General features: G+C 43.2%; 1 protein-coding gene across 1 annotated transcript; it reads right to left on the bottom strand.

Annotated features, from left to right (window-relative positions):
• Positions 1-123,703: 123,703 nt before the first annotated feature.
• LOC144827680 (protocadherin-20-like) lies at positions 123,704-237,910 on the bottom strand. The gene is made up of 3 exons (XM_078685911.1): positions 237,635-237,910; positions 236,530-236,616; positions 123,704-126,933 (listed from the first exon to the last, which is right to left on the bottom strand). The coding sequence occupies exons 2-3, from the start codon at positions 236,596-236,598 to the stop codon at positions 124,348-124,350; spliced, it is 2,655 nt and encodes an 884-aa protein (XP_078542037.1). The 5' UTR covers positions 236,599-236,616; positions 237,635-237,910; the 3' UTR covers positions 123,704-124,347.
• Positions 237,911-288,358: the final 50,448 nt, after the last annotated feature.

Genomic DNA, 288,358 nt, shown 5'->3' with positions numbered 1-288,358 from the left:
GAAAGAAGCAGGAGATGTGCACACAGAACCAACAGAGGAGCAGAAAGAGGCCTTGTAGCAAAGACATACTGTGCCCCCAAATTTTTGCTAACGGGTACTGGTGGTAACTGACTCTGACTAACCAGGCCCGGAGCCAGTGCTATGCTGAAATACACTTAGAATACAGTGAAAACACCTACAAACCCTCGGGTAAACTATGGTTTGGGGTGCCCCTGTGATTGGCATGACCTGTTCTTTAGGGCCCTAGTACATAATAGGGCAGGGGGGTTAAAACTGCCTCAAAGAGGTACAGAAAGAGGCAAGTGAGGTAGAGAAAGAAGCAAGAGCAGTGCAGAAGAACCAACAGAGGTGTAAAAAGAGGCAAAAGGGGTGCAGAAAGGGGTAGGAGTGAAGGACTGGACTTTTAACAGTACCAGCGGTGCCAGGGAACAACACCTATAACCTTCATGGGATACCTGTTTCGGCGCACAAACTACAGAGACACGGGACACTTCCTTCGGCGTCAAAGATCAGCTTTTATTACTGCAGGGAAACAGGAGTCATAAGAAGTACATGAACATGTAGGTTCTGCGAGTCTGCTTCAAATTGTATTGTAGGTCGCTCTCTTTTATACAGAATGTTGCCATTGCATAACATGTGGACAAAAGATTACAATTCAGTTCCCACAGTAGACTTCAAAAGGGTCGCTTTCATGTGTTCAGAATCCCGGAACATAATTACAATAGCCATGCCGGTTCCCAACTGTAAAAGTACATCTTCCCACCATTAGGCACACCCATTAGAGTTTGTGAATGACAAAGAAGAAGAGACAAGAGCAGCTGCAAGGAAGTCAGACACGTGTAGAGAAAAGAGTGTGGGGGTAATATAGGAAGCATGATCGTAGGATCAAAGAGTTGGATCCCATCGCCTGCACGGCTGTCACAATAGGCCGGCACGGCCAGATTACCCTCAAGCTGAGCCATCTGCCTTTGCTGTGTCATTCCTCCGGCCATAAAGACGCATGAAAGGAATATGCGTCTTCCGCAAGGCTTGGGAACTAGAGGGTCAAGGGGCGAACAGTTACCTGCTCGCTGACTACGTGAGGGCAAGAAACAAAATGGATGCCGTATCTAAAATGGAACCCGAGGGTTCAGATGAAGAACACGTAATATTAGGCGAACCCTGGCAGGTAGTGTAGCGAAAATTCGCACACTTGCCGAACTCATCATTTGCGGTTCGTGGATACCAAACTTATCCATATTCGGCAATGCCCAGAACATCATAATAATTTTTTACGGAACCTCAGACGGTCCTTTTGCCCTCATGTAGGCAAGCACTAGTCGGAATCATAATCGATTTCGATACTCATCAGATCACTCAGATGTTGTTGATACATTATTCGATCCTTCAATGCCTCTTTGGTGACAATGGGCTGTCTTATACACGTCGTAGCACAAAGGCCACATAAGGCAGGACCACATTGCACACAAAGACAACATGAGAACAGAAATGTCACAACAATTCCTATGATCATCAGAATCTTCCAACCCCAAGTCGATATCAGACCCCAAAACCATCCCAGAAGCGTCCAATTTCCTTCGTCCACGTGTATGGACTCCGAAATTTTATGCAACTTAGAGATGGCTTGATAAACCGTTGGAGCGTTATCAGGTATGAATATGCAGCAGCTCGAATGGATGACTTTACAAACCCCACCTCTATCTGCTAGAACGATATCTAGAACCATACGGTTCTGCAACGTCATCAGTCTATCCGCTTGGAGCTCGGCTGTCAAATTACCAAGGGCATTTGCAGTTATGTTGGCAGTTGATTCTACTACACGAGTTAACTGCCTCAGGTTCCTGCTATTGACCATCGGTCCCCAGAACGGTAGGAAACCCTTAAAGAAGTCTCCAGCTTCTTGTCCGGAAGTATCTTCTTTGCTAATCACACCTCTTACAATTCTATTCCTGTGATAATCAGAGGCCACAGTGAAAGTGGGAGGCAAAAGATTCGCAATATAGCAAGTACCCGAGAAGTCATGAGGTAACCACGTATAGGCTCGATCATAACATACAAAGTAAGTACCCTTGGCAGGCAGGAAAACAGGGGAGGAGAGTGTCGGTAAGACATATGTCTCAGTACAAGCACTCTCCCCAAACTGAGCTCTCGGATTTCGACCAAGACCTTTCAAGCAGAAATTACCAAGGTGAGGTACAATCCATATCGGTGGCGAGCTTTTAAGCTGCCTCTCACCCACTGATAAGCTGTACTCAGCCTCACTTAGTTCCTTATATGCTCGCACCTCTTCCTCTGGGATGAGCGATGCGTCAAAAATATCTCTATCTAAGTCTGCAATAGCTCTCGCCAGAGTCTTGTGGTACGGGCCAGGACCAGAGTTTGCTGAGCGTGGTTCTCGATGGGGGTAGGAATCTAGTGCGCTACGGAACATAGTTTGTAATGCTCGAGCTGACCCTTGTGCACTATAAGGCAGAACTAGGTACGGAATACCTTTATCCATAGTATGTGGCATTAACCCACACACCCAACAGTTGGTAGTGTTTACCACTAACTGATGCTGATGCAGGAGTTGTATAAAAGAGTTGTTTCTGAATTCCGCACGTCTGATTTGTTCGTGTTGAGGCAGAGGATAAAAGGAATGTGGAGAAACAGTAGAAACGAAATATTGATCATGAGATGGAAGAGTAGGTGTAGCAGAAGACAATAAGAACTGAGACCCATAATATATTCCTCCTACCAATAGCATAGATATGGTGAGAAACAGTATGATTACTTGTGAGAAAAACCATTTTGTATGACATTTTTTCTGCAATGTAGATCTTTGCGCCAACATTTCTTCTCTTTCCGACAGCTTAGACAATGATGATTCCATCCCCTAACGACCGTCCGCGACGTTCTTGACGCACTTCGTTCTGAGTAGCGGTTATCAATTTCCAGGAGTTCCCAGAAATCGATAATAGAAACCAACCTTGTGTCGATAGCTGCTAAACAGAAGGAAGTACCCGCACGGCCTTACGGTCAACCTGGATGGTAGGTTCTAGCTAAATAATGTTCTTGGCTGTACGAAAAAGAAAAAGATACACAATATATAATGTCCACTGTTTTCAGAGCAATGTAGAACCTAGAAACAAAAAATCTTTTTATTTATGGCTTGTTCGTGGACGAAGAAAATATCGGCTACTTCCAGGGCGAGTCTGATCTTCAAACAATGGATTGGACGGCAAAGGAATGTTCAATTGTTCAGGCAATTGTTCAACAGTCAAATTTTCCAAGGTTGATGTGGAGGAAATTGTTTGAGAGGAATCAGCAACGGTGTCAGATACAAGCCGTGCTTCGCTGAATGGAACGAAATGTGGTGGAGTGTCTGTCTCAGATGAAGAAAGACCTCTTCTCATCCAGGTGTCCGACGGCAGAGGAAGCGGGACTCTTTTCGTGTGGGTAGCATGTACCCAGTTCCGGCGTCCGTGTAATCGAACCGCCGTCCTCGTGGCCAGCTGTACTTGAAACGGACCCACAAATCTTGGTTCTAGGTTTCGTTTTCGTCCGTAGTTTTTAACAAGGACCCAGTCCCCTGGTTGAAGTTGATGACCAGGACCCTCTGTTTGTGACGGCAGAGACTCAAAGACCTGTTGATGAATCAAACTCAATTTAGCAGTCAGATCATAGAGATAATCAATCAACATAGGGTATTCAATTCTGTCAAATTCCTTTGGTCTTGGGACTCCCCATACATTAGCAGGACGACCGAAGACAATCTCATATGGGCTGAGCCCTACTCGAGAGTGTACAGTTGCCCTGGTCGACAGGAGAGCCAGAGGCAAAGCGTCGGGCCATGATAAACCAGTTGTTGCCTGAATTTTAGCCAATTTCAGTTTTAAAGTGCCATTATATCCTTCCACCAATCCTGCTGATTGTGGATGATTTGCACTATGAAATTTTTGTACAATCCCTAAACCGCGACACACACTCTTCATCACACTCCCAACAAACTCACTTCCGTTGTCCGACCATACGACCCGAGGCATTCCGTAGCGGGGAAAATATTCTTTGAGCAAAATTTTTGCCGTGGATAAAGCCGTATTATCCTTAAGGGGGTAGGCCTCAATCCACCTAGAGAATGCACACACCACAACCAACACATACTTCAAGTTGTTACATCGGTCCATGTGGATAAAGTCCAACTGGATAACTTCGAAGGGGTACGTAGGAGGGGCAAAATGGCCAGGTGGAGTGGGGGTGCCCTTACCAGGATTGTGCATCAAACACACCATACAATTCTTAACCACTCTCTCGGCGCACTTGGTAATCCCATCATTCTTCCATACATGAGACAACAACTTGCATATGCCTTTAGTGTTGATGTGTGCCATACCATGAGCCATTGTAACAACAGCGAGCACATACGCATCCGGTAACATCCATCTCTGCTTCTCTGATAAATCAACCCAACAACCATTCTCATCCAATCTTCCCGTGCTCTCTCTCCATTTAGTTCTTTCCGTCTCAGTGGCTTTATTCTGTATTCCTTTCACACTTTCAAATGTGTCTTCACACATACCAGTCTCTGTTGGCCATCTCACTGAGCTCGTAACATACATTCTGTTCGTTAAATCTCTAGCCGTTTCTTTAGCCGTTTCATCTGCAAACGCATTTCCACGACCCACATCATCTGTTACTTTCTGATGTGCGCTACATTTGACTATGGCCACTTGTTTAGGCAATGTGAGTGCATCTAAAAGATCATTTACAAGCTGACCATGTTGAATCTTCGTGCCATGCGACGTAAGGAATCCTCTCTCTCTCCACAATCGTCCAAAACTATGCGCCACACCAAACGCGTACTGGCTATCTGTAAACACATTCACCCGCTTATCTTTAGACAATACACACGCTCTCGTCAAAGCGATTAACTCGGCAGCCTGAGCCGAATTCTGACTTCGTCTTTCGCTTTCCACAATCGTTCTCAATGTAACTACAGCATACGCAGTCGTCACATCACCGTTCGGCAACTTGAAACAAGAACCATCCACATACAAAGTACCATCGGGATCTGTCAATGGAGTATCTTTTAGGTCAATACGACCCTTAGTTTCCTCTTCAGTTCTGAGATAGCAGTCATGTACTGCTTCACCACTTGATTCTGTGTCGATCGGCAGCAATGTTGCTGGATTCAACACATTACATCGTTTTATCCGTATGTGACTGGCCAGCAACGTCAACTCATATCCAGACAATCTTGCGCTCGTCAGATGTTGAGTTTTCGTTCGATTCAATAGAGTGTCAACTGCATGCGGAACCATTACCGTGAGCATATTATTCATGACTAAACCTGCGGACTGTCGAATGGACGCCGCAGCTGCCGCTGTTGCCCTTAAACAACTTGGCAAGGCTCTTGCTACTGGGTCTAAAGTCGAAGAAAGATAGGCACATGGGCGTTGCTTACCACCAAAAGGTTGTGTCAGAACACTCAACGCGCAACCGTCCCTCTCGTGAACGTATAGTGTAAACGGCTTACTGTAGTCAGGAGTGCCCAACACAGGAGCCGAACACAACGCATCACGTAATTCAGAAAAACTTTTCTGACACTCTTCAGTCCAAGGCAATGGGGATGAAACATCCTTGCACGTAAGGGCTATCAATGGTTTCGCCAACAATGAAAAATTTGGAATCCATTGTCTACAATAGGACGTAATACCTAAAAAGGCACGAACATCTCTCTGGGTTTTTGGCACAGTCATCCGGGAAATCGCTGCAATTCTCTCTGGGGTCAACCTTCTCCCTTCTCTTGACAATAAGTGACCTAGATAGGTAACTTCTTGACAACAATACTGTAGCTTTGAAGGCGATACCCTGTGGTGTAAGTTATGTAAATAGTGTAACAATGATACTGTAGCCGTTTTGCAAATAGCCTCTGTATCAGCTGCCACTAAAAGATCATCAACGTATTGAATCAAAGCTGCACCTTTAGGTAATACAAAGGCATCAAGTTGACCTTTAAGTGCTTGGCTGTAGATTGACGGACTCTCACAGTAGCCCTGTGGAGCGCGTTTTAGCCTAAAACTGCGACCACCTAATGAGAATCCGAATAGGTCTCTGCTTTCCTCGGCAATCGGGATGCTAAAGAAAGCATTCTTTAGATCGATCACTGTGAACCAGGAGGCAGATGCCGGAATCATTGTTAGTAAGGCCGTAATGTCGGGCACTACAGGAAATTGTGGAACCACTATTTTGTTTACTTCTCTTAAGTCTATTACGAAACGATACACAGGAGCTTTAGTTGGGTCAGTTCGTTTTAGAATTGGTAATACAGGGCTATTACACACATTTCCACGAGTTTCTTCAACAACACCCTTTCCAATGAGATCATGAACGATTGCTAACAGCGCTCGTTCGCCCTCAAGAGAGATACGATATTGAGGTAAACGCGGTAATCGCGCATTTGGTTTCAATTGAATCACATAGGGTGGAATGTCTAACAAGCCTACATCATTAGGACCTGTGGCCCATAAGGACGCAGGGAGGGAACTCAATTCCGGTGGGAATTTGTCGACTGATAAATACATTGGAGAGATCACTCTCTGTCCCAATGTAAGCTCCACTCCTTCGGGGGAACAATACAATGTTGCATATAATCGTTTCAACAAATCCAGGCCCAAAAGATTTTCACCACAACCTGTAGATAGAATCAGTGGAGCCGTTAGCTCACGAGGACCAATCATAAGAGGCAAAGGACTAGAGACTGGGTTGCTAACAGGAGCGCCAGAGAATCCAACGGAAGCGTTCGTTAAGCCAGACAAAGGTGCGCCAGGGAGTTTCGAATGCATGATGGAACTTTTTGTCGCACCAGTGTCTAACAGAAAAGGCTCAACTACACCCGATGTAGCCACTGCAACGTAAGGCCCACTCTGATCGACCGGAACTGACACTACTCCCTCTCTTTGTCGTTGGCTGTCCTAGTAGTGGTCATTTACAACAGTCTCATGCTCTACGTAATAATCGTCCACATTATACTGTGCGGATCGGACTGATCCTGCATTTCGCTGGTCAAAACAATTATTTGCATCTGATTGATTTTGATAACCATCACTCTGATTGTGGGATGAACCACGATCTCTACCTCGTGATGCCTGTTGGGGACCACTACCACGATTTCCTCGTGTTGACACACCATTTAGGCGGTCCCGTAAGGCAAGACAATCATATTTTAGGTGTCCCTCTTTCTTACAATATGCGCACTGATTATACCCAAGGGAAAATCTATAATCAAAATTGTCAGAATGCGGCTGTGTCCTATTGGGCTGTGCTCGTGATCGATACTGCTGTTGTGAATCAGTTTGGTTTGATCGTGGAGGGTATGCTTGCTGTAACAAAACCTTCGTCTTGAGCTCCTTCGTTTTCTTCTCTACACGATCACTTTCTTCCTTTTCCCTATTCTCATAATATTGGGCTGTTGCTAGTATTTGCGCAGGGGTTGAAACTGCCCACGCACTCTCTGAATTCTTTAATTTGTTGCATAGCTCAGGCAGCAAATTCGATACGAACTTGTCAACGAATAACCGCTGTCCTCCCTCAGCGCCCATGTCCTGGCCGCTGTGATCGACAAACGCTTCCTCAAACCTTGTAAAGAAATCCGAGACACTCTCGTCTTTCTTTTGCTTACAAGCTGATAACTTATCCCAGTTCACCTTCATCGCTGGCATGATAGTTTTCATGAGCGTAATGATTTTCTGCGGCAAGTCTAAAATTAGCTGGTCGGGCTTAGCCCCACCAACTTGTAATGCATCAGCCGCTAGCAGTGCAGCCCAATCACCGCCTAATTCAACTGCGTGATTGGCTTGACGAATTTTAGCCCAAACTGGTTGCGGTACAACATTGCCAAACAACATGTCGATATCGGCAAGGTTCATAATAGAAGCTTCCACCAGTTGTGATAACTCCTTATAATAACCAGCCGGGTTTTTACGCGGATCAGGTAAGGATTGCTTCACTTGCAAAACTTCCGATCGTTTCCATGGAAGATGTATCCATACCCTTCGAAAATGCGGTAGAACCACAGGGTTTGCATTAGGATCACCAGGCACCCACAGTGGCGGAACCTCTCTCATGGGATATTGACCAGGAACCGTTTTCCAATTCTTGGTGGTATCATCTACTGATACCCGAGAATGTGCTGTGGATCTAAACGCTAATAAGCGTTCCACGGCACGTCGTACATCGTCTCCTATAATCATACCATTCGAAAAGTGACTCTGAAGTTCAATTATGTCGGACGGTACATTATCTACATCATCATTATACCATTCTTCCCTCAAAAAGTTACACATCTCCTCAAACACGAATCTCTGCGTAGGCTCATTAAACTGAGAAAATGTATCAAAGACTACACGTGGAGTGTAATTAGCAGGATGTTTCATCCACCTATGTGCCATGGTTATTAACGTCTCTTTCTCCCTACCACTAGGGATCTGACTCCGTCTCTGAGGAGTTTCAGATGAATCAGACGAAAATAATGGACCAGAAAGAGGTGAATAAAGGGTAGCAACAGAGTTAGGAACACGCTTACGAACAGAAGGGGAAAGAAAAACAGGGGCAACAACACTGGAGGTGAAAGAAGGCATAGTAGGAACTGACAAGATAGTTGGAGTAGCAGAAACAACAGTCTGTGAAGGTACAGGTACAGGAGCAGTAGGAACAAGGACAGGTGGTGGAACAAACGTAGGGTTAACAGCGGGCTGACCCGCAGCCGCTGGAGCAACAAGGGGAACAACAGGAGGTACTACAGGAGGAGCTACAGGAGCAGTAGCACCCTGTACATAAGGAGGTGATGATTTCATTAAATACGATAACAAGGAATCCTCCTTCAAATCTTCTTCTTTCTTTTCTAGATTATTCGGTAAAGCTGGGTAACATTTATCTATTTTCATATGATGCAATCTAGTAGAGATTTCCATTTCCTTTTCTTCTTTTTCCTGTTTACATTCTCGTATAGTTTGCATTATCGGAACCAACCCTTGCTTTTGATCCTTTTTAAGTTGTTTGATTTCTTCTGTTTGGCCTCTTTACGCCATATCCGAAAGGAATCAAACATAGCTGGCCTAGCTTTCTTTAAAAATAATTTTGCCTCAAGATTATCTAAAATCGAAAGTTCAAAAGTTCCATGTGGTGGCCATCTAAGGTCACCGTCTTTCTTTGTATAACGGACCCAGTAATCATTATAGATTATAGGACCTACACCATGTCGACTATAAAGATCATGTATCGGAGTTCCAACTGGAGGTATCGGACACGAGTCCTCCAACCGGGAATCCATTGCGCAACATTTGAAAATACGAAACAAACCACTATGGCTAGGCATCGTGCACACTAACCTAGTATCAAACTTCAAGGATTACCGAAGCAATTAAACCTCGTGTAAGTCAAAACCCTCGGTTTTTGGCAATTGCAACTGTCAAATAATACTAAGGACCAATACTAAGAACCACAAATGCAATGGAACCATGCAATACAACAAAGCCTTAAGGCTATCACAAAGCTCGGAGAGCTAACCACAAAGCCTGAGGAGGCTATTACAAAGCTCGGTGAGCTATTACAACAAAGCCTTAAAGGCTAACAACAAAGCTTTCAAGAAGCTAGAACAACCACTAAGGACTGGGAGCGACCCACAAAATACTTAACTCAGAACTTCAATGGCGTCACCAGGAAGGCCCGTCTATCGTCTCGCTTGTACATAAGGTCTGCGCCGGGCGTCGAAGACAGGTCGACAGTCAGGTCATCGGTCCGTCGCAGCCGTCAGGAGGCGGGAATCTTCGCAGGGAAAAACTTCGGGCCACTTATTTCGACAACAGGATCGATGAAGCGGGGTGCACCTTCCCTCGGAGATTTCACACGAAGTTCCTCACGATCATCAGGCTTTGGACCGGTACCGCTGAAGTCGCCCCACGTTGGGCGCCAACTGAAGGACTGGACTTTTAACAGTACCAGCGGTGCCAGGGAACAACACCTATAACCTTCATGGGATACCTGTTTCGGCGCACAAACTACAGAGACACGGGACACTTCCTTCGGCGTCAAAGATCAGCTTTTATTACTGCAGGGAAACAGGAGTCATAAGAAGTACATGAACATGTAGGTTCTGCGAGTCTGCTTCAAATTGTATTGTAGGTCGCTCTCTTTTATACAGAATGTTGCCATTGCATAACATGTGGACAAAAGATTACAATTCAGTTCCCACAGTAGACTTCAAAAGGGTCGCTTTCATGTGTTCAGAATCCCGGAACATAATTACAATAGCCATGCCGGTTCCCAACTGTAAAAGTACATCTTCCCACCATTAGGCACACCCATTAGAGTTTGTGAATGACAAAGAAGAAGAGACAAGAGCAGCTGCAAGGAAGTCAGACACGTGTAGAGAAAAGAGTGTGGGGGTAATATAGGAAGCATGATCGTAGGATCAAAGAGTTGGATCCCATCGCCTGCACGGCTGTCACAATAGGCCGGCACGGCCAGATTACCCTCAAGCTGAGCCATCTGCCTTTGCTGTGTCATTCCTCCGGCCATAAAGACGCATGAAAGGAATATGCGTCTTCCGCAAGGCTTGGGAACTAGAGGGTCAAGGGGCGAACAGTTACCTGCTCGCTGACTACGTGAGGGCAAGAAACAAAATGGATGCCGTATCTAAAATGGAACCCGAGGGTTCAGATGAAGAACACGTAATATTAGGCGAACCCTGGCAGGTAGTGTAGCGAAAATTCGCACACTTGCCGAACTCATCATTTGCGGTTCGTGGATACCAAACTTATCCATATTCGGCAATGCCCAGAACATCATAATAATTTTTTACGGAACCTCAGGAGCGGTGCACAAAGAGGCAAGAGAGATACAGAAAGTGGCAGGTGGGTTGCAATAAGAAGGAAGAGAAGTGCAGAAAGAGGCAAGAGAATTGCTGAAAGAAGCAACAGAGGTGTGGAAAGAAGCAATAGAAGTGCAGAAAGAGGCAATTAAGGTGCAGATAGAAGCAAGAGCAGTGCAGAAAGAACCAACAGAGGTGCAGAGAGAGGGGAGGGGGGTGGAGAGAGTGGCAAGAAGGTTGCAGAAAAAGGTACGAGGGGTGCAGAAAGAAGGAAGAGAAGTGCATAAAGAAGTAATAGAGGTGCTGAAAGAGGTGCAAAGGGTGCAGAAAGCGCAGGAGAAGTACGGAAAGAGGCAACAGAGGTACACAAAGAGGCAAGAGAGGTACAGAAACAGGCAGGCAAGGTGCAGAAAGAGGGAACATTGGTGCAGATAGAGGCAAGAAAGGTGCAGAAAGAGAAAAGAGGGGTGGAAAAAGAGGCAGGAGTTCTGAAGAAAACAGCAACAGAGGTGCTGAAACAGGCAAGCGAGGTGCAGAAAGGGGCAAGAGATCTGCAACAGACGTGCTGAAAGAGGCAATTGAGGTGCAGAATGAAGCAGGAGAAGTGCAGAAAGAGGCAATGGAAATGCAGAAAGAAAGCAGCAGAGGAACAGAAAGAGACAAAAGGGGTGCAGAAAGAGGAAAGAAAAGTGCAAAAAGAGGCAACAGAGGTACAGAAAGAGGCAGGAGAGATGCATAAACAGGCATGAAATGTGCAGAAATAGGGAAGAGGGTGCAGAAAGAAGCAAGAGAGGTGTAGAAAGAGAAACAAGGGGTACAGAAAGAGCCAAGAGATCTGCAGAAAAAAACAACAGAGGGGCTGAAAGAGGCAAGTGAGTTGCAGAAAGAGGCAAAAGATCTGTAGAAAAAAGCAACAGAAGTGCTGAAAGAGGCAAGTGAGGAGCAGAAAGCAGAAAGAGAGGCAGAAAGAAGGAAGACAAGTGCAGTAAGAAGTAACAGAAGTGCTGAAAACAAGAGAGGTGCAGAACAAAGCAAAAGAGGTGCTGAAAGAGGAAAGTCAGCTGCAGAAAGTAGCAAGAGAAGTGCAGAAAGAGGCAATGTAAGTGCAGAATGAAGCAAAAGGGGTGCTGAAAGAGGCAAGAGGGATGCATAAAGAGCCAAGAACAGTGCAGAAAGAACTAAGAGATGTGCAGAAAGAAGCAACGGAGGTGCAAAAGGAGGCACGAGGAGTGCAGAAAGAAGGAAGAGAAGTGCAGAAAGAAGCAACAGAGGTGCTGAAAGAGGCACAAGGGGTACAGAAAGAGTCAAGAGAAGTGCAGAAAGAAGCAACAGAGGTACAAAAAAGGCAAGAGTGGTACAGAAAGAAGGAAGAAATGTATAGAAAGAGGCTAGAGAGTTGCAAAAAGAGGGACAACAGGTGCAGAAACAAGGAACAGAGGTGTAGAAAGGATCCAGAAAAGTGCAGAATGAAGCAAGTGACATGCAGAAACAGGCAAAAAAGGTACGGAAAGAGGGAAGACAAGTGCAGAAAGAGACAACAGGATTGCAGAAATAAGCAAGACAGATGCAGAAAGAAGCATACAATGTGAAGAATGAAGCACCAGGGGTGCAGAAAGAGGCCAGTGAAGTGCAGAAAGAAGCAACATAGGTGCAGAAAGAGGCAAGAGAACTGTAGTAAGGCAAGAAAAGTGCATAAAGCGGCAAAAGAGGTACATAAAGAGACAACAGGGGTGCAGACAGAAGCAAGACAGGTGCAGAAAGGAGCAAGTGAGGTGCAGAAAGAGCCAACAGAGGTGCACTGGCAAGAGAAGTGCAAAAAGAGGCAATAGGAATACTGAAAGAAGCAACAGAGGTGTAGAAAGAAGCAAGAAAAGTGCAGAAAGAGGCAATTGAGATGCAAAAACAGGCAGGAAAGGAACAGAAAGAGGGAATATGAGTGCAAAAAGAGACAGACAACAGGAGTGTAGAAAGAAGTAAATGAGGCGCAGAAACAGGCATTAGACGTGCAGAAAGAGGGAAGAGAACTGCAGAAAAAGGAAAGAAAAGTGCAGAAAGAGGCAAAAGAAGTACAAAAAGAGACAACAGGGGTGCAAAAAGAGAAGTGTAGAAAGGAGCAAGTGAGGTGCAAAAACAGCCAACAGAGGTGCAAAATAAGGCAAGAGAGGTGCAGAAACAGGCAAGAGAAGTGTACAAAGAGGCAAGAGAATTGCTGAAAGAAGTAAATGAAGTGTACAAAAAAGCATGACAAGTGCAGAAAGAGGCAAGTGAGATGCAAAAACACTGAGGAAAGGTACAGAAAGAGGGAATACGAGTATAGATAGAGGCAACAGGGGTGCAGAAAGTAGCAAATGAGGTGCAGAAAGAGGCAACAGACATGCAGAAAGAGGGGAGAGAGGTGCAGAAATTACAAGAGATTTGCAGAATGAGGTCAAGAGAAGTGCAGAAAAAGAAAGAAACGTGCAGAAAGAAGCAACACAAATGCAGAAAGAGGCAATAGAGGCACAAAGGGAAGCAAGAGTGGCTTGCACTCTATTAGTACCAATTTAACACCCACATTTAGCAATAAGTAACAGGTGACCATTCTAGGTTTGCAAAGGGCCTTTCACCACGTTGTAACACTTTTCGCTGCATTTTTGATAATGTTTGACCCGTTTCAGCTAGAAACAAGGCTTTTTTTGTTCAAATCTGCAGACTAGGGTGCAGATGATGAATTATGTGGCTAATGCAGAAAATGTATAGTTGGTGCAGCCATACAGTCACATAATTCCAGTGGCTCTGCTCATACCTCTGACTAGGTGCACAAGTGCTGTTCAGTGATTCCATCTGTTTTTGCCTCACTGAGTTCATAGTTTAGCTTCTATGGAAACGAGGAAAACTAAACCTGAGGTTACAACTCCACAACACAGACTACCAAACCACATAATTACTCTCCATAACACATAATCCCACTCTACATGATTCCTATACACTAAATACCACATACTTTCTATCCACATAATTTCACTGCACAACATACCACATAATTCCACTACACTCAACGTACATCCCCTCCACTCCAAAAATCATTATTAAAAAACTTTTGCACTTACAACGCCAATAGCTCTAATTCTCGCAAATGCAAAACCAATTACATTGTAAACACTTCTTTAACTAGTAGTCGCGTTTGCGTGGTGGTGGAGAAAGGGTGCTGGGCCTCCGACCAGCGCTCAGGAATACCGGTGCATAGGGCTTACAGGAGGTACCTGTAGGGCTTCTTGGCCCCCAAAATCCCTTAGGATTAAATTAGACTTCATCCCCCATCCTGTAGTCTGCCAGGAGGTGCGTTTGAAGAATGATGGAGAAAGGGGGGCATGGCCTCCGAACATGTCTTAGCAACCCCACTGTGCAGAACTTGCTGGAGGTAACAAGAGGAATAGTTGGCCCCCAAGGACTTCCTTGGGGGGCAACTACCCCTCCTATTACCTCCAGTAACTCCCAAACAGCAGCATTGCTAAGTTCGAAGAGTAGCCCACGCCCCCTTTGCCCACCACTCTACAAACGCGCTCCCTGGGGATTGAAGTCCCCTTCACTGCTGGGGGTCCTTTAGGGGCCAACTAGCCTACCTCTTACCTCCAGTAAGCCCCAGGCAGTGTGATTGCTGAGAGGTGGACAAAGGCCATGCCCCCTTTCTCAACCACTCTGCAAACACACCCCCTGGTGTGTTCTAAGGTGGGGAATTAAGTCCCCTTGAATTCTCAGGGTCCCTGAGGGCAAACTAGCCCACCAGGTACCTCCAGTAAGTGCCACACAGCTGAATAGCAGAGATGTCGTCCGAGGCCACGTTCCCTTTTTACACCACTCTGCAAACACGCCTATTGGAGCACTACTGCTCGGGGGATGAAGTCCACTATTGTCCTGAGGTCCTCTGGATACAAGAGGACCTCATCGCCCCACCACCAGTGCAAAAGGAGGCATGTTTGCAGAGTGGTGTAAAAAGGAGCATGGCTTTGGACCACCTCTATGCAACACAGCTCTGTGCATTGCGCGTTGTAACTTGGGGGATTAAGTCCCCTTAAATCCTGAGGGTCCCTGGGGGCCAATTAGCCCACTGGGTACCTCCAGTAAGCGCCACAGAGCTGCGTTGCAGAGAAATGGTCCAACGCCACGCCCCATTTTACACCACTCTGCAAACATGGCTTCTGGCGCACTGCTGCTCGGAGAATGAAGTCCACTTCTGTCCTGAGGTCCTCAAGGCAGCACATTCTTTGTAATTTGGCACACTCTTTAAAGGCGTGCTGTGGCACAAACATGAACATTGAGTCTGATTTATAATATGGGCCTGGATGGGCAACTTTTGCACAATTTTGCACTTGCACAAGTGGTAGTCTGGTTTTGAAAAGGAATCCCACCTTGCTGTATGTTAATTCTTTAATGCCTTTTGGGAATGTTTCTGCACCATCGTTCCTACTGTAACGGTTATATTTTTAGTCTATCATTTACATCCGAAAATCCCCATCTATGCTCACACATGGTTCAGCCTTTACACATTCGATCTATAAGTACCTGGTGAAAAGTTTTCTTTACCACTCGAAAAATACCAGTGTACAATGATACACTGCACACCCACATTGGGAGAGTTACACAGTGTTCTGATTTGCTTATGGTTTTGCAAAACGAGGACATAGCTCTGAAATATTGAAGCATTAAGAGTCTGTAACACAATGAGGCTCCACAAAAAAGATATATATGCAAATAGGGTTTATAATCTCGCAAAAATTTAACAAGCTATACATGTATACTTTCTAAACAGATTTACATCTAATTTAGAAAGCGTGGAAGAGAGAGAGTTATCACAAACGATTTCGCACGTTCTCTAGCACACAGAGACTGATTAGCAGGTTGCAATCAACAATCCATTCTGCAAGAGTACGAAATGTCAAAGATTATGCCCACAACTGTGCCCTGTGCCCTATGATAAATTAGCCCCATTGTTTTCTTGAATAATGTCGTGTACTTTCTCCAGCACAGATATAAATAAACTACGGATTTCAAAAGGATACACTTTTTTTTTAGAAATGTTCCCAACCCTTGACTATTTGAAACAGCAATTAGGAAAGAAAAGGCAAGGAACATTTGCATTTTCTATACAGCAAAATACCTCCTTCCGATGAGTCACGCTGGGTAGCCACAGCAGGACTGTAGACAACTTGATAGCATCCTTTAAACAGTGATCCTTCAAACAACCTCACAGCAATTTTGCGCTGGTTTCTTTTTGCACAAAGCAGTCAGAGGCTCACAGCAGGACAAAAGAGCGTATCAAACACCGTAAATGACCACAGAGAATCATGAAATTAAAAACTAGTTTACAGATTATGAAGCACGTGATTGCGCTTCAAAATTAATGGTATTTCACCCGTTCATTAAATCATACCAACGCTCAGCCTTTTAGAATCTACACCGAACAAACGAAAATCTATTATATGTGGAACAATATACTATAGTACAGTGAGCTTACATTTAAGCTGCACAGAAAATCTCAGATGCTTGTAGGTTAGGTGATGGCTTTAGTCAGTAGACAGGCACCTGTGCAAGCATGTTTAGCAGACCCCATCAAGGGCCGAGGTTTCCTGTAGCTCAACTCACATTTGACTAACAGGTCAGTCAACAAGGAAGCCAATTACATATAACATTCAATGATGTTATTGCAGAGAAGAAAGGAAAGCTACTATGTGTACTCCTTTTAATGTTGAAAAAAAACAACCAGATAGGCATGGAGCGATTTCATAGTATTAGACCCGATTTTAAATCATTATAGCATATACATAGTACCTATGTCATTTCTCCCATTTTCTAAAATTCTTGAGGCCAGATATACATAGCACTAGCCGTAAAATACAGATACCTAGGGGCAGATTTATGATGACTGGCGCATCCCCAGGGATGCGTCAGTCATCCTGCGCCGCTGCTCCGCCACCCATGGTGCGCCGCATTTACAATGCGGCGCACCATGGGGCAAAAACGGCACAGATGCGTGACGCATCTGTGCCGTAAAGGTGGCGCAGCTCTGGCAAGGCTCGGGGGTGCCCCATCTCCACAATGCTGCGTCAAGACCTACGCCTGCTTCAAGCAGGCGCAGGGTTTTGACGCAGCATTGACCCAAGAGTGACTGAGTGAAATCTCATAGATTTCACTCAGCCACTTTTAGGAGGCGTTCCTGCGCAGGAACGCCCCCCCCTGCGCAGGAACGCCTCCTTATGGCGCAGGGCTTTACAACGTGACGCATCTCCTAGATGCGTCACGTTGTAAATAGGGCGCATTGTTTGTGCCGCTGTTGCGTCAAATAAAGTGATGCAATAGCGGCGCAAGGCCTTCATAAATCTGCCCCTCAGTCGGTAAAGTATCAATGTTTTGGACTCTCAATTCGTATTTTGTCGTAAATCCAAAATGTGATTAGGTAACGTTGCAGAATTACAATTTGGATTTAATGCATAATAAAAAGCCTTTTTGCTGTTGCAAACGGAATTGCGAATGCAAAAGGGCTTCAGGCATCTGGGGCCATATGGATCAAGCCAAATTGAATTCGCAAACACCGAAATTCGCAGAATTTGCAATTTGCTAATCGCAATTAAGGAATTTTAAGAAATCGCTAAAAAGAAGCTGATTTCTACATACATACCATTTGCGATTTCTAAATAGCGATTCCTTAAAAATCGCTATTTAGGAATCGCAAAACGGAATGTTAATACATATGGCCCGTGGCCTCTAGTGGGTAAATACAATCAGCTCTGCACAGCAATCGCAATTATATGGTATTTTAGGTTATGATATGTTAAAATATGTTATATTAAATGAACTTGTTGAGCACACGAATACCTGTGGCTGTCTTACCGCTGGCTACTGTGAACTTTAATGAGACTTTTCATAGATTGAGTAACAAATCAAGGTTAAATAACCATGTTTTCATAGCCTTTCTGAAAGATAGAAGATTCATGGATGTGTTAATGTGTAGGGGGAGCTTATTCCGATTTTGTGGAAGAGGATCTCAAAGACCTGGTGGGGCTATACCACTGCAGGCTATTCCTCAGACAAACAGGACCTTAATTATGTAGGGCTTTGTAGGTAATGCAAAGCACCTTGAAGATAATTCTAAACCTAATCCACTTCCAAAGAAGTTTCCTCAATTGCATTGAGACCGACTGGTGTTTAGGAATGTTAGGAAGAAGTTGGGTTTCAGTGTTCTGTAACATTTCTAGCTTATTGATCACATAATGATGGGGGTTAAGATACAACGCATTGCAATAGTCCAGCCCGGAAATTGCTAAAGCGGTTACTAATGATTTTTGAAAGTGTGGTGGAATAAAAGGTAGGAGCTTTTTTATCATTTCAGAGTATAGCACACTGTGTAAGAGACAGTGTTAGCTTGATCTATGAGGGAAAGTTTATAGTTTATCATGACACCCGAATTGCGGCTGAATTGACTGGCTTTGGTAGAGGACCAAGCTCTTTGAGCCAGCATCCCTTAGTCCAGAATGTGGAGTTCAAACCAAAGAGCAGGACTTCTGTCTTCCTTGAATTCAACTAAGACAGTTGCCAGCCATCCAGGTACTAACAGCCTTCATACATCCAGTGAGCAGGCACCTTTCTTGAGCCCTATCTTACTAAGAGAGAGGACAATGTGTGTGTCATCTGCATAGGAGGTAATGTCTAAGCTATGGGATTTAAATAATCAGCCAAAGGGGTCACATAAATGTTAACCCACGTTAGGCTGAGTGCTGAGCCCTACTAGACCACACATGGAAAGGAGAACGATGGACAAAAATAACTGTCCAGTAGGACTAATTGTTCTTGTGATGATAAGAATTATCTGAGAAAGTTCCACTCAGCACCAGTTATACTGATGTCCTTTAAACGAGACAGCAATTTTTTATGATCTAATAAAATCAGTCCTGCGTTGTCTATGGCATCTAAAGTCATTCTGATGTCCTCTGTGGCTTTGATTAGTGCAGATTCTGTGCTATTATATGAGCGGAATCCAAATTGGGATTTGTCTAATAAGTGTGTAGTTTGAATAAAATCCATAAGTTGGCCGTTCAATAATCTTGGTCGGCAAAGGAATACAAGATATTGGACGTTAATTGTTTGGATTAGCTGGGTTAATGGAAGATTCTTTTAGAAGTGGACAAAATGAGGCCTTCTTTCAACCTGTTGGAATAGAGCCAGATTCAAATATGAGCTGCAAGATGTTTGTTAGAACTGGAGCAATGGTATCTGCCACAAGGACAGTGATACTTGGTGGACAGGAGTCATCACGGGATCTGGATCTTGCAGCTTCCGTTAATCAGCCTTTGCAAATGTGTCTATAGATGGAGAAGTGAAGGCTGGTAAGCTGGAGGCAGGTATTGTCAGATCAGGAGGAATCTGGTCCCTTACGGCTGTGGCTGACGAATAGCAAATGTGTTGAAAATGTTGTCAACTTTGTCATAAGGAAATATGGCAACTGCCTTACAAAAGGACTGACTGGAATTGGTGAGTTTGGTGTCTGGTTTGGTTATAAGTTTAGCAATTGCTAAAAATAATTCTTTAAATAAATTCTTTGCTGATTCAATTTTCTGAGTAAAGTAAGAAGTCTTTGCTGCAAAGATTTTGGTTTTATAAATGGCCAGGTAGGACTTGTAAATTGATCTTTGTGACTTCGTTTTATGTTTTGGCACCATTTTTTTTCCTGCACTGCAGCTCTGCTTAGCGGATCTCAGATCCACTTTGAGCGAGGGGCCGACTCCCTGTACCTATTAGTTTCAATATCACTTGCTATTTGATTTTTTAAATAATCATGCATAAATGTGCTTTTTATTTATAATGTGTGCCGATTTAACTTTTTGTTGTAACTAACAAAAAACAGGGCGCAATCGGTGAAACAAGTAATGTTATCACTGGGGATAAACTTCTCCTGCTCCGTTACATTGAGGAACATTCACATTGTTTACATGATATGAAGAAGTACCAAGTGGAATAGTCTAAAAAATGCACTGTATTACATATGGAGGCAGTGGGGGACAACCAAGCACAATGCACCTAACCAGTACTCTTCTGTATTAGAGAAACAACCAAATTCTGTAATATAGAATATAATATAGTCATTAAAATGCGGGTGCATTGGTGATAGATCAGTTCTACTGGTAAATTAGGGGTGCCAGCAACAGCTAATGCTTTTCCTTTTTCAGAACATGTATGGAGGTCGGTGCTTCTCACACTGGGAAAAAACTTCTAGACCACAGTATAGAAGTGTATACAGCCTGTTGTGGTCTAGAGATATTATTCCAGTTCTGGTTGTTCAACACTAAGCCAGTAAAGTCTCATTGATGTGAGCTCCTACTCATAGGAAGTAATCTTAGGAAACTAATCAGTCAGGAAAATTATCCTTTCATCCGACAGACATGCTTGGATGATTCATCATTGACTGAGTATTAGTCAGTTGCTCCAAAAACATATTCACTATACCAACAGTCATTGACTAAGTAATCATAGTGTGATGAACCCCAATGTACCCCAATATAGGCCTAGGTAGTTGCACAACATTTTATCTACATTTGTCCTACCTTGCTCTACATAACGGTTCTGAGGCTGACCTTTAACCTAGTTGGGTGCTGCTTAAATGTCGAGTGGTTTTCTCCGAAAACTTGCCTCATTTGTTATTCATGAGGATTCTCAGCATCACAGCAAGATTACCATCTTCTGCATAATAACTCTGTGTAAGGGTCACCACTATCGTCATCGTTGGCTGACATGCCCACAGTACCATAACACATCTAGGCAGAACCCCTGAGGGTACCTTTCGGGTATATAAGCACCACATCTCCGCTGAGCAGCCAGAAGAGAAAGACTTCCATTCTGACACGCAGACACGAGACGCTGAGCTCCCTGCACGCAGATACTCCAGCATGCAGTGGTCCAGCATCTCTCGCGGGGTGTCCAACTGAAGACCAAGATGGGGTCCTTTGCTCTCTCACATCAGGTAGGGGTCTGGCTCTTTCCTAGGGAGATTCTTGGCTATACACCTACATACATCTAGTTAGGGTCTCCATAGTAGGAGTACATATTATTACTGTCATGTATCTATACATATTCACTGTTTTAGCACTATGGTATAATTCTACCTTCTATTTTTCTCTATTGGTGCTTATAACCATATACATCTGTTTCTGTCTAATGGTTGTTGCAGCACACAAATTTTCTACTAGAATGATGCTGGTTCAATAAATGCTTATTGAAAATATCTCCACCATTTATTCTGTGAATCTCTCTGAGACATAGTAGGCATGAGTGACTGAGCAAAAAGTACTGTACTGTTTCCATGATCCCTGAGGGTCAGGGTTGTCATGTTCGATAGTTGCCAGAAACTATTCACTCCTTGGTAAGACAGGATCATAGGAGCACTTTGAGGTAGCTAGTTTATTGACTTACACAGAGCTTCCCAAACTGTGTGTCCCGACACAGTACTGTGTCACCTGCAAATGGTGTGTGTGTCACAGGATTTTAAGGGCACTTAGCACATAATTACTGCTAATTAAGAGGCATTCCTTTGAAAGAGTGTCTCGGAGTCTGCCACAGCAGCGCGGACTCACAGACACTCTGGTCTATGGGGGCCGGGCGATTCACAACAAACCCCCATTAACAAGTAAATGGTCTTTTAAAGACCTGTGAAGTACAGGGGTGGGGCTGTGTGTGTGCCCATGGAAGCTGGGGTGAGGTGACAGAGGGTGGCAGGCAGAGGGTGACAGGCAGAGGGTGACGGGCAGAGGGTGACAGGCAGAGGGAAATAGAGGGAGGAAGACAGAGAAAGCAGAAGACAGATAGAGAGGGAGACAGAGTGAGGGAGACAGAGAGAGGGAGACAGAGGGACGGATACAGAGGGACGGAAACAGAGAGGGAGACAGAGGGAGACAGACAGAGGGAAAGAGGAAGACAGATAGAGAGAGACAGATAGAGGGAGACAGAGGGAGGGAGACAGAGGGTGACAAACAGAGGGAGGGATAGGGATAGAGAGAGGGAGGGAGACAGCGAGAGAGGGAGGGAGACAGAGAGAGGGAGGGAGACAGACAGAGATAGAGACAGAGACCGACAGAGACAAATATATGCAGAGACAGGGATAATGGCAGACAGGCAGAGACAGACAGAGATGGAGAGGGAGACAGAGGGAGGGAGACAGGGACAGACAGGGACAGACAGACAGATAGAGGCAGAGACAAGGACAGACAGAGGCAGGGACTGAGAGAGGCAGAGAGGGAGATGGAGTGGGAGACAGAGGGAGACAGAGGGAGACAGAGGGAGACAGAGGGAGAGAGAGAGAGGGAGGGAGACAGAGAGAGGGAGACAGAGAGAGACAGAGAGAGAGGGAGACAGAGGGAGGGAGGCAGATGGAGACAGAGGGAGACAGAGAGAGACAGAGAGAGAGGGAGACAGAGGGAGGGAGACAGAGGGTGGGAGACAGAGGGAGACAGAGGGAGAGAGAGGGATGGGGAGGGAGGGAGACAGAGAGAGAGGTAGACAGAGGGAGACAGAGAGAGAATGAAACAGAGGAGGGAGGCAGAGGGAGACAAAGGGAAGGAGACAGAGGGAGGGAGACAGACAGAGGGAGGGAGACAAAGGGAGCGAGACAGACAGAGAGAGACAGAGGATGGTAGACAGACCAAGGGAGACAGACCGAGACAGAAAGAGGGAGACAGAGGGAGAGAGAGGGAGGGAGACAGAGGGAGAGAGAGGGAGGAAGACAGAGAGAGGGAGACAGAGAGAAAGAGAGGGAGGGAGAAAGTGAGTGAGAACCCCCCGAATCCCTCTTAGGTGGTCGCTCGCTACACTGCCTTACTGTGTCCCAAAATGATACATCTCCAAAAAGTGTGTCCCCACATTGAAAAGTTTGGAAAGCTGTGGACTAACATGTCCTATGGGGGTGTCTGGAATCAGTCTGGACACCAATCTCTTAGTTTATGTTATCTAAACACACAGATCATATAAAGATTTATAGGTACTGCACAACATTGGCGGCCAACTATGGTTTAGTTCATATTTAACTGTCAAATCTGAGTAGTTCAGTCGTATTTTTCTCAGAGAACCCCTACTCACATTTACCCAGGGATATCTGGAATAGGAAGGAAAAACCCTGCCACAGCTGAGTAGGCATACCCTATGCATTGTCAGGAGATATATTCAAGCATGAAGGATTATATTTCCCAACATTGTGCAAAAGGTTTTTCTCTCTTTTCCATAATGAAAACATCCTTGAACAATGTCTGTCCAAGATGAGGCTGCACCTGCATTAAGTGGGAATGCAGGGAAAGCTGAACAGGAAGATACAAGAAACATTTAACAAAATGTCAGAAATGTACTTACTTTAAAACTAGCAGATTTTGGAGTCCCAACATTAGGTGGGACTGTTGCCTTCATGATTGAGGCACAAAAGGCATACAGGACAGAGGCATTCTATTCATGGGGTAAATACCCACCTGCAGATGCATGTACACATACATTTAATTCTTATATAGCGGATGAAATACCGTGAGAATGCAATCCATACGAGGACGTAGAAGTCTCTTTAACGTACCAGGAACATATAAACTGGTTTACAGGTGCCCTCCCACATACCACAGAAAAAGACTCGGTCCGCTCTGCAGAGATGGAGCAACTTGGCCAGTCTTAGCTGCCTACACACCACATCCAGAAATTATCACATTGTCAATAGCAGACGTATGACCAGTATACAAAGAAATAATAAAACTTTACAGAAATCTGACACAGTTCGTTGTGAGAACACTCACACTTCAACCTAAAAGGGTTACTCCAGCAGGTGATTTACAAGGGACCGCAACTGAAATCTTCTCACAAACACTGAACGCAATTATGGTAAGAATGGCATCTAAACGTGAGCAAATGCCATTGTGGATAGCACAGAAAATAGCACAGCTGGAGGCTGTGTCTCCACACATAGGCCAACAAGAAAAACACAGAATATTACCAATCTGTTTGCCAATTGGAATAGCTCCCCTGATAGAGGACTGTACCACTTGGGGCATAGGTTTCACTGCCATCTGTGCCAGGACCCATGGCTCCCCTTCAATAGCAGTGATACTAGAGGTATTAAGGCAAATACAGAATGAGTATGGGTCAGAACCTGCTCTGAACTTAGGGATGAAATTAATAGGCAATTTATGTTAGCAACCATAAAAAGGGAGGCAGCAACGGTGGCTATACGCCAACACCTGAGGGAATGCACTCCTGAAAAACAGGAGCGAGAATTACCAAAAATTATCGAAGAAACATATGCTTCATTGGGTAGCGATGATATGGGAACTAGACCTGCGAAGCCACAAGTAATGGCTAGTCCTGAAAAGGATAACTCCAAGCAAGCACCTGACTCTTCTCAAAAGAAATGGGATAATAAACAACAACAAAATCGGGAGAATAGATCACAATCATGGGGGAGGTCTCCGCAACAAGAACCCTCTGACTGGAGGTATAACCTTAGTAATTGTGACAATATTCAAAATCCTGACAGGTATCAGGATACTGATACACATTCCTCTAGTTCCTTTCAGGTTTCATCCAAAAACTCCAAGAGGGAAGTACAGTGAGAACACAGATCAGAAGTGCGAGCTACGTCAAGAGATACACATCACACTTCAGACTATAATATCAAAAAAGATGATAATCCAAAATCCAGACCTCTCATTAAAAAGAAAAAAGTAGCTGGCCTTAAAATAAGAAATGCTCAGGCTACTGAGGAATCAATTTCTGAAATGGGAATGGGCTCTGACGATGCTAGACAGCACATCAGAAGTAAGATTAGCTTGCCAGAACCTGATGGAATTTCTGGTGGCAGCAGCGTTGAATGAGAATATCATGGTGGAAACATCTGATACTAGGGTAAGTGTCCCACACCAGTTATATGAAATTACACTCCATATGAAGGGGGACATACCCAGGAAAGTGAAAAGTCCCCTTTGGGCAAACCTGACATATGGATATGACATCCTTTTGGCTAAAAAACATTGGCCACCTGAGTTTATTGAGGACTGCCTAAATAGAGAAACAGTCATTTTACCAGCCTTCTCTGACAGTGTTCCAGAATCCTTGAAACATTGATATGCGTAGGAGTCTGAGGTAGCACTAGCTCCTGCATTATAGCGCAATCATGTACGGTGGGATGCTGTCACCATGCAATCCCAGTAAAAACCACTCCAACTCCACAGAGACAGTTCCCAATAAACATGATGAGAAAAAGCAAGTCAGGGAGATCTTAGATCAACTTGGATACCAAAGTGTAATAGAGAATTTCACCTCTTCCATGAACAATACTTTCTTTCCCATAAATAAACCAGACAATTCATATAGTCTAGTTTTGGACCACAGGCATTTGAACACCTGCACAAAAACATTTGCAGATCAAAGTTTACACAATGCCGCATTAATGAAAAACATTTAGGGGAAAACATTAAAAACAACATTGTATATCTCAAATGACATTTTCTGCCAAGATATAGCACTTGAAAGCAGATAGTTTAAAGTATTTTTGTCCCTAGGCTCTCAGGGTCAATTCTGTGGACCGCCTCAAGGCTATAAAAAGCTTGGGGTTCTTTTAAGCAAGAATATCAGAGTTACTTCAACATTTTCATGAGGAAACTTTGTCCTATGTAGACGATATTTATCTGATGGATGATGAACTCTTGGATCATTTGACCAAGGTGAACAACATCATTGTGGGGTTCGCCTCAGAGGGCTTTAAATGTAACTTTAAAAAATCTAAAATTGCCTACCTCAATGTCCTATGCATAGGGTATGAGCTACAAAGTGAAGGGAAAAGCCTAGCAGCTATTTATTTTAAGTGCGTGCTGCTTCAACATCCAAAAACTCTTAAAAACTTACAATCCATTTTAGGATTCCAAATTTTGGCAGAACATAAAATTTTAGATTACGCAGAAACAGTAAAATCTTTCTCGGACTTACTAACACCTGATTTTTCAGCTCGACATTGGACACAGGAACATACAGAAATTCTCTGTTCCCTACTAGCTGACATGATAGCTTCCAAAAACGTATACACATGCGTAAACACCACAAAATTGGTGCTTTTGTGTAATTGCAGGTCAATCCGGGTACACTTAACTAACCTTCAATCAGGATACACTTAACTAACCTTCAACACATCCTCTGGGGGTGTCTGGAATCAGTCTGGACAACAATCCCTTAGTTTATGTCGTCTAAATGTTCAGATGCTATACAGATTTATAGGAACTACTCAACAATAGTTGGGCTCTGATCAAGCAAGCTAAATATTTTCATCATTGTTCTTTAGCTCACTTCACCACCCCACTTTAGACTAAGCCATGTGCAAGTCAGTCTTGAGCCTGTTCCTTGGAAATGCCAAGCCTGATTTGCATATGGCATTTCAACCCAGATCAGTGAGTGGGGGTTAGTGTGTGAAAAGTTTCAGCGCTATATCCATCATCTTCTTGTATTTGCTGAGTTCGGCCTAAGTTGGCAGGGTATGCCCCGACGTGTTAATCTTACTCACTTTTCCACTGGATTCAAGTGAGCCTGACTGATGAGGGGTGTTACCCCGAAACAGGTCCCAGGATGCTTGTTTCCAGTCCAGGGAAGACCTGGCTTGGCAGTTCGGGATGGACTGTTCCCATGAGGAACATGGTCAAGGATGATTTGCATATGGCTGAGTCTGAACAGGGGTGGCAAAGTGAGCTATAGAACGACAATGGATTCAACCTAGATCCGTGACTGGGAGTGAGTGTCTGAAAAGTTTCAGCACTCCATCCATCATCTCATTGTTTTTGCATTGGTAAAACTTTCACAAAGTTTTAAAACTGGATTGCTTGCTGTGTTTCAGGTCATAATTGGGATACAAGGCCAGAGCTTTTTCTGAGTATTAGAGGAGGTAAAGCAGGTTATGATATAGGACAGGACTGAGTTGAATTGATTAATCTGTGGGTGCGTCTACATGCAGGATTATCAAGCTCATCATGGTGAACTAAAGGACAGGATTGTAGTGCATTTTCAGAGCTTTATGTAAGTCTCAATGCAGAAATAGTAGGAAGTGCTCCAAGATGGGACTGAGATCTCCAATAAAGATGTGAGTCTCACTACAAGAATAGCAGGGAGTTCTACAGAGAAACATTGAGATGTACCGTTGACAGTGGGTGTTGGGGTGCAGGCAAAGGACGGGCTCATTAGGTCAGAATAGGGATGCAATAAGATCCTTTTCTTACCTCACTGCCAAAACCTAGAACACCCTGAATCTCCACCTCAAGCTATCCCCATCGCTGAGTCAATTCAGGAAGGATCTTAAGACCTGACTCTTTGACTGAACCTCTGTGCCCAGCAGGACCTGCAGTCCCCTCTTCATCAGGTCCTTGAAACCCTCACAGGCCAGTAGTCGCGCGTAATAAACATTGATTGATTGATTGAGTGACTGATTGATTAATTGATTGATGTGCATAGTGAGGCATTGGCCTGAGCAGGAAATTGAGACAACTATTTTAAGGAGAAATCTTTCAGATATGTGGTACATGTTTTTTTAGTCATACAAGCAAAAACAAGCAACCCGAGACAAAAAGAAACTTCTGCACTTTAATTTATTCAACAATTTTCACCGCATGACACTGAAGGAGCAGCGGTTCGCTCAAAGAAACCTGTTTGAATTAACACCCCCATAAGTACTACCAGTAAGTAGTAATAGAAAACTAACTTGCACCTTACACAAACATGAGGGAAATAGCTTTGCACATGTATGCACTAATGTGAAATAATATATGAAAGAACTAAAACAAATTTGCAGTATGCTTTGAAGGAAAAGAAAAATAATGCATTACTAGGCCGCATGTACATTTTGTAGTTTTCATGTTGCATTTTGCTTTGGAATAATAAATAATGCCTCTTTTGCTTAAAGGTTATGCTAGGTAATTCTAATGAGGAATAAAGCAAGGTGGATGGTAAACAGTGAATAGTGCACTATCATATAATTAATGAATGTTCATATTCTATTTGCCATCTTCTTTATATTAGCCGAAGAGGGAGGGGTGAATAAAGGAGTGAATCTGATCTGTCAGAGGCAAGACAGATGCACTGAGCACAGCAGAAGAGAACCACAGTTGAAGGCCAATGTGATGATTGTCTGCCAAGTGATGTGACCAACTGTGGGACCAGAGACTTCTTCCGCGGACGATGCTAATATTTATGAATCCAAATTGTTTATATGTATCTTGTGTAGAGGTCGTGAGAACGAGTGTATAGGTAAGAATGTAGAACAAAAAAATGACTAAATTATAGGTGAAGTCACAGTGGTGTGACAACACCACCTCCCAAATCCACCAATCCCCTGTTGAGTTTCATAAAATGTTTCAAATAATGTGGTATGGCCATGTAGATTTTAGGATATAACTGGGGTGCCTTTAGGGGTGTGGTTTAAACTTGCAGGGAGGAAGAAAGGATGGATGGATGGATGTGTCACTGATCGTCAGTTTGCGGAGAGGCCTAGGCCAAGGGGGTGGTTTTCCCACACCGTTAGGTTTGTATCATTCTGACTCATTCTTTCAAATGATTTGTGAATGTATTTTGTCTCCCAAACGTTTGTCTCTTCACCTATTTACTCCGTCATAGGTACATTGCCACGTATTATTTTAGATTTGATTTTGCTAAAACTTTTGTCTCTTCATCTATCCAATCTTTCATGCATAATGTCATAGCTTGTATAATGACTTTGTATTAATTCGAAGTTGCCGATGTTTCTCTCCCTTTGTGAATTACATTATTTGCATTTTGTGGCTCTAATCATTGAGCATTTGCAATAAATTTGAGAAAAAGCTGTATTAACTTTACTGGGACTCTGTGGTTATTTAGCTGACTGAATAGTATGTTAGAGAAGTATTATCATTACCATCAACTATTCAAATAATTGGTTCATCACCAATTAGAAGGAAAGTTGATTTATAAGTTAGACAAGTGTTTTACAACGTCACACATGGATTCTAGAAGAATAAGAATTGAACGTATATAAATTGTACCCTGCTCATCAGGGATTTGGATGAATGTGTATGGGCCATTGTTCTGTGATATTATTGAGTATTGATCCTTGATCAGGTATTAGCCACATGATGGATCAATTTCTTGGTATTGATTAGTTTGGTAATGATTATTGATTATGTTTCTAACACGAAAAGTTAGTGTCATGTTCCATGGTGTCTAGAAGTACAGGTACAGAGATCCCTGAGGAAACCCGGTAATGGAATTTAGTCTGAAGTAGGCAGAAGAAGAGTGTGATAAAGAAATCACCCTGCAGAAGTACTTTGTCTGTTGTAATAATACCGGAGCTACGGAGGGCTGTAGGTGTTATATTAGGGATATTTAGTATACAAGTAGAGTGTCTGAAATAGCTAAGGGTCCACTTCCGAAACTCTAGCCTTATCCCCAGGGAGTAACAAGACCTCTTTTCACGCCAAAAAGTCCTCTTGTGAAACTTTGGCCTTATACCTAGAGGAGTACAGGTCCTCCCGGAGCTTGTTAGAGAAGTGAGATAACGCTGGTTGTTATTATTGCTTGCAGAGTAAGAAAAATCTCAATGAAAAGTGAAATCTATCTCTTTATTTAGTGAAGCAGACAAGGTAGCCTTGTTTTGTGTTGTTACTAACCAACCTTTTGATTAAGAAAACTCAGAAAAATATTACCGTTATATTTTGTGAAGGGAGGGTCAGTAGAAGGAGTAATACTGACGTCAGAAAATGGCTTCGCTGGCAATAATCAGGCAGCGGGCGTGTACTGAACTCTGCTTGGTTGCTTGGGGTGGGTTGCGCTAGCATTTGTTGAGATAGTAAATACGTAGAGAGCCGTGATTGGATGGTTGGTGTGAGTCGCACTGGTATAGGACGAGAATTGACCAATAGAACAAGAAGAATTACCAAAAGGTTGTTTTGTTGAAATACATTAGTGTAAGAAGTCAGAAAGATGAAGTTGCAAAGAAGTTCAGTTCCACCACCAGAAATGCCTACTTCTTACATGATGTTTGAGCAAGGATATCATATGTGTATGTGGTTAGAGAATTGGATGGAGTATACAAAGTATGATGGTGTTAAAGCTTTTCCACAGGATGGTACATTTAATGTAAGAATATTGCAGAATTTGAGAAATCAAATGAATTTGTTAGAACAGAATCCTAGATTGATGCAGTAGGAAGCATTGGAAGAATGGGAAAGTGAGGCATTTGAGAGAGAGAGAGTGTTGGACTTGGCCTTTTTTGCAGGGTCATCCCTAAACTTTTTGCCTTCCTCCTAGCCTTTTTCCTGACATGGTGCTGGTGGTTTTAGGACTCTGGGCACTTTAGCACTGTTTAGCAGTGCAGAGTGCGTGTGCTCTCTGCCCTCCATAGGCTAACATTGGGACCCCCACCTCATGGAATAACTCAGAAATGGAGCAAAATATGTATGTCATGTTTGGTATGTATGGAATAGAAAAAATGAAAGCTGCACAATGGTGTGAACAGATTTATTTTCACTATTTTTGGAATGCCAATTTTAGAAGTTGGCATTTTTGTGTGCTATGTGTCTGCCTGCCTGATGTGTATTGCATGTCTGGTTCTAGTAGTGACTGGGGCTGGTGAGGTGTGGGGGACTCCAGGGAGGGCAGGGTGAGTCAGCAGTAGTCTGAATAGAAGATCTGCATTTGGAATTGATGTAGTGGGAGGAGAAGTCCCCTGCCCCTGAATAGATCGGTGCCTGCCCTGTACAATGCTGGCTCTGCCCCTCTGTGGTGTGTCTGATGACCAAGCCCCAGTTCACAAAAGAGGAGGGAAGCATTATAAACAAAGTCATTGACACTCCTCCCAGGGCCAGTTGAGACTGGAACTTCCAAGACCCTTCGAGAGGCTTCTAGAAGGGGGCAGACAAAGAAGAGAAGTATATTAGGCCTGGGCGGTAAATTCCATTGCGCTCGCGGAATTTGCGGAATTTGGGTAATTTTGTGTTTCGCGGAGAATGCGATATTGCCCAGAATTCTGCGTTCTGCGGCTTCATGAAATGTTTTGCTTCTTCGCGTTCTCAAATGCGTGTTCGCAAGATATTTCTCCCCGAGCCCGCAAATGGCAATTGCGAACAGTAAAAAAGCATCGCGAACAAGCAATTCCGCACGTTCACGAAATTTCTGCGTGTTCGCGGAGATTTTTTACCATTTTGCGGAGTTTTGCGTTGCGCGATTACACAAATTCTGCCCACTCCTAATGTATATATAAATAGGGGGGCTGTGACCCCATGAGTGTGTTGTGCTTGTGCTTACTTGGAGGGGACACTCTGCCAGGAGGAACCACCGTGGGACCTGACTGCTGGCTCCTGGGGGTCCCTGCATGAGATGATCATTTGAGATGTCATCAGTGATGTCATCAGTGATGTCACTGACCATGTCATGAATGATGTAATATGTGACATCATCAGCAGTGGATTGCGGGTGCGCGATATATAGTTAGTGCAACTAACTATATATGGAATTTCAATGGTTTTGTGTGAGTAAAATAAGGTTTTCTAAATGCTAATTCCTAACTATATATGGTCTATAACCTATGGTTTTTTCAGTGAATTTTCAAGGTTTTGTAAATGCTAATTCCTAACTATATATGGTCTATAACCTATGGTTTTTTCAGTGAGTTTTCAAGTACGTGGTAAGTAAAAACATTTTCGTGTTTATGCACACTGATCTGCTTTGATTGCTGCCCCCCACCCCTCATTTCTATTAGGAGTACTCTCTCTTTGCAGATAGTGAAGGGTAGTTAACGCAGCCCTTTGCCCCCTTTGTAATCCGTCGTGCCTGCTTCTCTCTCCATTTGATTGATTGTTCTCTTTGGTTCATTCTCTATTTACAAACAAGCACAGAGTCGCAATACTCTGTTTAGTCTTTGCAGATAGCGAAAAATCGTGTAAAAAAACAAAAGGAATCGAGCAAAATCAGTAGGCCACTAGTGGGATCTCTTTTGACCTCGCTAAAATAGAAACATTAGGAACAACCTGTTGAAAATAGCAATGCGTATGTATATAAGCGGCGTTCATTTGTGTTCACAGTACCCCTTGTTGATTGTTTCAATCGAGCATTGAATTGTTCGAAGTTAATTCTCTTAAGGATCTTCTCTACCTGCAAACGAGGAAGAATAGGAATATTCTATCTCCCTTTGCAGATAGTGAAGGGTAGGTAACGCAAGCCTTTAACACGTCGTACCTATTTCATTCCTCATTGATTGATTGATTGTCCGAACATTGACTGTTTGGGAATTAGTTCTTTTTGGAGGTATTCCCTGTTTGCAAATAAACGTAGGAAAATCTTTGCAAGTAGTGAAAGGGTACGTAATGCGGACCGTTCTCCCCCGTTGTAATCTGTCATGCCTATCTACTCCCCACTGATTGATGCACCTTTTTCACCCGGACCATTTACTAGAGATACGTCATCTGGCCCGACCAGAGAGCACCCCTAGTGAAAAGGACATATGCAATAATAACGAAGTGATCACTGTATCCTGTTAACAGAAACTTTACCATGAAACAACCTGGAAAGAAAAAAATAGGAAAACGAAAATCAGTAGGCCACTGATGAACATGAACTTTTATTAAACAACGAACAAAGAAACGATAACATAATGTAATGATAAAACCTATTAATGTCCTAGAAACAAGAAAACGTTAAAATATGCCAGTGGTGAGAGACCAGAAAAACAGTAAGAGAAACCAAATCACCCCTCGCTGTCCCACCGCCTGCCACGCCAAAAAAATCGATAGACTAGGGAAAATGCAAGTCAGTAGAACATCCACCCCCACTCTGGAAACTTCCAAGGTGGGGCAGGGTTCCGGCTACGCCCAGCCGGGAGCAGCCCATATAAGGCAGGTCCTGCTGCCACGCCTCGGCCAGGAGATCCTAACGTAGGGTGTAGCCGAAGGAGAGGCCGAGGCCAGCGGGACCCGGCCAGGGGATTGCCTTTACAACGCTGAACAGTTGCAGGGGGGGGGAATGTCTCCTCGACCCTCCCCTCTCTCTCCCAGTCCGGCCGCGGTGGCCCTTGAGAGTTGCAGGTAGTCCCGCCACATGCTCTTCCGGTCCGACCACCAACGGTCGGGGGGCCGAGGCCGACGGGATCCGGCTGCAGCCGATAAACCAAGAAACCCGTTCATGGGGCCAGAGCCAGGGGCGTCCGGCCGACATCCACCGGAAGCCCGGCCCGAAGACGGACGGGACACTTCTTTCTTTTATAATGGCTGCGACAACACTGGGGGGGGATGTCTTGCACATGCCTCCGACCCCCCCCTCGTCCTCATCGCCTGGTCCGGCCATAACAAATCTCAAGCGAGACGCCGTGGGGTGCACTGGGAGGGAGAGACGGTGCGAACAGGCCTCTCCCGCCTCCCCAGGTGGAGACTTCCCAGCTGCACCCTCAGCGCTCCAGGCGCCCGGAAAACGGTTCTTCCACTGTGGCCATGCTGCAACGTCTCGCCCGGCAGGGTGGAGCCCGTCCGCTCATGTGACCCCGCGATCGCCGGTAGCTGCCGAACTCTCAAAATGGCGGTCGACCTGGCAAGAGCGGGCCCAGCATAAAGAAATGGCCCGGTCACTGGTTGACTCCACCACCGTAGTCCTCCACGACCTTGAAGATTCTAGAGGAGCCGCGGGAGTCTCCGACCCCCGATGGGGAATGACTGCCATGATCGCCCGTGGAGTGACGAAACTGTATCCGCGGGACGTCGGCGCTCCCATGCTGGCGCCAGCCTCACTTTGAATTACTAGCATCCTGCAGACCTCACTTCCGGTGAAAGCACAGTGTGACCCGGTAGGAAAAATTATTGCACCCCCTCCCCTTTTTGACTGATAGTTCAAACCACCGATCCTTTCCTTTGCCCTTTTAACGGAACTTTGGACTGCCTCCCCCTCTTTTACATTTTCTAGAGAAAACAAAACATTAACCACTACATTAGCATAGCAGTTGACACCAGAACTGTTTTCAAATTGAAAACCAACAACATCTTCAACAGAATCCTTTTTGTTTCTGCTGTGACCCTGCTACAGCACAGGCATTGTCCCCAGCAGTAATTCTGCAATGCCGGTAAGAATAGCTGTGGTGCCTACTGGACTCACTCACCCCCGCGGCGCCCCACGCCGTTTTTTGCTGGGCGGCAACTTACTAGACATCACTTTCGTGCCATCTAGATTTCAGCGCGTTCTGCTGCCTTGGAACTATTCGCACAACAGACCGCTACTGACAAGAATATTTCATTATTGGTGCTGTCAATTTCAATAAATCTATTGGATAATTAAAAAGAAATTGCCACGGTCTCTTCGTTGTTTAAATGTTTTTACTGTTTTTGTTTTGTTGTATATATTTATATGTTATTAAAGTTTTATATTCCTACTACTTTGTTGGAGTGCTATATATTTTTAATGTGACACATAATTGTAAAAACTTTGATGTACAAAGAGTCATTCCTGGAATCTTCCGCTTCAGGCTCGGTCCCCTCCCCAATCACAATACAGGATGGTTTTCAGATAGTAGGAACACGTGTGGTGTGACGGATCTCATCGGGTGTGGGCCTTGATCTACTATAACTCCTTTGAAGAGGGGTGATTCTTTACAGCTGGGGCCATAAACTACATCTGCAGGGCTAGCTGATAGCCTGGACAATCGGACACAGAGAAAGAGGAGTGTCAGAGGGTGCGGTAGTGAATAGGGCGAAAGGGAGGTGTCGGGCGGGCACAGAGTGTGATTCTCAGGGAAGAGCAGCGCAGATGGGGGGAGGTTTATTGCCCATGCATAAGACAGAGAGCGGTGGTGACCAGTGCCTAGGGAAGATGCTTGCGTGGGTGAGGAGCCATGCTACGAATCGACAGCGTGCAGAGAGTGGGTCTGGTCAAGACATCTAAAATGGCTGCCGTGCACGACAAAAGTGTGGCATTTCAAAAAAGGCAAGATGGCGCAGACAATGTTTTTCAACACTTCCTCATTTCCTTCGAATCGAACGTTAACAGACGTTGGGGCATATTACCAAAGTTAAGCGATATTTATCGCTAACGATGCTTACCAACCAATTTTTTACCACTAAGCATCGTCAGAAATTATCGAAGATAAACCTTACTATTATCAAGGTTTATCGCAAATGCGATAATAAACGGCCGCAATGCATGAATATCGCTAAAAACTCAGCGATATTCATGCATTACCGAGCTAATGCTCTTAGCCATGTTATCCACCTCCCATTGGATAACATGGCTAAGAACTGCTCAGGGCAGGTGTTACTTTTTGGAGATATTCGCGCTTAGCGCGAATATCTCCAAAAGTTGGTAATAGGAGATAGATATCTTGCATGTTGTAATGCAAGTTATTGTGGTATATGGAACTCATACCATAATCTCTCAGGAAAGCAGAAACTGATCCTTTTGGGACCGCCTAAAAAGGCCTAGGGGGTGAGGAGTACTCTACTTTGCCCCCTTTTCACGTTCCGAACTATTTTATTTTACTCTCTTCTGTAATTACACAAAATAGCAGCGATAAGATGCATCGGAGACACACAGTGAGAGAAAGGAGGCCGGAGATGAAGAAGACATGTCAAATACACATTGGAGATAATATAGTGGCAGAAGGGAAGTAAATATGAGTAAACTTACCATGTAACATAAAAATGTTGCACTCTATACTATAAGTCTCATTTTATACTACAATCACTTCGCTACAACCTCATAAGTTAAAAATAAAAATGAATAATGTCTCAAACAATTTTTGAATTCTAAATATAAATGTATTCTTCAGAATTTTCTAAATTTGAAAGAACTAGTAACATGTCCTCATCAGCAATGTCCTCATTAAAAGTCTCCAATGATGATTCTTGTAACTCTATGGTCTCCAAACACTCGATAAATTCGCCATCAAGAGATTGATCAAAAAAATCATTCAAGTCATCTCCTCCTTGTGACAATATTTCATTATTGGTGCTGTCAATTTCAATCAATGTAGTGGAATCATTCAAGTCATCTCCTCGTGACAATATTTCATTATTGGTGCTCTCAATTTCAATCAATGTAGTGGAATCATTCAAGTTATCTCCTCCTTGTGACAATATTTCATTATTGGTGCTGTCCATTTCAATCAATCTAATGGAATCATACAAGCCATCTCCTCCTTGTGACAATATTTCATTATTGGTGCTCTCAATTTCAATCAATGTAGTGGAATCATTCAAGTCATCTCCTTGTGACAATATTTCATTCTTGGTGCTGTCCATTTCAATCAATCTAATGGAATCATACAAGTCATGTCCTCCTTGTGACAATATTTCATTATTGGTGCTCTCAATTTCAATCAATGTGTTGGACAATTCAAAAGAAATTGCCACGGTCTCTTCATTGTGAGCCATTTTATTTTGAAATTGCTTGCTGTAAATTGCAGAAAAAAATAATCACTTTCATTTATCGTTTTTAGTAATACATAATATAAAACTAACTTTATCAAGTATTTAGTATAACAGAAGGACTGCAAATAAATAACAGAAAACATTTTTCAAATTATCTTCAAGTGTACAACATAGTTCCCCTTACAAATTAACAACTCACCTTTTTAAAAGTAGCAGAAGTGTTAGTACTGTGTAAATCAAACACCAGAAATTCACCACCAAAAATTCCTCACAAATGTACCTCAGACAGTAGTATCACAAAATGGCTGTGGTTTCCTCTCATTTGACATATATACATAACCAATTAACTTTCATCACACACAAATACAAAACCAAAGTAACATTTTAATTGGTTCTAAATTTCAACACTTTCAAATGTGTTTTCCCCATGCAATTTTCCATAGGACATTTACATACGTCTACAGCCTGAATGGCTGAACGGAATTACACCAAACTTGGCAAAATGGTACATCAAACCTAAGAGGTCAGGAAGGATCTACTATGCCCCCTTATGGTCATTTCCCCCTTTGCTTTGGCCTCCTCTTGTCTCTCAATCCTACCGAGGGACAAGATGGCGGCCGCTACGGACTGTTTGGAATGTTGACAGACGCCGGAGAACCAATCAGCTTCGCAAAGCTCCGTAACGCGAAAAGTACGCGAAGCGGAGCGCTGTTACAGATATATATCTTTTTTTGAACGTTAATTTCTCAAAATCCACTGGAGCACATATATTGAGACCTAGCAAAGGCACATCGGGCTACCAGTCCCTAATATTTTGCCAAGTTTCGTGCAAATCCATTCAGCCGTTCGATTATTATTATTTTGTTTTTTTTTTGCCCCGCGGGGCCCTTTTAAAACCTCCACATCAAACCTAGGGGGTCAGCGAGGATCTACTATGCCCCCTTATAGTTATTTCCCCCTTTGTTTTGACCTCCTCTTGTCTCTCGATCCTACCGAGAGACAAGATGGCGGCCGCTACGGACTGTTTGGAATGTTGACAGACGCCGGAGAACCAATCAGCTTCGCTTCACAAAGCTCCGTTGCGCGAAAAGTCCGCGAACCAGAGCGCTGCCCGGTCCGCTGTTACAGATATATATCTTTTTTTAAACGTTAATTTCTCAAAATCCACTGGAGCACATATATTGAGACCTACAAAAGGCACATCGGGCTACCAGTCCCTACAATTTTGCCAAGTTTCGTGCAAATCCATTCAGCCGTTCGGGCTAAAAGTGAGGCCAACCGCCCTATGGAAAACTCAATGTTAAAAACACGTTTTGGGACCCCCCTTTTTTCTCGGCCCCCCCTTGACGAACCCCCCCCCAATTTTCAAGGGCTGCTCAGAAACAAAATGTGCCATTTTCCTGAAAATGTCAGCCAATTCCGTCCACAAACGCCAAAGTTATTAGACATAGAATTTTCAAAAAACCCATAGAGAAAAAATCCTAACTATATATACCTACTGGCGACCGCCAGTAGGTAATGTATATATATATATATATATATATATATATATATATATGTATATATATATATATTACCTACTGGCGGTCGCCAGTAGGTATATATAGTTAGGATTTTTTCCCTATGGGATTTTTGAAAATTCTATGTCTAATAACTTTGGCGTTTGTGGACGGAATTGGCTGAAGTTTTCTGGAAAATGGAACATTTTGGTTCTGAGCAGCCCCTGGAAATTTGGGGGGGGTTCGTCAAGGGGGGGCCGAGAAAAAAGGGGGGTCCCAAAACGTGTTTTTAACATTGAGTTTTCCATAGGGCGGTTGGCCTCACTTTTAGCCCGAACGGCTGAATGGATTTCCACGAAACTTGGCAAAATTGTAGGGACTGGTAGCCCGATGTGCCTTTGCTAGGTCTCAATATATGTGCTTCAGTGGATTTTGAGAAATTAATGTTCAAAAAATATATATATCTGTAACAGCGGACCGGGCAGCGCTCCGGTTCGCGGACTTTACGCGTACCGGAACTTCGCGTAGCGAAGCTGATTGGCTCTCCGGTGTCTGTCAACATTCTAAACAGTCCGGAGCGGCCGCCATCTTGTCTCTCGGTAGGATTGAGAGACAAGAGGAGGCCAAAACAAAGGGGGAAATGACCATAAGGGGGCATAGTATATCCTCCCTGACCCCCTAGGTTTAATGTGGAGGCTTTAAAAGGGCCCCGCGGGGCAAAAAAAAAAAAATTTTTTTTTTTGTTTTTTTGCGTGGGTAGCGCCCGGTTCGCGAACCGGGAAGCGTTCTGGGGAGCGTACTATAATGAAAAATGAATGATAGACTTTTCAAATACTGTATGTTAATTGATTGTTGGTTTTGTTGATTATTTTTTACTTTTTTTATTTTTTAAGCAATTATTTATTATTGTGATTGTGTTTCAAAATTTAATAACATTTCTAACATTTAACTAGTTTATGAATTACATATAAAAATGATTAAAGACTCAAACAATTTTTTCATTTTACATACAAATTTATTTTTCAGATTGTTTTTCAAAATTTAATAGAACGTCTAGCATTTGACTGTCCGATATGTCCTCTTGTTGAGTGAACATAAGTTCCCACATTTGACCGTCATCATAATGGAGTAAATGATCGACAGATTCTACACATTGAAGTAATTCATAGTCCCGTGACTCATCCATGAATTCTAAGTCATCAATGGGTTCCATAACTTGTTCATTGTTGCTGTCCAGAACAATTTCGAAGGAAACATTCTGCTCACCTTCCATTTTATTGCTGTAATTTGCATAAAAAATAAATATATCAGTAGTGATAGGACACTGTTGGGTTTAAGTTCAGACAGGTACTTGTGAGTTTATAACAGAGAAGTAATCTATGGGCACTGTATGGTTTCAGGCGTGAAGTAGTACTATTAAAAAGTGCCTGTGAAGAAGCCTAAGTAAATTCATAATTATACCACAGAAACCTAAATCAATCCATAATTATAATAAAGAAGCCTTTCTCAATGTCTAACTCTTACAGAGGGATAGTATATAACTATCTGAAAATGTTTTCAAATTTATAAAATAATATCTCACCTTCTAAAAACAAGTTTAAGTTGTGAGTGAAAATGATCTTGCAATGTAATTCAGGAAGTAGTAGTCAAAATGGCTGTGTTTCTCTCTCTTTCTTTATATATATTCAGGTACATAACCAATCAAATGTCAGGTAAAAAAAGTAGAAAATGAAAGTAACATTTTAATTGGTTGTCAATTCCAACACTTCAGATGTGTTTTGTGAAGTAATTTACCTCAGGGTATTTAGAGAGGTCTACAGGCTAAATGGCTAAATGGAATTTCAATCAAATTTGTGAAAATGGTAGGGATTGGTATGTAGTATGAGCTAATCTATATTTGGTGAGAGTGTCTCCAGTCGTTTTTCTGTAAACTACTTTCCCACCTTTTTTGATGGTGCGCTTCCCAGGGAGCGACCCGGTACGCGAACTGGTGAGCGCCCCGGTTCGCGAACCTTATAGCGTTACGGGAGTCCACCATTTTGTGTTTCGGTCGAATTAAGATACAAGATGGAGGGCAAATAATGTTCAGAATGGGTAGAAGGGGGCACGGTAGACTTATCTTGACCCCCTAGGTTTTCTGAGGGTGGCTGAGGAGGCCCATATGTGCGGGAAAAAAACAATTTTTTTTTAAATTTAGCGAGGTTAGCTCCCGGTTCGCGTACCGGGAAGCGCCCCAGGGAGCGTACTTTGTTGAAAATTAGTGAAAAATGTTAGAGTAAAATAATAATTGTGAGTGATCAGATGTAGGGTAGCTCTGAGAAGAGCTTTTGGGTTTATGGTACATTTAGGTACTTATAAGTAGGTACCAATGCACAGTCTTAAATTCAGAATGAAAATTCTGTTGCCCTCATCTGAGAAGTGAACTCCATCTCCTCTGTAGATATCTTGCATGTAGTAACGCAAGTTATTGTTGTACAGGGAGCCCATTCCATGGTCTCTCATGTAAGCTGAAACAGATTTGTTTACATGCTTCCTCGACTTCTCAATTTGTGGACAAAATTGGTTTGACCACCTCCATTTCTGTCTTTGGCATATATTTGAATATACCAAGGCAGTTTGAGGAAAAAGTGCCATCAATTGCTCAAAGGTGTCCTTTAAAAGCATTTCCAGACCTACCCCAGTCAAAGTGCCCAAATCATTACCTCCACAGTGCACAATTAACAGGTCAGGTTTTGGCAAATGCATAAAGGTTTTCACCAATGGTATCAATTGGTGAAATTTTAATCCTCTGTGGCCAAACCACTTAATTTCCACATCTTGTAAATTGAGGTTAGGTAAATTTCTGTTCTTAGCATACCTGTGAGCCCAGTGGATATAACTATGTCCAACAATCCAGACAGAAAACATGGTGAGAGAAGGTTCTGCTGCAGTCAGATGAAGTGTGGCAATGAAATGGCAGTTGAAAAAATGAGAGTTTAAAATGAAAAAAACTGTGGAGTTTCTGTGTTAATGAAGCAGTAACAGTGATTGGTGGATTTTGATTGCTGAAAACAGAAAGTTAGGGTGCATGGATGAGTTCTTTGAAAGATGTATTTTGAATGGTCAATAAAAAATCATTAAATGAAAGATTGCAGTGGATACGCAGATGCACTGAGAGTTCAGAGTTCAATTGCAACATTGTTGTGTGAACTTGCAAACACCAGAGGTCTTCCAAGAGGTGGTTGCCATGCAGAAAAGGCATGAAATGGCAGAGGGGGGAAGGGTTTTCATTTGAAAAAAAGTGAGGGAAGAGTTTTGATTGGGTGACATGAGAGATATGTGTGAAGAATTACAGCATTTCTGTGCTTTTGATAGCTGCAGACTCTGGAGTGCATACCTTTTGCTCTGCTGAAGACAAATTGGTGTGTTTCTGAGACTGTTTTCAAACTCAAAGTATTTGCTAAGGTGAGAAAATATTTCTTTAATTTAGATAGAGAATAGTGTGCTTTAAGGAGAAAATTATGAAGAAAGTTGTGTTTTTCAAATGTTGCTTTGTCTCAAGTGTTTTACAAATAGATTTTGTTTCTTTGAGAAAATGTAATTGGAGAAAATGTGAAGTATTAGTACTGACAGGGTGTTTTTCTGCATAGGAGCTGTGGAGTCTTTTCAAATTATGACTAGAAAATCGTTTTTGAGGAAAATTAATGGTTATAATATTTCTGACAAGGACATAATGGTGTATGCTTCTTTATAATGCAATTGACTGTCTCTGATGTTATTTTTCCCATTTTAATGTAAGACCTTTCTCTGTGGCGCAAATTGCTTGTAAATATGCTCCCACCTGTGCATGGCAAATTTAGATTTTGAATGTTTGTGTTACATATCCATGTTAAAAGTGATACAAACATGCTGCAAAGGCAATCAAAAAACGCTTTTATGTGTCTTAAGGACATTTTAAGTAATTTTGCCATGTGCAGTGTTTTGAAATTATGATTTGAAAATCGTTTTTGGGGAAAAGGAATTGTTTTTAAATTTATGACAAGGACATAATGGTGTATGCTTCTTTATAAGGCAATTGACTGTCTCTGATGTTATTTTTCCCATTTCAATGTAAGACCTTTCTCTGTGGCGCAAATTGCTTGTAAATATGCTCCCACCTGTGCATGGCAAATTTAGATTTTGAATGTTTATGTTACATAGCCATGTTAAAAGTGATACAAACATGCTGCAAAGGCAATCAAAAAACGCTTTTATGTGTCTTAAGGACATTTGATGTCATTTTTCCCATATTACATTAAAAGACCTTTCTCCGTGGGGCACATTCCTTGTAAATATGGTTACACTTGTGCATGGTAAATTTAGATTTTGACTGTTTGAGTTACATAACCATGTTAAAAGTGACCCAAAAAAATTGCAAAGGCTTTCAAAAAACACTTTCATGTGTCTTAAGGACATTTTAAGTCATTTCCCTGTGGGCAGTGTTTTCAAATTATGATTTGAAAATCGTTTTTGAGGTAAAGGAATGTTGTTAATTTTTATGTGCGCCATATGCCCCCAAATTTCTTTTTCAGGGGTGCAGCAGGGTGTTCTTGAGACACCCCTGCACCTTTGGAAAAATTCCTAATTTGCGATGAGCTAATTGCTAATCGCAAATTGCACCTTCATTCCTATGGGCATCCTGGCCCATGGAAATGAATGGGTAATTTGCAATTAGCAATTTGCTCATCGCAAATTAGGAATGGTAAAGAATCGCTATTTATTCTTTAAAATTCGCTATTTTGGAAATGCAAAATAGTTTGATGATACATATGGCGGTTGATCTCTAACAAGATAAGAAGCTTAGGGATACATTTATGATGACTGGTGCAATGAAGTGGACATCACTTACTTCATTGGTAGAGCTTTACATGTATTATCTCCTCTGTATTCTTCATCAAGCGTAACTTTAATCTGCAATCCTGAGTAGGCCTCACCTTAAACAAACCTCTGGATAGGCCACACCTTATCGTCATCATGAATTAATCATTTAAAATGCTAGGGACAGATTTATGATAGGTGTATGCCTCTTTTGCGCCACTTACAAAACACTGCCCATGGGGAAATGACTTAAAATGTCCTTAAGACACATGAAAGTGTTTTTTTAAAGCCTTTGCAATTTTTTGGGGTCACTTTTAACATGGCTATGTGACTCAAACAGTCAAAATCTAAATTCACCATGCACAGGTGGGAGCATATTTACAAGGAATGTGCTCCATGAGGAAAGGTCTTATAATGTAATATGGGAAAAATGACATCAGAGACAGTGAAATGCCTTATAAAGAAGCATACACCATTATGTCCTTGTCATAAATTTACAAACCATTCCTTTTCCCTAAAAACGATTTTCAAATCAAAATTTGAAAACACTGCACATGTGGAAATGACTTAAAATGTCCTTAATTCAAAATTTGCTATTCCTTATTTTGCGATTGCACTGAAGGATTTGCAAATTTTGCGATTCCTTAAATGCAATGTATCAAACAAAAAATATGTAAAAAATGACATTAAGGATTTGGAAACTACCACCAACTTCTAGTTTGTGGTAATTTGCGAATTCTTTTCAAAAAGCTTTTTTTCCAAAAAACAAAAGGTGCCATATGACGCCAATACATGCCCTTAGGGCATGTATGTGCGCCATATTCCCCCAAATTTCTTTTTCAGGGGTGCAGCAGGGTGTTCTTGAGACACCCCTGCACCCTTGAAAAAATTCCTAATTTGCGATGAGCTAATTGCTAATCACAAATTGCACCTTCATTCCTATGAGCCTCCTAGCCCATGGAAATGAATGGGTAATTTGCAATTAGCAATTTGCTCGTTGCAAATTAGGAATGGTAAAGAATTGCTATTTATTCCTTAAAATTCGCTATTTAGGAAATGCAAAATAGTTTGATGATACATATGGCGGTTCATCTGTAACAAGATAAGAAGCTTAGGGATACATTTATGATGACTGGCGCAATAAAGTGGACATTACTTACTTCATTGGTAGGCCTTTACATGTATTATCTCCTCTGTATTCTTCATCAAGCGTAACTTTAATCTGCAATCCTGAGTAGGCCTCACCTTAAACAAACCTGTGGATAGACCACACCTTATCGTCATCCTGGATTAATCATTTAAAATGCTAGGGACAGATTTATGATAGGTGTATGCCTCTTTTGCGCCACTGTGCGTCACTTTTATGATGCAGCGGCGGTGCAAAAGATTTGCTATGAGGCGACAAAATTACAAATTGATGCATTTAGGCAGATGTGTCATGGTGTAAAAAAAACGTGCCACATGAAACCGATGCAGCAGTGATGCAAAAGATGCACCATGTTGCAAGACAGGCCTCACTTGGGACATATGTATCAAGCTAATTAGCATTCGCAAAGATCAAAATTCTGCAAATTTCGGCCTTTGCGAATGCTAATTAGACAAATGGTATGTATCAAACAAGTTTGATGCAAAATAAGGAATAGCAATATTTGCTATTCCTTATTTTGCGATTGCACTGAAGGATTTGCAAATTTTGCGATTCCTTAAATGCAATGTATCAAACAAAAAATATGTAAAAAATGACATTAAGGATTTGGAAACTACCACCAACTTCTAGTTTGTGGTAATTTGCGAATTCTTTTCAAAAAGCTTTTTTTCCAAAAAACAAAAGGTGCCATATGACGCCAATACATGCCCTTAGGGCATGTATGTGCACCATATGCCCCCAAATTTCTTTTTCAGGGGTGCAGCAGGGTGTTCTTGAGACACCCCTGCACCCTTGAAAAAATTCCTAATTTGCGATGAGCTAATTGCTAATCGCAAATTGCACCTTCATTCCTATGAGCCTCCTAGCCCATGGAAATGAATGGGTAATTTGCAATTAGCAATTTGCTCATTGCAAATTAGGAATGGTAAAGAATTGCTATTTATTCCTTAAAATTCGCTATTTAGGAAATGCAAAATAGTTTGATGATACATATGGCGGTTCATCTGTAACAAGATAAGAAGCTTAGGGATACATTTATGATGACTGGCGCAATAAAGTGGACATTACTTACTTCATTGGTAGGCCTTTACATGTATTATCTCCTCTATATTCTTCATCAAGTGTAACTTTAATCTGCAATCCTGAGTAGGCCTCACTTTAAACAAACCTCTGGATAGGCCACACCTTATCGTCATCCTGGATTAATCATTTAAAATGCTAGGGACAGATTTATGATAGGTTTATGCCTCTTTTGCGCCACTGTGCGTCACTTTTATGATGCAGCGGCGGTGCAAAAGATTTGCTATGAGGCGACAAAATTACAAATTGATGCATTTAGGCAGATGTGTCATGGTGTAAAAAAAACGTGCCACATGAAACCGATGCAGCAGTGATGCAAAAGATGCACCATGTTGCAAGACAGGCCTCACTTGGGGCCATATGTATCAAGCTAATTAGCATTCGCAAAGATCAAAATTCTGCAAATTTCGGCCTTTGCGAATGCTAATTAGACAAATGGTATGTATCAAACAAGTTTGATGCAAAATAAGGAATAGCAATATTTGCTATTCCTTATTTTGCGATTGCACTGAAGGATTTGCAAATTTTGCGATTCCTTAAATGCAATGTATCAAACAAAAAATATGTAAAAAATAACATTAAGGATTTGGAAACTACCACCAACTTCTAGTTTGTGGTAATTTGCGAATTCTTTTCAAAAAGCTTTTTTTCCAAAAAACAAAAGGTGCCATATGACGCCAATACATGCCCTTAGGGCATGTATGTGCGCCATATGCCCCCAAATTTCTTTTTCAGGGGTGCAGCAGGGTGTTCTTGAGACACCCCTGCACCCTTGAAAAAATTCCTAATTTGCGATGAGCTAATTGCTAATCACAAATTGCACCTTCATTCCTATGAGCCTCCTAGCCCATGGAAATTAATGGGTAATTTGCAATTAGCAATTTGCTCATTGCAAATTAGGAATGGTAAAGAATTGCTATTTATTCCTTAAAATTCGCTATTTAGGAAATGCAAAATAGTTTGATGATACATATGGCGGTTCATCTGTAACAAGATAAGAAGCTTAGGGATAGATTTATGATGACTGGCGCATCACCAGGGATGTGCCAGTCATCCTGCGCCGCTGTTCCGCCACCCATGGTGTGCTGCATTTACAATGCGGCGCAGCATGGGGCAAAAATGGCACAGATGCGTGACGTATCTGTGCTGTAAAGGTGGCGCATTGCTGGAGTTGTATTGCAAGTGTGATGCAGCTCCAGCAAGGCTCAGAGGTGCCCCATCTCCACAATGTTGCGTCAAGACCTATGCCTGCTTAAAGCAGGCGCAGGGTTTTGACGCAGCTTTCTCCTATCTGATTGTAAATGCGGCACACCATGGGTGGCAGAGCAGCGGTGCACGTTAACTGGTGCATGCCTGGGGATGTGCCATTTAACATAAATCTGCCCCTTTACATTTAAGTATGTGCAGGGGACACAGAGTCGGTGAGGCTTATCCAAGGTTAAGAAGAGATGAGTCCTGTTCACTGAAAAATTAGACATAGGCTTCACCTGCTCAGCATCGCTGGACATGGCTAAATAATAGCTGCAAAATGTTACTCTTGTTAAACAATTTTACTATTATAATCTCTGAGATTTGTCTCTTACTCTGCAACATCTCATTGTTGTTATCTTTCTTTAAAGATAAAGACAACATCAACATGAGCGATAATCTGCAATCAGTTGATTTTGACCTCATCATTGAACTTGTAATTGAAACATCAGTGGATGTTGATCCCTTGGATGATTTAAAACCTGAGGATGAAGAAGAACGTGATGAGGATGCAGATTTGTCCGAATTATATGACATAGGGTGGGAAGCTGACCTGCTTGAGCCTATGGAACTATAAACATTTATTTTAAAAATGTATAATAAAAAAAAAGTAAAAATGTAAACCGTTTAATTTAAAAATAAAGACACCTTCAAAAACAGGTTATGTGTAGTGTCTTCAATAAAATATTAAAATATGCTCATAAAATTAGATCAGATTCACATATAAGATAGCACAGGTAACATGATTATAAATTCCATTTCTTTTCTGCTATTTCTGTATTCTAAAATTGCCATGCACTAAAAAATCTTATATGTAAAAATGTAAAGTAGTGTTTTAAGTTTTTGATTACTGTTATTGATGTACTGTTGGGTAATAGTGGTTAATAACATTTTTTAATATATTTTACCACAGATTCAACTGCAGATCATTTCAACATTTCACCATGCCAACGAAAGAAAGACTGAGAAAGGCTGCAAAACGTCAAAGACAGCAGGTGATTGAAAAAAAGCAGCAGTCCTCTAACAAAAAGATTTGTCAAGTCAACAAGAAAGCACCGGGTAAGAGTACAAAAACATTCATAAGAAATATTTGCAGTAAAAAAAATATTACTACAGAAAATGTTTCAGTCCAGAAAAAGAGAAGCAATTCAAATGGAAAGGAAAGGCCAATCAAAAATGTTACTGCTAGAGCAAGAGATAACTCTGTGCATGATAGTAGAAGGAAACAACAGTTTAGGGACATTCGTAAACGAATGTTCAGCAACAGGATAATTGGCAATTTGTTAAAAAATATTAAGAAAGGTCAACAGAAAGTGGTTTTTTATAAGAGAAAAAAAAAAGTTGAGAAAGTTATTGATCAGGCATTTGAAATTAAACGTAAGTTATTTATTTTGATAATCAATAGAATTAGGAAGCTAAACAAGGCAATTTATGATTTCAAAAGAAATAGTAGATGGAAGAGAATAGTTAATCGTAGTAATTTTTGTGAAGTTTTTTCTGGAGAATGGATGCATAGTTCAAGCTGTGAGGCATTTTTTAATGAGGAGAGTTATTTCCAGGATAATGATTTGGTGCATGCAGTTGACACCAGTGGTCGTGCTTATGAAGTGAAAGATGGTTGTCCAGTTGAAAAAGAAAAACTTGTGACAACAGAGGCAGAAGAGGTGTTAGGTAATGAGGTTTTAGGAAAACGTGCTACGGGTCCTGTGTACACCTGGAAGTGTAGTAGTATTTGCAGTGTGCGACAGGATTCCATCAATTTGCTTTGTGATTTTGTACGGTCATTTAATAAGAAAAGTTTGAAGCAGAAAATAAGGTTGTTGCAAGAATTAGATCCTTGCAGAGTGAGAGAAGTGACAGGTTTGCATGGTCATTCACTGGCTTGTCTTTCCAGGAGAGTATGCCAGAGTGTTTTTCATCATTTCAGGATGCTAGCAGTGCATCATAATAAAGTGAGGAAATTAGTTAGAATGTTGTATTATGCTAAGAGTCCAGCAATTATGCTTAAAAAATTATGTGCTGCTCTTTTGCATGGTTCTGAAATAGATGTGAAGAATATATGTGAAGAAATTGAGTTTTGTTACTTTGGAAGTAAAGAGGAGAATGTTGAAATTGACCAAGAAGAAGCGGGTAATGTGGAAGATAGTGTACAGGTTTCCAGTACAGATAATTTTCAGAGGGAAATTGCCACGTTTCAGGTCAAATCAAGTGAGAGGCCCAATTTCACTTGTGTGTGTTGTCGACGCACTTATTATATGAATCAGACTAAGTTAGTGGATTTATATGCAAAAAGTGAAAGGGAAAATAATAGTGAATGGAAGGATTTCGCAACATACTTGATGGTAGAAAATTGTTTTGATTTGGGATTGGATCAACGTGTGTGTACTTATTGTTGTTGCAAATTAAAACAAAACCAGATGCCTGCTAGAGCAGTTCATAATAATCTGGAATTGGTTGAGATTCCTTCTGAATTGAAGGATTTAAATACTTATGAATCTATTTTGATTCAAAGTATCCATCCCTTTCAGGCTATTGTAAGAATGGAGCCAAAGACAGGGAAATTGCCTCCATCAGATTTACAGAGAGGATTAATGGGAAGAGTTGTTTATTTGCCTCTAGATTTGAAGAAAAACATTAACACAATTGGAGTAGAAAAAGTGGACGAGGAACCTCTGGTTATCTTAGTTAATGGGGTTCCGACAAAGAATAAGAAAATATGGCAAGATTTAGTAGATGTTAGGAAAGTTAAAAAGGCAACATTGTATTTGAAAAAAAATAATAAATACTATAAGAATGTATATGTTGCAGAAGAGGAAGTAAGTGAGGAAGAGGATAGCGATTTGTGTGCTGGTCAAATTGAGAAAGTAGAAACTTCTACTAGTGAAGAAATATATGAACATTATAGTGTTCATCCTTTGCATTCCAAGGAAGTCATGGGGAATGCTATTGAGTTGTTTCAAATGAAACAAGCCAAAGGGAGTCCCATTAGTGTTTGGGAGGAAAGTTTGGAAGCTCGTTGTTTCCCACAGCTTTTTCCAACAGGTCAGGGAGGAAGATATGATGAGCGACCTCATCAAATTCCTGCTTCTGAATACCGGACTTTGCGATTGTATGCAGGAGATGCTAGGTTTTGACAATGCATTCCCTATTTGTTTCATCTCCTGTTTGAAAGCGATCTGTCTGGACTGTCATATGCAGTGAACCACATCTTGAAAAGTGGTATACACATGCAAAACATCTCAGCAAGTGACTTTATGGATAAAGTCAATGTCCAAGACAGTATTTTGGATTCTCACCTGATTAATCTCATGGCGTGTCAGCGTGGTACTAATGAGTACTGGTACCGTCGTCATGGTGATTTAAAATGTATGCTGAGGAACTTAGGTACTCCCACATGGTTCCTCACTCTGAGCTGTGCCGAGTATGGCTGGGAAGACTTACTTGAATTTCTACGAGAGGCAAATGCTAACGTAGAAAACATCGAATTCAAGACACCCGGAGAACTGTGCTCTTTGGATCCAGTCAATGTATGTAGGTACTTCAATCATAGATTTGAAGCTATGATGTCTTTCATCATGAATAAGAAGAATCCACCTCTTGGAGAGGTGTTGGATTTCTTCTGGAGAAAGGAGTACCAAGCAAGAGGTGCTCCTCATATACATATGTTTCTGTGGATCAAGGATGCACCTAAATTTGGAACGGATCCAGAAGACTAAGTGATGAGTTTTATACAACAGTATTCTACGTGTGCTGTTCCAAACGTAAAGGAGAAGAAAAGCCTAAGAGAAAAAGTTCTGCGTTTCCAAAGCCATCGATGTGGAAAGTACTGTCGTCGTAAATTCCGAAACAAGGACAAGTTCTACACCAAATGTCGTTTCGGTTTTCCACGACCGGTGATTTCTAAAGGAAGAGTAAACAGTTTGATGTCTTCGCTGCGACATAATGTGATGAAGAAATCACCTAAAAACACATACAATTTGAAGAGGAACGAAGAGTCCAAGTACATCAATGACTACAACCCGGTGATTTTGTCCATGTGGAATGCTAACATGGATATACAGTTTGTGGCTGATAACTGTATGGCTGTGGCTCGGTATGTGACGTCTTACATCACCAAAAAAGAGAAGACAGAATTGAAGGATATGTGGGAGGACATTTCCCATGAAAAGAGCCTCAGCAAGAAGTTGTACAGTTTCAGTCTGAAGATGTTGTCGCATCGAGAAATCGGAGCGTACGAATGTTCTGACCGGTTGTCTTCAGCAAGTCTCTATGCCAAGTCCAGGAGTATCATTTGGGCGAGTCTTGGTCTTGCTGCAACGCGTAATCGAGTTCTCAAACCTGTGCGGGAAATTGAGTATTTGGCGGAAAAGGAGCCAAACAGTACCGACATTTTGAAGACCAACATGTTGGATACATATTATCCAAATCGAAGCAGTCACCTCGAGAATGTTTGTCTGTATGAGGTTCTGCAAAATTACATATTCAAGAGGAACATCAAAGAAGATACTGAGAAAGGAGTGTATGCTGTAATAGGAAGTGAGGGATGTCTGGTCAAGCAAAGAAAATGCCACTTGGTAAACCATCGAAAATTGAGTGGCGAATCTCCTGAAAAAAAGGAGTTTTTCTATTTAGCACTTTTGCAACTTTTCAAGCCTTGGCGTGCAGAAGAGGAACTGCTTGGAGATTTTCTCTGTTACGAAGACTCTTTCAATGCCGCCAAGGAGACCATAGAATGTCCTGCTTTTCCCAAATATGTAGAAATGTTGAATGCGGAAATTGAGCAGGAAGCAATGATTGCAGCCGAGATTGCCAGAGACAGTTCTCAGGACAGTCAGAGTTCTGCTTCATTGAGTCAGGATCCACTAGGAGGACCTGTTATCGAAAATGAAACTGCCACTGCTATGAATGAAGTGGAAAGAGCCATGGCACATGCTCCGGAGGATGCGGTTAACTAAGAAGGGTTGGAAAGACAACTCAACGTTGAGCATAGGAAAATATATGACGAAGTTACCATGCAAATTGATCATGGATTAAGTCATGACAAGAAAGAGTGCTCATGTACGTCGTTGAAGCCTGTCCGATTGTACGTGAGTGGAGAAGCGGGAACTGGAAAAAGTTTCCTCATTAAAGCAATTTCATGCTATTTGCAGGAAAGGACAGAGTCATCGCTGTCTTGTGTTGTCACCGCTCCAACTGGACTGGCAGCACATAACATTAAAGGGATTACTTTACATCGTTTACTGATGCTGCCAGTGGAGCATGACAACAAATTACAATATCACAAGCTATCTGGAGATGCTTGTTTTGAAGTTTCAAGAATCTTGAGGAAAATGAAACTTCTTATCATTGACGAAGTAAGCATGGTTTCCAATGTCATGCTTGCCTTTGTGCATTTGAGAATGCAAGAAGTTCTCAAAACAGAGTATGATGTGTTATTTGGTGGCAAACACATCATTGTTTTTGGAGATCTTCTGCAGCTGACACCAGTGAAAGGGCAACCTGTGTTCAAAATGCTCACGCATGAAGATACCAGGAAGTGCCTAGGCAGCATTGGCAACGTCAATATATGGTTAAACTTCAATTATGCTGAACTGCATGAAAATATGCGTCAGGCGAAGGATGAAGTTTACAAGACTATTCTACAAGATGTTAGAATTGGAAAAGTGACCGAGCATGGGAAAGAAGCTTTACATGCACGATTACTGTCAAATTTATATCCAGAACAAGATGTTGTGCCTGAGAATATTTTTCAGAAAATTACTGAGAAGAAATCTGGAATATGTTTGATGCCAACTCTTGCAGAATGTGCCAAATTCAACAACAAAATGTTGCATTTAGAAAAGCAAGAGATTGTGAAACTGGAAGCTATTGACAGAGTAGAGCATATGGGATCAACAATTATTTTGTCTGAGAATCTGAAAACAAAATTGGATTCATTAGAGAAGAGTATATCTAAAACTGCAGGTTTTGAAAAGACTCTGAATGTGTGCTTGAACTGCCGTATAATTTTAAGAAGGAATTTACATGTTGAAAGAGGTCTGGTAAATGGATCAATGGGTAATGTTGTTGATTTTGTAAAATACAGAAATAGAGATGGAATTGAATTTTTAAAAATTAAATTTGATGGCATTGAGGAAGTACAGCTAATTGGTCGTTGCTCTGCTAGATTTTTGCTTGTAAAAGACTTATATGTTCGCCGTAAGCAGTTTCCTGTTTGCTTGGCATATGCGGTGACAATCCATAAATCGCAAGGTTTAAGTGTAGACAGTGCATTGGTGAATATTGGCAGTTCTGTGTTCAAGGAGGGTATGGCATATGTGGCATTGTCACGAGTTAGAACTTTATCGGGATTGTACTTGATTGAGTGTGATGTCACAAGCATTTGTGCGGATCTAGATTGTGTTAAGGAATACAATAGGTTAAGAAGAGAGTATGCGCCACATTTGCCTCAATATCCTTTGTTTGAGAAACGTGTGGTAGGCCGGAAACGAAGAAATGTAACCAATACTGGGGAGGTTGTAGCAAAAAGACGAAAAGTCGATGAACCTGAAATTATAAGCAGAAACAAAAAGAATTCTGTTGAAGATGTTGGTTTTCAATTTGAAAACAGTTCTGGTGTCAACTGCTATGCTAATGTAGTGGTTAATGTTTTGTTTTCTCTAGAAAATGTAAAAGAAGAGATTGTGGTCAATTCTGATCAAAGATTTTGCAGTTTGTTAAATTCTGTGTTAGAGAAATGTAGCACTGATAGAACAAACATAGAAAGTGTGTCTGAAATTCGAAATCTGTTAGACAGATGTTCAGGCCAAACACAATTCTCTCAAAATATTCAGCAAGATTGTCAGGAGTTTTTAATGTATATGCTTGATGTATTGCATGCTGAAGGTGTAGATGTAGATCAGCTGTTTGGGCTTTCTTATCAATGGCAGCATGACTGCGAGAACTGTATGGTATCAAGTACTACTAGTGTAGACTCAGAAAGATTTATATATTTAACTTTGCCAGACAGTAAATCAGTCTCCTTTAATAAGCTAGTAAAAGCAGCTGATCACAACATGGAGTGTAGCATATGTAAATCTGAAATGATGTCAACATTATTTATACGAACATATGGCCAGTATGTCATTTTAATGTTCCAACGATGTAGGCCTGATGGAACAAAATTGACAACTTTAATTAAAAATGTTGTGGCTTCGCAGTTGTCAATATCAGGAAGGACTTTTGTAACTGCAGCAATTATATATCATGACGGTCCTTCAATAACATCAGGACATTACACAGCTTATTTAAAGTCTAGAAATGGCTGGTCATTTTGCAATGATTCTGTTTTAATTTTCAAAAAAAAATTGCCGTATGACCTTAAAAACTCTTACCTGGTGTTTTTAAAACCAAAATTTTAGGGAAAGAATCTCGGGATGTGCTCTGTGGAATTTCAAGAAGTTCTAATGGCTCCTACACGATTTGGCCTTGAGGATAAGTGTAGTTCAGAGACATAACTTCTAACCATAAGACTGGACGTCATGGAGAAATAAGTGCACTTTGAATGAGTTCAGAAAAACTATTTCTTTTTATAAGCTAATTGAAGCAGCCAATCAAAACATAGAGTAGAGGGAATGTAAGTCTGCAATGCTGTCTACTGTTTTACATTGCTTTGTGATTAAAAGTGATGTAGATAATTAAATAATTGTTGTAGTCATAGAGGTAGTGTAAATCTGCTTCATAGTAAGCAGTATCAGTGTCATAGGAAATGTAGAACATGACTGAGCAAGAAGGGGAAGATATTACTATTCCAGGATTGTGAAAATGATCTTCAACATTTTAATTCTGAAAGTTGCAGAAATGCCAAATGACGGGATTGGCTTACAAGAAATCCAAGAGTTATAAATGGCTCTGACAAGATTTGGCTTTGTGGAAACTTGTGGTAGAGAGCAAGAAGTCATTTATTGCATGTAACATGTTTTTAAAAACGATGGAGGTTTTCTTTCAGAAAGTGGCGGGCTGAAAGTAATAACAGCACAACAGAGTGTAAGCTGTTCATAGGACATCCTTTGACGTCATGGAAAGTAAGTTAACTTTAAGGAGTTCTGAATTCTGATTTGTTATGTTGTATGGGTTTTTTAAACACAATCATTTTGATTGTGTTTTTTTTTTCCCCGCTGTTATATGATGAATACCTTCAAGTCACTGTTTTTAGTGAATTTTGATACATTCTGAGAACAGCAAAAATAAACCATTTAACATGTATAATTAATTCTGTACTGTTTGCATTTATGATGTATATGTAGAACTGTGTAGGAGGCATGGAGAAGGTGAGGCTTCTGTAAGTGTCAAAGTTGTTGCATGCAGTGCTGCACTTCTGCGTACTCTTTCATATGCTGGACTACATCTGCACAATGAGATACCTAAGCAAAGGAAACACAAGTGATGTGATTGTGAAATGAGCAAAAGAAATTGCACGTATTTCAATTACATCACCTGTGTTTCCTATCATTACGAATCACATTGTGCAGATCAAGTTTAGGTCTGTCCAGGGAAACATAGGAGGTTTGGACTTTGTTCAAGAGTGCAGTGGACATGACTCACTTCATTGGTAGACCTTCACATGTATTATGTCCTCTATTCTCTTCAACAACTCGAAATTTCATCTGCAACCCTGAGTAGGCCTCACCTCAAACAAACCTCTGGATAGGACACATCTTATTGGCATCCTGAAGCAATCATTTAAAATTTTAGTGTCTTGCGACACTTTTCTGAGACAACAGCAATGCAAAAGATGCACCATGTTTTAAGATAGGCCTCACTTCATCTGCATCAAGATACTGTTAGTTTAAAATGTATATCTTTAGGACTGTGTAGGGGGCCTGGAGAAGCAGAAGCTTCTGTAAGTGTCAAAGTTGTTGAACAACTGTTTGTCCTTCAATCTTTTCCCTTGTCTTTTGTAATTTTTAAATACATGTTTTAATATTTTTCAAATGTTTGTTCTCTCTTTCACAGATTGAAAGTATAAAAACAAAAAGTGAGTAATTTAACGACAATTATAAGGTAAATGGTTTGTACTCTTTTCGTTACATTTCTATCACATTTAACTTCTATTAGTTCCACTGCTTCATTTCTTTAACCCTCAGTTTCCTGCCTTTGCTACTTCCCTCATTCCTTTCTCTATTACCTACTTACTCAACTCCTTCCACTCTTTTTCTCAGTCCCTCTCTTCTCATAGTTCCTCACTCTTGTTAACTCACTCCGTCTCTATTACTCTTAGTGTCTTTGACTGATCACTCTATCACTATTTGTTCATAATGCTTTCTCTGTGTAGTTGAAGCACACTAAGGGGCATATTATGAACACAGCCAATAAAATTATTGCTGTTTTTATTGGCAGAAAACTGGTGCAAAAGTGGTTTTAGCGGCAGTTTTCTGCCGCAAAAGCGGCTTTAGCGACACATTTCTGCCAATAAAAGCTGCAAAACTTTTATTGCCTATGTTGATGATATGGCTCTATGTTACTTACATTTCTTTGCTGTTTCAATTAATCTTTTTCTGTTATTTTTTGTTTTCTGTTTTCTATTTTTTCTCTCTGTTATTCCCCATGTTTTAATCTTATTTTGAACATTCACTCACATTCTCCAAGAAACTCTTCTTTGTTAATGTTATACTCTCTTTTTTTTTCTTTCACTTCCTTATCTATTTTGTTTTTCACAATTATACCCTCTTCCGTCTTTTCTTCGGTAAATAGATCTATTAAACAGTATCTCTTCTTTACTCCCTATAGCTGTCTTTCTTTTAACATCACTCTCTGTTTACTTTCCTTATACTTACTCTTTTTTTTTAAAAACATTTTTTTGGTTAGCTCCCGGTCCGCGTACCGGGAAGCTAACCGGGAAGCGAACCAAAAGAAATAGAGCTTGCTAGAGTGCTAAACATTCTAGCAATTTTTTTTGAAAGGGGAGGTAGTTCTGAAAAGAACTTTTTTTTTATATTTTTGTTGTTTTATATTTTTTTTTATTTTTTTTTATTTTTTGTTTTTTTTGTATTTTTTGAACGATTTTATATTTTTTTTGGGGGGGGAAACAACAAAAAACAGGCATTGAAAAGGGCTCAACAGGAGCAAAAAAAAAATTACTGGGGGCGGTTAGGGCAATTATGATGTTCATAAGCCAGGTTGATAGCATTTATACTCATATTACCACATGCTATCAACGCACCACAGTGCATACAAGTATGTTTCATGTGGCCAAAATTCTCTTGTATGTTTGGCACAGTTTCCCGTGCCTCTGCTGGTGTCAATGAAATTGACGATCTTGATCTGGCCACAGGAGTTGATGTTGGATTTTCCTCCAAATCCCGTATTTCCGCCCGGCTGTAATTAAGTGGATGCTTCCTGGTCATGTGCCTATGCATAGTATAGTTCCCATAACTATACTTCTTATCCGTCCCTCTTGATAATTTATCTTTGCAGATGAGGCAGGTGACATACCTCGCATTCACTTTTTTTTGGCCAGGAGGGATTGAATAAAACTGCCAGATGAAACTGGCTTTCTTATGGGAAACCCGGGGCACCTCTTCCAAGAACTGTGGTTCTTCTCCCTCCTCTTCCTCCATTTCTTCCTCTTCCTCCTCTGTGTTGGTCATGACCTGGGGAGGTGGTCCTCTCTTCCCATGAGGAGGTGGAGGTGGTGGTGGGGGTGCACCAGCTGAAGCAACTACTGAAGCCATTTCTGAAGTATTAATAAAGGTCTTCCTCTCACAATGATGAAAGTCAGAGTGAGGAAAGAAGGAGGGGTTTTCATCATTTGGGAAAAACAATAGTTCTCAACCAATGAAAAGTGTTATTTTTAGGTCACCTGACCTAGCCTTACATGATTATGAAACCAAAAGTGAAATGAACCAATGAAAAGTTTTATTAACAAGTCACATGACCTCTCACGCTCATGTTACGCGCTGCGGAACGCGCCCCGGTTAGCTTCCGGGTCGCTGCGCTTCGCGCCTCGGTCCGCGCCCCGGAGCACTTCCGGGTGCGCTAACGCGGTACGTCACAAGACGCATTACGCGGCAACGCGATACGTCGCGCTTTCGCGACGTGCCGCGGATCGCTTCCGGGGAGCTGCGTTTCGCGCCTCGGTCCGCGCCCCGGGGCACTTCCGGGTGCGCTAACGCGGTACGTCATAAGACGCATTACGTGGCAACGCGATACGTCGCGCTTTCGCGACGCGTCACGATGTTTATTTCTTACCGGTTCGCGGACCAGGTCGCGGCATCAATTTGAGCTAACGGAAAGCTTTCCGGTTCGCGGACCGGGAGCGAAACAAAAAAAATATTTAAAAAAAATTATTAATAAACATATAAAATATATTTTTGGATTCAAAGAAGAATACATTTTACAGCTATAGATATTAGCTTTTAAAAAACCAATGAAATTCACTGAAAAAACCATAGGTTATAGACCATATATAGTTAGGAATTAGCATTTACAAAACCTTGAAAATTCACTGAAAAAACCATAGGTTATACACCATATATAGTTAGGAATTAGCATTTAAAAAACCTGATTTTACTCACACAAAACCATTGAAATTCCATATATAGTTAGTTGTACTAACTATATATCGCGCACCCGCAATCCACTGCTGATCATGTCACATATTACATCATTCATGACATGGTCAGTGACATCACTGATGACATCACTGATGACATCTCAAATGACATCACTGATGACATCACTGATGACATCTCAAATGACATCACTGATGACATCACTGATGACATCTCATTTGACATTACTGATCACATCACTGATGACATCATTCATGTGATAATACGATGAAGCTCTTCAGACTCTAATATAACCTTAGATACACTCAGTGTAAACAGACACTCACAGACTGTCACTCATCCATGGAGTTACTCACACACCTAGTCAGTCATGCAAAGAATCAATCACACCTCCATTTCCTCAACTATACAGTTATACACACCTTACTTATTCAAACATATACTAACACATATTTACTCTCTTATACAATCCCTGATACAAGTTCACAATGATCCATACAGCCACTCACACATTCACTGGCTCTTTTGCACAGTTATTTATATATGTCAACTCTCACATGTACTGTGTTTTACATATGTACTTACTTTGACATGTAGCACTGAGATATCCATTCACTCACCAATACACTCATGCACACAGTCAACCGCCCATACAGCTGTTTCCACATGCACTTTTGAACCCATACATCTAGTGAATCAACTGCTCACACATCTATGCACAGAGTCATACACCTCCCAGCCACCCATACACACTCTCAGTCTCCCATACAAATACTTGGGCAACCAATCAATAACCCATATAGTTAATCATATAGCTAATGATCAACACATGCAGGATTTTATAGAACAACAGACATAATGATGCACAAATTGAGACAGTTTAGTCACTAACCCATGCACTCAGTGAGACACATTTAATCACTCACTCATACAGTCAGTCATGCACCTACTAAATCCTTCATCCAGACATTTTTACATCCACTCATTCTTAAATATGTAAGACATATTTTAACTTTACAGAAAAATACAGTCACTGGATGTTGTCATCAGTGCTGTCATTTGAGATGTCATCAGTGATGTCATCAGTGATGTCATTTGAGATGTCATCAGTGATGTCATCAGTGATGTCACTGACCATGTCATGAATGATGTAATATGTGACATGATCAGCAGTGGATTGCGGGTGCGCGATATATAGTTAGTACAACTAACTATATATGGAATTTCAATGGTTTTGTGTGAGTAAAATAAGGTTTTTTAAATGCTAATTCCTAACTATATATGGTGTATAACCTATGGTTTTTTCAGTGAATTTTCAAGGTTTTGTAAATGCTAATTCCTAACTATATATGGTCTATAACCTATGGTTTTTTCAGTGAATATATATATATATATATATATATATATATATATATATATATATATATATATATATATTACCTACTGGCAGTCGCCAGTAGGTATATATAGTTAGGATTTTTTCTCTATGGGATTTTTGAAAATTCTATGTCTAATAACTTTGGCGTTTGTGGACGGAATTGGCAGAAATTTTCAGGAAAATGGAACATTTCGTTTCTGAGCAGCCCCTGGAAATTTGGGGAGGGTTCATCAAGGGGGGGCCGAGAAAAAAGGGGGGTCCCAAAACGCGTTTTTCCAATGTTAATTTCCATAGGGCGGTTGGCCTCACTTTTAGCCCGAACGGCTGAATGGATTTGCACGAAACTTGGCAAAATTGTAGGGACTGGTAGCCCGATGTGCCTTTGCTAGGTCTCAATATATGTGCTCCAGTGGATTTTGAGAAATTAACGTTCAAAAAAAGATATATATCTGTAACAGCGGACCGGGCAGCGCTCCGGTTCGCGTACTTTTCGCGTTACGGAGCTTTGTGAAGCGAAGCTGATTGGTTCTCCGGCATCTGTAAACATTCCAAACAGTCCGTAGCGGCCGCCATCTTGTCTCTCGGTAGGATCGAGAGACAAGAGGAGGCCAAAGCGAAGGGGCAAATGACCATAAGGGGGCATAGTAGATCCTCCCTGACCCCCTAGGTTTGATGTGGAGGTTTTAAAAGGGCCCCGCGGGGCAAAAAAAATAAAAATAAATAATAATCGATCGGCTGAATGGATTTGCACGAAACTTGGCAAAATTGTAGGTACTGGTAGCCCGATGTGCCTTTGCTATGTCTCAATATATGTGCTCCAGTGGATTTTGAGAAATTAACGTTCAAAAAAAGATATATATCTGTGACAGCGGACCGGGCAGCGCTCCGCTTTGCGTACTTTTCGCGTTACGGAGCTTTGTGAAGTGAAGCTGATTGGTTCTCCGGCGTCTGTAAACATTCCAAACAGTCCGTAGCGGCCGCCATCTTGTCTCTCGGTAGGATCGAGTGACAAGAGGAGGCCAAAGCGAAGGGGCAAATGACCATAAGGGGGCATAGTAGATCCTCCCTGACCCGCTAGGTTTGATGTACCATTTTGCCAAGTTTGGTGTAATTCCGTTCAGCCATTCAGGCTGTAGACGTATCTAAATGTCCTATGGAAAATTGCATGGGGGATACACATTTGAAAGTGTTGAAATTTAGAACCAATTAAAATGTTACTTTGGTTTTCTATTTGTGTGTGATGAAAGTTAATTGGTTATGTATATATCTAAAATGAGAGGAAACCACAGCCATTTTGTGATACTACTGTCTGAGGTACATTTGTGAGGAATTTTTGGTGCTCAATTTCTGGTGTTTGATTTACACAGTAAAAACGCTTCTCCTACTTTCAAAAAGGTGAGTTGTTAATTTGTAAGGGGAACTATGTTGTACACTTTAAGATAATTTGAAAAATGTTTTCTGTTATTTATTTACAGTCCTTCTGTTATACTAAATACTTGATAAAGTTAGTTTTATATTATGTATTACTAAAAACGATAAATGAAAGTGATTATTTTTTTCTGCAATTTACAGCAAGAAATTTCAAAATAAAATGGATCACAATGAAGAGACCGTGGCAATTTCTTTTGAATTATCCACTACATTTATTGAAATTGACAGCACCAATAATGAAATATTCTCACAAGGAGGAGATGACTTGAATGATTTTTTTGATCAATCTCTTGACGGCGAATTTATCGAATGTTTGGAGACCATAGAGTTACAAGAATCATCATTGCAGACTTTTCATGAGGAGATTCCTGATGAGATGATTGAAGAGGAAATTCCTGATGAGGACATGTTACTAGTTCTTTCAAATTATGAAAATTCAGAAGAATACATTTATATTTAGAAATCAAAAATTGTTTGAGACATTATTCATTTTTATTTTTAATTTATGAGGTTGTAGCGAAGTGATTGTAGTATAAAATGAGACTTATAGTATAGAGTGCAACATTTTTATGTTACATAGTAAGTTTACTCATATTTACTTCCCTTCTCCCACTATATTATCTCCAATGTGTATTTCACATCTCTTCTTCATCTCCGGACTCCTTTCTCTCACTGTCTGTCTCTGATGCATCCTATCGCTGCCATTTTGTGTAATTACAGAAGAGAGTAAAATAAAATAGTTCAGAACGTGAAAAGGGGGCAAAGTAGAGTACCCCTCACCCCCTAGGCCTTCTCAGGCGGTCCCAAAAGGATCAGTTCCTGCTTTCCTGAGAGAATATGGTATGAGTTCCATATACCACAATAACTTGCATTACAACATGCAAGATATCTACAGAGGACACGGTGTACATTTCTCAGATGAGGGGAACAGAGTCTTTCTCTTGAATTTTAGACTCTGCATCGGTACCTACTTGTAGGTACTTAAATCACCCACATAACACAACAGCTCTTTTTAGAGCTACCCTACCTCTAAGCACTCCAAATTCTTATTTTACACTATTTTCTTTCACTGTTTTTCCCTGTGCTACGCTCAGGGTACGCGTACCTGGAAGCGTACATGGGAACGCAACCAGCGCTTACCCCGCGAAAATAAAAAAAAAAAAAATAGTTTTTTTGCCCTTCAGGGTCCTTCTAGGCCCCCCTCAGAAAATCTAGGGGGTCAGGGGGGTCTACCCTGCCCCCTTTTAATCATTTCCCCCCATTTATTTTCACCTCTTGTGTCTCGATTCTACCGAGACACAAGATAGCGGACTCTCCGGACTGTTTAGAATGTTGACAGACACCCAAGAGCCAATCAGCTTTCCCCTCGCGCACTTCCGTGGCGAGCAGGGTGCGCTCCCCGGTACGCGTACCGGTAAGCGCTAGAAGCGCGCATATAGATATATATGTGTTTTTGAAGTTAATTTAAAAAAAAACACTGGAGCAATTTTCACCAAATATAGAAAAGGCACTTCTGCGTACCAGTCCCTACAATTTTGCAAAGTTTGGTCTAATTCCGTTCAGCGGTTCGGGCTGTAGCCTTGTCTATTCGTCCTAAGGAAATTAACATGGGGGAAACATGTTTTGGGACCCCCCTTTTTTCTCGGCCCCCACTTCACGAATCCCCCCGAACCTTTCAGGGAAGGAGCAGAGCGGAGCTGGCCTTAATTTTGGAAAGTTACAGGCAGATCCCTCAATCTGCACCAAAGTTATTCCCAATAGAATGTTGCGGATTTCCTATGGAAAACAATCCTAACTATAACTACCTACTGGCGACCGCCAGTAGGTAATTACCTACTGGCGGTCGCCAGTAGTTACCTACTGGCGGTCGCCAGTAGGTATATATAGTTAGGATTTTTTCTCTATGGGATTTTTGAAAATTCTATGTCTAATAACTTTGGCGTTTGTGGACGGAATTGGCAGAAATTTTCAGGAAAATGGAACATTTTGTTTCTGAGCAGCCCTTAGAAATTTGGGGGGGGTTGTCAAGGGGGGGCCGAGAAAAAAGGGGGGTCCCAAAACGCGTTTTTCCAATGTTAATTTCCATAGGGCGGTTGGCCTCACTTTTAGCCCGAACGGCTGAATGGATTTGCACGAAACTTGGCAAAATTGTAGGGACTGGTAGCCCGATGTGCCTTTGCTAGGTCTCAATATATGTGCTCCAGTGGATTTTGAGAAATTAACGTTCAAAAAAAGATATATATCTGTAACAGCGGACCGGATGGTTCTCCGGCGTCTGTAAACATTCCAAACAGTCCGTAGCGGCCGCCATCTTGTCTCTCGGTAGGATCGAGAGACAAGAGGAGGCCAAAGCGAAGGGGCAAATGACCATAAGGGGGCATAGTAGATCCTCCCTGACCCCCTAGGTTTGATGTGGAGGTTTTAAAAGGGCCCCGCGGGGCAAAAAATAAAAATAAAATAATAATCGAACGGCTGAATGGATTTGCACGAAACTTGGCAAAATTGTAGGTACTGGTAGCCCGATGTGCCTTTGCTATGTCTCAATATATGTGCTCCAGTGGATTTTGAGAAATTAACGTTCAAAAAAAGATATATATCTGTGACAGCGGACCGGGCAGCGCTCCGCTTCGCGTACTTTTCGCGTTACGGAGCTTTGTGAAGCAAAGCTGATTGGTTCTCCGGCGTCTGTAAACATTCCAAACAGTCCGTAGCGGCCGCCATCTTGTCTCTCGGTAGGATCGAGAGACAAGAGGAGGCCAAAGCGAAGGGGCAAATGACCTTAAGGGGGCATAGTAGATCCTCCCTGACCCCCTAGGTTTGATGTGGAGGTTTTAAAAGGGCCCCGCGGGCCTGGGGAGCGTACTACAAGGAAACAAGAATGATTGACTTTTAACTTATTGTATGTTTATAGACTTTTTTTTTCTTTTTTTTCTGCTGAGTGACGTCTCGGCCTATCTCCACGGGATGCAGTCCCTACCATCTCGGCGTTTAAGCCCAGGGGGACCGGTAGTGTGGTAGAGATAACGTCTGTTAACGTTCGATTCGAAGGAAATCAGGAAGTGTTGATAAACATTGTCTGCGCCATCTTGCCTTTTTTCAAATGCCACACTTTTGTCGTGCACGGCAGCCATTTTAGATGCCTTGACCAGACCCACTCTCTGCACGCTGTCGATCCTTAGCATGGCTCTCCACCCTCGCAAGCATCTCCCCCAGGCACTGGCCACCCCCGCTCTCTGTCTTACGCATGGGCAATAAACCTCCCCTCATCTGCGCTGCTCTTCCCTGAGAATCACACCCTGTGCCTGTCCGACACCTCCCTTTCGCCCTATTCACTACCGCACCCTCTGACACTCCTCTTCCTCTGTGTCCGATTGTCCAGGCCGGTCCCAGGCTATCAGCTAGCCCTGCAGATGTAGTTTATGGCCCCAGCTGTAAAGAATCACCCCTCTTCAAAGGAGTTATAGTAGATCAAGGCCCACACCCGATGAGATCCGTCACACCACACGCGTTCCTACTATCTGAAAACCATTCTGTATTGTGATTGGGGAGGGGACCGAGCCTGAAGCGGAAGATTCCAGGGATGCCTCTTTGTACATCAAAGTTTTTACAATTATGTGTCACATTAAAAATATATAGCACTCCAACAAAGTAGTAGGATTATAAAACTTTAATAACTTATAAATATATACAACAAAACAAAAACAGTAAAAACATTTAAACATTTTTAGGGAAAAAGAAGGAAGTAGCGGTCGGTTGTGCGAATAGTCCCAACGCAGCACAACGTCCAGATTTCTGGACGGCACCCAGGTGATGTTGCCTGGGTGCCGCACTGATTTCGGTATCCGGCGTGGGGCGTCGCGGGGGGTGGGTCATCAGTAGCGGTCTGTTGTGCGAATAGTTCCAAGGCAGCAGAACGATGGCACCAAGGTGATGTCCAGTAAGTTGCCGCCCTCCGAATAACGGCGTGGGGCGCCGGGGGGGGGGGGGGTGAGGCGGCGTGAACGGGCCTCCCCAGGTGGAGGCTCGTCTGCTGTAGAGGGGCGCCCCTTTACCGTTTCAGTTGCCATTCCGTCCGCTTTTGGTCCACTGTGTCAAAATCCGCCATTCAGCTGAGTTGCGCCCACTCTTGCGGTGCAGCGATAGGCGGCTGCCACAGGACTCTCAAAATGGCGGCAGGCTCTTTCCTTTTTGGGCCTGGTCCACTGAAATGGCCCTGGGACACCTTGGAAATCGGACGCTAGTCTGCTAGGTCTTGGACCCCATTCTCGAAAGCGTTCCCTCAGCCTTGAGGATTGTACAAAAGTCTTGGGGGCCCCGACTCCTGCAGGCTTCCGGTGGGGAGCGGCTGCCATGATTGCTTGTGGAATGACCACGACGGAGCCTCGAGATGGTGGTGCTTTCATGCTGACGCCAGCTTCAGTCTGAAACATCCAGAAACAAGGTGGGGCTTTCATCGTTTGGGAAAAAAAAAAGTTTTCATCCAATGAAAAGTGTTATTTTTAGGTCATATGATCAAGCCTTCCATCATTAGGAAACCAAAAGTAAAATGAACCAATGAAAAGTTTTATAAACAAGTCACATGACCTGTTATGCGGCATAGGGTATAAAAAGCGTAGAAAATCCGTTGGCACGTGAGGCAGCGTCAGTAGCGGACCGATGTGCGAATAGGCCGAAGGCAGCACAACGCGCCAAGATCCGGATGGCACCGAGGTGGTGTCTAGCAAGTTGCCGCACTGGTGTGGCCATCGTACAATGCTGAAAGTGGGCGTGGGGCGCCCCGTTGGCCTGTGAGGTGGCGTCAGTAGCGGACCGATGTGCGAATGGGGCCAAAGGCAGCGCAACGCGCCAAGATCCGGATGGCACCGAGGTGGTGTCATAGTTGAGAGTTCTGAGCAGCGGTTGTAACACTGTCTGAAGCCTATTTGCAGCTGCTGCAGCTTCACTACGCGCCAAGATCCGGATGGCACCGAGGTGGTGTCTAGCAAGTTGCCGCACTGGTGTGGCCATCCTATAATGCTGAAAGTCGGCGTGGGATGCCTCGTTGGCCTGTGAGTTCGCGTCAGTAGCGGACTGATGTGCGAATAGGCCGAAGGCAGCACAACGCGCCAAGATCCGGATGGCACCGAGGTGGTGTCTAGCAAGTTGCCGCACTGGTGTGGCCATCCTACAATGCTGAAAGTGGGCGTGGGGCGCCCCGTTGGCCTGTGAGATGGCGTCAGTAGCGGACCGATGTGCGAATGGGGCCAAAGGCAGCGCAACGCACCAAGATCCGGATGGCACCGAGGTGGTGTCTAGCAAGCTATGCAGCTGAGTTGCGTGCGCACTTGCGGCGAATAGGTCGAAGGCAGCACAACAATATTTTCTGAATAGAAGACACCACAAGGCGCTGAGATTCGGTTGGCACCAAGGTGGTGTCTAGCAAGTTGCCGCATTGGTGTGGCCATCCTACAATCCTGCTCCGAATAACGGCGTGGGGTGCCCGAAGGGGGGGGGGGAGGCGCCGTGAACGGGCCTTCCCAGGTGGAGGCTCGTCTGCTGTAGTGGGGCGCCCCTTTACCGTTTCAGTTGCCATTCAGCTGAGTTTCGGCCGCTCTTGATGCTACAGCAACAGGCGGCTGCAACAGGACTCTCAAAATGGCGGCCTGTCCTTTGGATTTGGGCCTGGTCCACTAAAATGGCCCTGGGACACCTTAGAACTCGGACGCTCGAATTTTTTTTCCTTTCCTCTACATGCAAAAAAGGTAAATTCCCGGTACGTTACACGCTTCATCTGCCACGATGTACTCTCCAGAGGAACCGAAAAAAAATATAGTTATGGTAACTATACCATGCATCGTCATATGGAGAGGTGGCACCGATTAATTATAGTGCTGCATAAAAGAGAGATTTGGAGGAGAACCCATGACCTGCCAGTACATTCATCAAAGAACTGGCACTGACAGCATCAGAGGCAAGGGAAACGGTCCCAAATATTTAGAAGAACTTTGGCAAGATTAAAATGACATGTTTAGATTGTGGCAAATTAATTTCATGTGGACAGATGAGTGTTACTCTAATAAATACAGCATATGAACATCATCATAGTCGATGGTTGGTAGAGACATTTTGACTATATCCTGGACCTGCCCGTCCTCGCCCAAAATGGCGCCGGAATAAATGGGACTCGTAACTCCTTGTTGTGTACTGGTTGCACAACCTTGATATCACGAGATACGTATGCAGTTTTGAAGCACATGGCGGGCGGGGACGAGAATAGATTGAATATTTCGATATCCCTATTGATATTAAGTTCTGATGTGTTATTGATTACTGTACTATTGAAAGTTCGAATTAACGTCACCCATGGTACTTGCCCGCAAATGTATATCTAGATAATTTTATTGTAACTGGCCCTGTCGTATTTTAATTATAAAATGTACGTCCACCGATTCAGCAACTGTTAGACACTTTAGTTCTTGCAACCTAATGGCCCGCCCGTTACGTTCCTCTACAGTGTAAATGTCTACTCATCATATACGATTACAGTTTGCTCCGTGGCCGGCCCACGTGGTTATAGGCCCGTATTTGTATAATGACATTTTCACAATAAAGGTTTTTAAAAGAAAACATGGTAGTAGTATATACATTGGTAACGTTTTTAATAATAGTCACTGTTTTAGAATCAGTAAAAGGCAAGTGAAATAAAGCAGACCAATTACATGAAGGGAAAAAGGTATAATACGCAGGAACGCAGTAAAGATAAATGGTCAAGGGCTGTTGTGTTTTCTACTCCTGCAACATAAAGTGATCGATAAGAATCTCATATTCAGGCGTATCGGCGACTAAGACAGCAGGCCGACCCTCTTTTGCTCAACGGCTCCGTCATGGGACGAAGAAACGCCCTTTTTCTCGAAAAAGGAATATATTTTACTTGCAGGACAGTTGTAAATTTTCCGGGAAAGTACATTAGCCTGGAACATTATAACATATATTTAAGAAAAAATAATGTTCGAAAGTAATAAAAAGCGTAATTTTTAGGTCATATGACCAAGCCTTTCATCATTAGAATAAGAAAAGTAAAATGAACCAATGAAAAGTTTTATTAACAAGTCACATGACCTGTTATGCTTACGTTACGCGCTGCGCGTCGCGCCCCGGATCACTTCCGGATGCGCTAACGCGGCGCGTCATATGACGCATTACGCGACAACGCAGGTCCAGAATATAGTCAAAATGTCTCCACCAACCAGCGGTCGTAACACAACCCCTTTCAGCAGGCTAAATAGTTCTGTTAAATGACAACAGAAGGGACAGGCAACAAGAACCATCAGTCAAAGAGGGGAGGGCTAGTTCTTCTCTACCGGGTCACGTTGGGGCGCTACCGGAACTGATCGAATTGGTAGTCTACAGTGTTTCTGGATGTTTCAGACTGAAGCTGGCGTTAGCATGAGAGCACCACCATTTTGTAGCTCCGTCGTGGCCATTCCACGAGCAATAATGCTAGCCGCTCCCCACCAGAAGCCTGCGGGAGTCGGGGGCCCCCAAGACTTTTGTAGAATGTTCAAGGCTGAGGGGACGTTTTCAAGAATGGAGCCCAATCTCTAGCAGACAAGCATCCGAGTTCCAAGGTGTCGCAGGGCAATTTTAGTTTACCACGCCCAAATCTGAAGAGCCGGCCGCCATTTTGAGAGTACTGTGGCAGCCGGCTATCGCTGCACCGCAAGAGCGGGAGCAACTCAACTACATGGTGAGCGAGACGCTGTAGTCGAAAGAGCGGGCGGTAAACAGCTGAATAGCGGAAGAGGCACAGTGTAGCAAAAGCGGGCGGAATGGCAACTGAAATGGTAAAGGGGCGCCCCACTACAGCGTGTCTTTAGGTGAAACGGATTGTGGGACAAGGTCAAGAATGGAAGAGTTACCAAAAGGCAAAAAGTTCCGCTTGATCCCGGGAGCCGGCCACCTATGTCGGGGGCGATCTCAGGCTACACCAGGAGAACACGACTTGGGGAGGGAGCCGGAGCCAAGCGCCCCCTCCGAGTCCGCGCCATCACACCGTCCCTCGGGGGCCTCCGTCAAGCGGTTCAGGGTGGCACCGCATTACATTGTTCACAAATGCAGTCACGTCCTCAAACAGCCCCCACTTTACTTTGAGAATAGTGAAGCTGAAGCAAGTGCAAATAGGCTTCAGACAGTGTTACAAGCACTCCTCAAAACTTTGAACCATCAGAGTGCATGAGTTTCATGCTCGATCGATTGAGCTAGCCGGATCGGGCAACAAAAAGTATAAAATAGTTATGTAAATAGTTGTTTAATAAAATGTTTTACCCTGTTACTTTGCTGGTGTGTTGTATATATTTGTAATATTTGCATAGAGTTTATCGTTATTTTGGGCGGGGTGGGTGGCGGAGCCGAGCTGTATTGCAGCCATCATGGTGTGGAGTTCAGTTCATCTCAATAGTTTCGTGTTTGTCATGAGGGGTTGTTCCTAATGTTTCTATTTTAGCGAGGTCAAAAAGAGATCCCATTAGTGGCCTACTGATTTTGCTCGATTCCTTTTGTTTTTTTACACGATTTTTCGCTATCTGCAAAGACTAAACAGAGTATTGCGACTCTGTGCTTGTTTGTAAATAGAGAATGAACCAAAGAGAACCAATTCTAAAACAGTAAATGCTTGGATAACAATCAATCAAATGGAGAGAGAAGCAGGCACGACGGATTACAACGGGGGCAAAGGCCTGCGTTAACTACCCTTCACTATCTGCAAAGAGAGAGTACTCCTAATAGAAATGAGGGGGGGGGCAGCATTGAAAGCAGATCAGTGTGCATAAACACGAAAATGTTTTTACTTACCACGTACTTGACATTCGACAGCTTATGATATTTGCTATTAAAAAACCATTGAAATTCACTGAAAAAACCATAGGTTAGAGACCATATATAGTTAGGAATTAGCATTTAAAAAACCTTGAAAATTCACTGAAAAAACCATAGGTTATAGACCATATATAGTTAGGGATTAGCATTTAAAAAACCTTATTTTACTCACACAAAACCATTGAAATTCCATATATAGTTAGTTGCACTAACTATATATCGCGCACCGGCAATCCACTGCTGATGATGTCACATATTACATCATTCATGACATGGTCAGTGACATCACTGATGACATCACTGATGACATCTCAATTGACATCACTGATGACATCATCCAGTGACTGTGTGTTTCTGTAAAGTTTAAATATGTTTTACATATTGAAGAATGAGTAGATGTAGAAGTGTCTGGATGAAGCATTTAGTAGGTGCGTGACTGACTGTATGATTGTTTGCACCACGACATTTCCCCCTTTGTCAGAGGGCTTTATAATAATTGAATGATCATTGGCCAACTTCGTTACCGCCAATTTTTCTTCCTGGGAAAGATTTAAACCACCATTTTCCATTTTTTGATTTTTACGAAAATGTTGCAGATCTTTGACCATTGCATCCGAAAATGTGTCCAGGGCATCAAATGGCATTTGTGGATTGAAAGTGGAGGATGGTTTGTACGGGCTTTCCTCCCTGTCCTGTTCAATCCCAACCTCTAAGGCTCGTTCCACTACTTCTTGGCTGCTTGATATATTTGTCATCGTTTCGTTTCTAAGATCTTCAAGTGTTTCTATTCCTGTAAGATCCTTCACAGTCAATATGTCTGTTGCTGTTAACCTCGCTGTTTGTTTTTTGCTTTTTGTCAAATGAGTCCTGATTTTGAAATACTTATGAAGTTTCAATTTCCTCATAAAGCTAAACAGGTCAATCCTGGTCTGAGTGTATTCCAGGTGCGCATCAGGGCAGAAGGTCAGGCCGAGACTTAGTACTTTTTGTTCCGCGTCAGTTAGTGGTTTCTGTGTTAAATTCACCACTGTGAGATTGTTAGTTCCAATTACCTCCTGTTGTTCCTTCTGCGGTTGGTCCAAGTCACACTTTTTGGCTTTTCTGCCACCGCCAGATCTCCTTGTCTTCCTACGCTTGTGTTTGGTTCCGGGGGCTTGTTCTTTCCTCCCCTTAGCCATGACTGTCGAATAACTTGGAATTCTGACTGAAAAGGGGTTTGTTTGCCTCCAACATTTGCTCCCAGTGTGACTTGGTCATCACTTGATTCATTCCCCGTCAGATCAGACTCTGATGTTTCAATTATCGTTGTTGGCACTTTTTTAGAACTCAGTTCTTTCCTCGGGACATCAAATTTTTTAGCGTAGGTTAATACTCTGCCCTGCGCGTAATCTCTTTCGTCCCTTTGGAACTTTTCCTGTTTGCGCATCTTGATCTTTTGTTCGTATCTCAATAATCTGGGTTTCATTTGATCCAAGGCATCAGTGACTTTCTTATCGTCTTCCTCCTTACGTAAATCCTCCTCCATCTGTTTAATTTCTGCCAAAGTTTTATCGCGGTCACTCCACGCATATTTTACAAGCAGTCCCAAAGTTCCTTTGCAGTAATGGGCGGTGTGTTCCGCCCAGTCAGTCAGGAGTTGGGGGTCGGGGTTTTCATATGAGGGGACGGTGTAAACACGCAGTCCCCTAGGGACTCTGTCCACCTCAATATAGCCCTGAAGGCTAGTAGCCTCCCACCACTTCCTGACTTCGCGCTCGTACAGGCGCTCCAGTTTCAACATTGACTCGTTAAATTTGCTTGTCGGTTGCTTTGGATCTTGCTTGCTCGTGGAGCTCCGCCTCCATTCGATTTCTTGAACATATCTTTGGCATCCTCATGCCTGGTTGATTCACAAAACATATTAGTGTCTGAGGGCTGATGTCTAGGACACACAAGTTCTTGATATTCGTGCAATAGCACGCAGCTCCTTCCAGGAAAAATACCCCTTACGTCGCGCTGCCACGCATCCCTGTCTCTTAATTCTGAAAACAGTAGGACAGGCGTCTCGCTTACCCAGCGCCGATGTTCGCGTCTCACCGCGCCCCCTCCGAAGCGCCGTTCCTCGCTTTCACCTGCAGCAGGCAATCATTCATACATACAATCACTCATCTTTACAACACTATCATATGCACTCATACACCTATACAGACTCTCACACTCTGTCACTCATCCATGGAGTTACTCACACACCTAGTCAGTCCTGTAAATAATCAATCACACTTCCATTTTCTAATCTATACAGTTAAACATAGAGCACCTTACATTTTGAAACATATACTAACACATACTTACTCTCTTATACAATCATTGATACAAGTACACATTGATCTGCACAGAGTCACACACCTCCCAGCCAGCCACACACACACTCAGTCTCCCATACAAATACTTGGGCAATCAATCAATAACCCATATAGTTACTCATATAGCTACTGACCAACACATGCAGCAGTTTACAGAACAACAGACATAATGATGCACAAATTAAGACAGTTTAGTCACTAACCCATGCACTCAGTGAGACACATTTAATCACTCACTCATACAGTCAGTCACGCACCTACTAAATCCTTCATCCAGACACTTCTACATCTACTCATTCTTCAATATGTAAAACATATTTAAACTTTACAGAAACACACAGTCACTGGATGATGTCATCAGTGATGTCATTTGAGATGTCATCAGTGATGTCATCAGTGATGTCACTGACCATGTCATGAATGATGTAATATGTGACATCATCAGCAGTGGATTGCGGGTGCGCGATATATAGTTAGTGCAACAAACTATATATGGAATTTCAATGGTTTTGTGTGAGTAAAATAAGGTTTTTTAAATGCTAATCCCTAACTATATATGGTCTATAACCTATGGTTTTTTCAGTGAATATATATATATATACATATATATATACATACATACATATATATATATATATATATATATATATATATATATATATATATATATATATATATATATATATATATATATATATATATATATATATATATATATATATATATATATATATATATATATCTGTGATGGTATTCTAATGTGTTTTACATATTACAAAGGCTATTTTTATGTAACCTTGCGTGGAGTCTCTTTTGTATTGTGCCTAGTGTGTCACCGCTGTGTGTGTGTGTGTTGCGCAAACTCTTTACACATTGCCTCTGGGATAAGCCTGACTGTTTGTATGCCAAGCTACCAAGCGGGTGAGCAGGGGTTATCTTCAGGGTGTAACTCTCTTGCCTTGACTAGAATGGAAGTTTCTGCCTGGCTTTGGCGCATGCCCTAGCCAACCGTGAATCCCGTTTCTAACAGAGAGACACAGCAGTGGTAACAGAGGCTACAGGAGTATGATGTTTAGATGCCCATTTGAAAGTAGGGAAGAAAAGTTTAAAATATGGAGGAGAGCTGTGGTAATGGAAGGGTTGTACCCAGTTTTTACCGTTGATGAGCAAACTGGAGGCAAATGTAAGGAAAAGAAGAAAAATATAGAGACTCCAGGCTTAAGGGATGATATGACCGATTTTGAGGATGATGAATTGTTAGAGGACATTATGAACAAAAGACCTCCACCATATGAAGAGAATTTAGGCGTGGTGACTCCAAGTGCACCACAAATGGCAACCCCAATAACTCCACAAGTTTCAGATATAGCAAAGGTAGTGCGGGAATATGAATTGAATCTGCTGAATAAGGCAAAGTTGGAGCAGATCCAGAAATTGAATCAGTTGAGTCTGAATGCGGAAGCATTGACAGTACGGTAACAGTTGGTCCGGTAGTTCCTTTGTACGGAGAAAGACAGAATGTATCCAAAGTACATATATTGGTTGTTCCAGGAATTAGTACAAAGAGTGGAATGATAGTGAATGAGGATGGACAGGCTAATGCGAATAATACTTTGTTAGATCTCCCGGTTAGTAAGGTAATAACTGAAACCCCTAGAAGAAGCATACAAATAGATCCAAGAAAGATAGGGCCGAATGTTACTCCAGTACTTGGGAGTTCAGCAGGTCTGTCACCAGTAGAATTAAATAATTGGATAAAGGAAATGACAAAACTGAAACCTCAACCACAGAATATAAATGTGAGTCAGTTGGAAGTAGATTTGGAAGAGATGATTATTGGTACAATAAATCCAGACAGATTAGGGACTTACCAGGATGAAGAGCTGTTGTTTTCATGAAAAAGTATTACTTGCAGAGCCAGCCAAGAATCTTCATGAAAAATTATCAGAAGCTGCTAGTGAGTATAGAGTAGACAAAGGGAAGTCAAAAGTGTTGCAGAAATCATACAGATTGGCTTTCACTGACCTGGATGTAGAGAGTTTGAATGCGTCTGGAAACAGATTGAAAATAAAAGAATTGGTGAATGTTTTGAAGAAATGGGGAGATGTAGATAGATGGAAAAAGAGACAGAGCAAGTTGAAAAGGGTGTGTCCGATGAGAGATGTTCAAGGTGGTGGATTTGTCCATCTACCTTGGACCAGACAGGATATATTGACTTTTACAAATGATTTCCCTTTAGATTAGGAGAAAAAACAGTTGAATGGTATAAGCAGGTAGAGTGGTTTGTTAAAGTGTTAAAGGTTTTATTAAAGGATTTAGATGGATTGTTTGAGATTGTTGTTACAGCTGATTTATGGCCAAAAGAAGAATATCCTAGGGACCATAAAACAGGTGCACCATCTGATGAAGTATCCGATTGTTCTGGATGATTAAAGTATGGAAACGTTTATTGAATTGAGAAGCAGTCTTTGCCGAGCACCTGCATTAAGAATGCAAGATTATACAAAGGAATGTGTGTTGTACTGCTGTGTGAAAGATGGATGTGTACTTTCAGTCCTAAATCAGAAACATGGAATGGCATGACGTCCAGTAGCATATTATTCTGCTACTTTGGATTTAGTGGCTGCAGCATTAACAGGCTGTTTGAAAGCTGTAGCAACCACTTGTATGAGTCTGGAACAAAGTGAAGCGATTGTGATGGGATATCCAGTCAAGGTGTATGTGCCACATCTGTTGTGATTCTTTTAACTCGCACCAGGACGCAGTACCTAACGTCTAGTTAGCTGACTAAGTATGAAACAGTGATTCTGGGTGCTGAAAATGTGACAGTGGTAATGGGGGCGGGGCTATCCACGGGACGAGATGGCCGCTGCCTGAGCGAGCTCCTCGCCTGAGCCCTACACTATCCTGCATATATATCCTTTATGCCCATCAACACCGTGCTGCCGCGAGCGAGATACTGCTGTAACTGCAGAGGGGAGACGGAAGCGCTGAAAAACGCCGACCGCAGCTCCTGGGGCGCCGATGATCCTTGAGGCGTACGTGGAGGCCTGGTGATGCAGACACGGGCCTGAAGCATCGGCCTGAAGCATCGGCCTTGCGTGCGAAGGAGACCCGCGGTACGTGCGGGGTGCGGCGGCCGCGCCGAAGGTGAGACCCCGGCTGCGGCGGCGGAGACCAGCGCAGGGCAGAATCGAGCTGTGGTCTGAAGCCCAGAGACCCGGGACCGGCGGAGACCCGCTTGCAGATCGGGTGGGAAGCGGGACCCGGCAGTATCGGCGGCAGACTGCCTGGCCTGGCGAGGTAGGCCGATTGACTGGAAGGCGGACGCATGTAAGTTGGCTAGCAGAGGCGAAGCTTCCCAGTCGGACTAGTGCTGCATTGGACACCAGCTGAAGTCTTTTGGGGGGGGCGAGCTGCGGCTGGGTGTACAGCCCTGACCTAGAGACTGTGGGCTGGCAACATAGGACCCAACTACGGAGAACCAGACCGTATGTGAGTGGCTCACGGGATACTACCACTTGGCCGCATTGGGGGCTACGGGCGCAATTGCAGACTGGCGGAGACGCTGATGAGGTGGAAGAGACTGGCGCCGCTGGGACACCGGGAGAGTAGACCACTGCTGAATTGATTCTAGTGGTGCGCACCCGATCAATGTACCCCATAGCCGGCGCTGCGAGGGAGGGGCAGTGCTGCCATTAATTGTGTTGGCTCGCCCGGCAGACCAGAGGCGCCATCTTGCCAGCGACCGGTACGTGAGCAGGGCGTCCACGAAGCCCTTACTGACACGCCTCACAAAGGTTAGATAATGGGGAAGCCAGATCCTAACCAGCCCAAGATAATATTTGATCAGGCCAAAAAACAACCGGATGGCGGCACGGAGACACAGGCCCCCCTTACAACCGCGCCATCGGCAGAGGGGGCAACTACTAATGACGCAGTGCAAACAATGTGCCGAACGATACAAACTTCACTTACAACTATAGATGGGAAAATAGATGCCCTAACGTACCGAGTCGACAGGATGTCCGAACGCCTGGATAAGCATACGGAGCGTCTGGACTTGGCGGAAAGACGGATTTCCGAGGCCGAAGACTCTCAGGTACGGATGGACTCCAAACAAACTAAAATGGAAAAACGGCTAGAGACAATGGCGGCCAAGACAGAGGATTTGGACTCAAGATCTAGGAGGAGTAACGTACGCCTGATGGGAATTGCGGAGACCACGAACACGGGCCCCATGGAACAATACGTATAAAAGCTGCTCATTTCTATGTTGGGACGTGATACCTTCTCGGAAGTATTCATAGTGGAGAGAGCACACAGGTCACTGGCCCCACGACCGCCCGAGGGCTCCAGACCACGGCCTATAATAGCAAAATTACTAAACTACAGGGACCGTGACGCTGCGTTACGGAAAGCAAGGGAACTTGGCACACTAACCCACGAAGGCATGACTATTTCACTATATCCAGACTTTACCTCGATGGTACAAGAGGCGCGAAAAAAGTTTATGGACGCAGAAACTACGTGAGCTCCAAATACCCTATGCAATGCTATACCCCGCGAGACTCAAGATCACAGTTGAGGGCAAGGCTAAAATCATTAATGACGCTTCGGAGGTGCAGACATTATTTAAACAGAAAGGAAAAGGCAGTGGGAGGAGAAGATCACCGAGAAGTGAACATGGAGAACAACCTAACATGTCGGATGTGGAATAACTAATGTAAGACTAAACTGAGGCCTTACAAGGGGGTGGGGTGCGTTTGGAATATGTTGGCTATCCTGGTTACGGCGGACAGTGAGCACCCGGGCCTCCTGATCACAGCGAATGCTTTGCCCAGATAAGTGGACACTTGCTTAGTCATTTCATGTAAGCCGCATAGTGATTGCCATTTCAAAGGGTATAATGTTGAAAATGTACTGCAGTTCTTCAAAACGTGTTTTAGGTTTCATAGCTGAACAGACTGGCGGAGTGCGGATGTTGGGGTAAATATCTCGCGGCAGGCTCAGACTCATGCAACGATTAGTTGGAAGAAACGAGTGGGCAGCTCTGACCCCCTCGCGTGAATCGCATAACCTTGACATTGTCTACTTTTTTGATGTTTTTTTCCTTAGGTTGAATGGGGGATGTATTGCAAATTACCTTAGGGGATGTCTCCACTGAAGTTGGGGCGGTGGAGTGGGTGGGGGTGGTAGGGGGGGCACAGAAAACTCTGACTGGCAGATTAACAGACGACACATTTGGCGCTGATAGTTTAAGAGGATACATACATGAGCTACTGATGCTGGACACACGCACACGACATGGGGGACCCACTTAAAGATTACAGACCGCTAAAACTCCTCACCTGTAATGTGCGTGGGCTTCGTAACCCACGGAAAATATGACAGATGATTGCACACCTAGACAGACATGGAATTGATATAGCCTGTCTACAAAAGACATACCTCACAGACGCACGTGAACACAATATTGGAAAACATTGGGCCTCATACCGACTGACATCCTCTTACTCGTCATATGCCAGGGGGGTCTTGATATGGGTGAAACGCACAGTCCCTTTTACACACCTTAAGTCGGTGTGTGACGATCAGGGGCGGTTCGCGATACTGCAGGGCAACATTGGAGGCTCGATCTTGACCATAGTAAATGTGTATGGCCCAAACACTGACGACCCTGTTTTTTTAGAAAATTATGGTCGACATTGAGGGACACACAGCCTGACACAATAATCTGGGGGGGGGTGATTTCAACACCTGCTTAGACTCCACACTAGATAGATCCACAGGTCAAGACAGGTATGGTAAACGTTCGGCCAAGGTATTACGTGAAGGGATGGCTAAGTGGAATATGTTAGATATATGGAGACAGAGACATCCTAATACACTGGACGGCACATGCTATTCGTCCACACACCTCACGTGGTCCAGACTGGACTACTGGTTAGTAACACAGGATGTATGCACCTGGACCAAGGCAGTGACTCACATGCCTAGGATATTGTCAGATCATGCCCCGGTTATGCTCACGCTGGAAATACCGGCACACACGCCTAGACAATTTACCTGGAGGCTGTGGCCCACGGCACTGCTAGACCAAGTATTTCAGGAGGGTCTGAGAGAGGCCATAGAGAGCTTCATTGAGACTAATGCTGGTTCAGTCACAAGCACCCGTACTCTATGGGAAGCCTTTAAAGTAACCATCCGGAGCCACTGTATCAGTGCACACGCGGGTATTTTGCAAGATATTCAAGGGCAATTAGGGAAAATTGAAAAAGATATTAAGGTGTTGGAAAGCAGATTTGCAGCCGACCCGTCTGACTCCATTCTAGCAGAGATACGGAAACAAATAGACAAATATGACGAGTTTGCAGCGGACGGAGTGATATATATATCCCGCAGACACGTAGCGCGGTCCTATGGTGAGGGTGGGCGGCCAGGGAGAGCACTATCCTTCAAAATTAAACCCTTACTGAGCTGAGGTCTGAGACGGACGTGTCAGTATATGATACGCCGTCTATATTGAACAGCTTCACTGATTTCTACACACATTTATACACGGCCCGAGAAGTACCACCGGATCAAGATATATGGCAGTATTTAGAAGACGTAGCCCTAGCTTGGCTTTCCGACACACATCGCGAGTATTTATGCCTCCCAGTGTCCAAAGACGAACTGATAGAGGCCTTTAACTCACTACCTAATAACAAAGCCTGGATGGTCTCCAAGGAGAATTTTATAAGACATATCACAACATACTCATACCCCACTTCACTGAAATGCTTGAAGAAGCTTATGAAGAGAGCACACTGCCGGACACACTAACGGAAGCCTTGCTGGTGGCGCTGCCGAAGCCAGGTAAAGATCCCCAGAAATGCGACTCCTATAGACCCCTATCCCTAATTTACATGGATGCAAAGATCCTAGCGAAAGTAATAGCTAACAGATTACAGCCACTTCTTTGCAACCTGGTGCTGCCGGATCAGGCTGGCTTTATGCCAACAAGATCTACTGCTCAAAATCTACAAACAATCTTCTCACTTTTTTACCAACTAGACCCGGAAGTGCCGGCGGCGGCCACCTTGCTGGCGCCGCAAAGGCATTTGATTCTGTGGAGTGGAGGTTTATGAATGTTACATTGCGCAAAATGGGGTTTCCGGAAACCTTCCTGCAATGGATCTCACTCCTGTATACAGCGCCCAAAGCAAGAGTACGCATAAATGGTCTAACATCGGACCCAATATCAATCACCAGAGGCACAAGACAGGGATGCCCCTTATCGCCTATATTATTCACCCTGATACTTGAACCCTTGGCCTGCAAAATCAGGCAGAGACACTCCGCCACAGCCCTACAATTTACTCTTAAACCAATCAACATCTCCTTCTATGCTGACGACATGGTGCTGTATACCACGCACCCGGATACACACCTCCTCCAGCTCATAAGGGAATATGTACAATATGAACGTTACGCCAGTCTCAGCATTAACTGGGACAAATCGGTAATTATCCCACTCACTGTAATAACTGAGAAGCCGGAATTAGACTACTCCTCAAAGTGGAGCATCGACCCAGTCAAGTATCTGGGGATATGGGTTCACAGAGATCCGGAATTAGTTCTACGAGAAAACTATGGGACTGCAGTGACCAAACTGGAAGAGCAAGTGGAGAGATGGATAAAATTGCCTCTTTCCATGGCTGACAGAATAGCCCTCCAAAAGATGATCATATTACCCAAGTTCCTATATCTATTCTGGAATGTGCCAATATGGCTGTCGAATGCGTTTTTTTTACAAACTATGATCTGTGCTTCAGAGACTGACCTGGGCTGGCAAGCAGGCAAGAGTAAGCTGGAAGGTCCTAACCCAGCCTTATCGCCTGGGCGGTTTTGAGGCACCAGTTCTACAACTGTATTATATTTGTGCACAAGCCCAACATGCACACTACTGGACGAGACCGCATGCATTTATACCCCACGTTGCAGTAGTCCATTGACAGCATCTCTCCAAAGCCGTTACTGTCATTGCTTGCTAACCCCATTGCATACACTCCGTCAGATACAATCAATACTGCAAACAACACCTCAAGGGCGTGGCATGCATTGGCGCGCAGGGCGAATAAAGCCCCAATATACGCAAGAGCCCTGCCGACGGCAAAACACCCTAACCTCTCAGTGACACAGGAACAGAGAATGCAGGCCCTACTGGAAGAAATGGGTTTCATCACTATGGAGCAAGCGTTTCCACACGCTACGTTTCTCCGTTGGTCTGACCCCGCCCTGTGCGCACACCAGACCCCTATGAAAAACTTCGCATATTTGCACTTCCGAGCGGCAATGAAGGCACTGTACCCCACATTCCCCAGCGAACCGGAGCAATTGGCGACGCTACAGGCTCTCCTAATGGCCCTGACACACACGCACTTGGTAACAAGGCTCTGCACCGTGGCACAACACGAACAAGCTGCAGTAAATGCCCAGCCAAAATGTAGGTGGGAGAGACTGCTGAGTGAGCCACTAGATGAACGGGAATGGCAATATAGCTGCACGCAGCTCACACTCCTCACTTCTAATTGTAATCTCCGCATACTCCACTTCAAATTCTTACACCAGGTGTACTACATACCCACAAAACTGTATAGATTAGGGCTGAGAGATAGTGACTCCTGTTTTTGATGCAGTGCACTTGGCGCAGACTTTCTACACGTGGCATGGTCCTGCCCGGGCCTGCAACAGTACTGGCGCGCAGTTACAGAAACACTACAAACTATGCTGACAGAACATATCCAGAACACACCACAGGTATGCCTTTTGGGGATAAAGAAACTTAAGCAAGCTAGACAGAGGAAGTTCCTGGAGGTAGCACTGCTTCTGGCAAAGCGCAGAGTAGCGATAAGATGGGGTGCTAAGAGACCGCCTAGACTAAAATACTGGATAACCGACATGACGTACTGTAAAAAGACTCTGGAGACCTATGCTGAGGACTTACCGGTGACATCTAGACCCAGATATTTTTGGGAACCGCTGACGTCCTACTTGCAGAACACCCCATAATAATCATGGTATACTAAGAAAGATCAGTTCCCGTACTGGCGTGGGGGGCAATGCATACATGTCATTGTCTGCGGTGGAGGCAATATGCTGAGCAGGGATGAATGAGGGAGGAGCTTGAGTGCGGTATTATACACTTGTTGATAAAATACCCCGCTATGTGTGTTTAGCAATGCTGAATTTAATGGACAATACGAATTTGATTTAAGAATGTACCTGCCATATTGTGTTATTTGCTATTACGAACTAGTAATATGTGCGTCTGCTGATCAGAATGAAAAAAAAATAATAAATAAAAAATGTGACGGTGTTGAGGTGCACAACTGTAAATCCAGCAACTTTACTGCCAAATTCTTGTTTTGAGGAAGTGAGAGAAGAAGCGGATCATGATTGTTTGGATGTGACAGAACGGTGCACCAAACCCAGGCCAGACATAGAGGATGTTCCATTGGAAGATTCAGACTGAGATATTTGTGGATGTGTCATGCCTAAAAATGAAGAAGGTGAATTATGCATTTCCTATGCTGTTTGCACCATAGCGGGAGTTATTGAAGCATCCTGTCTAAAAGGAGTAAACTCCGCTCAAATTGCTGAGTTGATAGCTCTGATTTAGTGTGTAAAGTTACTAAAAGTCTGAAGGTGACCATATTTATAGACAGCCAATACGGATTCGGTGTTGTCTATGAATTTTTTACAGCTATGTATCCAAAGGGGATTTCTGACTTCTTCAGGTTCCCCTATCAGAAACAGTAAAACTGTAAAATAATTATTGGATGCTTTGTAATTGCCCAAAAGAGTTGCAGTGGTCAAATGTACCACACAAAAATCAGGAGATGATTATGTGACGAAGGGTAACAGATATGCTGACCAAGTTGCACGTTTTCATGCACTAAATGTAATGGCTTTGAAATAACGAATGCCATCTTATGTTTACAACCACATTTGAAACTTGGGATGAAGTTAGGCAGATGCAAGAAGAGGCAAGTGATGAGGAAAAAGAAATTTGGAGTAATTCAGGCTGTAGAAAAAGAGCAGAGGATGAATTGTGGGTCTATTTTGACAAAAGGCCAGTTTTACCTGATTCTTTACTTTCCCACATGACCAGAGTTTACCATGGAATTGCACATATTGAAAGAGATGCAATGATCAGACTCTTCAAGCAGTCATGGTATAACCCAAAGTTCAGGGTCATTGCAGAGAGCCTTTGCCAGAGGTACATCATCTGTCAACAGTAAAATCCAGGCAGAAAGACAGTTGTCAGTTGGGGAAGAATTGGAAGAGCAAGAGGTCCATTTACCTGACTCCAATTGGATTTTATTGAACTTCCCCCACGTAACGGGTTGAAGTATGTGCTGGTTAACGTCTGCTTATTCTCTCGCTGGGTGGACGCCTATCCCATGAGAAGAAATGATAGCCTCACTGTAGCTAAACTGCTTTTGAGAGAACTGATTCCTAGGTTTGGAATTCCAGTCACTTTAGAGACAGATCGAGGAACCCACTTTAACAATGAGATCATTTGGCTGATTTGTACAGCATTTAAAATTGAGCAGAAGCTGCATTGTGCCTATCAACCTGAAGCATCTAGAGTGGTTGAGCAAATCAATGGCACTATAAAATCCAGGTTAGGGAAAGTGTGCATCCACATCACTGAAATGGCCTGATGCTTTACCCCTTGTACTAATGAGTCTTAGAAGTATTCCTGACAAAAAGAAGGGATTGAGTCCTCATGAAATAATAATGGGAAGAGCAGTACGACAAGCATACATACACATGAACAAACTGATGAGTGTATCCGATGATCTAGTGCTTGACTATTGCAGAGGATTGGCTGGTCTGGTGCATTCTGTGTCTCACCAGATTGGAGAAGATGTCACTACAACACAGCAAAATGAAGCTCATGATCTGAGACCAGGTGAATGGGTTCTTGTCAAAAAGCAGGTGAGGAAATTGTGTTAAGAACTCAGGTGGAACGGACCCTATCAAATTATACTAGTGATGACAACAGCAGTGAAGTGTGGTGGTTTGCCAAATTGGATTCACGTGAGCCATATCAGATGAGTCCTAGATCCACTTGAAAGACTAAAAGAGCAGCAACTGGTAAATCAAAGTCAAAGACCAGAGGTTGAAGTGTGCAAAGCTGAAGAATCGAGAGTGACAGATTCTGAAGAACAACCAGATAGTGAACAGCCGAGCACAAATCAAGTCGAGTGGGCACCCGTTTCTGGGACTTGAAAGACTGCTGTTGAGCCAAAAGAAAGTGAGTATACTGTTGACCCAGAAGAGAGTGAATTCCCAGCTGAACCAGAAACAAGGGAGGCTGCTGTTGAACCATAAGGAAGTGAATTTACAGTTGAAAGAGAAATTATTGTCAAATCAGCAGAAAGAGAAGAGACTTAAAATCAGGAAGAACAGTCAGAAGAAAGGCCAAGTAAAAAAACCTGTGAACCAGATGCAGAATGTGAAAAAGTAGTCAAAAATAGGAACCAAGAAAGGGAGATAATTGGCCGAGTGGAGTGAAAAGGTTGAAGTACACTCTTGTGAAGGGAAAGTTAAGAAAAAGACCAGAGCAAAGTAATGAAGTCTCAAGTCAAACAGAACAAGAAGAGTTAGGAGAAGAATTAGTACGAAAGACAAGAAGAGTAAGAATTCCAAGCAAGAAATACACAGTACCTGAATGGATGGATGTCATTTTGGAAGAAATTGAAAGCTCAGATCCAAGTGACACTTCTGACACTGAACAAGTTGATGAAATCAAATTAAGACCACCTTAAGAGAACTGTGCCAGGTTGAGGTGAAACCTTGCCAACCGAAAAGAAAATGAATGAAAGATTCAGAAAACCCAAAGAAAGAAATAAAAGAAGTGGGTAAAGACGAAAGCCTTGAAGTGTAGGATTACTATTGTTTCTTTTTAGAATTTTTTAGCAAATTAGGGTTTATAGATTTAGATAGATTTTTATTATTTTTAGAATACAAAATGGCTAAAGCAAAAGTGACTGGACTTCCAAAATCTAGTCTAAAACGTAGATGTATTTAAGCTTGCTTATGTAGTGTCTTTCTATTTACATTTACGTGGATATTATTAACTGTCCTTGTACCCATTGTGACGGTAACTGATAATGCAAAATGAAATACCAGCATTTGTAAAGCGCACAGCTACCTCCAGAAAGGTGTCCCCGCACTGGGGGCCGTCAGGAAGATTAAGGGAGCTATTGCCCACACTTACATGGTGATGGGCTAACCTGCCGCCGGTGCCAGGGATTGAACTTGTCTGCCAAATGATGAGACCAACCGTGGGACCAGAGGCTCCTTCCACGAATGATGCTAATATTTATGAATTAAAATTGTTTGAATCTATTTTGTAAAAAAGTCATGAGAACGAGTGTTTGGGAAAGGATGTAGAACAATAAAATGACTAAATTATAGGTGAAATCACAGTGGTGTGACAACACTGCCTCCCAAACCCACTAATCCCCTATCGAGTTTCATAAAATGTTTCAAATAATATGAGATAGACATGTAGGTTTTAGGGTATAACTGGGGTGCCTTTAGGGGTGTGGTTTAAGACTTGCAGGGAGGAAGAGAAGACGGGTGAATGCGTTGCTGATAGTCGGTTTGCAGAGAGGCCTAGCTGTTTCTGTCCCTGTCCTGATCCTGAGTTCTGAATCTTTGATCCCTGATTCTATTTCGTGGAACCCCCTCTATGACCTAGGCCAAGGGGGTGGTTTTCTATAGACCGTTAGGTTTGTATCATTTTGACTCATTCTTGCAAATTATTTGTGAATGTATTTAGTCTCTAAAACGTTTGTCTCTTCATCTATCCTCTCCATCATAGGTACATTGCTACGTATTATTTTAGATGAAAATATTGTCTCTTCATCGATCCCTTCCATTAGGAGTATTTAGTTTCATATTTGATTTTGCTGAAACTTTTGTCTCCTAATCTATCCACTCTTTCATGCATAATGGCATTGCCTATATGATGAGTTTGTATTCATTTGAAGTTGCTGATGTTTCTCTCCCTTTGTGAATTGAATTATTTGCATTTTGTGGCTGTATGCATTGAGCATTTGCAATAATTCTGAGATAAAGCTTTATTAACTTTACCGAGAGTCTGTGATTATTTAGCTGTCTGAATAGTTATGTTAGAGAAGTATTATAATTAACATCAACTATCCAACTAATTGGTTAATAGACTAAGTAGAAGGAAAGTTGATGTATAAGTTAAACAAGTATTTTAGAAGTATAAGAATTGAACGTATATAATTTGACCCCAGCGCATCAGGGATTTGGGTGAATTTGTATGGGCCATTGTTCTGTGAGATTATTGAGTATTAATCCCTGATAAGGTAGTAGCCACGTGCTAGATCAACACGCTGATAGTGTGTCACCTGCAATGGGAAGATTAGGAATGGGCCAACACCTTCTTGAAACAATGCATTATTGAGCAACCAAGATTAAATACCTCCAAGAAAAACAATAGTAATTTACCCGGCAGTGTAGGCATCCATTTAAAAATACAACAAAGCACTTGGAACAACACATTGACATGAAAAGCTATTGGACTGTGTCCTATACATTCTGAAACAAGACCCAACGAGAGCAACCAGTTAAAGCTTAATTCTTACTGGATGTATTTTGCAACTGTCTAGAAAATCTCCATGTCTTGAAGTACGTGTGGTCATGATGATCTTTCAAGGTCTTTCTGCAGCCATTGGTTCTGTTATTCACTGCTTCCTCATATAGAGTCTTTCCGAACATGGCATGCAAGGAACTACTTTGCACCAGATTAAGACCAGCAGCAAGATGCTGTCACTATTAGGAATTTTAACTCTCATTTTATCAACCTTACCTGTTGGTACTCCGGGCTTTTTTTATCAACTCTAAAACACAGTCACAATGTTTCTTCATCTATATTTGAGACTGCCAAAGAATATATAATCATGCCCTCTAAAGATTTAAACATATACAGAATGTGCTTGCGAGAAACCTATGTCAAATTCCCTGATGTTATCAAACTTTTCCTTTAGAGGATGCTTTTCTCTATTTGCAGCAGGATGTTCAACACAGACTATACTTTCAGACACAAATTAAGTTCATTTGAATCATTATTCTCAAATGTAATTGACAGATTCAGAGACCATTCGAGGGGAACGGTCTGTCTCTAATACCATGGACGACAGATGTGGTGGCCAACATCGGCCTGAAATATTGTGACAAGAAAGACATTTACTATTTGGAAGCTCTGGACTGGATAGTTATCAATTAATTGAGCAGAACAAGAATTGTATTTCCTCAAACATCAGAGTCAATTCATCATTATAAGAAATTATCACGTGACTGAGCCCTGAAGAGGTCCCTTGAAGGGACAAAACTCATTGGCTACACCATGAAGAATTAAAAAAGAATAAAGGATTATCAAAAATTTGATTACATGTCTCCATGGAATATCTTGTATTTGACCAAAAAGAGAAAAATTTACTTAGACCGTCTAAAATCCGGCTCCCCAAGTGATATTGTACCACCCATCGTTCTCAATCAGGTCTTGTACTCGGTCACTCCAGTTGTTCTGGATCTCGTTACTATCTAATTTTCCTCGGGGATTGTTCCTTCCTCATGGAAACGTGTTATGGTTAGAGCTCTTTTGAAGAAGCCTATCCTTGACCCTGAAGTCTTTGCTAACTATCTGCCAATTTCGCTCCTGCCAGGGATTGCCAAAATAAGAGAAAAGTAGGTCAACTCCGTTCTCTCTGCATTTTTGGAGGAGAATGGATGCCTTCACCCGACCCAAACAAGTTTTAGACCCCAACAAGGCATGGAGACGGCCTTATTGGCGGTGGTTGAAGAATCGAGGAAAGTCCTGGATTTCGGAGGGTCCGCGGCCATTGTATTGCGCGACCTCAACTCGACCTTCGACACGGTCAATCATAAACAATTAATGACAGCGAGACTTAGGAATTTTATTCAAACGGCTTGAGTCTTTCCTGGTAGATAGGTCATTCCAGGTCTTTGAGGACAATTCGATCTCTGAAAGGATGCCTTTGCGATGTGGGGTGCCTCAAGGCTCCTCCCTAAGTCCCACGATTTTTAATGTTTATTTGTGCCCTTTGGTCGAGGTCATCTTGCCCTTTGGGGTTAGGATCATCACGTACGCTAACGGCACTCAGCTGATTGTGTCCCTCAATCTTTTGGACAATACTAACATCAATTTGGCCAACTGCTTGGAAAGTGTCTCAGCGTAGATGGAGGGCTTATTCCTAAAGCTGAATGCAACTAAAACTGAGCTGATGCTTTTGGGCAAAACCACTAACCTTGACACCAGCATACTCGGGCCTAAATTTCTAGGTGCTATGCCACCCCCCAAAGATCAAATAAAAAGTCTCGGGGTATGGCTGGACCACAACCTGAATTTTAGGGAACAGGCGCGTAGGTTGGCAGGTACCTGTTATGGTACCATGAAAATGATTAGGGAAATTCTACCCCTTCTGCCCTTTAATGCTAGGAAACTGCTGGTGCAAGCCTTGATCCTTTCGCGGCTTGACTACGCCAATGTGCTTTTCCTAGGTTCCCCTTGCTGTACCATTAAAAAACTGCAAATGGTTCAAAATTGTGCTGCACGACTTCTCATGCAGGCTCATAATCGACAATCTGCCAAGCCATATATCATCTCTCTGCACTGGCTGCCAGTGGCCGAAAGAATCCAGTTTAAGGCCTTGCGCATTGCCCTTAAGTTGCTTTTGGCTCGAGCCCCACCTATTCTCCGATCTATCCTCTCCCCTTACCTCCCAAAAAGATCACTGCATTCTGAGAAGAAACATCTAGCAACCGTTCCCAGAGTTGACCGAGTCCGGAGTTGTGGCCGTCTATTTTCCTTCATCGTAAATGCTGGATTCAGCTACCAGATCATATTTGGCTTGTGGGCAACCATCTCTCATTCCGCAAACTTCTGAAGACTCCTTGAATCTCCTGATATACCTCGGTTGAGGACTTTGTCTCTAGCACTATGTATATGCATTTATTCATTCAATTGTATATGTGAATTCATTCACTATTTGGGAAATAGGAGGTCTTTATCCCATAATTGTTGCACCACATAAACAAGATCCCAATAATACAACAAGTGTGTTATTGTGTCTAAGGCCTCCTTTTAAATAATTTGCCTTTCTCTATTTCCTCTTACAGAAGAATGCATAATTCAGTGAAGACCCTGCCCATGGTTTACTTACATTTATACCGACATGCTCCTTTTTTCTTTATAATATGTTTTTTCCATAACCTCCTACAAGGCAAATAGTTGTTATTTACTCCACAGTTCCTCAGCACTTAACAGCTCATCGCCAAGAAATTGGCAATCGTTTTGTTTATAGATTGTCGTTAACAAAACCTTCAATGAAGTGATATGACAAAACATGATGTAAATGATAAGATGGGAAGACAAGGACGTGTTTCGAATGTGTTACATCTGTATGACTTGCAAAGACCTGCGATCTGTCTAGCATGTTTCCTTATTTTCTACACAATGGGCCGGATGTAGGTCGGTCGGTAACGGACGAAAATCGGTATTTTCGGCCGTTACCGACCGAGATTCACAAAATGGTATGTAGGGCCACATATTTTACAGATTCGGTAAATTTACCGATCGGTAAATTTACCGAATCTGTAAAATACCGAATCGGTATTTTTACCGATTCGGTAACAATGAGATGTAGGTGGGACTCTTCTGAGTCCCACAAGCCTTACAGAATCGGTATTTTACCATGAAATCCAACTTCATGGTAAAAAAACGATTCCGGTGTGCATGCACATGTGTGCATGCACACCTGTGGCATATGACAGGCAGACCTGCCCTTAGGGCAGGTATGCCTGCCACATGGCCCCCGAATCTTTTTTGGGGGTGCTAGAGGGTGTCAAAGTGACACCCCCTGCACCCTTGTCAAAATCTGTATTTACCGAATCGGTAAATACCGACCGGTAATGCCCCATTCATTCCTATGGGCTTCAAAGCCCATAGGAATGAATGGGGCATTACCGGTCGGTATTTACCGAATCGGTAATTACAGATATTTACCGATTCGGTAAAAGGAACATCTGGATGTTCCTACATATCCACCCCTTAGATTTACCGATTTTTAATTACCGAATCGGTAGGATTCGGTAATTAAAAATCGGTAAATCTATTTTACCTACATCTGGGCCAATGTCTTGTATGGAGATATAATGCTAGGATTACGTTCAGCATGCATTTTTAGGCTAGTGCTCCCAAGTTCCATGTATAAAAGCATGTGTGCCATCTGAGCCCTCAAGTTGCAACTTCTATATTGACTGTGAGATAACTCTTCTGCCTGAGCTCTGCGACTGTACATTTTAAGGTCTATTGCTCTCCTATTTAAAATCTAAGAACTTTAATATCTGTAATCTAAAGGATAGCTCTTCTGTGTGAACCCCGAGTCTGAAGTTATGTGTTTTGCGTATTCCATCTTCACTTTTCTGTTTTTTTCTGGCAAATGATTATTGAAAGGTAGCAAAACACCAATCAAAATTCACCCTAGCACCAATACTATATGTTTGATATCAGGAGGCTCCCTTTAATATTATGTTTTTACCCATGAGACAAAGCTATTCCTTTAAGAGGGGCAGGAGTACCATTTAAACCCTCACTCTCCCTCACTCATTGAAATCCTACACATCTTAATAGAACTCAGGTGAATGCAATCTAAGAATAATTAAAGGCTGCTCATGTATTGTGAGAAGTTGGCCTGGCATATACTGTCCACTATTCTAGCGGGCACCTTGCACCAGTCTAAACGACCCTTATTGATGGTAGGTTAAAGACAACCTTAATAGAAAGCTATCCTAGTGGTTGCTCTGGAGAGCAGCCATCAGGCTAATCTTGGAGGAATGTAAAGCAGCTTGTTTTACCAGTCTATAATCTTGTGAATGACCAAAAGAAAGCAGAACCACACCAGGTATATATATAAAATATATGTATTTATTCTAAACACATCCCTCTAGTCTCTTTATGTGGCTGGAGGAAAGTGCATTCAGTAAGCTCAATAACACACAGTAAATGAGCACAATATACGTTGAGCCCTAGGGGCGTACCAAACCATATATTAAGAAAGTGGTATAAGAACCACGACACAGGGGACCCACGGGGGACGCGTGCAGTGTATGAACACAGCCATGAATCACTGTTAACTTCTATGGGGAAAGTCGTGGTTGGAATTTTAAAGATAAAGGACACTTAGAAGAGGACTTAAAGCAAACCCCTTTAGAACTAAGGGGTTATAATAGAGCCAACACCCATGGGAGCACTGGAGTACTCGAGTTACCTCACCCAGTGAGGCCGGGTGCAGAGGTGTCTTTTGGTGTCTGGTTTTGTCGTTCTTTTCAATGGCAATCTGCTGCTAAGTGCTGCTTGCGTCCAAGTGGAGAGTGTCTGGTGTGATCCAAGCCTGGATTGAAGATGAGAAGAACCTAAAAGCAGAGGGAACAGAGTCTGTGTCACTTGTTCGTGACCAAGGGCACAATAGTCGAATGCCCACCGATGTCGGGTGATTTCAGGAGAAGAAGGTGAAGCTTGACTTTTCATCCACGAGGACCAGGAGTCTTTGATGATGACCAGGTTCTGCCATCCTGCTGTCCCACAAAGGATGTTGAGTGCTGCAGTGTAGTTTTCTGGATTGGAACCTTTGCCTTGGCAACAGCAACCCACGCAGGAAGCAGAAATTGGCTTTGGTGCAGACCAGCAAGATCTGAGGGACTCTCCACTTGGTAGCGAGTCAGGGCACGTCTGTAGCAACCGGGAAACCCAAGGAAAAGTAGAGTTACCTTTGAGGGGACCCACCAGTTGACGGACCATGGATCGCGAAGGAGCATCAAGTGGAGTGTAGGCCCACAATCTTCACTGGAGATGGTGCTTGGGGCTTGGGCTACAAGTAACCATAAGCACAACTTTAGGAAAGCTCTGGAAGTCAATGCACTAGCAAATGTGAACGGTGTCCAGGGGTTCCGGTTCCACGTCACTTGTGAGGGCTGCGGTTCTCAGCTTTGCTGGGGTCAGGTTGGCCTTCAAGAAGTCTGGAAATCCTCTTCCTGGGCTGCAATTACTTCGGAGTCCAGTGGGAGCTTCGGAGATGCAGACTGGCAAATGCTTTGTTGGTGCCTGTTTGAACAGGGAAGTCACTCAGTAACCCCAAGGGAGATTCTTCCTTCCTCTAGTCTTTAGTAGAGCGTCAAAGTTCCAGGATTTAGTTTCAGAGTTTCGTCCAGGTGTAATCTAAAGTCCTGTTGCCAGGGTTACCTTACTTATACTAAGAAAAGGGGTTGGACATACTCTAGGGACCCACCTATGGGAGGGTCTGGGAAGAGGAATGGTTACATCCATTCCCCTTGTCCAGTTTCACACCGGAGCAGGGTCTGGAAGCCCCTGCAACCGCTTTGAAGTGGGATATGCACAGGGACACCAAATGTGCCCCCAGTGCAGACTTTCAAAGCACTCTCAGAGTGCACCCACCCTACCTCAATACACAAAATCCTGTCTGGGAGGTGGTTACACCTCCCTGTGACAGGAAACTTATTGTCCAGGCCTCCCCTGCCAGAGTTTCGTCCAGCAGCAGGAGGCCAGACTCGTGTCTATGGCTGCAGCATCCATTGTGTGATGCCAGGACTCTTTTAAACTATTACCAGTTAGACCAGTGTGTACATGTCTCTCCCTCTAGAAGGGTGGAATTCTGTCCCTGCTGCCAAGACTGGTGGGGGGGGGGGGTAGGATTCCATGGAGTTTGACACCAAACACAACATGTTTCCATGCAGCCATTCCAAAGTTGGCATTTACAGCGAGGTTATAATGCACTTAAGAGTATATGGTCTGGCTTCATCACAGAACATCCTCAGAGAATAGGCTCCGAAAGCTGCAGAGGGTTCCTGCTCATGCATGGGCACCTTTTCACACAAAACCAAGCACTCTGCCTTCGGCATTGATAAGGCCTGCCATAGGAGTGACTGATAGGTTTATATGTGTCCGTGATAAAAGGTAGATATAGGTAACCTATATCTTAGTAAGGGGTGAATGCATCACCTTACCCAGGCTACAGTAGCAGTCCTGTGGTGTCATTTTGGAAGGCTTCACAGGGGTGGCATAATACATGCTTCAGTCCCTGGTAGGTCTCAGGGGCACCTATGCCCTTAGTACCTAGTGTACCATATACTAGGGACTCACAAGGGTACCCCAGTAACAAACCTAGAGTGTACCTATAGTACATGGAATCAATTTAGAGAGGATGCAGCTAGGCTGGGGTCCTGCATAGCAGGGTCTCAGCCAGACTGAAGTGGAAAAACTGTGAAATACCAGCAAAAAGTGGGGGTAACCATAGTAAGCAGATCCTACTCTCCTACACAATCCCCCAAAACACAGGGATATTAAACTAACCTTGACCAGTTGAGTCTTCATGTTCTAAGTGAAAATATGTGGCGAGTCCATCTGCATTGGCATGGTTACTCCCAGGTCTATGTTCCACTGTATTGTCCATCCCCTGTAGGTAAATGGAACACCTCAAAAGTTTGGGGTTTTCACCCTTTATCTGTTTTAGCCATAAGAGGGGCTTATGGTCAGTCTGAACAGTGAAGTGAGTGCGAAACAAGTATGGCCTCAGCTTCTTCAGAGCCCAAACCACAGCAAAGGCCTCCCTCTCAATAGCTGACGAACGTCTCTCTCTAGGGGCCAGCCTTCTGCTAATAAAAGCTACTGGCTGGTCCTGGCCTTCATCATTCAATTATGATAGCACAGCCTCTATCCCAACTCAGATGCATCTGTTTGGACGATGAATTTTCTGGAGTAGTCAGGACTTTACAGAATTGGTGCAGCGCACATGACCTGCTTCAGGTCATCAAATGCCTTTGCTGACTGTTCACTGAAGTTTCTTAGACATTCTTTTAGAAGTTAAGTCATTCAGGGGTGTCACAATGGACCCATACTCCTTTACAAATCTTCTGTAGTATCCAGTCAGGCCCAAGAAAGCTCTGACCTGAGTCTGGGTAGTTTGAGCAACCCAGTCCATGATGGTCTGGATTTTGCTCTGTAATGGTTGAACCTGGCATCTACCTACAAGGTGGCGCAGGTACACAACCTGTCTCTGCCCTATCTGGCACTTAGTAGTCTTGATAGTTAGGCCTGCTTTCTGCAGGGCTTCCAAAACATTTCGTAGGTTGACCAGGTGATCCTCCCAGGTGGAGCTAAAGACAGCAATATCATCTAGATATGCTGCAATATATTCTTCCAGGCCTGTTAGGACTTTGTTCACCAACCTTTGAAAAGTGTCAGGTGCATTTTTCAAAACAAAGGGCATTACCACAAAGTGGTAGTGCCCACTAGGGGGAGAAAATGCTGTTTTTGGCTTTGCATTATCAGCTAATCTGATCTTCCAGAAGCCAGCTGTAAGATCAAATGTGCTCAGACACTTGGCTGAGGCCAAATTATCTATAAGCTCAGCTGCTCTTGGGATTGGATGGGCATCAGTCCCAGTGACTGCATTGAGACCCCTGTAGTCAACACAAAACCTCATCTCTCTCTTACCACCCTGGGTGTGAGGTGTTGGTACTAAGAACACTGGACCAGCCCAAGGGCTATCTGAGGATTCACTAACTCCAAAATCCAACATTTTCTGGATTGCAGTCCTGATACTGAACCCTGACATGATCGGGTTGCATGTAAATATTACTTTTAACAGGCAGACTGTCCCCAGTGTCTACTTCATGAGTGCACCAGGTAGTATGACTTGTAGTCAGTGAGAACATGTTCCTTAACTGATTGAGCACCTGTCTAAAATCAGCTAGTTGCTGAGCAGTGAGGCTGCTTGCCAAGGCTACACCATCAATTGACCCATCATCAGGGTTCTGTGAGAGCAGGTCAGGGAGCGGATCGCTCTCTTCCTCCTGTCCCTCATCAGTAGCCATGAACAAGCCCATGTCAGCCCTGTCAAGATAAGGTTTTAGTCTGTTGACATGAAGCACCCTATGGGAGCTCATGGGAGTGCCATGGTCTACCAGATAGGTAACCTCTCCCTTCTGTTCAACAATTATATGGGGGCACTCCACTTGTCTTCGAGAGCTGCTGGGGCCACAGGCTCAATACCCACACTGTCTGTCCTGGCTGGTAATCAGTCAGTACAGCCTTTTTGTCATGCCAGGCCTTTTGCAATTCCTGGCTAGCCTCAAGGTTTTTAGTTGCCTTTTTCATGTATTCAGTCATCCTGGAGCGGAGACCAAGTACATAGTCCACTATGTCCTGTTTAGGAGAGGTAACTCCCATCCCTCCTTCACCAGACACAATGTTCCTCTTACAGGATGCCCAAACAGAAGTTCAAAAGGGATGCAGCCAACCCTCTTCTGAGGAACCTCCCTGTATGCAAATAAAAGGCAGGGCAGTAGGATGTCCCATCTACGCCTAAGCTTTTCTGGAAGACCCTTGATCATACCCTTTAAGGTTTTGTTGAATCTTTCAACTAAACGATTGCATTGTGGTTAATAGGGTGTGGTGAATTTGTAATTCACTCCACACTCCTTCCACATTGCAGTCATGTAACTGGATATAAAGTTTGCACCTCTGTCATAAACTACCTCCTTACTAAAACCCACTCATGAGAACACTCCCAAGAGGGCTCTTGCCACCACAAATGCTGTAGTGGTTCTAAGGGTAATTGCCTCTGGGTACCTAGTGGCATGGTCCACCACCACCAGGATAAATCTGAGCCCATATGCTGTTTGAAGATCCATGGGACCAACAATGTCAATCCCTACCCTCTCAAAGGGAACCCCCACTACAGGTAGTGGTACCAGGAGGGGGCTTTGTTATACCACCTGCCTTGCCACTGGCTTGCCAGTTGACACAGGAGCAACAAAACTCCTTTGTGCCTTCAGACATGTGGGGCCAATGAAAGTGAGGGACCAGTCTGTCCCAAGTCTTGGTTTGGCCCAGATGACCTGCTAGAGGAATATCATGGGCTAGTGTCAATAGGAAGCCCATGAATTCCAAAGGTATAACCAACATCTTGGCTGTACCAGGCTTGGGGTCTCTACTCTCTGAGTACAGAAGTACATCATCCCAATAAATATTAAGGGTGCCACTAGCATTCCCAGCAGCCTCAGCAGCGGCCTGCTGTCTGAGGGGTTCAAGCTCAGCTGCTCCTGACTCCCTTGAGCCAGCAAGCTGACGAGCTTTGGAGATGCACCTGTGTGCCTGTGATTGGTACTGTGCCCTAAGAGGAACTTGGCAGCATTTCCAGCAACCCCAGATGATTTTTCTTTGCTCTCTAAAAGTGCTGCTCTTTACTGATGAAGGGCTCAACCCAGAAACACGTGTCTAGAGATATACAGCAATGTATGCACCAACTTTGGTGAAAAACTCCAGCTATTTTTTAAATAAGTTTGAACTGTGTACTGCATTTACCAGGATGTAAAGGGGCGTACTGTGCTGGGACTGTGAGGCAGTGTGCTCCCAACCCCCATTCTGCGCCTGACTCAGATCTGCCGTGGAAGGGATCCCTGTCCCCAAAAACTCAACCTGATCAGGCTCAAGCTCCTCTGGGACAGTGCCTTCTTCAGGACTCAAATCATCTCCCTCGAAGAGATTGATCTGTATTCTGAGTCACGACTCGGCGAAACATTCATTTACCACCGGATGCCTGTCCCTATGTGATCATTTTGACAGGGGTTACGGAACTAACCCCTCCAAATTCAGAAACTTTCCAGGCGCTTAAAAATAAGGCATGCCACTGGTTAGCCAATAACTACCCCCTACCTTCAAACCTCTGTGGCAATATTCTAATGGTTGAGAGAACGCCTTGGGTGGGACATAATAGGAAAAGATTACAGGGGGACTGTATAGTAGTGACTTTTGAAGATTCCCGCATTGTGGAATACATTTGTCGAGGGAATCCTCATAACAGCGGTACCCTAGTCACGGCCAGGCCTTTGTCCTATTTTTATATGCCTATCGAGCAACGGGACAATAGATGGAGTTGGTTAAAAGACCCCAATGATCACAGAAGTGTGAGGAGGCAAGAGGCGCCCAGGGACATGAATCCCTATACTTGGGGTGGGGGCAGGGAGGAGGGGTGGAATTTAGTTCAGAGAAGAGGAGGAAGGCATAATTATGGCAATAGACATTATGCAGATAATTTTAGGGGTAATGGTATGATTGTTGGTCATCCAAATAACCATACTCAAGCTCCCCATGCACTAGATTACCTCTGTAACATTCCAATGATGAACCAGTATGACTGCCTGTCCGACTTAGGTTGGGTGGATTGACAACAGGTGAGCACAGTGTCGGGAAATGATAAAGGAAACAGGACTATACCCGTTTCACTTGCAAAAGTGGCCCGGGACATTGGGGTCCCGAGTGTGGATACTAGGGTATCAGCTCCGGTCACCCAGGAGCTTGGCAAGGGCAGGGATTTAGCTATTAATGCAAATAGTCAATCAGTAGGTAGGGAAGCCATCAGAGGCAACAGAGACATAAAGGTGTTAACCTGGAATATTGCTGGGCTAAGGAACAAAGTTGACGATCCTATTTGGAGGGAATTTATAGGTACAGCAGACCTCATTGGCCTACAGGAAACCTGGGACACAAAGAACATACTTACCCTGGATGGCTATACCACCTATTTTCTCCCAGCAGTTACTACAACTAGAGGAAGAGCTAGGGGTGGGCTGGTAACCCTAGTGGCGGCTAACATTCTTGGTACACACACGGTGATTGCCTCAGGTTCCCCCTACTGTTTGGCAGTTCAAATCGATTGTAAAGGGGCATATAATGTTTTAATTGTAAATTTTTATAACTCGTTTGATAGAGCCACCCCAACCAGCAACCTGACAGCGTTAAACTCCTTTTTAGCAGAATACTAGGAGCTGACGGAGTCTCAATGCTTTATAATATTATTGGGGGACTTCAATATTCATGGTTGTCCAGATAAATGTCTGTCCAATGATTTATTTGCCCCCATTGAACAAGGTGATCTTCATTTTGAGCATACAGATCAGGGGATCCTATTAGAAAATACCCTGGCTGAAAATGGTTTGATGTTACCCACGGGGGATGAGGTGGATATACCCACTTTTAAGGGAAATGGCAGTGGATCAACTATAGACTTTATTTTTATAAGTTTAACCCTGGGGTGTAACATAGTAAGCTATTTTCCTGTTTGGTCTCATTTTAGCGATCACAACCCTATCTTTCTATGTGTTAGAGGCGTCCTTAGTACATCTGAGAGCTCATTGAACAGGGTTGATAAACAAGATATCCGGGCAACAGACCAGGCACGAAGGATTAAATGGTGTAAAATTATACCTGAGGATTTCTCAAGTAACCTCTCCAATATTAGAGGGGAGGAGTTGCGGATATGTATGGATGAGGAAGCTGGGGACATAATGGAGGCATATCAAAAGGTCTGTCACCAGGAAATGTCTGATTTAATGTGTTCTGGCAAGGTTAAAGACTTGGGGACAGTCGGCTGGTTTGATCATAACTGTTCAGTAGCCAATCGCAAACTGAAGGAGGCTTTAAAAAGCAAGCCAGTCGACAGACAACGCGTGGCCCTCTTAAGGAAAGCCTATAAAGTAGCAGTAGAACAGAGGAGACGGGAGATCAGGGAAGATGCCTGGGCAGAACTGACTGCCAAACCTTTTTCATACCTGGCGGAGACACTTCACGGACAAGCGGCAGGAGGAGCCCTGCGGACCTACCCCACGCCACACAGTTTCACCAGCAGCGACCGCTATCACCAGGCACGCCACCGCCGCTCCGGGACTCCAAACCCCGGCAGCCTTTGCGGCGGCGGCGCGTTCCCTGACGCGAGATCAAGGCGCCAGGAGGGGCTTTAAAATCAGCAAGCCCTCGGTGGAGCGGGGGGAGCCAAACCTTTTTCATACCTGGCGGAGACACTTCACGGACAAGCGGCAGGAGGAGCCCTGCGGACCTACGCCACGCCACACAGTTTCACCAGCAGCGACCGCTATCACCAGGCACGCCACCGCCGCTCCGGGACTCCAAACCCCGGCAGCCTTTGCGGCGGCGGCACGTTCCCTGACGCGAGATCAAGGCGCCAGGAGGGGCTTTAAAATCAGCAAGCCCTCAGCTCCGCGGGACGCCCTCATCGGCCAGAAGAGGCTGGGCTGGGCCAACCCCCCAAATCCATTTACGGCATTCTGCGACCAAGGTAATTAACTGTGCTATATAATATTTAGCAAAATCAACTCATTGCCATTGCACCCTCTCTTGACATACTATGAGGAAACCTGTTAAAAAGTCCAAAATGCCCACACTAAGATCAAGCACCAAACCGAAACCGGATCCCCCACAATCATTACCAACTTTAACTGCCATCGACAAGATGCTTAAACAAACTATAGGGGCGGTTTCTAATGCCATCGCAAACACGGAGAGAAGGTTATCTCTACCACCCGTGACCATCGTCCAAGATACACAGGAAACTTTAAACAATGTTTCTGCAGTCTCCTTAGACCCCGCAGACGATCCTGAAATTAGCTTGGCCATTACCCCCTCCTCATTCGTTGATCTCCCGTGCGCCCAGGTTCCCACCGAAACTAGTAGAGAGCGAATGGACTCACAAATAAATAACAATAAGAGGAAATCAAACACCTCGGAAAATAATTGGCCTAGGGAAGGTTCGAAATGCGGAGGAAAAAAAGGCCAAACTAAAACCAGAAACCACAACTTGGTGACGCCTATAAACCCATCTACATCAGGAATACCCTGCTGGATTACCAACATGGTGGCTGATCTTAAAACGGATCTAGAACACTCCATCACCGTGTTGATAAACCCCCTTATAGCCAAAATTGATAGGCTAACATCTCTCGTAAACAATAAAGGTGCTGGACCGAAATGCCAATCAGGACAAGAGGGTGCTTTAATAACATCAAAACTGGATGGGGCCTCAACTAAGATACCAATCAAAGATAAGGTCAATCCAGTAAAGGTTGTGGCATTAAATAATCCCCCCTGGGTTCCACAAAAAAGCACAAAAGACACACAGAAAGTCATTACTACACCGAACACGGACAAGATTAACAAACAAACAATTTCCCAAATAAATAAACCATCCCATGGATCTGCTCAAACATCACCTGGAAACAATATCCAAACTCCTAAAGCGAACCCTAAGGTAAATCCGATCCCTCCAGTAAATACTAAAGAAAATAAAATAGCATCCCACTTTAGGACAATTAATCTCCCACCTGAAGCTTTACCCTTCGTAGTCGTACTAACAGGAGTCCCACCTTTAAGAGAAGGCAAAAGGGAAACACAAATAGAGTTAAAAAATAAATGTGCCCAGTGGCTACAAATACATAGACCACTACCCCCCAACATTCACGGAGAGATTCTCTCAGTAAGAAGGGGGGAATGGATTGGTAAAGGTACAAAGACAATAGCAAGGGATATAATTACGGTGAACTTTAGAGACATTGCAGCAGTTAATTTCATTTGCAATGCTCCTCTTAGTGGTACCTACTCACAAATCCATCCTGTACACTTATCTTACTTCTACCCCTACGCATCTCAGAGATCTATGCAGACCAATAGACCCCCGATGATTAGAAACCCCCAAATGGATCCCCAATATAGACCGACCCAGTGGCAAAGGCCTTTTTATGTGACCCCAAATTACGATCCCTTTTTAATGCAGCACGCACACTGGAACAGGTTTAGCGTACTTGAACAGGTTGATTGACATGCACGGGGAAAGCAAATTCTTAAACATATAAGGCCGAGGGAGGTAGAATCGTTGGTAACAGGAACGAGAAGGGGAGTTGTGAACAGGTTAATACCTGTCCATTGCAAGAGAGGTGGTAATAGATCTCCTAAAACAAGCAGGGGAAGAGGCGACTTGACAAAAATCCCAGAGCACAGGATAACTACCGAACAAAGTAGATTAGCTACTCACTGTAGTCCACAACCCAGTCTCGCCACACCAACTAAAAAAGGAGAGCAGGCAGCGCACCTATTAGGAGGTCAAACAGGACATCCTAAGGAGGACACTTACGAAAATTTACAAATTGTATCCTGGAACATAGCAGGATTAGCGGCCAAATTCGAGTCTCGAGAATGGCTCAGCTATATAAACAAATTTCAAATCATTTGCCTGCAGGAAACATGGGTTATTGAACCAAATGACTATAGCCTAGAGGGTTACAACAGTTTTTTTGTCCCAGCCACAAAGGTATCCTCAGGGAGAGCTAGCGGGGGACTAGTAATATATGTTAATTTACATATTCAGTCACAAGAAAAACAAGGGAACCCTACCCACTAAGGAACCAGGGTGCATATTTTATATCAGAAAACAATGGTTCCAGTGGAACAATATCTGTAAGTTCAATGAAAAACACAACGATGTGTGGTATAGGTGTGAAGGCTACCAGGGATGTCAGAAAGAAAAACAGAACTCATGACCCAAATAGAATACCATAATTTGATATTTTGCTAGACAAAATTGTACAACACACATCGTTGTGTTTTTCATTGAACTTACAGATATTGTTCCACTGGAACCATTGTTTTCTGATATAAAATTTACATATTCAGGGCACTTGGTCAAACCTTAACTGGGTCTCACACAACTTACAAGTAGTAAGGTTTCATTCCAAAAGACTAAACCTTTTCTTAGTCAACTGGTATAACGCTGTTGGTACGATGGAAAAGGGAAAAGCTGTAATTGAACTGGACTCTTGTTTAGAAAACCTGAACTTCTTAAATAAGACACCAAACCCCCCAAGTTTAATACTTTTGGAGGATTTTAACTGTCACCTCTGTGATAAATTAAAACCCTTTAATAAAGATTGGTCAAGATGCACCATAGTGAAAGGGCCACATTTCACTCATGTAAAAGAGGGATGGGACCTTGAGAGACTAGCGAAAAGGCATAATCTGATCCAAACTCTAGATCTCGCGGAGTTGGGCGAAAAAGGAGAACTAAACCCAACATACAGAGGCAGAGGTTGCCATTCTTATATTGACTATATTCTAGTCTCACCCATACTAAAAACAAACATCAGTAAAATCATAATAGATGCAAGCATCTTTAGTGATCATAACCCGGTGATACTCATAACAAAAGGGTTTGATTTTAAATTAGGCCTAAAGAGAACTGACATAATAGAAAAGGCAGTGGATCAAGGAAAGAGAATCAGATGGGCCAGAATTGATGGGGACAGATTTTACAAAAGACTGATAACAGAGGGTCTAAATGCAATAAACACATGCCTTGATCCTAGGGCGGAAGGAGTCCTGGTGGTCAGGGCATTTGAAGAAATTGCGTCCCATGTTAATAACCTCCTGAAGACTTCTAGATCTAGCAAAGTGCCCTCGATGCCCCGTTGGTTCGACTCTCTCTGTACTAAGGCGCACAAAAAATTGAAACTTAGCCTCCATGAAAAACCAAGGGATAAGCTCACAGTAGCTCAGAATAGATTGGAATACAAAAAAGCTTTGAAAAATCGTAAACAGAGTCTACAAAATCAAGCCTGGGAGGACCTAAGGGACGCCGCAGAAAGGAAAGACACTTCAAGCTTCTGGAAAGTTATTAATTCCCCATGTTTCCAGGACCAAGGAACACCAAAAATAATGAACATCATCTTGCCAGAACAATGGCAGAACCACTTTCAGAGTCTTTATAATCATACAAAACACTCAATTCAGGGGGACGATCCAAGGAGGATACAGCCGGCTAAATTGGATTTTTCCTTGAAAGAAGTTGAAACGGGAATAGCAGGGCTCAGCAAAAATAAAGCACCCGGCCCGGATGGAATTCCACCCGACCTATTCCTAAGTAGACCCGAGCTATGGGCCCCGTTGCTCACCAGGGTTTTGAACGAGGCAGTGGTGGCAGGATTGCCTCGTTCTTGGTCAACGGCAACCATAGTTCCGATTTACAAAAAAGGGAATCGCGATGACCCCCAATGTTACCGCCCCATTTCACTCATTGATGTGACTGCAAAAGTACTGGGGCGTGTTATCTTACAACGTTTGCAAGACTGGGTGGAGGAGCATCAGGTCTTTTCGGATATCCAATATGGTTTCAGGGAGGGCAGATCCACCACTGACCAATGTTTGAATTTATATCTTCTGACAGCAAAATACACCATCGCTGGTAAGGGGTCCATTTACATGGGGTTTATGGACCTCTCCACGGCCTTTGACCGCGTAAACAGAAGAAAGCTCTGGTCCCTGCTGATAGAACTAGGAGTGGATCAACCCCTTGTGGATACCTTGCAATCTTTACACTGGAATACATCTGCAAGCGTGAGGTATAACCAAGAGGGAAATAAGACCGACCCCTTTGCTTGCACCAGTGGAGTAAGGCAGGGTTGCATCCTTGCACCCTTCCTTTTCTCTATATATATCAACTCCCTGGAAAAATATCTCTTGAAACTAAAGGTGGACTCACCCCAAATTGGTCATCGTGCAGTGCCGGTATTACTTTACGCCGATGACGCGGTACTGCTAGCTAGAACCCCTTTAGGATTACAAAAGCTGATTGATGTTTTTGTCGAGTTCATGGGCAAGTTGGATTTAACGACAAACTTGGAAAAATCCTACATTATGTCATCAGGGCAAACGAAAAAAGGGAATTTCATCTACCACATTGGGTCACATAAAATTGATCAGGTCAAGACTTTTTCATATCTGGGGGTATTGTTTGATAACCATCTCAACTTTAAACCTCTGGCGGAGAAACACGCAATGAAATTGGCGGCGTCAGTAGGAGCCATCATGGGGTACGGACAAAGATTGGGAAGGTGGTCCCCAGAACAAATACTAAACCTGTATAGGTCAATTTGCTGTGCGAAGGTAACCTATGGCGCAGAAGTATGGGGCTTTATAGACAACAAAGCACAGCAAATACAGATAGAAGAAAATAAATTTCTGAGAAGAATTCTGAAAGTGCCCCAGAGTGTCCCTGCCTACATTATCCATGAGGAAGTGGGAGAACCTTTTATAGAAGATCGGATTAAAGTTAAACCTCTCTTGGCATGGGTCAAAATATGGACCAACCCCGAGGCGGCCTTAACAAGACAAATTATTTCGGATTGCCTCAAACGTGACAAAGGACACAATATACCTTGGTTGAAGTATATCAAGAACTCACTAGTAGAGATTGACTGTATAAACTTCTTCATCTCCCCAGAATCCCTAACTGCCGAGAGCAAAACTATGGTAAAAAAACTTTTTCCTGAACGGTTACGGATAATTAGGGCTAAGAATGAAAGTTACAAACCCACTGTTTTATCGTATTGTAAACTTACAGCGAAGCAAGGAATGGAACCATATTTGAGGGTCATGTATAACACTCAGGATCGTTATTTTATGACTCGTTTCAGACTTAATATGCTTCACCATCTATTTGCGGTTCCGGCTGGGTTCACTCACACAGTGGAAGAGAAGGGTACCTGCGGCTGCGACAAAAGGGCTCCGCAGGATACCGTTCATTTTGTTTTATTATGTCCATTTTACACAGTACCAAGACGTCAGTTCCTGGTGGGGATCTTGAAAGAATCAAAGTTTAGACAAGCGAAACTGGCCCTGAAGTTTCTCCAGGAAGCTGAAGACGCTTATACTCTACTTTGCACTATAAACTTTATCCGGACAGCACTACGGCTACGGAACACCAGAGAATTAGGATTGTAACATCTTCTGACCCCTTGAAAAATGAACTCCTTCCCCCATTAGCCTAATGAATTAAGATTTTAGCTAAATTTATCTTTTATCACCTTTTTAACGGAAATTCCATTTTATAACATTTTGTGTGTATATTGTAGATGTGCTTTTATGGTGTCTTTTTAAGAACCGAATAAAGATTATAAATGAAAATGAAATGACTTCCATAGACGTGATATAAAGCAGTACCAAATTTTGGGCAGTGGTCAACCAACCTTACTTTGCTGACTCAAGTAACAATGTTATAGATTGTGGTAAACGCGGCTATATTGGATTTCTCCAGAAAAATGGGAAATAGCCCAGTTGCCGCTCTACTCCAACTTTACAAGGCCAAAAGCATTACCACAGTTTGTTATGGCAGTGAAATATAGGGATATGTTCCACTGGATGCACTACAGATAGTTGAAAATAACTTTTTAAAACAGGTCTTAAGGGTCCCCAGGAGTACAGCAAATTTTTCTGTGCATGAAGAACTGGGGGTCCCGTACGTATGTGATAAAATTGCAGTGAATCCCCTGTTATGCTGGATGAATTGTTGGCTAAATGACAATATCCCACTTACCAAGCTTATTCTAAGAGAAGCACTTACATGGGACAACAGGAAGGAGGTTCCCTGGCTTAAGTACTTATTTAAGTGCTTTACTGATCTAGGCCGCCCTGAACTTTTTCTATTCCCGGATTCTATCACTAAAATGGATCTTATTACGGTCAAAAATGCTTTTATTGACTCAAGACAGCAGGATAGGGAATCATGTGAACTAAAAAAAGAAAGTGTACGTAACCATATACTAATTAAAAGCACTTTGTTCACGGAACCCTACCTGACATGGCAAATGTCGAGTTATGACCGTTTCCTGCTGACAAGGTTCAGGTTTATTACAACAAAAAGAGAGATAGGGTAGTGGGATACTCTCGCACCCCAGTGTTAATCTCATAAACAAAACAAGAGTATTCCAAGGAAGGATTGGAGACCATCAATATGGAGCAAGGAACGACTTCACTTAAGGCGTTTTTTTTGGAAGAAAGCCCTCACTCACCACCTAGTGATGACATGCTTCATCATCGGGCCCCACAGAGGGAATCTAGCATCCCCTCTGTGTGCTGCAACGCCAGAACTACTGCGGAGCGGGTAGTGGGTAAGGACAGTGATGTGCAAAGAATATTAAGTGAGTGATGTGAGGTTTAAAATCAGTCTGTAGTGTATCACAACAATTTTATTAGGATCACTAAGGACTTATCAATAAAATGATGTGTCGGAAATGCGTCCACAATTATTCAAGTGGTAGTTTCCTTAAGTCAGTCGACATGTTTCAGCCACGAAACGGTGTGAATTTACCTGGCATTCTTCAGGACTTGGTGTGAATAAACCCTGGCGGCATGGACTCGCTAAGGTCCACCCTAACCTAGGGACGTGAAAGTGAAAATAAATAATGAAAAAGTGCAAAAAATTAGAAAGAAAAACTGTCTTTCTAATAACTCCTGGTTTAGGAGGCTTCCGATTTTACGGTTTCTGCACTTTGACTTCGGGGTCCAGCAGAGGGTCGTCTTAGGTATACTGAGGGTGCCGAGCGTTGAGGGCGGTGTGCCGATTACGCCTCCACCCCCCTCCTGTGACCCATGGTGTGCATTTATCACACTATCAAAGTGCAGAAACCGTAAAATCGGAAGCCTCCTAAACCAGGAGTTATTAGAAAGACAGTTTTTCTTTCTAATTTTTTGCACTTTTTCATTATTTATTTTCACTTTCACGTCCCTAGGTTAGGGTGGACCTTAGCGAGTCCATGCCGCCAGGGTTTATTCACACCAAGTCCTGAAGAATGCCAGGTAAATTCACACCGTTTCGTGGCTGAAACATGTCGACTGACTTAAGGAAACTACCACTTGAATAATTGTGGACGCATTTCCGACACATCATTTTATTGATAAGTCCTTAGTGATCCTAATAAAATTGTTGGGATACACTACAGACTGATTTTAAACCTCACATCACTCACTTAATATTCTTTGCACATCACTGTCCTTACCCACTACCCGCTCCGCAGTAGTTCTGGCGTTGCAGCACACAGAGGGGATGCTAGATTCCCTCTGTGGGGCCCGATGATGAAGCATGTCATCACTAGGTGGTGAGTGAGGGCTTTCTTCCAAAAAAAACGCCTTAAGTGAAGTCGTTCCTTGCTCCATATTGATGGTCTCCAATCCTTCCTTGGAATACTCTTGTTTTGTTTATAAGGTTCAGGTTTAACCTGTTTCATTTTTTGCTGGCTGTTCCTAGGGGCTCTCATCGAGGTCAAGTGTTGCCGGCTTGCGGCTGCGACGATAAGTCTCCGCAAGACCTGGCACACTTTCTGTTCTTTTGTCCTTTTTACGCTATACCAAGGAAGCTATACCTGAAACCCTGTTTGAAAAAATTGAACTTTGTACAATTTCGTTCTGCACAACATTTTCTACAGCTGCTAAACTGTGAATACACTTTGTTTATATGTAGTTTTTTAAAGCTGGCAGTTAAATTCAGAAACAGTATGGAAGGATAATAATACTGATATATGAATTGTTATTTATAACTGTTGCTAAAGGAATTCTATTTTTTAAACGGTCTTCAATTTCTGATATAGTTTAGTACTTTTAATCTTGTGATTTTTAATAACAATTGAATTCTCTCTTCTAAATGAATGTGTTCTTTTTAATTGTAATGTAAATACTTTTATGGTTGTCAAAACGAACAACCGAATAAAGTTTATTGACTTGACTTGATTGTGGAATCCAGGAAGATAAGTGGCTCACCCATTTTAAGTCAGTTTATGAACAGGTGACTATAGGGGTTGATGGTCCAACCTCGTTGACTAGTCATCCATATACTTTAGTGGTGAATGAGGGTGAGGTGGCTGAAGCTATCAGCAAAATGACAAGTAATAAGGCCCCCGGCCCTGATGGCGTACCAGCGGATATTTTTAAATCCAATATAGCAATATGGTCTAAAGTTTTATCTAATGTATTCAATAGAATTTGTAAATTTGGTATCCCAATGACCTGGTCGCAATCGGTCATTGTACCTATCTTCAAAAAAGGTAATAGAGGAGACCCGGGTAATTACTGCCCAATTTCCCATATAGATTCCGCAGTGAAGGTCTTAGGCAGAGTGGTTCTGTGTTAAATTAACTGATTGGCTTGAGGAAACAAACTCTTTGTCAGCATTACAGTATGGATTCAGAGAGGGGCGCAGTACGATAGATCAGAGCCTCAACCTCCAATTGCTGATTGGAAAGTATACCATAGCGAAGCAAGGTTGCTTATATATAGCATTTATGGACCTGTCCTCGGCCTTTGACCGAGTGAACAGGTCCAAGCTATGGGGCTTGCTCTTAAAGATGGACATCGATGAAAACATTGTATATTTTTTAGCCGATCTCCATAGGGACCTCACAGCCACAGTGAGATATGATCGTAAGGGGAATTGTACGCCAAGATAGGTATAACCAATGGGGTCAGGCAAGGCTGTATCTTAGCCCCCTATTATTTACCTTATACATCAATGGGCTGGCCAGTGTGCTAGGAGCAGCATGTAAGGATATTCCGAGGACAGGCAAGTTTCCCCTCCCCGCATTATTATATGCGGATGATGCCGCTCTTTTAGCGCGCACGTCAGTAGGGCTACAAAGTCTCTTAAATTCCTTTTATGAGTTTATGTCCTCCTTGGATCTTAGCGTTAATTACACCAAATCTCATGTCATGGCTGTGGGTACAAAGGGCAGGCGCAGGAAGCTGATGACACTCCACTGTAATGGGAATAAGTTATCGAGGGTAACTAGATTCCCATATCTGGGGGTGGTTTTTGATGAAAGTTCCACCTGGCTTCCACAACTGTCTGAGAAAAGAAATGCTTTTGTCTGATCCATTTTTGCAGTTCTGGGCTTCTCCCGTAAACTGGGGGTAAAACCGCTACAGGCAATGTTAAAGGTCTATGCCGCCAAATGTGTTTCCATAGCCTTGTATGGCGCAGACCTATGGGGATTTAAGAACGCCAAGTTGTTACAGGTGGCAGAGGATAAGTTTTTGAAGTCCATTTTATCAGTACCACAATCAACCCCAGGTTTCATAGTGCATCAAGAATGTGGGGGGAAAATACCTAGAAGACCGAATTGCCATCGCACCCCTATTAAAGTGGATTGCGGTTTGGATGAATCCGGAATTGGAGGTGAACCACGAGATCCTGAGGGACTGTCTCACTTTAGAACATTGGGAATCCATCCCATGGCTAAAATACATCAAAAAACTTACAGTCTCATTAGGCCGCCCAGAACTATTTGATGAGCCGTCTAAACTGGTTAAGGGAGACATGAAATGGGTAAAGACCACATATAGGCTGTACAAAGGGATGGATAGAGAAGGCCATGAGTTGACTAAGCCAACTGTGAGAGCTCATCAGTTAGTTGTAACAACAGACCATGACTTAGAATTATATCTGAAGGTTGTTAATAATGCTAATCACAGATATCTAGTAACCAAGTTTAGGCTGAACAAATTTCATCTCCTTCTCTCTGGGCGCCCATGTAGGACTAAGATATCAGAATTAGAATTGTGCACTTGTGATGGATTTTCGATAATGGACACTGCTCACTTTATGTTCTTTTGTGGTCATTTTACGGATATCCGGAAAAAATTCATTGTACCCCTACTAAAGGATAAAGGGTTTAGACAAGTGAAACCGGCTTTATTATATCTTCAACTGCTGTCTAATACGTGGGAAATCGTTAATGTTGCTACATTTTTAACCATAGCCATGAGACTAAGGAAAAAACTAGTTAGTCTGAGATAACATCTTTGCATGGTCTATTTTTAGAAGTTTGTTAATAATGAATTTATAATTGGATGATCAGTGTATGTTTTTAAAATTTACATGTGAATTTGGTATCTATTCTGTACAGTTTTTATCTTTTTTATATATGTTGTGCTGTCTGTTAACCATATTGCAATTTGGTACCTCGGTCCCTCTTTTCTCGGTACTTCTGTATACTTTTGTGGTTTTTGTTATGAACCGAATAAAGTATTTCTGACTGACTGACTGTATTCTGAGTCAGGGGGGAACTCACTGCCTTAACCCTACTGCTCCTTTTCTTGGAAGGCACCTGGTCCAATATTCCAGACTCCAGAGCCTGTTCAGTGTTAGACATTTTGATCTGTGGCCTAGTCACAGCAGACACCTGTGCAGAGATACCTAACATTTCTGCCTGGGTCATGAACTCCACTTCAGCCCAGGCTGAAGTTTCTAAAACATTGCCAATCAAGCATTCTACAGGGAGGTCCGCACTTACCACAACATTCTTGAGGCCAGTTACCCCTCCCCATGAAAAATTAACAACTGCCACGGCATGGTTGTTCCTGACATTGCTAGCATTGGTCACTTGGTAAAGTTCACCATGTGTGATCTGCCCAGGGTCCACAAGGTCTTGTGTCACCATTGTGACACTTGCCCTTGTATCCCTTTAGGCCATAGACTTTTTTCCATTTATCAAAGGCTGCTGTCTGAATTTGCCCAAGTTACTGGGACTCATAAAGGAGGACGTATTCATGCCTCCAGCACAGATCAGTACAGCCTGAGTTGGAACTCTGACTAGGCCAGAGTCCATCTCAGAACCCAGGGTTAACCCTACTACACCCTTATTCTGAGTACCACCACTTGGAGTTGAACTAGGGGAACAGTTGCCTTATGGGCAATGGTGGCTGGAGTTGATTCCTTGGGCCTAATGCAATCACTAGTCCAGTGGGTGTTCTGCTTACATATTTTATAACATGCTTTCTTTTGGCCTTTCTTTTTGGATGATAGGGAATCCCCACCATTATAACATAATTGGGGGCCTTGTGAAGACTTCTGGTCTTTACCCTTCTCCCCACCCTTATTAGGATCTTGCTTCTTCTGGTCACCACCTTGGTTCTGTACCTTCTGCTTCACCCTGGTTCTGACCCATGTGTCTGCCTTCTTTCCCAATTCTTGGGGTCAACCCAGTCCTGAGTCTGAGCCTTTTGGGTATCTCTGATCTGTATTCTATATTGCTCAGTGGTTAGGCCGAACTCTTCAATCAGAGCACTCTTCAGAACTATATAATCATCATCATCCTCTTCTCTTACAGTGAGAAGCTTATTTCTACCTTTGTCTGCAAAGGAGAGCCACAGGATAGCTGCCAACCACTCCTGGGGGACCTTCTGAACTGTGCAGGCCCTTTCCAGTGCCGTTATCTATTTGTGGATGTCATCCCCACTCTGGTAGGGAAGGACAATCTTGTTTAAATTCCTATTCATGAGATTTTTCTCTGCCACTAGGAAAGTTGCTGCCACCATGGGACTCTACTCCCATCTTTTTTCCTAGCTTTTTCAAGCTCTAGGGACTCCCTTTCTAAGGCTACTTGCTGTCTCCTTATTTTCAGCTGAGCTTCTTGAAGTCTCATCTGATTCTCTATCTTCTCCTGGGAGGTGTCCCTCCTATGAGAGGAGACAAAGGTCCTTATAGATGCAACAGAATGGTCAGACTCCACAGAAAGAGATCTGGGCCTTTTAGGTATACCTCCAACTCTTCCTGCGGGGACAAAGATAGGACCCAATGGGCCTCCATCTCCAGCAGGAGCTGCACTATCCAGGTCAAGGTAATTCTCGCCTTCCTGATCAGCATCAGAGTCTGATTCCTGTGGGATTGGTCCACTGGCTCTTCCTCTTCTGCTGCTTCCACCCCACTGCCTACCCTTTCTGTCTCTGAAGCCTTTATAAGATCATCTAGCAGTGATACCTCCTTAAGGTGTTGGGTGTTGGCACTTTTGACTGTCTTCAATTTCCTAATAGTACACAGAGCCCTTAATTCTAAAAAAGGGAATGTGTCATACTTGGATGCCTGTAACATACTGACATCTGGCAAGGACCCACTGGTTCCTGTCCTTGAAGACATTACTAGTGAGGTGTGGTGTATGCACCTACCTACTCTAGTTGTTACCCACTAAACTCTCTTGAGTTGTAGAAAGGGTGTGCTAAGCCCCTAAAATACAACTCTAAGTTCAGTAGAACTTACTGTATTTATTTGTGTATTGTATGTACCTTTGGTACCTTTAGTGGTTTTCAAATAGTCAATCACTTGAGATTATGGGGTAAAACAATGGCAAGCTGGAATCCCACACGCTGCACACCAATATGAGAAGTTTGCCTGGCATATGGTGTTTTATTTTAGTGGGCACCTTGCACGAGTCCAAACGACACTTATTGATGGTAGGTGAAAGACAACCTTAATAGAAGCGATCCTAGTGGTAGCTCTGGAGAGCAGCCTTCAGGCTAAGTCTTGGAGGAATGTAAAGCAGATTGTTTTACCAGTCTACAATATTGTGAATTACCAAATGAAAGGAGAACCACACCAGGTGTATGTATACAATATATGTATTTATTCTAAACACATCCCTCTAGTCTCTTTATGAGGCTAGAGGCAAAAGTACATTCAGTAAACTCAATAACACACAGTAAATTAGCACAATATATGTTGAGCCCTAGGGGCGTACCAAACCATATATTAAGAAAGTGGTATAAGAACCACGACTTGCATAGACACGAGGCCTAGAGCCAGTAGAACCGCTGGGGCCACCAGGAACCACCCAAGGTAGTGATACAAGGGACCCACGGGGACGCATGCAGTGTGTGAACACAGCCACGATTCACCATTAACTTCTATGGGGAAAGTCACAGTTGGAATTATAAAGATAAAGGACACTTAGAAGAGGACTTGGAGCAAACCCCTTTGGAACTTATGGGTTCTAGATCCAGCACCCACGGGAGCACTGGAGAACTCAAGTTACCTCACCCAGGGAAGCCGGGTGCATAGGTGTCTTTTGGTGTGGGTTTTGTCGTTGTTTTCAATGGCGTTCTCCTGCATAGTGCTGCTGGCGTCCAAGTGAAGAGTGTCCGGTTCGATCCAAGCCTGGATTGATGATGAGAAGAACTTGAAAGCAGAGGGGACAGAGTCTGGGTCACTTGCCAGTGACCAGAGGCACAATAGTCAAATGCCCACCAATGTCGGGTGATTTCAGGTGAAGTAGGTGAAGCTTGAATCTTCAGCCACGAGGACCAGGAGGTGTCAACGACAAACAGGTTATGGAATTGAGCTGTCCTACCAAGGATGTCGAGTGCTGCGGTGTTGTTTTCCGGATTGGGCCCAACAAGCCTTGGCAACAGCACCCCATGTAGAAAAAAGAGATTGGCGTTAGTGTAGACCAGCAAGGTCTGAGGGACTCACCACTTGGTAGTAAGTCAGGGCACATCTGGAGCAACCAGGGAAGCCCAAGGAAAAGTAGAGTTGCCTTCAAGGGGGCCCACCAGTCAATGAACCAGGGATTGCAAAGGTGCCTCAAGCGGAAATGCAAGAAGCAGGCTCGCGGAACACTTGTGGAGTTTAGGCCCACAGTCTTCAATGCAGATGGTGCTCGGGACTTGGGCTATAAGTAACTCAAAGTACAACTCCAGGAAATCTCAGGAAGTCAATGCACTAGCAAATGTGCACATTGTCCAGGGGTTCCAGTTCCACATCACTCTTGAGAGCTGCGGGTCTCAGCTTTGCTGGGTACTCGGGTCAACCTTTGTGAAATCTGGAAATCCTCTTCTTGGGCTGCAATTACTTTGGAGTCCGGTGGGTGCTTCGGAGATGCAGACTGGCAAATTCTTTGTTGGTGCCTGTTTGAACAAGGGAGTCACTCCTCAACCCAAAGGGAAATTCTTCCATCCTCTAGTCTTTAATAGAGCATTGAAGTTTCAGGATTCAGTTTCAGAGTTTCATCCAGGTGTATTCTAAAGTCCTGTTGCCAGAGGTTCCCTTACTTATACTAAGAAAAGGTGTTGGACATACTCTGTGGACCCACCTACGGGAGGGTCTGGGATGAGGGGTGGTTACACCCATTTCCTTTGTCCAGTTTGTGGTTCTGAAAATCTGGATTCATATAATAGTACTGGACTCGAGAATAAAAACTTCGTCGAAATAGGACGAATTTGGTATCAAAAGACCGAGAATGACGAGTACGTCATTTACATGTATTTTCGGCGTATTCGAGTGACGATTCCACCTCGAAATCGTCATTTACATTCTGAACCCTTAGCTCCCATTTACATGTTGCCCTTTACATAGGCCTTAATCCAGTTGAATTTGATTCCACAAGGACACATACTCCTTAATCGACTTCTCCCTGACCTCAGTACAAGTTAGAACCATTGCCCCAGGCCGAACTCGTTAGGTCAGTTCCCTCCCAGTGACCGAGCAAGATAGCATCTAGGCTCAACCAGCCATAAAACCATTTGAGCACGCACACCTGCCATATCTCGCTCACATCTTTTTCTCCACTCCTTTTCTTTACTTGCTTTATGATTGGGAGGTGACCATTTTTATTGGGGGTCCAGCGATATCTGATGAAATGTTGGGCCTTGCCGGATGATTTGTTATGGGCAGCACGACATGAAATATGTACATGTCATCATGACTCTGCTTTTCTTTTGTAACCAGTAACTATAAATGAAATACCACGAATTCAAGGAATGTTTTGCCCAAGGCTGAAAATCATGTATAAAGAGAGAAGCCTGACTTCGTGAAAGTGTGCAGTCTCCTGAGAATATACCCGTATTGTACTTCTAGGACCCTGTTACCTTGGTTGCAGCCAATAAACTAATCTTTGACTTCACCTCGAAGACTCTGAGTTTCTGTAGGTCTGACTCAGGAGAACCCGAGGTCTTTGGGTGTTGATTCCCTGACACCGCTGGGTTACCGGTTCTGTGCCGGTTCTTAAAAACCCAGTACCTCAGTTGGCGTTCAGTGTTTGGGGCGATTCCAGTGGTACCAGTCAGCCTGAAGATCATGAGGAGCTTCGTGTGGAAATTCCGGAGGAGGGCCCACCACCTCATCGACCCCTGCATGTCGACGTGGTCCGAAGGTCTTTGCTGCGAGGTTCCCCGCTTCCCGACGGCTACAAGGACTGCTGCCCTGGCTATCGCCCTGATGTTGGACCCTTGAAGTTTTCGGTAGAGCGAAACACTGAGACGAGTCTTCCGGTGACGCCATCGATATTTTCAGTTAAGTATAAGTGGAGCGTCTCCCAGTCCTTAGTTGGACTTACTTTGTGGTATCTTTGGGATACAAAAGGATTTTTATTGGTACTTGCAAGCACCATAACCGAAGGACTCGTGTATTCACGAGAAATATCGTAATCGATAAATCCTTTGAAGTTTTGGAACTAGACTAGAGAGCGAGGATGCCTAGTCTTAGACTTGGGAATTTGTTTTTTCTTGGTAGTAATAATAGGGACTCCCGATTGGAGGACTCATGTCCGGTTCCTCCAGTTGGAACTCCGACTTACGAGCTATATGTTAAACATGGGGTAGGCCCCATCGTTTACAACAAAGTATGGATTAAATACACTAGGAAAGATGGTGTTTTAAAATGGCCCCAATATGGTAGCTTTGATTCTGAAATCTTAGACAACCTTGAAGTTAAACTCTTCAAAAAGAAAGCCCGGCCGGCGATGTTTGACTCTTTCCGCTTATGGCGCAAAGAAGCCAAACAAAAAGAAATTAAATTAGCTAAGAAAAATAAGAGAGAAGGAGGACTTTCGGTAATGCAAGCTGCCGTGCAGTTTAAAGATAATGAAGAAGAGCAGATAAATGAGCAGTTGCACAGGCAACGTAAAATGGCAATAGATAAGTGTTATCCAGTTTTGCCGTCTCTTCAGCAAGAGGCAGCAAAAGAGCGTGGAAAAGACCCATTAATGTCGCAATTATTAACTTCACCACCCCCCTATGCGCAGAATGCCACAGCACCCCCGCAACCTTTAGTTGCGCAGGCTGCGCCTCCTGCTCTTCCACAGCACCCACCAGCTGTTCTTCAGCTGGCTCCTACTTCTTCGGTACAGCCTCCTCCAGGCCCACCGACCACTTCTGTTTCACCTGTGTTTTCTACGATTTTGCCTACTATACTTTTTACGTCTCCTAATGCTCCCTCTACGATTCTGCCTAGTACCACATCTATTTTCCCTGATACCTTTTCTGCCATCTCTACCCCCGCCTTATCACACCCCGTTCTTCCACCTATTTTTCCTTCAGTTTCACCTTCTATTCGGCAGAAAATGGCCAGCACTGTTACTAATCTTCTTTTACCTCTTTTCGGGTCGCCTGCTACGACCCCTAACATAGGAAGAAGACAGTTGCGAAGTCAACTGCCTGATTATCAAGAGAGAGATTCCCTGAATAGTTTAGCTCGGAAATGGGTCATGGACACTGCAAAATATGATGTACAGTCTGTCATGGAAGTCTTCCATCAATGGGAAGCAGCGACACAGAGATATGTTTTCGAACAGATGTGTGTCTTTCTTGGCGAGGATTTAGAAGACAATGATCAAGAATGCATCCCACAAGAGATGTGTCGTGTACGATTTAAGTTTGGAGAGGGTATGATTGTAGGTCCCGACGTGGAAAAGGCAGTTGAAATGTTATTATCATATCGAAGTAAGGGAAACAGTTCTGAGTCACCATCGGAATCTAGTGCATCTAGTAGGAAAAAGGCACGACAATACCCTATGAGAGAAGTTCCCCCACAGTGGAGAGAGGGTGACGCGACCGCTGTCCCACCTGTCCTGCCACACTTTCACCGTGTATGGGTACATGTCCCATGGAAGCGAGCTGAAGTTTTAGCACTCAAACAAACATTACCAGATCCGCGTAAAAATCCTGCAGGGTACTATAAAGAATTGTCGCAAACTGCTGGGTCATGTATAATGAATTTGGCCGATATCGATATGTTATTTGGGAACGTTGTTCCACAGCCTTTATGGGGTAAAATTCGTCATGTAGATCATGACCAGGAATTAGGTGACACGTGGGCTAATATTACTGCTGCAGATGCACGACAAGTTGGTGGTGCCAAGCCTGAGCCTCTGATAGCAGAACTACCTGGTAGAATAGTAGATTACATGAAAACGATAATGCCTGCAATACGCGTAAATTGGGATAAGTTATCTGCATGCAAGCAAAAGAAAGAGGAAACTGTTTCAGATTTCTTCACCAGATTTGAAGAAACATTCATTGACCACAGCGGTCAAGATATGACCACAGAAGGTGGTCAGAGATTGTTTGTCGATAAATTTGTGCACAATCTGCTTCCAGAATTGTGTAGGAAATTAAAAGATTCAGAAAGTTCTTGGGCAGTCTCATCTTCAGCCCAGATATTAGCTACCGCACAGTACTACGAGAATAGAGACAAAGACGAGAAAGATAAAGTAGAAAAGAAAACTAGAGAACTCAAAACGAAGGTTTTGCTACAGCAAGCCTATCCGCCACGTGGTGGTGGTAATCAAAATAATAATGGTCAGAATCACTACCAGAATACTTTTCAGCAGCCTCAACAATATCAGAGAAACTTGCAAAGATTTGATTACACTCAACCCCGCGTAGGTCCTAACCAGTGTTTATATTGCAAACAGGAGGGTCATTACAAGTATAACTGTCCTGCCCTACCACAACGTGCAAATGGAATTTCTGGTGTAAGAGGTCGTGGCAGTCAGCAAGCGCCTAGAGGTAGAGGGCGTGGAAACGCCCCTCAGGACGCGCGTCCCCTTCCACCACAAAACTCTATGAACAGGTTTGATCAGCAAAATAACGTATCTGACAGGACAGCTCAATACTACGTTGATGAGTATTACACAGAAAATGAGCAGTGGGAAAATGAGGATTGCTAGGACAGCCATAGACGAAGAGAGGGAGTCGTTTCAGTTCCAGTAGATCAGAGTGGACCTTACGTTGAGGTGATTGCATCAGGTGTGTCAGAACCTTTTCTGTTGGATACTGGTGCTACAAAGAGTTCTATTATGCACTCCAAACTCCCTGGCGCACCTTTGTCTGGCAAAATGAACGTTTCTGTAGGTTTTTCTGGCGCCCCAGTTAGAAATCCGATTTCTGACCCTTTATCTCTTTCTGTTGGTCCTTGTGAATTCGAAGCACCCCTTATTTTGACAACAGGTTGTGGTGAAAATTTGCTAGGATTAGATTTGCTAAAAAGATTGTATGCGACTTTGTACTGTTCTCCTTCAGGAGTACAACTTACTTTAGGTAAGAAAGTGGTTTCTCCCATGTATTTGTCGAGAAATGCACTTCCAGCAGAATTGTCGATTCTCCCAGATATTCTTTGGGCTACTGGTCCAAATGATGTAGGTCTTTTAGAAATTCCACCATATGTTGTAACATTGAAGTCGAATGTCAGAATGCCACGAATTCCCCAATACAGAATATCTAATGAGGGTGAAAGAGCTTTGCTAGCGATCGTTTACGAATTAATTGAAAAGGATGTGATTGAAGAAACACGAGGCAATGTTTGCAATAGTCCTGTTCTGCCTGTTTTAAAACGAACTGACCCTTCTCAGCCACCTGTGTACAGATTCGTGATTGACCTTAGATAGGTGAATAAAATTGTTGTGCCACAATTCCCAGTTGTCCCCGACATTACCACATTATTGACTATGATTCCAGCCTCTGCCTCCTGGTTTTCGGTGATTGACCTGAAGAATGCTTTCTTCAGTATCCCGATTGCTGAGGAAAGCAGGGATATTTTTTCCTTTAGTGTAGGAGGTCGAAGCTTCTGCTTTAAACGCGCTCCTCAAGGCTACTGTGAAAGCCCCTCAATATACAGTCAAGCTCTGAAAAGTCAGCTTGACACAATGGTTTTGCCCAAAGGTGCCACTCTCGTACAGTACGTGGACGATTTGCTCATCGCTGCGAATACTGAGAAAATTTGTAAAATGGCCACGTTGTCATTATTGCGTCATCTATGTGATTTGCATCACAAGGTGTCACTTTCCAAGCTTCAATATTGCCGACAAGAAGTGACCTACTTAGGTCATCTCTTATCGAAGGAGGGAAGGAAACTGACCCCAGAAAGAATTCAGGCAATTGCAAAATTGAGTGTGCCAAGAACACAGAGAGAAGTACGTGCTTTCTTGGGCATTACATCGTACTGTAGACAGTGGATTCCAAATTTTTCGTTATTAGCCAAACCCTTGGTGGCATTAACGTGTAAAAATACACCCAATCCTATTCCTTGGTCGGAAGAATGTCAGAAAAGTTTTCTCGAATTACGCACAGCATTATGTTCGGCCCCTGTGTTAGGTAACCCCAACTACAGTAAGCCTTTCACATTATATGTCCACGAGAAGGAGGGCTGTGCATTGTCTGTGCTGACTCAGTTATTCGGAGATAGACAGCGGCCATGCGCCTATTTTTCGTCAACTCTGGATCCGGTAGCACGAGCATTGCCAAGTTGTTTAAGGGCCACAGCAGCAGCAGCTGTTTCCATTCGACAGTCTGCTGGTCTAGTAATGAATAATACACTAATCATGATGGTCCCGCATGCAGTAGACACATTGTTAAATAGGACCAAGACATAGCACTTAACTAGTGCTCGACTGTCCAGTTACGAATTGACGCTGCTAGCGAGCCATGTGCACATAAAAAGGTGCAGTACCTTGAACCTAGCCACATTGTTACCAATTGCAGAGGAACCAGATGCTTTAGAACAGCACGATTGTTTTCTTAGAACAGAGGAAGAGACGAAAGGGAGAGTTGATTTGTTCGACACTCCTCTTGCTGAATGTGATGGTACATTATGTGTGGATGGTTCATGCTTTAAGCTCCCAAATGGTAACGTGACTACAGCATATGCTGTCACAACTTTGCACACAGTCGTTGAAACTGCGCGAATACCACATGGTTCAGCTCAAGCCGCAGAACTCGTAGCACTTACGAGAGCATGTGTGTTGTCTAAAGGAATGAGAGTGACTGTCTACACTGACAGTCAGTATGCTTTTGGTGTGGCTCATAGTTTTGGACGATTGTGGAGAGAACGTGGGTTCCTGACTTCACATGGAGCTAAGATTCAGCATGGTCAGTTGGTGAATGAGCTTCTTGAATCACTGACGTTGCCCCTTCAAATAGCGATCGTGAAATGTAGTGCTCACAAGAAAGTGACTGATGATATTGGTCATGGAAATGCATTTGCTGATGAAACCGCTAAGGAAACTGCAAAGAATGTGATGAGCCGAATGTATGTTGCGAGCCCAGAAAGATGGACTGGTGATGTTGGAATATGTGAAGACACGATAGAAAGTGTGAAGTCCATCCAAGCTGAGGCCACGGAGAAAGAGTTAAGCATGTGGAGAGACAGTACAGGGAGAATGGATGCAAATGGTTGTTGGATTGAATTGACAGAGCAACAGAGATGGTTGTTACCCGATGCATATGTGCCTGCAGTGGTTACAATGGCTCATGGAATGGCCCATATCAGCGCGAAAAGGATTTGCGAGTTGTTGGCCCCGGTGTGGAAGAATTCAGGGATTCCCAAGTATGCAGAGAATGTTGTCAAGAATTGCATGGTATGTCTGAAGCACAATCCTGGTAGGGGAACCCCAACTCCAGCTGGTCATTTTGCACCTCCTACGTATCCGTTAGAGGTTTTGCAGCTAGATTTCATACACATGGAGAGGTGCAACAACTTAAAATACGTGCTCGTGGTTGTTTGTGCCTTCTCAAAATGGGTAGAAGCCTATCCCCTAAAAGACAATACTGCCTTGTCCACAGCGAAAGCCCTTGTAAAAGAGTTCTTCCCCAGGTTTGGAATGCCTAGAATGGTCTGGTCTGACAACGGAAGTGAATTTGTGGGTCGTGTGATGAAAAGAGTGTGTGAAGGGCTAGGCATTAGGCAGAAGTTCCACGCTGCAAATCACCCCCAATCAGCTGGATTAGTGGAATGTTACAATGGCACGCTTAAACTTAAATTGGCCAAAATCCAAGCGAGCACAGGTCTTAAATGGCCTGACGCTCTACCCTTAGCACTCCTATCCACCAGAATGACTGTGCATTCGCGAGTGAAACTCAGCCCCTATGAAATAATCTTTGGTCGGCCAGCCAACATATGGGGAGTGCCTAGGCCCACGAAGTTTAGCGAGCTGCAACACCCTATTTTGCTTGACTATTTGTATGAATTGACGGCTAAATTGCGTGTTTTATATCAACAGGTCCACAACACCTTGCCTCCGGTCTCTGAGACACCGGGTCACTCCATTGACCCCGGTTCATGGGTGCTTGTCCGCAACTTTCAAAGAACAAGAAACGACCAGCCCAGATGGACCGGGCCTCACCTCGTCCTCCTGTCTACAAGGTCGGCTGTTAGGGTGGAGGGGAAGGCCAATTGGGTCCACGGGATCCATTGTAAGAAGATACCCTTCCCTCTGCCACACGACCAATGGGTCCAGAAAGGAGGCACCAACTCAGAGCGCACCACTGATGAACGTGTAAAAGAAACCAACCCTGACTGTGAAAGCGAGAAAAATTTTCGAGAAACTGTGCCACCACCAGAACAATCGAACTCTGTGGAACCTGAACTACTATTTCTGGACCAGACAGTACCCGGGAAAAGACGCTACAATTTGCGACCAAGAAAAACAGACTAAAGTAAAAGTGATTTCTTTTATGATCCGAGAGAAAAACCTGTGGACTAATAAAAAAATGTGTTTTTTCCCCAAATCCTATTTTTGAAAGTGCAGATCTCCCATCTAGGTAACTTGCTTATTTTTGTTTTTCGAACCGCCATCCGGGTTCCGCTGCTAGGGTCGCGGTTGATTAAAGACTTTTGGGTGCAGCTGACGACGTTAGGTCGCTGGTTCTGGTTGGTCCAAGGGAGTTGCCCTAGACTGACGGAAGCATCCTTTAGCAGAGGCAACCTACCACCGCGGGCAGCACCTTAGAGAGGATGGAGTTTCCTGATGTGGAGAGGCCTGCCAAACAAATGAACTTTAAGCACAGACCTTTTAACACGATGACGAAGAAAAGTTTTATAATAGTGTGTATTTTTATGCTATTCAGCGTAATGGTCTTTTTGATAAGCTATGTTTTATTCTCTTTTCATGTGACATTTGCGCCCACTACATCACCCATACCTCCTCCTACTGTTTCCTCTCATTCTTTCCACCCTCTGCCTGACCACGAATCAAATAGGAGATTAGAGTTCCTTAATACCTCCTTCGTTCAGTTATTACACCAACACCAACTTGTAATGAACACAACTAACTGTTGGGTGTGTGGTCTCATGCCTCACACAACGGACAAAGGTATCCCCTATTTGGTCCTGCCATTTAGTCACAATGGATCAGTATGGGCATATAGGACAATGTTCATATATGCACGAGAAATCCAACCCCTACATTCTGTAAAAGACAACCTCAAGACTAGGGCCCTAGTCAAAGGTATAGTTGACATGATCAAGGAAGTAACTTCTTACGAAGATACCCCGGATGATGAGATACTTGCATATGTAGGTTGGAACGTGACTGGATATGGCACTACATTAAGTGAGAAACAGCAAGCCAAGAGATCGTCCCCTATCTGGATCATACCCCATCAAGGTCACCTGTGTCTGCAAGGTATTGGCAAGAATCCCAGAGCTCAGCTAGGGAAGAGTGTCTGTACAGAAACGTATGTTTTTGGATCTCAGACTTCCCCTGCGTTTTTAGCCGCTAAGGGTACTTATTTCATCTGCCATGATAGAGCCTATACATGGTTGCCCCCTGACTTCTCGGGCTCATGTTTTGTCTCATTCCTGTTACCTCCCACCTACACAGCAGCGGCGGATTACCATCGGACAAGGATAGTTAGAGGTGTTTTGAGTAAAGAAGACACTGCAGGTCAAGAATTCGGTGACTTTGCAATGGGTTTTCTGCCGTTCTGGGGAGCCATGGCTAACAGCAGGAACATAAGGCAATTGACAAGGGTAGTTGAATCCACCGTGACTGAAACTGCTGGTGCCCTTAGTAACCTGACTGCTGAGCTCCAGTCGGATCGACTTATGACCCTTCAGAACCGGGTCGCTTTGGATGTAATACTTGCGGACCGAGGTGGAGTATGCAAATTGATCCAGTCCAGTTGTTGCATTTTCATCCCAGATAATGCTCCAACAGTGTACAGGGCCATCTCCAAACTACATAAGATTTCCGAATCTATTCATGTGGATAAAGGAGATTGGTCGTTAATGGGATGGTTCTGGGAACTGATATCTGCCTGGGGATGGAAAATTCTGATGGTCATTGGGATGGTCCTAGCCATTCTTTTCCTGTTCTGTCTATGCATACAGTGTGCTCCTGCAATATGTGGCCTCTGTGCTACATCATGTGTAAGGAAGCCTGTGTCAAGAAATGAACTAAGCACTAGAATGATGTTACAGCAACATCTCAATGACTTTAGGAATATAGATCTGGACTCAGACTAACATGAGGATAGATTAATTGCCTATGTAAGGGCAAAAGGAGGGTCTGTGGTTCTGAAAATCTGGATTCATATAATAGTACTGGACTCGAGAATAAAAACTTCATCGAAATAGGACGAATTTGGTATCAAAAGACCGAGAATGACGAGTACGTCATGTACATGTATTTTCGGCGTATTCGAGTGACGATTCCACCTCGAAATCGTCATTTACATTCTGAACCCTTAGCTCCCATTTACATGTTGCCCTTTACATTGGCCTTAATCCAGTTGAATTTGATTCCACAAGGACACATACTCCTTAATCGACTTCTCCCTGACCTCAGTACAAGTTAGAACCATTGCCCCAGGCCGAACTCGTTAGGTCAGTTCCCTCCCAGTGACCGAGCAAGATAGCATCTAGGCTCAACCAGCCATAAAACCATTTGAGCACGCACACCTGCCATATCTCGCTCACATCTTTTTCTCCACTCCTTTTCTTTACTTGCTTTATGATGGGGAGGTGACCGTTTTTATTGGGGGTCCAGCGATATCTGATGAAATGTTGGGCCTTGCCGGATGATTTGTTATGGGCAGCACGACATGAAATGTACATGTCATCATGACTCTGCTTTTCTTTTGTAACCAGTAACTATAAATGAAATACCACGAATTCAAGGAATGTTTTGCCCAAGGCTGAAAATCATGTATAAAGAGAGAAGCCTGACTTCGTGAAAGTGTGCAGTCTCCTGAGAATATACCCGTATTGTACTTCTAGGACCCTGTTACCTTGGTTGCAGCCAATAAACTAATCTTGGACTTCACCTCGAAGACTCTGAGTTTCTGTAGGTCTGACTCAGGAGAACCCGAGGCTGGGTTACCGGTTCTGTGCCGGTTCTTAAAAACCCAAAGTTTCGCACCAGAGCATGGGCTGGGAGCCCCTGCAACCGGTTTGAACTGGAATATGCCCTGGTACACCAAATGTGCCCCCAGTGCAGACTTTCAAAGCACTCTCAGAGTGCACCCACAATACACAAAAGCCTGTCTGGGTCCTGTGACAGGAAATCTATTGTCCAGGCCTCCCATGCCGGAGTTTCATCCAGCAGCAGGAGGCCGGACTCGTCTCTTTGGCTGCAGCATCCATTTTGTGATGCCAGTGCTCTTTTACTGGTTAGACCAGTGTGTGTTTGTGTGTACATGTCGCTCCCTCAAGAAGGGTGGAATTCTACTCGCGCTGCCATGACTGGCGGGGGGGTAGGATTCAAAGGTGTTTGCCACGAAACACAACATGTTTCCATGCAGCCATTCCAAAGTTAGCATTTACCGCAAGGTTGTAATGCCCTTAAGAGTATATGGTCTGGCTGCATCACAGAACAGCCTCAGAAAATAGGCTCCGAAAGTTGGAGAGTGGCCCTGCTCATGCTTGGGCACCCTCTCACTCAAAACCAAGCACTCTGCCTTCAGGACTGATATGGCCTGCCATAGAAGTGACTGTTAGGTTTATATGTGTCTGTGATTAAAGGTAGATATGGGTAACCTATATCTTAGTAAGGGGTGCGTGCACCACCTTACCCAGGCTGCAGTAGCAGGCCTGTGGTGTCATTTTGGAAGGCTTCCCAGGGGTGACATAATACATCTTCAGCCCCTGGTAGGCCTCTTGGGTACCTATGCCCTTAGTACCTAGAGTACCATCTATCAGGGACTCACAAGGGTACGCCAGTAACCAAACTGAAGTGTACCTATAGTACATGAAATCAATTTAAAGAGGATGCAGCTAGACTAAAGTAAAAAAAAACAGTGAAACACCAGCAAAAAGTGGGGGGAACCAAAGTAAGCAGATCCTACTCTCCTACATGTATGTCATTAAAAAAACCTGCAGAAGACCAACAGAATTTAAGTCCTCCGGAATGAGAGAAAATTACACAACTGCCCTCTTCATTTGAATTTTACTGACTTATCGAAACTGTGAGATGCTGAATCCCGCCCGCCTGTATTCAAACTGTGATACGTAGATGTCTGGTGCAAGAGAATTAATCTACTGAGAAATCTTTTTCAAAATGTTATATTTTATTTTGAAGGATAAAATGCACAGTACTGTTTTCCGTTTGAAGCTGTTCGCTTTAATTTCACCCCAACTCTTCATTTTCCTCACTACATTCTCACTTCCTGCTGCTTTTCTTTATGTTAATTTATACTTAGGATGTCTAAATGTCCCAGAAACTCCTTGCACTTCTGATACTGCCAAACACTTTTCTTTGTCATTCATGATTTGGGCGACAAGTTAAGGATATTAGGGATATATCTAATTAGGGATGTAAAGTGATTAAATACAGTAGACTTTATATGAAACACTCATATGTCTAACAGTCTACATCTTTAAATTGCACCTGGTTTTCTGCACAAGATACTCTTTTTGCCTGTTGAATACAATAGTGTCAGTGAAAGGCTATGTGTGATTGCAAAGTGCCCTTCCCGACAATATGGGATGCATGTTCATATCGTCTGTAGGTCTATCGGACAAGTAACAACTTTCCTAATGCTTATTTATTAGTAACCATATTGTTGTGCATATCATTCATAGAAGATAAATACATCAATCCTTTATCAGGATTGTTCAATCTCAAAAACGAAGTATATGTTTAAAAACCTCACAAGTAAATGTCATTGCACATCATTCCAGTCCTTTGACGGGTATTCGCGGTTTATTCTGAGAGGAAGTTCTACATCCATTTTCTGATTATTCCTCTGCGAATTCCCTTTTCTTGCATGAAAGAACATGAAGACCCCACAGATGCAAAACAGGGCAGAAACTGTTGTAACCACAATGGCAGCCGGCACCGTGATAGGCAGGGAGAGAAGGGATGCAGGTGGTGTGTGTGGGCACGGGCTCAACAAAAATGGCTGCCCTTTGTCGCTGGCGTCAGTTTGAGTCATGATCAGAGACTCGAAATAGCTCCTGTTGCTTATGCTGGAATTGAGGATAATGTTGATCTGGACAATGGAATGAAGTGGCTTGGGGTGCCCGTGGTCACTTGCTTTAACAAACAGATGGTAAAGGCCACAATGAATGCTCTGGGATTCTTTCTCTAATATAATATTGCCTGTGGCTGCTTCGACTCCAAATAGATCTGACGTAGGCACGCCTGCGCTCAGCACACTATAGGTCACAACCCCATTCAGACCATCATCATAATCAATAGCATGGACTCTAGCAATGGCTGAACCTCTGGAAGCGTTTGGAAGCACCAGCACATAAGAAAAGTTCGACTCTGGAAATACAATTTTTGGGAAATTGTCATTCATATCTAAAATGAAAACAGTCACTTTTGCTGTTGACGATTGAGGAGGATAACCCCGATCACTCGCCTTAACCCAAAATATATGAACCTGCTCCTTCTCGTAGTCTACAGAGGCGTTTTGATTCAAGATAACACGCGTGTCATTCATCCTAAACATCATTGTGGCATTCAAAATAGCAATCAGAATTTCACCATTCTGACCCGCGTCGGCATCAGTAACGTTAATGACGCCAACTTCTCCCGAGCCAGGAAAGTTTTCTGGAATGAAAAAAGTTATATCTGTCGGAAATATAGGTGCATTATCATTTTCATCTAAGACGTTAATAACTACTGTGCATGTGCTGCTCCTCGGAGGAACCCCTCGGTCCCCGGCTACCACTAAAAATGTATAACGTGCATCTCTTTCCCTGTCAAGGTCAGCGCGCGCGGTGAGAATCCCGGAGGAGCTATCAAGCGCAAACACAGATGGAGCGCGCTCTCCAAGGTGATAGCTGATTCCTCCGCTCTGCACGCAGTCTGCATCCGCTGCAGAAACTTTAATGACAAATGCTCCGGGCTCATTATTTTCCCGGATGGATGTTTCGAACAAGCTCTGTGTGAACTGGGGGTCGTTGTCATTAACATCTTCAATATTGACTCGCAGGGTGATTTCGTGAAGTAGATTTCGAACAAAACCATCCTTCGCAATTATGGTCACGTTGTAGTACTTCTCTCGTTCGTAGTCGAGGTGTTTCGCTACCGCCACCCCATACATATTCTGTGACTTGTCATACGGCTTTAGGTAGAAAGGGGTCTCTTCAGCAATATAGCAAGGTTCAGTTACAGTGTGGTCTGGGTCTATAACTTCTAATATTGCAAAGACGGCATTAAGAGGGTAATCTTCTCTTAAATAAACCGCTTCATCCTTTTGTTCAGCTATAAATCTGAGCTCCAGTTTTGGTGACCTGGTTACTACCTCGTAGACGTTTATAGTGATGAAAACCACTGCCGGGGCACAACCAGGCCCGGTGGCTAAAACGGTAAGTTTGTGTTGCAGAGTTACTTCATCATTTATTAGGGAAGACAATGTGATAATTCCTGTTTTGCTGCTCAAGTGGAAACGTTTTTTCGATGTTTCCAAAACTCTGTTGCTGTACGTGTAGTGTATTTCAGCGTTTTCTCCATAATCTTCATCTGTTGCAAAAACCTGGACTACAATGCTGTTCAAAGAGGCGTTTTTAGGAAGGTTCACTATTATTTCCTGGGATGTGAATGCAGGGCAATGCTCGTTCACGTCATCGACATAAACTGTCAACCCAGCGCTTCCAGACAAAGGGGGCATCCCGCCATCTGTAGCTACTAGCGTCATTTGATAGCTACTTTGCAACTCGCGATCCACAGAGTTCTCTAGAACAACAAAGAGCGTTGCACTCCCTTGGTCCAAACTGAACATACCACCACTGTTTTCCAAATGGTAGTGTAGGGCGCCATTTTCTTGGACATCCGGATCCGTGGCAGTATGATCAACAACAAACCGCGTGCCCACCACAGCGTCTTCTGGCACATGAATAATGATGTCTCTCTCCGGGAAATAAGGTGCATTATCATTGACATCCAAAATCAATATCTTCATCTTGACAATTTCTGAGTAGGTGTCTGACGAGATGATGGCATCCACCTGCATTGTGCACACATCTAATGTTTCGTGTGGACACAGTGCTTCCCTGTTGAGGCGTCCCATTGTTGTGTAGAGATCACCATTGTCTAGGTCGAGGCGGAAATAATCCTCTCCATTCAGAAGTATGTAGGATGGTGTAGCTCCGTGTGAGTGTCCTACGTGGATTTGGGTTCCTGTGTTGCCAACAAACACACTTCGCTGCCGCTCTTCCTCAACAGAGAAATTAACTTCTATGACTGGCTCGGAAAAGCCGATGGTGGAAAGTATGGTAAACAGGAACACAGGAGTATTCTGAAAAACAAAACAGTATTTGTTTAGATTAATACGCAAAATAAGTACAATCATGTGCATTAAATGTGAAGTATTATAACACTTAGCCAGGTGTTCAAAACCACTTTATGAATGTAAACAAAAGTTTGTTGGTGTTACAGCTAAAAAAGCTGTCAGAAACCTCGCTTGACACATAAACGATGATGAGACGTTTTGAGTAACCTATGAACAAACGTGCCCTAACCACACTTTAAAGAAACATGAGAAATAAATGTAGGATAACTTAGTTACTGCATTGTAAAAACTAGTGAGAATTGAGAGATGTGGGCACGGATGGCGGGCTCAACGTGTTCTGCAGCATATTGGGAATCACGGCCACTTGGAGAGTGTAGCGTTGGAACTCCTTGTACAATGACGTGGGGTGACAGTGGAAATAGCAGCTTACAGCGCTTGGAAGCCGCAAACCCTTGACTAGGAGTTGTTTGGAAACATGGGGCCTTATTTATGAAGGCCTTGCGCCACCGGTGCGTCACTTTTAACATAGGAAAAAGTGACGCACCGGCGGCGCAAGGCCTTCATAAATAAGGCCCATGGCCTTTTGTCATTTATTGTGTAAGATACGTGTTTATCGGTCTGGCGGCGTGGCCTCAGTGCACAATTACAGAGTATCATGGCATTTAAATCTGATTTGTTTCTCAATATGGCTAAGTGGAATTAACGCTAGCCGTTAATATCAGTGATGATTGGGGGGCCACGAGCTTGACGCGGGGCAGGGTCAACCTGTCCGTTTACCTGTCCGAGGTCGGCAGGCGGAGACCTATGTAGTCGGTTCATTGTAGTATGCGGTGTTTGAAGTGCTATGAGGCGGGAGGAGTGGAATGGAGCGCTGTATCAACGTTACTTTTGTTGTAAATTAAACCACCGTTGCGTTCTCCAGGGTGACGGTGGGTTCCCCAATATTTTGTTTTGCTCTCCCAAAAAGGAATTGGTTATGGAATGACAATTGAGGCGACTTGGTGGCACCTTCGAAAACACGATGTTGGTTGGCACACTTTCGGGCACCGAGGACGGTCGTCTTTCAAGAGTCAACTATTGTTTTCCATTCCTTTTGGAGGGCGCAAAATGTGCAGCATCGCCCTAGCGGCGGCTGCTTTGAGTACCGGTGACTTTCATGGCTGAGAGGCGAGGACCTGCTGCCATCTCATGGTGCATCTCTGCACGTGCACCTCTGAACCGCCCTTGGCACTGGGAGGCAGCCTGGGCCACCTGCTGCACGAGGCGCTTCAAATATTGTAGAAAAGGAAAAAAAGAGAGAAATTGTCTGTTCTCTCATCCAGCTATTATATTGTTGCCTCATCGCCATTGCTATGGGTCCCCTAAATCTGTATGAATGTGAACCGGTGCTCATGTAAAGCGCCTCAGTTCCCTCGAGCCGAGGTAGCGCTATATAAAACAGCGAAACATTAATTTAACCATGTTCTTGAAAGCACCAAATTATCGATAAACTCTGTATGTCCAAAATACTTTGGCTTCTAATGCATACATCATGGCTGCATCAGTGGTATTGGGGCTCTTTGTATGAAACGAGAACAGTGCATTGTATGTAAAAGAAAGAATATTGATAACAGGTGTTACTGTTAAACTAGATGTGCTCGGGTTTTTGTTTCATATGTCAGAGTGCATGTTTTGCTGATTGGTCGCCGGTTCCCATCATGGCCTCGGTGGGACAGGAGAATGTGCAGGTTTGTTGGTTGGCGGGAGGATGAGTGGGGGAGGTGTATGGCTCGTCTTTTGGTAAAGAGTGACGTTCCCCCCCTGACTGACCCGGAGGCAGGCATCATGATGGAGGTTTTGCATTTCGGGGTACGGGGTGGGGGAGCACGCTCGTGTAATGGCGCCTTTTTGTTTGATTCCGTTGGTTTATTTATTTATTTATGCGTTTTTATATAGCGCGGACTTTACCCAAAGGCGTCAGAGCGCTTCACAATAGGAACAGAACTGATACATGAGGAGAACATTACACGTGAACAGGTTACAAAAGCAGACGTTAAATTGCATGAGGTAAAAGTGACAATTGTGAGCAAACAAAATAAATGAGGTAGCAAAAAGTGCACAGGAGGAAAAAGTGACAAGTGTGCAGGTTACAAGAGAAAACAAAGTACAATTAGAGGTATAATTCTGCAATATATGCTAGACACTCAGGCACAAGAACAAATGCTACATAGGCAATGGTGGCACTTGTGCAAGTATCAAAGGCAAACAAAATGTGAGAGGTAGCAAACCGTGTGTTACAAGAGAAAAGTGGTGCGTACATGTTACAAAAAAGTACCAAACACAAGCCGCCGCACTGGGCGGGGTTTTTGTTTGGATGGAGCCTATGCGCAGTTGTGTTTGCTGGCCATTTCCAGCTTACCGTTGTACATTAATATGCAGAATGGACATGCAGGGACTCGAGGAAAGGGTGAAAACCCAACAGCACCTCGTTAGCCGATACACGGTCTTTTAAAAGGTGTGTGAAGTATTCGGGTGAGTCTGGGTGGAGGCTTGGGAAGCTGCCTCAGCGGGACTCATACACATGAGGGGAATAACTTGAGCTACCACAGAAGGCCTGACTGCATTCTGGATCTCTCCTTGTTGCATGGTACACAAGCTGCAGTAGGGGGCCTTTGACAATTCTTCTTTTCCTGGGAAGGCCAGGCGTCTCCTCTTTGCATACTGTGGGTGGTGTTGCTCTTGGGTATTGCTAGCTATATCAGTAGTTAAAAACAGCAGTAGTGATGGAAGAAATATGTGTGTAACTGCATTTGTTCCATGATTATTTAGGAATGCCGGTCAGTGATTATGGCTTGATCTTTGAAGGGCTATCGCCAAGAAGATGTGTAATCGTTGCCATAGAAATTAAATCCATAACCGGAGTAAAGGAATCTCTTTAGGGAATGTACATAACATAAAAACAATCAAGCTAATCTGCTCATTCATGCCGGATCTTAAAGGTTGCCTGGTGCGTCATTAAGGGAGCTAGCCAATGTCTAGATCATTTCCCTAGGGTACACTGCCATAGGCTTAAGCATTTCATTAGCTCGCTAAGGTATTAAAAAGGTTTCAGAGTCAGTTTAAAAACTCATCTCAAAAACGGGTGGAGATATATTGGTGACATAATACCTGATATTCATTTGTGACATAATCTGCAGGCAATGTGGGGAATTGTGCCAGTAAGTCCTTAGCGAGAACTGAGGATGTGCAACACAAGGTGCATGGAGTGAGCTTTTGGAAGGTACTCAGGGGCATATTATCAAGGACCGGTGTTAAAATTATCGCAGTTTTATCGGCAGGAAACTGCCGATAAAACTGCGCTAATGGGCTTGATAATACGCCCTTGTTAATTCCCATAGAAGCCCATGTCAACATCAGAACACGGGCTTCTATGGGAATTAACAAGGGTGTATTATCAAGCCCATTATCGCCGTTTTATCGGCAGTTTCCTGACGATAAAACGGCGATAATTTTAACACCGGTCCTTGATAATATGCCCCTCAATTTGGAAGCTCATCCCACAAAACAGGTGGAGATTTATTGGGTCTTGCATAATTGCCAACCGCTGCTATGCAGCACTTCTTTTTTTTTTTTTCTTTGCAACGAGCTCCCAGCTTATCCCAATACAAGGTGGAGAATCATTGGGATTTGCCTAATGGCCAAATAATTTTATGCAGAGCTTCTCTTGTCCTTTCAACTACAGCAGTCTCTCGTAAGGGACTTATGGTGTACAATACAATCCACAAAGAATTGGCCTGGGGAAGGGAAAGCATTTTAAAATTCGTACCAATAGCTGGTGGCAATGTAAATGGGAGGTAATCCACAGGTAATGTAGGGAATGGAATCAGCATATCGGAGTGAGGAATTATGGTACAACACAATTAACGGTGAGGACTTGGGGAAGGAAACACTGAATGGCCAAATATTTATATACAGAGTTTCTCATTTCCTTGTATGCATCGGCAGTCCTTGGGGAGGACTGGCAGTGTGCAACACAATTATCACGGAGTGGGCCTTGGCATTTTAAAGTGCATCCCATAATGGGTGGCGATTTATCTTGTGGCATAATACCCAGGCGATGTGAATACTACCAAATCAACCATCATTAGGGTTGCTTTGGTCGAGGGCCACAGTTTTTCTTTCCTTTTACGTGTCAATAGTTTTTAGTAAGGGCTAATGGTGTGCAACACAACTAACATTCAGTGGGCAGAGTGCAGAAGTACAACCCAAAAAAAAATCAAAAAAACCAATCCTGCCCAAGAGGTTCGTTTGGAGGGCACGAAATGTGAAGCATAGCTGAGTGGTGTCCAATGACACCAGGGTGCCAGGTTGTTAAGGGGGTATGGCTGATGTCGCCAGCTGAGGTTATATGGAGCCTAGGGGCGGCCTGATGAAAAGTGGAATGTCTAACCAGTGGCTTCGGTGGGTTAGACTTGGGGCCACTGGCAGGGCTGGAATCAATAACTTAATAGCTGCTACGTGAGAGGCACAATTATTGCAGGGGTTAAGGCATTCTAAACAGGCAGAGTGGTGCTTTTAAAGAGTGATTTAAGAATTGGTGGGGTAACGCAGAGGGTGTTTACATAGCTCACGCTTGGGGGATGAGCTGCTTCAGAGGGTATGATAACTACAGATTTCGTGCCGTGGAGCTGCTCAGGGGTTGATAAAAAATGTACTTTCTACTATGTATTTATAAGTGCACCTTCAAAGGAGTACACTACCAAACACTGACTGCTTGTTTTCTTTTTCCTCCATGTGATGGTGGGAGGCGCACTGCACAGATATGACGGTAACATGATCTCCGGAAGGCAACTGGCAGAACATCCGGGATAGCCAACATTCAGTACCGCTCACAAGAGTGGAGCAGTTTGTGTTCGGTGTGGTAGTACTTTAACGGTTGCTATGTGTCCGGTCATTGAATATGCCATAGTGAGCTGAGAATACTACCTGCACTTCATTGGCAATTTACATCTGATTTTAAGCAGTGCGTTCAATACTGCAGCGGTAATGGTTTAGCAGTGCTAAGTTCATGTCGCATATGGGCGTGTGACGTGACATAGGCTATATACTCTGTCCTGCAGGCCTGATTAAGTTTATTCGGCACCAATTTCAAGCAAGGGTCGGGTATGGGTACGGTGGTCGGAAAGCGCCATACAGGGGGCCGAGAGGGTCTGGATCAATGGCACACATGTTACCCGGTGGAATAATTTTCTAAAGTGGTTGTGATGCCACTGCTTAGTTTAAGGGCAAAAAGGTCATCGATTAGCAAAAGGGGGCAGTTTGGGAGCTGGTGCTTCAACCAAAGGATATCAAATATATGCCTGCCGTATTATAGACGGTACTTGCTGGGGAGGCATGGTTATCTCAGTACATCGCGTAGCAGCAGGTTTACACTCTCCAAAATAAGCCGACAATAACTGTCTGGGGAGAGTACTAACATGGTTATTGGCAGGAGTCTCCTGGTGATCAGGAATGCAGGGTCGAATCATTCAGTTACACTATATTGGGGGCGGTAGCCCCGGATGTGGAAGGGAAGTAGCTGCTGGGGGGGAGGCCGAGAGCGCCAGTTGGCTCCTCGCCCTGTGGCGGGGTCCCGGGCAAGAAAATGGCGGGGACTCCTTTTTGGCAGGGACTGGCTCATCCTGTAACAGGGAGGGTAGACAATAGGGCTCAGGGCTGGCGGGAGAGGGGGCCGTCCTGCTGGTGGTCCTGGACTCTCCGGCCCTACCCGAGATGCCGGTGCTTGGAAGAAGCAATTTGAGGAAAGGGGGTGGAAAGCTGGTGCGCAAGGAAAGGCGCAAAGCAGTACCAGGTGGACACGTCTAGGGCATAGATGACGGGTAGTTACCTGGAATGGAAGCAATGGAGATGGGTTGTGGCCTGCTGGTACAACCCATATCCAAGGTCGCTCTGGAGATCCTGTATTGTAAATACAATTGTAACCTGTGGTGCAAACGAATATTGCACAACCCAATGTATCAATGAGTGTTGGATTGGTTTATTAAAGTTGGTCGAATGTTGACAATGCATCAACAAATAAAGAGAGCGTTATCTGAGAATTAATAAAGACTACGCAGTGAAGACCAGACACTTTGTATGGTGCCTTTTTGTGGTGGGCCAAAAGGGAGGCACAGTATGGTGGGACGAATCGCACGTTATATGCCTACTATGAGATGCCCCCCACCCGCGTCTAGGGGAGGGGGGTCTTTAGTGGCATTGTTAGACCTGGCATCTTTGGCGTGGTTTTCCCCTATCTATTTGCCTCTACCTCCTGTATTTTTTGATGCTGTACTGGATTTCGTTTTTGCTGGTTTAGATGCTTTGGACACTCTGCCACTGCTGATCAGTGCCAGAGTGTAAGTGCTCCCTATGTAAAGTGTTATTCTGATTGGATATACATGTTTGGCATATTTGTATCACCATGAAGTCCCTAGTAAAGTGCACTGGGTGTGCCAGGGCTGGTGATGACAAATGCTACTAGTGGGCCTGCAGCACTGATTGTGCCACCCACAGGAGTAGCTCTAAAATGGTGTCTCAGGCCTGCCACTGCAGTGCCTATGTGCAGTTTAGAAACTGCCATGTCCTCCCGGCCAGTGTCCCCATTGACCAGGCCTACCTTTCCCTTTTTGTGCACATCAGTCACCCCTATGGAAGGCCCAAGGTACCCCCCTGGGCAGGGTGCAGTGTATGTAAAAGGTAGAGCATGTACTAGTGCAGGTGACATGCTCTGATAGTGAATGGCAGCCATTTTCGTTTTTCACTATTGTAAGGCTAGCTTGCTCCATAGATTAACATGGGGGATGCTGGCTACAGTGGTTAACAGCATTTCTCCCCATAGGAACCAGATAGGACATAAGTATCTAGTATCCCTGAACTCAGAATTTAATAACACATCTTTTAGGAAAGGTTGTTTTTAAATCCTGTGTTTGAGATCAGCACTTTTAGAAAGTTGCTGTTCTCTTGTCTGACCCTTCTGTGTGCCTTGGCCTGTTTGTGTATTGACTGTCTGGTTTGAGAGTGACAGGGGCTGGGGATGCCCCAGGAGGCTGGCTGAGTCAGCCCTAGGCTGAATGACTGCATTTGCAACTGGAGTGGTGGGAGGAGTTAGCACCTGGGCCTGAATAGGGCTGTGCCTGCCTTCCACAATGCTGGCTCCACCTCCTGCTGGGCAGCTGACGACCCTGCCCCTCACTCTGAAAGGAAAGAAGAAGCCAGCAAAACAAAGTACTCAGGAAACACCCAGAACTGGTTCAGACCGGGCTCAGGGCCCACATGCACAGAGAGAACAAATACTTTAGGGGTATAAGTACAGGACTCCTGACAACAGAAAATTAGATCATCCTGGAATCAAGAAGGAACCTCTGCCAAGGAGAAAGCTGACTCTGAAGAAGGAAGACTGTCCTGCTGTTGCTCTGCTGGACTGACCTGTTGCTTTGCTGCCAAGGAGAGGGGAAGGACTTTGCTGTTGAGCTGTGTCCCCTGTCTTGAAGGAATCTCCAAGGGCCTGAGTAGAGCTGGCTCCCTGTTCTGAAGTCCCAGGAACAAAAGGACCTCACCCCCAGCTACCCTGAACTCTGCTGAGAGAGTTCTGTCCTTCCTAGAGTGCTTGATCCAGTTGTGGGGCCTCTGGAAGTTGTACCTGTGCTGGGAAACTTGAAACTAAGCTTTAGAGACTTTTGCAATTGAAAAGTGTTGCATCGCTCGCTTGCGGAGTGCATCCCTGACAGTGCGAGAAGTTTCCCGCCGCTACGAAGGTCGAGATCGTCGCAGCGCCGGACGCCGCTTCCAGAGCCGTTGCATCGTTTGTTTGCGGGACACACCAGAACGGTGCGGGAAAGTCGAACATCGCTGCGAGTGTCGTCGCAGAGCCTGTCGTCGCTGGGTGAGATCACCGCACCACTTGCTTGCGGACCGCATCACGTCGCTGCGAGCATCGTCGCAGAACCATCGCATCGAGGAGCTGCGAGAGAGAGGATCACCGCTGGACCGCGCATCGTCGCCCCGGAGATTGTCGCAGCCTCTACGAGATCGTCACATCATGCCTTTGCGAGAACAGACTTCCTACGGAATCTACGCACCGGAATCCATACAAGTGGCCTTCCTCCCCATACAGACCGGAATCGTTGCAACACGCCCGCTGCTGCAGCGGGGCTGTCGCAAACGCCTCCCCAGGGTCTCAGGGAGCACGCATTGCTTGTTTTCCACCGCACCAGCTTCTGCTTTTGGAACTTTGTTGCAACTAAAAGGTACTGTGAGTAAACGTGACGCAACTGTGAACTTTTCACGCATCTGTAGAGAATTCTATCGCAACGTAGAGAATTCTATCGCAACCTAAAGAATTTTAGCGCAACCTTAAGAACTCTTTTAAAACCATATTCTTTTTTTTTATTTTTTTTTTAAACCTTTATTGTACAAAGAAAGCTCACAAATACGGGCCTACAACCCCACGGGCTGGCCACCACACGGTAAAAAACGTAGCAAAGGAGAATAAGTTCTTCACAGGATATGACACCAGGAGCACAGGAGAAACCACAAAGGCCATCGAGCAATCAGCAAAAACAGGATAACAAAAGGTTAATTTTCTAATACGGGGCGGGGGAACAGAAGAATAACGGGCCGTGAAAGAAACAACAGGGGAGGGGCCGCGGCAAGCCGCCATTTTATGAACACAGGAGAGACAAAAAGCCATACAAACATAGCTACCAAAGAATATACACATAATCGGATTACAAAGAAGCTACAATGGCATCAGTCAAACCGCGCTCACCCTTCAGCGCCCCCACCCAAATTGAGGAGACAGAACCAAAAAGGCCCCCATTGCAAAATACAATACGATACGCACCCCAACGAAAATAAAGAGACCCCCATAAAGGAGGAAGGGAAAGAGGGAAAAAGGGGACGAAAGAAGGGACTCCCACCAAATCACGCCCCCCCAGGAGACAAGGCAGGACAACATGATCCGGCAAGTGATATACCAAAAAGTCAATACCAAAATAACCAGCGGGCCACAATCAGACACACACCGGAATACGAACGCCACAGAAATTCCCTAGGGGGACACATGAGGAGACAGAGTCCCGAAAAGGTGAATACACAAGAGCCATAGAACAAAAAAAGAAGAAATAAGGGGGGAAAAGGACCCCCCAATAGAGACAGACCCCCCCCACCCACCCCTAAAGCCCACCCTGCACCCCTGCAGAAGGCTACGGCCTACCCCCCCGCAGCGTGCCTGTCGCCCTAATTAGAACCCGAAATATAGCAGAGCAAAGTTGAGTCGGAAACAGAAGACAAAAACAGGAAGGGCAAGGGAAGGGAACACGGGACGGGAGACACATACATACACATACACGGGGGAGGGCCGGGAGACAGGAGGAAACGCACCCGGCCACCCGCCTGAGTCGAAGGTCCAAGAACCCGGGAAGCCAAAGATTATCAGGTTACAGTCCAGGAGCACCAAACAGTCACACATAACCATACCAGGACACGTTGACCATCCAAGCCAGTACAAGACTACCGCATGCCGATGTCAGTGCACATCAGCCCTGTCCCTGTTTGTCCAAAGTGGGAACGGTCCAATCCAGAGAGGACCAGGTCACGAAGAACAGAAGGCAGACAGCAGGAAAATCCAACGGCAGTCCAGAAAATACCCGTGAAGTACAACACGGAAGATCCAGGAAAGTCACGAAGTGTAGTAAACGATGCAGGCACAGGTCCAAGGACATGTCCAAAGAAACCGACCCATCTGGGCCAGCACAGTAGAGATCGCCGGGCAGTGGCGGCGAAAAGGAAACGGGCGAGTCATGAAGGCCAGGCCAAGCAAAATCCAGCTCCCGGGCCCGAGGCAAAGGAGACAAAGCCGGAGGAGGAGGCGCCATCAAGTTCCGCACACCCACGGACGCGGACGCAGCCGGGGCCAATTCTGCCAGGCTAATTCCAGCCGCACCCCGCACCGGCAAAGCCACATCCGGCCGTGGGGGCCCGGGAGGCCCGCAGCGAGGAACCACCTCCGAAGTCATGACAGGCGCGGCCACCAAGAGTCGCCAGGAGAGCAGGGCATCCAGGACCTCCTTAAGTGTAGGAAAACCTTTACAGTATCCGGCACCCGGGCCATGCGGCGGGCCCCCAGCGCTCGTCCAGGCCCGGCCAAGACAATCGGGGTCGGCCGCCATTTGAGAGCCCAACAAGGCCGCGCGGCCGCCAACCTCCGCCGGGGCGACGGCAAGGCAAGTGTAGTTGCGCCGACCAGCGGCAGAGCACCCCGGGCAGGAAGGGGGGCCACCAGAAGAAAGGGACCTCACCGGCCACCCAACGCCACCGGACCCGTTCTCCGAGTCCGGGCGGTAAATTCAAAATGGCCGGACCGGAGAACAAAGGGGGAGCAAGCCGGATACACGAGGAGCTCCGGCAACGAAAGGCAGCGCCTCCACCAAAGGCCTCCTCCCCACGGGAATCAGCCAGGAAGGACCTCCGGCCCACACGAACAACGGCCGTCCGACCACCTTCACCGCGCCCCGAAGGGCAGCACCGCAGGCTCCGTCCGGCCCGGGAGCCGGCAAGAAGATCCAGGCCAGTCCGCTTCCGACTCCCCAAAACGATCGGGGGCACCGCACCGGATCCACAGCAGCCAGGACAACCGGAACAAGAGGTAAGTGCCTGCAGGGCGTCGTAGCACTACCACACAGCAAAGAGGGCTTCCCGGGGCAGGATAACAGCAGGATAAATGTGAAAATACAGGCGGGCGAACGGAGCCGAGCTAAAGCGCGGCCATCTCGGTCGCGAGCTAGGCTCCTCCCCCTAAAACCATATTCTTGAACTGTGTATGTTGGATTTTTGTCGTTTTGGTCTTGTGTAGTTTAGATTAAATACCTTTATTTTTCTAAACTGTTGTGGAGTCAGTTTGTGGTGTTTTCACTGTGTTACTGTGAGTGTTGGTACAAATACTTTACGCATTGCCTCTGGTTAGTCTAGACTGCTCGTGCTCGTGCTAAAGGGTGAGCAGGGGTTATCTCAGAGGGTTATCTCCTTGCCCTGACTAGAAGCAAGGGTCCCTATTTGGACAGTGGTACCTACCTCTGCCAACTAGAGACCCCCAGTTCTAACAGGCATTTAGAGCGAGAGGCGGCTAGAAAGAGGCTGGGCCAGGGCACAGGGGAGTGGTCAACAGGAAACATGAGGAGGTAGGGTGAACCCTTATTGCGTCACCTATGTGCGCAGGCAGCCTCCCCCAGGGAAAAGAATAGGAGGAATGAGCACGAGGGAGAAGCCATCTTTGTCCTCTTGCCTCGGGCGCCGCGGGTTGCAGCTAGAAGCAAGTTGCCCACCCACCCATCCCTGTTAAAGGTAGAACTGGCGGGGTCCCGGGCAAGAAAATGGCGGGGACTCCTTTTTGGCTGGGACTGGCTCATCCTGGAACAGGGAGGGCAGTCAATAGGGCTCCGGGCTGGCAGGAGAGGGGTCCGTCCTGCTGGTGGTCCTGGACTCTCCGGCCCTACCCGAGATGCCGGTACTTGAAAGAAGCAATTTGAGGAAAGGGGGTGGAAAGCTGGTGCGCAAGGAAAGGCGCAAAGCAGTACCAGGCGGACACGTCTAGGGCATAGACGACAGGTAGTTACCTGGAATGGAAGCAATGGAGATGGGTTGTGGCCTGCTGGTACAACCCATATCCAAGGTGGCTCTGGAGATCCTGTATTGTAAATACAATTGTAACCTGTGGTGCAAACGAATTTTGCACAACCCACTGTATCAATGTATGTTGGATTGGTTTATTAAAGTTGGTTTAATGTTGACAATGCATCAACAAATAAAGAGAGCGTTATATGAGAATTAATAAAGACTACGCAGTGAAGACCAGACACTTTGTATGGTGTCTTTTTGTGGTGGGCAAAAAGGGAGGCAAAGTATGGTGGGACGAATCACACGTTATATGCCTACTATTAGCAATCCAACAAATAACATATTTGTAGTGCTTATGAGTTGAATAGATTTGTGGAATATTGTTTTTCCCTACGAAATGCATATTTCTATTAGTTTATTTTGTGCACATTTTCAATTACCTTTATTATAGGCCTGCATTTTCCTACTCTGCTTTGTTTTACACTTGAGAGATATTTTCCTAAACTTTCAATGTGATGCAAAACTGTTTCTTACTCGAAGAGTTCTATCTCACTTACAAGGACTGTTTGCAACAAAAGTTTTATACCTTGGGAACATCTGCTATGGGAACATCTGCTATGGTAAACTGTCCTCTTGAACTCACTCTTGTGTCTGTTGCTAAAGGATCATTGTTTGGGACTTTGCGGATGCCGGATTATCTTGCAATTTACTTGATCAGTACCACCTCTTTCTATAATGTTCCTTCCTTTATGCTGCATGACAATCATCCTATGCGATCTGATCAATGGACTGAGTGGTTTGCCACAATGAGGTGACCGGAAAGGTGTCACTCCAGAACTAGCGGATATATTATACATTGATGGACGATGGTTCTCTTACGGACCCTAGAGAAGATTTCCCTGCATCTTTCCATTGGTTACTTTTGTGGACTCTACTTGCTCTTTTCCTGGCTTTGGCATACGTTGTGTGTGCCCATCTTGGACTCTTTCTCAATCGGACACTACTCATGAGCTGCCATGGCTCATGTCCTCACTGAACATTTCAAAGATTCTTTTTCACTTTCTGGCTAGCACAAACTGATAGACTGTCCCGCACTCTTTGGATCTTAAATGTTTATTAATGATATATTGCCCTTTTTGGATATCTTCGATAAATTTACCTTTAACTAACTATAGACTGTTTTATCGTGACTTGTCTCCTGAAATTGATTGTGCATTTCAATTGATTAATAAAAGACAGGGAGAGATCAGCATAGAGAAATTTCCGACCATCAGGTACTAATGTTATTGTTTTGTACTGCTTAAACGGAATTATTGTTTTGAATAACTTTAATCTGGCTACATTTCTTCAAAACGTTTGGAGTAGCAGTAATACTTCTTTATTTATATAATCTGGTATTGAGGGTCATAAACATGAAGCTAATTACAAATTTGTGAATCGGTTATTCAATTCCTCATCCTCATTGGCTATCTGGATGTAGATGTCCTACATACAACCCCTCAGTGGCACAATACAAGATCCATCAGAGGATAAACGTAGTTTCAGTGAGTTGAGTCATATGGAAGAGACAATAGTAATAGTAAACAAAAGTTATCAAAAAGGGGCCCAGTATCTGCTGTGCAATTGGTTTGTTGAGGAGTAGGCGGTGGTCTATGGGACCACTGACAACTCTCAAACAGAACTAATTAAAAAAAACTTTTTCATTTCAAATACAGTCCAAGTTTCTGTAAGGAAAACAGACTGCATGTAAACAAAAAAAAGTTTACTTTATTTAAATGTAATCACAAACATGGTGGTATGCTAACTCCAGGAGGTCACAATTTCTGTGACAGCACCCGATTGTAGTGACTTGCAATTGGCAACCTGCCTTATAGAAACTGATGAGGTAAATTCACCAGCAACCACTGTGATTCAAATTTTGTGAACCAGCCAGGGGTGTCGTGAACACCACCACCCCGCCTCTGGCTGGTACAGCGAGTGGTGGTTGTATTTTTGGGTTTCTTCTGCTTGCAACTTGACAGACGAAAGCTCATCATTAACAATGGAATACAGAATCAGCAGAAGAGCAAGCAGGAGCAAGGAAACATGACACATAATAAATAGTACAGGGAAATAAAACGGGGGAATATTGGAAAGAAGGTTGAAAAGTAGGATGCATGGATGAATGGGCGGAGTGAAAAAATGAGTGGATGATAGTTGGATGGACTGGTGGAAAATGGCACAGTAAATGGATGGAGGAGTAAGTAAATTGATAGGTGAATGGACAGGTGAAAAGCCGACAGAGTGAAGAGATGTATGTATGTATGCACAAATGAATGGATAGGTAATAAACAGTTAAAAGGATTGCAGAGTAAAGGGATGGATGGATGTGATGGACAGCAGAGTGGATCGGTGGCAGAATGGATGGATGGATGGATGACAGAGTGGACTGATATATGGGAGAGTCGACAAATGGATGGATGGAATCAGAATATGGATGGATGTATGCATGGGTGCATGGGAGAGTGGACGGATGGAATACAGAACCATGGATGAATGGCAGAGTAGATTGATGGTGGCAGAGTGGATGAAAGGATGGATTGATTGACATATGGATGGATGATGGATGAATGACAGAGTGGATAAATGAATGGATGGCAGAGCGGATGGAAGGATGGATGGCAAAATAGATGGGCAGATGGATAGATGGATGGCAGAGTGTAGGGATGGATGGCAGAGTGTCTCAATGGATAGATGGCAGAGTAGGTAGATGGACAGATGGCTGAGTAGATGGATGGACGGCAGAGTTAATGGACAGATGGACGGCAGAGTGGCTGGATGGAAGGGGAAGAGTAGATGGATGGATCACAGACGGGATTGATCGATGGGTGGCGGAGCGGATGGATGCATGGCAGAGTAGATGGATTGCAGATTGTATATATGGAAGGGTGAATGGAAGGATAGATGGATGACGGATAGCAGATTTGATGGGTGGATTCCAGGCTGGTGGCAGCTGCTTGGCGCCACTGGGAAAGGCAGCACGTCTAAGGGCAATTACTACGGCACAATCTAATTATTTTAAATTTGTGGCACTCTAATTTTTAGGCTGCTTATCTTATTTTGTTATTATTTCCTGTTTGCTTTTAAAGTTCTGCTTCATCAATACTGCGGCGCTCTGCAGATCTAAAGGCAGGCGCCTCGCTGTTAAGATTTGTACCGTACTGTATTAAGTTGCCGAACATTCTTGTGATCCTACCTGCTGCTTAGGGCCCCATCTGCCCCGGTCCATCGCGGCTCCCTTGCCGTTAGTGTGGAGGGCGGCTCCCCTACCGCGGCTCCCTGTGCCGGTCTGGTGGAGAGAGCGGCCGCCATATTGGGAGGAGCCTGAAGAGCACTGGAACCAGAGTCAGCGGTCCAGTTGCCCGAGGCTCACTCCCATAAGACGTCAGGGACACGCTATTGCCTTCGTGGATTCCAGGCTGGTGGCAGCTGCTTGGTGCCACTGGGAAAGGCAGCACGTCTAAGGGCAATTACTACAGCACAATCTAATTATTTTAAATTTGTGGCACTCTAATTTTTAGGCTGCTTATCTTATTTTGTTATTATTTCCTGTTTGCTTTTAAAGTTCTGCTTCATCAATACTGCGGCGCTCTGCAGATCTAAAGGCAGGCGCCTCGCTGTTAAGATTTGTACCGTACTGTATTAACTGGCCGAACATTCTTGTGATCCTACCTGCTGCTTAGGGCCCTCTCTGCCCCGGTCCATTGCGGCTCCCCTGCCGTTAGTGTGGAGGGCGGCTCCCCTACCGCGGCTCCCTGTGCCGGTCTGGTGGAGAGAGCGGGCGCCATATTGGGAGGAGCCTGAAGAGCACTGGAACCAGAGTCAGCGGTCCAGTTGCCCGAGGCTCACTCCCATAAAACGCCATGTGTCAACGGGAGCGCAGCGGGCGCGACGAAGGCGCGCGGAGTTGCGCCTGAGTAAAGCCCATCTGCGCCCGTCCGCGCGCGTCCGGGACCAGGGGCCACGGATTCTGGCCAAATACACATTTACTCCTCTTCTGAGTTAATCGCATTCAAACCTAATGCTAACTCGCACCCCCCACTATCCCCACACACACTCAAGCGCATTTCTCAGCTGGAGATAGTGAACACCAATATCTCAGCTAATGATCCAATACCTATAAATATATTGAACCCAACTATCACCGGCCCTACACAAGAATTCAGATGTATTTACCTCAACACTCGGTCGATGGTTAAACACCAGATCGATATCTTAATCCTATTACCGTCTGAGAAACCAGACATGCTCTTATTGACTGAGACATGGCTCACTCCAGACTCTTTACCAGACATACTCGTATCGTTACCATCTGATTACTACATTCTCCCAGCCAACCGCCTACCTGGGAAAACCGGCGGCGGAGTTGCAGCTATTATTCTCAAATCCCACCAATTTAGAAAACTACCGTCTCTACTCCTTCCAGATATGGAGAACATCGTCATTAAGCTGGACACTGACAGTGGAGCATTAGTACTGGTTCTGTTGTACCGCCCACCCCAGTCGATGGCCAATTTTCCTTTAACTCTAACAGAACAACTTGCCTCTCATGTTACCAATTATTCTAAAATTCTTCTGATCGGGGATTTAAATTACTGGTTCGATAATGCAAAGTTGGACCCCCAGGCAGCTAAACTTACAGATCTATTAACCGATCTTAACCTGAACCAGCATATACACACCCCAACCCATCAGAAGGGCCACAGCTTAGATCATATTTGGTCACTTAATCTGCCCTTACAGCTAAAGTCCATTTGCCCTTGCAGTTGGTCAGACCATTTCACGATCTATTTCTCATTTTCCATCAAGGGGGCCCCTAAACCTATTTTACAAGCAGGCAGAGAAATCCGGAAATGGGAAACCATAGACCTACCCTCATTTTTAAACTCACTGAACTCTTCCCTCCCCGTGCATAGTCAAGACATAGAGACAGCCGAAACTATGCTCACTCAGTGGCTGCGCCAAGCCGCAGACTGTCATGCCCGCCTGATTAGTTTTAGTAGATCTCGAGGGAACGATGCTCATAAATGGGTCACCTCAGACCTAAAGAAACTAAAACTTGAAATCAGACAAAAAGAAAGAAAGTGGAGAGCGAACTATTTACCACTTGATATGGCAATTTACTGTTCTGCTAGAAAGGCGTACCAAAAGGTTCTGCTTCAACACAAAACTGAATACTTCTCTGCAAAAATCCTGAATTCAGTGTATAGATCTAAAGAAATATTCAGCATTGTGAACGACTTGTGCAATGACGACAGGACAGTTCCCCCCACAGTTCCCACACAGAAATTCTGTGATTCATTGAACCACTTTTTCAGTGAAAAAATTGCAAAAATAAAACAAAATATAACTAGCTCTCCTACCCCTATCCTTTTAGATGATATTTTTTACAATCCTTTGACACTATACACTTTTCCTATTATTGATCAAAAAATGTTTGTTGAACTCCTCACACGAGTCAAATCGGGGTCGCCCGACGACATTTGTCCGCCTTACATTTTTAAAGAAATAGGACGCACCATTCCCCAGAGCATCCTTTCCCTTACTTAATGAATCTCTTACTCAGGGTAAGGTCCCTAGTAGTTTTAAACATGCACTACTGATCCCGTTGATTAAAAAACTGGGCATTGATCCACTGGACCTAACAAATTATAGGCCTATTTCCCTTTTACCCTACCTATCGAAAATTTTGGAGGCCCATGTCACCAACTGTCTCTCCAATTTTATTGAATCTACTGAATATCTAGAATTCAATCAAGCAGGGTTTCGTCCCTGCCACTCGACAGAGACAGTTATACTTGCAGTCCAGAATACTTTAAGAACCAATGCTGATAACAACTTGCATCAGGCTCTGGTGCTCCTTGATTTTTCGGCGGCGTTCGACACGGTTGACTATTCCATCTTGGTCGACCGTGTCGAACAGGCCGGCCTCAGGGGCCCTGCCTTGAGCTGGCTGCAGTCCTTCATATCTGAACGCACTCAATCTGTGAGGTTAGGTATGTTCACAGCCCCCAAAATCAGTACCTCTTGTGGAGTTCCTCAGGGCTCTTCCCTGTCCCCTTTATTATTTAATCTGTATCTGCGCCCTTTGTTGTATTCTTTGAAAAATCACAATGTCACGATATACAACTACGCAGATGATTTACAACTTATTTTTTCCCTGAGCTCTCCTGATGCAGTTGTAGAATTCCAAGCCACTATGACCCACATCCAAAGCTGGATGACTTTGAACCATCTTAAGCTCCACCCCGGCAAGACAGAACTTGTCTTGCCCGGGAAAAGCGAAATCAGCTGGGGCCCTCATTTTTGGCCCTTAGACTTGGGAAATCCCCCCGGTAAATCTCACTCCGTCAAGAGTCTGGGGGTAACCATCAGCGAGGATCTCTAATTGAAAAGCCAGATAGGAACGGTAGTCTCTTCTGGATTCTTCCAGTTGAGAAAGATAAGGAAAATCGCCCATTTTTTAACCCACTCGGCTCTGATTCAGGCAGTCATCGCCTTGGTTTTATCCCGCCTTGATTTTTCGAACAGTCTTTATCTGGGCCTTCCAGTTGATCAGCTTAAAAGACTGCAGTATCTGCAGAATCAGGCAGCCAGGCTTATATACAAGCAACCTAAGTGGCTGTCAATCAGGCCAGGCTTAGAAGAACTACACTGGCTGCCTGTGGCGCAGAGAGCCGCATTCAAGGCCGGATGTATTATTTTTAAAGCTTTGCAAAATAAGGGCCCGAAATTTATAAGGCAGCTGATATGCAAATATATCCCTTCACGCAGCCTTCGCTCAGCCCATAAAGATTTACTTTTGGTACCCCAGTATAAGAAAAAATATCAGGGTGGCAGCAGCTTTCACTACCTTGCAGCCTCCCTCTGGAACTCCTTGCCACAATCCCTGCGACAAACTGAAAACCTTCTTTCTTTTAGGCATGCTTACAAGACCTGGCTTTTTAAACAGGCATACTCTAAATAGATGACTGCCGAAAATGCCTTGCTGTGGTATGTCTTCAAACCCACTGTTCAATAGCGCCATGAAGCACACGGGCGTACGTGCGCTGAATAAATAAACAATTAACATAACATAACATAACATGGGTGGATGAAAGGATGAATAGGTGGATTGATAGAATGGGGAAAGATTGAATGATGGATAAAAGAATAAAAGGATGACAGAATGTAGAGGTTGAATAGTGGATATCAGCAGGTGGATGAAACAGAGAAAGAATGAATGGATATATGCAAGAATGGAAGAGACAAGTGAGCTGTTCTAGTGAGGGTTCTACTCACTAGGTTCACTTGCTTGGTGGCATCAGTGCTTTATGTCAAAGTGGGGGCTATTTTAATTTTCTGGCTACTTCCTCAGAACCAACCCATTGGCTCATAGGTTGGTTCACAATATTTGTTTCCATTCGCTAAAGTTCGGTGTGCAATTTGTGACCACTTTGTATGAATGGAAATTTCAGACATCAGACCTATTGTTACCATTGAGCATGCATATTTTTGTAAATCTAGTCTTAACTCAGTAATGGTATCATTTAGTTTTCTGAATCTAAACTATTTGAAATCAAGTGTGCTATTTCATCAAAGACTGCACGAGGAACATATGGAGAACAAAGTGAATATGCTGCACAGATGCAGCACTCCTCTTTTTTGCAGTTCCAAATTATAAATAAATCATTTATACATTGCAGCTACAGTACGATTTTGTGAAGCGCCTATTGATTTTCTGTCCCCCTTGCGATCTCTTTTTCCCAACAGTTCATTGTTAAGTTAGCGTAATTTGGTGAAAAGGAAAGGCCCATGGCAGTTCAACAAAGTTGCTAATATAATTCATGGTTAAACAAAAAGACGTTGTTATTAAGGCATAAATCAATCATAGTGAGGAGCAATGCTGAATGTTGTAGTTCCATGCTATTACGTTGTTTTTAAAGAAGTATGCACAAATACATATATGTGTATATATATATATATATATCCAACACTTGCAGAAACCAATTCGGAATGAGGCCACCCAGAGAAGAAATATGCTCGTTTATTTCTGACAGCTTGCCAGCAGGAGCACATTAAGAAACCAACTCGCATCTCAATAAACCTTGCCAGACGCATTTCAGGAAGCAAATCCTTTCTTCAGTGGCACAATGAAAAACAGGAAGAAACGCCTCAGTCTTTAAATACATTCTTCGGACCTGCCTCCATGGGCGTGGCCTAGAGGCATTCTGGGCGCTGTAGTTCATGTTTAATCTCCCCCAGTGGGTGCGTTTCTTCGAGTTCAATTACTTCAAATGAATGATGCCCAGGGTTCCAAAAGGCACCTGCCTTGCTTTGTAGCTGCCAAATGAGCTTCAGACTGGCACCCCCCTGCTCGAGGTCACAGCTTGTCTCTGTTCGTAATTCACAGCTCTAAGTGGTGCTGTGACAGACCTGCTAGGAAAGCAGTGGGCTTCATTCCACGACCTGGAAAGCCGTTATAAATCCAACGCTTGCAGAAACCAATTCCGAATGAGGCCACCCAGAGATGAAATATGCTCGTTTATTTCTGTCAGCTTGCCAGCAGGAGCACATTAAGAAACCAACTCGCATCTCAATAAACCTTGCCAGACGCGTTTCAGGAAGCAAATCCTTTCTTCAGTGGCACAATGAAAAACAGGAAGAAACGCCTCAGTCTTTAAATACATTCTTCGCACCTGCCTCCATGGGTGTGGCCTAGAGGCATTCTGGGCGCCAGTAGGTATATATAGTTAGGATTTTTTCTCTATGGGATTTTTGAAAATTCTATGTCGAATAACTTTGGCGTTTGAGGACGGAATCGGCTGAAATTTTCAGGAAAATGGCACATTTTGTGTCTGAGCAGCTCCTGAAAATTTGGGGGGGTTTCGTCAAGGGGGGCCGAGAAAAAAGGGGGGTCCCATTCATTTTTCCATAGGGCGGTTGGACTCACTTTTAGCTCGAACGGCTGAATGGATTTCCACGAAACTTGGCAAAATTGTAGATATTGTTTGCCCGATGTGCCTTTGCTAGGTCTCAATATATGTGCTCCAGTGGATTTTGATAAATTAACGTTCAAAAAAATATATATATCTGTAACAGCGCTCCGGTTAGCGCCCCGGTTCGCGTACCTGATGCGTAACGAACTTCGCGAAGCGAAGTTGATTGGTTCTCCGGTGTCTGTCAACATTCTAAACAGTCCGGAGCGGCCGCCATCTTGTCTCTTGGTAGGATCGAGAGACAAGAGGAGGCCAAAACAATGGGGGAAATTACCATAAGGGGGCATAGTAGATCCTCCCTGACCCCCTAGGTTAGATGTGGAGGTTTTAAAAGGGCCCCGCGGGGCAAAAAAAAAAAAATGTTTTTTTTGCGTGGGGAGCGCCCGGTACGCGCACCGGGAAGCGGTCCGGGGAGCGTATTATGAGAAAAAAGAATGATAGACTTTTCAAATATTGTGTGTTTATTGATTGTTCGTTTTGTTTTGTTTTTTTGTTTTATTTAAGTAGCAATATGTAGGTACCAATGCAGAGTTAAAAAATTAATATACACCGTCTCCTTTGTAGATATCTTGCATGTTGTTTCAGAAGTTATTGTGGAATATGGAATTCATACCATAGTGTGTCAGGAAAGGAGAAAAAATATGGAGGCAGGAGATGATAAAGAGATGTTAAATACACATTGGAGATAATACAGTTGGAGAAAGGAAGTAACTATGAGCAAAATTACTATGTAACATAAAAAAGTTGGACAGTATACTATAAGTCTGAATTTACATTATAATCAATTTGGTACTAGTTTATGAATTACATATAAAAATGATTAAAGTCTCGAACAATTTTTGATTATTAAATATAAATTTATTTTTGTGATTGTTTTTCAAAATTTAATAGAACGTCTAACATTTGACTGTCCGAAATGTCGTCATTTTCAGTGAACATAACTTCCAACATTTGAGTGTCCGAAATGTCCTTATTTTGAGTGAACATAACTTGCAACATTTGAGTGTCTGAAATGTCCTCATTTTGAAGGAGGAAATCTACAGATTGTACACATTGTAGTAGTTCATGGTCCCGTGATTCATCCATGAATTCAATGTCATTTGGTTCAATGTTTTCTTGATTGGTCTCTGCAAGGACAATTTCAAATGACACTTTTTGTTCTCCTTCCATTTTGCCTGAAATTTGCATAAAAAAATATATATATCAGTAGAGATAGGACACTGTTGGGATTAATTTTAGATAGGCAGTTTTTAACAGTGAATTTATCTTTGGCCAGTGTATGGTATCAGACTGGAAGTAGAAATATAAAAAAGTGTATGTGATGAAACCTAAGTAAATTCATAATTATACAAGACAAGCCTAAATCCATCCATAACTATAACAGAGAAGTCTATCTAAATCTATAACTATTACAAAGGGATAGTATATAACTATCAGAAAAAGTTTTCCATATTAACTTAAAGTGCACAATATACTTCAGTTTTCAAAATAACATCTTACCTTTTAAAAACAAGTTTAAGTTGTCAGTGAAAATGCTCTTGCAATGTACTTCAGGAAGTAGTAGTCAAAATGGCTGTGTTTCTCTCTCTTTCTTTATATATATACAGGTACATAACCAATCAAATGTCAGGTAAAAAAAGTAGAAAATGAAAGTAACATTTTAATTGGTTGTCAATTCCAACACTTCAGATGTGTTTTGTGAAGTAATTTACCTCAGGGTATTTAGAGAGGTCTACAGGCTAAATGGCTAAATGGAATTCCAATCAAATTTGTGAAAATGGTAGGGATTGGTATGTAGTATGAGCTAATCTATATTTGGTGAAAATGTCTCCAGTGGTTTTTCTGTGAATTACTTTCCCACCTTTTTTAAGCGAGCGCTTCCCGGTGCGCGCCCCGGTACGCGAACCGGCAGCGTTACGGGAGTCCTCCATTTTGCGTTTCGGTAGAATTGAGATACAAGATGGAGGGCAAATAATGTTCAGAATGGGTAGAAGGGGGCACGGTAGACGTATCCTGACCCCCTAGGTTTTCTGAGGGTGGCTGAGGAGGCCCATATGTGCGAAAAAACCCATTTTTTTTCCAAATTTTCACGCGGTTAGCGTCCGGTGCGCGTAACGGGTAGCGCTCCGAAAAGCGTAAATCGTGAAAATTAGTAAAAAAAAAGTTACATTTAAAATTTGTTTAGAGTGATCATAGTTAGGGTAGCTCTGGGAAGAGCTTTTGGGTATGTGGTAGATTTAGGTACTTATAAGTAGGTACCAATACATAGTCTTAAATTCAGGATGAAAACTCTGTTCCCCTCATCTGAGAAGTGAACTCCATCTCCTCTGTAGATATCTTGCATGTAGTAACGCAAGTTATTGTTGTAGATGGAGCCCATTCCATGGTCTCTCATATAAGCTGAAACAGACTTATTTACATGCTTCCTCGATTTCTCAATTTGTGGACAAAACTGGTTGGACCACCTCCATTTCTGTCTTTGGCATATATTTGAATATACCAAGGCAGTTTGAGGAAAAAGTGCCATCAATTGCTCAAAGGTGTCCTTTAAAAGCATTTCCAGACCTACCCCAGTCAAAGTACCCACGTCATTTCCTCCACAGTGCACAATTAACAGGTCAGGGTTTGGCAAATGCAAAAAGGTTTTCACCAATGGTATCAATTGGTGACATCTTAATCCTCTGTGACCAATCCAGTTGATTTCCACATTTTGTAAATTGAGGTTGTGTAAATTTCTGTTATCAGCATACCTTTGAGCCCAGTGGATGTAACTATGTCCAACAATCCAGACAGAAAACATGGTGAGAGGAGGTTCTGCTGCAGTCAGATGAAGTGTGGGAATGAAATGGCAGTTGAAACAGTAGGAGTATGTAATGAAAAAAACTGTGGAGTTTCTGTGCTAATGATTCAGTAGCAGTGATTGGTGGTTTTTGATTGCTGAAAACAGAAAGTTAGGGTGCATGGATGAGTTCTTTGAAAGATGTAATTTGAATGGTCAAGAAAAAATCATTTTATGAAAGATTGCACTGGATACGCAGGTGTACTGAGAGTTCAGAGTTCAATTGAAACATTGTTGTGTGAACTTGTAAACATGACAGGTCTTTCAGGAGGTGGTTGCTATGGAAAAAAGGCAGAAAGGGCAGAGGGGGAAGGGTGTTGATTTGAAAAAAGCGAGGGAAGAGTTTTGATTGGGTGACATGAGGGATATGTGTGATGAATTACAGCATTTCTGTGCCATTGTTGGTTGCAGCCTCTGGAGTGCATACCCTTTGCTCTGCTAAAAAAAATTGGTGTGTGTCTGAGACTGTTTTGAAACTCAAAAAGTATTTGCTAAGGTGAGAAAAGATTCATTTAATTTAGATAGAGAATAGTATGCTTTAGGGATAAATTTATGAAGAAAGTTGAGTATTTAAAATGTTGCTTTGTGTCAAGTGTTTTACAAATAGATTTAGTTTCTTTGAGTTTCATAGCCATGTTAAAAGTGACGCAAAAGTGGTGTAAGGGCCTTAAAAATACGCTTTCATGTGTGTTAGGGCATTTTAAGTCACTTTCCCATGAATGTGGGTAAATAAGTGATTTACTTGATGTGTTTAAAAACGTTTTTTGAAATCAATTAGGTTTCTTGATATGTACTGCTAGAGTATCATAGGCTGCTTGAGGCATATTTACAAGGCCTTTGAGTCACTTTGATGTTATTTTCCCCATTTTAATTTAAGACATTTCCCCGTGGTGCAAGGTCCTTGTAAATACGCCTCCATGTGTGCTTGGCAAATTTAGACTTTGTTTCTTTGAGTTACATAGCCATGTTAAAAGTGACGCAAAAATGGTGCAAGGGCCTTAAAAATACGCTTTCATGTGTGTTAGGGCATTTTAAGTCACTTCCTCATGAATGTGGGAAAATAATTGGTTTACTGGATGTGTTTAAAAACTAAGCATGAGCGGTAAATCCGTTACGCCCACGGATTTTTCGGATTTTTGGGGAATCCGCAATCCGCGTATTTTACGGATTTCCCACAAAATCCGGGAAAAAAAATCCGCGCGGACGTAACGGGTTCAAAAGTTGAACCCCCACTCATGTAACTAATTTACAATGGCGCCAGCAAGCTGCCAGCGCCGTTGTAAAATAGTTACAAAGTTAGCTTGCACAGGAACCACTAGATAAAACGAAGCAGGTGCTGCTTTATTTTATCTAAGTGCTTCCTGTGCAAGCTAACTTTGTAACTATTTTACAACGGCGCTGGCAGCTTGCTGGTGCCATTGTAAAATACAACAGCAGCTCACTCAAGGGACCCCTGCGCCCTTCGGGGCGATTGCATAGTAACACACACATGGCCGCTGTAGACAACTCTCTGGCACTTTAGGAAGCTGTAGTATAGTAAAAGCACTATACATTTACCCAACGAGGTAGCACTTACTGATTATCCAGTAGAAAGTACTCCAGTTGAGTAGAGGTATGGCACAAAACGGTGGCGTCTTCTTGAATAAATATGAAGGGCAGGGTTCATTCTGGCACGATGGTCCTGGCACAAAAATTAAACCTCAACAGGAAGCACTTACAGATATCAATAAAGCATGTGCCCTAGTTGAAGCTTAAATTCAGTGACTCATTCATCAGCCCAAAAACAATCGTAAGCGTTGTCAAGGCTGGGCAGATGTGCCTTCTTCCCAAATCTACCGTCGAAAATCAGCTGTGATGCTGGATAGACTTTGCATCCTTGACTTTCACGAGCGCAATACCCAGGCACATTGTGTTCGTACGGGTTTCTGCACGTTCGCGAGCGTTTTGTACAATAAAACCCTCGCGAACTTGCAGAAACCCGTGCGAACACAAAAACAAAAAAAATACGCTAGGATCCGCGGATTTTGCGTATTTTCGAAATACGCAAATCCGCGGATTGCCAATACGCAAAATCCGCTCATGCTTATTAAAAACGTTTTTTGAAGTCAATTAGGTTTCTTGATATGTACTGCTAGCGTTTCATAGGCTGTTTGGGGCATATTTACAAGGCCTTTGAGTCACTTTGATGTTATTTTCCCCATTTTAATTTAAGTCATTTTCCCGTGGTGCAAGGGCCTTGTAAATACGCCCCCATGTGTAATTGGCAAATTTAGATTTTGTTTCTTTGAGTTACATAGCCATGTTAAAAGTGACGCAAAAATGGTGCAAGGCCTTTAAAAATACGCTTTCATGTGTGTTAGGGCATTTTAAGTCACTTCCCCATGAATGTGGGTGAATAAATAGTTTACTTCATGTGTTTAAAAACGTTTCTTGAAGTCAATTAGGTTTCTTGAAATGTACTGCTAGAGTTTCATAGGCTGCTTGGGGCATATTTACAAGGCCTTTGAGTCACTTTGACGTTATTTTCCCCATTTTAATTTAAGTCATTTTCCCGTGGTGCAAGGTCCTTGTAAATATGCCCCATGTGTGCTTGGCAAATTTAGATTTTGTTTCTTTGAGTTACATAGCCATGTTAAAAGTGACGCACAAATGGTGCAAGGCCCTTAAAAATACGCTTTCATGTGTGTTAGGGGATTTTAAGTCACTTCCCCATGAATGTGGGTGAATAATTAGTTTACTTCATGTGTTTAAAAACGTTTCTTGAAGTCAATTAGGTTTCTTGAAATGTACTGCTAGAGTTTCATAGGCTGCTTGGGGCATATTTACAAGGCCTTTGAGTCACTTTGACGTTATTTTACCCATTTTAATTTAAGTCATTTCCCCATGGTGCAAGGTCCTTGTAAATATGCCCCCATGTGTGCTTGCAAAATTTAGATTTTGTTTCTTTGAGTTACATAGCCATGTTAAAAGTGACGCAAAAATGGTGCAAGGGCCTTAAAAATACGCTTTCATGTGTGTTAGGGCATTTTAAGTCACTTCCCCATGAATGTGGTTGAATAATTGGTTTACTTGATCTGTTTAAAAACGTTTCTTGAAGTCATTTAGGTTTCTTGATATATACTGCTAGAGTTTCATAGGCTGCTTGGGGCATATTTACAAGGCCTTTGAGTCACTTTGACGTTATTTTCCCCATTTTAATTTAAGTAATTTCCCCGTGGTGCAAGGTCCTTGTAAATACGCACCCATGTGTGCTTGGCAAATTTAAGTACTGACAGGGTGTGCTTCTACATAGGAGCTGTGTTGTGTTTTCAAATTATGACCAGAAAATCGTTTTTTTAAAAAAAGAAATGCTTTATTGTGAGTAATGTACATTGCTCTGTTGCATACAGTCCTCATCTTCTGCGTACTCTTGGATATGCTAGACTACATCTGCACAATGAGATACCTAAGCTGAGGAAACACAGGTGATGTGTAAGCATGGGCGTAAAATCCGCTCCGCTCGCGGATTTTTCGGATTTTTGGCAAATTCGCAATCCGCGAACGCTCGCGAATTTGTCGAAAATCCGTGAATCCGCTCGCGGCGGATTTTTTGCTTGGTTGCGGCGCGCGGCGTGGTGCACGGCGTTCACTTTCCGTCATTTTAGCGTTTGCCGAGTTGTTTTTCTTTGCGAGTGACGCGCCATTTTAGATCTTGCTGCGTGTTCCCGCGGGAGTTTGTCGCCCGCGAATACGTACTCGCGGCTTGCCACCTTGCACAGCACACCTCGAGAGAGTTCGCAATTGCGAACACGTAGTTGCGGCGGAAAGGAACAATCTCGCACTTGCGAAATAGAGATTTTGCAATTTCGCACAAGAAAATCACCAGCAAACAGGATAAACCTTCAGAAAATTATGATTTTTATTAGAATCACTCCTCAGGTTGACATTTGCATGGCCTTTTTTTTTGCAAGGAGTCCATTTTGGGGGGGGGGAGTAAGGAAGTGCCCCACAGTCTCCAACTTCCTGTTCCTGTCCAGCAGGCTCCTCCCAGTGCTTTGTCCATCTCCTGGTCACTTTCATTTGGATCTGGAGCTGGAAGGATTACTTTTTGTGGGTGCTGCTGGATATTTGGATTTGAGGCCTTTTTGACTGTCTTTGGATCACTTTTGGATTAGAAATCAACTTTCACAAGTAAGTTTGTTTGGGGCATTACAGTTGCTGCAAGTACAATTTTTGAACTTTTTCAGAAAATTAAATAAATTATATTGTGGGTAGCCACAGTGTCCAGTAGGACCAGGGTTGGTTATGGGTGCATGATACAACTGTTTTGTTGAATTTAAACACCATTGAGGCCATGGATGGGCTGGGATTGTGCAGATTTTATTGTTTTTTGTCGTTTTTTTGGGCCTGCTGGTGTGGCCCTTTGCCCAGGGGTGGTGAGTGTTGCATGGGCCTAGTCTTTCTGTGGGGTGTCTTCTTGAATTTAAACATAATTGAGGCCATGGATGGGCTGGGATTGTGCTTATTTTATTGTTTTTTGTCGTTTTTGGGGGGCTGCTGGTGTGGCCTTTTGCTTGCCCAGGGGTGGTGGTGGTGCATGGACTGAGTGTGCCTGTGGTGTGGTCTCACTCTCTTTGATGTAAACATCATGGATGGCATTGGATTGTGGTGATTTCTGGCTGTTTTTCTGTTTTTTGGGGGTGTACTGTTGATGTGGACTGGCGTGACCATGTGGGTGGTGGTGGTGGCCATCTTGAGTGCTGGCTGGTACAGGCAACATGTGCTTGGGGTGTAAGGGGGCCATTTTGAGGAGAGGCAGTGTCTGAGGCCTGCACTTATTTTGCCTACTTTTCATCCCTTATGCCCAGGGGTAGTGAGTGTTGCATGGGCCTAGTGTTTCTGAGGGGTGTCTTCTTGAATTTAAACACCATTGAGGCCATGGATGGGCTGGGATTGTGCAGATTTTATTGTTTTTTGTCGTTTTTTTGGGCCTGCTGGTGTGGCCCTTTGCCCAGGGGTGGTGAGTGTTGCATGGGCCTAGTCTTTCTGTGGGGTGTCTTCTTGAATTTAAACATAATTGAGGCCATGGATGGGCTGGGATTGTGCTTATTTTATTGTTTTTTGTCGTTTTTGGGGGGCTGCTGGTGTGGCCTTTTGCTTGCCCAGGGGTGGTGGTGGTGCATGGACTGAGTGTGCCTGTGGTGTGGTCTCACTCTCTTTGATGTAAACATCATGGATGGCATTGGATTGTGGTGATTTCTGGCTGTTTTTCTGTTTTTTGGGGGTGTACTGTTGATGTGGACTGGCCATGTGGGTGGTGGTGGTGGCCATCTTGAGTGCTGGCTGGTACAGGCAACATGTGCTTGGGGTGTAAGGGGGCCATTTTGAGGAGAGGCAGTGTCTGAGGCCTGCACTTATTTTGCCTACTTTTCATCCATTATGCCCAGGGGTAGTGAGTGTTGCATACTTGCATGTCCGTAGTCTTTCTGTGGGGTGTCTTCAATGTAAACATCAAGGATGGCATGGGATTGTGCTCATTTTTCTGTGTTTTGTCGATTTTTTGGGGTGTATATCTGAACTGATGTTCCTCTGTCTTCCATTGCTTTTAGGTGCACAAGAAGACTCAAGAGAACCACCAGTGCCAGGAAGAAGTCCTGCTGCGGTGTGTGCAGCATAACGTCACGCGACGTCACGTCTGGACACAGAACCCTCTGCAACTCGTGCAACTGCTGCCAGCTGACCTGCTCTGAAGAGGATGGCCCCAAAAAAAGTAACCCGTAGCTCCTCTAGCAAGAAAGGTGCCAGTAAGGAGCAGAAGAAGCAAGTTACCAAGGAGACTGGTGTGCCGCCCGCCCCTTTTTTTGGGAGTAAAAAAAAAGTATGCCTGCAGCAGCAGCAGCGGGATCTGCTGGGGACCAAGCTGGCAGCAGCACCCCCGCTCCATTGGGCTCAGTGCCACCACCACCACCACCACGCCAACTTAAGTCCAAGCCCTTGAGTGCTGCAGAGGCAGCCAGTATAGTTCTTCAATCACCATCGACCAGTGATGTTGGCTCATCGCAAGAAAGCAGCAGCAATGTCCCTCAATCAACACAGGTTGTTGTAGCTCATCTGACGAGTGTTGAACAACCACAGCCGCAACAACAATCACATGTGCAAGTACAAGCCCAAGTACATGTGGAAGGAGAGGCAGCGCAAGGAGATGCGCAAGCAGAGGTGCATGGAGGGTCACAAGTGCCCACAATAGTTGTTCCTCCCGAAGTAGGGGCACATCAGGAAATCGACAATCAAGGCGAGGTATCATTTGAGGAAGCCACTCCTCCTGATGATCCTTCATTGTCTTCCACACCCCTAGCAAGGAAGAGATCAAGGGTGGTGTCTACATCCTCTTCAAGCACACCTCCTTCTGATGATACGGATCAAACTTGGGAACCAGCACCACAGCTGTCTGAGAGTGAGGCACACCATGATCCAACAAAGGTAGTTAAGCGTAAAAGGAAGCTCGTCCAAAGTCTCAGAGTTATGGAGTGTGATGAGGCTCAACAAGAAGTGGCGGATACTGCTGCTGATGAAGACTCTGCCAACGACGACCCAGTCATCATAAAGGTCACTGCAGCCCCAGCGGGCATGCAGCAAACAGATATTTTGACCCTAGCCCGAAGAGCTGCTGCGCGTGATGATGATGATGATGATGTTGTCGATGAGGAGGCAGTGGAAACACCACAATCATTGGAGTTAAGTAGTACACCAACTCGTCCCGCTTCCATATTTCTTTCTGGCAAGAAGAGACCTCCGTCAACCTCGACCTTAATTAGTGGCGGTGAAAGTGCAAAACGTACAAATGTTGGGCAATCCAGATCCTCCACTTCATCTGGCATTAGCTTCATGACCACCACCACCAGTATCGCCGCCTCCTCCAGGTCCCACAGACACTTCAAGTCCCCAGTTTGGGACTTCTTTACTGTTTGTCCCAAAAATCCAAAGTTTGCCATTTGTACCCTTTGTAAGATTGCAGTTAGTCGTGGTAAGTCAGGTACTAACTATGGTACCGGCGGCCAGAGTGGTCATCTTGAGAGAAAGCACGCTGTCAAATGGTTTGCGCACCTAGATGCGATCAAGAAAGGCCAAAATCAAGGAAACGTTGATGTTTCATCTGATGATGACGAGCAGGAAGAAGACGTGTCAAACACGTCCCTTACACCCAGTACCCCTGTCAGCAGCACACCCAATGTGAGGCACACTAAGAGTGTTGGAGCGAGTGAGACACCAACGCACAAAAGTTCACCAGCGAGCAAAATTGGGTCAACGAAGTCATTATCAGCCCGTAAATGCTTGGTCCAGGCCAACATTAGAACAATGCTTACTTCAGACGTGCCATATGAACGCAACCACCCACTGACGCGTCTGTATAACACTAAGCTGGCTAAAATGCTAGCTGTGGACCTTCTACCTTTTTCTTTTGTAGAAGCGGTAGGTTTTCTTGAATTAGTGGCAACGCTCTGCCCTAAATGGAAAGTTCCGAGCCGGTTCTATTTTGCCAGAGTTGCGGTTCCAGCACTACATGAAGATGTGCTGCAGGCGATTGGGGCAGCTTTGCAGAAGAGTGCTGTTCACACAATACATCTGACAACAGACATGTGGACCAGTGGCCCAGGCCATGATTACATGTGCATCACTGCACACTGGGTCTCTTTTTCAGGTGTTAAAGCAAAGCTAAACGCAGGTGTTGACCCGGACAAAGTTTTCAAAGCTGCTCGGAAACATGCAACACTAGCCATGTTTGGCTTGGAGAAAAGTCACACAGCAGAAAACCTTTTGCAAGAGTTTAACAAAAAGGTCTTGACAATGCTATCCCCCCTAAAACGCAAGATTGGTTATGTTTCCACGGATAATGGCTCCAATGTAGTTAAGGCCATGTCGGAGGGTGGCTATTTCAGAGTGCCATGTTTGGCGCACTGTATCAACCTGGTAGTTCAAAAATTCTTGAGTGATAGAGACAGTGCAGCGTTCGCGGTAATGGCCACCTGCCGCAAAATGTGCAACCATTTCAGCCATTCTTTTAAGGCCCGGAAGCATCTGCGGAGACTGCTACTTCAACGTAGAATGCCAGTGAAAGCACTCATCCAGGAGGTGGCAACACGTTGGAACTCAACCTTCTACATGCTTGAGCGTCTGTATGAGCAGTATACGGTACTCGATCAATATTTCTTCACAGAGGGTACATCTCAGAAGGAGGACCTGCGGATGAGTGCGGCGCAATGGGACATAGTTAAAAGCCTGACAGACATGCTTCGTCCTTTTGAGTTCTTCACGCGTGCAGTCAGCCAGGAGGACTGTAATTTGGGAAAAGCTATCCCATTGTTGTGCATGCTGGAGCACCAACTGATGGCGGTGTCTTCTGAGTTTGAAAAAGAAGATGAAGAAAAAAAAAAACATTTCATTTTGTCAGAGAAATTATTAGAGCGCCTACGTGGTGATGAACGTCTTCAAAAGATCAAGTCAGATCAGCATTACATTTGTGCTACTATTCTGGATCCACGCTACAAAAAGGCGCTGGCAGGCGAAGCATTCTTTCCTTTTGATGATGCAGATGTTCAAAAGTACAAACATTGGTTAGCCTTGTCAGCCAAGAGGTTTGAAAAAGAACGGCAGGTTATTGAAGGAGAAGCCAGTACATCAGCATCAGCATCAGCAGGCCATCCCCAGTCACAAGAATCCACTTCTGCACCTGTGGCTGGGGCACAAGTGACCTCTCAGCCGTTAAAGACACCGGCAACTGGATCATCTGCACCACACACAACAAAAACAGTGGCTGTTGTAGAGGATTGGCTAAGTTTGCTTGGGTATGGTTCTCGAAAAAATGTCACAGCCACAGCAAAAAGTAAGCAAAGTGGAGGAACCGTTGATGACCTTGAGTCGATGGTGCAGGACTATATGAATGACTCAACAGTGGTCTTTCTTAATGAGGAGCCATTGCAGTATTGGCATGGCAAAAAACAATTGTGGCCACAGCTCTACAACCTGGCTATAAACTATTTGTCTTGCCCACTCGCAAGTGTGTCTTCTGAACGTGTTTTCAGTGCTGCTGGTGGCATTGTAACTCCCAAACGGAGCCGCCTCTCGCCCAAAAATGTGGAGCGGCTGACAATGATCAAGATGAATCAGCACCTCATACCACCAGATTACAAAGTACGAGAAAGCACGCCGCATGAAGACGAGGAGGACGGCAACGTAGATGAGGGGATTTTTTCTCTGTTCGGTGGCACTGACCTCATCCAGCCTGAATTCGCAGAGTATGATGACGAAATCTTGTTCTTATTCCCTGACACCGAGCCCTGAAAATGAGACAATCAATCAAGAACTTTCTTTTTCGTCCTTATTTACTTTTAGTCCTGTGTGCTTTGTGTCTCTCTTTCTTTGTTTTGCACAGTTAATTAAATTCAAACTTTAATCACCTAATCCCAAAAACAAGACCATCATCAGAACTGTCTTCACTTGTTTGCTTATTGCTTTGAAGGTGCCGCAGTCTACATTCCTCAGGTTCACAAGTTCCGAAGAACATGCTCCTCTATCCTCCTCCTCCAGACTGCGATTTCCCTCCAAGCAGAGTGCTGGATTACGCCCAATGAAGAAAGACTCAGCACTTGTGGGGGTGTTGTACTTCTTTGCGGGTGAGTTGACGGATTTGGGCCCATTGCTGTGAAGCTCTAATAATGGACAAAAGTGTTTTGGACCAAATATGAGGTGGAAATTTCTTGCCGTTTTTGCTGACTTGCTTGCCTTTGAGGTGCTCTTTGGCGGGGTTCTGGGGGTTTGTGGGTAATTTTTGGTGTCTGTCGAAGCACTGCTGCGACAGTCTAATCTTGATTGCATTTGCTTTTCAGGAAATCCGTGGTGGAAAACAGGAGTTATGATGATTGATGATGATGACCTAGCTGAACAGCGCCGCATTTGGACCGAAGGCCGAGAGATATTGTAAGTATGAGATTTAGCTTTTTCGCTGTTTGGGGGTGTTGTCGGGTGGTTTTTTGCGGGTGGGTTGGGGCCGGCGGGTCTTGCCTGGGGCATTCCTGGGAAGGTCTAATACCGGATAGAAGTGTTTTGGACAAAATCCATAAGGAACAGCCTTTTTTTTGCTATTTCTTCTGACATCTTGCTCAATGTAGCGTTTTGGGGGGCTTCCTGCTGTTCGTGGGTGGGTTGCGGCCGGGGTCTCTGTCGAAGCACTGCTGCGACAGTCTAATCTTGATTGCATTTGCTTTTCAGGAAATCCGTGGTGGAAAACAGGAGTTATGATGATTGATGATGATGACCTAGCTGAACAGCGCCGCATTTGGACAGAAGGCCGAGAGATATTGTAAGTATGAGATTTAGCTTTTTCGCTGTTTGGGGGTGTTGTCGGGTGGTTTTTTGCGGGTGGGTTGGCGCCGGCGGGTCTTGCCTGGGGCATTCCTGGGAAGGTCTAATACCGGATAGAAGTGTTTTGGACAAAATCCATAAGGAACAGCCTTTTTTTTGCTATTTCTTCTGACATCTTGCTCAATGTAGCGTTTTGGGGGGCTTCCTGCTGTTCGTGGGTGGGTTGCGGCCGGGGTCTCTGTCGAAGCACTGCTGCGACAGTCTAATCTTGATTGCATTTGCTTTTCAGGAAATCCGTGGTGGAAAACAGGAGTTATGATGATTGATGATGATGACCTAGCTGAACAGCGCCGCATTTGGACAGAAGGCCGAGAGATATTATAAGTATGAGATTTAGCTTTTTCGCTGTTTGGGGGTGTTGTCGGGTGTTTTTTTGCGGGTGGGTTGGCGCCGGCGGGTCTTGCCTGGGGCATTCCTGGGAAGGTCTAATACCGGATAGAAGTGTTTTGGACAAAATCCATAAGGAACAGCCTTTTTTTTGCTATTTCTTCTGACATCTTGCTCAATGTAGCGTTTTGGGGGGCTTCCTGCTGTTCGTGGGTGGGTTGCGGCCGGGGTCTCTGTCGAAGCACTGCTGCGACAGTCTAATCTTGATTGCATTTGCTTTTCAGGAAATCCGTGGTGGAAAACAGGAGTTATGATGATTGATGATGATGACCTAGCTGAACAGCGCCGCATTTGGACAGAAGGCCGAGAGATATTGTAAGTATGAGATTTAGCTTTTTCGCTGTTTGGGGGTGTTGTCGGGTGGTTTTTTGCGGGTGGGTTGGCGGGTCTTGCCTGGGGCATTCCTGGGAAGGTCTAATACCGGATAGAAGTGTTTTGGACAAAATCCATAAGGAACAGCCTTTTTTTCAAGGTCAAATTTTGTTCTAAAACACAGTAGTACACCTACCTTGAGGGGAAAGATCCGCTATAATATTTTGGCCATACTTATTGATCCTTAAAAAGGTGACTCAGACAGAGCACGCAATTTCAAAAATATTGTACTGTCTATTAGGGAAATCAAAGTGTGACTTTTTGCACCACACAGCGTACATACCTTTTATTTATTTATCAGTGGTATTGTAATAGCACTTCCTGTTTTCCGTTCAATAATTACAGGCCGGGTTTCAGTCAACATCCGCCAGGCAGGCAGTGGACAGGGTGTCTTCTGTCAGTGGTCACCACATTGATGGACGAAGCGTCAGCTGGAATGGAGGAGTGCCGCCAATAAGAGGAATTGTTTGCTGCATGCTTATTACTTACCAAATTCAACAGGACAACTCCAACAACATACGCAATACAGATACAGTATCCATTGTTGTCTTTTATTCTATGAGTGTGACTGCATGTGCTTACCTTTAGTTTGTAACCAAAGATTGTCTGTATCTTCAATTATTGTTTGTCCATGCTCTGCTTTTTTTTTCTTCTCTCAACAAAACCTACCCAAAAAGAAACCCCCATTCCCATCCATTTTACAAACCCTAACCCTCTTCCCCCGGGCTGTGTTGTTTTGCTTGATGTCTGACTAAAATGACATCAATAATTCCACACACTTGCTGGGGAGGATAAGGTCATAGCAGCAACAGGCTGGTGAAGGAATACGAGGATATCTTCTAGACTTACTCAGCTTCAGTACTATATCTTCTAGTAGTAGTAGCCAATGTCAAATAAATTCAACGCAAGTACTAGTTATACTTGCAAGCAAATACTTTACCATTTGTTAGGCTACATTTTGGCACTGTTCTAGTGTACTGTCACCTGCTATTTTCTCGATCGTACCGTAACCGCTGTAATGCTACAGTAAGGAGGACAAACAAGGTTTCGTTTTCTTTTTTTCCATAGGCATGCAACTGCGACTGTGTCACACCACTAGTACCACCGCAATGAGGAAATGTCACCCGCCCAGGATTGACAACGTTAATCCCCATTTCACCTGGAGCCAGCCCTGGGCCTAGCCCTAATTTCTAACACAAATTACAGGTAAGATAAGCGTTTGGTGGGAGGTAGTATTGTTGTATTTTGGCATTAATGGGTTAGCGTTAGCAGAAGCCATCTTGGATTTAGAAGTTATCTTGTCCGCTTTATAGAAGCCATTTTGTATTTCCGGCAGCCATTTAGCTGCCATGTGCTCACCATGTGCTTTGTCCTACCTTTCTGTTAGCTGCGCCTGAAGTCTGCCCAGTAACAGGATATATTTAGCCTCCTCCACTTCCACGCATGCTCAGAAATGCCTGGTAGAGTCTGCATCTGTTACTGATTAAGTTTTACATAGGAATGTGTTCACTACGTTCTGAAACTGTTAGCTCCTCCCACTTGGTTCCCCATGTCCTTATTAGGTATTCCTTGTGTGCTCACAGGAACACAAGACTGCCCCCTTTTGTGTATGCTTACTGTGTAAGTCTGAAATGTATATAAGGCATCAGCCTTCTGACTTCCTCAGACTGCCTCATTCATTTGCCATGGCCTTTGGACGACGCAGCCTCACTTCATGTAATAAACTGTCCTTTGATATTTCAGAGTTCTGTGCCAGCCTCTTATTGCTTTTAAAGGACTCCAAGGTTTTTGAATTCCACAGTTGGTGACCACGAAGGGACTCATCAGAGAGGTGACAATCTGGAGGAGTGATCAACTTGCCAGGAGGCAGAAAACTGCTGAGCAGCATGGGACTGGGTTCTGCAAGAAGGTAGCTGTGCACGGCGCGCCTTTGGTGATTCCTTGTGTCTGCAGCTCGTGTGTGTTTTCTGCCTCTCCTGATCTTTGGTCCCCCCAGGGATGTCACCCTCCTGACTGAGAACACTTTTGGCGTGAGTATTAAAATGTAACATAAAAAGATAGACTGTTAGATAAGACCTGGCAGTTAGAACTTGGACAGCTTATGTTTGGTAAAAGTAACTTTGCGGCGCCTGTTCTAAGTTTTGAATGCCCTTGTAACGCTTACTGTGGCATATTTGAATTTGAGATAGACTTGTCTACTTTGGTTGTTTGATCTTCGAAGAATTTGATGTGATTTGATTTGATATGTATGTGTTGCAACTCATATAGGCAGGTAATGCGAGGATATTTCCTCCTTCTTTGATAGTAGTGTATACTCTGCACTATTTTTTTGGCATGCCTGTTGTCCTTGGTTAAGCTCACATGTTAAAATGTGTTGCTTTTGTGAACGGTACCATAATGTGATTTGAAGTAAATGAGCCGGCTTCCCTTAGAAGGGATACCTAAATAGGTTTAGGTGTGAAAACATATTTCTTCCTTGGTGATATTGTATCTTCAGGGAATTAAAATATGGCCATTATACATGTAAAGATCTTTTGTTCTGCGCACTTTTATAAATGGGGGAATGCAGAGCGATTTTTGGTGCTCTGCCAGTCAGAAAACTTGTGAATTGAAACATCATTGCCAAACATTCCTTGTAAATATGACGTACAACTAGCATTTACAAATTGGTTTGGTTTACGATTTGTTTGTGGCTTGTTTTTTGTTTCAGTCCTATGTATTGGTCTGTGGGTTCAATGTGTGTTTAAATGTGGGGTGTCTGTTCTTGTTAGTGTAATTTCTGCTTGTGAATAGCGTTGGCGCGAATTTATGAAAAAAACATTCTTTAAGCGCTGTATTGTGTGTCCTGCATGTTTGAAAATGTTTCTGTTTCTGTGTGAAATGAGCTCAATGTGTGATTGTGGATTTCTTGATGTTTTTCAGTCTGTTAAGAAAAATGTTGGATTAATTGATATTAGGTGAAAATTAAATAAGAATGCAGTAATTTGCCATGTTACCTGCAAAAATCGCTATATGTTGCTCTTAAATTATAGACTAAACAAAGGCACATATGTGCAAAACGTTAAATGCTTAAAATAGATAATGTTAAAATTTACATTCACTAGGAAAATGAAAAGCCTCAAAATTAAATTGTGTGTTCTGTAGGGAAAAACGAATTTGAAGCCCTCCTTTGCTTACATGCATTTTCATACATGTAAAATGTTAAAGTTTCAGCTAACAGTGAATTTTTGCTACATTTAAATGTATTTCGTGTCACACACTTTTCTAAAAAAATTTCTGTTTCCTGAAAGCTCCAGGGTCACCTTCGTGCTGGCCATTTCCTGCCTTCCTGCCTTGAGAACGGCAGATGGTGTTTTTTTTTACAGGCCATAAAACATTGGAATGTTGATTCAGCCAGAGATTAGAAGGTAGTTTAACACGGGCTGAATTTAGCAACTCAGAATAAGTGTTTTAAAGGGTTACAAAAGTAAGTTGCATTATTTTGTATTACAGGAAGGCATTTCAATTGGGGTTTTTGATCATTTCCTAAAACGAGTAAAGGAAGTAAAAAGAAATAGGGGTATATTTCTGGGTTTGTGGCTCAAATGTTCTCTTTTAAATTCTGGCGCGAAAATATGTCTTGTTCTAACTTAGGCTTTTTGCGCATAGGCTCATACATGATTACATCTACACTGTTAGGCAAAAGATGCAGTTTGGTTTTTAAATGCGGTTTTAGTAATTCAGAATGGGTTTGAAAAAAAAAAATAAACAGTAAATAAATTATTAGACATGAAAAAATTATTTGAAAAAAAATATGTGTTTTTCAAAATCGTTTTTAGATATTTAGAAAACTTAATACTCATACTATGACCTCCTAAAATTAAAACTTGATTAAATTAATGTGTGACTGACTAATTAGGATATTTGCATGTTAGGGTTTTACTTGACGCAGGCGTAAAGGCTCATTTTTCTAAGGCATTACATGCCTATGCCTCATGTTTGCTCCTTGCAACATGTAAAGCACATTCTAAGGATGATTAATATGTAATGTAAGTGTAGGATTTTCAATTTTAAGTGCCCCAAACTCAAAAGTCGAAAATAGGTTAAACTGGACCTTTTAAAAAGCATTCTAGTCATTTACCATAGCCTTGCAGTGTTTCTGGCTTTCAGAGAATGCATGTTTTTATCTGTTACAAAACGTGTGGGTTGTTATTATTTGAGGTTGTTCTTCATAGCTCAGTGAGCTACTGTGCCCGGTGTAGAGGTTTATTTTTAATATCAGGATTGATAATTCAAATTTCGGCAGGGCCTACTCTGTCTTTTATCTTTGTGGAGCTGATAACTGAGTGTAATTGTATAGGCTAGTAGCAAACATTTAAGATAATGCTGGTATGCTATGTTGTTATGTTCTGCAAATTGTTCACAGTAAATGTTTTACTAAATGCATTTTATTCCTGAAAGAAGTCATTTATATAACATGTGTTTTTCAACAGGGTTGATCTTGTAGCTTAGAATGAGTGGGGAATGGTTTCTGGTCTTGTAAGTTGAAGGGAGGAAATAGGATATAGGGCCCACACGGTAGGCCTGGCAGAATATGACCTTAAGGTCAGTGAGAAGGGGGTTTAGGAGTAAGTAAGTGAACAGATGGAGCAAGGACTGCTTGGTGAAAAAGCTTCTCTGATTAGCAGAATTTCAAGCTTGCACATTAGATGGGTTACATGAAGGTTTTTGTTTTTGAGTAGTGCATTCTTGACCAGCCCTAAAGAAAGGAAAAAAAGCAGGCCCTCAGGGGCTTTGGAGAGGGGGGGACCATGTGGGGCTCGCAGGCTCCCAGGGCTGTGAAGGGGCGCAGGCTCCCAGGGCCATGAGGGGCCGCAGGCTCTCAGGGCCTTGAGGGCAGGGGGTCTGAAGGGGCCACATGGAAAGGCTGGTGCAAGGAATGCAGTGTGTCTGTGAAAAAGTTTTACAGTCACTATGAAAGCGGGTTAGCATGTTTTACAATGAGGATGGTTGGTTAACAGTTGAGATTTACTCTGTTATGCGCTGTGTTAGTAGTATGTTGAAAAGAGATGGGTTTATTATGACTTCTTTGAAATGAAATGTTTGTGTGTTTTTTTTTCATGATTTTGCATTTTTCCCTTATGAATGGTTCTTGCTCATCCTATGGGTCACAAACAGCACTGTAAGTTGTATTTGCCAGTTTTGATAACCAGCAACTGGTGATAACCTGGCAAAAAGCGGGGTGTGAGTAAAATGAAAGCGTAATTTTGATGTAATTTTTGATTTTGACGAATTAAGCTGGCCTGGATTCTGGGTTTTGGGTTGCATGCATGCACGTGTTTCTGCTTGATTACAAGTACTATTGTGCTTTGTTTATGCTTTTTGTGCTTACTATATATGCATGTATATTTGATGATAGCGTAATGACATGTTGTTTTGTTTTATTAGCTGCTTTTTGATATTATTGCAAGTTTGCCTGTGTTGTGAAGAGACATGTATGATGGTATGTGTCGCTTTACACCACGTGGTTAATATTCTTGTTTATACTAAATTTCACAGATATGATATTTGCATACTGTGATCATAAAATACATTCGCCTCACCAGTGGATGTTAAAATTTGGACATAATAGTATTGAAGTAAAATAAAAGAGATATACAGGAAGCCACAATACAGATACTGCCCTTTCTCCCTTAAGGAACAGGCAGGCCTAGATTTATATATATATCCTTGATTGGACCTAAGGATGCAATTATAGATTTGTGGCTCTTGTTAAAAGGTGACCTAACTTTTTCATTTTTTCTACATTTTTCATTTTTTCCCTTGAAGGAGGAACAGGACCATTAACCGACATTACTGTCTATGGTGTAGCGCTTCTCCCCAGATGTTGCATTGTGTCCAGACTGCAGAGATGTAATAGGAACAACAACATTATGCATAATTCCCCTTAGTATGACCTGACCAGACTGTTTCTTTCTCTTTAGACTTTTTCTTTAGGCCTATATTTTTGATGCTTTCCAGTCTGACTGTCAGCTTAGTGATAGACTGGTTAACTGATTTAATAATATAATAAGGAAAGTTTCTCATCTCAATAGGAGACACTGTATGTTCATTCTTGAATGTGGGAAAAATGTAATGCCCATTCTAATTAGGTTCTCAGTTCTTTTAGCTGCTGTTTTAATGTTTGATGGACCACATGTGTTCTAATAATGGAAACATTAGGAGTTTGTACTCTTGTTTTTTCTCTGTTTTCGCATTTTTGATAAATTAGCCATTGTATGAATGCCCCTGATCATCTGTTATGTAAATTCGTTTTTGAAATGTTTAAGGTGAGGGATTTAGGAACACTCAGATTTTCTCATTTAGGAAAATGTTTACCCATTAGATGATGCCCCTATATGTAAGGACTTCCACTCAGATAAAATGTTTATGTAATTGCCTACCCCTAGATGATAGAAGACATGCTCTCATATGGAAACACAATTGAAGAGGCTAGAGTCATTGTTTTGCCTTCTATGAGAATGATAGTGTATTTTAGATTATGATAGTCTCATGGTGTATGACCCCTCTCTTGAACATTGTAGGGTAACTGATTGCAATCCCCTTGTTAAATATTGAATTGTTTTTTGTACAACAATTGAAGGAAACTAACGATTGTGTCATATCTTCTACATTGATAGGTTCTGCAGGATTCTCCAGAGTCAAAGGGAGAGTGACACCTGCAGAACGAATGACAAAGATGAATTCGAATTCCTATACTTAACAGCTAGATGAAAGCAGGAAGTATTGGTTTGCAGTCCCAGCACCCAGAGAAAGCAGCAAAGCTGAATGAGTGATCGCCACCAAGTTAAATGGTCACTCCGAAATCATTTTGTCTGCATCATCAACCAGCGGTGAAAGAAAAAGAAAAAGAAAAGAAAGAGGAGCTAGTTTCAAAGATGCGAAGGATCCCTGTTGCTTGATAACAGGGCTGTCATCCAATTTGTTCAGTTTTGCTCAACTGTCATGTGCTTGAACCTCTGACAGCGCGCGGTCCCCTGATCCCCTTTGGCCTGAGTTTTTGGCCACTCCCCTTTCCGTTTTGCTCCAACGTAATGGCATTTCACCGGAAGGTCTAAGATTGGAAGAAGGCACTACATGTGTAGTATCTATGAAAGAGCAGCCTGAGCATTCTCTGACACTGAGTGGAAGTGTTGGAGCCTGAAAGTGTTGCAGTTTGTTGCCTTTGTTCTCCCCCTTGAGTTTGCACAAGATGCTCTGTGCTCATGATCCATGGAGAGCACACTGTCTGTAGTGTCTGCCACAAAGGAGAGAGATGAGTGCCATGCCTTGAGACATTGAGACTTTCGAGTGAGCTGTGAGTGTTTGCCAGGAGGGCACTCCAACGGACACTGAAAAACACCATCTTCATGGACAGCCTGAATCGAGAGGCCCAATGAAACAATGGAAGGAGATTCAATGGAAAATAGAAATCTGCCAGAGAGACTTTGAAATGATTCTGGGTACAGTTGTAGTTGTGACAATTGGGTGCTGAGGAACTGATTTTGATAGTGTTTTAGAGTAGTATTGCATTTAGTAAAGGTAGAGTGAAGTTTATTCTTTAAGAAAAAGTATTCCTATTTCAACCTGAGAACATTGAAGGATTGACACTGTTTCACCTGAGTATATAGTGTTTTCTGAAAGATTTTAGGATTTGCTTTTGCTTAGGGTTGTGAAAATGCTAATTTTCTCTGTAATAGTGGTCGCTACTTTCTCTTACTGTTTGAATAGTTTATGATCTAATGTCCCGTTCTTTTGAATTCCTGCTCATGCCTTAATGAAATGTTTAGAATGGAAAATGCTTACCTTACAATGTATTAGGAAAGTGATACATTTATGCGAGTTAATGAGCACACCTGTCTTATGTTCCTACTGGATTGTTCTAATGTCTTCAGCTAACGCTAAAACGGGCGTCTGTTGTATTTTGGCATTAATGGGTTAGCGTTAGCAGAAGCCATCTTGGATTTAGAAGTTATCTTGTCCGCTTTATAGAAGCCATTTTGTATTTCCGGCAGCCATCTTAGCTGCCATGTGCTCACCATGTGCTTTGTCCTACCTTTCTGTTAGCTGCGCCTGAAGTCTGCCCAGTAACAGGATATATTTAGCCTCCTCCACTTCCACGCATGCTCAGAAATGCCTGGTAGAGTCTGCATCTGTTACTGATTAAGTTTTACATAGGAATGTGTTCACTACGTTCTGAAACTGTTAGCTCCTCCCACTTGGTTCCCCATGTCCTTATTAGGTATTCCTTGTGTGCTCACAGGAACACAAGACTGCCCCCTTTTGTGTATGCTTACTGTGTAAGTCTGAAATGTATATAAGGCATCAGCCTTCTGACTTCCTCAGACTGCCTCATTCATTTGCCATGGCCTTTGGACGACGCAGCCTCACTTCATGTAATAAACTGTCCTTTGATATTTCAGAGTTCTGTGCCAGCCTCTTATTGCTTTTAAAGGACTCCAAGGTTTTTGAATTCCACAGTATAATGGAGTATTATTTCGGAGTAGACAAGAGATTGACGGTTGTACTACTAAAGTCCTACGACTGTTCAGGAAAACAAAGTTACTGTTACACCCCCGCCCCCCACCCACCAGACTGAAAAGCAGTAAAAAAGAGGTATGGTCAGATAAAGTTGAAAAATATATTTATTTAGCCCTAACAAAATAATCTCCCTCACCCACCCTAACCCCAACGATTGTCTCTGAAACGTCCCAAAACGATCCCAACTCCCAAATCCCACCCCCCAAAAGTCTATAAAAAAAGGGCAAGGGACACTCCACTACTGGAGGGTGCTGGTGCTGGTGCATGATGCGGCATGGGCATCATACTCCTTGCGGAGGGTGGCAAGCTCGGAGCGGAGGCCCTTAACCAAGTTCTTATACCTCAGGATCTCCTGCTCCAGGTTGGACATGCGGACTCGTAGGCGGCGTTGGCGGTCCTTGCAGCTCCTGTGGGGGGCAGCTGGTATTTTGGTTGCTTGGCGGTGGCGGTCGTCTTTCTTAGCCCGGCTCGGTCCCGCTGGCTTAGTCACGGAGGAGGATGCAGTGGTCACAGTCGAGGATGTCGTTGTTGCACCCCCGCTCGACTGCGTTTCCTCCTCCTCCTCCAGGGCCACCAGCCGCCGATATTCGGCGACTGTGGCCTCCAGCCTCCGTTGCCGGGCCAATCTAGCCTGCTCCCTCCTTGTTGTTGATTTGGAAGGAGCAACTATATGAAGAAAGAAAGACATAGTCTGTAACCAATGCTCCTTATTAATAACACAAAGTGATTGAGCCGAAAGTTGGGTCACAGAGTACAAGTAGCAAATTGAAAGCACAGTACATAACTATTGAGGACAGTATCTATGTAACCTCCCACTTCTGCATCCTTGCTCTAACAGTAGTGGTAGTTTAATGAACTAATTCTACGACCACTATGGACTTCCATTACAGTCGACTATGACAGTACACCAGTCTTATTCTTCTTCTTCTCTCTTGTTTAAGGAAATGGGTACGTTATCTTATGCAAGCCGGCAGAATGACATGGACAGCACAGTGAACTTGCACCCGAGAAAAAAAGTTGCACACCATGATGAGTGAGACAGACTTGCGTTACTGTACCGGTCCAGTACATGCAGGTGGTGAAGCTATTACTTTTCTATTACGGGTGGCACTGAGAATACTCTGTTACAAGGGCTACTGCTTAATTAATTTACCTTTCACCCTACAGTGCAAATGAGTACTAGAAAAGGAAAATGAAGAAGCTAACTAATTTGATTATCTATCACTTCACATGGGACGTATTTAATGACAGATGAGATGACTTTAGGTGCTTTGCTTAATATTGAGTGAACAGTGATACACCCACACATGAATGACGTATTACGAGTAAACTAAAGTTATTAAGAGAGGTACGGAGTGTCCACCGTAATAACCAGATATATGCTGTGAATGCAAACGCAATACAAAGTACTGCTACTATTCATGGTAGTATTGGACACATTTACAATTTCTTTTCCTTGCCTTCCCTGCACTGGAACTGACGTGCGGGTGCGGTGGTACATGCTCTTCAAGGTAACACTTACTTCACCTGGCGACCATCTACTCTCTCTAGATACACATGTGCTATCTAAGAGTCAGAGAATACCATGCTCCAGGCATCCATTCAGTCAAAGTATACGCACACATACAGTTTCTGTTTCACCCACCCAGGCTGCTGTCCTTCCACCCATCCTTGCTTCATCATTGACCCAGCCATGCACCATACCATATTCTTTCCTTCCCAGCGACCTCGGGGGCCAAGCAAACACATATCGTTCTTCTTTGCCAGCCATCATACAAGTTCGCGTCCCACTTACTTACACCCTTCTTTCGCTTTTCGTTCATCCCATCCATCACGTTCGTCTAAGAACTTATTGGGATTCTTCTCACCAAAAACTTCACAGCTAAGTCGAAGTACATTTCGAGGAGGCTACTACCTGGTTGATTTGTAATTGTAATACACCCGTGCAGAAAGCACACTATGCAGTCTTCAATCTCAATAAGTAAGGAATATATAGCTTACCTGTTTCCGCCACCACCGTTTGATCCCCCACAGGAACGTCCGCCGGCTCTTGTACCGCCTCCTCCCCAGAGGCCTCCGAGTCCTGGTCCAACACAGCCACCTCCGCGCTGGCCCCGTCACCAGATGTTACACCTACAAAGTACATTTAAGAATGTTAGAATACACCACTCACTACTATATAATATTTGGTCTAGGAGAAATGTTAAAAAAACAGAATACAATGTAATAATTTGTGACTGTCTACTCCATAGTAAAAATGTCCCATTTTCCAGGGAAGGCTGTAGTCTTGCTGCACTTTTATGCACAACTGATGAATGCTTGCTTTTGATTTTTAACACGCACCACTTTTTCTCCTAACAGACAGAAGCTTGACTCCTGAGTCCTAAGAACACGACCAGGATCAAGTTCAAACCAGGTGAGAGCTCGGCTCGACCACAAGAAATGTGTCCAATTAATCGTCAGCACTAACCACTTTTCCGTTTTCAGTTAAATAGTTTTATGACAAAGTAGATTTTAATAAATGTGTTTACTTTTAATAAAGCTTTTAAACTTAAATAGACTCTGTGGTTTTTGTTCCTCTAGACTAGAGTGGATGAGCTAAAGGTTTTGGAATTTTTGCAAGCATGAGTGCCTCTGACACTTCTTGACTGTGCTGTGACTCCGTACTACTCTCTTGTCCTGCGTACGATAATCTAGAGATCATTGGGGATCTATAATCGGTGACTTCGGGAGCTGAATGACTCTGCCACACTATCTAGTCAGTAAGGAGACAGTGCATAGAGGTATTGCTGAATATAATGGGAGTCCAATGGAATTGCCAAATGTCCAATCTTAGTTAGCTACACAGACAGACTAATAAGAATAGTCTAGTAATACCACAGGGAGTCATATTCGAGGCAGGATAAGAATTTATATCCAGTCTACAAGAAGATCAAAGACGATTTAGAAAAAATCGAATGAGGAACGCTAGGAAAAAATAGGTACTGTTTATTAAAATGTAAACTTACTGGGGCCAGCAAAGGAGCCCTCGCCTGCCCAATCCTGGCCTGCATCCTCAGCACCCTCCTCCTGTGTCCTCTTGCCCTTGGGGGGAGCTGATGTACAACATGAAAGAAAGAAAAACCAGAAAACATGGATGAGATTTTTCAACCAAATCAAACATTTCAAAAGAACAATAACAACATATTTTGGAAAAATAGGAAATAGATAGACAACTATTCCACGGGATCTATCTCATGTGGTATACTACGTTATTCGTATTGCCTGACTTAGAAAGTTCCTATGTAACTCAATAAACAGACTACTAAAGAGGTTTGCCTAGGCCTGGCACTGCAGGCAGCAGTGCGCAACACGTGACAGACAAAGTCCATCCTGCTTGCAGATCAGTGAATACTCAAACTATCAATCCACCCGCCACCACCGCCACTATTTCTTCTTATAGCCATGTGTCTAAAGGAAGGACTGGACTTCAGTCTGTTGGGGCTGATAGAAGTCCCTTGCGGAAGTTGCGGCTCATTTTCCTCCATTGTTGCGTGCCTTTTCTGACGCAGCGGCAGAACAAAAGACTCGCCATGGTGTTGGTGCGGCGTATATATTAAAAAAAAACACATATGGGCATATGGGCGATGCATCACGTTGTAAAGCCCTGCGCCATCAGGGGGCGTTCCGGCGCAAGGGAGGGCGTACCTGCGCAGGAACGAATCCTAAAAGTGGCTGAGGGAAATCTACAAGATGTCAATCAGTCACTTTTAGGACAATGATGTATGACTCAAACCCTGCGCGCTTGAAGCCGACGTACGGCTTGATGCAGCATTGGGGAGATAGGGTACCCCAGAGCATTGCTGGAGCTGCGCCATCGTTGGCACGCAACTCCAGCAATGCGCTGCCTTTACGGCACAGATGCGTAAGGCTTCTGTGACGTTTTGGGCCAATGGGTGGTGGTGGCATGGCACACAATTACTGCCGCATCCCTGCTACTTTGCAGGGATGCGCCGGTAATTGAAAATATGACCCTTACTGTCTAGCATTACGCAGTTCTTTTCTTTACACTACACTCATACATAATTTCTCAGGCCAATGAAATGCTTCTGAACACAACATACAAAACAAAGAAGCATAGTAGCAAGCAAGGCTACTGAGAAGGAGAGCAGTGCACCTGAAATGCATAGAAGATTTTGAAATATAATTTACCTCAATGTAATCAGCAGCATTATTGCTCTTGGTAAAGAACAAAGATTTGCAAATGACAGAGCCGGATAAAACAGAGTAGTGATGAATAGCTACTACTACTCACCAAGCCCGGGGACCTCTACGCCGAGCGCGTCCAGCAAGTCCCGCTCCCGGTCCATGACATCGGTCCAGCGGTGGGTGGCCTGGTTATATGTGCGCCGGACCCCAGAGATCTTGTACATGGCCCGGCACACCTTCTCCCACCGCTTGCGACGCTCCCGGATGCCATAGCCGGTCGCGATCTTGCCGCCTCCCAGGATCGTCTTGGGGAGGCGGCGCTGGACATGGAAGATCAGTGCCGCCACTTCCTCCGCGCTGAAGATCTCCCTCGGGACCACTTGCTCCCCCCTTAAACGCCCGCACGGGAGCCGGGCACGGGGTGCGGGACCCTTCCCCTTCTCAGGGTGCTTCACGGCTCCCTTTACCATGGTCTGGGCAGAAATAGAGTTAAATGATAAACAAGAAATAGAATAGTGAAGAAGAAAAGAAAAGAGTTTAAAAAAGTAGTTTAAAAGTAACTAAAAGCTGCAGAAAACACAAAAATATAGAGCTAGAAAAATAGAGGGATAGATAATAAGTAAAATTAGATCAAAAAAACTTCAAACAAGCAAAGGATGGCAGAGATTGAGAGAGGATAGAGAAAGCATGCCCAGAACCATAGCAATGAATGAGAAACAAGATGGCCGCGCCCGTTCACGACCGCGTGGGTAAGTTCGCGCGAGATTTTCCTTGCGAGTACGCGCGAAATTGTACTAGCGAGCAGCACACTTTGCGAGATTACACATAGCGGGCGGAAACGGAATTACGTCACGCCAACAAGATGGCCGCGCCCGTGTACGACCGATAGGGTAACTTGGCAAACGTATAGCTAGAAGCGCCTCGCGAACACGCGCAAGATCACGCGAACATACACGTCGCAAAAAAAACAATTTTGTATTCGCACGTATTCGCGGCTTCCGAAATCGATCTCGCACGGATTCGCGCCCCAAAAAACGCGCGAAATTGCAGAAAAAAACGATTTTAGCTAAACTGAAAGCAATGAGCAGGTGCAAAAGTTCAAACTTAACATTAGTAACATTCAAGGTAGTGCTTCCTGATGGGCCCCTCCAAAGTTTGCAACTATTCTATGACCCTGCTATGACCCAAACAGCAGGCTCATAGAATAGCTACAAGTAGACCATAAAGGCCCTGTGAAAAAAAAATTTCACTGCAACAAAAAGCAAATTACAGATAAGGAAGGAAGCAGGTGCCAGCCAGACTGGAACTTTCTAAATAACTGACACATTAATGAAACACAAATTAATTGATGGCAGTTGAAGAAGGGCAGGTGTGCTTGCTTTTTTCAACCACCATAATCTACAGTGATAAATAAACCTAATGGGTGGCAGTGAGGATGTACCAGAGGGTGGCATGGGTGTCCCAGAGGGTGGCAGTGGTGAAACAGAGGGTGCTGTGAACCTGTGATGATAAACCAGACGTTGAAACAACATAGTCGCGGCCGTTGCGAGCCGAAAAGTAAGTTCGCAATTGCGAACTTGTCCCAAAATCGGCGCGAACGCGCGCCAACACAAAAAACGGGAAATCCGCAAATCCGCTAGAGTTTGCGGATCTTCGCGGATTGCGAATCCGTAAATCCGCAAGTTCGCGTACGCGAGATCCGCTAGATCCGCCCATGCTTAGTGATGTGATTGTGAATTGAGCATAAATATTTGCACGTTTTTCAATTACATCACCTGTGTTTTCTAACGTTATGAATCACATTGTGCAGATGCAGAATCCAAAATACTGTCTTGCACATTGACTTTATCCATAAAGTCACTTGCCGAGATATTTTGCATCTGTACACTACTTTTCAAGATGTGGTTCACTGCATATGACAGTCCAGACAGATCGCTTTCAAACAGTAGATGAAACAAATAGGGAATGCATTGACGAAACCTAGGATCTTCTGCATACAATCGTAAAGTCCGGTATTCAGAAGCAGGAATTTGATCAGGTCGCTCATCATATCTTCCTCCTTGACCTGTTGGAAATAGCTGTGGGAAACACCGAGCTTCCAAACTTTCCTCCCAAACACTAATGGGACTTCCTTTGGCTTGCTTCATTTGAAACAACTCAACAGCATTCCCCATGACTTCCTTGGAATGCAAAGGATGAACACTATAATGTTCATATATTTCTTCATTTTTAGAGGCTTCTACTTTCTCAATTTGACCAGCACACAAATCGCTATCCTCTTCTTCACTTACTTCCTCTTCTGCAACATATACTTGTAGTACTTATTGCTTTTCTTCAAATACAATGTTGCCTTTTTGACTTTCCTAACATCCACTAAATCTTGCCAGATTTTCTTACTCTTTGTCGGAACCCCATTAACTAAGATAACCAGAGGTTCCTCTTCCACTTTCTCTACTCCAATTGTATTAATGTTTTTCTTCAAATCTAGAGGCAAATAAACAACTCTTCCCTTTAATCCTCTCTGTAAATCTGATGGAGGCAATTTCCCTGTCTTTGGCTCCATTCGTACAATAGCCTGAAAGGGATGGATACTTTGAATCAAAATAGATTCATAAGTATTTAAATCCTTCAAGTCAGAAGGAATCTCAACCAATTCCAGATTATTATGAACCGCTCTAGCAGGCATCCGGTTTTGATTTAATTTGTTACAACAATAAGTACACACACGTTGATCCAATCCCAAATCAAAACAATTTTCTACCATCAAGTATGTTGCAAAATCCTTCCATTCACTATTATTTTCACTTTCACTTTTCGCATATAAATCCACTAACTTAGTCTGATTCTTATAATAAGTGCGTCGACAACACACACAAGTAAAATGAGGCCTCTCACTTGATTTCACCTGAAACGTGGCAATTTCTTTCTGAATATTATCTGTACTGGAAACCTGTACACTATCTTCCACATTAACTTCTTCTTCTGGGTCAATTTCAACATTCTCCTCTTTACTTGCAAAGTAACAAAACTCAATTTCTTCACAAATATTCTTCACATCTACTTCAGAACCATGCAAAAGAGCAGTGCATAATTGTTTAAGCATAATTGTTGGACTCTTAGCATAATACAACATTCTAACTAATTTCCTCACTTTATTATGATGCACTGCTAGCATCCTGAAATGATGAAAACCACTCTGGCATACTCTCCTGGAAAGACAAGCCAGTGAATGACCATGCAAACCTGTCACTTCTCTCACTCTGCAAGGATCTAATTCTTGCAACAACTTCATTTTCTGTTTTAAAGTTTTCTCATTAAATGTCCGTACAAAATCACAAAGCAAATTGATGGAATCCTGTCGCACACTGCAAATACTACTACACTTCCAGGTATACACTGGTCCCTTAGGACGTCTTCCTAAAACCTCATTACCTAACACCTCTTCTGCCTCTGTTGTCACAAGTTTTTCTTTTTCAACTGGACAACCATCTTTCACCTCATAAGCTCGACCACTGGTGTCAACTGCATGCACCAAATCATTATCCTGGAAATAACTCTCATCACAAAAATTACTACGATTAACTGTTCTCTTCCATCTACTATTTCTTTTGAAATCATAAATTGCCTTGTTTAGCTTCCTAATTCTATTGATTATCAAAATAAATAACTTTCGCTTATTTTCAAATGCCTGATCAATAATTTTCTCAACTTTTTTTTTTCTCTTATAAAAAACCACTTTCTGTTGACCTTTCTTAATATTTTTTAACAAATTGCCAATTATCCTGTTGCGGAACATTCGTCTACGAATGTCCCTAAACTGATTTTTCCTTCTACTACCATGCACAGAGTTATCTCCTCCTCTAGCAGTAACATTTTTGATTGTCCTTTCCTTTCCGTTTAAATTGGTTCTCTTTTTCTGGACTAAAACATTTTCTGTAGTACTACTTTTTTCCTTACTGCCTGGAGTGCTGTTCCTGCTTTCTGTTGTTTACCGGCCACTCCGGCCACTTCGCTTCGCGGGTGCCGCTCGTAGGCAAAGACTTCTGCTGTGGACTTAGCTTCTTGCCATCTCCACGTGCATTTGTGCACCAACGCGCTTCCCGGATTCCATCAGCAGACTACCAAGGTTAGAGGCGGGACTGCGAGGACCAGCGTGCCCAGCGGCGCAGATCGGCCGCAGCTGGTCCTCTTCCCGCCCCCTCCTCCCATTTAAACCTGCGCGGAGTGAGTGTGCCCTGGGTTCCTTACTGCCTGGAGTGCTGTTCCTGTTTTCTGTTGTTTACCGGCCACTCCGGCCACTTCGCCACGCCTCGCGGCCCCCGCTTCGCGGGAGCCGCTCGTAGGCCAAGACTTCTGCTGTGGACTTAGCTTCTTGCCATCTCCACGTGCATTTGTGCACCAACGCGCTTCCCGGATTCCAGCAGCAGACTACCAAGGTTAGAGGCGGGACTGCGAGGACCAGCGTGCCCAGCGGCGCGGATCGGCCGCAGCTGGTCCTCTTCCCGCCCCCTCCACTTGACTTCTCTTTAGATAAGCTGTACTAGTAACGCGCACGCGGGACGCGCACGGGGCAACGGCCGGGGCGAAGACCGGGCAAAGAGCGGGCCGTTTAAGGCCGTTCAAGGACGGCAGAGGACGGCCCTGGCCCTGAACCCCTGCACCTTCGCCCTAAATCCATCAGCAAGGTAGGCGGCACTGATTACCAACTCTTTTTGAAATATATAGTGGCCGCCTCCTAACTCTATCACTTACCGCCTTATTGAGACCCTATTTTGCATCTGGCCCAGCACCACAGATGTCAGCTATGCGTAATAGAACTAGAAGTTGTACTAAAAAAGCCATGGGGGTAGCACAAGTGACTGGTCCTATAGATCTTTTCATCTCACGAGTGAATGAGACCATCGATAAAAGTATTGTATTGCTGGAAAAAAGAGTCTCGTTAGACCTCATGAATGCTAAGCGATCTTCCTTGGGCTCCCTTGCAAATGCAAAATCACCCTCCCAACAAGCTTTGAATAATTGTTCCCTACCCCTACCCTTGACGACTGCTGGCACAGTCACAGTACCGAATGCTGTTGATTTGTCAGTCACCCAATCTGACTCGGATCCGTCCTTTGTTGATCTTGAGGCTACCCCAGATCTAGAAGCCTGTCAGACATCTGAAGAGACGGAGCCAAGCCTAGATGGGCAAATGGATAAAGTAACACCTCATGTACTTATCGATTCTGGGGGAAGGGTTATCATTCCTACAAAGGTAGCGTCCAAGACGAAGTCTAAGGAAAAACCCAAAGCTAAAGCCAGGAACCACAACTTGATATCGCCTACTCCGCACCTGGCGCCAGGCATACCCTGCTGGGTTGAAAACATGGTCACCGATCTCAAACAGGACCTTCAGGCCACAATAGCAGCACAAATAAAGCCTTTGGTCTCTAAACTTGACAGACTCACGTCACTAATAAATTTGAAGTGGCCCAATAAGATGAATGGGCCTGGGTCTGTCCAGTTACAAGGGATTAAAGAAACGATTCCTAAGCCTTCACCTTGCGTCGAGCTCCCTAAAGATGTATCTAACAAAGCAAAAATACCATCAGTCACCAAGGATTCAGTCGTACTACACTTGTCCCAAGCAGGGATTAATTCTACTCAACCCCCACTTCTATCTACCCCGAAGGCGGTGGGTCTTAGTTCGACCTTGCAACAATCAGCTGGTGGCAATAAAACTACCAACTTACAAGCAAAAGATCTTGCAGGAAAGCCTACCAACCCTGCAGTTCCTCACTCTGCAAACAAGCCCGAAGGCTCTAAGCAAAAGCAGGCACGTTTTAAGTCAATCAGCCTGCCACCGGAAGTCTCTCCTTTTGTGGTTGTACTGACAGCTGTTCCCCCACTGAAGGAGGGAGTAAAAGAAACCTTTGTAGAGTTAAGGAACAAATGTGCCCAGTGGCTTCAACTACACAAACCTTTACCTAATAATATGAGTGGTGAAATTCTTACTGTGCGTAGAGGGGACTGGGTGGGCAGGAGTAAGAAAACAATACCAGGGGATGTAATCACAGTTAACTTTAGGGATATAGGGGCAGCCAGTTACATATGTAACACACCCAACAGCGGTCCTACTTCCCAAATCAACCCACTCCCCTTGTCTTACTTCCTTCCCATGCCGCCAAGACTAAATCCCCATCGGCTTGCTTTTCCAAATAATAGAGGGCCTGTGTATCCCCCTCAACATATTACTAAACATTGGCAACAGCCATCAAATTTCTCATCTCTATTTCCACACCATGCTAGCCTTCAGTGGCAACAACCTTTCCAGCATCCACCCCCCCTATATCAGTCTGCCCAGCAGTGGCAACAAACCCTTCAGCCCCCTCTATCTGCTAACCATCAATGGCAACAGCCATGGCAGGATTTGCCTTCTTCTTTTGACCCCTCATTTTCACAATTCGCTCATCCAAATAGGTACTGTGTGTTAGATGAGGTAGATTGACTTAATTCTATGGAAGGTCCAGATACAAATCTTGCTATCACCAATAATGAATCTCTAATAGTGTCACCCCTAATATCACTTTCTCACATATTAACTAAGGATAGTGTAGACCCACCAAATTCTAAAATTATTGTCATCCCCGATGGTGATCCAGCACATGGTGAGATAAAAATCCTTAGTTGGAACCTTGCGGGGATTTCTAGGAAATTAGGCCTCCCGGAGTGGAATGCCCTTATTGATGCCCACAAGATTTGCGTATTCCAAGAGACCTGGATCACCGAGCCACTGCACCGTGTCGGGTTTGTTACATTCTTCACACCAGCTGTAAAACCTATTGCAGGGAAGGGGCGGCCATCAGGGGGGCTCATTATCTGGGTGAGCATTTTGCTCAACTGTCGGATAACTATAAAGAAGGCAGGAAACCCAGATATCCTTGGTATCTCTCTTTCGGGACAACGTGGGGGACCACTTGTAGATCTCTACGATGTCTATGCTAGAGGTTCTAAAAATGGGTGTATTTCACCAACAGTAGCGGAGCTTGAGGCTCAACTAGGGGACCAGAGCGAACCTGGCCATATCATAATAGCAGGAGACTTTAACTGCACATATGAACCACTTCCCTTAGAAGGAATACCTGATTTAGGAGAAGAGGACAGTAGGTGGGGTATTCCCATTCTCTCTATTCCACCTATTAAGCGATGGTCTCGCAGTGCAATACAGCTTAATGCACTTACCTTAGAGTTTGGATTAAGAGCAGCCAATGGCCGTACACGTTCTGACCAGATGGGCGCCCCAACGTTCAACAGAGTTGGTCACTCCACAAGGATAGACTATATTCTGTTGGACCGGGGCCTCTGGAGTTTGATCATTGATATGGTTGTTATTCCTACTATAGAGAGTGATCATAACTCACTTTCCTTAACCCTAATGGATTTTTGGTCCACTGGAGCGCCGCTAGCACCACCGAGCTGTCCACAGGAGATTACTGTCTCCTCTTGTGGAAGACGCCTTAAGTGGAATAAAATCTTGTGTAATCCTGATAAATTGTCCACTATAGAAGAGGTGATTAAAGGCACACAGGATGAAATCAGCTCCATAGATTCATGTATGGCAGCAGACAAGGTAACAACTATCTATGAAGTAGCCATAAAAACTATAGGGGACCTTTTTTGGGTGAAAGGGACTATAGGGAATTCCAAACCTCCAACCAAACCCAAAGGCAGACATGACTGGTACTCTGCATCATGCAGAAAGGCCAAAGCACGTTTAATTGAGGCAGTTAAAGGGAAGTCCCCCCTATCAATTAAAATAGCTAGAAGAGAACATAAAAAGGTCTTGTGGTTAGCCAAGAGGGAGTGGGAAGATGCCTATTGGCTAACCCTTAAAGAAGCCAGCCTGAAAAAAGACTCTAAATGTTTTTGGGACACTATAAGGGCACGTAACAGACCAGACAGTGATCTGTTAACCTGCAACATCCCAAGCCAGGTGTGGGAGGATCACTTTTGTAAACTTTATTCCTGTCACGACGGCTCTAACGGGAGAGGGCCTGTCATTTTTCCTCTTACCACTAATTATGTATCTTGCCCCAGTGATTTTGACTTCACGCTAAAGGAAGTGGAGTACGCAATAAGCTCTATTATACCACAAAAAGCGGCCGGGCCTGATGGGATTCCCGGGGACCTGCTAAAATCCGATAGCGCCAAATGGGGTAAATTGATTCACTCCCTCCTTGCTGCCATCTGTAGAGGTGCCCCTATTCCCTCATCCTGGAAGGGGGCGGAGGTGGTCCCCATCCACAAGAAAGGTTCGAGAGATGACCCATCTAACTATAGGCCGATCAGCTTGCTAGATACCAGCCAAAAAGTTGTCGGCAAAGTCCTGTTACTCAGAATCCTTAACTGGGTAGAAGAAAATAAAATCCTTTCCGATTTTCAGGCGGGTTTTAGAGCGGGCACTGGAACGATTGAGCAAGCATTCAGGCTCATGATGATATATTGGAAGGTTGTGGTGATAGGCAAGGGCAGTCTTTATCTCGCATTTATCGATTTAAAGACTGCCTTTGACCTCGTACCTAGGGACCTATTATGGAAAGTACTGGCTGATATGGGGCTGCCACATTATCTACTATCTCTACTAGCCAGACTACACCAGGACAGCTTTGCTCAAGTCAGGTGGGGCCCTGGAGGAGAGAAAACGGGCAGTATTCCGGTCGAGAGAGGAGTCCGCCAGGGATGTGTTCTGGCTCCCACCCTTTTCTCTCTTTACATCAATGGGGTGGTTGAGCATCTCCTTAAACATCCATCCGATGAGCCATCCCTGGCTGGCGAGCGTGTACCAACCCTCCTCTTCGCGGACGATACGCTCTTAATCTCCAAAACCCCAATGGGACTCCAGAGACTTTTGGACAACTTCCAATCATTTTGTACCGTCCGAGGCTTGGTCATAAATACAAACAAAACGAAGTACCTTGTCCTCAATCCACCGAAACAACATGTGCGTTCCCCCACCCTAAACGCTGAGCTCCTGGAAAGGATGAAAGTTTTTGATTACCTTGGGATACGCCTTTCGGACAAAATGGATTGGATGCCACACCTAGACAAAATGCTGCTGAGCCACAAAAGGATTACAGGCGCCATCTTGAGAGAGCAACTTTCCAGTACAACAAGACCTATAGGAACAGCCCTTGAGATTTATACAGCTAAAGGTGTCAGCTCTGCCCTTTATGGAGCGGAACTTTGGGGCTTTTCGTCCATCGACGCTCTGCAAAGATCTGAGAACAAATTTTGCAGAGAAATAATGTCCCTTCCACAAGGCACCCCGACACTTCCTTTATTCATGGACTTTGGCTGTACCCAGATTGGCGAAATTGCGAAATTTCGCCCGTTACTATTATGGGCCCGTATTTGGCGGGTAGAAGAACTAAGTGGATATGCCAGAGGCCTCAAAGAAATTATGTCATCACCAAGCTGGCACAAAATGAAATGGCTAAAAGACATGAAAAGCCTATTAACTAAGGTGGGCCAACTTGATTCATGGCTAAGTAGAACTTCACCCCCAAAGCAAACACTTAAAAAGCTTTATTGGGACTGGATATTTTCTCAAAGACACTCTAGTACATCCCTAGGCAGGTTAACAGATGACTTTCTGATGCTTAAAGACTGTCCCAGGCGGGAACTATATCTGGATACAATTGGAAAACCCTTTGATAGGGCCTTGTATTTCAGATTTAGAACGGGAACCTTACCACTTAACACCTTTACTAAAAGATGGAAATCTCGTATAGAAATGTCTGATTTATGCCCATCGTGTCTTGCTAAACCGGAGACACTAGCACACTTTTTGTTTGTCTGCGGCGAGTATGCTACTCCAAGGAGGGTCTGGCTTAAAAACCTATGCCGGCAGTTGGGGACTAGGAGTCATGTTGTGGCAATCAGGATACTTATCTCGGATAGTAATGTACCTTATGCTTGTGCCCTAGCCAAATTTCTATCTTGGGCCTGGGCTATTCGAGCCAAAAAGCTAAAACAATCTGTTTAATTCTTTTTTAGAAAAATTTCTTAAACTGGAAATGCTGCTAAAATTGTTTTATCTTTATAAATTAACAAACTAGTTGGTTATGTCTAATTGAACATACATCTTTTTTGAAATTATTCTTTGAAACAGAGATATAGAATCTTTTTAAAAACTGTACTCATCTGTAATTTTTTTATATAATTGATCTGCTTTTATGATAATGACTTTTATCGAAATAAAGCTTTTTGACTTTGACTACTTGTTTTTCTACAAATGTTTCTTAGGAATGATTTCGTTGTCTTACCCGGAGCTTTCTTGGTGACTTGACGAGTTTTTATTGTAGAGGACTGCTGCAAGCATTTAGTAATCTGCTGTCTTTGACGTTTTGTAGCCTTTCGGGTTCTTTCTTTAGATGGCATTATGTAGTTTTGAAATGATCTGCAGTTGAATCTGTGGTAAAATATAATAAAAATTTGTATTAACCACTATTACCAAACAGTAAATCAATAACAGTCGTCAAAAAATTAACACACTACTTGTCAATTTTACATACAATAATTTTTAGTGCATTGGCAAATTTAGTAGTCACAAATAGTAGCAAAGAAATAGAATGCTTCTACATTTGACCTTTGCTGTTTTATATGTGAATCTGAACTAATTTTTATCATCATATTTCTCTATTTCATTAAAGACACTTCACACAAGCTGTTTTTGAAGATGTGTTTAATTTTAAATGAAACGGTTAACATGTTTACTTTTCATTTCCAGTAACTTTTAAAAATAAATGTTTATAGTTCCATAGGCTCAAGCAGGTCAGCTTCCCACCCTATGTCATACAATTCTGACAAATCGGCATCCTCATCATGTTCTTCATCATCCTCAGGATTTAAATCATCCAAGGGATCTACTTCCACTGATGTTTCAATCACAATTTCAATGATAATATCGAGATCAACAGATTGCTCATTATCACTCATGCTTGATGTTGTTGTTATCTTTAAAGAAAGAGAACAACAATGAGATGTTGCAGAGTAAGAGACAAATCTCAGAGACTATAATTGTAAAATTGTTTAACAAGAGTAACATTTTGCAGATATTATTTAACCATGTCCAGCGATGCTGAGGAAGTGAGGCCTATGTCCAATTTTTCAGTGAACAGGACTCATCTCTTCTTAACCTTGGATAAGCCTCACCAACACTGTGTCCCCTGCTAATACTTAAATTTAAAGGAGCAGATTTATGTTAACTGGCGCATCCCCAGGGATGCACCAGTTAACGTGCGCCACTGCTCTGCCACCCATGATGTGCCGCATTTACAATGCAGAGCACCATTGAGCAAAAACAGCACAGATGCGTCACGCATCTGTTCCACAAAAACGGCGCATTGCACGAACCACGTCGTAAGCGCGACATGTCTACTGCAATGCACAGGGGCAAGCCACACATTGCATGGTGCATCACTCCTTATGCCTGTTTCAAACAGGCGTAATGATTTGATTCAGCAATGCCATAAATGTGACTCAGTGAAATCTTCTTAATTTTACTGTGTTAGTTTTACAGGGCTTTCATGCAAATGACTGGCCACCCTACAACAAAACGCTCACATGAAATCTGACGCAGGTTTCATGTGGCACAGGACTTTACAGCATGACACATCTGCCTAGATGCATCAAGTTGTAAATATGTCGCAACATAGCAAATCTTTTGCACCGCCGCTGCGTCACAAAAGTGACGCACAGTGGCGCAAAAGAGGCACACGGCTATCATAAATCTGTCCCTAACATTTTAAATGATTGATTCAGGATGACGAAATGGTGTGGCCTATCCAGAGGTTTGTTTGAGGTGAGGCCTACTCAGGGTTGCAGATGAAATTTAGGCTTGTTGAAGAGTACAGAGGAGATAATACATGTGCAGGCCTACCAATGAAGTGAGTCATGTCCACTTCACTCTTGAACAAAGGCCAGACCTCTTCTGTGTCCGTGGACAGGCCTAAACCTCATCTGCACAATGTGATTCGTAAAGTTAGGAAACACAGGTGATGTAATTGAAAAATGTGGAATTTCTTTTCCTCATTTCACAATCACATCACCTGTGTTTCCTTTGCTTAGGTGTCTCATTGTGGAGTCTAGCATATCAAAGAGTACACAGAAGTTGAGCACTGTATACAGCAATTTTGACATTTACAGAAGATTCAGCTTCTCCATGCCCCCTACACAGTCCTAAATGTTTACAGTTTAAACTGACGGTATCTTGTTGGAGATGAAGTGAGGCCTGTCTTGCAACATGGTGCATCTTTTGCATCACTGCTGCAGCGGTTTCATGTGGCACTGGACTTTACAGCATAACACATCTGCCTAGATGCATCAAGTTGTAAATATGTCGCAACATAGCAAATCTTTTGCACCGCCGCTGCGTCACAAAAGTGACGCACAGTGGCGCAAAAGAGGCACACGGCTATCATAAATCTGTCCCTAACATTTTAAATGATTGATTCAGGATGACGATAAGGTGTGGCCTATCCAGAGGTTTGTTTGAGGTGAGGCCTACTCAGGGTTGCAGATGAAATGTAGGCTTGTTGAAGAGTACAGAGGAGATAATACATGTGCAGACCTACCAATGAAGTGAATCATGTCCACTGCACTCTTGAACAAAGGTCAGACCTCTTCTGTGTCCGTGAACAGGCCTAAACCTCATCTGCACAATGTGATTCGTAATGTTAGGAAACACAGGTGATGTAATTGAAAAATCAAAGTATACGCAGAAGTTGAGCACTGTATGCAACAATTTTGACATTTACAGAAGATTCAGCTTCTCCATGCCCCCTACACAGTCCTAAATGTTTACAGTTTAAACTGACGGTATCTTGTTGGAGATGAAGTGAGGCCTGTCTTGCAACATGGTGCATCTTTTTCATCACTGCTGCATCACAAAAGTGACGCAACAGCGGCACAAAAGAGGCGCACGGCCATCATAAATCTGCCCCTAACATTTTAAATGATTGATTCAGGAGGACAATAAGGTGTGGCCAATCCAGAGGTTTGTTTGAGGTGAGGCCTACTCAGGGTTGCAGATGAAATTTAGGCTTGTTGAAGAGTACAGAGGAGATAATACATGTGCAGGCCTACCAATGAAGTGAGTCATGTCCACTTCACTCTTGAACGAAGGCCAGACCTCTTCTGTGTCCCTGGACAGGCCTAAACCTCAACTGCACAATGTGATTCATAATGTTAGGAAACACAGGTGATGTAATTGAAAAATATGGAATTTATTTTCCTCATTTCAGAATCACATAACCTGTGTTTCCTCAGCTTAGTTATCTCATTGAGCAGATTTAGTCTAGCATATCCAAGAGTACGCAGAGGATGAGGACTGTATCCAACAGAGCAATGTACATTACTCACCTCCTTTGACACTTACAGAAGCCTCAATTTAATATTTCTCAGTTCAATATTTATTTAAAGAAGCAGACATCAATATGACCTTCTCATAAATGTGAAAAGTGTTTAAAAAAAAAAAAAGATTTTCTGGTCATAATTTGAAAACACAACACAGGTCCTATGTAGAAGCACATCCTATCAGTACTTAAATTAGCCATGCACACATGGGGGCGTATTTACAAGGACCTTACACCATGGGGAAATAACTTAAATTAAAATGGGAAAAATAATATCAAAGGGACTCAAAGGCCTTGTAAATATGCCCCTAGCAGCCTATGAAACTCTAGCAGTACATATCAAGAAACTTAAATGACTTCAATAAACGTTTTTAAACACATCAAGTAAAGCAGTTATTCAACTACATTCATGGGGAAGTGACTTAAAATGCCCTAACACACATGAAAGCGTATTTTGAAGGCCCTTAAACCATTTTTGCATCACTTTTAACATGGCTATGTAACTCAAAGAAACAAAATCCAAATTTGCCAAGCACACATGTGGGCGTATTTACAAGGACCTTGCACCACGGGGAAATGTCTTAAATTAAAATGGGAAAAATAATATCAAAGGGACTCAAAGGCCTTGTAAATATGCCCCAAACAACCTATGAAACAAAGCAACATTTTAAATACACAACTTTCTTCATAATTTTCTCCCTAAAGCATACTATTCTCTATCTAAATTAAATGAATCTTTTCTCACCTTAGAAAATATTTTTTGAGTTTCAAAACAGTCTCAGACCCACACCAATTTGTCTTCAGCAGAGCAAAAGGTATGCACTCCAGAGGCTGCAACCAACAATGGCACAGAAATGCTGTAATTCATCACACATATCTCTCATGTCACCCAATCAAAACTCTTCCCTCACTTTTTTCAAATCAACACCCTTCCCCCTTCTGCCCTTTCTGCCTTTTTTCCATAGCAACCACCTGCTGAAAGACCTCTCATGTTTGCAAGTTCACACAACAATGTTTCAATTGAACTCTGAACTCTCAGTACACCTGCGTATCCAGTGCAATCTTTCATAAAACGATTTTTTCTTGACCATTCAAATTACATCTTTCAAAGAACTAATCCATGCACCCTAACTTTCTGTTTTCAGCAATCAAAATCCACCAATCACTGCTACTGATTAATTACCACAGACACTCCACAGTTTTTTTCATTACATACTCCTACTGTTCCAACTGCCATTTCATTACCACACTTCATCTGACTGCAGCAAAACCTCCTCTCACCATGTTTTCTGTCTGGATTGTTGGACATAGTTATATCCACTGGGCTCAAAGGTATGCTGATAACAGAAATTTACACAACCTCAATTTACAAAATGTGGAAATCAACTGGATTGGCCACAGAGGATTAAGATGTCACCAATTGATACCATTGGTGAAAACCTTTTTGCATTTGCCAAAACCTGACCTGTTAATTGTGCACTGTGGAGGAAATGACTTGGGCACTTTGACTGGGGTAGGTCTGGAAATGCTTTTAAAAGACACCTTTGACCAATTGATGGCACTTTTTCCTCAAACTGCCTTGGTATATTCAAATATATGCCAAAGACAGAAATGGAGGTGATCCAACCAATTTTGTCCACAAATTGAGAAATCGAGGAAGCATGTAAATAAGTCTGTTTCAGCTTACATGAGAGACCATGGAATGGGCTCCATCTACAGCAATAACTTGCGTTACTACATGCAAGATATCTACAGAGGAGATGGAGTTCACTTCTCAGATGAGGGGAACAGAATTTTCATCCTGAATTTAAGACTATGTATTGGTACCTACTTGTAGTTACCTAAATCAGCCACAGGACCCAAAAGCTCTTTTCAGAGCTACCCTACATCTGATCACTCACAATTAATATTTTACTCTAACTTTTTTCACTAATTTTCACCAAAGTACGCTCACCGGAGCGCTACCCGGTACGCGCACCGGACGCTAACCGCGCGAAAATTTGAAAAAAAATGGTTTTTTTCACACATATGGGCCTCCTCAGCCACCCTCAGAAAACCTAGGGGGTCATGATACGTCTACCGTGCCCCCTTCAACCCATTCTGAACATTATTGGCCCTCCATCTTGTATCTCAATTCTACCGAAACACAAAATGGAGGACTCCCGTAACGCTGCCGGTTCGCGTACCGGGGCGCGCACCGGGAAGCGCTCGCTCAAAAAAGGTGGGAAAGTAATTCACAGAAAAACCACTGGAGACACTTTCACCAAATATAGATTAGCTCATACTACATACCAATCCCTACCATTTTCACAAATTTGGTTGGAATTCCATTTAGCCATTTAGCCTGTAGACCTCTCTAAATACCCTGAGGTAAATTACTTCACACTGAAGTGTTGGAATTGACAACCAATTAAAATGTTACTTTCATTTTCTACTTTTTTTACCTGACATTTGATTGGTTATGTACCTGAATATATATAAAGAAAGAGAGAGAAACACAGCCATTTTGACTACTACTTCCTGAACTACATTGCAAGAGCATTTTCACTGACAACTTAAACTTGTTTTTAAAAGGTAAGATGTTATTTTATAAATTTGAAAACATTTTCAGATAGTTATATACTATCCCTCTGTAAGAGTTAGACATTGAGAAAGGCTTGTTTATTATAATTATGGATTGATTTAGGTTTCTGTGGTATAATTATGAATTTACTTAGGCTTTTTCACAGGCACTTTTTAATAGTACTACTTCACGCCTGAAAAGCACCTGTCTGAACTTAAAAACAACAGTGCCCTATCTCTACTGATATATTTATTTTTTATGCAAATTCCAGCACAAAAATGGAAGGAGAACAGAACGTTTCCTTTGAAAATGTCCTAGAGATGAACAATGAGGAAATCATTGAACCCATTGACTTGGAATTCATGGATGAATCACGAGACCATGAACTTCTACAATGTGTAGAATCTGTGGATTTCTTACTTCAATATGAGGACGGTCAAATGTGGGAAGTTATGTTCAGTCAAAAAGAAGACATATCGGACAGTCAAATGTTAGACGTTCTATTAAATTTTGAAAAAGAATCAGAAAAATAAATTTATATTTAATAATCAAAAATTGTTCGAGTCTTTAATCATTTTTATATCTAATTCATAAACTAATACCAAATTGATTATAATGTAAAGTCAGACTTCTAGTATACTGTGCAACTTTATATTATCTCCAATGTGTATTTAACATCTCTTTATCATCTCCTGCCTCCATATTGTTTCTGCTTTCCTGACACACTATGGTATGAATTCCATATTCCACAATAACTTCTGAAACAACATGCAAGATATCTACAAAGGAGACGGTGTATATTAATTTTTTGACTCTGCATTGGTACCTACATATTGCTACTTAAATAAAAAAAACGAAAAAAAACAACAAAACGAACAATCAATAAACATACAATATTTAAAAAGTCTATCATTCTTTTTTCCTTATAATACGCTCCCCGGACCGCTTCCCGGTGCGCGTACCGGGCGCTCCCCACGCAAAAAAACCTAAAACAATTTTTTTTTCTTTTCCCCCGCGGGGCCCTTTTAAAGCCTCCACATCAAACCTAGGGGGTCAGGGAGGATCTGCTATGACCCCTTATGGTCATTTACCCCTTTGTTTTGGCCTCCTCTTGTCTCTCGATCCTACCGAGAGACAAGATGGTGGCCGCTCCGGACTGTTTAGAATGTTGACAGACACCGGAGAGCCAATCAGCTTCGCTTTGCGAAGTTCCGTTACTCGTCAGGTACGCGAACCGGGGCGCTGCCCGGAGCGCGCTTACAGATATATATATTTTTTTGTACGTTAAATTCTCAAAATCCACTGGAACACATATATTGAGACCTAGCAAAGGCACATCGGGCTACCAGTCCCTACAATTTTGCCAAGTTTCGTGGAAATCCATTCAGCCGTTCGAGCTAAAAGTGAGGCCAACCGCCCTATGGAAAATTGCATGGGAAAAATGCGTTTTGGGACCCCCCTTTTTTCTCGGCCCCCCCTTGACGAAACCTCCCCAAATTTTCAGGGGCTGCTCAGGAGCATAATGTTCCATTTTCCCGAAAATTTCAGCCAATTCCAGCCTCAAACACCAAAGTTATTCGACATAGAATTTTAAAAAATCCCATAGAGAAAAAATCCTAACTATATATACCTACTGGCGACCGCCAGTAGGTAATGTATATATATATATATATATATTCACTGAAAAAACTATAGGTTTCACCCCAGTTATAGTTAAGAATTAGCATTTAAAAAACCTATTAAATTCACTGAATAAAACCATATTTTTTACACCAGTTATAGTTAGCTGGAAATTTTACTCGCATAAAACCATTGAAATTCCCACGTTATAGTTAGTTGGACTCACTATAACTTGCGCGTGCAATGCACTGCTGATGACGTCACATATTACATCACTCATGACATGGTCAGTGACATCACTCATGACATCACTGATGACACCATCCAGTGAATGTGTGTCTTTCTGAAAAATAAATAATAGTGAGTAATGTTTAAATATTTAAATATATGTGTTATTGTTTCACTTTGTGTATAAGTGGCTGCATGGGTTGGTGAGTAGCTACATGTGTATGTATATGGGTTATTAGATGTTTTTCTTAGTATTAGTATGAGTGTTTGTATGGTTTGGTGGGGGTATTACTTAGCACATAGATGCATGAATGACTGACTCTCTCTTTGTATGTGTTTTGAAGACAGCATATGTGCAGGACTGTATGGGTGGATGAGTGTGTATATGTATGTGTTAGTGAGTGAATGACTGTCTCACTAGTGTCTTTATCAGTAACTACATATGTTTTAATCTAGTATATGTGAATATTGATGTATATAAGTGAGTATATGTGAGAGTGAGGGATTCTAAGAGTTCCTGTTTAAATTTGTATGTGTTTCTATAAGTGATTGTTTAAGAGAGTAAGTATGTGTAAGTTTCCTTAGTAGTAAAGTGGTAGTGTGTGTATAGCTATATATGCAAATGAATAGATGTTCAATAGTTTATTTGCATGTGTGAGTATGTGTGTGAGTAACTTTTGGATGCCTGTCAGTGTGTAACAGGATGTATAGGTGTATCACTACATATGATGAGTGAGTATATGTATGAGTGACTATATAGAACTGTTGGTGAATGAGTGGATGTATATATAGATGGTGGAATTATTGAATTGGTTGTTGTAACTGGTATGGGTATCTCCATTTTGTTTGAAAATTTTAGTTTCTATTTTTGAATATGTGTTTCAAGGAATACATTACAGTGAAAAGAGGTCTGTCACTCTGTCACAATGATGGTGTCATCAGTGATGTCATGAGTGATGTCACTGACCATGTAATGAGTGATGTAATATGTGACGTCATCAGCAGTGCATTGCACGCGCAAGTTATAGTGAGTCCAACTAACTATAACGGGGGAATTTCAATGGTTTTATGCGAGTAAAATTTCCAGCTAACTATAACTGGTGTAAAACCTATGGTTTTTTCAGTGAACTTAATAGGTTTTTTAAATGCTAATTCCTAACTATAACTGGGGTGAAACCTATGGTTTTTTCAGTGAATTTCATAGGTTTTTTAATAGCAAATCTCTATAGGTATGAAAAGTAATAATTTTTATAACGAATTTTAAATTGTGTGAATATAGTTTTTTTTTATTGTTTGTCCTGGTACGCGCCCCGGAGCGCTCCCGGGGCGCGTACCGGGGAGCGTCCCGAGAGCACTATTCCCGCGAACGAAAACAACATCATGACGTTTCACGTAGTCGCGTAATGCGTCATATGACGCACTGCGTAAGCGCACCCGGAATCACGTGATCGCATACGATCGCGCAACGTCATGACGCGCTTACGCGACGCGCCCCGGGGCGCGTAGCGTAAGCGCATCGGGTCATGTGATCTGAAAATAACACTTTTCATTGGTGCAGATCAGTTTTGGTTTCCAAATGATGAAAGATTGGATCATGTGACTTGAAAATGACACTTTTCATTGGTCCAGAACACTTTTTGTTTCCCAAATGATGAAAACCCCACCTTTTTTCCTCACTCTGACTTTCATCTTTGTGGGAGGAAGACCTGTTTCTGCTTGTTCAGTCATGGCATCTGTAGTAGCTGCAGCTAGTGGACCCCCACCACCACCACAACCACCTAGGAAGGAAGGACCACCTGCACAGTTCCTTCCAAACCCAGAGGAAGAGGAAGAAGAAGAGGAAGAGGCGGTAGAGCCGAGGCAGTTGTTGCGTGAAGAGCCCCGGCAATCCCACCACATAGACAATTTTATATGGCAATTTTTTTCTTACCCTCGAGAGCAAAAAAAGGTCAATGCCCGGTACGTGACATGCCTCATTTGCAATGCAGTTCTGTCCCGAGGCACAGACAAAAAGTATAGTTTTGGAAACTATACTATGCACCGCCACATGCAGAGGTGGCATCCAATCAATTATAGCGCTGCTGAGGTGCGTCACCTCCAGGATAACCCACCAACTCCTGTGGCCAGTAAATCGTCACAGGAAACTCTATCGGGACCAGAGGCGAGGGAGACGGTCCCAACTATTCAAAAGAATTTTGTGCATCTGAAGCTAGTGTGCATTTATTGTGGTGCACTAATTTCTTATGGGGAGAGGAGTATCATTTTAATTAATAGAGCATTTGAAAACCACAAGTGCTCAAAACACCCCAAGAAGTAATTTTTTTTTTTTTGCTCCTGTTGAGCCCTTTCTAATGCCTGTTTTTCGTTGTTCCGCCCAAAAAAAAAAAAATATATAACATTGTTCAAAAAATACAAAAAAAAAAATGTGCAGAAAAAAAAATATATATAAAACAACAAAAACAATAAAAAAAGTTATTTTCAGAACTACCTCCCATTTATAAAAAATTGCTAAAATGTTTAGCACTCTGGCAATCTCTTTTTTTTTTTGATTCGCTCCCCGGTACGCTCCCCGGTGCGCGTACCGGGCGCTCCCCCCGCGAAAATCGAAAAAAAACAAATTTTTTTTTTACCCGAGGGACCCTTTTATGGCCCCCACATCAAACCTAGAGGGTCAGGGGGGATGTACCCTGTCCCCTTTTCATTATTTTCCCTTTTGTTTTTACCACCTCTTGTGTCTCGATCCTACCGAGACACAAGATGGCGGCCGCTGCGAACTGTTTCGAATGTTTACAGACACCCGAGAGCCAATCAGCTTCCCGTGCGCAGGTCGCGTGGTGCGCCCGGAGCGCTCCCCGGTACGCGCACCGGGGCGCGCTTACAGATATATACATTTTTTTGAACCTAAATTACTCAAAATCCTCTGGACCACATATCTTGAGACATAGCAAAGGCACATCGGGCTACCAGTCCATACAATTTTGCCAAGTTTGGTGAAAATCCATTCAGCCGTTCGAGCTAAAAGTGCGACAGACCGCCCTATGGAAATTAACATGGGGAAAACACGTTTTGGGACCCCCCTTTTATCTCGGCCCCCGCTTGACGAATCTCCCCCAAACTTTCAGGGAAGGAGCGGAGCGCCGCGAGGCAAAGTTGCTGAAAGATTCAGGCTGATTCCTCAACCAGCGCCAAAGTTATTCCAAATAGAATGTTGCGATTTCTCTATGGTAATCGGTCCTAACTATAACTACCTACTGGCGACCGCCAGTAGGTAATATATATTTAGAAATATATAGAAAAAATGTTTGCTCTGAGAATGTTCACCTTCTTAGTCTTTGTAACTCAAATATACAAAAATATTCTCATCATAGTGTTTATTCTTTATCTTTACATAAACTTCAAATGTATATTTCAAAAAGACACTGATCAGTTTATCCTACATTGTAAATGTTATACCTGGCATTTCTGGTTGTCAGAGTATACATCCTATATAAGCAGAAACTACAACTCTAGTCAGGGTAAGCTAAATACCCACTTAAAGATAGCCTGTGCTCAACCTTTGCAAGCTTGGCACAGAGCAGTCAGGCTTATCCAAAGGGGGCAATTTGTAAAGAAGTTGTGTAAGACACACAGTAACACAATGAAACACCACAAAAATCCTACAAGCAGGGTTAGAACAAATGTTTATATTTTTATGAATAAAACATGACCAAACCAACAAAAATCCCCAAAATAGAACTGGAATGATGAATTTATAATAATACATCAAAAAGTGCTTGGAAGCATATAGAGCATAGAGGTTACTTGTGGTCACACTGATCCAGGGTAAATCAAGTTCAAGCTAACTGCGATGGAGGGGACGCAAGTTACAGGACTTACACAGGTCCCGCTGAAAAGTACCTTGGCTGGGGAAGGCGTCTTTGTGGATGACTCAGGGGCATATTTACAAGCCCCTATCACCACAGGAACATCTCTTTTAGTGACGTTCCTGTGGCGATTAACCTTCCTTCTCCTTATTTACAAGGCGGCGTTAAGCCCCTTAGCGTGACTTGATGGCACCTTTTAAATAATGCTCCTTTCATGGTAGACTGCCGAACTCGGTCGGAAGGGCTTTGAATTGGATTCGGATTTCCCTAAACAGATCCCTTATTACCGACCGACTCATTCCCAAATCCGAATGACCAAGAACGATGCCTGGAAACCCTTAGCACTGACCGAATAATTTCCGAAAGGCATCCGGAGAGATAGAACTTTATGGACTTGGATTCCGAGCGAGCAAGTACGATAGATGATTTGGGCACTCTTTCTGATTCGGCTTACCCAAAAGGCCAGAATCGTTCTTTGGAGGCCCATATTAGGCCCTCAGATGCGGGCCTGTGTGTCCCCTCTTTATAACCATGTACAGTGTTGCAGGCACATTGGGGTGACCGCCACAGGGTGCACGATTATCCCCGACCACCCCTTTTGTCAATAGAAGCCTCTTTTGTTGTTCGGGACACAAGCTCCCATTGAAGCCAATGGGAGCTCGACCAAATCGTATCTGGATGCCTACACATGCATCATACTCATTCGGTCGTACTCTCCTGTTCCGAGTCACATGGAAAGCATTCCGTAACCAATTCAGTAGGAATGCTTTCAAAACAGGATCGAAATCGGGTCCTTAGAGTGAAAGGGGCGTGCAATTGGTGTTGTGGTGGGTGTTCCTCCGCAATATCCATTGATTTAGACACTGCCCCCTATTTACAAGGGTGGCGTAAACAGGAGGCAGCCCCAAAATTAAGACCAGGGAAAACCTGGTCTTAATATGGCAATCGTTTTTGCTGTTTCTATGTGTGCTGTATTATGCAGCACACATAGAAACAGCAAATTGCCCTGAATGATTGTTTATGTGCTGGAAGTTGTCCCTTCCTGCACATGAACACTCATTTAAAAATGAGTAACTTCTATGTGTGCTGCACAAGGGAATCAGAGATTCCACATCATCCTTGATACAAAGGGAGAGTAAATCCTCTGCTCTCTCTATATGGGGCCCTAATACAGGGGTGGTAGAAAGCAATTTCTCCTCAAAAGTGTCCTGGGTAAGGGCACCCAATGTCCGCAACATTCTAAGCTCAGGCTGCTTGCACTTCTTGAAAGAAGCCTCTCTTGGAGGCATAATCCTGAAAGGGAGGATGCAGTGGTCAGACCAAACGATAGGGATCAGGAGCAAGGCTTCAATCTCTCTACAATTAGTAAAAATATTGTCCAACGTGTGGCCTTTATTATGCATGGGAGTGTGGATCAATTAGTTCAAACCCAGCGCCAGATGACCCTGAGTCAGTTCTACAGCGTCTTTACTTGCTTTCTGAGTTACCTTATTGTAACACCTGGTGAAAGGTGTTTACAGCTGTATACTCGAAGTGTTTCGGCAAATCATCATTCTACTGCTAGTATTGGCTACTGTACTCCACCATAGAGCGGGTTAGTTGAAATAAACATTTTAAACTATACTGCATCTCTGATTACTTGAATTGTGGACAAGTGGTGAGTGGCTAAGCGAAAGAGTGTCTGGCTCCCGCAATACCGAAGACAGAGTTACGTGTTCTGGGTTGTCTAATCATTGATAGCTTTGCTGTAGATGGAGAACAAATGAGACAATATAGCTAGTCGGTAAGGGATTTTGGGTACGGATGTGGTAGGTTGGTAGACCACCCATTCACTGAGGTCCTGTTTTACTGTGCATAGTTCTGTGTATGTGCAGAATACCAGCAACATGGCGCCACCAACGTTGCTTCTTATCTGAAAGACGCTTGAGTAGTACTTCTGCTTGTCCACGATACCCTCACTTCCGCCTCCGGAGACGGCTGTGATTGGAATACCTCTTATATTGAAGTTTTTATAGGTTCTTTCAACCTTGAAGTCAAATAAAAATGGTAACTCTCTTTTATTAGCCCGTGCTGTGCTGCCTAAACGTTAAGTTGTACATCCTACTTTTGTGATGGGCATGAGATTGCCACACACAGGCGTAACCCGCTCAGGGACTAATTAAGGATTTAAGGGGTCCCTGATACTGGGGTCGATCTTATTCTTATAATTGAAACAGATCCTACGTATCCATTTGAGGTCTTTTATTCCTGGATCACTTTTCCGGCAGTTAATGAGGATGATGATCTGTTTCATGATTCAGGGCTAAGGGCTAAGGCAGGTCTCTATAGCTTTTTTCCCCCCGTGTTGTCTTTGAACCCTTTCGCACGAATGTATTCTAGAATCGAGCTGCTTAGTCTTCGCGATTCTTCGTCTTGCACTCATACACAGCTACATCCTCTTTCCGGCCCTTTTCAGTGCCCCGAGTGCGGTTTTAGACTCTCATCTCCTGCCTCCACCTCTGCTTATAGGACAGCCCCCCCTAGGATGCCTAGACAGTATTGTCCACCGCTGGTAAAATCTCAGGTCCCTTATGACTTTAAGGTTTACCATCTCAATGTGAGGTCGTTGGTTAAACACCATTTGGACGTCCATAATTTACTTACGGAGGAAGCTCCTGATATTCTTTTTATGTCAGAGACATGGCTGCATGAGGAAGCTTTGGCAGCGGTTAATTTGGCTCTTCCTTCTGAGTATGCGATTTTCACCCACAATCGTAACTCGAGAGGCGGTGGCATTGCCGCTGCTGTTAAATCTTGCTACTCATGTGTATGGAAGGCTATGGACATATCAGGCTGCGAAAGTGCCCATTTTTGTATTTCTGTTAGTCATCATTTTATTTTTCTGGGCTACTTATTTATCGGCCTCTGGGCCCGGACGCTGCCTTTAGGTCAGCTCTCCCTGAAGTTGTCAGCTCACTAGCTTTAAGGGCTGCCAACTTTAGTATTGTGGGTGATTTAAATCTTCATTTTGATACCACCCTTTCTCCTGCGGCTAGTAGCACTCTCGCCGACCTGGAGGCTCTCCAGCTATCTCAGCTGGTTAATCATCACACCCATGTTGGTGGGCACATTTTGGACCCTATTTTTTCTAATTTAACTTCAGCTAAAGTGCTGCCTCCCAGGCCTATGGCCTGGACTGATCACCATCTTATAGAGCTGCACCTCTCGATTGATGATTCTCCTTACAGAGCAACTGTGCCTGTGTCTCTTAGACACCCTTGGAAAAAACTGAAGCTAGCCGATTTTCATCGGCTTCTTGGCCTATACCCTCCGGGCCCCTTTGCTGACGCTGAGTCAGGCTATGATCTTTTCTGTAGCTGGCTGACTGGAGCCTTAGACTGCCTGATCCCAATTGCTGAGAGTAAACGCCGACGTGCCGAATCCAGTCCCTGGTATGATGACTCGCTTCGGCTCCTAAGAAAATCTTGCAAACAAGCTGAAAGAGCCTGGCGTAAGTCATATCAGCCTGATAGGAAAACGCAGTACCTTGTTAAGATTAAGAAATATCATAGAGCGGTTTGTAAAGCTCGTGCCACTTATTTTTCTCGTGAATTTAACATCAGCACCAATCCTACCAAATTAATTTTTAAGGTGCTTAAGGATCTTACAGCCAGCAGAGCCCCAGTCGCTGAGATCTGCTCTGCCGCGCATTGTGAGGGTCTGGCCGCCTTTTTTGTGGAAAAGGTGGAGGCCATCTACCGTTCTTTTCCTGGTTCATCCGCATCTTCGGAGAAGCTGCAATCTGGCCTGAAGACAACCATGTCTTTGAGCTCTCTCCCAGAGCTCTCGATGGAGGAATTTAATAAAATCGCGGTGAAAGTCAAATCAGGTTCACCTATGGACCCTCTACGATCTGCTTCACTCTGTTTCCCTCTTCTATGCAACCTTATTAATTTATCCCTGACGTCAGGCTCTGTCCCCGGTAGCTGGAAACAAGCCCAGGTGATGCCTATTTTAAAAAAACCTGCCCTAGACCCATCAAAATTGGAGAACTATCGTCCCATATCCCTTCTTCCGTGGGTGGCAAAACTGTCTGCGGCCCACGTCAATGCCATCCTATCCAACCACCTCCATTCTGCCAATATCTTAAACCCTTCGCAGAATGGTTTTCGACCTGGCCACAGCACTGAGACTGCGCTGCTCTCAATGGTCGATCACCTGTGAACTTTGGTTGATTCTGGCCAAACAGCGGCACTGGTGCTTCTTGACCTCAGTGCCGCGTTTGACACCCTCTCCCACGCTGTTTTATTACAGCGTTTGGGTGAGGCAGGCGTCGACAACATGGCACTCGAATGGTTCCGGTCATTTCTATCTGGTCGCACATTCAGGGTTGCCACTCCTCCCTTTCAATCTAAACCCTATCCTATTGCACAGCGTGTTCCGCAGGGGTCAGCTCTTAGCCCCACACTTTTCAATCTCTACGTGCAGCCGCTGGCTGCTGTCGCCAAGCGTTGGAACCTGACTATGGTGTCTTACGCTGACGACACGCAGTTGGCGGTTGCAATAAGTGGGGCTTCTGACCTTGAGGCGGCTAAGTTGCGTGAGGGTATCAGCTCAGTGGCCCGCTGGATGACAGACAATTGCCTGCAACTGAACGCCAAAAAAACCGAGGTGCTCATTGTTGGCAGGCAGAGTCATCTCTGGGGGGATCATTGGTGGCCATCTGAGCTTGGTCCAACCCCTATCCCTGCTACTGAGGTTAGAAATCTAGGGGTCTGGTTGGATTCTAAACTTAGTTTTGTCTCTCACACTAAGAAAACCGCTGCCACGTGCTTCGGGACTCTCCGTAGGCTCAGACCCATCTTTAAATTCTTTGATGCCCCAACCAGACAGCTTATTGTACAAGCTACGATTTTGTCCAGGTTGGACTACGCGAGTTTGCTTCTGCTGGGAGCTAATCAGGCCGAACTTTCCAGACTTCAACGCGTTCAAAACGCTGCCGCCAGGACTCTGGTAGGCTTGCCGAGATTCTGCTCAGCCAAACAACCCATCTATAAACTTCATTGGCTCCCTGTTACTCAGAGGATTAAGTTTAAGTCTCTTTGCCTTTCATGTGAAATTCTGAAGCACTCCTCTCCTCAGATCTTGGAGCATTTTATCTTGCCGTATGTACCTCCACGGTCTCTAAGATCTTCAGGACTCCATCTGGTCACAGTCCCGCGCTTCAAGAGGGCTAGGACCGGTGGCCGCTCTTTTAGAGTGCTTGCTGCCAGGCTATGGAACTCTCTTCCTGTCCATATCCGCGCTATTGACGAACTTCCGGTCTTTAGGAAGGCCGTCAAAACCTTCCTTTTCCCACAGGATTCCTAGAGTTGTTATGGTTGTTTCTTTGGTACTGCTTGTGTCCGGCTTTTGTCCATTATAGCGCCGGGACGCCCCTTTGCTGGGGCAGCTGCGCGCTTTATAAATCCGGCTAACATAACATAACATAACATGATTATACAGCCACTGCGATGCCGGTCGACTATCATCCATATCAGACCCTAGAGGTTCTGCTATCTGCTTGGCAACACCGTATTTGGTTTAATGGCACCCTTCCTGACTCATTTACACATGCCCGATTAGGTCCTTTATCGATTGAAAGTGCCCCATAGCCGGTGTTGGCTGTCTATGCACCGCACCCACGTGGATTAACACACGCTAATCTTGAAGAATTGCGGGCATTGCATGCTTCCTTAATTCGTGTTCATAGAGCTGTTATACAGTTTGTGTCCCGTGCTTTTCAGGCAGCTCCACCAGGGGCAATCGCTCATCCGGCGAGGACTAGTGGCGTGACTATCAGTACCGTCATGGTCCAACAATTAATGATGAACTATCTTATTAGCTTGCTGAGAAATTTGGACAGCTTGAAACTGTTTTTTGTAATACCTCTCCTGTAGAGAAACACCAAATTTTAACAAGTAGTTTGCCTCAAGATTTGCTTCCCGAGTTAGCTGATTAAAACACCTGGGGAAGGGTGTTTGCAGCTGTATACTCAAGGTGTTTCTGCACACCATTCGTGACTGTCCTCCTCTCTGTGATAAAGCGTGTTCAGGATGAAAACGGCGCTGAAGCGTCTGTGGAATTGGGGATGCGTCTGGTGGGAGTATTCGATGTGGTGGCTGATATGTCAATGTTAAGGGTGATGCAGTGTGCTTTCAAGTCACTAACGGCTTGGCAGCAGTCCCTGCAATAGACAAACCACACAAATTACCAAAAAAGATTGTAAATGTTTATAAAACCATTGGCGGCAGTAGTTTGGGGAATAAACCGTTCATTCAATTGCGATCACAGGCGAAAACACAGCCTAAAGTCCCATCTGATACGATTGGGCGCCCAGTCTTTTCTAAAAAGAACTGGAGAAATAAGAAAAAGGGGCAAGAAATAAATAAATCAATCAATCAGGGGTTTGTTAAAGCGCGACTACTCACCCGTAAGGGTCTCAAGGCGCTAGGGGGGGGGGGGGGTGCAGGGTCCATTCCATCAAGGAGGGGGTCTGTCGAAGAGCCAGGTTTTGAGGTTTCTTGCGAAGATGGGGAGCGATGTTGTCTGTCTGAGGTGGAGCGGAAGGGCGTTCCATGCTTTGGCAGCGAGGAAGGAGAAGGAGCGTCCTCCCGATCTGGTCTTTCTGGTGCGGGGGACAACGGCGTAGGAGAGCTGGGCTGATCGTAGGGTCCTTTGGGGTGCGTGGAATTTGTGTCGGCTGTTCAGGTATGCTGGTCAGGTGCCGTGGAGGGCCTTGTGTGCGTGGGTGAGCATCTAAAAGGTGATTCTCGCCTCGACGGGGAGCCAGTGGAGTGTGCGCAGGTGCTGGGAGATGTGGCAGTGTTTTGGCCGGTTGAGGACCAGTCTTGCGGCGGCGTTCTGCATGTTCTGTAGCTTGCGGATGAGGTTTTTGTTTATTCCGGCGTAGAGTGCGTTGCGGTAGTCGAGTCTGCTGGTGACCAGGGCGTGAGTTACTGTCTTTCGGTGTTCGAGGGGGATCCATTTGAAGGTCTTACGAAGGAGGCGGAGGGTGTGGAAGCAGGAAGATGAGACAGAGTTGATCTGGCGGTCCATTTTGAGCTCGGAGTCCAGGATGATTCCGAGGTTGCGTGCGTGGTCTGTGGGGGTTGGCGGGTTTCCGAGGGCGGTGGGCCACCAGGTGTCGCTCCAGGCATCGGGGTTTGGGCCCATGATTAGTACTTCTGTTTTGTTGGTGTTTAGTTGTAGGCAGCTGTTTTTCATCCATTTGGCGACAGCTTCCATGCCTTCTCGAAAGTTGCGTCTGGCAGTGTTGGGCTCGTTGGATAGGGAGGGGATGAGCTGGGTGTCGTCTGCGTATGACACGAGTCCGTAGGTTCTGACGATGGGGGCAAGTGGAGCCATGTAGATGTTGAAGAGCGTCGGGCTGAGGGAGGAGCCCTGGGGGACTCCGCAGGTGGTAGGTGTGGGGTCCGAGAGGAAAGGGGGGAGTCTGACCTGCTGCGTCCTGCTGGAGAGGAAGGAGCAGATCCAGTCGAGGGCCTTGTCCTGGATTCCTGCGTCATAGAGTCTGCGTATTAGGGTGCGGTGGGAGACTGTGTCAAACGCCGCTGATAGGTCGAGGAGGATGAGGGCTACTGTTTCTCCTTTGTCCGGTAGGGTGCGGATGTCGTCTGTTGCGGCGAGGAGGGCGGTTTCCGTACTGTGTTTTTTTCTGAAGCCGGATTGGGAGGAGTCGAGGATGTTGTGTTCTTCAATGAATGTGGCGAGTTGGCTGTTGATGGCTTTCTCGATGACTTTCGCTGGGAACGGGAGCAGGGAGATGGGTCTGTAGTTTTGGAGGTTGGTGGGGTCCGCTGAGGGTTTCTTTAGGAGGGTGTTCACCTCGGCGTGTTTCCAGTCGTCGGGGAACGAGGCAGTCGCCAGGGAGCGGTTGATGGTGTGGCGGAGCATGGGTGCGATGGTGTCGGCAGCTCTGTTGAAGATGTGGTGGGGGCAGGGGCCCGTGGGGGCTCCTGAGTGGATTGACTTCATTGTCTTCAGTGTGTCTTCAGTGGTGAGGGCTGTCCAGTCATCAATCGCTGGTTTCCGGGTGTCGGGGGTGGTTGGTGAGGGTTCAGTGTGTTGGTTGTCTTAGTCGAAGTTGTCGTAGATGCTCTTTATTTTGTGGTGGAAAAAGGTGCTGAGTTTGTCGCAGAGGTCTTGTAAGGGAGGGATGTCGGTAGACTCACTGGTGGGTTGGGCGAACTCCTTGATGATGCTGAAGAGTTCCTTACTGTTATGTGCGTGGGTGTAGATTCTGTCTTCAATCGCTTTTTTCCTCGTTTCTCTGATGAGTTGATGGTGGGCGTGGGTGGCGGCTTGAAGTTGTTGTGGGCTTCTGTGGATTTGGTGTTTCTCCAGGCCTTTTTGAGGCGGCGGCATGTGCGCCTGGATTCTCGAAGTTCGCTGGTAAACCATCTGACTTTCTTGGCACGGGTATTGTTGTTTTTCTTGAGGGGTGCTATGGTGTTGGTGCCGTCCGAGATCCATCTACGCAGGGTTCGGGCAGCGGTGTTGGGGTCGTCGTTTTCCGCGATGGTTGGGGTGGAGTTGTTGAGTGAGGAGGTGAGCTGGTCGTCGGTGATTTTGGTCCAGTTTCTTTGTGGAAGCAGGTGCTGGTGTCTGTGGATGGTGGGTGTTCTGAAGGTGAAGTGGACGCAACGATGGTCGGTCCATGGGAGTTCGGTGGTGTGGCTGAAGGTGATGGAGTTTCCTGTAGTGAAGAGGGGGTCGAGGGTGTGTCCTGCTGAGTTCGTGGGCTCGGTCACGATCTGGCTGAGTCCAATGTTGTGGAGGTTGTCCAGGAGGCATGTGGTGTTGGGGTACAGTGTATTGTCGAGGTGGAAGTTGAGGTCTCCCAGCAGAGTGTAGTTGGCGGATGCGATGGCCTGCGGGGAGATAATGTCCGTGATGGCGTTGGCGAAGGGTCCGCGGGGTCCAGGGGGTCGGTAGATAAGGGTTCCTCGGAGGGCGGCGGTGGGGCTGGCCAGTATCTTGAAGTGAAGGTGTTCCATCAGTTCTGTGGACTCGTCAGGGAGTGTGCTCAGGCGGAGGGTGGATTTGTGGACGATGGCGATTCCTCCTCCTGGGTGGGTGGGGCGGTCCTTCCTGCAGATCTTGTATCCTTGGGGGATGGCGATGGCGATGTCCGGTCCCGAGGTGGTGTTGGTCCAGGTTTCGGTGAAGAATGCTACGTCCGGGGTGGTGCTGTCAAGTAGGTCCCAGATTTCTGTGGCGTGTTTGTGGAGGGATCGGACGTTGAGGAGGATGCATTGCAGGGTCTTCGGTTCGGTTGTGTTCTTGTGGGCGGGTTGTGCTGGATCCGTGTTCTTGTATACAAATGGAGGTAATGGATCCTACAACTGACCAGTCCGGATCTCAACAATTGATAAAACAGAACAAGTTGACTGATCAGGATAGTTTTCAAAGAAACTCAGGACCCACGCAGCCAATATGTACTGCGTGGCCAACAGTTTTTTATTACGAAATAATTTATTTTCATTTGCAATCAAATTTTGTTGATTTCTCAAAAAATGACATTAAGGAAAAACTCTGTCAACACAGTCAGTTCAAAAACATAAACTTGTGTGTACAATATATACAAAATGTACAAATATACAACTATACAAACAATTAAGGTAAGAAATCAAAATATCACGACACCAACAAAGGACTTTGGTACAATAAATGACATTTCAAACCAATTGCAAAGTAAGAAGACCTTTACACAAAACACGATATTTACGCGTTTAGAAAAACCAGTCCTATACACTAGAATCCAGTGGACAGGCGGAGCCAAGATGGAGTAAAGTTGCCTGCCTGTCTCACAACACCTGTGATAGAATGTTTATAGGATTAACAGCGAGGGCCCACATAGGTGATATTATTTACTCCCTAGCTGCACCCTTCTTTCTTGCCACAGGCTGGGTGTCGATGCGTTTCGAACCGTAGGTATTATTGGTTCTCCTCAGAACAGGGACTGGGTAGGAACTTATCTGAAAAGGAATTAAGGGATGGTGTCAAACATATATAGTCACACTGGAGGCTCCCTCTCTGTCTCTACACATATAAGTGACAGCAATTTACCTGCACAACGAGCACAAGGGCTGCTGGAGTGTAGGTCTACCGCAAATCAAAGTGAGTAGCTGAAAAAATAAACGGAAGCAATCAAAAACCAATGTATTTACAAAGCTGCTTGCAACCACAACCAAGCCAAGCATGTTGTGGAAGGTTGAGTCAAAGTCATACCTGTGCTGGGTAGAGTAGGTGTATGAAGTAGTGGTGCCCGTGAAGCGGTGCGCACTCAGTTGTTGGGGCGGCTCACATACTTATTTCTTGTAGTGAAGGCTACAATTGGCGACAGAGGGAGACAGAAGGCATACTTATGAGCACCCCTGGCCTCACAGTCAACAAAATAGGTGTGGGTGCATAGGTTATTTAAGAAATGAAGGAGCGTCTCCTACCTGCACGCAATTATCGGGGCAGGAGAACAGCACCCCTGGCCTCACAGTCAACAAAATAGGTGTGGGCTCATAGGTTATTTAAGAAATGAAGGAGCGTCTCCTACCTGCACGCAATTATCGGGGCAGGAGAACGGCTAACCAAGGAAGCAAATTCGGAAAGTAAAGCGGGTACAATTCAACCGCGAGCCGCTGCAGAGGAAGGAAGGAGTGAACAAACACGTTTGCGTCTAGCAACATGTGTGGTCTCCGTACAGGCTAAAACGTGTCAAGAACGGGAGACACTTACTCGCACTATGGATAGTTTCCTCTCCGGAGCCGCACCCGTGGACAGAGAGCCAGCCGTGACTCCGCGCCAGAACTTACTTTAAAGGCGGAAAAACAATTTTTCTTGAAAACCGTGAAAATGGAGAAAGAACATATTGCGAGTCCTAAGGATGCTGGAACTTGTAGTCATTGTTGAGCAAAAATTAGGGGAATCTCTTCCCCACAATGTGAATTATAATGAATAAAGGAAACGCAGCGTATCATGGACAGAGACTATGAATGATAGCCCCTAGGCGATATTAGTGTATTAGCACCAAATGGACTCGTGTCGAGCATTATTTACAATCCCTTAGTATCACGCACATTAGACATAGGTAACAGGGCCACTTACAGAAATGCAAATAAAGATTTAACAAACCTCTTTTAACAAAGAAGAGTTTCACAGTAGCCTAACATCACACTTATTAAACATCAGTCGTGGTGCCACATTCACGCACATTTGGTACCGGGATGTTTTTCTCAATTCCGTTATCTCACAATTGGTGTAGCACAACCGTCTAAAAAGAGGAGTTAAGAAAGAGCCCAAAATTGGTGAAAAAGAGAGGTAAAGAAACAGCACGGCTTGAACGCAGCTCAGTACAGCAACGAAAAGAACGAGTGAAGTCAAAATTCAAACCTGGATCATAGGTTAGCAAGTTCAGACATTTCATTGAGGCCAGAATTGGATGTGTCAAATTTTAGGATAAGGTACGCCTCTTTTTGGGAAAGGCGTGCATCTGGGTCCCCGCTGCCCCCTCTGATAGCTGCAAGAACAGTCCATCTTATATCATTAGGGGAGTGTTCTTGGCGGTGCTGCAGGTGTGCCGGCAGCGGTGACAGCTGAAGGGTCCATGGGTGTCGGCTGGTGATGCTAGCTTGCAGTTGTTGTTGCAGCCTGGGTTGAGTGCGTGGAGTGCTGCTGGGTCGTAGCGTTGGCGGGGCGGAGGTCCAGGGTTCCTGGTGCTGGTAGCGGACGGGTCGCAGACGGGCGCAGACGTGCTTGCCTTTGACGCGCCTTCGGTGCACCAGCGGCGCGTCACTTAATGGTGGAGCTGCGAGGGTGGGAGAGCAATTTCACTGACAATGAGTCAGTGGTCTTGCTCGTCTGTCCCCGCAGTGGCCGCCATTAAGTAGGGGTCGGGGAGGGCTGGACAGCTGGGAGGCGAGAGCGGGGAGGGGAGCTGGATTGGGCCGGTCGCCCTGGGGGGGAGGGGCCGCGGGGGCAGCAGCGGCGGGGAAAGGTAGAGGGAGGAAAGAAGGGATAAAGAAAAAGGGAGAATAAGCAGAAATAAGGCACAAAAGAGCAGAGATGCAGAAAAGAGCAGAAAGGTAAAAGATAGAAAGGGTTAGAAAAACGAGTGAAGGAGCAGAGGGAGAGAAAGGGAAAATGGGCAGAAATAAGGCACAAAAGAGCAGAGGTGCAGAAAGGTGAAAGATAGAAAGGGTAGAAAAACGAGGGAAAACGAGTGAAGGAGCAGAGGGAGAGAAAGGGAAAATGGGCAGAAATAAGGCACAAAAGAGCAGAGATGCAGAAAGGTGCAGAAAGGTGAGAGATAGAAAGAGTAGAAAACCGAGTGAAGGAGCAGAGTGAGAGAAAGGAGACAGAGGTCCACTGGACCACCAGGGAAGAGGCGCAGGGAAACCTGCGGGTGGAGGAGGGCCTCGATCACCAACACTCAAGAGTTCAGGGGCAGGGGCACCTTACTTAATGGTGGAGCTGCGAGGGTGGGGGAGCAATATCACTGACAATGAGTCAGTGGTCTTGCTCAAGAACAACAACAGAAACAAGGTTCCTGTGCTAGTTCCCCGACACATGAATCTTCTGAGCGTACTTATGACTTGCACGACAGAGCGAAAATTAAGGCTCCTGATAGATTACAAGTCCCTGATCAGCATGCTCCTCGTTCTTCACAGGACACATCCGGCTCACAAGCCGGTGGTGGAGATCGCCAGGATCATGGCAAGAGTCAGCCAGCTCCAAGGGGACGTGATCAGACTGGTCAGTTCGACCGCAAGGGGAAATAGGATGAGCAACCACATTTCTGACCCCCTTTTCAAAGGAAAAAAGTTGCCGCTTTAACAGCAAGATATGACTCAGACAGTGAGAACACGACTACTGGATTGGACTTGAGCGGTAACCCTGCTAGACAGCGCAGCGGAAGTTACAATAGTGCAAGAGGCACTGCGTCCTTGTCTGGAGGTGACAGCAACTGAAACATTCCTTATTGTAGAGACAGTCGACACATGAATAGCCCCCTGGATCGGCTGTATGAAATAGTTTTTCATATAGAGGGTGACATTGAGAGTGTTATTACTGGGATTTTTTTTTTGAAAATCTGACCACTTCCTATGACATGTTGCTAGCGGAGTCAGGCTGGCCCCCACCTTTTGTTCTGCTGCGGCTCGTGGGGAAGGCGTGATACTTCCTAGTTTTTTACGTTATGGTCCCAAAGAGCATGCAGAACCTTTTTCAGCTGAGTGGGCTTTAGCCCTTTCTCTGGCTGTGTAATGTAATCAGGTTAGCTGGGATAAAGATTCACCACCACTTGACATTCCGTTACGGTCAATCTCAACCCCAATATCCTATTAAACGGGAAGCTAATATTCCTGTTGCTGAAATCTCACTTAGTTGGAATATCAAGGAGTGATTGAGACGTGTATATCGCCAATGAATAATCCGCTCTTTACTGTATCCAAACCTGATGGGTCATACCGCATAGTTTTTGATTACCAGCATTTGAATTTCCATTGCCGGACCTTTGCGGTACAAAATACCCATAGCTCTGCCTTGGTGGACAGTCTAGTAGTAAAAAATACAAGACAACACTGGATATTTCAAATGGTTTTTACAGCCATAATTTGTCCCCTGAATGCATCCTATGGACCGCATTCAAAACAGGTGGAGCCCAGAAAAAATACCGGCATCTCCCAATGGGCTACAAAAACAGCCCTGGAGTTTTCGCTGCACGTGCTGTATCTTTGGTAGACAGCATAGACTTAGATGCATATTAGTATGTTGATGATATCTATCTCACTGGCGATGAATTATGGCCGCTTCTATGTCGAGTTGACCACATAATTCTGCATTTTGGGGATTACGTTTACAAGTTTAATTTTGCCAAGTCTCACATAGCATGTTATGTAGTGCTCTTCTTGGGATGTGAGCTCAACAATGAAGGTCGAGGCCTGGCTCCCCACTTTTTGGAGAAATGCGCACGGTTGCAATCTCCAACCTCACTGGAAAATCTTCAGTCGTTGCTGGGATTTTTAAATTTCGGGCGTACTTATATTCCCGATTATGCCCTGCGTATCAAGCCACTTTATGCCTTGATACAACCTACTTTTTTAAAAGACTGATGGTTACCGGAACAACCACACTAACCTGGTGATACAAATCGTAATAGGCGCAGTGGGTTTCACCTATTTGATGTTCAATGAAGGCGACACAGGGCCAATCGCATACAAATCACATTTGTACACTTCAGTCGAAATGAGGTTTTGAACTGTCGAGAAAGTTTTGACAGCTGTCCAATTGGCGGTTCTGAAGGAACGCGCTTTGGCAAAGGGAAAACTCATTTTGGTGGTTACACCATATCCTTCTTTAGAGGCAGTTATGAAGGCAAGTGTGCCAAACTTAAAAGCTTTACATCCCTGTTGGATTTAATGGGCTACTTCTTTGACGTCCCCAGATGTCACTTTTATCTTTGATGCTTCTCTTCAGACACAGGAGTTCTTGCAGTATGAACATGTGCATCCGCCTCTTTTGTCTTTACTTCCTTTGGAAGACTATGCTTGTATTATTTACAACGATGGTTCGGCTCAACCGGCCACGATTTCTAAACATGCTTACTCCACAGCATGTGCAATAGTTGCAGGCACAATGGTGAATGGAGAGTTCAAATCTTCTATTGTGCACACTCAGGCACTGGGAGTCTGTACTGCACAATTAGCTGAGCTGCGTTCATTAGTTCTTGCTGTCGAGTTTGCTGATCCAAAGGTTTCGACTCTTATTGTCTGCGATTCCTACTACTGTGTTCAGCCTTTCAATGACAACTTATTCTTCTGGTCTCAAAACAATTATCGAGATTCTAAGGGCAGCACAATTAAGCATAAAACGCTTTGGGCTCGAGTGGTAGACCTTAAACAAAGTTTGCCACTCACACATGTTATACATACTCTTGCGCATCAGCATGTCGGGGCACAATCTGTTGGGAATATTTTGGCTGATGAAGCAGCCAAATCTAGAGTAGCCACGTGTTCCGTAGCTGCCGTTATTAGATCCATGACGAAGATTGATAATGACATTTTGGCAGCTATAGCTGCAACAAAGGAGGGCTTTAATTGCCCGCAGGGTTTCCCTTTAAGATATTCTTATCAGTTAATTCCAGAACAAGTTCCTTTTGCTAGAATACCAGACATTGGAGATCGGATGATTCCCAATGCACACCGCAGACACACTTTGATTAAAACTGAAGATGAAAGCATGGCCTCGGCACATTCTGGATTGTCTGCTACTGTTTCTATTTTGCAGCAGCTGTATTGGTGGCATGGTTTATATAAACAGACTCGCAATTTTGTGCTTTCTTGTGACATTTGTCAGCAGATTAAGCCATTTGTGGTTATACATCCTCCACAAAGACCGCTTGCATTGCTAGTCCACTTTTTGCTTATGTGTACCTTGATCACTGCGGTCCTTTCTCTTCAGATACTGCATATAAATATATTTTAGTTGCAGTAAATCCGTGCACCAGATTTCTTTGGATGTGGCCACAACGCAGTTCTGACGCTTGAACTGTCAACAGGGATTTGCGTGTCTGTGTAGCGATTTTTGCCTGTGGCACCTATCATTCTGACCAAGGTCCAGCGTTCACCTCTAAGGCGTACAAGGATGCTATGCGGTCTTTGGGGGTGCAGGTGCAATTTTCATCTCCATATAGGCCTGAGGGCAACTCAATTGTGGAGTGAATAAACTATGACTTAAAGCAATCCTTGACAGCTAGACTCTTAGGTACTGGAACTTACTTTTCTGCTCACCCCATGTTGGTTATGCAGACCAATGTTTCTCGCAGAGCCAAGTCCGAAGCTAGCGTTTGTTGGTGGTTTATTGCAATAAACAGCTGCTAAGGTCTGGAAGGGTGCATTTCTAGACACTGCAACATAAGTATCTTGGGGCAGGGGTTATCCTCTGTGAACTTTCCTCATAGGCCATACAGACTGAAATACAACCACTCACTGATCCTCTTTCAAATATATCATTAAGTCTAGAGACCAAAACCTGAAACAGGTTTCCAATTTCTTTTATTTCATAGGTTAGAGACTCTAACCTAGAATCAATTGAGACCTCTGTGTGAACCAGAGCACTATGGTCAGTTTTAGATGAAGTTTGTTCCTCTACATTCAATGACAGTAGATGAGCATATCTATTAATATAAGGCATAGGTGGCTTGGTTTGCAGAGACGCAACTGAACTGCAAAATGGAGAATTCAGTTTGCCTGAAATAGTCTGGATTGTAATAACCTCTTTTTTACATTGGGCCCTTATCACTTTGTGATCTTTTCGAAAGACCGGTGCGTTTCCCAGTTCGACTTTTAAGTGGTTCCCCTCTGGTTTCCTTTCACCTCGTTGCCCATTTGTGGATGGATATTATTTTGGGAGAATGCAACTAGGTCTGTCTTGTCTTACCCTCTCTGTGTTAAGAAAGCTCAAAAATACAACCACATGGTGGAACAGTAGATAAAATATAAGCCCACACCCTGTAAAAATACAACCAAACAACTGTTCAAATAAAGTTGGATGCCCACTTGCAAAAATGCATGTCCACCAAAGATAAACTAAATTAAGATGAAACTAAATGTCTAATAAAAGTCAGCTTTTAGAGAAATGGTCAAAGGGTTGCCCAGCCCAGCCTCTTTTGCTGATGACGAGGGAATATGGTTTCAGCCTTGATACAGGCGTGTGTGTCCCATGGAGCGGGAATAGTGTTACCTCTATATAGTGCTAGGAGACTGACTCCTCCTACCTCTTGTGATGTCAGCACCTGCTCCTAGAGAAATGATGGATGGAACTTCGAGTCCCCATGCAACAAGTGTTTCCTGAGCAGTGGGAACAGCATTTGCACTACATAGCTTTAGGATAATTGACTAGGCCTGGGCAGTAAATTCCGTTCCACTCGCGGAATTTGCAGAATTTGGGTAATTTCGCATTCCGAGGAAAACCCGAAATTGCCCAATATACTGCGTTTCGCGACTCCGCAAAAGTTTTGCTTGCTCGCGTTCTCAAAATGCGTGTTCGTGAGATATTTCCCCCGAGCACGCAAACAGCGATTGCGAACAGGAAAAAAGCATCGCGAACAAGCAACTCCGCGTGTTCGTGGAATTTCTGCGTGTTCGCGGAGATTTTTTACCATTTTGCGGAGACAAAACCCCTATAATTGACTCCATCTCCCCTATGTGATGTCAGCACCTGCTCCTGGGGCAATGATGGATGGGGTTTGAAGTCGCCATGCAGAAAATGATATTCCATACATATATAGCGCTAGCAGGACTGACTCCTTCTCCCAGGCAAGGTGTCAGCACCTGCTCCTGGCATCCATATGATGTATGAGGCTTGAGGTCCTAATGCAGCAAGTGGTTTCCCAGGGTGTCTTTAATGTCAGCAAATGCTAGTCTACCACACTGCCACATAAGCAGATTTGTCAGATAATTCTCAAAAGGAATTATGCCATTTTAATGTAGGAACATGGCTAGACTTAGAATTATATCCAGGTCTGTTTATAGTAGCTACAAAGAATTGCAGCCTACATGTTAAAAAAGAAAGCTGGGGGTTCTTTAAACAGATTGTTGTAATTGCTTGACTGTAACATGGCAATGCATTTAAACTTAGCAAGGACTTTGTCAAGGCTGGGAAAACTGTAGTGTTTTATAGCAAAACTCTTGGCATAGAGTGGTCTGAATTTCTTCCATGAATTGAAGACTTTTAAAGTGAATAGCAAATTGCAACAACAAATGATGTTTGGCGCTGTAATGACATTTATGTTTTCAATTTCTCTTTCTGTTCTTGTCTATACAATGTGTCATGTCATTCTGAACTGGCCAGTTTGAGATGCGCAGCAGTGACATACAATATAACCTTTTAGCCCGCCGTAGCGGGTTACCGGCAATTAAAGGCCTGCTCCCGTGTTAAAGGCCAGAGCCGAAGGCGAAGGACTTTAACAAGGGACCGGGACTTCAATAGCCGGTATAGCCCTGCTACGAAGGGCTATAAGGCTATTAGAACATTCTGCCACTAGAGGGCAGAATGTTCTAACAAATAAAATAAAGGCCTCTCGAAGTTCGAGGGGAGCCCCGAGAGACCTTTGTAAACATTAGAATGTTGCTCTGTGGGCGTTTACCGAACCGTAGAAGCATGGAGCACTCCATTGTCTACAATGAAGCTCCCAAAATTCCAATGTTCTAATACAATGTAAATGAATATCATTCTGCCTTTCTCATCAAAATATGTACCCATTGGAATTGTTTATGCATAGTTAAGAATAGTATGTGCTTCACCTAGTTTTTGATACACATACTTTTTTTTGCCATTCAGAAAATGTATATAGTCACACGTTTAAAAAACATATTTTTTCTCAAATGCAAAAAGCAAAAGGCAACACACTCATTCCTGAAGAAAGATTTCACCCACATATGACATCTACTCTCTCTCAAGCATTAGCGTTAATCGACTAGTCTTTGTTTTAGACAACCAACCTTTCTGACACAGTATGTTTTCTAAGGTCTTCTAACCAGCTATGTTTCATTTGTTAAGAGACTTACATTGTTTCCAAATGATTCTCTTCCAAGGAACAATTGCTCTTAAATCAAATGTGTGGAAATCTGAGATTAGAGGATTTGAGCCAGAATAATCTCTAGTCTATTTAACACTATAAGACAACTGAATGTGTACTTGTGTCATATAAGTCTAATTTATTTTTGAAAATGTGTTCCTTTTAATTGTCCCATCAAGAATACCCCTCTTGATACTCTTTAAAGGTATGTGATGCAAAAGAATACAATATTTATAACTGGATTGTTGCCATTTGGAATTCCAACAATACATCAGTGTTGGCTCCTCAAGGCAGTGGGGCGGGGCAGGGTGAGAGGAAGTAATCTCCGGCATCCGGCCGAACGGAGTTAAGTAAATAAATAAAACAATTTATATTGCGTGCTGCATCGCTGAGTTGGCGTTGCAGCACGTGCAATGTAAATTGTTTTATTTATTTATTTAGTAACTTAACTCCGCTCAGCCGTTTGTCAGAGTTTACTACCCCACACCCTGCAAAATGGGGTGTATGCATTGGGGAAAAGCAAACTTATGGTGGCAAACCTTGTGACATTGCTAATCGCAGGATTTACAATCACATTGGGCTACTTGTATCAACATTAGCAAACATTAGGAAAAGCGATTACCTAATTGCGATTATCTGCGAATTGCAAATAGGTAGTCGCTATTCCTAATGTATGAAACTGTATGAACGTGTATGAAACTCCAAGAGTTGCATTGAGTGATTCCTAGGGAGGTGCAAATCGACATACCATATAAATGACGTAGGCCCCAATTTGTGACTCCTAGAAAGCGCTAAAAGCACGGAGATTGTGACCTGCTAGGGTGAGCAGACCACCATGTCTGTGATTACTTTTCAATAAAGCATTCATTTTTTTTTAATGCTGACCATTTTCCTGAAAGAAAAACGGGTTGTATAAAAAAATACTTTGCACCCTGGCACTGTTACTTGCCAAGCGTACCATCACAATGCGATGAAAATCGGCAAGGCCACCAGCCCCAGAGATGTGGCAGTCAGAGGTAATACGCTGGGGGAAGGCAGAGGGTCTAACACTGCAGCGCGAAGAGCGTAGGGGACTCAGGAAAACCCCAATATCCCTAGACTGGAACAGTATGGTGAGGCCTTCACTGCGGATGCTGACACTACGCCCACCCCGTCAACCACAAACGGTTAGACACAGGAGAAGTATGCCTGAAATACATGGAGTCCCCCCTCACCCCTGCTATTATTGCAGCGCCGCAGTTGGACGATGACTCTGGGTGTAACGTGAGAACTACGTGTGAGCAATGCATTGTATATAGTCCTGTATTGGTTTGTATGAAAACGGACGCTGTTAACTAGAAACGCCCATATAAGCTACATACTGTATATAACTGATGTATCCGAATAAGTGCCGGGGACGGGAGGGAAGGGGCGGGGGGAGTTGGGGAGAAACTTAATGGTTATATATACAATTGAAAATGTTTGACAAATGACCTACCACTGCTAAATTGTAAGAACCATGAGACGTATGCTGAATATTGTTCTTGGAACTGATGTAACTGTTCTTACCTAAGTGCTAATAAAACACATTTAAAAAAAATAAAAAGATGAGTTTGCACCACCATTCCCGAAGGGGAAGGGGTCCCTTTGGGCCCCCTTCCAATTTGCAAATGGGTTACTACTAGCTTGAAGTTGGTGGTAAAATGCAAATGTTTTGTGACTGCTTTCACAGTTACAAAACATTTCTACATATGGCTGCCATTCAGTATTTGGAAGGGAAGACCTAAAAATGCCCTTTCCAAATAGCGAATCGCAAACCTATTTTGCAATTCAGTAAAAGGTTACCGAAACACAAAACAGGGCTTCATACATAGGAAATGCATTTTTGCATTCCAAACTGCCCAATTCTGTGAATCAGCCTACTTGTGATCGCAAAATAGGTTCATACAGGTGGTACAAAGTTCCTTAGTACATCTAGCCCCAAATTCTTTAAAGAAGAAGAATGTTGGACAAAGATATGTAATTTAAGTGAATGTAATTTAAGTGAAAAGCAATCAATTAAGGAAGAACAAAGTCATGTAATGGTACTGTAATATTTGCAATAACTCCTGTTGCCTCTCATATACGAATTATCAGTTGTGTGTGAAAAAATCCACACTCCACCAACCAATTACAGATGGTTTCCCCTGATAAAAATTATTGAGAATATGCCCAGAAAATTCCAGGAAGGTAAGCACCAAATTCCACATTTTATATTTAGAGCCACAGCTTGTAATAAACAACCATTATCAGTGGAGTCATAGAGACAAGAACATATTCCAGTGTAAAAGACAGCGACTCCAGTCTATATGTCCAGAGCCTTGCTATTTGTATAAGCAAGACTTTATTATGTTATATGATTTGGTGGAATTATATACTAATTGTTAGCACTGGTTCTGGCACTGAAATTATATGCAATGCTTGTCCAAGCTGTTGCTAACCAGTGCTTGTATGCATGGCTGTAAAAGAGGACGGTCGCTATGTGATTGAATTTGTAATCATTATGCATTGTACATGACTGTCTGAGTTCTCTTGTAATATTGCTGAAACAATTGTCCTTTGTGTAGTCTTGCTTATACTGCAGAGCAGTGTAACCTAATAGATGTGTGTTGTATTAAAGCATGTCTCCACTGAATCGCTCAGTGGAGATTAGGGCTCGCTTTAACATACCCCGCATAATAATTCTGTTGGTGCTTCCAAATGCATTTTCCCTTTTACATGAACAACCATGCAGGTTGTTTGGTCCAGAGGTTGATAAAAATATGTTCTGCCTTTAACTTATGATCCTGCTTCACCAGACAGCTATGAAACCTTCAATGTATGAAGATCTGGCCTACATGTGAATTGCCTGATGTTTGTTTCAGATAGGCGTTATGTAAATGCATATGCCTACAAAAAGGTAGTGACTGTACAACAAGCCGTGCTTGCACACACAAATCAGACACCCAAGGCCCGTGCAGGTAAGAGCGGTGTGGCGGTGGGTCTGGGTGGGCGGGGGGGGGTTTGACGGTCGATGATGAGGGAAAATGAAATAAATAATTAATTTTCCGTCCTCTTCGTCCACTGTTGAAAGTAGTGCTTAATGGTAAAATGCAAAGGTTCTTCATAATCTTTGTGTAGCTTTATATATAGGCAAATTACAATGGGAAAGGGATGAAATCTAACACACATTGTTATTGTGAGGTTAACTTTTTCAGTTTTTTTCAAGTTTAACTGCATGGCTAAAAATGCTAAACATAACAAATTCAATAGTGGAGTCGAAATTTTCTTCCACGGTTTGGAGGAGTTTGAAAGGATAATCGCTGATGGAGACTTGGGTGCCTAGTCGCTTACAGCAACTAACAGTAACTTTCCACTTTTTGCTGTTCATTATTTCTGAGTGTAACCTCACTAACTTTACACTTTTTGTATTCATTATTTCTGAGTTAAAAGTTACTCCCAGGTGCAGACTTACATGTATCCACTCCCTGGTGGAGCGTTCTATGCCAGAAATAACTCAGTTAATGTTACTACTTGTAACCTTTCACTCATAGGTGGTGCACCGGCCACCATAGCGAAGCTATCCCTATAAAAAAGTATTAAGTAACTGATAATAAATTGTATTAATCTTTAAATATAAACTATGAATGTAATATAATTGTTTATTTATTTTAAAGCTAGAATTACTAAACATTACTCAAATAAATGAACTCAAATGTTTATTAAGGGAATTCAAACAGATGCATTTAATTATTATGTAATATTTCCTAAAGAATATTGTATGAGGCAAGATGGCATCTGTGTGAGCGGTCGTAGTTGCAGTTCTCAGAGGCGCTGGGCAGCTTACTTCAAGGAAATACTTTTCTACAGTTCTACACTTCTGCCGATTATCATGATTCCTCGCGTCTTACAGAGCCACTCCGATCTGGACATTATCAACCTGCTGTGATTCCATAGTACTGTTATGCTAAGACCCCCCGAGTAAGGAACGCTGAGGCACACCGCTTCATTATATCACGGCATCGCAGCACCGCAGCACCGGGTAAGGATGACGGCTACATCCTGATTGGGAACTGATTTTTGACATTTTGTCTGTTATTGACGATATCATCGCTGCTCTTGCCGTCACTGTTACCGTCATCACTTCACTGCTTCACTGCTTGCTTGCTTGGCTCTGTGCTCTGTGCCCATGGCTGCGACTTGCTAAGGATCCCTGTCTCCCTCGTCATTCCTAAAGCTTCCTGACCATCTGGCGTTGGATCTGTGAAGAGTGGCCGTCTCTCACACACACTTATGTCCTCTGACTCACCCTGCCATCCGCGAGTATCTTGCGAGTGTCTTGCCAGCACCCGTTCCGATCGCCGCTCTCTTGAGGCGCCGAAAATCTCTCCCCCGTCTTCTCCCCTTAACTCCCAGGCGTCATCTGCTAACCCGAGAGCAGGGGCCTCAAATCCCACGCACACTGCGTATCCCACGTTTCCCGTAGCCGGGGAGACGCAGGAGGTGCCTGCCCTAAGAAGGAAGAGGGAGAGAGAGAGGGAAAAGAGCTGGGAAAGGCGAATGTTGCTCGGAGGCAGAGCGAAATTAGAGAAATGGAGGTGTAGTCTTAAAGATCGCTCTGGGTCTGGAACTGTGGCCTCTCGTGTATTCTATTTGACACAGTGGTTAATATCACGTTATCTTCACCGATATTTGAGACAGCAGCGAAACTTCAAGTGTGCAAACTTTGTCCCTCACTCTCCGACGAAGACTCCGAATCAGAAGTATATGAAACAGGGATGTCTATCTCAAGTGACTCAAGTGATCTAAGCGATTCAAGTGAATCAAGTCCTGGTGTGCAAAAGGGATCTGTACCCCTGGAGATCTCTGGCTCCAACGACTCAAGATTACTCAGCGAAAGTAAAGTCAGGGGGGAAAAAAGGAGCGGGGGTGGGAAAAAAAGGATGAAACACAAAAGGGAAAAAAATTTGATGAACGAAGAGACCACAGACCCCGGTAACAACACGGACTATGCCAAAAGTAGACCTAATCCTACCCGAAAAAGCCCAATGATTAAATCACCGGGAGAAGCATCACATCAAAAAACAACTGAGCCCTCATTGAGCGAGGTGCTAAGTTCAATAAAGAATTTCCACGAGGATGTGAAGAAAGATAGCCTAAGGAATCGCATGGCCATTGAAAAACTACAAGGCGCAGTGAAAAAAGTGGGCAGCATTTGCTCTGAGATGTCTGAGAGAATGGTCATGGTGGAAACTCGCACCGAGAATCTCGAAACTGATGTCGTGAAGCTCCAAAAAAACTAAAAAGAACAAGATGGAATAATAAAGAACCTCATGGCCAAAGTGGAAGATCATGAAAACAGATTTAGAAGGAACAATTTAAGGTTCCTTGGAATTCCAGAAAACTTTGAGGGAGATGATGCTAGAGGGGCAATGATTAACATTCTTAAAACATCATTTCCGGAACTGGAAGCCTGGGATATGGAAAGGGAGATACAGCGGGCCTATCGCTTTCCCCTAACCCCATCAAAACATTCTAACAAGCAACATCAATATCCCAGGGCAATGTTGGTCTACTTTGGCAATTTCCTTCTCCGTGAAGCAATTTATGACCTTTCAAGACCTACCACTCCAAGAGAATATAAGGGGTTCAAATTTTTAGCGAGACCGGATTTCGCTCACTCTACTGTGGAGCAAACATGGAAAATGTGCCAGCTATTTGGACCCTTCCAAGAAATCGGAGCAAAAGTATTTTTGCAAAATCCGGCACGCCTGAAAATTATATTCAAGGGCTCAACAAGAAGCTTCAAAAGCGAAGTGCAGGCGGAGGACTATTTACGAGAAATCTCAGAGAGTGGGTCACGAAACTCAGGGAAATAATGTAAACCATATACAAGGACCTGTAGAAGGAATTGATAAGTTGAATTACCTATTCCAATTTGTATTTATCAGGAAGCATAGTTTGGAGAAGCACTGAGAACTAGTTGAATGGTTGAGCAGGCTGGAAAACAAATCTACTTTATAAAATTAAGTGTAAAACGCTATCATATTATCTAGGTTTTGATTCAATTCAGATTAGATAAGTATATAAAATACATTAATAAACCAGCCCAGCCCGCAGGGCTCGCTTACACGGATGTCACACCCCTGGTCCCTACAGGGCCAGGTAACATTCAAAGGTGGTGGCGGGTGGGGGGAGGGAAAGAGGGGGGGCGGTAGGGCAGGTCGGGCAGCTATTTTGTAAACTCCTTAGGGAATTGAAAGGAAAAATTTCACATTATCGACACAACAATGGATAGATAGATGGGCATGTTAAAAATATTGTCATTAAACATTTGTGGTTTAAATGATATCAAGAAGAGACAAATGGTGGCAGTGGGCTTACAGACCATTGGTGCTAACATTGTATGCATGCAGGAAACCCACATTGAAGGGTCACAATCACACATGTTAAGATCACTAGGATACAATGTGATCGGCGCAACTACACAGGGTATTCGGGCTAGACGGGTAGCACTTCTAGCCAAAGGTATCGGGAATAATTTTATCAGAACAAAATCGGATAAACTAGGCAGGTGGGTGATTACAGAAGTTCATGCAGGGCAATCTTCACCAATGACCATCTGCTCAATTTATGGGAAGAATAGCGATGACCCCTCGGCAATTAATCATGTCTCTAATGAACTCACTAATTGGCCACTACCTGTTATAATCTGTGGAGATCTTAATATAAATCTTTCACATGACTGGTCAATGAAAGATGATTTGCATTTTCACGGACGAAAAACGAAGGTCTTTAGGGCTATTAAGCAATTATGTATCACTCACGGGTTAGTGGATTAGTGGCAGACCTCGAAGAGTAACCCCAATGATCCAGGTTACACATTTTACTCAAATCCACATCATACACATGCCAGGCTGGATTATTTTTAATTTCTAATTCAGTGAAATCCTCGTCCAAATTAGAAAAGCTACCCCGTATCATGTCGGATCATAATCCTTTGCTACTTACAGTCGAGGCAACATCATTGACACAGACACAACAAGTTTGGACATTTGAGAGATCTCTGCTCCTTGAGAACGAGTATTGCAACCACATGAGAAGCTGGATCTCTAACTTCTTAGCGGTGAATACCGGGAGCACAACGGTAGATTTCGTTTGGGATGCCCTAAAAGCAGGAATTAGGGGAGAAACTATACAATATTCACTCAGGACTAACATGCATGCAAGAGAATCATTAAGATTGTTACAAAAAACGTTAAAGGGGGTGGAGAAGGATCTTATAAGGGTAACAAGAGGGTCTTTTACCACAGACGAGATAACCAATGCTCAACTTCAGGTTGCAATAGCCAAAGCAGCAATTGCAAATGTATATACCATCAAAGCAGTTAAAAAAGCTACTGTCCAACGCGAAAAAATATATGAGGTTAGTGAAGCAGTTGGTCAGCAGTTAGCCATCCGGATGAGACAGCAGACCTCACAGAATGTTATACAGGCAATCCAGGACCCTATAGAAGGCAGGATATCCGACTCAGGGAAGATTAGAGAAGCATTCTGGCGCTTTTATAGTGCTCTATATACAGAAGAGGGAGAAATAGATCAAGAGAAGATTACCGAATATTTAGAAACAGATATTTGTAATAAATTTAAAACAGAAGATCAGGAAAGCTTGGAGAAGGCCCCCGAAATAGAGGAAATAGTAAAAACAGTTAAGGATCTCTCCCGTGGGAAGGCAACTGGACTAGATGCTATTCCATTAGAATTTTATATAGTATTTCTGGATCAGCTTCAAGAAATATTGTTAAACATATGCCTACACTTATTCAGAGGAGGGCAACCCCCCAATTCCTGGTCAAGGGCAAAAATTGTCATATTCCCCAAGAAAAATAAACCCCCGGACCAGTTGGGCTCTTATCGCCCCATTACTTTAATAAACGCAGACTCCAAAATATACTCTAAACTGCTGGCTAATCGTATCTCATCAATTATTCATAAAGTTATATCTAAATTTCAACATGGCTTTATCCCCGGGAGAGACACCACCCAATCACACACGGAGGGTAATCAGCTTATTTGACAGTACCCAGGTGACAGGAGACCCGATGGCGTTAATACTACTCGACGCCGAGAAGGCTTTTGACAGGGTCTCCTGGTCATTCCTCTGGCAGGCTATGTCCCGGGTGGGATTCAAGCAGGCTTTTATACAGGCAATTCAGAAACTCTACATTAGTCCTCGGGCTATGGTGATGGTCAACGGTTGCATCTCTAAATAACTAATAATTTCGAGAGGAACTAGGCAGGGATGTCCATGTTCCCCGCTGCTGTTAGCTATTTACATTGATCCGTTTATCCGGAGATTGGAATATAATAGGAATATAACCGCTATTTCGACACATGGATATTCCACAAAGACACTAGCATATGCCGATGATATTGCGATTGTCACTGCTAACCCAAAGTTGGCTATGCCTATCATTGAGTTAGAGGCTGAAAGATTTGGGAAAGTGTCAGGGTATGCTCTGAACCAAGGGAAAACACAAATAATTATCAATAACAAATGTGATATGGCAGATCCACGGATAACAGAATCAGCTACTTATCTAGGGGTCACTATTACATTTGAATTAGGGAACCTCGTCGACCTGAACCTGAAACCTTCACGCCGTATCAATAATTTACATCTCTCTTTGATCGGACGGGTGAACTTCTGTACATATTTAGAGCCATTAATCTGGAAATTTCAGACCAGTGGTTTAAAACAATGGAGCGTATCTTCACGAACTTTATCTGGTGGTACACACAGCCCCGCCGCGCCTACAAACTGCTGACGCTCCCCAAAGAAAGAGGAGGATTATCCCTTCCAAATCTTAAGGTATATTACTGGGCAACAGTTTTGTTACATAATCATGAGCTCTTTCATCTTGATGAGACAGGGACAGCGGTGGATAATGACGCCCCTTCAATCCATCAAATAATACTGGGCGATAAAAGCACTGGCTATCTTTGGAGATATCTCTTCGATAGCTACCACAAAAAAGTGAGATTAAAAACTCTCATAGGAGCTTTCAAGGTTTGGAAATCTGTGAGGAAAATGGTAGGTCTGGGACGTTTATCTTTTTACACACCTATTCAAAATAATCCCTCCCTACCAGAAATATTTAAAGATACCTGCCTCAATAGGTGGAACACAGCCGGAATCACTCATATAGGATGTTTTTTTTCCTCAGAGGGGCTATATTCTTTTGAATCCTTGAAAGATAAGTATCATTTGGAATGGAGAGACTTCTCCAAATATCTCCAAATAAGAGATTTTCTGTCACGAGGTACAAGAGGAGAGGGAACCTTGAATAAAAACACCATAGCCGACATTCTAAGCCACTCTCAGGAAAAATTCAGGATTGGGGGGTTATATAATTTATTATTGATGTATTTTACGGATGATATACAGAAAATCACTCAGAAATGGCAAAGTAAAATCACTATTTCCACAGAAGAATTTGATTATGCATATGGGCTATCTCAAACGGTTCTTATGTCAACTAAACTACAAACACAGTTTTATTGAATATGCTTCTTTATGTATTACACTCCGGACAGAATCTCCAAATGAGGTAGTGGGAGAGGTACATGCTGCTTTCGATGTAATTTACAAAATGCGGACTGTGTACACATTTTTTCCTCCTGTCCCTGTTTAACTCCTCTTAAGTCACGAATTGAATATTTCCTCTCATTGATTCTCAAAATAGTGGTTACCCTACCTGATGAAACAGTTGTCTTGGGCATAACAAATCTTACCAACCAGAATGTCGGTCATGAATTGATTTTTATCTCGATGGCCATATTGAGAATTTGCATAGCATCAGCCTGGCTAGATACCATGGCCCCCTCATATCAACAGTGGTTTTCAAGACTGTTAGCAATCTTTAACCTAGAAATGGCAATATATAAAACTAAAGGCAGGAAGCGTCGGATAAAAGGATTAAAAATCTGGTCACCTTTAATAGAATGGTCTCAATCTCAGTAGCAATTTAGTTGTAATGATTTAACTGTCACCTGTATTTCTGTAACCTTATGTTCATCTGTCTTTGAATGATTATCTGCTAATTCATTAGTTTACTTTTTACTTTTATTATATATATGCTTTATTGCTTATTTTTCCTTATATAATCTGCCCAACAGGAGGGGGAGGGGAGGGTGTTGTATTATGTGTTGTATCGTCTTGTCTTTTTTGGTATAAAATCTAATAAAGACATTTAAAAAAAAAAAGAATATTTTATTAAAATTCCACCTACAGTAAAATGTTCATTTCTTGCAGTATGCATTAATATTCATAAAACATTATGCATATGACTAATTTAAAGAATGTTCACAACAGTTTAAACGTTTAGTTTAGTTTTAATATTAAATTAGGTGTATTATTAAATGTTATAGTATAACAATAATTTATTGCTTTTATATATTTTTACATTAAACAAAATATACTTTTTTTTAAAAAGCCAAAATAATTGTAACAATGTAACTGAATTTCCTATATGGTGTTATTTTAAATTCTGTCCCTGTTGATTTCCATGGGAGCGTGATGTGATGTCTTAGAGTGGAACTGTGTGTGGTGCTGAATTTACTTTAAGGGCGAGCTAGAATATGTTTACTATCGTTTTAGGACAGTTGAGGCTGTAGTAACATTAGAAGCTGGAATTTCTAAACATTACTACAATAAATTAACTTACTGTTTATTAAATTATTTAAAACAGATGCATTTAAGTATTATATAACATTTCCTAAAGAATAATGTTTAAAATCCCACCTACAGTAAAATGTTTAGGTTTGTGTAAAATGCATTCATATTCATTAACAATTATGCATTTAGCCAATTTAAATTATTTTTCACACGTGTAAGAGTTTAATTTACTTTTAATATTAAATTAGGTGTATTAATAAATATTATAGCATAACAATCATGTATTGTTTATATACATTTTACCATTAAATAAAATATACTTATGTTTAAGAGCCAACATCATTTTAACAATTTAACCTAATATTGATAGGGTGTTATTTTAAGTCCTATCTCCATTGATTTCTATTGGAGCGTGCTGTGATGTCTTTGAGTAGAAATGTGTGTGGTGATGGAATTACTCTAGGAGTGAGCTAGAATACATTTCCTACTGATCTGGGACAGCTTAGGCTGTAGTAATATTAAAAGTGCACTTTTTGATTAGCAAATATGCTTACTCTTTTATGGGTGAGTGTTTGTATTTGCATGACACTCTCGAAAATCCTAATTTCATATTTCTAAAGCCCTCCCATTTAGCTGTAAGTATTTCCCATTTTTCAGCTACTTCTCTTGTCCCTCCCACAATTATTGCTAAAATGTAGACCCATGTGTATGGAAATCTTAACACCTATGACAGTCTCTACAAAATAAAGACAGGAGTAGTGGAAGCAGATGTCTCCAAATGTATGTTAGTGAATACTGTTTTGTAGTAAGCAGAAATACTTCATGCAGTTTGTGAATAGGCCCTTTAGGGATTAAGTGGGGTGAGAATTGGCCTGAGATAGGAATTGTTAGTAATATGATTGGCAAGAAGAACTAATAGGCCTTTGGTATATGTCAAAGCTCAACAAAATGGCTGACACACAAGCCCATAGGGTACTTTCTTTTTAGATATATTTCATATTTCTGATTGGGAACTCAGAAGATAGTGGACAATGTTTGAAAACCATGAAACATTTTAATGTGCTTTAGAAAGGGAGTAGCTGTGTTGAGTGCAGCAGGATGTTACAAAGACCTGGTTCTCCATATCCTTTCACAAAGGTGAGGAGCTAATAGGTTTTGCAACGAGAATGCTGAAGCCTGAGTGTTAGAGAGGGTAGAAGTCCTTGAATATTTCATGAAGGTCAAACCTTTCCGTAGAAAAAAACGTTTCACAATTGTATTGGTGAATGCTTGGATTGACTGTGTGAGCAAAACTAAAGTTCAGTTATTGAATTCCGAACAACTAAAGTCAGGGGAAAGTGAATGAGTATATGCATAGAATATTTAGGAAGATTCTACTGAAGAGAATTGCAGTGGCGGCTGGTCCATAGGGGGCGACGGGTCAGCGCCACACTAGGCAAAAGCAAACTGACTGCTCAAAATTAATCGGGCAGCAAGAAATGTAAACAGACGAATTGACAGCTTTGACAATTCGTCTGTTTACATTTCCGCCCTTTGCTGGCAGCTGCTTCACAACCTCAATTGAGCATGACAGATGTAGTGTCCTAGCTGACACTGTTAAGGGTTAACCATGTAATGTACACCTAACACCCACCCACCACTGATGTCACGAGACCACGTGACACAGCTAATAAAAAGAGCCGAGCGCACGTGCTCGAGGCTCACTAACTCACTATACTTCTAGTGTCTGTGTCGCAGTTCTTCTACCATGTGGGCCTAGGGCCCCACACTACTACAATGGCGACGAGGCGGAGCCGGTGCCCATGCGTGCACCAGCATTAACGTTGGGGGGGGAAAAGAAGGGGAATGCTGCTCGTGCCATGAGCAAACCCCCCCCACCAGCAAGTGACCTTCGGCGAGAGGCCCGTGGGGCGTGTGCCGTGCCCCGGGCCGAGTCATCGGAGAAGAAGCGGACTGGGCAGTGCCCACCTGCACCGGCCGCAACTGTGCCCCAAGCGGACCGACCGGAGCTCACCCGAGCCGGCCGCAGCAGCAGTGATCTCCACCGGAGCGGAGCGCTGACCGGGCGGAGCCCACTCGCCACGGCCGCAGCTGATCACGAGGCCCGTAGGCCAGAGGTGAGCCCGGGTGATGTGAATGGCCCGAAGGGGTCGCGGATGCCAGAAGCGACCCCCCTCATCAATCGCACAGAAGCGGAGCCCACCCGCAGGACATGGCGCCTTGCCGACAATAAACTTTGTAGGACGCAGTGCCAGCGGAGCCTACCCGCGGCCTGCACGAAGCGACCCCCGTATGTAAATACACGAAGCGGAGCCCACCCGCATTGCCATGGCACCTTGCCGCGAGAGACGCAGCCGAACATAAACTTAATATAAAGCAGTGCCAGCGGAGCCCACCCGCGGCCTGCCTGAATCATCCCCTGCCCCGCGCAGCGTGTGAAAAGAAGCTGCCGCGGGCGGGGAGAGGAAATGCGTAGGCCCTTTGAGTCTGCACTCTAAGCGGAGCTCACCCGCGAGAGTCGCGCACCAGCCGGAAAAGAGCCGGAGCGCCGAGAAGTGCATGGGGGGCCGCGTTGGTGAGAGGCGACCCCCCCCTATAAACATTACCACAAAGCAGCGTCGCCCCCGCCGCGCAGCGTGTGTGGAGAGCAGCGGCGGGTGAATATACTTGAAAGGACAGCTGCCGGTCCCTGAAAATTTTGGCGGCCGCCAGCGCCGCAAGGAAGCGCCCTGACACGCAAGGAGCGCTGTGAACCACGGTGTGTGAACCACGGTGTATGACCTTTGCCGCCCAAACCGCAGAAGACATCCTAGAGCTGCCGGGCGTGAGTAAATGATGCGGCGCCCACCTGCGATAGGTCTACACGGCAGTGACATGCCCCCATGTGGCCACAAGGACAGGGGAACCTGGGAGACACACCAGAGAGCTGGCAGGGACCGACAGCCTGTGAGCAGCCAGCGCTGTGTGCAACTGAACAAAACACAGGCTCCACCGCAATCGGCGCAGCCCCCAAGTTGTGCCTACTGTCTCCAAGAAAAAAAAAGAGACACTTACCTCTGGTCAGCAGAGACTTCAGCCCCCTCCTGTCCTGTACACTTCAAACAGCAGGTCCTGCAAGCCCGGGACAAGGACTCTCCAAGAAAGAAGTAAGCTGCTGCTGCAGGGACTCTAAATCCTACACTGCCGTCTAGTGGACATAAGGGGAAACTGCACATCAAAAGAAGCACAAAGAAGGAAACAAGCACAAGTAAGCACAAGGGACAGCCTACAAGGAAAGCAAGCCTGCAGCGACGCGGATCAAGACAGAGACCCAACACTGCGGCAGAAGTGACGCCTGTGGCCACAGGTGCTCACCGCAATCGCAGAAGACAACCTCACGCTGGACGGAGAGGAAGAGTCAAGACGTCTACCGCAAGCAGCAAGATCCAAAGGCAACCGACTGGAAGAGCGCAAGTGTACCCCGGACGCGGACAGTACAGGACAGCGCCTGAAAGTAAGGAAGCCACACCCAAAGCACCAGAAGACAGGCGAGGCAAGTACCCAAGTGTGAAGAAGAAAAGTGCGACACGCAAGTGGAAGAGCGACAACGCCAAAGAATCCATTGAACCGCAAGGAACAAAGCTACACTGAAGATGTATCACGACGGTACCAAGTGAAGCAAGAACTTGCCACTACACTGCACACTGACGTGCACCGGAAGAGTAACGCAAAGTTACCCCGCAGCCAAAAGGAGGCGCAACAACCAAGCAAGGTGAACGCCCCAAGAAGCTAAAGAGCCTCACCGGAAGCGAGCACGAGAAGTGCATCCACCGGAGAAGGTCCAGGGAGAGGTGAAGCTAACCCTCCGGAAAAACAGAGCACACGAAGAGCGCAGGAGAAACTGCGCCGACGCAAAAGCACTGCAGCAGAACCAATAGCGATCCCAACGGTCGCGGATAGCAAGAAGACTCACGAAGAGCAAGCTGTCCACCCCATCTGGTAGCAAAGAAGATCGCCCAGGAAAAAGGATGATCCGACAAGCCAGAGGGACGCCCAAACAAAAGCCGATCACCCAAAATGATCGCTAGAAATGAAAGAAGAAATTCTGCCAAGTCAGGATGAATATGTCCTGCCAGAAGACGTCCGTGTACCGAGAGATCAGAAGACCCGGAGAGACGCACGCAACACCAAGAGTAACTAGAAGTAATCGGAGACGAGAAAGAAGATCGTAATGACCGGTCCAGTCACCGAAGAGTGGAGAGAAGACAGTGTCCTAAAGACAGGACAAGACCAGAAGGAAACAGGCGGAGTGCACGCTGCTTGAAGAAGCCTGGTCAGCAAGACAAAGGAAGAAAGGTGACCGCACTGTGTCGTGAAAAGGAGAAGCGTGGCACGATGCCTTGAAGAAGAGAACTGAAGTAAGAAGTCATGTGGCACGACGCCATCATCAACAACTTCTGGAAAAGGTGAAGAGAGGTGTAAGAAGTCCACACACCTACAAGAAGAAGAAGAGGTGACACACTACAACATCGTGTACAGGGACCCGCACGTCCTGGAGAACACTGATAGCACCAAGAACAGAACAGGCACCTATTCACAAGACCCCGACGACCCGTGGACGGTAGGAGAGCACAGGCCGGACCATTGGCAACACCCACCTTTGGGATTGAGCGGAAGTCTGGAAGCTGAGGGAGCTCAGATGTCCTGAACAAGGAGAACTGACCAATCCACACCAGCCCGTGGAGATCCAAGGGGCAAAGGCCTCAGGGACACCGGTGGCAGAGGGTCCCAACACGAGAGATGAGTCCATCGCCGTCTAACCTGCACGTCCCAGGAAGATGAGGAACTTGTGCGCAAAGGCAAGAGTCAACAACTACCCTTCAGGTGGAGCTACGGACTTTGCGAGGTAGTACCCCCATCGACTCCTCCATTCACACGCAGACTGTGGAGTTGGAGCAACGCTGTGGAATAATACCCGGCCCAGTGGAAACCTGGCAAAAGGGCCTCCGGTGATATCTCGTGGCAGGAGAACACCCGCGAGAGGGGCGTCCTAGTGAGAAGAATGTCCTTCGAACACTCCACCCTTTGAAAAGTAAAGCCAAGCTGCCTACAGTGAAGAAACCGACGGACCAGCTGAAGACAACCCCATCCAAGTCTAACTTCTGGTCATCCTGTTTGACGTCATCCTCAAAAGCAAGATCTCCGTGGACTGACCACCACACGTCCACGGCGCAAGCAAAGAAGAACACGCCCACCGAGAACCAGGACGTCGAGCCAAGAAGAAATAAAGTCTCTGCAGCAATTTCCATCACCGTCATCAAGCAAGCAGCTGAAGAGACTCACTGTAAATTTGTAATTACTGTATATTTATGAACTTCCTCCCACAGGCTCGGACTTTGTGCCTTTCCTTAATTTTTATTAAAGTTTGGGAGGAATGTAGTGTCCTAGCTGACACTGTTAAGGGTTAACCATGTAATGTACACCTAACACCCACCCACCACTGATGTCACGAGACCACGTGACACAGCTAATAAAAAGAGCCAAGCGCACGTGCTCGAGGCTCACTAACCCACTATACTTCTAGTGTCTGTGTCGCAGTTCTTCTACCATGTGGGCCTAGGGCCCCACACTACTACAACAGAGAGTCAAAAACTAACACTCAGCGCAAGCAGGCGGGAGCAGCAGGAGTCCAGACTCCGACTGCGCAGCCACTCCACTCCACTCACATTACATTAGGCATGCTGCGCATACCTAATGTAATGCAGGAGTCTGGAGATGGGATCCTGCTCGGGCAGTGACGTACAGTCGCCCTATGCCCAGTCAAATGTTAGGATACATACAGCCTAGTAGCCGCATTCAGTCATGCCCCTTGCCAGTCAAGCAAAAGAGCGGGGGAAGTTAGTTTCGCCATGTGAGAGGAGATGTGCGTGATGCGGAGGAGATGCCTGGTAAGTTTGTGTTTAGTCTATTCATTTAAATAAATGCCCCCCCCCCCCCGAGCGAACAACCCGAACCCCTCCCCGTCCTCCCCCCTGCAAAACCCTCCCCCCCCCTCCTCGGGCCACGGCTGCTTCTGTGAAATTAAACTGAGCGGATAAACTTTCAGCTTTGAGTGCAGAGGATGGCATCTGGTAGGCACCAACCACTGCTCGGTGTGCCCATTGCAGCTTTCAACTCCTTCAATAGCTTTCCGTGTGGACTAAAATTCCTAACTTTAGTGAATTGAGAACTCCCCTCGAGAGATTCCTCGCCCAGACACTTTCCCCGTTGCCTCGAGGTGCCGCAGCCCTCAGGCAGCCACGGCTGAGTATCAGACACGCATGTTTTGTGAGGAGTGAAAGTGTTCATTTAAGAATAAGATAGGCCTCTTCCACAGTTTTGGACTGCTTGGCATCCCAAATTAGAGTTGAAGCAATGGTAATTTGTCACATTAGACAGCTGTACACGCTATTTCTGTACTTGCTGTACCCTTTGGCTGAATACAGAAAATTATTTCGAGTGAACTGCCAGGGCATCTCTTAGCGGTCCTCTTACTTCATCAACGAGAAACAAACAAAGGTTGGATGTTGATTGTTTTTATCTCTTCCTGACTGGCCTTTTTTCGTTGTTGCTAATCTGCCTTGTCAACAGAAAATGTCCCATCAAGCATTTCCACTTACATTTAGCAATTAGAAACCACTGGTTATCATAAAAAAAACACAATAAGTGACGTGTTGCCAATCGTTTTAATGCGACCTGCCTGTGAATTACCGGTTATTCTGTGCCCTCACTGCCTTTCACTGTACAATGAGTTATTGCTCCAAGGACATAACGTGAGCAGTATTTGCTGATAAAGGGCAATCCCATCTGATCACTCTATTTATTTGAGCAGACTTTTTATGGCTATGATAATAGTCTTGCATTTGTCTGCTGGTGTTTACATACATTATATGTGTCCTACAAGTGATGTTTTATTGGCACTCTAACAAGTCATGACTACAGTGTAAGTGTTGCGATTGAAACGTGGAAGATGAAAGAAGCAGATTGCCTCCTTTAAACATCACTTGCTTTGCATATATTTTTTTCTTTTAAGTTTGACAAAATGTGATATAATGTTTAAACTATCCTACGAGATGTTATGTTGGGGTCCACTGAACAGTGGACGAAATTGCGATTTTCTTTCTATGCGTAATATGCATAATTCTTGCAATAATTAGGAGTGTTACGTGAATTACGTTTGGCGTCCTTTCCATGAAAAGTGTACAATCAAAAAGCATGCAAGATACCTGCTCTATCTGTGGCCACACAATCACTGAACGTTTCTAGCCTGTGGCAGCGCGCATCCAGTTTCCCATTTCCTGCAAAGAATGATCTGCTCAATCTAATATTACCACCAGAGAAAATGTTGCATATAGTACAAGACACGTACATCACAAGAAACTCAATAACTAGGATACATTTGAAATAATTGCACAGCCTTAATTCTAAAGCTGTATTTGCTATGCATGGTTTGGAAAGTTTGGATTTATTGTGTGGTTTATGGAAGGAATTTGGGAGTTATGGGTGAGTTTCAGAGGTGCCCTTCAAACAATTGTGGTGAACTTGTGGCACTGCTTAAACGTGCACGGAATCAGAGATTTGTGAGTTATGCTTACATTTACGTGGTCATTTACCATTTTCTAGTAAGAGGTTTCACAGTAGTTACACTGCTGGGCCAGAGCGCAACTTATGTGGGTAGAGTTTGGCTTTCGTATGCAATGTTCAGAGGGGTGAGAAACATAACAGGGACTTGAGGCTTTGTCTAAGCATGCAGTAATAATGTACGTGTAAATGAGTTCTTTCATTTCTGCACAATACAGTATCAGAAGCACTGGTGCTCAGAGCTTGAGGAGGTCTGCACTTCGGGGAGCACAGCACCGAATAGTAGAGTGGCAGGGGCTTTTGAGATGAGTGGCCGCTGATTCTTTCGCCTCACCACTTTCCAAGTCCACCAGCCACCACTGGAGAATTGTGTACAGTAGTGCCACATTAAGAGCTCATTAGAAGTCTCTTCTACAAAAGGGAGTCATTTGGTGGACACTTAGCTAGTGCTCCCAATGATCAGATGGGTTACCTCTTAGGTAACCAATTTTCTAAACAAGCCCCTCTCAACTGTTCCCCTCAAGTTATAAAAGCCTATTAAAAAGGCAATATAATTTCCACCCTCTTGAAACTGCAAAACAAGCCCCTTCTGGTCAGCATCTTCTGGGAAAACTGTTGCATCACCTAAAAGATAGGATTTAATACCTCAATCACTACCATTAAACTTCCTTTTGCCTTCTGCATAAGATCTGACCGCCAGCGCTGGGAAGCCCCTGGGCAGCAGTGTGCTGTATAAATCCCTAAACATAAACATAGGATTAGGAAAACCCAGCCAAATGGAGCATCCATGGGGACACCTTCCCTTTGAGAATAACTTTTACATCTCCTTTAAGTTATCAGTAAATGATCAATGGTTTGTGACCACAACAGCAGTCCAAATCATTGATACATGCCATTGTGACTTGTAGTTAGGACAAGATATCTGATACACAAATAAAGCTAGAGAGATCTCTCGCTCATTAAAGGGCCGAGAGGAACTTGGGAGGGGAGTGCACCGTCCTGTGTTGTAACACTATTTCACAAGAAGTACTCCCCTGGTTACTTAACCGGTAGGACAGGTTAAGTGTTAATGGCAGCTCCTGAACCAACACTGGTGGAAAAACCCTATGTGAAGCTGTGACATAGGGATTTTCCACCAGTGTTAGTTCAGGAGCTGTCCTTAACACTTAACCTGTCTTACTGGTTAAGTAACCAGTGGAGTACTTCTTGTGAAATAGTTAGGACAAGATACCCATATTGTTCCACATCCTAATTGATTTTTGGAATGGATTTTAAAAGCCATTATGCAAGTTAGAAACACTTTCAGAACTCACAAAATGGATTTAGTGTACGAAAATTTCCTTTTTTTGCAGTCACTTCCACTTTTAGCTTGATTTTATGCTGGTGTATGGACTTTGACCATGAGGGCACTGCTGTACAGCACTCAGTGTGTGTGCTCTGAACACTAAAATCATGTAGAATTGGCTAAGACCAGATTGGCATATTTAACTTACCTATAAGTTTCTGGTATATGGAACTCTGTGTACCTATGGCCTGTAAGTTATTTGTTACTAGTGAACTGCGGCACCTATAGCGCCCCCACTAAAGTAACAATGTAAAGCATGTTTCCATGTCTACCCCTCCAGCTTTGAGTGTGTCATTGCAAAACTGCAAATTCAACCTAGCAAACTAAACCTTTTGCTTGGAATAAACCTTTTTTGAAGCTTAAAAGACATCCGTAAATTAGGCCCTAACTTTCCATAAGGTATGGACCTTATAATGCATACCTTCATTTTGGAAATAGCTAAAACATTTGGTCATGGACTCAAACTAATCATAATTTAAAATCCAATCAAATGGTCAAATGGAATTTTAAATTGCTATTATGGAATTACCACTTTTAGAAAGTGGGCATTTTCATGCGTAAACCCCATAGTGACCTTACCCAGGTGGACTGTGTCAACGCTCAACAACATTTCTGACACAAAAACACACAGGGTAAGTTTCTTAAAAGATATTTTGATACTTTTGATTCGGAACCAAGACAATAGTGGACAATATTTGTAAAATCATGAAAATATTTAATGTGCATTTGAAAGGGGGCAGCTATGCAGAGTTATTCCGCAGCTGGCAGCCTGCTGGCCCACTGCAAGGAGGTTTGAGAATCTCCCTGGAAAAGGAAATAAGGGCCTTGGCTGAAAGGAGGTGTGATCCTACCTGACAGGATGGCCTGGGAGTTTACCCAACCACTGCTCAAGCTCCAAAGGGGCAGCCCCTGTCACTGGTAGATGTAACTCACATGTACACCTACTCCTGTCCTTGTCCAAGCAATCCGAGTGGCTCCAATCACAGTGAAGGAAAACCTATTTCAAAACTTGTTTGTAGGGGAATTTTAATTTTCTAAGACACATCCTAGGGTTTGATCAGAGTTCTGCACAAGGGAAATAAGATTCTGCCATATTAGTTTTAGGTAGAGAGGGGCACTGTGGAATCTTTTGCATTGAAATACACAGGAAGTGTGGCACACTTGAACTGCTGTTGACCTTGTGGAGAGAAACCTTAAGGTCTGGACTTTCTCCCCATGTGTACACAGGACAGAAGAGTGAATTCCAAAGCTAGCTGGCTAGCCTTCTGTTCAGCTCCAGGAACACAAAAGCTGCAAGAAGCTCAAATCTTTGCCAATCCCAGCTGACCAATTCCAACAAGATTTGCCTTAGACTCTGGTGGTGGATTCTAAGCGATGGTATCCTAACCCTCAAATGGTGGCCAAAATGTTGCAGCCCTTTCACTATGCTAGTCTGAACTTTTTAAAAAAAAACAGTGGAGGGTACCACTGGACCGCCGATGCTGAACTGCCAGTTGGACTCAACTTGCTGGGTTGCCCCACTGAAAAGATTCGGACTTCCAGTACCTTTTTTAAGTCTGGAAACTAGAGGATTTTACTAGGATCAATGCTCAGAAACACCCTGATGAAGACAACACATTCCTGGGTCCTGAGATCGGACCATTTGTAGTTTTCCTGCCAGAGCTGAGGCTCCCACTGAAGTCCTTCTCTTGAGCCAGCCACTGTTGTCAACCCACTCTTAAAATTCAGCTCACACCCATAGATGAGGACTTATCTCAGGAAAACAACTATGTCAGAGTAAACTTCTTCTGGGATAAACCTGGCCATTGTATCAAATGATGCTCCATCGTGGGTATATTTGTATTGTTTTGGTGTCTAGTAGTTCATTAAACTTTTCTCTATTTATATAAATTGGAGGATTTTTATTGTGTTGTGTTTACTACTTTTCAACTGTTTTGGTACTGATAAATATTTTACACATTTTCCTTAATTTAAGCCTGGTACCGAGGGTTCAGCTCAGGGTTAAAGTTTTGAGACATACCTGTTAAGAACTACTATCCACTTTAACTAATAATCTACTTTCTTACATTTAGTATATAGAAAGAATCTAATTGGTGGTCACAAGTTTTGTAGCATTTGTGAACACAAAAGACTTTTGATCATTTCGCCTAATGTGTCTGGATGGACACATTACATATTAACCTGATTGAGGTAAACATTCAAGGTTGATGTTCCAAATCAGATAAGTAAAGCTGATTCGTAACAGTGTGTAGGAGAATGACAATATTATTCCATCCCCAAACATGAGAGGATTAGGCTAGTATGTACTCACCCCAAGTGTCAGCATTGTGAAATGGCATTCATACGTTCTTCTTAATAGTACATTTGTATCCAGAAACATCAATCATTTGAAACAAACCTTGGCAAAAATAGAAAAAATTAGATAGATAGTATGTTGCCAATTGCAAGTGGACAAAGGCAATGGAGCACAAATTGAATAACACATTGTGAGATGACTTGAAAGTAGAAGAAGGGAAGAAGAAAGTCTTCATTGTTGAATTGTTAAACTTAAAGTTGAGTTATTTTGAAGAGTGAAGAGCAGTACAGTGGTGGCGCCACTGGTGAAGAGAAACAATAACAATTAGATAATTGAAATTTTTCACTATTTGAGAAGAGGAGCATCTTGCTTGCATTGAATAATCTGCCTGAAAAGCGTGAGAAATGGATGAATAAAGATATTCTAGAATTTAGTGTACAGAAAGGCAGACTCAAGAGAGGAACAACTGCACTTTGCAAGATGGAATCATTCTATTGTTAGTCACCCAATAAATAAACAAGAGCAACAATATAAAGTCTACAAAATGAAGTATCCAAGCAATACATTAACTTTCATAATGAACAAATTAAAACTTAGGACGGAAGGAAATAGGAAATTAAAAAAACATTCCAAACACCCCCAATTCATCTTGTCTAATGTCTGCGATGAAAGGAGAACTTACTATTCAACACACATACGTGACAAGAAATTAGTGATTCAAGATTCCCGAAGAACTGCAAGTAGCTGAATATTAAACTGATATCACTTTTTACAACAGGATAGCTGAAGCCGAAAGCCCTCTGCAGAAAATGCAGCATTCTGTAGATCACAAGTTTTGATCCTGGAAAGGCTGATACAGCCATTCATCTTTCCTGGGTTCGTAATTTGAATACAATTACATTAGATGGTAGTAAGTTTTGTTTTATGCAGCACTCAGAAATGGCAGAAATATGGAGTGCAGTCCAATGGTGAAATGTGTTATTTGTATTTATTGACACGAATTGAGAAATTTAAGTTCCCCCAGTATTAAATAACGAGTATATTATTTCCCTGGGGATTCACTGAAAAAATGCTTTCTTTCCAGTGTAGTTCCACCGAAAATTTAAAGAAAAAGAATTACCTCACATCCAGAGGATTCAGGAGCATGTCCAAAGCCAAGCACGTCTCTGGGTGAAGAGGTGTTTTCGTGAAGCAGCCAGCCTGGCAGCAGTTGTCAGCTTCATGGCGTCTGAAAACAGAAAATGACTCCGCAATGTTCTTCATTAGTTCCAGGAAATCATTTAAATTTCAAAGCAACTGCAAAACTGTCTTGACAAGACACTCGTCCTAAACAACAAAGAAGCACCATTACCACATCCATGCCTAAAAATAGTCGTTTCATATATAAAGTAGTTCCGTAGAGGCCCCAGCTGTTGCAACTCTGCCATTCAGAGGACTTGATGACGATGCTATGGAAAAGGAAGTCATTTCACATTCTAAGAAACTGAATTCCACTGTGCAGTCAAGACCACGCTCGATCCGGGAAATGCATTTACGGAGAGTACTTTCTTTCCAAACGCTTTTAGAATGTTATAGGAAGGGACATACCAGACATAGTGTCCTGAACACTCGTCCATCTGCGCGTTCACTAAAATAAGAGTAACAAATCTCTATTGGCCAAGAACAATGGCGCACACTCAAAGCGAGCTTTATTCTATTGGAAGTTAAAGGGAAACAGCTAGGAGTGAGGTGCCCATGCGTATCTCGTGTTTCTCAAGAAGGGATTTACTTTACATGATGTGTACACAGCACAATTACTGAATTTCGACAGCTCATCTTCTCGAGTATGTCAAAAACCTTAAAAATGCTATTTAAGCGAGCCGGACAATGGGCCATGAATAGCCAAAGGAAGAACAGTGAGATGTACAAAACTCAAACACCAAAGAATCCGCTTTGAGGGAATGAAGTGAGTGTTCGGAAAACTGAACAACTGGGGCATTGATGCCAAACCGATTAACAGATTCCAAGATTGTCAGTAGATGCATTGAATTAATGTTTAGCTATGCTACCCTTTTGATTTAATATCATAAAATTGTCAGTACAATTACACATATCACGGTTGAAACATGTATCTTTGAATAACAAGAAAACTCGCTTTGCACATGTCAGGTTCTCCTAATACGCACGATAGGGGTCATTTAAATTATGGCAGCTGGGCTCAAATAGGGGTGGTGGTGTTTTTTGCCCATGCACTACCACTATATTCTAGCTGGTGATATATTCCCGCATAAAATGTGCAAAATATACAAATAACTCAGAAACACGCATGCAAAAAGCATTTGAAATTGTAATCATATAACATTTACAACCCCTATGTTGAAGTGATTTGCTGCGAGTAGCACACTACACGAGAATCCAAATTTCGAGGTAATTAGGTAATAGGTTAGTTATATGTGTTTCCTTTTCCTTGTGGGCCTAGTTGTGTCAACCTTGTGCTCTTGGGATTTCAGGTATTTAAGTGTTTTTAAGCGGGATATAATATTTGGCATGATTACTAAAGGGAAGAAGGAGATGTTATTGAAAGTGGTTGTCATGTGAGCCCGTTAATTGGATGAGTTGGATGGAAAAGTGGGAAGAGTTTCGAACGCATGTTTGGGATGTCTTAGCACAAAAAAAAAATCGGTATGAACCAGAGCGTGGAGGGAAAAGAAAGGGTGGAGGTTTTGTTTTGATTATACCTATAAATATATATTATAAATAATTAATATAGACATGTATAGAAACATACACACACCTATATCTAAATATATACATGTATGTATAGAAATATGTAGACATAAATATGCAGATAATACTTAGTCATATCTCGATACAAGGCATATACACACACACAAACACACACATACATATGTACACATATGATAATATATACATTGGCAGACTAACATATGTATGTTGTGCCTACATATAGACTGTTATTTATTCATTTCTGTGTATCTGTATGTCCTTATAAACTGAAGCATAAACCCATACACATACAAACATTTATGTAGACAGCCTCTTCTACATAAAGGAGACAGGCATATTTTAAATGTTTAAATATATATATATATATATTTAATTTAATTTAATTTTTTATATATAAATAAACTTTATACCCTTAAAGAAATCATAAAAACAATATGCATAGGCACATGTAGCTACCATGTAATCATATTTGCACACGCTGGCATCATACAAAGAAGCATACAAACCATATACAGACACTCATATGCATATATGTTACCTACATTCTATAGCATAAATCTATATGTAATGTTTAAACATACATATATTGTCCTAGCAAAAGCAGATTGTAAGTATTATTTTCCTCTATATATAATTCTTATATCCTAATACAATGTATACACTCAAGTACCAGATATTCTATGTGCAAGTAGCCATATTAACATAGCCAGAACATAGGTGCCCACTTAAAATGTACTTATTTTTTCAACGTTTCGTTCATAATATTGCTGTATGTTATTGCATTGTGAGTATTTATCTAGGGAAGAGCCTTGAGAAGTATTCTGAACCTGTGAAGGTTGTCAGTGGGTCTGATTTTTGGGAGTAAGAAATTCCCTAGTTTAGTTACTTACGCAAAGAAAGATGTTCCACCCATTTTCTATTTCCTGCAAGCTGGGTTTTTGAGATGGGGTGCCAGTCAAGGTCATAGGTTTCTTAGTGATTGACTTCCTCTTGAAAAATGGTCCATAGACATGGCTTACCTAGTGGATGATGAAACGCAGATTGAAGGTGAATATTACGGCAACTGGTATCCAGTGGAGGACCCTTAGGGCAGTAGAGATATGGGCTTGTGGTTTTACATTAATTAGCAGTCTGGCAGCAGAGTTCTGAATTCTCAGTAATGCTCTTATGGTTGATCAAGGTGAGCCATGATATAGACCATTAGAGTAGTCTAGTTTTGATGAGACCAGAGCGATTGTCACATGGACCTTGTGGGGGGTGAACAGATGTAATATCGAGTGAAAAATATAGAATGGACATAATATCGAATGGACAGAATATAGTGGTTACAAATATCGAATTGAAGGTAAGTAATATCGATTTTTAAAATATAGAAAGTCAAAATATCGAAGTAAGTAATATCGATTCTTAAAATATAGAAACTCAAAATTTCGAAGTAAGTAATATCGGTTTTTAAAATATAGAAAGTCAAAATATCGAAGTATATAATATAGGTATTTAAATATATCGAATTTTTAATAATATCTAATTTTTTAAAGTGTTTTTTTATGTTATTTAATTTTTGGGTAATCTAATTCTGTAGCGGGTTGTGGGTTTATAGGGGAATAGGGTGGGAAGTAATTGAATTAAAAATGTTAATTTATTTATTGGTATTTATTTTGATTTAATTGTTAATTAATTTTTAATTGGTAATTAATTAATTTTTAATTGGTAATTAATTTTTAATTGGTAATGTATTTTATTAATTAAATAATTGATAAATATGTTTATTTTAACAATTTCTTTTCCGTAGCGGGTTGTGGGATTTTAGGGGAATAGGGTGGGAAGTAACTTAATTGTAATTATTAAGTATGTTAAGTTTTTTAATTGGTATTTATTTTGAATTAATTGTTAATTATTTTTAATCGGTAAATGATTAGTTTTTAATTGGTAATTAATGTTTATTAATTGATTAATTGATAATTATGTTAATTTAATTAATTTATTTTTTGTAGCGGGTTGTTGGTTTATAGGGGAATAGGGTGGGAAGTAATTTAATTGTAATTAATTAAATATGTTAATTTATTTATTGGTATTCACTTTGAATTGTTAATTAATTATTAATTAATACATTTTTAATTGCTAATTTATTTTTATTAATTGATTATTTGATAATTAAGTTAATTTTATTAATTTATTGTCTGTAGGGGGTTGTGGGTTTATAGGAGAATGGGGGCAAGTAATTTAATTGTAATTAAGTAAATCATTTTTATTTATTAATTGGTATTTATTTTTACTGTATTAATTAATTGGTAATTAGTTTGTATTAATAGGTAATTAAATGTATTTATTAATATTAATTTCTATTTGTAATTGATTAATTATTATATAATATTAAAATGGTAATTTATGTAATTAATAATTTCTTGGTATTGGTATTTAATTAATTTGAATTAATATATTAAATCTTTACTTTCCCTACTGTTGCACTCACTGGAGTGGGAATAGTAATTTTTACCCCTACGCTATCCAACGCTTTCCCTACTGTTGCACTCTCTGGAGTGGGAATAGTAATTTTTACCCCCCCCCCGCTATCCAACGCTTTCCCTACTGTTGCATTGACTGGAGTTGGAATAGTAAATGTTACCCCTACGCTATCCAACACTTTCCCTACTGTTGCACTCTCTGGAGTGGGAATAGTAATTTTTACTCCTACGCTATCCAACACGTTCCCTACTGTTTCACTCTCTGGAGTGAGAATAGCAATTTTTACCCCTACGCTATCCAACGCTTTCCCTACTGTTGCACTCTCTAGAGTGGGAATAGTAATTTTTACCCACCCACTATTGAATGCTTTCCTTACTGTTGCATTCTCTGGAGTTGGAATAGTAAGTTTTACCCCTATGCTATCCAACGCTTTCCCTACTGTTGCATTTTCTGGAGTGGGAATAGTAATTTTTACCCTTCCGCTATCCAACGCCTTCCCTACTGTTGCACTCTCTGGAGTGGGAATAGTAATTTTTACCCCTACGCTATCCAACGCTTTCCCTACTGTTGCACTCACTGGAGGGGTAATAGTAAATTTTACCCTTTCCGCTATCCTACGGTAAAAATAATGTACATTTTTTATTAATATTACATTTATATATATATATATGTATTAACAAACCAATTTGTGATATGGACTCAGTGGAACACTTACCGTGGCGATATCTGTGCCCCTCCTCTTCCTGACCCAGATGTTGCACCTACATCCCCGTAACCCGAGGGTTCCTCCACATACTATTGTAAATTGGTTGCAATTTGTTTCTTCTGCCCCCCCCCCCTGTGAGACTCTTTCTCGATAGAACAAACGCTCATTGGATTGTCCTTCCCGCTCCAACACCATGTACTGCAATGTTGTGTATACTGATGTCTTTTTTCTTCACTCCTTGCAAGTTGTTTGTGTTTGTGTTATAAAATCAATAAAAAGTTTTCAAAAAAAAACCAAACAATTTGTATTGTTTTTTACTTACATTATTTATTTATTAATTTTAAGGTTATTTAAGTATTTTAAGTATGTTTAAGTTAATTATATTTATTATTTCATTAATTTTTAATTAATTTAAAGCATTTAAAAAAAATCGATATTTTGACTAACTATATTGTTTACATCGATATTTTTGATTCAATATTTTTGTACTTACCTGTTTGGAGATAGGAGTTCGATATTTTTGTACTCTATATTTTTACCTCGATATTCTTGTAGTTCTATATTTTTGACATCGATTTCAGTGATCCCTTGTGGGGGATTTCTCGGTGTGGGAACATCCATTGGAGCATTGGTATGCTTTGAAAGCTTGATATGGATAGCTTATCCACTTGAGCATTTATGGACGGCTTAGAGTCAATGAAAAATCCAAGGTTTCTAACCTTCTTTGATATTTTCACTGGTGATCCTAGATGAGAAGGACAGGATCAGAGAGGGCCATCATTTTTCCAGTTGGCATATTTAGGCATTTCAGTTTTTGAGGCGTTCAATTTGGGTGCCTTCATGTCATTCACGGTCAACGGCAAAGAAGCAACTAAAGATTTTGGAGTTTCCAATGTCCTTGTTCCTTTCCAATTTAAAAAGTGTTGGTGTACTGTCTGCACAGTTGTGGCAGGTGAATTTAAAAAACATTGATCAGTTCAGGTAAGTATTTTTGATGTAGATGTTGAAATGGAGAGTGAGATCACTGAGCTTTGAGGGACTCTTCCTTTTATGCAGTAGGATTTTGTGGAGAAAGCAACATTATAGTTCACATCTGTTCTTTTTTGTTGGTAAGGTGAGATCCAAGTTAGAGATTTACCCTTTATGCTGGCTACCACGAGTCTTTGGATTAATGTGTTATGATTCATTGTAACAAAGGCAGCTGAAAGGTTCAAGAGAAGTAGTGTAGCAACCTCATTCCGAAGTTATGGGTTTTTTGAGGTCATGGCAGATGGAGATTAGGGCTAAACCGGTGTCTCTTTCTGGATGGAATCCTGTTTAGTAGTCAGAAAGTAGGGAGATTTCCTAAATGAAATCTCACATCTGAGGAAAAGCTACTATTTCCATAAATGTGCCCGTGATTTTTTGTGTGCCATAGGTCTGAATTTGTTAGGGTCTTGAGGGTCCAGCTTTATTTAACATTTGGCCTACGTATGCCTTATAAATTATTCTAGAAAATGAGTTGTTGATCAGTGTTCTGAGTGGAATGGTTGCTAAAGTTGTTAGGAGAATGTTTTTGAGTCCCTTGCTCACTTTGCCACTGGATTCAAGCAAGCCGGGCTGAAGACGGCTGGTATGCCAGAAACCGGTCCTCTGAAGCTTGTTTCCGGTCCAGGGAAGGCATGGCTTGGCAGTTCGGGCTGGACTGTTCCCATGAGGCACAGGGTCAGACTGATTTGCATATAGCCATGTCTGAACTGGGGTGGCAGAGTGGGCTAAAGAATGGTGATGGATCAAACCCAGATCTTTTGACTGGGTGTGAGTGTTTGATTGGTTCAGATGCTCCGTCCAACACCACCCCCTTTTGTACAACTTTAACTAAAAAGCCAAGTCTTCAAGGTCTTCCTGAACTCACGTTTGGACTTGATCAAGCGCATATGGGAAGGCAGGGAGTTCCACAGTCTAACCTTCCTCACTCTGAAGGACCTGCCTCCTAATGAGGACTTGACTTAGCATAGCAAGGCAGACAGAGCAGAAGCTGGGAGTTTGATCTGAGAGTGCATTTTTGTTGATATAGGCAAAGCATACACCTGAGATATGCCATGCCACTGTCTTGCAATGCATGAAATGCCAGAGTCAGGGACTAGAACTCTGTCCTTTTAGTCACTGGTAGCCAGTGAAGTTGTCTGATGTGGAGAGAGATGTGGTGACTGAACGGGACTCAAAGAATTATTCTCGCTGCAGCATTCTGTACCATCTGTAATCTATTGATCGGATAATGGGGCAGTCCCAGGTAGAGATAGTTGGCGTAGTTCAGCCTAAAAGTCACTGTAGCGTGGACTTTGACCCTTTGACTATCATATGGTAAAAGATGCAAGAATTTCCTTAACCCATTCCATGCTAGTGATGAAACCACTCCGTCACGAGCCACGGGCGCGCTGTGCTCATGACGGAGTGGTTCCGTCAGGCGCTGCAGCACCGCCCACGCTACATCAATTCCGCGCCTGCGCGGCTGAATTGATGAGCGGGCGGGGTTGTGACGGAACCAGTCCATCATGAGCACAGCGCACCCGTGGCGTACCCGTGGCTCGTGACGGAGTGGTTCAGTCACAAGCATGGCGGCGCCGCGTGACCCCCTCCCGCCCAGCGCAGCGGCGGAATTACCGCCGCGGCCAAGGGGTTAAACTTCTCAGCTTCCTAAAGCATGAGGCTGATACATGACGAACTTGGGCAGAGAAAGAGTGGTCTGTTTCCCTTCTGATATCCACGTTTTTTGCTGTGTTTGCTGGTAAAGGTGACAATCCCATTTCAACTGGCCACCTAAGTCCAGAGGGGGAAGGAGATGCCTAGCCGAAGCAAAAGAACTCCATCTTGTCCGCATTAAGTTTTTAGATGTTATTGTTCATCAAGCTCGAAATGTCCTACAGACACCCCTTAAATCTGGTCAAAGAATCAGGAAAGTGATCCTGAAAAAAGAACACTAACTGGGTGTTGTGCACATAGGATGCTGCCTTCACTTCCCAAAAAGCAATGAGAATGGATAGTGGCACCAGATAGGTGTTGAAGAGCAATAGACTCAAGGCCGTACCCTGAGGCACCCCTTACTATAGTCGCTTAGATTCCTATTGATGAGGTTGGGGAAAGACCCTTTGAGAGGGTTATTCAAGGTAAGACTGGAAGCAGGATTGGGTGCGCAACCATGTCTAATGCTGCAGAAAACCTAAAAACACCAGCATTGCTGATGCTCCTGCGACGACAGTCATTCTTACAGAATCCACCACCTCCACAAGTACAGTCTCAGTGCTAAATCCCGGCCAGATTCCGGATTGAGTGTCATGCAGGATGTCATGAGATTCTATGTAATTGGCGAGTTGGCGTTGCACCAGTTTTTCTAGCATTTTTGCTGGTGCTGGCATAATGATATCGAGCAATAGTTGCTAAGCTCCGTACTGTCAGCGTTCAGCTTTTTTAATAGGGGCAGTAGCAGAGCATGTTTCCAAATATCAGGTAAAATGCCAGTGGATAGCAAGGTATTCCAAATTTGATTTAAAACAGGGTTAATCAAGTGAGGCAAAGTCTTCAAAAGCTTCGGGGGACATGGGTCCTCGGGAGAGCCAGACTTGCATCTCAGGATTTAATCCAATAATTCCTGCAGGGACATAGGGAGAAAATCTGGGAGGGTGCCCTTGGCATTGATAATTCCATGTAATTGTGGCTCTATCATCTCAGCCCATGCCGTAATTGAGACATATAGCCTCTGTATTTTTCCTCGAAGTAGTCCAATAACTTCATGCTCAGGGAGGGGGAATTCTGTATATTACCCTCCATCGCAGAATAATTGGTGAAGGATCTAACTATTTCTTTACCAGAATTATCCATGCAATCAATGCTCTTCACAAACTATTCCCTTCTAGATTCCCTCAACAGTTTGCAGAGCTTTTTCAAGGCTTTGTTGTAGAGGTCAGCCAAGAATGAGGGGGCAGATGGGGATTCTCTTGGGGTCCTAACTGATCTCGTAAGTGCCACTCTATCCAGGGTGGTAGATAGCCAAGTGGTAAATGCGGATGAATCGTCATTGAGATTGCTAGTTAACAAGACCATCTAAACCTTTGTTCAGCCTTCTCACAGATAATGCTGAATAAAGGTTATCAGCTGTTCCAGCTCCTATTCAACATACTGCAAATACCTCCTCTTGGTAGTATTTTCTCTAGGCTATTTTCTCCACGCTGAATAAAAAAGGGACCATGCAGTGGTCAGTCTAGACCATGCATCAGGGGCCTCAGCTGCCATGGATGGAATGTTTCAAAAATTAGATCTAGAATGTGATATGCTCTGTGAGTGGAAATATTCACGCGCTGCAAAAAGTTAGCTACGTTGAGTGACATTATTAGCTGAGAGGCCTGGCAGCAGCTGGGATAATTTATGTGAAGGTTGACATCTTCTAAGGCCATAAAGTTGGCATATTGCAATCATTTCTGGGCAATGAGATTGCATGGTTCTGGGGTAAAACTCTGAGGACAGTCATGTGGACAATATATCAATAACCTTGTGAAGGAGAGAGTTGGAGAGGTCTTAATGCAGACATTTTGGCCCTCCATGTTGCCCATTTTTCTCAATTCCACTGTGGAGATCTCCCATGATTTCTTCAGAATAATGGCAGTTCTTGTTAGCACAGATGATGCGAAAGTCAAGGGGACTAGCCAGGGCAGAGCCAGTTGTTGGGGCAGTTTGACTTTTTATTCTCTCTTACCCCCGGACTCACTACATGGTGTACCCAATGATATTGACAGTGGGGACAGCACACCTGTGAAGAGCAAAATTTAAAGCTTGTCTGATAAGAGAGCTAGCATTAAGAAGGAGCTCTCCATGATGGATGGATGACGTTACGACGCATACTTTTACAACGCCTACCTTTACAACACAATTTTTACAACGCAGGATCCTTTACAACGAATGTCTTTACAACGCATGATATTACATCGCAGATGCCTTTACAACACATGCCATTACAACGTAAGTATAGGTAAGTATATAATATTATTAATAAATGTAATTAATTACAATTAATTTAATTTAATTTAATTTAATTTTTATTTTACTTTAATTTTCTTTTTTTAAAATATATATATATATATATTATGTAGGTGTTTTAAAATAATATTCTAACTCCATAGGGGAGTAATACTAGGGTAAGTGCTGGATAGTGTAGGGGTAAAAATTACTATTCTTACTCCAGGGGGGTGTAATAGTAGGGTAAGTGCTGGATAGTGTAGAGGTAAAAATTACTATTCTAACTCCAGGGGGGTGTAATAGTAGGGTAAGTGCTGGATAGTGTAGGGGTAAAAATTACTATTCTAACTCCAGGGGGGTGAAATAGTAGGGTAAGTGCTGGATAGTGTAGGGGTAAAAATTACTATTCTAACTCCAGGGGGGTGTAATAGTAGGGTAAGTGCTGGATAGTGTAGGGGTAAAAATTACTATTCTAACTCCAGGGGGATGAAATAGTAGGGTAAGTGCTGGATAGTGTAGGGGTAAAAATTGTAATTAATAATAACATTACTTAAATACATTTTTTAAATAAATTATATCTTTTTTACATTTATTAAATATTTATTATTGAATTATTTATTAAAACAATAATCATGAAATACATTTTTTATTATAATTATATACTTACCTATACATACGTTGTAATGGCATGCGTTGTAAAGGCATCTGCGATGTTATATCATGCGTTGTAAAGACATTCGTTGTAAAGGATCCTGCGTTGTAAAAATTGCGTTGTAAAGGTAGTTTGTGGTAAAAGTTGCGTTGAAACGGTTGTTCCCCCTCCATGATGCTAGAGACAGGGGTTATTGAGCCCTTAAATAGCCCTTGATTCAGCCCCATGGTGATGTCACTCCAGAACTTAGCTTATGTGTGGAGTACCATGGGCTCAATGTGGTCATAAAGACTGATGCATACCCCTTCCCCAGAGCTGATGAGGTCATTGATTGACTAGGAGTAGCCAGGTTCCTCAGCATGATTGATTTAATACCTCGGTGCTTGCAGATTAACTTGATTGAAGGTGCCAAAGAGAGGTAGGCGTCCTCTACCCCAGAAGGGCACTTTCGGTTCTGGGTAATGCCATTCAGGTTTAAGAACGGCCCTGTCACCACCCACAGGTTAGTCAACAAGGTTGTGGCTGGGTTGAAGAACTTCAGTGCTGCCTATCTAGATGACATTGTGGTCTTCAACTCCAGCTTGGAGATCAATTAGTGCCACCTTAGAGTAGTTCTTCATACGCTGCTGAGGGCAGGCCTGGCTATCAAGGCCAGTGCATTCCAAACAGGGCAGAGTTCAGTGGTTTACTTCATTAACAAAGTGGGAGGAGGCAAGGTACAGCCCCTCAGGGCCATAATTGAAAACCTCTGACTTGAGAACCCCCCAACACCCAGATGGAAGCGTTCCTTGGCCTCACTCGGTATTACAGTGGATTGTTCAGGGCGAATGGGACAGTTTACAGAAAGCACAATTCAAGAAGCAGCCATATCAGGTGATCTGGACAGGAGTGCCAGAACTCATTTGGCATCCGTAAGGGGGCCATGTGCACAGCACCCAAGCTCAATGACCCTGACTTCTTCCAAGAATTGCACCTTTAGAGCATGGCCTATGGGCTGTGCTGTCACAGCTAAACAAAGAGAGCCTGGATCAGCCTGTAGCCTTCATCAGTAGAATGTTAGTTCTCTGGGACCAGAGAAGGAGTGCAATAGAGACGTAAGCCTTTGCAGTGGTCTGGACACTGAACAAGCTAAGACTATACCTGTTTGGTGCTCACTTCTGTGTTCAGACAGGCCAAAGACCCCTCTGATGTTTAATGTAGATGAGGTTTGAGAATCCTAAACTATTGAGGTGGTCCATCTCCCTACAGGGAAGAGCATTTGTGCTGGAGCACCATCTGGAACAGACAACACCATTATTGTCATCAAAATGGCCGCTGTGTAGGAGCTACCCCGAGTAGCTCCCGGTTTGGGGATTACTAAATTGGTGATATCCCCGTCAAACCCCACTTACCGGCCCTCGCCCCACCTGCCTTATGGACCTGAAAGAGTTCTGCCACCAAATCTATCCACGGAAGCGGAATAGGGCCGAAAAATTCTTACCTGCCGGCTCCGGTCACTGCAGTCACCCGGATCGCAACACCGCTCATCGCGCCTCCCACTCCCAGCTTGTGCCGCAGTTCAGGACGGAGCCGATCCGGAGCGCGGCCCGCTGTTTCTGCCACCACGGACTCTCCGGCGCCTCCTGGGACGTGTTATCTTCCGGGTGCCCGAGGATGACCCTCTAGCCAGGCGCACAATCTCTTCCCGATGCCTTGTTGAGCCGAAGCCGAGCTCCCGCCTGCAGCCGCTGAGCCCCAACTGTGGAGCCCTGGCCGTCGCACGGTGCCCCCCACGACTTCGACTTTACCCCCCTTTTGACTTCCAGACCCGTGCTGAGGCCGCCGGTGCTACCTCGCCTCGAACCTCATCTGAGCCCTGCTTCATGACGGTGGGCACTGATGCTGCAACTGCTGACTACGAACTGCCGGCGCTGATCTCCCGCTATTGCTGCCCGTTTTTGGTCCTACTCGGAGCCAGAATTGCCGATGCCTTGCAAGCCCCAGCACCGTGACCCTGCATTTCATCTTCCATGCAGACTTCTGCTATCGATGACGATCCCCGCCTGATGACCCGGCTTCCCTCAGCCTACATGACCTGGATTTGCTCTCGGTAACCCTCCGCCTATGCTCGATCAGGCGGCCAAGTATTTGCTTTGTTCTTGTTTATGTTGATAGCTATTCACCTTTGAAGATCCGGGGCTGAGATCTCTCTCACGCAAAATGGCGGCGCCCTAACAAGACAAAGCACTTTCTCTCAGCCCCTCATAAGTACATCAATCACAAAAACTAGTCCTTTCTATAAGCGCTTCCACTCGATTTTGCATTGCTGCCCTGGCGAGTGTGTTGTTTAGCTGGGCACAAGACATTTTTGATCGCCTTCAATGCCTTTCAATGCCTGACTTCAAAATGGCGATCCTACCAATTCTTATTATCTACACCATTGACGTTGAGTGATTCTAGACTCATTACTGATCACCTACAACCTGGTTTCCTACACTATCCTCACTGAAGACGTACTTGACTTTAACATGGCGGTGCTATAAAACTCTATGGTTACTTCTTGACTATTGCTGCTCTCTTGGCTCACTGAAGACACATTTACCACTTGTGCAGCTAAAATGCTGATGCTTACCCCTCAAGCACCTCTTTCTGAATGACGTGGGCCTTTAAACCTACTGCTCACTGACTAGGCTTCTTACCAGTGTACCCACCCCAAACCAACATGATGGATCCGGATCTGACTGCCTCTGGGTCAAACACCTACACCCTGGTCTACCCCTCAAATCTCTCAAAAACCGCCACAAAAGCATTCAAACACCTCACCCTGAAAAATCATCCCGAGGCTCTGATCTCCGACCCACGTTTCTGTGGGGACAAAGGCACCATAACCAACAACCTCATTTTCTACTCCAAAAGAATTCCTGCCTGGCGCAATACCCTCTCTCTACTCCTCAATGTTCGCTTCTCCAGGAACATTCCTTATGGCACCAAGCTCTCAATAGGACCCACGGTATCACTACAAGCTGACCTAACCATCACCCTCTACAAAAGTGGCATTGTACTGATCCAAGCCTCTACAAAAAACCTCAACAAATTTTCAGATCTTTATGCCACTCTCCGAAAAAATGTGCATGACACTGGAACGCCGACCAACACCCGGCCTGACGGTAACCCGTCCCCCCCACCCAATATAGAGCACACTCCTCACATCACTACTCCTATAGACCCCCCTATCGCCAGGGACCAGAGACCCTTGATTTCCCCCCTCCACGCTCCTCGCTCGGAACACACTGTTTCCATCACAGCACACCTTAACCCCCTCAATCTTTCCACAACCCCCCCATTCGAAATAAACCCAGGACCCTCAGTCCCCTCCCCCATGCCTCATCTTCGGACTTTAAGACCACCACGCCTCAGCGATCCTCGCTGATACTGGTCAAACCAGCCCTGCCAACACCCTATCCACCCCTTCTATGACTCCTAACTTTGTCCACCCTTCTCCTCCTAACCCCCCTCCCTAGAGACGTCCCCTTCAGCTGGTCTAGCCAACCCCGCTAACACTCACACCCCCCCTGCCATGTCCCCAATACAGTCAACCCTATCCACCATAGCTGTCCACCCTTGTCCCCTTAACCCCCCCTCCTCCTCAACGATGTCCTCTTCAACAGGTCAAGCCAGCACCACTAACACTCACACCCCCCCTTCCATGACGCCCAGCAAAGTCCACCCTACCTCCCAATCCACCATAACTCCCAGCCCAACCCTCCTACCTCCTCCTCATATATCCGCTCTCTACAGTCCAGAGCCGCCATAATAATTCAGAGCTGCCACTCCTCTATCCTCGACCTAACAAACCTCCTCCACCTCGCTGAATTATCCTTCACAAACCTCATGCCTCAGCGGTCTCCTCTGCCCATCCCAGAACTGCACAAACGCCCGCTACCAACAGCCTTAAGGCATCTTCGCCCTCGCAAGCACACTAGCTGTCTATCTGAGGAGGAAATACTTGACCTCGCCCGCTCCTACAACTTTTGCCTGGTCACCACCGACTCCTCAGACCTCACTGAAAAGGAAATACAAGATATTCTCAAAGACCTCAATCCAGCCCTTATCCCTCCCTGCCCACCAGACGTGAGTGCAGCACACCCCATCTGCACGGTCGCTATCTATCCACACAGAATGGCTCCCCGCTGCAATAGAAGGGCGATCAGAAGCAATCTTGCACCCGTACCCCTGACTGCCCCGACTCCCACTACCACTTCCCTCCCTGGTCTGACGGGGCTCTTAATCAACTGCCGGTCGGCAGTAAAGCATGCCGCCGATGTCGCTGCTCTCATTCTGAACAATAACACCGACCTAGCCATCCTAACTGAATCATGGCTTAATGATGTATCTTCCCCATGCCTCGACCTCTTATTACCCCCGAATTTTAACATAGCCAGACTAGACAGACCACTTAACAAAAAAGGTGGCGGAATCGCCTGCATTTATCGCTCTAACCTCCTTGTCTCAGAGCTTTTAACGGATACCGCTGATTCCTGCGAATATCTAGCCCTCTCAGTCTGGAGCAACACCACCCACCTGTGCAACCTGCATACTTTTTACAACCCCCCAGGCAATACCAATCAATTCACTGATTACCTCATGGAAATCATCACGGCTAAGTACTCCCTCAACACCAAAGACATATTCCTTGGTGACTTCAACCTTCACTGGAACGACCTTAAGGATCCTCATGTCAACGCCATTAAAGATCTTATGACCGATCTAGCCCTGACCCAAGCTTGCCCACTCCCCACCCACTCGAAAAGGGCTACTCTTGACTGGATCATCTCCAACGAGAAAACCGTCAAACTCATATCCACCGACCCCTGCGACTGGACAGACCACCATGCCATCGCCTTTCTCTTACCCTGCACCCTCAAAACATGGGCTCCTCAACCAGTGCTACCAAAACGCTGGGTCAGAGACACCAAAAACCTAGACCTAATTGAACTTGAGACCCGTTGCAAATCCGACCTCCCTCCTCCTCACATCACCTCAGGCAGTGACCTCAATGATCACTAAACTGTCTCGATATCGAACATTTTGGATGACCTGGCCCCTCTTAAACTAAAAAGGGCTCGAGTCAAAGATAGAAACCCTTGGTTCACCGGTTCCCTCAACGACGAGAGAAGATCCCTCCGACAAGCCGAAAGAATTTGGAGAAAGCACCCATCGGCAGTTCACCTGAAACTGCTTCGCCAGGCCCGAAATGCGTACAACAAAAACATCCTCAATTCAAAAAAAGAGTTCTTCAGAGCGGAACTAGGAAATGCCCAGAACAGGCCTCAGAAACTCTTTGGGATGATCAAACTCCAATCGAACAAACTGTCCAAAACAGTGAAGGAAAACCCCAAGTCTCTCATCTCCTCTGAAGATTTCTCCTCGTTTTTCGCAAACAAAATCCTAACCTTAGGTACCGAACTCAAAGCTGCCTCACTCCCCCCACCTACCACTGACCATCCGCCTCCCCCATTACTGCTACCGACACAGACCTCACCCAAGAAACTAGCGCACTTGTCCAAATTCTCACCCTACGATGAAGACTCTGTCGCGAATATCCTTTCCTCCTTAAACCCGAACAACCATTTCAACGACCCACTCCCCTCGAACTGTCTTGCAACTATTACCAGATCAATCCCGATCTCACTGAAAGCAGGCCAAGTCCTCCCCATTCTAAAAAACCATCGCTGGACCCAGCCTCCCCAGATAAATTTAGACCAATCTCCAACATTCCCCTCTTGGCGAAAGTGATTGAAAAATGTGTTCAGATACAGCTAAGTCACCACATCAGCAACTTCCACCTACTCGATGACTGCCAATCCGGCTTCAGACCGGGACATAGCACTGAAACCACCATGCTCCACATTGTTGATGATGCTCTTCAAGCCCTGGACCAAGACAAAACTTGTCTCCTAATCCTCCTTGATCTATCCTCGGCCTTCGACACTGTCAACCACGAGATGCTACTCGAACACCTCAAACTTAGGATGGGCTTAGATGGCAATGTACTTGGTTGGTTTAGTTCCTACCTCCAAAACCGATCTCAGAGATTCCTAATCAATGGTGAACTCTCCTCCTCCTCCGTGGTCACGGTGGGAGTCCCTCAAGGTTCAACGTTGTCCCCCACACTTTTTAATCTCTATTTGGAACCCCTTGCCGAAATCCTTCGCAATGCTAATATCTCCTTCCATATGTGCGCTGATGATACTCAGATCTACATAAAAATCTCATCTCTTACAGAGATCCTCACCCTGAATGATGCCTTGAAGCTGACCGTCCGATGGCTCGCTTCAAACCAACTCAAGCTCAATGCTAACAAAACTGAGTTCCTCCTAATCTCTCCGCCCAAGAGCAGCTCTGAGATACAGACTTGGATCAAAGCTATCACAGCCTTAAACTGTTCCCCGACCATTGTGGACCCAAATCACTGGGCATCACCTTGGATTACAACCTAAACATGAGAAAACACATCAACTCAATGGCCAAATCTGCCAGATTCCACCTGAGCTACCTATGGAAACTGAAACCCTTTCTAGCTGCTCACGACCTAAAACTAGCAGTCCAATCGTTAGTTATCTCTCGGCTGTAATATGGTTGCTCCACCCTCTCCAGTTTACCCAAGGTCACTCTGGCACCCTTAAAAGCCTGCCTCAACGCAGCCGCCAGACTACTTACTGGCTCTAGAAAATTCGATCACATCACCCCTCACCTGAAAGCGTTGAACTGGCTTCCCCTAGAGGCGAGGATTCACTTCAAGATGGCATGCATCACACACAAGGCCTTACACTCCAACTCCCCGGCGTATCTAGCACAGAAGCTTGTGATATACGGAGGGAGCAGAAATTCACGATCGGCAAATACCTTCCTACTCCGGCCTGCACGTTTTAAGAAAAAAAAAACTACAACCGTGCTTTCACCGGGACTGCTCCAAGAATATGGACTCCTTCCCGCCTGACATCAGAAGTATCCACTCCCTGGCACACTTCAAAAAAGAGGCTAAATCCTTCCTCATGGGTAAATTCCTTGGCTAGCCTGCTCCACAGCCACCGAGAGACTTAATACCCTTGTGATATCCTGGTCTATTGTATGATCGTTTACTCTGTAAAGTACACTGGGGTATAGTATTCCTTCCTGTCAGTCCCTTAACGTAAAGCATATCCTGCAACATCCTCCCTAATGTACAACCTTCTATTCTGTAAATTTTTCCTATGTTTCAGCTTTCGCCCCCTCCCTCCTTTGCACATTCCCCATTGACCCTTGATTCTGTATAACCCTCTGATAACCGTCTTTGTTGTATTACTCTATGAACCTGTAAAGCGCTCTGATACCCTCACGGGTCAAGTTCGCGCTCTATCAAACACTAAAAATAAAATAAAATAAAATAAAATAATGCTGATGGTCTCCCAGAGTTCGCCCCCCTTAGTGAGGAGAACTCCAGAATGGTTGGGTAGGATTCCCAACTTACAGGTGGGGGACAGCCATCAGATCTGGCATCTTTGGTGTTGTTTCCCCCAACATTTTGCCTCTTTGCCTTAAAGGCTCCTGTTTTTGCAGATTTTATTTTTCCTGGTCTTAGGACTCTGCATACTTTACCATTGCTAACCAGTGCTAAAGTGCTTGTGCTTTTCCCCTGAAACATGAAAAAACTGGCTTATACTAGATTGGCATATTTAATTTACTTCTAAGTATCTAGTAAAATGCACTACATATGCCAAGGGCTTGTAAATTAAATGCCACCAGTGGGCCTGCAGCACTGGTTGTGCCACTCACTCAAGTATTACTTTTATTCATGCCTCAGATCTTGCAGGAACTGTGAGTGCAGATTAAACTGTCATTTCAACCTGGCAAAGTAAACCTTTTGCCAGACACAAACCTTCCCTTTTAATATATATATATATATATATATATATATATATATATATATATATATATATATATATATATATATATATATATTACCTACTGGCAGTCGCCAGTAGGTAGTTATAGTTAGGATTGATTTCGATAGGGAAATCGCAACATTCTATTGGGAATAACTTTGGCGCCGGTTGAGGAATCTGCCTGAATTTTTCAGCAACTTTGCCTCGTGGCTCTCCGCTCCTTCCCTGAAAGTTTGGGGGGGATTTGTCAAGCGGGGGCCGAGATAAAAGGGGGGTCCCAAAACATGTTTTCCCCATGTTAATTTCCATAGGGCGGTCTGTCGCACTTTTAGCTCGAACGGCTGAATGGATTTTCACCAAACTTGGCAAAATTGTAGGGACTGGTAGCCCGATGTGCCTTTGCTATGTCTCAAGATATGTGCTCCAGAGGATTTTGAGTAATTTAGGTTAAAAAAAATGTATATATCTGTAAGCGCGCCCCGGAGCGCGTACCGGGGAGCACTCCGGGCGCGCCACGCCACTTGCGCACGGGAAGCTGATTGGCTCTCGGGTGTCTGTAAACATTCCAAACAGCCTGCAGCGGCCGCCATCTTGTGTCTCGGTAGGATCGAGACACAAGAGGTGGCAAAAAACAAAGGGAGAAATTACCAAAAGGGGGCAGGGTGCACCCCCCCTGATCCCCTAGGTTTGATGTGGGGGCCATAAAAGGGTCCCTCGGGTAAAAAATTTTTTTTAATTTTTTTTCGATTTTCGCGGGGGGAGCACCCGGTACGCGCACCGGGGAGCGTACCGGGGAGCGTACTTTGGTGAAAAATAGTGAAAATAATAGTGTAAAATAATCATTTTGAGTGATTACATGTAGGGTAGCTCTGAAAAGAGCTTTTGGGTACTGTGGCTGTTTTAGGTACCTACAAGTACGTCCCACACACACACAACCCCACACCCTCACACCCACACACTCTCCACACACACCTCACACACGCACACCTCCACCCACACCCAAACACCCCACACCCCCACACCAACACCTTACACATCCACACCCACAACCACACATCCCACACACCCAGACACACACACACACCTCACCCCCCAACACACACACACGGACACACAGATACCTCACAGACACACCTCACAAATCCCACACACACACCTCCCCCCCACACACACGCACACCTCACTGACACACTCACACATCCCACACATACACACACATCCTACACACATACCCCCCACACCCACACACACCCCACACACACCTCACACACCCACACTTCCACCTACACCCAAACACCCCACAACCCCACACCCACACACACACCTTACACACCCACATCCCCACCCACACCCACATACCCCACACACCTATACACCTCATCCCCCCCAGACACACACACACACACATATACACCTCACAGACACACCCCGCACATCCCCCACACACACCTCCCCCACCCCCACACATGGGGAAAACTCAGTGAAACACTAAAATAATAATTTAAAGTGCTTAGAGGTAGGGTATCTCTGAATAGAGTTGTTGTGTTGTGTGGGTGATTTAAGTACCAACATGTAGGTACCAATGCAGAGTCTTAAATTCAATGTACACCGTTTCCTCTGTAGATAATTTGCATGTTGTTATAGAAGTTATTGTGGTATATGGAATCCATACCATAGTCTGTCAGGAAAGCATAAAGAACATGGAGGCAGGAGATGAAAAAGAGATGTCAAATACACATTGGAGATAATATAGTGGGAGAAAGGAAGTATCTATGAGCAAAATTACTATGTAAAACAAAAAAGTTGCACAGTATACTATAAGTCTGACTTTACATTATAATCAATTTGGTAGTAGTTTAAGAATTACATATAAAAATGAATAATGTCTCAAACAATTTTAGAATTATTAAATATAAATTTATTTTTGAGATTCATTTTCAAAATTTGATAGAACGTCTAACATTTGACTGTCCGAAATGTCCTCTTTTTGAGTGAACATAACTTCCAACATTTGACTGTCAGAAACGTCCTCATATTGAATTAACAAATCCACAGATTCTACACATTGTAGAAGTTCATGGTCCCGTGATTCATCCATGAATTCCAAGTCATTGGGTTCAATGATTTCTTCATTGTTCATCTCTAGGACAATTTCAAAGGAAACGTTCTGTTCTCCTTCCATTTTTGTGCTGAAATTTGCATAAAAAAAATCAGTAGAAATATGGCACTGTTGGGTTTAAGTTCAGACAGGTAGTTTTGATTTTTTAACAGTGAAGTTAACTTTGGGCAATGTATGGTAACAGGCAGCAAGTAGAAATATAAAAAAGTGCCTGTGAAGAAACGTAAGTAAATTCATAATTATAGCAGAGAAGCCTAAGTCAATCCATAAATATAACAGAGGAGTCTATCTCTATCTATAACTATAGCAGGGGGACAGTAAATAACTATCAGAAAACGTTTTTACAAATTAACTTAAAGTGCCCCTTACAAATTATCAACTTACTTTACAGAGAGGTGAAGAAGACAAAATGCGAAAATCCTTTCAAGATGTACCTCAAGTAGTTGTAGTCAAAATGGCCGTGTTTCCCTCTCATTTTTCATTTATATTCATGTATATAACCAATCAAATGTCAGGAAAAAAAAGTAGAAAATGAAAGTAACATTTTAATTGGTTGTAAATTCTAACACTTCAGATGTGTTTTTGTGAAGTCATTTACCTCATGGTATTTAGAGAGGTCTACAGGCTAAATGGCTCAATGGAATTCCATCGAATTTGGAAAAATGGTAGGGATTGTTATGTAGTATGAGCTATTCTATATTTGGTGGAAGTGTCTCCAGTGGTTTTTGTGTAAATTAACTTTTAACATTTTTTTGAGAGCGCTTCCCGGTGCGCGCCCAGGTACGCGTACCGGCAGCACTACGGCAGTCCTCCATTTTGTTTTCGGTAGATTTAAGACAGAAAATGGAGGACAAACAACGTTGGGAATGGGTATAAGGGGGCATCGTAGGCACTCCTTGACCCTCTATGTTTTGTGAGGGGGTCTTAGGAGGCCGAAATAGGCAAACAAAAAAATTATCATTTTTCGCGGGGGGAGCGCCCGGTACGCGCACCGGGAAGCGTACCGGGGAGCGTACTATGTTGAAAAATAGTGAAAAAAGTTTGAAAAAGATAATCATTTGGAGTGATCAGAGATAGGGTAGCCCTGAAAAGTGCTTTTGGGTTCTGTGGCTGATTTAGGTACCTACAAGTAGGTACCAATGCACAGTCTTAAATTCAGGAGGAATATTCTATTCCCCTCATCTGAAAAGTGCACACCATCTCCCCTGTAGATATCTTGCATGTTGTAACGCAAGTTATTATTGTATATTCAACTCATTCCATAGTCTCTCATGGAAGCAGAAACAGATTTATTCACATGTTTCCGTGCTTTCTCAAATTGTGGACAAAATTGATTGGACCACTTCCATTTCTGTCTTTGGCATATATTGGAATATACCAAGGCAGTTTGAGGAAAAAGTGCCATCAATTGATCAAAGGTGTCCTTTAAAAGCATTTCCAGACCTACCCCAGTCAAAGTGCCCAAGTCATTTCCTCCACAGTGCACAATTAAAAGGTCAGGGTGTGGCAAATGCAAAAAGGTTTTCACCAATGGTATCAATTGGTGACATTTCAATCCTCTCTGGCCAATCCATTTAATCTTCACATTTGGTAAGTCAAGGTTGTGAAAAATTCTGGTAGCTGCATACCTTTGAGCCCAGTGGATATAGCTATGTCCAATAATCCAGACAGAATACATGGTGAGAGGAGATTCTGATGCAGTCAGATGAAGTGTGGAAAAGAAATGGCAGTTGGAACAATAGGAGTTTGCAAAAAAAAACCTGTGGAGTTTCAGTGCTCTTGAATCACAAGCAATGATTGGTAGAATGAGATAGTTGAAAACTGAAAGTTAGGGTGCATGGTTGTGTTCTGTGTAAGAAGTAATTTGAATGGTTAAAAAAAGGCATTTAAAGAAACCTTGCACCAGAAAAGCTGGTGTATTCGCAGGTCAAACATCCTTGATCCTTGATGAGGTGATTTGCAACATTGTAGAATAAACTTTTAACCCTGGAAGCTCAGTGAGGAGGGAGTTGCTATGGTAACAGGTAGAAAGGGCTGAGGGGGGGAAGGGTGTTGGTTTGAAAATACAGAGGGAAGAGATTTGATTGGTTACCATGAGCAATATGTGTTTAGAATTAGAGGTTTTCTGTGCCTTTATGGTTTGCAGTGCCTGGAGAACATACCTTTTGCTCTGCTAAAAAAATATTGGTGTGTGTATCTGACACTGTTCTGAATCTCCTAAAATATTTGTAAAGGTGAGTTATGATTCATTCAATATACATAGAGAATTGTATACTCTATGGAGAAGATTTGGAAGCAAATTGTGGTTTTTTAATGTTGCTTTGTTTCATGCTTTTTGATAATGCTTGGTTAAAAGTTTTTACTGCATAGAGTAATTGTATTTTGTAAAATTGTGAAGTTTTAGTCGTGACATGGAATGCTTCTACATAGGACCTGTGCTGTGTTTTGTAAATGTGATGTCAAAAACGATTTTGGGAAAAATGAATGGCTTTTACATTTTTTAAAAGGAATAAAGAATGTGTGCATGTTTAAAGAAATACATTTGACTCTTTACAATGATGTTACCTATGTTAACTCAGTGTAGGAAGCATATTGAGTTTGTTTGCATAGAGGAATTGTATTTTGTAAAATTGTGAAGCTCCATGTGAAAGCTTTTGCCTCAGTCTTATCCCTGTTGTGAGGCAGATGTTTGTACATAGGATCTGTGCTATTTTGGGGAAAATGAATGGTTTTTACATTTTTGAGTATAATGTGGCGCAGAGGTTTAAAAAGTGACGCATCTAACTACATGCGTCACTTTTTAAATATGGTGCAAAAAGGTACATGTTTGGGCTTTCCGGGGGAGCGTAGGTGGTGAGGCTTGTATCTAAGAGTGCAGTGGACTAGGCTTCATGAAGCCTATCCCCATCTGCATTCTTAGACACAGGTGTCAATTTGACTCTTTACAATGATGTTACCTGTGTTAACTTAGTGTAGGAAGCATATTGAGTTTGTTTGCATAGAGGAATTGTATTTTGTAAAATTGTGAAGCTCCATGTGAAAGCGTTTGCCTCAGTCTTATCCCTGCTGTGAGGCAGATGTTTGTACATAGGATCTATGCTATTTTGTGGAAAATGAATGGTTTTTACATTTTTTAGTATAATGTGGCGCAGAGGTTTAAAAAGTGACGCATCTAACTACATGCGTCACTTTTTAAATATGGTGCAAAAAGGTACATGTTTGGGCTTTCCGGGGGAGCGTAGGTGGTGAGGCTTGTATCTAAGAGTGCAGTGGACTAGGCTTCATGAAGCCTATCCCCATCTGCATTCTTAGACACAGGTGTCAATTTGACTCTTTACAATGATGTTACCTGTGTTAACTTAGTGCAGGAAGCATATTGAGTTTGTTTGCATAGAGGAATTGTATTTTGTAGAATTGTGAAGCTCCATGTGAAAGCTTTTGCGTCAGTCTTATCTCTGCTGTGAGGCAGATGCTTGTACATAGGACCTGTGCTGTGTTTACTAAATGTGATGTCATAAACGATTTTGGGGAAAATAAAAAAAAAATAGATGCGTCTGTTTTTAAACCTCTGCGCCACATTATACTCAAAAATGTAAAAGCCATTTATTTTCCCCAAAATCGTTTTTGACATCACATTTAGGAAACACAGCACATGTCCTATGTACAAGCATAGGCTTCATGAAGCCTATCCCCGTCTGCATTTTTAGACACAGGTGTCAATTTGACTCTTTACAATGATGTTACCTGTGTTAACTCAGTGTAGGAAGAATATTGAGTTTGTTTGCATAGAGGAATTGTATTTTTTAAAATTGTGAAGCTCCATGTGAAAGCGTTTGCCTCAGTCTTAACTCTGCTGTGAGGCAGATGCTTGTACATAGGACCTGTGCTGTGTTTCCTAAATGTGATGTCATAAACGATTTTGGGCAAAATAAAAAAAGAATAGATGCGTCTGTTTTTAAACCTCTGCGCCACATTATACTCAAAAATGTTAAAGCCATTTATTTTCCCCCAAATCCTTTTTGACATCACATTTAGGAAACACAGCACAGGTCCTATGTACAAGCATAGGCTTCATGAAGCCTAGTCCACTGCACTCTTAGACACAGGCCTCACCAGCTACGCTTCCCAGGAAAGCACAAACATGTACCTTTTTGCACCATATTTAATGTTACCTGTGTTAACTCAGTGTAGGAAGCTTATTGAGTTTGTTTGCATAGAGGAATTGTATTTTGTAAAATTGTGAAGCTCCATGTGAAAGCGTTTGCCTCAGTCTTATCCCTGCTGTGAGGCAGATGGTTGTACATAGGATCTGTGCTTTTTTGGGGAAAATGAATGGTTTTTACATTTTTGAGTATAATGTGGCGCAGAGGTTTAAAAAGTGACACATCTAACTACATGCGTCACTTTTAAATATGGTGCAAAAAGGTACATGTTTGGGGTTTCCTGGGGAGCGTAGGTGGTGAGGCTTGTGTCTAAGAGTGCAGTGGACTAGGCTTCATGAAGCCTATCCCCGACTGCACTCTTAGACACAGGTGTCAATTTGACTCTTTACAATGATGTTACCTGTGTTAACTCAGTGTAGTAAGCATATTGAGTTTGTTTGCATAGAGGAATTGTATTTTGTAAAATTGTGAAGCTCCATGTGAAAGCTTTTGCCTCAGTCCTATCCCTGCTGTGAGGCAGATGTTTGTACATAGGATCTATGACATTTTGTGGAAAATGAATGGTTTTTACATTTTTGAGTATAATGTGGCGCAGAGGTTTAAAAAGTGACACATCTAACTACATGCGTCACTTTTTAAATATGGTGCAAAAAGGTACATGTTTGGGCTTTCCTGGGGAGCGTAGGTGGTGAGGCTTGTATCTAAGAGTGCAGTGGACTAGGCTTCATGAAGCCTATCCCCGTTGGCATTCTTAGATACAGGTGTCAATTTGACTCTTTACAATGATGTTACCTGTGTTAACTTAGTGTAGGAAGCATATTGAGTTTGTTTGCATAGAGGAATTGTATTTTGTAAAATTGTGAAGCTCCATGTGAAAGCTTTTGCCTCAGTCTTATCTCTGCTGTGAGGCAGATGCTTGTACATAGGACCTGTGCTGTGTTTACTAAATGTGATGTCATAAACGATTTGGGGGAAAATAAAAAAAACATAGATGCGTCTGTTTTTAAACCTCTGCGCCCCATTATACTCAAAAATGTAAAAGCCATTTATTTTCCCCAAAATCGTTTTTGACATCACATTTAGGAAACACAGCACAGGTCCTATGTACAAGCATAGGCTTCATGAAGCCTATCCCCGTCTGCATTTTTAGACACAGTTGTCAATTTGACTCTTTACAATGATGTTACCTGTGTTAACTCATTGTAGGAAGCATATTGAGTTTGTTTGCATAGAGGAATTGTATTTTGTAAAATTGTGAAGCTCCATGTGAAAGCGTTTGCCTCAGTCTTTACTCTGCTGTGAGGCAGATGCTTGTACATAGGACCTGTGCTGTGTTTACTAAATGTGATGTCATAAACGATTTTGGGGAAAAAAATAAAAAAATAGATGCGTCTGTTTTTAAACCTCTGCACCACATTATACTCAAAAATGTTAAAGCCATTTATTTTCCCCAAAATCGTTTTTGACATCACATTTAGGAAACACAGCACAGGTCCTATGTACAAGCATAGGCTTCATGAAGCCTAGTCCACTGCACTCTTAGACACAGGCCTCACCAGCTACGCTTCCCAGGAAAGCCCAAACATGTACCTTTTTGCACCATATTTAATGTTACCTGTGTTAACTCAGTGTAGGAAGCTTATTGAGTTTGTTTGCATAGAGGAATTGTATTTTGTAAAATTGTGAAGCTCCATGTGAAAGCGTTTGCCTCAGTCTTATCCCTGCTGTGAGGCAGATGGTTGTACATAGGATCTGTGCTTTTTTGGGGAAAATGAATGGTTTTTACATCTTTGAGTATATTGTGGCGCAGAGGTTTAAAAAGTGACGCATCTACCTACATGCGTCACTTTTAAATATGGTGCAAAAAGGTACATGTTTGGGGTTTCCTGGGGAGCGTAGGTGGTGAGGCTTGTGTCTAAGAGTGCAGTGGACTAGGCTTCATGAAGCCTATCCCCGACTGCACTCTTAGACAGAGGTGTCAATTTGACTCTTTACAATGATGTTACCTGTGTTAACTCAGTGTAGTAAGCATATTGAGTTTGTTTGCATAGAGGAATTGTATTTTGTAAAATTGTGAAGCTCCATGTGAAAGCTTTTGCCTCAGTCTTATCCCTGCTGTGAGGCAGATGTTTGTACATAGGATCTATGATATTTTGTGGAAAATGAATGGTTTTTACATTTTTGAGTATAATGTGGCGCAGAGGTTTAAAAAGTGACACATCTAACTACATGCGTCACTTTTTAAATATGGTGCAAAAAGGTACATGTTTGGGCTTTCCTGGGGAGCGTAGGTGGTGAGGCTTGTATCTAAGAGTGCAGTGGACTAGGCTTCATGAAGCCTATCCCCGTCTGCATTCTTAGATACAGGTGTCAATTTGACTCTTTACAATGATGTTACCTGTGTTAACTAAGTGTAGGAAGCATTTTGAGTTTGTTTGCATAGAGGAATTGTATTTTGTAAAATTGTGAAGCTCCATGTGAAAGCTTTTGCCTCAGTCTAATCTCTGCTGTGAGGCAGATGCTTGTACATAGGACCTGTGCTGTGTTTACTAAATGTGATGTCATAAACGATTTTGGGGAAAATAAAAAAAACATAGATGCGTCTGTTTTTAAACCTCTGCGCCACATTATACTCAAAAATGTAAAAGCCATTTATTTTCCCCAAAATCGTTTTTGACATCACATTTAGGAAACACAGCACAGGTCCTATGTACAAGCATAGGCTTCATGAAGCCTATCCCCGTCTGCATTTTTAGACACAGTTGTCAATTTGACTCTTTACAATGATATTACCTGTGTTAACTCATTGTAGGAAGCATATTGAGTTTGTTTGCATAGAGGAATTGTATTTTGTAAAATTGTGAAGCTCCATGTGAAAGCGTTTGCCTCAGTCTTAACTCTGCTGTGAGGCAGATGCTTGTACATAGGACCTGTGCTGTGTTTACTAAATGTAATGTCATAAACGATTTTGGGGAAAATAAAAAAAAAATAGATGCGTCTGTTTCTAAACCTCTGCGCCACATTATACTCAAAAATGTTAAAGCCATTTATTTTCCCCAAAATAGTTTTTGACATCACATTTAGGAAACACAGCACAGGTCCGTATGTACAAGCATAGGCTTCATGAAGCCTAGTCCACTGCACTCTTAGACACAGGCCTCACCACCTACCCTTCCCATGATAGCCCAAACATGTACCTTTTTGCGCCATATTTAAAAAGTGACGCATGTAGGTAGATGCGTCTCTTTTTAAACCTCTGCGCCACATTATACTCAAAAATGTAAAAGCCATTCATTTTACCCAAAATCGTTTTTGACATCACATTTAGGAAACACAGCACAGGTCCTATGTACAAGCATAGGCTTCATGAAGCCTATCCCCGTCTGCATTTTTAGACACAGGTGTCAATTTGACTCTTTACAATGATGTTACCTGTGTTAACTCAGTGTAGGAAGAATATTGAGTTTGTTTGCATAGAGGAATTGTATTTTGTAAAATTGTGAAGCTCCATGTGAAAGCGTTTGCCTCAGTCTTAACTCTGCTGTGAGGCAGATGCTTGTACATAGGACCTGTGCTGTGTTTACTAAATGTGATGTCATAAACGATGTTGGGGAAAATAAAAAAGAAATAGATGCGTCTGTTTTTAAACCTCTGCGCCACATTATACTCAAAAATGTTAAAGCCATTTATTTTCCCCAAAATCGTTTTTGACATCACATTTAGGAAACACAGCACAGGTCCTATGTACAAGCATAGGCTTCATGAAGCCTAGTCCACTGCACTCTTAGACACAGGCCTCACCAGCTACGCTTCCCAGGAAAGCCCAAACATGTACCTTTTTGCACCATATTTAATGTTACCTGTGTTAACTCAGTGTAGGAAGCTTATTGAGTTTGTTTGCATAGAGGAATTGTATTTTGTAAAATTGTGAAGCTCCATGTGAAAGCGTTTGCCTCAGTCTTATCCCTGCTGTGAGGCAGATGGTTGTACATAGGATCTGTGCTTTTTTGGGGAAAATGAATGGTTTTTACATCTTTGAGTATATTGTGGCGCAGAGGTTTAAAAAGTGACGCATCTACCTACATGCGTCACTTTTAAATATGGTGCAAAAAGGTACATGTTTGGGGTTTCCTGGGGAGCGTAGGTGGTGAGGCTTGTGTCTAAGAGTGCAGTGGACTAGGCTTCATGAAGCCTATCCCCGACTGCACTCTTAGACAGAGGTGTCAATTTGACTCTTTACAATGATGTTACCTGTGTTAACTCAGTGTAGTAAGCATATTGAGTTTGTTTGCATAGAGGAATTGTATTTTGTAAAATTGTGAAGCTCCATGTGAAAGCTTTTGCCTCAGTCTTATCCCTGCTGTGAGGCAGATGTTTGTACATAGGATGTATGATATTTTGTGGAAAATGAATGGTTTTTACATTTTTGAGTATAATGTGGCGCAGAGGTTTAAAAAGTGACACATCTAACTACATGCGTCACTTTTTAAATATGGTGCAAAAAGGTACATGTTTGGGCTTTCCTGGGGAGCGTAGTTGGTGAGGCTTGTATCTAAGAGTGCAGTGGACTAGGCTTCATGAAGCCTATCCCCGTCTGCATTCTTAGATACAGGTGTCAATTTGACTCTTTACAATGATGTTACCTGTGTTAACTAAGTGTAGGAAGCATTTTGAGTTTGTTTGCATAGAGGAATTGTATTTTGTAAAATTGTGAAGCTCCATGTGAAAGCTTTTGCCTCAGTCTAATCTCTGCTGTGAGGCAGATGCTTGTACATAGGACCTGTGCTGTGTTTACTAAATGTGATGTCATAAACGATTTTGGGGAAAATAAAAAAAACATAGATGCGTCTGTTTTTAAACCTCTGCGCCACATTATACTCAAAAATGTAAAAGCCATTTATTTTCCCCAAAATCGTTTTTGACATCACATTTAGGAAACACAGCACAGGTCCTATGTACAAGCATAGGCTTCATGAAGCCTATCCCCGTCTGCATTTTTAGACACAGTTGTCAATTTGACTCTTTACAATGATGTTACCTGTGTTAACTCATTGTAGGAAGCATTTTGAGTTTGTTTGCATAGAGGAATTGTATTTTGTAAAATTGTGAAGCTCCATGTGAAAGCGTTTGCCTCAGTCTTAACTCTGCTGTGAGGCAGATGCTTGTACATAGGACCTGTGCTGTGTTTACTAAATGTGATGTCATAAACGATTTTGGGGAAAAAAAAAAAAAATAGGTGCGTCTGTTTCTAAACCTCTGCGGCACATTATACTCAAAAATGTTAAAGCCATTTATTTTCCCCAAAATAGTTTTTGACATCACATTTAGGAAACACAGCACAGGTCCGTATGTACAAGCATAGGCTTCATGAAGCCTAGTCCACTGCACTCTTAGACACAGGCCTCACCACCTACCCTTCCCATGATAGCCCAAACATGTACCTTTTTGCGCCATATTTAAAAAGTGACGCATGTAGGTAGATGCGTCTCTTTTTAAACCTCTGCGCCACATTATACTCAAAAATGTAAAAGCCATTCATTTTACCCAAAATCGTTTTTGACATCACATTTAGGAAACACAGCACAGGTCCTATGTACAAGCATAGGCTTCATGAAGCCTATCCCCGTCTGCATTTTTAGACACAGGTGTCAATTTGACTCTTTACAATGATGTTACCTGTGTTAACTCAGTGTAGGAAGAATATTGACTTTGTTTGCATAGAGGAATTGTATTTTGTAAAATTGTGAAGCTCCATGTGAAAGCGTTTGCCTCAGTCTTAACTCTGATGTGAGGCAGATGCTTGTACATAGGACCTGTGCTGTGTTTACTAAATGTGATGTCATAAACGATGTTGGGGAAAATAAAAAAGAAATAGATGCGTCTGTTTTTAAACCTCTGCGCCACATTATACTCAAAAATGTTAAAGCCATTTATTTTCCCCAAAATCGTTTTTGACATCACATTTAGGAAACACAGCACAGGTCCTATGTACAAGCATAGGCTTCATGAAGCCTAGTCCACTGCAGCCTTAGACACAGGCCTCACCAGCTACGCTTCCCAGGAAAGCCCAAACATGTACCTTTTTGCACCATATTTAATGTTACCTGTGTTAACTCAGTGTAGGAAGCTTATTGAGTTTGTTTGCATAGAGGAATTGTATTTTGTAAAATTGTGAAGCTCCATGTGAAAGCGTTTGCCTCAGTCTTATCCCTGCTGTGAGGCAGATGGTTGTACATAGGATCTGTGCTTTTTTGGGGAAAATGAATGGTTTTTACATCTTTGAGTATATTGTGGCGCAGAGGTTTAAAAAGTGACGCATCTACCTACATGCTTCACTTTTAAATATGGTGCAAAAAGGTACATGTTTGGGGTTTCCTGGGGAGCGTAGGTGGTGAGGCTTGTGTCTAAGAGTGCAGTGGACTAGGCTTCATGAAGCCTATCCCCGACTGCACTCTTAGACACAGGTGTCAATTTGACTCTTTACAATGATGTTACCTGTGTTAACTCAGTGTAGTAAGCATATTTAGTTTGTTTGCATAGAGGAATTGTATTTTGTAAAATTGTGAAGCTCCATGTGAAAGCTTTTGCCTCAGTCTTATCCCTGCGGTGAGGCAGATGTTTGTACATAGGATCTATGATATTTTGTGGAAAATTAATGGTTTTTACATTTTTGAGTATAATGTGGCGCAGAGGTTTAAAAAGTGACACATCTAACTACATGCGTCACTTTTTAAATATGGTGCAAAAAGGTACATGTTTGGGCTTTCCTGGGGAGCGTAGGTGGTGAGGCTTGTATCTAAGAGTGCAGTGGACTAGGCTTCATGAAGCCTATCCCCGTCTGCATTCTTAGATACAGGTGTCAATTTGACTCTTTACAATGATGTTACCTGTGTTAACTTAGTGTAGGAAGCATATTGAGTTTGTTTGCATAGAGGAATTGTATTTTGTAAAATTGTGAAGCTCCATGTGAAAGTTTTTGCCTCAGTCTTATCTCTGCTGTGAGGCAGATGCTTGTACATAGGACCTGTGCTGTGTTTCCTAAATGTGATGTCATAAACGATTTTGGGGAAAATAAAAAAAACATAGATGCGTCTGTTTTTAAACCTCTGCGCCACATTATACTCAAAAATGTAAAAGCCATTTATTTTCCCCAAAATCGTTTTTGACATCACATTTAGGAAACACAGCACAGGTCCTATGTACAAGCATAGGCTTCATGAAGCCTATCCCGTCTGCATTTTTAGACACAGTTGTCAATTTGACTCTTTACAATGATGTTACCTGTGTTAACTCATTGTAGGAAGCATATTGAGTTTGTTTGCATAGAGGAATTGTATTTTGTAAAATTGTGAAGCTCCATGTGAAAGCGTTTGCCTCAGTCTTAACTCTGCTGTGAGGCAGATGCTTGTACATAGGACCTGTGCTGTGTTTACTAAATGTGATGTCATAAACGATTTTGGGGAAAATAAAAAAAAAATAGATGCGTCTGTTTCTAAACCTCTGCGCCACATTATACTCAAAAATGTTAAAGCCATTTATTTTCCCCAAAATTGTTTTTGACATCACATTTAGGAAACACAGCACAGGTCCGTATGAACAAGCATAGTCTTCATGAAGCCTAGTCCACTGCACTCTTAGACACAGGCCTCACCACCTACGCTTCCCATGATAGCCCAAACATGTACCTTTTTGCGCCATATTTAAAAAGTGACGCATGTAGGTAGATGCGTCTCTTTTTAAACCTCTGCGCCACATTATACTCAAAAATGTAAAAGCCATTCATTTTACCCAAAATCGTTTTTGACATCACATTTAGGAAACACAGCACAGGTCCTATGTACAAGCATAGGCTTCATGAAGCCTAGTCCACTGCACTCTTAGACACAAGCCTCACCACCTACGCTTCCCAGGAAAGCCCAAACATGTACCTTTTTGCGCCATATTTAAAAAGTGACGCATGTATGTAGATGCGTCACTTTTTAAACCTCTGCGCCACATTATACTCAAAAATGTAAAAACCATGAATTTTCCCCAAAATCGTTTTTGACATCACATTTAGGAAACACAGCACAGGTCTTATGTACAAGCATTCCATGTCATTACTGAAACCTCACTATTTTACAAAATACAATTCCTCTATGCAAACAAACTGAATATGGTTCCTACTCTGAGTTAACACAGGTAACATCATTGTAAAGAGTCAAATTGACGCCTGTGTCTAAGAGTGCAGTCAGGGATAGGCTTCATGAAGCCTAGTCCACTGCACTCTTAGACACAAGCTTCATCACCTACGCTCCCCAGGAAAGCCCAAACATGTACCTTTTTCGCTATTTTTAAAAAGTGACGCATGTAGGTAGATGCGTCACTTTTTAAACCTCTGCGCCACATTATACTAAAAAATATAAAAGCCATTAATTTTCCTCAAAATCGTGTTTGACATCACTTTTAGGAAGCACATCACAGGTCCTATGTACAAGCATTTCATGTCATTACTGAAACCTCACTATTTTACAAAATACAATTCCTCTATGCAAACAAACTCAATATGCTTCCTACACTGAGTTAACACAGGTAACATCATTGTAAAATACATAACACTTGACAGAGGTATAATGTGGTGCAGAGGTTTAAAAAGTGACGCATCTACCTACATGTGTCACTTTTTAAATATGGTGCAACAAGGCACATGTTTTATACTGTCAATGCGTCACAAAAAGTGGCGCTTCAGTAGCGCAAAACTGACGCATGGCTTTATAAATGAGGCTCATCTTTTTCTTGCACACTACTCCAGTTTAGTCCTGTCCACTGCACTCTTGGACACAAGCCTCACGTTTTGTGCTCCCCTGGAGAGTCTTCATCTCATCTGCACTCCTGCTTAGGTGTGAGAATCGTATCACATGGGAAAAGCCCCATGTGAAAGCGTTTGCCTCAGTCTTATCCCTACTGTGAGGCAGGTGCAAGATTTTGGCATAACAGTTTCCTAAAAGTGACGCAGTGAAGTTTTATAGATTTCACTGTGTCATTATTACGAGGCTTTTTGCAGAGAAATGACCCCTCTCTGTACATTACACTTGACAGAGGTATAATGTGGTGCAAAAGGTTTTAAAAATGACGCATCTACCTACATGCGTCACTTTTTAAATATGGTGCAAAAAGGCACATGTTTTATGATGCCAATGCGTCACAAAAAGTGACGCTTCAGTAGCGCAAAACTGACGCATGGCTTTATAAATGAGGATCAATTATGTCATCTCTGTTACCTGAGATGAGGAAGTAGATTGTGCAGATGAGGTGAGACATGTCCAGAGGGACAGAGGAGGTGAGGTTTATGATGAAGACTGTAGTGGGAGAAAGGGCTTTCCCGGGAAGCATAGGTGGTGAAGCCTGTGTATAAGAGTGCAGTGGACTTAGACACAGGTCTCATCTTCTTTGTACCTGTGGACAGAGCTGTCTTCCACTATACTCTTCAATACAGGCCTCACCTTTTGTGTACCCCTGGAGAATCCTCACCTGATCTGTAACCCTGAATAGATCGTTTGCTTTTTGTCATTGCTTTGTTGTTTGGTAATAGTGGTCTATAATGTGCTATTTTTTTCTTTAACACAGATTGAAATCAAGATTTCAAGAGTTAGCAAACATGCCCACAAGGGAAAGGACAAGAAAACAACGTAACCGAGAAAAATCAAAAACAGCAACGGAATTACAGTACTCTTCCACAACAAATACTTAAAAAAACAGGAACCAAGCTCCTGGTAAGACAACTAAGTCTTTTATTCAGAACATATGTACTTTAAAAAAAAATAATGGACAGCATGTAAAAAAAGAAAATGAGAGAGTAAATTTGAAAAAGAAGGAGAGAACCTCAAAGAATCCTACAACTGGAGCAGGAGAGAATAATATGTATAGGAATAAAAGGCAGAATCAGTTTAGAGACATTCGTAGACGAATGTTTCGCAATAGGGTGGTTTTATATTTGTTAAAAAACATTAGGAAAGGTAAACAGAGAGCTGCTTTTTATAAGAAAAAGAAAAGTGTAGAGAAGATTGTTGATCAGGCTTTTGAAGTTAAGAAAAAATTATTTATTTTAATAATCAATAGAATTAGGACACTTAACAAGACAATTGATGTTTTCAAATCAAACAGTAGATGGAAAAGAGTAATTAATCAGACACATTTTTGTAAAGTTTTTTCAGGAGAATGGATGCACAGTTCAAGTTGTGAGCCATTTTTTAATGAGGAGAGTTACTTCCAGGATAATGATTTAGTGCATGCAGTTGACACCTGTGGTCGAGCGTATGAAGTGAAAGACAGTTGTCCGATTGAAAAAGAGAAACTTGTGCCTAGAGAACCAGAAGAGGTGCTAACTGATGAAGTTTTAGGGAGACGTACTAAGGGTCCAGTGTACACTTGAAAGTGTAGTAGTATTTGTAGTGTGCGACAGGAATCAATTGATTTGTTTTGTAATTTCTTACGTACATATAGTAAGAAAAGTCTAAAGCAGAAAGTGAAGTTGTTGCAAGACTTAGATCCTTGTAGAGTGAGAGAAAACACAGGTTTGCAAGGGCATTCACTGGCTTGTCTTTCTAGAAAAGTCTGTCAGAGTGTTTTTCATCATTTTAGGATGTTAGCAGTGCATCATACCAAAATGAGGAAATTAGTGAGAATGTTGTATTATGCAAAAAGTCCAGCACTTAAGCTTAAACAATTAAACAGTGCTCTTTTGCATGGACCTGAATTAGATGTGAAGAAGATTTGTGAAGAAATTGAGATTTGTTATTTTGGTGAAAAAGAGGACAGTGTAGAAATTGAGACAGCAATTCAAGGTAATGTGGAAGACAATGTACAGATTTCAAATACAGAAAAGTTTGAGCAGGAAATTACCAGGTTTAAGGTAAAATCAAGTGAAAGGCCGAATTTTACTTGTGTGTGTTGTCGACGAAGTCATTATAAGCATCAAACTAGATTAGTTGATTTATATGTAAAAAGCGAAAAGATGAATAATTATGAGTGGAAAGATTTAGCAACTTATTTGTGGGTGGAGAATTGTTTTGATTTGAGTTCTGATCAGCGTATTTGTAAATATTGTTATGATAAATTAAATCAAAACAGAATGCCTGCTAGAGCTGTTCATAATAATCTGGAGTTGGTAGACATTCCCCCTGAATTGATGGATTTAAATACATATGAGTCTATTTTGATTCAATGTGTCCACCCTTTTCAGGCAATTGTTCGCATGGAGCCTAAGATAGGGAAATTGCCTTCTACAGATTTGCAGAGAGGATTAAAGGGAAGAGTTGTTTATTTGCCTCTAGATTTAAAAAAAATATTGATACAATTGGTATAGAAAAGTAGAAGAGGAACCTTTAGTTATTCTAGTTAATGGGGTTCCGACAAAGAGTAAAAAAATCTGGCAAGATTTAGTGGATGTTTGGAAAGTTAAAAAGGCAACGTTGTATTTAGTAAAAAACAATGAGTATTATAAACATGTATGTGTTGCAGCAGAGGAAACAGTCGGCCAAATTGAAAAAGTTGGTGTCTCTAGAAGGGAAGAAATATATGAACATTATACTGTTCATCCTTTGCATTCCAAAGAAGCAATGGGGAATGCAATTGAATTGTTTCAAATGAAAGCAGCAAAAGGAAGTCCCGTTAGTGTATGGGAAGAAAGTTTGGAAGCTCGTTGTTTTCCACAGCTATTTCCAACAGGTCGAGGTGTACGATATGACGATCGACCACTTCAAATTCCTGCATCTGAATATCGAACTGTAAGATTATATGCTGAAGATCCAAGGTTTCGCCAATGCATTCCCTATTTGTTTCATCTACTGTATGAAAGTGACTTGTCTGGGCTTTCCTATGCAGTAAACCATATACTGAAAAGTGGAGCACATCTGCAAAATGTTTCGGCGAGGGACTTTATGGAGAAAGTGAATCTGCAAGATAATATTTTGGAATCTAATCAATCTCATGGCATGTCAGCGTGGTACAAACGAGTATTGGTACCGTCGTCATGGGGAATTGAAATGTATGCTAAGAAACTTAGGAACTCCTACATGGTTCCTCACTCTTAGCTGTGCCGAGTATGCATGGGATGACTTACTTCAATTTCTACGAGAGGCAAATGCAAATATACAAAATATAGAATTCAAAACACCTGTAGAACTGTGTTCTTTGGATCCAGTATATGTATGCAGATATTTCAATCATAGATTTGAAACTATGATGTCTTTTATTACCAACAAAAAAAATCCTCCCCTTGGAGAGGTTTTGGATTTCTTTTGGAGAAAGGAGTATCAAGCGAGGGGTGCTCCTCACATACATATGTTGTTGTGGATTAAAGATGCACCCAAATTTGGAACAGATTCGGATGAGACAGTGATGAGCTTTATTGAAGAGTATTCAACATGTGCTGTTCCGAAAACTACTGAAGAAAACAGTTTAAGGCAACAAGTTTTACGCTTTCAATCCCATCGTTGTGGAAAGTACTGTCGTCAAAAATTCAGAAACAAGGACAAGTTCTACACAAAATGTCGTTTCGCCTTTCCACGACCAGTGATTTCTAAAGGAAGAGTAAATAATTTGATGTCTTCTCTACGACATACTGTGACGAGGAAATCACCAAAAAATACATACAATTTAAAAAGAAACGAAGAGTCCAAGTACATCAACGACTACAACCCAGTGATTTTGTCCATGTGGAATGCTAACATGGATATTCAATTCATTGCTGACAACTCTATTGCTGTGCCTCGATATGTGACGTCTTACATCACAAAAAAAGAAAAGACAGAACTGAAGGAAATGTGGGAGGACATTTCACATGAAAAGAGTCTAAGCAAGAAATTATACAGTTACAGTCTGAAGATGTTGTCGCATCGAGAAATTGGAGCATATGAATGTTCTGATCGATTGTCATCAGCAAGTCTATATGCCAAATCTAGAACCATCATTTGGGTGAGTCTAGGTCTTGCTGCAACACGAAATCGAGTTTTGAAATCTGTACAAGAAATAGAGTATTTGGCGGAGAAAGAACCAGAAAGTACAGATATTTTGAAGACAAACATGTTGGATACATACTATCCAAATAGAAGTCCTCACCTTGAGAACGTTTGTCTCTATGAAGTTCTGCAAAGATATATTTATAAGAGGAACATCAGAGAAGATATCAATAATGGAATATATGGAATCATTGGATGTGAAGGATGTCTAGTGAAACTGAAAAAAGGTCATTTGATTAATCATCGAAAATTGAGTTGTGAAAATCCAGACAAAAGAGAATTTTACTATTTGGCTCTTTTGCAACTCTTTAAACCATGGCGAGAAGAAGAGGAACTACTTGGAGATTTTCTCTGTTATGAAGACTCTTTTAATGCTACGAAGGATACCATAGAATGTCCTGTTTTTCCAAATTATCTGCAAATGTTGAATGCAAAAAAAATAGAGCAAGAAGCAACAATTGCTGCAGAGATTGCGAGAGATAGTTCTCAAGGCAGTCAGAGTTCTGCTTCATTGAGTCAGGATCCACTAGGAGGACCAATTATCCAAAATGAAGCTGCCACTGCCATGGATGAAGTGGAAAGAGCTATGGAGCAAGCTCAAGAGGATGTAATTAATTTAGAAGATTTGGTGAAACAATTAAACCTTGAGCAGAAACTGATATATGACGAAGTCACAGAACAGGTTGAACATGGATTGATTCATGAGAAGAAAGAGTGCTCATGTACATCATTTAAGCCTGTCCGACTGTATGTGAGTGGAGAAGCGGGAACTGGAAAAAGTTTTCTGATTAAAGCAATTGCATCTTATCTGCAGAAAAGGACTGAATCACCGCTGTCTTGTGTTGTTACCGCTCCAACTGGGCTGGCAGCACATAATATTAAAGGGATTACTTTACATCGTTTACTGATGCTGCCAGTGGAGCATGATAACAAATTGCAATATCACAAGCTATCTGGAGATGTGTGTTCCGAAGTTTAGAGAGTCCTGAAGAAAATGAAACTTCTTATCATTGATGAAGTAAGCATGGTGTCAAATATAATGCTTGCTTTTGTGCATTTGAGAATGCAAGAAATTCTTAGAACAGACTATGATGTTTTATTTGGAGGAAAACATATTATTGTTTTTGGAGATCTTCTGCAGTTGACTCCAGTGAAAGGACAACCTGTGTTGAAAATGCTCACGCATGAAGATACCAGGAAGTGCCTAGGAAGCATTGGAAACGTTAATATATGGTTAAACTTCAAATATGCAGAACTGCTTCAAAATATGCGACAGGCAAAGGATGAAGATTGTAAAAATATTTTACAAGATATAAGAGTCGGAAAAGTAAGTGAGCATGGGAAAGAAGCATTACATGCACGATTAATTTCAATTTGTATCCAAATGAAAACATTCTTCCAGAGAATATTTTTAAGAAAATTACTGAGAACAAATCTGGGATATGCTTGATGCCAACTCTGCAAGAATGTTCCATCTTCAACCACAAAATGTTAAAGTTAGAAAATGAAGAGATTGTGAAACTGGAAGCTATAGATAAAATAGAGCATATGGGAGCAACAACTATTTTGTCTGAAAATTTGAAATCAAAATTGGATTCATTAGAGAAGAGTATATCTAAAACTGCTGGTTTTGAAAAGACTCTGAATGTGTGTTTAAATTGTCGTATCATTTTGAGAAGGAATTTAAATGTTGAAAGAGGTCTGGTAAATGGAGCAATGGGTCATGTTGTTGGTTTTGTGAATTACAAAAATAGAGATGGAATTGAAATTTTAAAAATTAAATTTGATGGCATTGACGAAATAGAACAAATTTGTCGTTGTTCAGCTAGATTTTTGCTTGTGAAAGACTTATATGTTCGCCGAAAACAGTTTCCTGTTTGTTTGGCATATGCAGTGACAATTCATAAATCTCAAGGTTTAAGTGTAGATAGTGCTTTGGTGAACATTGGAAGTTCTGTGTTTAAAGAGGGTATGGCATATGTGGCATTATCACGAGTGAGAACTTTATCAGGATTGTACTTGATTGAGTGTGATGAAACAAAGATTTGTGCTGATCTAGATTGTGTTAAAGAATACAATAGGTTAAGAAGAGAATATGCTCCACATTTGCCTCAATATCCCCTGATTGAAAAACGTGTGGTAGGCCGAAAAAGAATAAATGAGAGTAATTGCAGTAAGGTAGTAGCAAAACATAGATGAAACTGTAATTGTAAGCAGAAAGAAAAATGATTCTGTTGAAGATGTTGTTGGATTTCAGTTTGAAAACAGTTCTGGTGTCAACTGCTATGCTAATGTAGTAGTTAATGTTGTTTTTTTTCTTCAAAATTTACAAAAACAGATTGTCGAAAATCGAGAACAAACATTTCGCTGTTTATTGAATTCTGTGTTAGAGAAATGTAGTAGTGATAGAGGAAAAATAGAAAGTGTTTCAGAAATTAGGAATCTTGTAGACATATGTTCAGGTCAAAATCAATTTTCACAGATAATTCAGCAGGATTGTCAGGAATTTTTAATGTATATGTTTGATGTATTGGAAGATGAAGGAGTAGATACAAAAAATCTTTTTAATCTTTCTTATCAATGGCAACATGACTGTGATAACTGTGCTTCATCAAGTACTACTAGAATAGACACTGAAAGATTTATATATTTGACTTTACCAGACTGCAAATCAGTGCCTTTTAATAATCTAGTTAAAGCAGCTGATCACAATATGGTGTGTACCCAATGTAAGTCTACAATGCTGTCCACATTATTTCTACAAAATTATGGTCACTATGTCATTTTAATGTTCCAACGATGTAGACCTGATGGAACTAAATTGACAACTTCTATTAAAAATTTCGTGGCTTCACAGTTATCGATATCAGGAAGAACCTTTGCAACTGTAGCTATTATTTTTCATGATGGTCCTTCTACAACATCAGGGCATTACACATGCTATTTAAAAACTTCTAAAGGTTGGACCCAATGTAACAACACTCATTTGACTTTCAAACAACGTTTGCCTTTTGGCTTTATAAATTCATACCTAGTGTTTTTACAGCCAAAATTTAGGTAAAAGTAATTAGCATATGAAGACGGGAGTAGTTCATAAAGGTTATTTTGCTGTTTAAAAATATATTCTGAGTAAAAGTGTTCCAGGCAATATAAAAAATTAACTTGTCATACAGGTACTGTAATTGGATCTCATAATAAGTGAAGTTAGTATTATACAAAATGATGAACATGAGTGAGTCAGAGATGGTTATACAAATAATTAAATATTGGGAAAATGTTGTAGAGCCTTTCTTTCAGAACGTCGGTAAAAAGATCATTTCAGAGTGCCTTAGAATTAATTTGAACATATACTCATACATCTGACACTATTTGGCCAAATGGAAAGGTGCAGGAATGAGTAAAGAGTCATGACTGAAAAAAGGAGTATATGAAAATATTGAAAATATTTCAGATGTTCTTGGAGCTTTTCTTCTAGAAAGTCGATGAAATGGATTTTTAAGTGAACAGCAAAGTACTTTCCAACGAGAAAAGGACCACCATGATACAGTATTTGGCCTCAAGGAAAAGTAAGTCAATCTAACTTTAGCTTACATTTGTCATTTGTCAGTATCTAAGTTTTTTTTTAAAACACAATCTTTTAGATTGTGATTTATTTTTTTCCCGCTGTCATATGATGAGTAATTTGAACTCACTCTTTTAAGTGAAATTCAATATATTCTGAGAACAGCAAAAATAAACTTTGTAACATGTTGTACAAGTTATTTTATACTTTGGATTGTGTAAATTAAATTGTATTCCCATTCTCTGACATTTACTTTCCTTTTTCCATCCTCTTTCAGCTCTTTTTACTCACTTATAATGTCTTTCTCTCACTCTCTGTAACCCCCGTTCCCTTACTCCACTTCTTTGACAACCCCTCATTTTCATTTCAACTGTTTGTATCCCGTCTCTCCCTTGCATAACTTTTCAGCTTTCAGTCTTTCTGCTTTACTTCTCTTTTCCGTATTTTCCTCTTTTGCTCTTTTAGTAATTCCTGTTTACACACTCAGCAGTATTATTGCACTCTATCACGATAAATCACCCACTCTCCTTAGCTCATCTTTGTTTGCTCCTTACTTTTGACCTCTTCTCTCTGTTTTTCGTTCACTACTTCTATGTCCTCAGTGCCTCACTCTACTTGTGTTATGTTCACTTGTGTTTATCTACCTTCTATCACTTCTTTTACAACAACTTCACTGCTCCTTTCTCATTGTTCTTCATCCCATTTCTTTTACTCTGGTTCCATTACTATCCCTCATTTCTTTTCTTTCAATGTCCTTCTCTTTACTTTCATCACCAAATATTTTTTCTCAGAACCACTGTTTTAGTCGTCTTCTCCTTTCTTTCCTTCTTTTTGCCCACTTACTCATTTCCTTTTCTCACTCATTGTACTCCACCTCACTCACTTTTTCTCTTAGTGTGTCTACCTTATAACTTTCTCAGTCCATTTTCCTCAATCGCTGTATATTATCCTGTCTCCCTTCATCCTTTCACTCTATGACTGTTCTTCATTTACTCTCAGTTATCTTGTATTCCTCATTCTTCTAAATGCATCCTTAATTAGACTGTTTTCTGTCTCAGTCATTATCTTTTTACTTACTACTGTTTCCTGATTTAGTTTTGGTAACTCACATTGTTTTAGTATCTTTCTTACCTTCATTTCATTTCTCTGTTCTTCTCTCTCTTTTTCTCAGTGAATCTATATGCCTTACTCTTGGTAATTTGCTCTCCTTCTATTTCCTTTTCCCTCTTTTTGTCCTTCTACCTTAGTTTATTTCCCTTTCTGTGTTCTTCACTCTAACTTTATTTCTAAATAGAGCGTTATGATTTTTAACCTCTTCATTTGGATCTTTTAATTTAAAATACATATTTTACTAATTATAACTTATTTTTTCTTCTCTCTTTCACAGATACAAAGTGTAGTTAAAAAATGTATGTATTATATGGTAAGTATGACTAAAAAAATGTAGTTTGTGATCACCCTTTGCTTTAAGCTCACTAACATTTTCTTAATCTACCACACTCCTGTGTCTTTACTCTGCTTCACTCACTTATTCTTATTCTACATGTTTACTCCCCTTTTCCGATTTCCCATCTCATATTCAACTTCTTTCAATCCCTTTTCTTTACTTTACATACCCTCTAATCCATTCCTTTGCTTCTTCACTCATTCTCTTTTTCTTAATCATTTACCTTACTCCTACACATACACCTCATCCTCATTCCAACACATACACACACCTGTAACATACACCCCACACACACCACACACACACCTCATACACACAAAAAATCCCCCCACACACACTCCTGAAACACACACACACATTCCATACACACACATACATCGAACACACATATACCCCACACTCATACACTCCTCACACATATTTCACACACCCTCACCTCCACCCACACCGAAACACTCCACACAGCCACACCCACAGACACACCTTACACACCCACACTGCGACCTACACCCACTGACTCCCTATAAGTCACACACACTGCATTACTTATCTTTTTTTGCTGTTTTACTCAAGCCCATTCAGGTACTGTTTCCTTTACTCACTTTGTCCTTTCTCTTTGTCACTCCACATGTGTTTTCGTAATTCAATTTTTCTCCCTCTTTCACCCCTCTTTACTTATACTACCTGGTCTTTTCTCACTTTTCCACATTGTTCTTTATTTATCGTGATTCAGCCACTACCCTTCATTCTCCATTTTTTACTGTCCTTTCTTTTTCTTTTAACAGCCAATCACAGTCTCACACTATCTCTACTTTAGTGTTCTTCCTCTCTCTTCCCTTCTTTTGCTCCTTTAGTAATTTTACTTTTTTCACTTTCATCCAATTACACCTTCTCTAATGTTTTACTATGTAATAAACAATCCCTCTGTGGTCATCTTGTAGCTCTTTTTCTCTTAACATAACTCTGTTTGTGTCCTTTCCTCATGCTAACTGTTTCATAATTTTTTTTTTGTTTAGGGGGGGCGCGCCCCGGTACGCGTACCCTAAGGAGAAAAAATTGACAGAGATCCTTTAAAAATATAGGTTTCATTTTATAAATGTGAGGTAGTTCTGATAAGAACTTTTTTTGTATTCTTTTTGTTGTTTTATATATTTATTTTTTTCTGAAAATTTTTAGTTTTTTTTGGTTTTTATGAACTATTTTATATTTTTTTAGGGAAGAAACAAAAAACTGGGAATTAACAGTGGCTCGACAGGAGCAAAAAATAAAAAAAAAAGCTACTGCTTTCTTTTCTTGCTGCAGTGGTGGTTTTCTACAGCATCATTAATGAGGGAAATACTTAGTTGCCCGTAGCAGAGGGTCTTTCCACAAAAAATGCAGACCATCTTTAATACACCAATTTTTTTTTGTATTTTTGGCACCGTTTGGTGCCCTTCTGGTGCTGCAACCGAAAATTCACCTGTGGAGGTGCTGGCCTGACGATCTCTGTTCTTCTGAAGCATGTCCCGTACCTCAGCCTGTGCCAAATTGTTAGGATGCCACCTCTCCATGTGGCGGATCATTGTATAATTCCCAAAGGAATACTTTTTATTTGGGTTGCCCCTGGAGAGGACTTGGTCGCAAATCAAACAGGTGACATGTGGGGCATTCACTTTTTTTTGCCCCGCAGGGATGGAGAAGTACTGCCATATATAATGCACTTTCCCTAGGTTCTTCCCGCAAGAATCTCCTATGCTGTTCCTCCTCATCATCTTCTTCCTCCTCTTCTTCAACTCCTGGAAGGATCTGGGGTGGTGGACCTTCCTTTCTGGGTGGTGGTGGTGGTGGTGGGGGTGCACCAGCTGCAGCTACTACTGAAGCCATTTCTCTGCTCACAAATAGCTCTTGCTTTCTCAAAGGAGAAAGTAAGAATGAGGAAAAAAGGAGGGGGCTTTCATCATTTGGAGAAAAAAAAAGTTGAGAACCAATGAAAAGTGTTATTTTCAGGTCACATGCCCCGGCGCGCTTACGTTTCGCGCTCCGGGTCGCACCACGGAGCGCTTCCGCGTGCGTTTACGCAGCGCGCCGAAAGAACGCATCACGCGGTTATGCGATACGACACGCTTACGCGGCGCGTCACGATGTTGTTTTCGTTCGCGGCAATTGCGCTGACGGGGCGCTCACCGTTACGCGCACCGGGGCGCTGAATAGAGTTGCGCTTACTGGTGCACTGCCCGGTGCGCGTAACGGGAGCGCACCAGGGCAAATTTTTTTAAAAATAAATAAATAAATAAACAAAAAAAAATTGTATTAAAAAAATATAAAATACAATATTCATTTTAATGAAGTATCTATTTTACAGCTATTGATATTTGCTATTAAAAAACCATTGAAATTCACAGAAAAAACCATAGGTTTGAGACCATATATAGTTAGGTGAATATTTTAATCATACAAAACCAATAAAATTTCCATATATAGTTAGTTGCACTAACTATATATTTTGCGTACCCGCAATCCACTGCTGATGATGTCACATATTACTTCATTCATGACATGGTCAGAGACATTACTGATGACATCACTGATGACATCTCAAATGACATCACTGATGACATCTTAAATGACATCACTGATGACATCACTGATGACATCTCATTTGACATCATTGATCACATCACTGATGGCATCATTCTTGTGCTAATACGATGAACCTCTTCAGACTCTAATATAACCTTAGATACACTCAGTGTATACAGACATTCACACACTGTCACTCATCCATGGAGTTACTCACACACCTAGTCAGTCATGCAAAGAATCAATCTCACCTCCATTTCCTCAACTATACAGTTATACACTCCTTACTTATTCAAACAGATACTAACACATATTTACTCTCTTATACAATCCCTGCTACAATTTCATAATGATCCATACAGCCACTCACACATTCACTGGCTCTCATGCACAGTTATTTATATATGCCAACTCTCACATGTACTGTGTTTTACATATGTACTTACTATGACATGTAGCATTCAGATAACCATTCACTCTTCAATACACTCATGCACACAGTCAACCGCCCATGTAGCTGTTTCCACATGCACTCTTGAACTCATACACCTAGTGAATCAACTGCTCACAAATCTATGCACAGAGTCACACACCTCCCAGCCACCCCCACACACACTCAATCTCCCATACATATAGTTAGGAATTAGCATTTAAAAAACCTAAGAAATTCACTGAAAAAACCATAGGTTTCACACCCGTTATAGTTAGGAATTAGCATTTAAAAAACTGATGAAATTCACTGAAAAAACCATAGGTTTCACACCAGTTATAGTTAGGAATTAGCATTTAAAAAACCTATTAAATTCACTGAAAAAAACATAGGTTTCACACCAGTTATAGTTAGCTGGAAATTTTACTCGCATAAAACCATTGAAATTCCCACGTTATAGTTAGTTGGACTCACTATAACTAGCGTGTGCAATGCACTGCTGATGACGTCACATATTACATCACTCATGACATGGTCAGTGACATCACTCATGACAAAGGGGAGCACAACCGGCTCGAAGGGCAAGGCGCCTGCGCCCAAGAAGAGCCGGTTTGTTCATTAGAGACCATCTGCCTAGCCTCTGCATCCAATAAAGTAGGTTGATTGGAGGCGCTTGAAGAAGAAGGATGGGAAGGGTTCTTGGTCAGTTTCCTGACCTCTGCTGCTGAATAATTGTTCGGGTGCTTCCTCTGCATATGCCTAATCATCGTGTGGTTCCCAAAAGAATACTTCTCCTTTGGGTTCCCTCTTGACAGTTCTTGGCCACAGATGAGGCAAGTCACCTTAGCTGCATTCACCTTTTTAGCACCCCTTGGCATCTTGATAAAGTTCCAAATAAAATGTTCCTTGGGTCTGTATGGGGGATTGTCCTCAGGCAAAAAGTCCCTCTCCACCTCCACCTCTTCGTCCTCCTCTTCTTGTTGACCACCAATGTGGTCTTGTGGTGGTCCTTGTGGTGGTGGTGGAGGTGGTGGTGGTGCAGATGCACCTGCAGCTGCTACTAGTGAAGCCATTTCTCACAGAATGAATGCAGGTCTTCTTCACTCAAACAAGAAAGTGAAAATGAGGAAAAAAGGTGGGGTCTTTCATCATTTATTAAACAAAACTGTTGTGAACCAATCAAAAGTGTTATTTTCAGGTCACATGGCCCGACGCGCTTACGCTACGCGCCCCGGGGCGCGCCCGTAGTCGCGCACCGGGCCGCGCCCCGGGGCACGTAGCGTAAGCGCATCAAGACGTTGCGCGTTCTTATGCGCTCGCGTGCTTCCGGGTGCGCTTACGCAGTGCCTGATATGACGCATCACGCGGCTACGCGATATGTTATTTTCGTTCGCGGCAATAGCGCTAACGGGACGCTCACCGGTACGCGCCCCGTGGCGCACCGAAACACTGTGCTTACCGGTGAGCGCATCGGTACGCGCCCCTGGAGCGCTCCAGCAAAAAATTAAAAAATAAATAAATAAATAAATAAAAATAAAAACTATTACATAATTATACAATATAAAATGTGTTATAAAAAAAATATTACTTTTCATACCTATAGAGATTTGCTATTAAAAAACCATTGAAATTCACTGAAAAAGACATAGGTTTCACACCAGTTATAGTTAGGAATTAGCATTTAAAAAACCTATTAAATTCACTGAAAAAACCACAGGTTTCACACCTGTTATAGTTAGCTGGAAGTTTTACTCGCATAAAACCATTGAAATTCCCACGTTATAGTTAGTTGGACTCACTATAACTTGCGCGTGCAATGCACTGCTGATGACGTCACATATTACATCACTCATGACATGGTCAGTGACATCACTCATGACATCACTGATGACACCATCCTTGTGACAGAGTGAGAGACCTCCTTTCACTGTAATGTAACCCTTGAAACACATATTCAAAAATAGAAACTAAAATTTTCAAAAAAATGCCTGTTCCCCGAGGCTGACTCAATTACTCGGTCCCTGGGAGTCCACCCCGGGACAGAATAGATTCCCTATCCACATCTTTGCAGGCAGGGAAACATATTTTTGTTGCTGCCAAGTGGGAGCACACATCCCTTAACTGCCTGCAACAGCTTGGGCAGAGAAGGCATGTATGCTCCCTCTGGGTGGGAGATTTAATCATGCTCCCACAGGGTGGGAGCAGACTTTTATTTCCCTGCTCATGCTTCTACAGGCAGGGAAACAAATATTTCCCTCTGTAGGAAGGAGTAAGCAGAAAACAGCTGCTTCCACCTAGCGGCATCAAAGCTGGCTTCCTCACCATCCCGGGTGCCAGTTGGGGCTGTAGGGCCCTGAAGCTCCTACTCCGTTCCGTGTCCCTCAATAAAGTGCATGCACTGCTAGTTACCCCACATATTACATCACTCATGACATCTTCTATGATGTCATTGATAATGTCACAGCAACATTTTGGCTAAAGTCCCTAAACGTTTTGCTTTACGCCTAGACCTTTTTCTGACATAGTGTTGCCAACTTAGATGCGTTGGACACTTTGTCACTGCTAAACAGTGTCAAAGTGTAAGTGTTCCCTGTATAAAGAAATGGTAATTGGTTGTCCATGATTGGTATGTTTGCCTTACTAAGTCAAGTCCCTAGTAAAGTGCACTATGTGTGTCAGGGCTGGTAATGTAACTGATACAAGTAGGCCTGCAGCACTATTTGTGCCACCCACGCAGGTAGCCTTAAAAATGGAACTCAGGCCTGCCATTGCAGGGCCTGCATGCAGTTTGTTAAAGTGCCATGCTGTTCTGTTACGTGCATTCATTTGCCAGACTTCACCATTCCGTTTCTGTGTACATCAGACACTCCTATGGTAGGTCTAGGGTACCCCCTGGACAGAGTGCAGTGCGTGTGAAAGGTAGGACATGTTCTAAGGTGTGTGTCATGTCCTGAGAGTGAAATAATCTCCATTTTGTTTTTAACTGTTGAAAGGCCATCTTGCCCATAGAATAGAATGGAAGGCTGTGTAATATGTTTTCCAGCCTATCTTTCTAAAAGCTTAAGATGGAAAGGTGCTTCCAAGGAGTGGGTGAATTCCCTCTCCTCCTTCTTGATTGAAATGATTAATTACATTCACAAGCTATTTCCCCATTCACCCTACATCACACCGAGCGGGAGCAATCTTAACTTCCTATCTGTCCACACTGTCCCCCTCACTGATTTCCGTACAGTCTCAGAAGAGGAAGTACTGTCCACTCTTGATCGTACCAAATCAGGTTCACCCACCGATCCCGTCTCTGGACAAGTCCTATCCAAAATTGGCCCTGTTCTCCTCCCCTACCTCACTGCACTATTCAACCACTCTCTGCCGCAGTCTACGGTCCCCACGCTTTGGAAAGAGGCTATTATCCGACCCATTTAAAAAAAAACTTCTGCTGATCCCAAGCAGCTAGACAATTATCGACCTATATCCCTTCTACCATTAATAGCCAACTCACCCATCACTTGGAGATCAATAAACTGCTGGATCCCTCCCAGTCGGGATTTAGGGCATTCCACAGCACCGAAACAGCCCTATTTGAAGTGGTCAACAATATCAGACTTTCCCTGGACACCAGAAAATCAGCCAAACTGGTATTACTTGACCTGTCAGCTGCCTTCAACACCATTTCGCATGGCATCCTTCCTGATCGCCTTCGCGTATCTTGTGTTGAGGGCACAGCCCTGACATGGCTCAGGAGCTACCTGACGGACCGCTCCTTTAAGGTTCAAACAGAAGACTTCTTCTCAGATAGCTAATCTATCGATAACGGGGTCCCACAGGGTTCTATCTTGAGCCCCACGCTATTCAACCTGTATGTGTCACCCATAGCCAAACTTAATTAATCCTTTGGGTTTCAAACAGTGTCTTCCGCAGATGACACGCAGCTGTTAATCACTGTAGGACCTGATGTCTCCGAGACAAAAAAGCGTTTCAAACTCTGTATGATAGCCATAAACAATTGGATGACGAATAATCACCTTCTCCTTAATGCCAACAAATCAGAGTTTCTGCTCTTTGGGGAGGCAGCCAAACTATGGAACAACAACTGGTGGCCTTCCATCCTAGGAGTTTGTCCTCCACCCAAGACAGCTGCGCGCAGCCTTGGTGTAATTCTAGACTCCAAACTTTCTATGTCAGGTCACATCAACAATCTGGTCCACATTTGTTAAGGACTCATGCGCAGTCTCAGAAAAATATTCAAGTGGATCCCACTTTCCTCTCGCATGCCCCTAGTTCAGGGACTATTCATTAGCCGCTTGGATTACGGTAACTCTCTTCTGTCCTCTACGAATGTAGAACTCTTGGCCAAGCTCCAGGTCTTGCAGAACACGGCAGCCAGATTGGTCCTTAATATGCCCCCGCGTTCTCCATCTGTACCTAGTCTAAGGACCCTTCACTGGCTTCCAATCAAAAATAGGATCCATTTTAAACTTTGCTGTCTGGTCCATAAGACGCTTAATAACAAAAGACCTCATTACCTAGCTAAAAAACTCTCTATACACCAACAGGCAAGAACCCTTAGGTCCAACAGCAAGCACCTTCTAACAGTGCCAAAGGTCCGCACCGTCAGAAATGGGGGTAGATCCTTCTTCCGGATAGCACCCGAAATTTGGAATAAACTGCCTATATCCCTCCACTTGGAAAGAAATCACAAGAAGTTCCGCAGACTCCTCAAAACCTAGCTATTCTGGCTCAGACCCTTACATCTAGCTGTCTCGTTTACCTGCCTGCCCTGAGTATTAGCAAGCACTATGAGACCTTTGTGGTGATATATGTGCTCTATAAATACCAAATACAAATACAAATACAAAGGTGAATTTTAGTATACCTGAACTCACAATGAAATAACACATCTGTTTATGTAAGTGGCTTTTGCATTGTTCAGAAGTCACTCTTTTAGAAGTGGCTGAGTTTTGTGCACTAACATTTCTGTGTGTCTCTGCCTGGCTGTGGATTACCTGTATGGATTTGAAAGTGATAGGATCTGGAGAATGTCTTCACCCAGGGGAGGAGGTGAGACAGCATGAGACTGACCTGCATCTGGAGTTTAGGGTAAGGAGAAGCCTTAGAGGAGAAG

This window comes from Lissotriton helveticus, chromosome 4_1 (genome assembly GCF_964261635.1).
Source record: "Lissotriton helveticus chromosome 4_1, aLisHel1.1, whole genome shotgun sequence".
Classification (NCBI taxonomy): domain Eukaryota; kingdom Metazoa; phylum Chordata; class Amphibia; order Caudata; family Salamandridae; genus Lissotriton; species Lissotriton helveticus.
The sequence above is the reverse complement of the archived record's forward strand: the minus strand, read 5'-3'. Positions and strand labels throughout refer to the sequence as shown.

Coding starts and splice junctions, on each gene's coding strand:
- LOC144827680 (XM_078685911.1), bottom strand. CDS start 236,598: ATGTTTCTGGATACAAATGTACTATTAAGAAGAACGTATGAATGCCAT. Junction 126,934..236,529: donor TCACAATGCTGACACTTGGG/GTGAGTACATAC, acceptor TTTGTTTTTCAG/AATACTCCTGTGTTCCTGTT.